The 285,268-nt window shown below is 42.8% G+C and overlaps 2 protein-coding genes and 3 long non-coding RNA genes across 12 annotated transcripts; 3 read left to right on the top strand and 2 right to left on the bottom strand.

Moving 5' to 3' along the window:
* Positions 1-49,729: 49,729 nt before the first annotated feature.
* B3GLCT (beta 3-glucosyltransferase) lies at positions 49,730-169,694 on the bottom strand. Of its 4 annotated transcripts, none has more exons than XM_028837566.2 (15): positions 168,919-169,694; positions 154,573-154,622; positions 146,467-146,506; positions 139,642-139,751; positions 122,234-122,310; positions 121,358-121,469; positions 108,602-108,738; positions 100,083-100,146; positions 96,836-96,955; positions 94,663-94,732; positions 87,747-87,860; positions 85,685-85,784; positions 63,902-64,021; positions 57,692-57,836; positions 49,730-51,763 (listed from the first exon to the last, which is right to left on the bottom strand). In XM_028837566.2, exons 1-15 carry the CDS (start codon positions 169,232-169,234, stop codon positions 51,596-51,598), a joined length of 1,743 nt encoding a protein of 580 aa, XP_028693399.2. In that variant the 5' UTR covers positions 169,235-169,694; the 3' UTR covers positions 49,730-51,595. The 4 variants fall into 4 exon arrangements, with proteins under 4 accessions (XP_028693399.2, XP_014976316.3, XP_077830292.1 ...); XM_015120830.3 differs by having other exon boundaries at positions 169,509-169,694; XM_077974166.1 differs by lacking the exon at positions 168,919-169,694 and adding an exon at positions 163,326-163,537.
* On the bottom strand, positions 115,373-116,545 carry LOC144336247 (uncharacterized). Its single transcript, XR_013407867.1, has 2 exons — positions 116,368-116,545; positions 115,373-116,308 (listed from the first exon to the last, which is right to left on the bottom strand). It is a non-coding gene; the product is annotated as an uncharacterized LOC144336247 (long non-coding RNA).
* LOC144336248 (uncharacterized) lies at positions 129,462-137,210 on the top strand. Its single transcript, XR_013407868.1, has 2 exons — positions 129,462-131,335; positions 136,157-137,210. It is a non-coding gene; the product is annotated as an uncharacterized LOC144336248 (long non-coding RNA).
* An 18,653-nt stretch (positions 169,695-188,347) lies between the features above and the next one.
* Positions 188,348-191,047, top strand: LOC114673559 (uncharacterized). Its single transcript, XR_013407865.1, has 3 exons — positions 188,348-188,460; positions 190,393-190,535; positions 190,654-191,047. It is a non-coding gene; the product is annotated as an uncharacterized LOC114673559 (long non-coding RNA).
* Positions 191,048-203,289: 12,242 nt separating this feature from the next.
* Positions 203,290-230,077, top strand: HSPH1 (heat shock protein family H (Hsp110) member 1). Of its 5 annotated transcripts, XM_077974164.1 has the most exons (19): positions 203,753-204,173; positions 206,780-206,837; positions 210,838-210,978; positions 211,762-211,884; positions 213,838-213,937; positions 215,043-215,176; positions 215,591-215,835; positions 216,604-216,832; positions 218,290-218,396; positions 218,653-218,786; positions 220,992-221,197; positions 222,802-222,933; positions 225,453-225,590; positions 226,400-226,525; positions 227,614-227,721; positions 227,822-227,941; positions 228,137-228,298; positions 229,180-229,336; positions 229,587-230,077. In XM_077974164.1, the coding sequence occupies exons 1-19, from the start codon at positions 204,067-204,069 to the stop codon at positions 229,613-229,615; spliced, it is 2,556 nt and encodes an 851-aa protein (XP_077830290.1). In that variant the 5' UTR covers positions 203,753-204,066; the 3' UTR covers positions 229,616-230,077. The 5 variants fall into 5 exon arrangements, with proteins under 5 accessions (XP_077830288.1, XP_077830289.1, XP_077830290.1 ...); XM_077974162.1 differs by lacking the exon at positions 203,753-204,173 and adding an exon at positions 203,290-203,675 and having other exon boundaries at positions 229,180-230,077; XM_015120828.3 differs by having other exon boundaries at positions 229,180-230,077.
* The last annotated feature ends 55,191 nt before the right edge of the window (positions 230,078-285,268 follow it).

Here is a 285,268-nt window from a genome sequence, read left to right as displayed (position 1 = left end):
CTGAGAAAAATATCCACATTGAAACAGGCAGGAAGAGTGGACATGTACTCATCCACAAATCCCATCTTCAGCACAGCTCCTTACAATCAGGAATGAATCCTCAACTCCCAGCTTCTTCCTGAAGAGTGAAGGGTTTGTATCATGCATACAGCATCCAATCTTTTACAGTCCCTGCTGGAGGATTCGGCTCTAAAATTGTTAACGGTAGTGGGTGTCCAGGTTCTTGGCGTCTTGAAGAATCAGACAAAACACACAAACAAAGCAAGGAAGGGACGAAGAGATTTATTGAAAATGAAAGTACACTCCACAATGTGGGAGCGGGCCCAAGCATAGGGGCTCGAAGGCCCTGTTACAGAGTTTTTGTGAGTTTAAATACCCTCTACTTGGGGTACGCCCTATGTAAATGAAGAGGATGAAGTAAAGTTACAAAGTCATTTACTCGGCGTATGCTCTATAGCGAGGATATTTCCTGTCATAGCTGAAGTATGAATCGGCCTTATGTTTCCTGCCTCCACACCCTATTTTACTGCCTCATCTCCCCTCTGAGAGACGTGATCCCCATAAATCTTTGTGGGAGGCAGAAGGACCAATGGTCTTTTTTCTGTAACTGCTTCATGCTGGCTCCAGGTGTAGTCCCCACCTACTGGGGATCATGGAACTCTCGCCCTGCTCCAACTAGTGGAGGCAGGGTAGCTTTCTGATGGCCAGTGGTGGTGTCTTCACCTGGAACTTGCTGGAACCTTTGTTGCACCATCATAAGTGTGATGGTCTCTAGGCAAGAGGAAATGAATTTGGTTAAAAGATTTAACGGGAACTTTAGGGGATGGATACCTATGCTATCAGAAATGTTTGTTATAGAGATCTGTAGGAGGAAAAACAAAACCTGGTCTGCTCTAGAATCTATGTGTCTCCTTAAAATCTTAGCACAAGTGACTCCATTTTGGTTTGGTTTGGTTTGTTGGGGCCTAATGCATGAACTCAGTCCAAAACAATGGACTCTACATCAAGGATGCCATTCTCTTCTTGGGAAAACTTCCCTGGTTAGTTTTACCCTGAGGGTTCCAGTGAGTGCACACCTCCAAGAGCATGTAAGGACCCTTCTCAGTTGTGAGATTATGAACTCAAAGTTCAAGGTTCCAAAATTTTGTTGTAGCGTGGATGGCAAGGACAGTCTTTCTCTGATGTTTCCAGAAGATTCAATCATAAGTTTTCTGGCCAGGTGCAGTGGCTCATGCCTGTAATCCCAGCACTTCAGGAGGCCAAGGCAAGTGGATCGCCTGAGGTCAGGAGTTCGAGACCAGGCTGGCCAACATGGCGAAACCCCATCTCTACTAAAAATACAAAAAAAAAAAAAAATAGCTGGGCATCGTGGCGGGCGCCTGTAACCCCAGCTACTTGGAAGGCTGCGGCAGGAGAATTGCTTGAACCCAGGAGGCGGAGGTTGCAGTAGGCTGAGATTGCACCACTGCACTCCAGCCTGGGCGACAGAGCAAGACTGTGTCTCAAAAAAAAAAAAAAAAAGCTTTCTTTACCTAGTGAAAATACATTGTAGCATAATAATCTACTGTTATAACATCAGCCCTTTTGCATGGGAAAGCTTTTATACAACCAGAAAACACGCCTTGAAAATAACAATTGAGGCCGGGCGCGGTGGCTCACGCCTGTAATCCCAGCACTTTGGGAGGCCGAGGCGGGAGGATCACTAGGTCAGAAGATCGAGACCATCCTGGCTACAAAGGTGAAACCCCGTCTCTACCGAAAATATAAAAAATTAGCTGGGTGTAGTGGCGGGTGCCTGTAGTCCCAGCTACTCGGGAGGCTGAGGCGGGAGAATGGTGTGAACCCAAGAGGCGGAGCTTGCAGTGAGCCAACATGGCGCCACTGCACTCCAGCCTGGGTGACAGAGCAAGACTCCGTCTCAAAAAAAAAGAAAATAACAATTGAATGAAATCCCTTTATAAATGTTTAAATGGCTGACCTGAAGCTTTGTTTTTTCAGGAATATGGGATCAAACATTGATTATAAACTATTTTAAACAATTTCAGTATTAGCTGGTTTAACATGAAATTAATATTAATTAATGATATTTAATTAATTTTTTGTTTTATTTGCGTTAGTAGCTTTATACAATTTTGGGATCTATATGAGTATTATTCACAAAAATATAACCTAAAGAAGATTAAACGTCATTTTTGCAATCCCATATATGTAAACATGTCAAATAATCCTACTTACCTCTTTTCTGGATGTTTTCAGGCATTAGGAAAGACAATTTTAAAACTGAAGTTTGATTTTGGGATTCCAGATTCCATAAATTATTTATTTGCCAAAATGATGACTCAGAAGTTTTGAAGAAGCAAAAACCTTTTATATCCTTTTACAAGAAAAACTCCATATTCTACTGTTCTTACACACCTTGCATGTAAAACTGTTTCTAGTAGTCTTAATTGCATGCTACAATGGCGACTCTTAGCAATTTTCACTTTAATGTAAAACCTGGTAAGTTACATTCTGATAAGGTTTGACTGTTTCCAGCACAGCTGGGGCATGGCCAACTCCCCATGTCCCCAGGCCTTACCTAGCTGGAAAGCAGGCAAGTTAAACAATTTTCAAAAGCCAAAGAAGCAGCTTATGGCCTTAAAGCATTTATAAAACCTAACAGTTGAACATAATTTAGACCATGTTTACATTTTGAAGACAATTGTTTTGCTAACAATCTTTAAAACTGTCTTTATTTCCCAAAGATTACTCAAGTCACATGAACTAAATAAAAGGCATTTTACGTTTTTCACTTTTCTGACAAAATATTTAAGTTCTTCTTATTATCCAACCAATTAACTTACCACTTCACAGAGGAGATTCACCAGTTTGCATAGAGAGAAAGAGGCCCAAGACTGACTGGTAAGAAATTCTTACTCTTGCGCCTGCATGCCAGGCCTCTGCGTTCTCTCTCCCTGAGCGACCCTGGTGACCCTGCTTAAATGTATGCAAACGAACACATGAATTAAGAATATTCATGAATACTTTACAAATATTGGAGAAGTTAGGCAGAGAGAGAGAAATATGACTCAAATTCTATTTGTGAGAGTGTATTCAACACACTTAAAATACCAGGGAGGCTAAAATCCAAGATTGGTTTAAGGATAAAAAGCTGGTGTGCTCCATTAATTCCTGCAGGCCCAGCAAAAGTAGTTCAGGAATTGCAGTTAGAACTGAACTGAACTTATTTATATATTTTTTGAGACAGAGTCTCGCTCTGTCCCCAGGTTGGAGTGCAGTGGCGCGATCTTGCTTCACTGCAAGCTCCGCCTCCCGGGTTCACGCCATTCTCCTGCCTCAGCCTCCCGAGTAGCTGGGACTACAGGCACCTGCCACCACGCCTGGCTAATTTTTTGTATTTTTGGTAGAGATGGGGTTTCATTGTGTTAGCCAAGATGGTTTCAATCTCCTGACCTCATGATCCGCCCACTTTGGCCTCCCAAAGTGCTGAGATTACAGGCGTGAGCTACCGCACCTTGTCTCAAAATTAGATTTAAAAAATTTTTAACTTTTATTTTAGAGACGGGGGTGGGGGTACATGTGCAAGTTTGTTACATGGGTACATGTGCACCCAGGTAATGGGGATAGTTCCCAACAGGTAGTTTTTCAACCCACAGCTCTCTTCCTCCCTCCTTCTGTCTAGTAGTCCACAGTGTCTATTATTCGCATAAAACTAGATTATTTATACTAACTTACAGTTCAGATGGTAGACAAAGAACTGTGGGTTACTTTCTTGGGATTTTTTTTTTTTTTAAGCCAAGTTTGAAAAAGATAAATGTGGAAACTCTGCTTTTTTAGCGGCCTTTTAAGGGACTCCATTCTAGTTAGTGTGAACCACAGTGAAGTGGATTGAGAGCTAAATACTGCATGTTTCAGAAACAATTTAAAAAGAAATAAAATGAAAATAAAAGTAGGAAGCAACAGTTCCATGTATTTTTTAATCTTTTCTTTTGAAATGATGTTAGAGTCACTTGTCCAATTTCTTCCCCTTCCCCTACTGTAGCCAGGTGTTGATTTACTGTCTTAGTAGACATTTCTTGAGTTGGTTCCAAATCTCTGAATTATTTTTTGTGGCTCGGCTTTTCATTTGTTTTTATTTAAAACAGACTTGGATCTATTTTGAGTCTCAATTATGAAACTCTAATTTCTAGAATAAAGTTTTCAAACTATGGTTAAATAATCCTTTTACTAAAAGAGCTTTTCCAAAGGCAAAATGGTGCTTCTATCTGCCTCAGCTGTATGGTGTTTCAGTTTAAATTGATATAAGAAAGTATTTATTTGCATTTTTTTTTCAAGGACTCTATATTGTTTACTTCTGTGAAAAAACAAAAAGTTAAAAAATGACTTCAATAGTCAAGCAAAATTGACAAGCACAATGTTGTTGTGAATTCTTGATATTACAACTAGAATCATACTTATATCAAATATACTACTCAGAGTCAATTTTCTACAGGTTGAATAGTAATATTTTATGTGGAACAATCTAATACATGATTGGAATAATCTGATTCCTGAAAGTTTGGTAAAACTCCTCTATGAAACCCTATAGGTCACACTCACACGCACACACGCACATGTACACACACAATAAGTTCATGTAAAATCTGGCAAAAACTGAACGAGGTCTGTCATCTAGTTAATGGTTTTGTACCACTGTGAATTTCCTAGGTATTTTTTGTGAGAGTGGTTTGGGTTTTTTTTTTTTTTTTTTTTTTTTGAGACAGAGTTTTGCTGTTGTTGCCCAGCCAGGCTGGAGTGCAATGGCGCAATTTCGGCTCACTGCAACCTCCACCTCCCGGGTTCAAGCGATTCTCCTGCCATGATCTTGGCTCACTGCAACCGTTGCTCTGGGGTTCAAGTGATTCTCCTCCCTCAGCCTCCTGAGTAGGGAGGGATCACAGGCTGCCACCACCACACCCGGCTAATTTTGTATTTTTAGTAGAGATGGGGTTTCACCACGTTGGTCAGGCTGGTTTCGAACTCCTGACCTCAGGTGGTCTGCCCACCTTGTTCTCCCAAAGTACTGGGATTACAGGTGTGAGCCACTGTGCCCAGCCAGAATTTCCTGGTTTTGATATCATGCTACAGTTACGTAAGATGTCACCCTGAGGGAAAGATGGGTGTGATGAGTTCACAGGATTCTATGTGCTCTAAAATTATTGTGACTCTAAAATTAAGAACTTCTGTTAAACAAAAGCTGTCGTAAAGTGAAAAGATAAGCGAGAAAAGCAAGAAAATATTTACAACAAATTTAACTGATGAGTAGTCATTATGGAGAATTCTTTACAAAAATCTTAAAACCATGTACAAATGAATAAAAAAGTTAAACCAATGAGGGAGGGAAATGGGAAAAATATTTAAACAGGTATTTATTTCATACTGAAGAGAAAATGCTAATGGACCTTAGATACTTGACCTCATTAGAAATCAGGTAAATGCAACTTCAGATCATTCTGAAATACCGTTTAACCCCAGGGAACAATGGAATCCAGTAGGACCCCCAACAATTTCAGTGGCATTAGTACTCTTCCAGTTGCCTTTGTACCTTTGTGCATTTTTCTTCATGACTTGCATATGTTCTTTTGTATATGTCAAATATTGTATAATACAAAGTTAAAGAAAAAAGAGAAGCTTTCTCTTTGGCTTCTACAAATCTCGTTTTCTGTGGAGCACGTGTGTCTGAATAGCAAGCATTTGTTCCTGTTAAGACAGATCAGAGCCATGCCTTGGCTGATGTGTATCTGAACAGCAAGCATTGTTCCTTGCTGTCAGACAGATCAGAGCCATGCCTTGACTGACACCAGAGGCTCAGGTCTCAACCACGGTCCGGGTGGCCCCGCTGAGCAAGCCATCCCTCTCCACCTTCATTTGTTCATGTGGTGAAGAAACGTCCTGCTTGTTAACAGTCTCCCACGCACCCGCCCATGGTGTGGGTCAGAATGCTGTCTATCTCATAGTTTCCTCTTCCCCTACCCTACAGATGCAACGCTAGCATTTCAGTTCCTAACTTCCTCTTTGGGATGCCAGCCCCTTCTTAGATTTCCTTGGCAGTTCCTATTCCCAAGTTTACAATCTTTGAGCTACCAAGCAACTGCCAGCTCCATCTCTATTCCCTTTCCTCAATTCTTGTCCCCAGCTCTGTGACCTTTCTTCACACCTGAAACAGAATTCGCTTTTGGAACTATCCGCCCCTTTCCCTTTGTTTCTTTTCTTTTACTAAGTCTTCTTCTTCCTCTTACTTTTCTCCATGAAACCCTTCCTGAATAACCTAGAAGAAAATTTAGAATCTCTTTACCTTAATTTTTCAACCATCCCAAGGATATATTAAAAATACTAGTTTTGGCTGGGCATGGTGGCTCATGCCTGTAATCCCAGCACTTTGAGAGGCTGAGGTGGGCGGATCACGGGGTCTGGAGTTTGAGACCAGCCTGGCCAACATGGAAAACCCCATCTCTACTAAAAATACAAAATTAGTCAGGCATGGTAGCAGACGCCTGTAGTCCCAGCTACTTGGGAGGTTGAGGCAGGAGAATCGCTTGAACCTGGGAGGTGGAGGTTGCAGTGAGCCGAGAATGCACCACTGCACTCCAGCCTGGGTGACACAGCGAGACTCTGTCTCAAACACACACACACACACATACACACACACACACAAACTTGTTTTCAGGCCAGGCACGGTGGCTCATGCCTGTAATCCCAGCAATTTGGGAGGCCAAGCGGGGGCGGATCATTAGAGGTCAAGAGTTCAAGACCAGCCTGGCCAACATGGTGAAACCCCATCTCTACCAAAAAAAAAAAAAAAATTATCAGGGCATGATGGCACGTGCCTGTAATCCCAGCTACTGGGGAGGCTGAGGCAGAAGAATTGCTTGAACCCAGGAGGTGGAGGTTGCAGTGAGCCGAGATTGTGCCACTGCACTCCAGCCTGGGTGACAGAGTGAGACTCCACCTCAAAACAAAAACAAAAAACGAAAAAAAATCTAGTTTTCAATTAAAAAAAAAGGGAGATACAGTCTGCAAATATTGTCATGCCACTCTGCAGAAGGGAGGGCAGATTTTAAATTGAGTATCTGCTCCCTCAATCTTGGAGAGGTAGCTGCTGGCATCCAACCCGGCCCCTTCACGATAATTACCCGCCTCTGGTTCAATAGCAATAGCACCAACTCCCACATGAAAGGAAGGGATTCCCCCTCCACTGAAGGGGGCAGGGGGTCCATCAGTAATGATCCATTCCAATGGGTCCTTCCTCTCATCTACATCTCGTTGTCTTCACTGCCTCACCTGGAGTATCCTTCTTTCTCCAACCCTCTCTTACCTCACCTCTCTCTAGCTTTTCGGTTTAGCAGTGTGTGGTGTCCAGTTCATCTACTTCTCTAGCTTCAACCGGGCATACCTCAATGTGTGACTTATTCCCTCCCTTCTAGCAAGATTTCTGTTGATGATTGTTTCAGAGGGTGGCCTCCCCATCCAACCACTGGGACTCTCTCTTCTTCCTTCTCCGGATCTGTCCTACAGACTGGCCTGACAGCCTCGGACCTGGCCCAGGGTCGGCAGGTCAACAGCTACTGTATAGACACCGAGAATGTCTCTTTTTCTGACATCTTATTCTTTTATGATATAAAGATACCAAGTGGGCTCTTTGGGAACCTGGTGAGACATTTCCCAAGTCTGAGCTGAGACCCATTCAGAACACAGTCCCTATTGTCTGTGGTAAGAACTGATGGCTACTACTTCCTACATTCCTAACTATGGACCAGCTTCCCAATGCTGTAATCATCATCACCACAACGACGACTTACTAGCTTGTAGGGACACACTATGTGTTTGACGCTACTTTTAAAGCACTTTGCAAATCGTCTTTTATGTTTACACAACACTATGAGAAGATACTAACGTTACCTCTAGATGAGAAAACTGAGGTTAAAAGAGTTGTTCTGCTACTCACTGGTGAGGCATGGATTCCAGTCCTGACAAACTACCAGATGCCCCCAAATCCCGAACGAAATACACAAATACAAAGAGAGAGAGAGAAAAAAAACTGAATCATGCCTGATTTACCAGAAAATTCTTAGTGTGTACAAAGCACACAAGGAAAGCCAGGTGTCCCTGAGTGGATGCCGTCAAATTCTAGTCTCTGCTAGTGAAAGACATCGGTCACAGTTTATGTGTCCCAGGAAACAGTCTTTATTTTTATTGAGGGATGTCAGAAATATGCATTTTAAAAAAATTTATTTAAATTAAAAAGATATTCTTGGCTCCTGTTATGCTAACAGTTTTGGGGACCATATACATATATACACAGACATGAACTGTAAAGGACAGTCATCATAATCGCTCCCTTGTATGGCTTCATCAAACTCACTAATGTGGCCGGAGGAAAACACAGCCACATTGATTGTCTTACTTTAAATTCATGATCTTGAAAGTCTAGTGGGCCCTGATGGCTGCCCAACAATGGTATTATACTTCCCTAGTTCATGCACTCTCCTATTCTTCTAGACAATATAGTCTATTTTTATTATTCACAGTAGCTATGCCCCATAAAGTTGTCAGGAATGCTGAATTAACAAACACTAAACCATCGCTGTTAGGGGAAATACAGAGTCAGATCTCTGCAAGCTTCTGACCACAACATTTTCATCAACCAATAAGCATAATCTTATTTTAAGTATGTTTCTGTTTAAGGACACCTTCTTGAATATATATTATTGATTCATTAACATTTAACTCACAGACAAAAGCACGAAAACGCATTTCTGAATGGAGCTTCTCAAGCACACGTGTTTTCTGCATAAGGCACATCACAGCCTTTCTTGCACTCAGGAACCCTGGGCAGCACTTGAGCACTACACTTGGACAGGGGGCATTTTAAACGGCAAAGTCACCAATAGAAAGCACCAAAAAATGCTAAAAACGTGGCACCAAAGAGACCACAAAGATGACACTTGCTTATAGTATACGAGCTGAAATGTGAAGGCAGACTGTGGCCTTATTCAACCTCAACTGGGAACATGCACCTGGAACGACTGAGATTTTTTGCAGCCCTGAGCATGCGCATGTCTGCAAATGACCAGAAAAGCACTGCAAGTACTAATCTGGGGAATGAAAATTAACTTTAGCAAGTAGGTGAATGTGCAAATATAGAATCTACAAATACTGAGAATTAACTGTATTTTATGTCTTCTCACCCCAAACCTTCCGTATCTTCTCCTGTACTATCAAACTCATGACCTTGTTTCTTCTTTCACTAAGAAAGCTAAAGCAATCAGAATAGAACTGTTGACTCCTACCACCACCCTATCAGCCTTCTAGCATCTTCTCCCGCATATTCTACCTGCCTGCTCATTACCTGAGATGAATTCTCCTTATTCTTGTTTAAAGTGCTCATCTGTGAACTACTGTGGTTTGGCTATTTGTCTCTCCAAACCTCATCCTGAAACTTGGTCCCCAGTATTGGACATGGGGCCTAAGGGGAGGTATTTGGGTCATGGAGTTAGAGCCCTCATGAATAAATGAATGCCTTCCCTGGGGCAGGTGTGGGTGAGTGAGCTCTTGCTCTATTGTTTCCCCAAGAGCTGGTTGTTAAAAAGAGCCTGGCACCTTGCCCGTCTCTCTTGCTTCGCCTCTCCAGCATGTGGTCTCTGCACTCACTATCTCGCCTTTGCCCTCCACCATGAGTGGAAGCAGCCTAAGGCCTTCACCAGATGCAGACGCCCAGTCTTGAACTTTCAGCCATCAGAGTTGTGAGCCAAGTAAATCTCTTTTTATTTTTTTTTTTTTGAGACAGAGTTTCACTCTTGTTGCCCAGGCTGAAGTGCAATGGTGCAAGCTCGGCTCACCACAACCTCCACCTCCCGGGTTCAAGCGATTCTCCTGCCTCAGCCTCCCAAGTAGCTGGGATTATAGGCATGTGCCACCACGCCTGGTTAATATTGTAATTTTAGTAGAGACGGGATTTTTCCCTGTTGGTCAGGCTGGTTTCGAACTCCCAGCCTTAGGTGATCCACCAGCCTCGGCCCCCCAAAGTGCTGGAATTACAGGTGTGAGTCACCGGGCCCGGCCAATCTCTTTTCTTTATAAACCACCCAGCCACCACTTCTGGGTCAGTATCAGATCAATTGATCACCCCTGCTTCAGTCGGATATTCTTTTATAGCAACACAAAACACTCTGAGAAATGCAGTAAGGTCCCATATCTCTCACCTACTCAAGGACATTGATTTCACCATTCTGCCTTCTCTTCCAACATTAGTTTTTCTCTTACTTAGGTCAGTTATTCCCACCAGTACAAAAATACTGTTCTCTATCCTTTCTTGACAACCTGTTTGGAAGTTACTTTACAGTACTAAGAAACACTTTTAAGATTTTTTCATCCATTTTGAAAAAGACTCCTATGCCTGTCCTTAATACTAATGAAATAATAAGAAATAAGCATTAAGTAGTATCCACAAGGTTATTAATTGCAGATTTGTAAAAGCAAACAATTAAAAGCAATCTAAAGAAATAATAGAGGGTTGCTTAAATACATACAGTAAAATACTATGAAATCGTTATAAACTGGAAATGAATATTTACTTATGTGGAAATAGTATAAATTGAGTGGAAAATTAAGATTTATAAACAAATTATAAAATATGGTTCTACTTTTATAGAAGTAGAAAATATGGATTTATTTTGCCTGTGTGGGTTTGCACACTGAAGAATAATCAGAAAGACATCTGGAATATATACCAACATTGAGCCCTGGTTTGCCTGACTTTAGAGCCCAGGGTCTTAGTTACTCTGCAAAATTAAGTGTGGCTGCTTTCAGCTATGCTAAGAATGAAAGCCACAGGCATGACCCTACGTCTTGGCTCAGAAAGGCACACTAAAACTACACATTTCACTTATTGGCTCCTTGAATGTAAAAAATAAGCTAGAGTCATAATATCTCTTTTTTCTTTATAGATACTCCCTATTTAATTGTGAACTTGGTGAGAAAACTAAGAGGTGCGTTAAATCTAATAAAATGGCTGCCAAAATAGTCAGCTGAGTTCATCCCCTCATCAGACTCAAGTCCAGCACACTCTGTAGGATAAAAACCAACAGCCTTTTGACAGCAAAACCAACCAAGAATTAAGTGTCTCCTGACCTGTGTTTAAAAACAAATAAAGGAACTCCAATTTTTAAAGAGCAAGTGGAGCCCTTTCTAAGGTGGGTGAGCGGTGTGTTAATTATAGGCTGAAGAGCTCAGTAGCAGACGTCCATCTTGACAGCTGTTCTAATTCTCACAGACTGTTGCCAGGGATACTCCTCAGCTAATCTCCACCAGATGTTTTAAGAGATTGTCAGCATTTCCCAAAGCTATCCCAATTCCCCAAGACAATTAAGACCTATAATCAGATCTCAAAGGACACCTTCCTACGATATTAAACTACAGTACCTTACATCATGAGAAAATCAGAATAAACAATAGAATTTACATTGAGTACTATTTCAGTCTTCAAAGAGCTTAAGTAAATTATGTTTTTTATCTTCGCAGCACTCCTATGGCACAGGAACAGGCGGTACTGTGTGGCCCTGTCTGACTGCTGAAGGAAGTGAGGCTCGGTGGGAGCCCATGCCTTACTCAGTCACACTAAGATGGCAGCACAAGAACCCAGGCCTGCTGCTCCTGGTGCCCCACCCTTGGCATCATGCCTTCCTGGGAAACATCTTCTCAGGCCTTTGAAGTATGCACCCCAGAGTAATCATACACTTGCACCCCCATCTCCTCTCTGCTCACTCCAAACCCATGTACTCACTGCACATTCACACGCTCTAGCAACCCTGTGCCACTGTCTGCCCTGCAAGCATCACCCCAGTCAAGGTCAAGAACCAAATTCTACCTCCACAGAAGGATACATATTCGGGTGACAAAGATGTTTGCTCAATAATTATCCTTTACATCAGACAGAGAGTTTTAAGTACTCTTCGGCATTCTATCTCCAAAAAGAGGAAAAATTAAGAGAACATTCTATGATAAGGAAAGTGGTTCACTTTCATCTTTTTAAAAAATTATATTCTTTCCTTGCCTGTATTTGTGGGCAGGTCTTGACAGAATTTTCACCCTTTCATGACCCCAATATTTGCCTGGGGGTTCCTGATCTCTGTCCAGTCAGCTGTCCTCTTTGCTCGTGACCTCCCCAATCTGGTCCTAGGTCACATATTCCCCCCCAGGCAGAATGGACCTCATTAACCAAAGAACTGGGCTCTTAAACTCAAGGAACCTAGTCTCAAGGTCCACCTTGCCCAAGTGTGGACACAAGGAAACACCAAGAATTATTTAAGTTAGGTAGGGCTTTATGTGAAAATCGCAAAAAGGATATATTGAAAACGACCAAACACATACTTTGAAATGAAAATAATACATAGTCTGTTATACACGCGGAAAAGGACATTGTATCCAGGCCAGAGCTGAGAAACCTTAGAACTCATGACCTCTGACCCAGAGGTCAGCCTCCCTGCTGCAGACAAACGGCTTCTTAACTGTCACAGAACTTTGAGAAAGCTCTTAACTGCCACTGACACGGTGTCCAGCCACATCTCTTGATGAACCTGAAGGAGCAGGAGCTCCACAGGGATGTTTGAAACCAATGATATTCAGATATTTCTGCTGGACTGAGTGTTCCAGAAAGAAACCAGACTGAAGGGGAAAAGTAGAGCAGTTCCAGGAGAAAATCCTTATGAATAAAGAAGTTTATCCAAGGCCACAACAGAGCAGCAAAGCATGTCGGCCAGGCAGCAGGGGTGGGAGGCTCCCTCAGAGGTTGGGCGGAGCTCCTGTGGCTTCCCCCTCCTCAGCGCAGTATGCTCCAGAAAGGAGAGGGCTGGGGTGTAAAGGAACCGTGCCATGTGAACTCCAGTGCTAACAGAGGGGTGATCCAGGGGAGCTGGTGGCAGAGGGGGAGTAGCCTCTGTGAGGGGAACGGAGTAGGAGAATGGAAGAAGGGGGACTGTCAGGCACGAGACAGAAGTGGCCATGCCTCCTTCCAGGTGCTTCTGGGAGCAAAGTGATCTAGTAGAAGGGGCCATTCAGATCCCAGATGAAAACACACCTAAAAATCCCGAGGAATATTTTGGAAGGGGGATCGTGAAGGGGTAAAATAGAATTTTTGCTGGGAAAAGAAGCAGCAGGACGGAGAATGACAAGGTCATTGTAAATGTGAAGTGTGTGTACTTTCTGACAAATGAAACTTGCTAGAAACTAAAAGGTTTGTAGGACGGGTGCTGCTATGAGCCTGGAATTTTTCCGTGCTGTCAAATGGATGGTAAGCTTTAGCCAGAGCGGGGAGGGAAACATCCCAGTTAGGTCTCAGTCCTCTTCCTTGTGTCCTGTGTTCCATGTCCTATGGAGCAGATTGTCACTGGGGGTCCTCTTCTTGCGGTGGTGTCCTTATTTCTGAGACCTGGACTTTGCCTAGGCAGGTGCTGGAGGAACAGCCTCTGAGTGCAATGTTGTTGTTCGTTTCATGGGCAGCTGTGCCTCTCTCCACTTGGGCTGGTGAAGTTTGTGGTGGCCACTAAAGACCTCTCAGGCCAGCCCAAGCTTGCTGTGCCTGTTTCTGTGTTCTCTCTGGCAACTGCATTCTCTCTTTGGGACCCAGCTTCTTCCTACATGCTGTGGTCATCAGAGAGGTTTTTTAAACTAATCCCAACAGCTAAATACAAACTCAGAAAGACTCTGTTGGACAAAGAAAAAAAAATGGGCGGGGAGATAGGGAATGAAGTTTACATTTTAACATAAAAAGCTCCTGCTTGAAATTAGAGGTGAAATTTCCCCTTTTAGTCTAAAATATGGATACCCATCCATTCCTCATGCAACGAGTGACAATGAGCTTCTCTCCAGCCTCCCATCCCACACGTACTCTTGCCATAGTCGCAATGACAAATGTATTTGGTCACTTTCGTGCCCGTGAGTAAAAGGAACTTCTGTAGAGGAGGCCCTCAGCCCCAAGACTCCACTGAGCACCTCTAGTCATTTTGTTTCTTAACTTGCCCATCCCAGTGTCCTGAGGCCCAACCTGTTGCCAACCATGACCTGGCCGAGCTTCTTGCTGGCCTCCCTTTTGTCCTTTTCAGAAGGCCAGCAGGACCCAGCTAACAGAGCTATCGTTTACAAGGAGAAGGGCCTTAAAGGTGGGGTAGTCAGGATGTTGAACTCCAAAGTAGATTGAAGTTAAGAGGGAAACGTAGACACTGCAATCTATAGAGGCAGGTTCAGAATTTGGAAATGCAGGTTTCCTGGAGAATCCCCTCGGGTGGACGTTCACACCTCTGGCAAAGGCCTCGTAACACTGTGGAAAGCTCACAGGTTTCGGTTCTTTTTCTGCGGTGATCGGTGATCCGTCAGGTGAGTTTGGACAGGCCACTGACTTTCTAACCTCAGCATTTTATCTAGATTTCCGGGAAGCTGTGAGAAAGCTGCAGAGGGTAAACCCTGAGAACTTTGTGGCTCTAATGATTAGAAGTAGGGGCAAAAGAGAGCAAGAGGAGGCACTGTGGTGTCAGCCTCAGGCGGCGTTAGCTCTGCACTGTGCTGTGTAGTACCTGCCAGTTCTGCACGGCCCTTCAAAGCTCCTGACACTGATGTTTCTGTGTCTCCTGACTTCTGTAGCTCATTAGCTCACTTGCTCCCAAGATACTCAGGACCCCCAAAAAGAGAGCCCAGTGAAGGGCACTTCCTATCTGTTTTCATTACTATTGTATTTCCCAGCATGTTGAACAGCATTGAATAGAAATCTTCTCAGCTATAAAAAAGACACTGATGTCTGACACCAGAGCAGCCTCATTTTGTCATCTTTTCCTTCCTTTTGATTACTTTAAATTATTTTTAATGTTTTTTATAAAAATGTCTATCTTATAAGTTGTGTGACATTTCCTCACTTAAAAGCTTAGATGAAGCCCCATTGTCAACAAGTTAAATCCTGGGCCTGAAATTTTTTAATTTTTTGTGATCTAGTCCAAGCTTTCTAATGTCACCTCCTGTCTCTTCTTCCCTCTCTGTTATGTTAATAATTCAGAGCTTATCAGTGAGGCCTGATGCTAAACAAAACACTCTCATATCTCTGATTTTGCTTATATTGCCGTTCCTTCTCTCTTCTGGGGAACATCTCCTCTGCCTGTAAAACATTCTTCTACCATAATTTCTTCTAAATCACCTTGTTACCCCCCCTGCTTCATTTCTCCTTCAAAGGCACCTGGCCTCCCCACACCTTGCTGCATACTCCCCCAAATCAACTTCATTTATTGTGGTTGTATACAGCCTTTTATTATTTAACTTTTCATATGTGTCTTGTCACTTCAACTCTTGTAAGATTTTTAGGGCAAGAGGGATGGTTCTTAGATTACTTTTATACTCCTCATGTTAACCGACACAGTATTACCCATATAACTCTACAGTAAATATTCAATTAAAATATAGTAGGAATAGATGCCAGATGCAGTGACTCACCCCTGTAATCTCAGCACTTTGGGAAGAAGAGGCTGGGGGATCACTTGAGACAAGGTTAGAGACCAGCCTGGACAACACAGTGAGACCCCATCTTTACAAAAAATTTAAAAATTACCTGGGTGTGGTGGCACACACCTATAGTTCCAGCTACTTGGGAGGCTGAGGCAGAAGGATTGCTTGAGCCCAAGAGTCCAAGGCTGCAGTGAGCTAGGATCACACCACTGCACTCCAGCCTGGGAGACAGAGCAAGGCCCTGTCTTTGTATACATATATGAATAGAAGACATACCAACCAATCCCTTGGAAAATATACCCACCTAGTGTTTTCTTTCTAAACGTGCCATATCTATGTCTAACCAGGCACTTTTCCATCTTTTTAACTACCTTCAGTGTTCTCAGTCAGTTGACCAACATCAGTTGTGTTGTGCATGACTAACTCTTAGGCAGGAGGTCACTGAAGCCAGTTTTGCAGACATGAACCAACAGCCAGTAGATGTGTTCTGGACATTGGTGCATGAGTCTGTCCCACTGACGTGGACTGAAAAGCCACGAAAGGGAAAAGAACAAGTGGCCTAAAGATATACCTGTAGCGAGTGAGGACAACAGTTAGAGCCTCTCTAGCCATTCTTATTTTAGGTAGACAAATTTTGTTTATTAAAGTTCAAAAAGGAGTTCTGGAGAAAACAGAATAGGTAGCTCAATACAGCTTTCATTTTTGTGTATGTCTCTTAGGTGCCAAATTATGTCCTAAAAGTCTTTCTTCTCAAAAGAAATCCAACCGAGTTTCCTCTTCTGTGATTTCCCTTGGGAATGAAGAGAGTAGAACGATTTATTGTGGATACTTGGAGAATTGAAAGGAGAATGATAAAGTATGAAGAAAGCTACTGTAGCATTTTAGATCATTCTTACCAATGATTCCTAGGATATATATCGTAAATACTTACATAATATAGGTAGTAGTGTACATCAGAACCCAAACACAGTGTATACTGTCAGTGCACCTTGAAACTTAAAAAAATAGCCTTAAAATGAATGCTATACTCCTCTTGACTGAAGAAAGCCTTCGATCCTAAACTACAAAATTCTGCAAAAAAAAATTAACATTGTCTTGGGGTGACCTTTTCTCATGTTCTCCCCTAGCATTCCTCAGTCTTTCAAAACAGGGCTAAAAAATACAAGCCTTCCTAGTTACAGTAAGTTCATCCTACTGAGAAATCCATTTTTTTTCAAAGCAAAAATAATCCATGAATTCAGCCACTCATCCAGACTTGGGGATTATGAAGATTCCTGGCTCTTGGACTATTACTTGCTTGTCAGAAATATCAAAAGACGTCAGGGTTTGTTATCCTTAACATACAACCTATTTGATTCAAAGATACTTTTAGAAGTAGTCATGCATACAATGATCATATCCTAAATCCTGTCTACGTTCTGGACAGACACTGGACAGCACTGCAGCAAAAGCCTATGACAGAGCGTTTTCCATCCTGAAGTCAGGATCCACTGGATAAAGTTTATCAAGAGGACTTCGTCTTCTTAGTATGTGGTTTCCAGAAATGTGGACATTGAAGGAGAACACATACCCTCTTATCATTTTCACCTGTGATGCTCTTCTAACTGCACCCCACAGCTCCCTGTCCCTTGCCACTCCAGTCTATTCTCCACAATGCAGATCAAAGTATCTCTGCAAAATGCCAATCTGATTATGTCTCTTCCCTATTGAAAATGGCTTAAAAGCCCCCATTGCTCTTAGGATGAAGTCCAAATTCCTTATTTTGGCTTACAAGCCAAAATCCAGCCCTGGATCCAGTCCTGGCTTACCTCTCTAAATTTTTTTTTTTTTAACTCTACCACCTACCACCTACCACTACCACACATCTCCTCTGCTTTCCAACTATGTTGAAAAGCACTTAATTCCGTATGCTCTCTTGTCTCTGTCTTTGGCATTTTGTTCCGTCCTCTCCTGCTCCCACGTACTCTTAATGTAGACTTTATTTCATAAACACACATGCTCCTGTTTGCACAAACTCATGTAAGAGTACGTGTTTCCGGTGGTATGAAGAGTAAGATTTAACTGCTACTATTATACACTACCAATTCTCTAGTGATACTACACACCAGCATGTAACTTGGAAATCTAAACACTGTCAAATTTTTGTCTTGATGACCACCTTCCTCCCCCTCACCAAGTGAGTTTGAATGTTTGACGTTAGAAAATAGATTCTATTTCAAATCAAAGACAACGTTACTATGGTAGAGTGCTCTGGCCTCCTCCTCTAGATGCCTTTCATTGTTCACTAATGAGATAAAATGTGGTGGCCCCATCTGTCTTTGTTTGTTTTGGCTTGGTCTTGACTATGTAAAAGATCATACAGTAACATTAACAAGATATTTAATTCACTAAAGACGTCTTTAACTTCCTCATTTGCTAAATTAATAGGAAGATAATCTAGGGAAACAACGAAATACAATTCACCCACCCAATTTTTAATAGACTTGACAGTCTCTGTGGGTCCTTGGAAAAAGCATCATGGTACTTTCTGTAGTTCCACAGAAAAGTCATTTTGCATTTGGAGACATTAAACCTCTTAAGCTTAAGCTTTCAACTACTGAAATGCAGACTCACATATAGTAAGAATCCAAATATTTTGTTGGTTATTGGTTATTGCCAACATTATCTGGTAAATGATCTGAATTCAATTTTAAGCTGTCTTAATGCCAAAAAAGTATATCCTTAACTCAACTTTAATCCAGTAGGTTTTTACTAAGAATTTACTGTGTTTTAAGGCTTTTGTTCCTTGAAAAAGCCCTCATTTAGATTGACGTCTCTGAGTAATTATTAGGTGTGCCCGGGATACACTGGAGTGAATGCTCAAACATTGACCTTGATGCTAGGACTCCCCTGGGTGGTGATCCGGCTTCCCTGAGCCTCCTGATACTTTGGGAAGGGTTGGAACCCCTGCCTGGTTCTTTTCCCTCAGAGGCTTACATGGCTATATGCAGACAGCCTGTGTGTCACCTGTCTCACTATATGCCTTTGTAGATGTGCTGCCTGGATGGGTCATGAGAATGAGGGATTTGCCATATTAAATTCTTAAGATTACTTCTTACAGAATTCCCAAAATCAAAGATTTATACCATCAGGGTCACTATCCAGCCAGAAGTGATCCAGAATCTCCTGTTTCAAGTCACCCAGGAGGTCCTGGAGTTGAATTAAACCAACATATTTGTGAAGTGACTGCTGGAGACTGCGCACAGGGCAAGGGGCCAGGGTGGTCTCAATAGATTCACAGCCCAGCCCTGCCCTGTCTGGACAATCTTACTCCAAATGGCAGGACCTGAGTCTTGTGCTCCCAACCCTGCCCTGGCATTCACAGAGGCACTACATTAATACTGAATCAACAAATGAAGTGGGAAGCTTTTCGAACTAGAGGAGCTTGTTATCCTAAAGAACAAAACCAGCCCTTTTTAAAATACTTGAGAACAAAGTCTAAACAAGATGCAACCAAACTTGAGAATTCATACACTCAAGGATAGATTCAGTAGTATGTCTGACAAGGATTTCGTTTTCTATCTAAAACACAGGCAATCTACTGAGAGACAAGTTGCCATGCCTCTCTGCAAGCATGCTGCTGGGGGTCAGGGGAAAGACTCTAGAGGTGTTGCAATAAAAAGGTGCCTCACGAGGGTGTATGAACCTTTTAAATTAGTCCCAGATGGCCGTTGACAATTTGCATCTAGCAACTGGTAGGGGCCGCTCCTCTGTTGCCTCCCTAACACAAGCAGGTGAAGTTGTGGGGCCAGGTCCTCCTCAAACAAGGGAGATAAAGGGAGTCCCAGGAATTGGGGACCTGGCCTAAGAAGGTGACAACTAAGAGGCTGGCTTTTCCCTGACCCCCTCACGGTCATGCTAAAAGGGGGATATAGGTCAGAGAAGAGAACTGGAAGGCCCACTTGAATCAAGGGGGTCCATCTTCCTCCCCTCAATCCCCAGAATCACCCAGGGCTCCTAAATGGCAATGATGATCTGAACCACCAAGGCCAGGAAAAGGAACCCTGGGACCCATCAGCCCTGCTGTTCCATTTGCAACACCGGCCCTGGACCCGGTGACCCATGTCTTGGGAATAGTCCGCCCTCCAATAGTTTACATTTGCAGCAGTCAACAGGTGCATCTTAGGAATTCTGGGGTTTGTGAGCCTGCAAGGTGATTATTACAGCCTCTGCCTTTTTCTTGAGTCGCCTTTTCCTCTCTTGGGCCTCCTGATTCCTACTGTTCAAGACCAAGGTGGCCACTTTCAGGAGGTACTACTTGATTCTGTGGCTTATTTCTGCAGCTTCCTCCTGATAAGAGGGGCTGCCTGATCTCTTAGGACTGGCTGTCCCTCTATTGAATCAGGAGATAGAGGGGTATATTTACCAAGACCCCTCTTAGCCTTTCCAGGAAGATACTGGAACTCCCATCCAATCCCTGATCTACCATGGATAGCCCAGGGCAATTGAGAGGCCCAGTCCCAGTCCCTCACAAGCCTTCCAATATACACACCTGAAAGTTTTTCCTCCCATTGTCCCATTTCATCACTGGGGTCCTATTAGGGTCCTCCAGTGGTACTGCTATTCTTCCAACTGGATAAGGTTCCACCCCTTCGCTGGCCCTATACAAGATGTAAACAAAACTCATCCCCAACATTCTTCCCCACTTGCTGAGAAGAGCCTACTTTTCAGGGTTTGATTCAACAAGGAACATGGCCATCCCTCCAGAAGAGTTTAAATACTTGGGTTAAGTTCTAGAAAGCCTCTATATACCCATCAGGGCTGTCTGAAAACCTGCCAAGATCCTCCTTAATCTGCCTTAAGTCCTGAAGAGAAAAGGTGACCTGATCCTTAATGGGGCCATATTCACCAGGCATCTGTCATAGGGGCAGTTGAGACTGGGACCTGCCTAAAACCAGGATTCCTAGGCTGGGGTAAACTTGAGAGATAACCTGGATAGGGAGGAGCAGAGAAGATTGATTCCCCTGCTGGAGGTAGCTCTGGGGTTTGCTTCCCTACTTCCCTGGGATTGCCCTTGTAACCTCTCCTGAGATGGCCACTAGGAGGGCTGAATCAATCCTACAATGTTGGCAAAGGTCTGGGTTGGGGTTACACTGCAGGGCAAAGGAGGCCTGCACATAAGGGACCTTGGACCATTTGCCCTCATGTTTACAGAAAGCTGCTTTCCTGAGGCAATGCTTTTTTTCTGTGCCTCAAGGTGGCAACCAAGTAAACTACAAGGACATTTTCACCATGAGTTTACTTACAGATACCAAAGCACACTTTGCTTTGTGCTACTCAATCTTCTATTTTATACTTTCAGTGACTAAGCTAAATGCTCATTCTAGGTAGTAACATCCCTGGTTTACAACAAACATCCTTAACATTTAACACTGAATAGAAAAGAGATAGGAAGCATGACAGCCACCAAAGAAAATAAGAAATAAACAACAATAGGAAAGACTGGAAGTCCTGGTGCTGACGGGTAGTCGGGGACTGGAGTTAGTTCAGAGGCCTTTGGATAACACTGAGGCGTGGTCTTGGCCAGATAACCTCAGTTGCTCCAGGACCTCCTTCCAGTCCCATGCAATGGGTAGACCTCTGGGAAGGGAAACTGGGTTGGAACAAAGCCAACATTCCCAACACCTAAGGGTGATGGGGGATTGATGATGTCCTCCCCAGCAAGCCTGTCCTCTGTGTCTGAAGTCCTGGAACAAAGCCAACATTCCCAATACCTAAGGGTGATGGGGGATTGATGATGTCCTCCCCAGCAAGCCTGTCCTCTGTGTCTTAAGTCCTGCAGCTGCTCTAGTCACTTTCAACTGGCTGACAGAGGCCCGGTATTTTTCCTTCATTTTGACTATTGTGGAGTTTAGAGACTCTGAAAAATAGGACAGAATCATTTTTACCCTTCCACAGATCCCGGACAAGCCCCCAAAATGTTCACAGGATCTCTGGAGTATCGATTTTTCTGGCCAAAACCCTCTGTGGCCATGGCGTCTTTGCCCAAGTTCTTGTCCTGCATCCAGGAACACAGAAAAGTGAAGGGCAAAAAAGAGGAAATGTTTTACTTAGTGTTAGAACAGCTCAGAGGAGTGGGTAGCTCCTCTCTGTTAGCAGGTTGTCCAGTGTTTGGTTCTCATCAGAGAGGAGGCCCTAGAGAGAAAGGCTCCTCTCCACAGGCAAGTCATTCGAAGGTCTCTTCAGGTCTCTGAACCTCTAAGCAGAGAGAGTAGCTCCTCTCTGCTGGCAAGTCATCTCTGCAGCTGGTGGTCCCATCTCTCTGCCCTCTTCTGCCTCTGGTCATCTTCTGCCCTGCTCTGGCTGAGCCTATGGCTTTTACGGACCTCAGAGGGGAGGAAGTGCATGCCAGTTGATCCCTGGGTGGCCATGGGTGGGCCTGCAAGAGGCACCATGAGTCTCCACTCCAGTCAGTGGGACTGGCAGCCAGGCCCCCAACCTTCAGGCTCTCCCTGGCCTGAAGGTGGGGCCTTACTGGGCACCCGCCCCTTTCTGGCCAGAAATCAATCTGCCTCCTACTGTCATTCATGGCCCCAGGGCTCTGCCCCAATCAACCTCTCAGAAATCTGAGCAGGTGCCCAGAGCAAAGAGGCCAGGCAGTGGGAGCAGATACCCCGAGCCTGCAGGGATGGTGGGGTTGAGGGGGGTTCCTTCCTGGGGCCCCCAGTGGTGCAGGCTGCAGTGATGCCAGGGTCCTGTGCCTCGGAGGACAGCCACAGCTGCCCCCAGGAGCTCCCGCCCTGCCAACTCAGAAGAGGCAGGGCTACCACTTGTCCCCATCTCCTGCCTACTTCATGGAGTGGGAGGTCCAGGTCTGCAGCCATGGCAGGAGGGCAGATCTTGCCTGTTCCCAAGCTCCCCCAAGAACACAGGGAGGCGCCAACCCACAGCTGCAGTTTGGGCGGCTGTACCTGTTCCTCAGAGCAGGAGGCCTGGGTCTGAAGCTGTAGTTTGGGTGGCTGCAGTGGCACAGAGAGCTCCCCTCTAAACTCAGAAGGGGCAGGGGCCGGCCCTCCCCCACCCGACCCCAGATCTATGGAGTATGCAGCCCCAGCTGTGCCTCCCTGCTGCAGCTGGAATGATGGTAGCAGTTACTGCCATCAGAGGCATCAAGAGAAAAAGAAGCAATGGAATTTGGTCTCTTAATGGGTTAGGAAAGACAGATAATGAGGAGACACAGAAATAAAAAGTGGTTGGCCCCCGACTCCCCTGGGTGCCTGTTCCTCTCAGTGCACACAGCTATCCCTTAGCCCTGGAAGGAGGCCACGGCCTGTGGGGCACTGACTCACACACTTCTGTGTGGGACATGGAAATGGGAGGGCAGGTAGGGTAGTCTGTTAGTATCTCTGCCATCCTCCAGTGCTCAGCCTCCTGTGCTACAGGGATTGCTGCTCACTGCCAGAGAAGATTTCTTCCAAAAGCCAAGCCAGCTATAGTCTGTTTGGAAGCTGTGTGAGAGGAGGGGTTCAGGGCAGGCAGGGGAGGGGAAGAGAGGGAAGTAAACGGAGGAGTGGGACCTACAAGAGACTCCTTGGATATCACTAATGTTGTCCTTTCCTTGAAAATTCACACAAGTGTTGGCTTTACAAGTATTTGTTAAACTGCCTGAATTTATGCATTTTTCTGTATATTTTTTTCACATTAAAAAATGTTCAAATGAAAACAAAAAGAGCACAAGAGCATGAGTTAAGCAAGCCCCTTCTGTGCATCTTAGTAACTGTAGGACTTTGGGCAGTGAAAATAAGAATAAAAGCTGTTGAATGTTGCCTGTGTCCCTGTACTAAACGTGTGCTATCCAACATTCCTGGGAGTTAGACGTATACTGCCCTTTCTACAGAAGACACTGCCTTTAGCAAGGTGAGGAGGTCTGCCCTTTATCACACAGCCCTTGACAGGCAGAGTCAGGTTTGGACATCAGGTCCTCTTAGGTCTACCCAGAGCCTGCCCTCCTGCAGCAACGTGGAACATGCCCTCCAAGGCCTGCTTGTGACTGGCGGGGGCACTCACAAATAAAACCACACTGTCAGGCTATCCCTAGAGATGAGTCCAGAGAAAGGTCCCTTCGTGAGATTGGAATTAGGAGATTTGGTCTTGACAGAGAACTTGAAAGTCTGCATTGGCAGTGTACTTGAAAATCTGCACAGGCAAGACATGCCTAATTAAATGTGATGGTTTTAATTGCTTCTAAGAGTGTACTTCAGGTTGACGCAATGTTTCTGCTGGGTTGTATAAAGGAAAATGCCTGTTAGGTTTGCTGCTTGAAATAATTATAGCTAGAAGAGTTTAAAGTGCTTCAAGTGGTTCTTTTTGTTAAGGGGTGTATCAAAATACGGATACATAATTTACTCCCTCTGTGGTTCCTGGTGTGGCCTCTGGCTCTGAGACACATCAGCCAATACCCTGAAGTCAGTGTACAATTGTCCCTCTGTCCCTAAGGAGCAGTAACATGTACAGTCCCTGGATCCTGATGACCCTGAAGAGCCACGGCTGATGGAACTCAGCTTCTCCCAGTCTGGAAAAATGACTCAGCACGTGGAGACTAAAGACCATCTGAAGCATTTCTCCAATTGCTATCTTCTGCTGCATAAGCAAGGGTTATAAAACCATGCATGGATTGAGGTTCAGGACGTGGGGGCCTTGACTGACTATAAATGGCTCTATTTACTTGAGCCAAGTCCTCAGTTTCTGTGGAAATGTATTTCACTGTGACCCACCTGGTTCCTGAAAGTCCCTGTGCTTATAACCCCAGTACTATAATGGCATCCTCATATTTCCCCCAAAAAGAGGGGTGCTTAGGCCTGAATTTAAGTGGCAGAGGGAGGGTCAAGGAGACATTCAACCACTAACGTGTACATTTTCCTAAAGTATTCAGTTAAATATTGTTAAGATTGTATTGCTGAACGCCAGGAGTTCGGCCTAGGCCAAGTAGCTTGTCCCAAAGAATGCCAATCACTGAGACGATGAGTACTGCCAGGGAAGGAAGGCTTTATTGCAGGGGATGTCAGCCAGAGAGACAGGAGGCAAGTCTCAAATCCATCTCTCAGCTCAACTAAAGTTAGGGGTTCATATAGCGAAGAAGGAAAACGGGGGGCGGGCAAGGAAGAGGAGTTGGTCAACAGGCAGCAGGGGATCAGATGAGAGGTCTGGTGCATTGTAACCATGTGTGTGCAGCAAAACAGGAATGAGGGAGGGGTAAGGAAGAGGAGTTGGCAAACAGGAAGCAGGTGTATCTGTTGTCCAGATGCAGTCACCTGGAAAGCCTCAGTTCCCTGATATGGTCCGGGAGGCCTGATGGTCAATTTCCTGAGAAAGGAACTCAGATAATAGAAACAAATGTAAGTTTCTTAAGCTTCAGTTCTATGGGAAACTGGACTGGTCTCAGTGCCCCCTTTCTATTTAGTCAATTCCTTAATCATGAGGAATCTGGTCATTGATCTTTGGCTGCTTGATACTGCGGAGGGGCATACTGGGATAATAAGGAAGAATGAAAATGTTGCATGTGTAACCAGAAGTACTCATGAGTACCTTGTTGGCATCCAGGTTAGAATACCATGATCTGCATACTTTTATTAATGGTTTTAGAACAGCATCTTAAGCCACACTGAACTAGGATGATCAATAATATAGATAATCCAAATTTTAAGATAACAGAGAATATGGAGAGGGGATCCCCTGGGGGAATCTAAGAGAACAATCTTATGCCTACCCACAAGTCTTCCTGATTCATCACATCCCAATCAAATGGAGTGCTGTTCAGGTCACCATCAAGGGAAAAGAGGCATTTGCCTTCTTCTAGGAAACCAGGGGGACTTTGTAGTCCCTAAAAGGTTTTTCATATAAGGCATGCTCAGTATGTTCTTTTAGGGGTCTACAGATGTTCAAATGTGCAGGTAGGGACATGCAAAAAGCTATGAACTGGTTGGATTAAGGGGTTACTATGGTCTAGAGCAGATTGGGTTTTTTTGTTTTGTTTTGTTTGAAACAGAGTCTCACTCTGTTGCCCAGGCTGGAGTGCAGTGGCACAATCTTGGCTCACTGTTACCTCGCCTCCTGGGTTCAAGTGATTCTCCTGCTGCGGCCTTCCAAGTAGCTGGAATTACAGGTGCATGCTACCACAGCTGGCTAAAATTTGTATTTCTAGTACAGACAGGGTTACACCACATTGGCCAGACTGGTCTCGAACTCCTGACCTCAGGTGATCCACCTGCTTTGGCCTCCCAAAATGCTGGGATTGCAGGCATGAGCCACCGCACCCAGCCATATTGGGGTTTTGAGTGACATATATAACAGTGGCATAAATTGGCCAATGAGGCAAGAGCTTGTGAAATATAAATTGATGAGTCATCCATCCAGGAGCAGGAAGGATCTGGAGAACAATAACAACCTGAAAAGCACATGTTTCCTTTATGATTTCTTATCTAGAGTTCTTTGGCTGAGCTTTGAATATTAACTTAAGGCCACGGAAAGGTTCATGAGACCATGACTATTTCCCCTGGAGGGATCCCAGAGGGACTGATTGGTGAATCCATGGTTTAACACTGGCTAACCTGACAGATGAGTTGAGTGGTCAGCAGCACCTCAAAAGGGCTGACCCATTGTGGTTGCAGCTGGTCTTCTGCCTGGCAGGATTTCCAGGTCTTCAGCAAGACTTGGTTCCTGGTTTCAAAGAGTGGAGAGGCATGTCTGTAAGGAAGTGGAGTCTGCTGGAAACAAACTCAGAAAGACTAGCCAATATACTTAGTGTATTTCCTGTTTTATATGTGACTTAGCTTCTGTTTCAGGGGAGGAAAAATCCTCAAGTGACAGGGAGTCTGGGAGTCAGGGAGATGATCTCCCACATAATATTTCAAAAGAGCTAACAGCCAATCCACTTTTGGGGGCCTACCCATATCCTCAGCAGGGCAACGGGAAAGTTCTTTTCCCAGATGAGATTGGTCTCTTGGCAAATTTTAGAGACTTCTTTAATGTCCTATTCATTAGAGTTCTTAGGAGTCCATATCAAGGAATTATCTTCTCTATTAGAGCTTTTACAACTTCAGTAGATTTCTCAGGCCTGGTCGGGTAAGCCTCAACCCAGCCTGTGTAAAGGTATCAACCAAAACCAACGAATATCAAAAATAATCCAGGGGCCAGGGGCATTATGGCGAAATCTGATTATGAGACTTCTCTAGGATTAGTACCTCTCCATTGAGTTCCTTGTTTAAAAGGAGCTTTTGTGCCTTCCAGGAGCTTTGGGTTATTTTTCAGGCAGATAGGACAACTTTGGACTATGGTTTGTATTGTTCATTAAAAGTCAGGCCCAACAGGATAAGACTGTATTCAGCATAAAGTAGCCTTGCACCCATAATGGGTGTTTTGATGGATTTTCTCAAGAATCAGTCTAATCAAAGTTTTTGGAAGGGGAATTTTTATTTCATTAAGTCATTGATGGTTGGCATGTTTAGAAAACCCCCATTCCTCAGCTCTTTTAAGATCAGCCTCCAAATATCTTGGGCAATGGGTCTCCAAACAGAGTGGGAACAAGAGCCATCTGGGCAGCGGGTTCCTTGACTGCCTTTTTCGCCTAGCTAGGCTAGCCTTCATATTTCCTCGTGCAACATGAGTGCCTGCCTTCTGGTGTCCTTAACAGTGAACAATTGTTATTTCCCTGGGCATTTTTCTGTTTCTAATAATGCAAACACTTGAGGACTATGCTTTATTTGTTATTGAAAATGAGGGAGGCCCCTTTCCTTTGAAATTACCCCCATGGAAATGGGCCATTAGAAAAGCATATTTGGGTGAAACATTGAATTGCTTTCCCTTACCCAGATGTAGAGCTCTGGCTAAAGCTCAGTCCTTTGGGTGCATGTCCCTGGGGGGAGGGCCTGCACTTCAATTACCTGCTGAGCAGTAACTACAGCATACCTGGCCCCTCTGACTCTTTTTTCTACAAAACTTCTTCCATCAGTGAACTTTTCATTGGGTTCTGTCAATGGCAAGTCTGTGAGGTCCAGTCTGCTAGAGTAAACTTGATCAGTTATTTGAATGCAATCATACAGGAAGCTGGAGTTTCCCTGGTAGCAGGGTAGACAGGATTCAGAGTAGAAGCAGCCTTAAGAGTTACATTTGGTAGCCAAAAAACATAGGAGAAATGATCAACATTATTAATCATCTTGGAAATGCAAATTAAAACCACTATGAGATACCACCTCACCCCAGGCAGAATGGCCATTATTAAAAAGTCAAAAAGCAATAGATACTGATGTGTATGTAGTGAAAGGGAATGCTTATACACTGTTGGTGGGAATGCAAAGTAGTACAATCGCTATGGAAAACATGGAGATTTCTCAATGACCTAAACGTAGATCTACCATTTGATCCAGCAATCTCACTTCTGGGTATCTACCCAAAGGAAAAAGAGTCAGCATATCAAAAAGGCACATATATGTTTATTGCGGCACAATTCACAATTGCAAACATATGGAATCAACCTATGTTCCCATTAACCAATGAGTGGATAAAGAAAATGTAGCACATACATACCATAGAATGCTACTCAACCAAAAGAAAGAATGAAATATAGTGCCTTTTGTAGCAACTTGGATGGAACCAGATTCCATTATCCTAAGTGAAATAACTCAGGAATGAAAAACCAAAAATCACATGTTCTCACTTATAAGTGGGAGGTAAGCTATGGGTACACAAAGGCACAGTGGTATAATGGACACTGGAGACTCAGAAAGGGGGATGGTAAGAAAGGAATTGAGGGATAAAACGTTGCCTGTTGGGTACAATGTACACTATTCAGGTGACATGTACACTAAAAGCCCAGACTTCACTGCTATATAATTCATCCATGTAACCAAAAACTACTTGTACTCCTAAAGTTATTGAAATAAAAAAAAAAAAAGAGTTACATTTGAGTTATAGTAGCTTGTTCTAGCATCAATCAAAAAATTGACTAATTTATCACTCAATTTAATGGCTATCCTAGGCCCCTGGCAGGTAACATTAAGAAAGGTGGAAAAAGCCTTAAAGTCCCAACATTTCAGGTCATCTCCATTGAATCCAGCCTTTGCAAGGCTGGTCTTGGCCCGCTTTCTATTCAACTTGGGACAATCTTTGTTCTACTGTCTCTCTCTCCTGCAATCAGCACACTGGTTTTTCCTCAGGTATGTGTAGGGGGGTGGCTTTTGCCCTTTTTGAGGAGGCCATTCCAGACTCTTAGCTAAGTCTGCTGCTGAGAACTTAGCCTGCGGCTTCATCTTCCTGCAATTTTTGTTTCTCCTTTTGTTGTTCCTAGTCTACTCTAGACTCAGAAGGACCTTGTATGCCACGTCAACCAAGTGAGACATTGGCAATGTTAGGGTGCCCTCTGATCTTTGCAATTTCTGTGGAATGTCAGGCATACTCTGCCCTATAAAAGTCATATTAATTAACCTGGAATTTTCAAGACTGCAGCTGCATCTGTATCTTTCCAATAAGCCTCCAAAATCCTTACCCAAAATGCTAATGAGCTCTCTTTCACTTCTTGTCTAATTTCCTCAATCTTATTTATGCGTTTGGTTTTTCGGGACACCCTTCCTGAGCCCCATCAAAATACAATCCCAAAAATGTTGGATTTTATCTTCCTCCCTGTCATTCAGGTTCCACTTGGGGTTTTAAAGGGGCATTGCCAGATTGGTGCTGGCCCTCACCTGGTTATTAGGATCTTCTTGTGTGTGACTGGTCAGCCTCCTCCTGAGCCTTTTCTAGCATTAGACAATGTTTTTTGAATGCCAACAAAATGCTAAGGAGGCTCTGAACATCAGCCCAGGTGAGATGACGATAGACTCAAAAAGTTCAGTTATATGTTTCTGGTCATCCCTATAAGCCAGTGTATTAGTCCGTTCTCGCATTACTATAAAGAAATACTTGAGACTGGGCAATTTATTTAAAAAGAGGTTTAACTGGATCACAGCTCTGTAGGCTGTATAGGAAGCATGGCACCATCTGCTCCTAGGGATGCCTTGGGAAACTTACAATCATGGAGGAAGGTAAAGTGGGAGCAGTCAGTTTACATGATGAAAGCAGGAGCAAGTGGGCGGGGTGGAGGGGGGTGGCACTACCCACTTGTAAACAACCAGGTCTCACAAAAAGTCACTATCACGAAAACAGCACCAAGGGGATGGTGATAACCATTCATGGTGAGGATGATGATAATAGTACCTACCTCATAGAGTTGTTGTGAGGATCAAGTGGGTTAATTAGTGTAGTACCTTTAAAAGGTGTCTGGCATAGCACATGCACTCAGTGAATGCTAGCTAGCAGCAGTGGTGGGAGACCTACGAGCAGGAGAAGGAAGAGGAAGAGCAGCCATCCTCTTCAGAGATCCCAGCCTGGTGCTCAAGGAAAGCCAACTATGCCCTTAGCTGAAGTTCTCCTCTCTGATCTGTGCTCTATTTGCTTTCAGTGGTTTTCAGTGTTATCATGATGTTTTTAAATCCATAAGCAACTGCAGGGACTTCTTGAGAGAAATAGTTACGAGCTCTCTGGGGTCATGGGATAATATAACTCCTTATCGCTTCCTCACAGAAGCACGTGAGTTCCCTGTTTGCTTTCCCCAGGTGAACAAAGCAAACATCAGCTGGAAGAGGAAAACCTGGCCTCTGGATTCCGCTTGATTTCATTTCCATTATGTTCCCTTCCACCCAGATCCATGCCAGAGGTTTTTCATTACTAAACAGAAAAAGAAAAGAGAGAAAAACAAACTCAGCTTTTTCACTGGATCCTAAAATGTTTTCCTCAAAGGCATGGGAGGCTACACCATTCCAGTTCAGTGGCGTCACTAACCACTGGAGGTCAAAAGTGGAAAAGACATTTCTCCCAAGATACCAATGTACAAGTTTTTCAAGTAAAGTGGAGGAACTCAAAGCATAGCCTCCTCATTTAACATGTTGGTGTAGACATCCAGAAGCAGCAAAGGACAGGTTGCTGGGCAGCTGTGGCCTGCTATGGCTTCTAGGCACTGTCTGAACCTTCCCTTTTCTCAGGCCGTCAGGTTAGGGCATCAGCAGTGAAACTCTGTAAGACTCAAAGCACTTGGCAAAGGAGAGGTGATGATAACAGAGAGCAGAGGGAAAAGATTATCTTCCCACCTTTTGAGTTTCAAAAGCCTAGTACTTTATGGGAATAGAAAAGCCTCTGGCTCAAAAGATTTGAGAGAAAACCCGGTGGGTGGGTGTCCAATGCCCTACTCCCCCAACTGGCCCCAGGGATAACAGAAGATGCTTCCTGGGGGAACTGAAAGAGAGGAAGAGGTATGAGGGCTGGTTCATGGGTCTCTGGAAGAGACCCCACTCTCCTTGTCATGCCCTGCAAGGTCTGTGGGGACCCCAAGAAGAGAAGACCTAGGTCTGTGATTTATTTTCCAGGGAAACCGCTAGAGAAGCAGCTAGACTAAAAATATATATAGATAGTTGAAGGGAGTAACAAAAGACGGGGTCTTAGATGGCCACCAAAAACTTCCATACAGCTCAGAATAGCTTGAAAATCAGAAGTTACTTCCTATGTGCCAGAGACATGGTATATCAATGGAACTGAAAGGGAGGGGGCAAGAGGGTGGGACCCAGGAGCATCCCTGCAGCACCCTATATAGTCCAGCAACTGTGGGCCCAATGCAATAATGGACACCACGGTGGATACTGTATAGACAAGTGACACAGAGAATCAGTGGGCTCTCTGAGGACACAGGATATTATAACCCTTCTCTCTTTATCATAGAAGCACTTGAGTTCCCTGTTTGCCTTCCCCAGGTAAACAGAACAAACATCAAGCCAGAAGAGGAAAACGTGTCCTCTGGAAGCCACTGGATCTCATTTTCCATTTTCCTCCTGAGCCTTTTTCAAACCCTTGTATTAGTTTGTTTTCACACTGCTGATAAAGACATACCTGAGACTGGGCAATTTATAAAGAAAAAGGTTTAACAGACTCGCAGTTCCAAGGGGCTGGGGAGGCCTCACAATCATGGTGGAAGGCAAAAGGCATGTCTTACTTGGTGGCAGGCAAGAGAGAACATGTGCAAAGAACCTCACCTTTATACAACCATCACATCTCCTGAGACTTATTCATATCACAAGGACAGCATGAGAAACCCCCACACCATGATTCAATTACCTCTCACCAGGTCTCTCCCACAACATATGGGGATGATTACAATTCAAGATGAGATTTGGGTGGGGAAAAAGAATCAAACCATATCATTCTGCCCCGGCCCCTCCCAAATCTCATGTCCTTGCATTTCAAAACCAATCATGCCTTCCAACAGTCGCCTAAAGTCTTAACTAATTTTGGCATTAACTCGAAAGTCCACAGCCCAAAGACTCATCTGGGACATGGCAAGTCCCTTCTACCTATGAGCCTGTAAAATCAAAACTAAGTTAGTTACTTCCTAGATACAATGGCCGTACAGGCATTGGGTAGATACACCTGTTCCAAATGGAAAAAAATGGCCAAAATGAAGGGGGGCTACAGGACCCATGCAAGTCCAAAATCCAGTGGGGCAATCAAAGCTCCAAAGTAATATCCTTTGACTCCATGTCTCATATCCAGGTCACACTGATGCAAGAGGTGGGCTCCCATGGCCTTGGGCAGCTCCTCCCCTGTGGCTTTGCAAGGTACAGCCCCCTTCCCAGCTGCTTTCATGGGCTGGCATTGAATGTGGCTTTTCTAGGTGTGCAGTGCAAGTTGTTGGTGGATCTACCATTCTGGGGTCTGGAGGATGGTAGCTCCCTTCTCACAACTCCACTAGGTAGTGCCCTAGTGGGGTCTCCGTGTGGAGGTTCCAACCTCACATTTCCCTTCCACACTGCCCTAGCAGAGGTTCTCCATGAGGGCCCCGCCCCTACAGCAGGCTTCTGTTTGGACATCCAGGCATTTCCATACATCCTCTAAAATCTAGGCAGAGGTTCCCAAACCTCAATTCTTGACTTCTGTGCACCCATAGGCCCAATACCATATGTAAGCCACTGAGACTTGGGACTTACACCCTCTGAAGCAGCAACCTGAGCTGCATGTTGGCCCCTTTAGCCATGGCTGGAGTAGCTGGGACACAGGGCACCAAGTCTCTAGGCTGCACCCAGCAGAGGGGCCTTGGCCCAGGAAACCATTTTTGCCTCCTAGGCCTCTGGGCCTGTGATGGGAGGGGCTGCTGTGAAGGTCTCTGATATGCCCTGAAGACATTTTCCCCATTGTCTTGGTGAGTAGCATTTGGCTCCCCATTACTTATACAAATTTCTGCAGCCGGCTTGAATTTCTCTCCAGAAAATGCATTTTTCTTTTCTTTTGCATCGTCGGCCTGCAAATTTTTCAAACTTTCATGCTCTGCTTCCTCTTGAATGCTCTGCTGCTTAGAAATTTCTTTCACCAGATACCCTAAATCATCTCTCTCAAGTTCAAAGTTCCACAAATCTCGGGGCAGGGGCAAAATGCCACCATTCTCTTTGCATAGTAAGGATGACTTTACTCCAGTTCCCAACAAGTTCCTCATCTCCATTTGAGACCACCTCAGCCTGGATTTCATTGTTCATATCACCATCAGCATTTTGCTGAAAGCCATTCAAGTCTCTAGGAAGTTTCAAACTTTCCCACATTTTTCTATCTTCTTCTGAGCCCTCCAAACTGTTTCAATCTCTGCCTGTTACCCAGTTCCAAAGTTGCTTTCACATTTTCAGGTATCTTTATATCAGTGCCCCACTCTACTGGTACCAATTTACTATATTAGTCCATTTTAATGCTGCTGATAAAGACACACCTGTGACTGGTTAATTTATGAAGAAAAAGAGGCTCAATGGGCTCACAGTTCCATGTGGCTGGGGAGGCCTCACAATCATGGCAGAAGGCAAGAAGCATGTCTTACATGGCGGCAGGCGAGTGAGAGCATCTGCAGGGGAACTCTCCTTTATAAAACCATCAGATCTCATGAGACTTATTCACTATCACCAGAACAGCATGGGAAAACCCATCCCCATGGGTCAATTACCTCCTACCGGGTCTCTCCCATGACACATGGGGATTATTACAATTCAAGGTGAGATTTGAGTGGGGACATAGCGCCAAATCAAATTACCCCTGGACCCTAGCAAAGGCCCTAGCCAAGGCCCTGGGCTAATAAAAGAATGAGACTCCCTAATTTATCTGGGATTCATTTCCCATCGCCCTATTAGAATGACAGCTTGAAAAACAAATTGAGCTTTATATTTGAAAGAGATATTTCTGCAATCTTGGCCTGCAATACACATGCATCCTACAAGTATGCATAATATTGTATAAACCATTGAACCTGAGTTATCACAACTGAAGACATCTCTTCAAATGGCAGATTAGTAAACTTATGAAAAGTAAAATTTGTTGTGGGTTGATTATTTGGAGGGTTTATTCCATGTTTGGCAGGACACTGCCCACACCATAGCCATAGGTAAGGGTAGGCTAAAGAGGAACCTTACAAGCCATAACCCCCACCTGTTCCCATGCAGCATAGAGAAAGTTGACTAATGTTCCCAGATTCCCAAGGAGATTTTAGAATTCTGAGAGGAAAAGTGGCCCAGAAATGGTCTCAGACTTGGAAGAGAAAGTTACAGAGGACAATGGCAGGGACTTTCATCAGCAGGGGAGGGGAGTACCATATCCTGGTGGATTCCAGTATTAGACACCTGAAGCTCAGGCCCCCAGCCACACTGCAGCAGTTACTACAGGGGCAGAGAGTGACACCCATAGACTGAGCAGGATGAAGCCCTGCAAAGAGTGCCCACTGGAAAGCAGCTACCCCTTTTCCAATGCTGGAAAATATATCCTCCCCATCCTGCTGCACTTATGTCACCATCAGGAAGAAAGTCAGGTGAAAATAAAGAGGAAAGAAACTGTGAAAAACAGCATTTATCCTACAATGATAAGCTTTGAACTTGACAGTGATTGAGAAAATAACATTTGAGTGTGGTTGAAAAAAAATCCCCAGATTAGACTGGAAATGCCAGAATGGGAAAGATTGAATTATCTTTTTTCTCAAGAGCAAAGTTGAGTTCACTATTTGAAAATAAAGTCACGTTTGCTCAAGCTCCTGTTCATGATGGTCTTATATAGACCAATACGGGCAAGAGAAGTACAAGAAGAGTAGTATCGCGGGAGTGTTCTAGGGGAAAAGAGCAGAAAGCAGCAAGTTACTTTGAGCAGGGGAGTCCGTATTACAAACAGATGTAATCCTAAAGAGGGGTTTTTATAGGGGGGCAACACTGCATTTAGGCTGGAACATCACATTAAGTTTCACATTAGGAGATTCACAAAGGTAGCAATAAAGATAGATGAAAGATAGATGGTTTCTTCTTTGTTGGAAGCAAAGAAACCAGAAAGGCAGCAAACTTACCAGTCCGGGAGATAGGAATAGCAAGGTCAGAAGAAGAGATGGATTTTAGGGAAATTTAGAACATGAAATAATAAAGAGAACTTGCTGTTTGGTACCTGACTAAAAAGAGGGTGAGGGATTTCAGGTAATTTGTCAAGGGCGAGAGATTGCAGGTAATCTGCCACCGGCTCGTTCGGACAACTGAGTGCATGCAAGTGTTATTCACTAGTTTTACCAGGAAAGGCAGGCTGGGGCGTGGCTGGTTAGGTGGTGATAGGAAATAAAAGTGACTTGTTGAAGATGAGGCACCTTCGAACATTCAGTTGGACGGTTCTGCTAGCCAGAAATTCTGAGAAGAGATCTGGGACGGAACGAATTCTTGGGAGTCGTGGACATACACATGATAGCTAAGGCCTTGCAATGCGTGAGGTTACTTGGTAGCGAAACACAGAGTGAAAAGAGAAAAAGGGCTCAAGGGCAAAGATGTCAGGAGGACGGATGTTGGGCACAGCAAGAAGAGTGCATGATGAGCTCTGGTGATGAGCAGCCAGGAGGTTGGGGAGGGAACGCGAACGAGGCTGTACGGAGAAATGAATGGAGGGTTTGCAGAGGAAGTGGAAGCCGCATCAGAGTCCTGGAGGAGCAGGGTAAGCTGGCACCTGTGGATCAGAAGCTCTGAGTGACAGCGTCGCTGCATTTCTTCTCTCTTCTATGGCTGCATGATTCTAGATGAGCTCGGGGCCGCTGTACACTGCCTAACTGCCTAACTGAACCACCAACCCGGAAGGGATTTTACTTTTGTTTTTCTCCCATCAACTCCCCTGATTTATCTTAGAACAACTAAGTTCGCCTGAAAGTGACAGTAGAATGGCAAGGACTATGTACTATGCGGGGCAAATCCAACCTTCTGAGTGGACCCCAGCCCCACTGTCCCTGTGAGACTTGCGTCTTCTCAGCACCTCCCCTGAACTACAGATGCTGGAGCTAAGAGTCCCCAGACTACTTTGGAGAAACATGGATTTTCTAAGTACCCTGAGAAGGATGCCAAGGCTGTGGAGCGCTCTCACAGTGGCCCCCAGACAGGATAGATCCATGCTCTCAACTGTTTTCTAAAAATTTCTATAGCCTCTTTAGTTTCCTTAGGAGCTGGACAGCACTCGGTGCTAACCTTATTTTGCTTTCTGGACCTTCATAAACTTCTGGTCCCTTTTCATCCCACCGCATTGGTCATTCGCAGTATAGGCGAGCATTTTGTGCTTCAGTCACAAATGGAATCCAAATGCACTAATCACACTCTGCTAGCAGGGCGCACGCGAAAAAAGCAGCGAGAGTTTGGCTGAAGTCAACCCTGCTCCCCTCCCAGGAGCTCAGTGCCCAGCGAAAGGGTCTATGGAGGAGCCTCTCTGCTCCCCTGGTGCCTCTGACGGTCTGCCGGCTGCTAAGCTGTTGAGGAGCTACTCTGCCCCCGAGACCCAGGGCAATGCTATCAGTGGCGATGAGACATGGCCTGGGAACAGGGTGGCCAGCTCGCGCAGCCCTGCCGCACCCCCTCACACCCAGGCTGAGGCGGGGGTGCTGCGGGGCTGTGCACCTTTGGCGCTGCTCCCCTGCCTGGAATCCCTTTGCTCTGGGGCCACAGCACCCCCAGACCACCAGCAGACATGCCCTGCAACCCGCTCTGACTTTGGCCAACACAGGACTCTGTTAGCGGTCCCCGGGGAGTTGTGGGTCCCCTGGATATTTAACCCTATGCGCAGACCATCCCTTAGGGAGGGGCAGCGCAGCCCGGCAAAGTCCCCATTGGGACAAAGGAAATGCAGAAGCGACGCCAATTGCTGAAAGGGGCACCTCCACAACCCCGGAGGGGACGAGGTCGTCTCTCACCCCAGACCCCCTTCCCAGTGCAAAGCAGTCATTCTTCCCTTGGGGGCCTGCTGAGCACGCACTGATTAAAGATTCCACGAACTGAGGATGGGTTACAGGAGCGGATTGCTCTCCTGCAGCTGACAGTTTATAAATACAGACTTTCCGGGCCAACAGGAAAAGGAACTATTTCTTTGATGCTGCAGGTTTAGCCACAAGTAAAATTATGGTCAGAAGAGGGTCTTGCTATGTCTGGTCTCTCTTGTCAACAAAATAAGGATTCCCGGCTTCCAGAACATCCGCTTTGCCAACAGTCATGCTCAATAAGTCTTTTATGAGTGCATCAAAGGAATGAATGAAACCAATGAAAAAGTGAGCAAGCAGCACCAAGCTCTCCCAGCCTGCAGGCTAGTGGTAGACACATAATAGAATACAAAGCAAGAGAATAATGTCCCACGGGGACTCTGCACTTCTTTTAATCCTTTTTCTGCATCATCTTCTTTTCTCCATGCCTCTTACACACCCACTTCATTCATTCAACAAGTATTTACTGGGCAGTACCAGTACACCCACCACGAGTGAACAGCTTACATTTTGATAGAAAGGGGCTGAAAACACAGGTTTTATGGCTGCAGATAATTTTAAAGAAAATGAGTGTTATTAAGGCCATAGCATAGGGTGATGGGACAGTGATGGAGATTGGGGGACAATTTCAGATAAGACAGTCATGAAAGGCTGCGCTGATGAAGCAATATTGGCCATCCGCTGGCTACTCAAAAGGAGACGGGCCTTTCTGCAGATGGTATCATCAAGAAGAGTGAAGTTCAGACTGGAAAATCCCAGCAGAGGTAGTCAAGAGGACATTCAACTATGGAAGTAATAAAAGAGTCTCTAGCAGCTAATGATTTTAAATCCTGCTCAGAATAGCTAAAAGCATGAAGGAATGTACAGACATAACCCTGGAAATTGAGTAATCTTTGTGGTATGGAGGATAAAAGGGGAGCTAAACCCAAACATGCTGATTATTCACCACAAGGGAAGAAAATGAAGATTTGGGTCCAGGTTGCTGAGTTTAATGTGAATTCTCAGAAAAATGCAAGACTTTCGAAAAGCTGGTTCACATGTCCTCAGGGATCTTCTTGTCTGCTCAGCAGGTTGTCCACCTGACCCTGGGCTGAGTGTTCAGAGCATGGAATGCCTTTGTCCAAACCTGAGTTCTTACACCCCCAACTCATCTCTCCTTCATTTTCATTTAATGTACTCATATTCATTCATTCATTCATTCATTCATTCATTCATTTCACAAATACTTAGTGAACACTAAATGGCAGTCAGGATGCTACATGCTAGGGATACAAAGAAGTATAAAGTGCAGTGTTGCCCGCAGCAACTTCAGGAATTAGGCGGTAGGAATTCCACCCCAGGGCTGCCGCTCAGCTGGCTGTGTGCATATGGACAAATTCCTTAGCTTCTCTGCAGGCGGCTGCTTCCTCATCTGTCAAATAGGGATGACAGCACAGACTTGACACTAAAGTATGTATGAAAGGAAGGAAGGACAGAGAGAAGATGGGAAGAAGGAAGGAGCTGAGAGGGGAAGAGGGGCACAGGGAGGAAAAATTGGCACTTACCTCAATTGTGAGGACTGGCTGAAATAGAAACACCTCACACAGTGCCTGGCACATGGTAATATTTATAAATACTGCCCCTCACTTCAAAGAGCTCACCACCGAGTGAGGAGATAGGAACACAGTTCAGATAATGGCTAGCATTTATTGAGTGCTTATAATGTGCCAGTTACCATTCTAAACTGTACACATTTGGACTCACTTCACCCGCAGCACTTGGTGAGTTTGGGTCTCTTACTATTATCCTGACTCCATAAACGAAAACTGCAGGCATAGGAGGGTTAAGTAACTTGCCCGAGGTCACATAAGGAGTGAGGGGGCAGCAGAGCTGGGATTCAAGCCCAGACACTTTGGCTCCAATCACTGCACCCCACTGCCTCCTACAAGTATGAGCAAGTGTGAATACTGCCATGGGCACATGCTATTATGGGGGACTTGCAGCCCAGTAAGGAAGCGATGTGGCCAAGGAATTCTCCTGGGGTAGGGGACTTCTGCATTTGGGAATTTCAGTATGCCCATGAGGAGGGAGTCAGAGGAAGAGGAGGCAAAGGGCAGCAGAGAGAAGAGGAGCAGAGAACTGGAAGGCACAGAGGAGCAGATCCATGTTGAAGCAGGGGCAGGTGATGAAGGTCATGCTGGTCATGCAGCCACATACACCATGCGAGGGGCTTGGACTTTATCCTCTAAGCAATGGGAGTCACAGGAAGCAGCGTGATCAGAATTACACTTTAGAAAGATTACTCTGGGGGCTGAATGGTCGTGGAAAAAAGAGGGTCATGGACTAGGGAGAGCCAGTTGGAGGGTTGCTGCCAGGGTGCCTCCAGGATCACGGCCAAAGGTATGGACTGGTTCACGACATATTTGGAAAATAGAATTAGAAGAAAGCAGTTCTTATCAAATGAAAAGGCTGAACAAGAAAGAGGGGATGAAGACATATCCCATCCCTTTGGAAACTGGAGGGAGACGGTGATAGCAGCTCCTGGACTATGGAAATGCAGGAAGAAACACTGATAGAAAGCTCTCAGGAGCAAGTGGCTGCCTGCATCCCAAAGTCAGGGAGTTCTCCACCTCCCTTGGAAAATATTTCTTTTAGAACAAAAAACTTTAAATATATGGGAAAGTAGGGGGAATGGTACAATAAATACCCATCACCTAGAGGCAGAAAGAATGAGGGTCATGATCAACTCAGTTTACCACTGGAGGCTATATGAGTAAACAGCAAACTGTTCTCACAAAAGCAGGATGTTGGCAAACTGACAGACTGAGTCCGCTGCCCAGAAGGAATGCTGAGGGCAGTCATGCCCCAGGCATAGTGTTTCTTATGATTATCTACAGGCACAACTGAAGCCTGTTAGCAATAATATGAACCTGTGATCAAGCAGCTAATCAACTGTGAGCTCCTCCTCCCTGCTATTGCTACCCAATAAATACAAAGGGCTGTAGAAGCTCAAGGCCCTTGCTTGCTAGAAGCAAGGAGCCCCCGGCCCCTTCTTTAGAACAGTTTCTTTTGTTTTGTTTTGATTTCTGCGTTCATCCCCCTTTGTTCAGTCCCATAGTAACCATCACAACTCTTCAACTTTTCCCACATCTGCTTCACATATACATAATATATATTTTTATTGTTATGCAACATTTCATTTTAGTTTTTATTGTTGTCAAGTCATTTTAAATAAGCTACAGACATCATTACATTTACCCTTAAATACTTTAGTACATATCACCAAAAAATATTCAGCTAAGCAATTACAGTAACATTGTCGCACCTTGAAAAAATTAACTATTGAATATCATCTAAGACTGTATTAAAAGTTCCCTAACAGTCTCAGTATTATTTTATAGTATTTTTTTTTTTTTGAGATGGTGTCTTATTCTATCACTAGGCTGGAGTGCAGTGGTATGATCTCGGCTCACTGCAACCTCTGCCTCCTGGGTTCAAGTGATTCCCCTGCCTCAGCCTCCTGAGTAGCTGGGACTACAGGCGCACGCCACCACACCCAGCTAATTTTTGTATTTTTAGTAGAGATGGGGTTTCACCATGTTGGCCAGGATGGTTTCGATCTCTTGACCTTGTGATCCACCTGCCTTGGCTTCCCAAAGTGCTGGGATTACAGGCATGAGCCACCACACTTGGCCAGTACTTTTTTTTTCAAAACAGGATTCCATTAATGAACCCGTATTGCTTTCGTTACACTTCTTTAGTCTCTCTAAATGTCCAGCTGCCCTTGCCACATGATTCTCCTGAGTATTTGATATTGACTCATTAAAGAAACCAAGTCAGGTTGCCAGGTAGAATACCTCACAGTCTGGATTTGTCTGATTGTTTCAGCCCATGTCACTTCTAATTTGTTCCTCTCTTCCTCACATTTCCGGTAAACTGGAAGTTCTAAAGGCATGACAGGATTCAAGTGAGACATGTTGATGAGCACGTGTCATTGGTGACACCATGGCATTCATACAGCATCCGATGCCAAGGTTTTGGTTTCAAAATACCATCCTGCTATTATGCTACCAAATGGAACCTGACAGATTCCAGGTTTGGAATGGGGAATGAAGTAGGTGGGCCTTGTTCTAGAAAGCACAGAAGTTCCCATTTACTAACAGGTCATGTCAAAAGAACCCAAGAGCCAGCGTAAGGCAAACTCTGGTCAAATTTGGAACACCCTGAGCATCAAAATGAATGACGGGAATTGACTAAAACACAATACCTAAAATTGTATAATACTCAATAATCAATCCATAGTCAAAAAAAAAAAAATAAAATCCTCTGTTACTTTGAGAAGCAGCAGTGGCCCAGGTACTGTTGAGGCCGTTTGCTCTCAATAGCAGCTCAATCTGATCTAGGATTCTGTGTCTTGAATCCAGAATACTCTGATCTTGACTTAAACTTGGACCAAGAACATAGCTACCCCTCATGTGTGTGTCTGGAACAATCCGGTTTAGGTATCCACGATGATTCCCTGCTGGCAGGAAACTAGTCTCCACTAATATTAAATAATTGCATGGTAGTTTAAGCACCAGGCAACTTGACAGGTTCTATAAATCCCAATGTTACTTGTCAAGACTATAAGGTTCTTGAATCTGTTCGAAGCCCGAGTGCACGCCAACAGACAACATGAGGTTGGGTGGAGCAACATGCTATTTTAATGAGCACCTGGGTGCTGGCGGGCTGAGGCCTAACATGGTGTCAGCCCCAGGTGAGGATGGGATAGGGGTTTTATAGTCCTCTGTAAACAGGAAGTGTCCTAGTCTGACGTGACTGCTACGTAGTACCTGGATGGCCTCTTCTTCAGGGCTAAGTGTCTTCTAGCCAGGGTGGGTGTCTTCTGGCCGGCTCCATTCCTGCTTCTGCTATCTTGCTGGTGTACGCTGCTGACACAAGTGGCCTTATGCCATGGGACTGACCTGAGGAGGGAGGAGTTACTTATCCCTTCAAGCTTTCGGGCTGCGGGGAGAATCTTTCAAAGATGTTCTAAATTAAGAATTTATTCATCATTTTTGGAATTAACCTTAAAAAAGTTAGGTTGCTAAGAGATGTAATTTTTTGTTAACTACAGAAGTTTTTAATGTTGCATTTTGCTGATGCAGCACTTCCTCAGGATTAACTGGGTTGCCCTCTCATCGTCAGCCTGTACGTGAGCCACCTCCCAATCTTTGTAGCCATCACTCAACATTAAGTTGAGAACATCCTGAATAGCCAGGCTTGTCAATTATTCAAGGGAAACCAAGAAGGCAACACTAGCATATGATAAATAGACCTTTGTACTATTGGAGCAAAAAAAAAAATCTTTCTTTGTACTTTCAATTTCAGAGGAAAGAGGTAAAGCCATGATTCTCGTGGGCATTTAATCAGCAAACCTATGTTTAATTGACAACTAATATGCAAGCTCCTGGGCCTCTATCAAATTTCTTAAGAGTAGCGTGAAGCTCCTGATGTCTTCCTGCCTTCTCATCAATCACATTAATGGTCTCTACTGGAAACAGAGCTCCTGACTATAGACTAAGCTGTGACCCAGTTACCAGGGTACCATTAGAGTAGGAGAAGCTCTCTTTCCTAGGGCTTCTCTTTCACCTTAAAGAAAATATTCTTCACAAGTCTTCATGGTTTAGACAGTGTAACAAGTGGTTTAAGTCATCCTTACTTACAGCTTCCTTACTGGCCATTGTGAAGGCTATAATCTGACACTCCTTTAATAAGCTCCCTATACTCCTTTTCGAGACAAGCAGCCTTGGCAAGAAGTATAATTCAAAAAATGGACTGCCCAGAATAAAATTCCCAGCTCAAATCACAGGCAGAGCTATTATCACACCCATTTTATATTTCTGTCTGTATTTATATTTATATTTCAGTCTGTATTTCATGCTTATAGGCTCATGGCCTTCTAAAATCTGATGCTTTTAGTTTGGAAACTAGTTTCTTGAGTTCCATCTCTTATGTGCAGTCAATTCTCTCCAAACCATTATGAAGGCATCCCTCTTTGCTGAGGTTATGGCAGAAACAGATTCACTAGACTCTCTCGATTGGGTGGTGGCTTTGGTTTCTCAAAAAGAAGGTCAGAGAAAGGTTCCTAGAACTCAAACTCTATGGAAGCATGGATCACGGAGATTCAAACAATTTCCTTTGCAAAGACTTCAGTGAATTCCCTTTTCAAATCTTTTTTAGGACAAGACTGGGAGTGTGAACATTTCTGTCAGCTTCAACTTCTTTTTCCCCCAACACTGTTAAGTTCTACCGAACATTTTAAGTTCCAAGATACACGTGCAGGAGGTGCAGGTTTGTTACATAGGCAAAGATGTGCCATGATGGTTTACCACACCTATGAACCCATCAATTAGATATTAAGCCCAACACGCATTAGCTATGTTTTCTGATGCTATCCCTCCCTCCACCATCCACCTCTGACAGGCCTGTGTGTGTTGTTCCCTTCCCTGTTTGTTGGCAGCATGTATAGCTTCTTTTGAGAAGTGTCTGTTCATGTCCTTTGCCCACTTTTTAATGTTTTTTTTTTCTTGTAAATGTATTTAAGTTCCTTGAAGACTGGATATGAGACCTATATCAGATGGATAGATTGCAAAAATTTTCTCCCATTTTGTAGGTTGTCTGTTCACTGTGGTGATACTTTTGCTGTTCAGAAGCTCTTTCTTTAGTTTAAGTAGATTCAATTGTCAAGTTTTGCTTCTGTTGCAGTCACTTTCCACTTTTTCATCATAAAATCTTTGCCCATGCCTATGTCCTGAATGGTATTGCCTAGATTTTCTTCTAGGGTTTTTATAGTTTTGGGTTTTACATGTAAGTCTTTACTCCATCCTGAGTTAAGTTTTGTATGTGGTGTAAGGAAGAGGTCCAGTTTCATGTAAAAAAGGGGTCCAGTTTCAATTTTCTGCATGTAGCTAGCCAGTTCTCCAGCACCATTTATTAAGTACGGAATCCTTTCCCCATTGCTTGTTTTTGTCAGGTTTGTCAAAGATCAGATAGTTGTAGATATGCCATCTTATTTCTGAGTTCTCTATTCTGTTTCATTGGTCTGTGTCTGTTTTTGTACAGTACCACACTGTTTTGGTTACTGTAGCCTTGTAGAATAGTTTGAAGTCAGGTAATCTGATGTCTCCAGCTCTGTTCTTTTTGCTTAGGATTGTCTTGGCCATATGGGCTCTTTGTTTTGATTCCATTTGAATTTTAAAGTAGTTTTTCTAATTCTATGAAGAATGTCAGTGGTAATTTAATGGGAATAGCACTGAATCTAAATAAATTACTTTTGGTAATATGGCCATTTTCATGATATTGATTATTTCTATCCATGAGCATGGCATGTTTTTCCATTTGTTTGTGTCCTCTCTGATTTCCTTGAGCAGTGAGTGGTTTGTAGTTCTCCTTGAAGAGGTCCTTCACTTCCCTTGTTAGCTGTATTCCTAGGAATTTTATTCTCTTTGTAGCAATTATGAATGGGAGTTCATTTATGATTTGACTCTCTGCTTGTCTATTGTTGGTGTATAGGAATGCTTATGAATTTTGCACATTGATTTTGTATCCTGAGACTTTACTGACGTTGCTTATCAGCTTAAGAAGCTTTTGGGCTGACGATGTGGTTTTCTAGATATAGGATCGTCATCTGCAATAGATATAGGATCATGTCATCTGCAAAAAGAGACAGTTTGGTTTTCTCTCTTCCTATTTGAATACACTTTCTTTCTTTCTCTTACCTGATTGCCCTGGCCAGAACTTCCAATGCTATGTTGAATGGGAGTGAGCTTCCATTTCTTTACCTTCATCAATTACTTTTTCTTTAATCTCTTGCAACCTCGTTGGGGTTACCTCCCATGGCCACTCACCCATCACCTGATTCATTGCTTCAAGAAGCAGCTCTCCTGTCAAATGCGGAAAGGCTGCCAGGGCATGGATTCACCTCATAACCCCCAACATCCCGATATTCATTAAGAATGCTGCCACTGGGACCCAGCCTGAAGCACCACTTCCACCAGGCTTTGCTTTCTTATGGACGTTTCTATCTTCACATCATGTTTTCACCTGTGTTTTTTCCTCAGAAAACAAAGTCTTCCAACCTCCACAGTCCTGCCAGGGCAGTTCAGAGCAGCCTTGCCCACATCCACAAGGGCACCTCACCCCATTCGACTTGGAGGGCACGCGGGCAAATGTGGGGGCCCAAGTCCACACCCAGCTCTGGCCCCCACATCCCCTAGTCTGTGAGGTGCTGCCACAGCAACTGCTCAGTCTGACCCCAAAACCCCTACTGTTATTTGATTCTAATTGCCACCCCTCATGTTCTTCTACAGGTAGTGTTGTCTCCCAATTGCATAAGAATGCTGAATAAGATTTCTGAACTTTCACAATAGAATGGCAATCCTACCCCTGCCTCCTCTAGCGTCCAGAACACATAAATGTGTATTTAGCCCCATATGAAGTAGCCAACACACCAAATCCTTTTGGAGAATTGTAGTTTTTTGCCATCCACTGCCAGCAAAGGCTCCACTAAGACTTGACAGTGAACACCCCTTAGGCAGCCTTTTTTTTTTTCTATACCCCACCACCAGGAGTTTCCATTTTTTTAACTTCTATCAACTATTTCTACCCATTCTTGAATTTCTTGTAAAGGGAATCATATGCTTTCTTTTGTGTCTGCCTCCTTTTGTTCAATATACCTGTGAGAATCATTCACATTGTAATGTCTACCAATAGTTTTCTCATTTTAATTGCTGTGAAGTAATTATCCATCATTGTATGCATATATCATAATTTGTCCATCTCTTCTTGGTAGACTTTTTTTTTTCAATTTGGAGCTGTTATAATGAAGCAACTATGAACTCTGAACATTTCATTTTGTGGAACTGTGCACTCAGGAGAGGAATTACTGAGACATAGTGTACACCAGAGGTCAGCAAACTTTTTCGGTAAAAAGCAGATAGGAAATATATCGACTGTGCAAGCCATACACTGTCCATTGTAATGAGTCAACTCTGCCATAGACAATATGTAAACAAATGGGCATGCCTGTGTAATACAATTTTGTTGACAAAAGCAGGTGGTGGCCTGGATTTAGCCCATGGGCAGCAGTTGGCTGAACCCTGGCATAGATGTTTGGTTTGCTTTAGTAGAAAATGCTGAATAATTTTGCAGTATGGCTATTCATTTAGTACTCTTAAGCAATACTTCATAAGAATTCAATAGATGCTTCACATTGTTGTCAACACTCAAAAGTATCAGGTCTCTTTAGTTTTGCCATTGTTGTAACCACATAGCATGTCTCACGGTGGGTTTATGTGTGATCTCATTAACGATATTGAACACTCAAAATACATGTATTGGCCATTTGTATTTCGTCTCTTGTGAGGTGCTTGTTCAAGTCTTTTGGACATTTTTGACTGCGTTGTGTTCTTGGATTTGTAGGAGTTATATTGGCTATGAACCTGTATTATCTACTGCTGCATAGCAATATTACCATAAACTTAGAGATGCAAATAAACATACATTTGTTATTTGACAGTTTCTGTGGGTCAAGAGTCTCAGCATGGCTTAGCTGGGTCCTCTGCTTTAGGATCTCTCACATAGCTGCAACAGTTACGTTGGCCAGGGCTGTGGTCTCATCTTTTGCTCAAATGAGGAAGGATCTTCTTTCAAACTCATGTGGTGGCAGCATTCAGTCCCTTGTGGTATATCCACCTTCCAGTCTGCTTCTTGCTGCCTGTTGCCTACAGGTTGCCCTTAGTTTCTCGCCATGTGGGCTTTCCCAACGTGACTGCTTGTTTCCTCAAAGCCAACAAGGAAGAGTATCTCCTCATGAGATGAATATTACAGGCTTATGGAATAGAGTCACATACACATAGTGACATACATCCCACCACTTTTGCCACATCCTATTGGTTAGAATCAAGTCACACAGGCCCATGAAAACTCAAGAGGAGAGGATTACACAAGGGTATGAATACCAGGAGTCAGGGGTCATGGGGACTAATTTAGAGTTGTCTGCCACAGAGTCCTTGTCAGATATGTCATACATATCTTCTCCAGTCTGTAATTTGCCTTTTCCTTTTCTTTGATAGAAAAAAAAATCCACTTTTTAATTTTGTAGTGTTTTGTTGTTGTTGTTGGTTTGTAGAGTCAGGGTCTCATTACATTGCCTAAGCTGGTCTCGAACTCCTACCCTCAAGCAATTCTCCTGCCTCAGCCTTCCAAAATGTTGAGACTGCAGATGTGAGCCACCACACTGGCCCTAGATAGTGGTTTTTTATTACCTGTTTAATAATTCATCGTTTACCTAAGATCGTGAAGATATTTTAGTCTGGTTTTCCTCTAGACTAGTGTTTCTCAACCTTGGCAATACATTTGAGGCTAGATAATTCCTTGCTAATTATTCTTCTGTGCATTGTAGGGTGTTTAACAGCAGCTCTGGCCTACCCATCAGATGCCAGTGGCACTTCCTTCCAGTTGTGACAATCAAAAATCTTGCTAAATGTCTCCCAGGGCTAAAAGGCCCCCAGTTGAAAAGTACTGTTCTTAGATGCTTTATAGCTTAATTTTGGAATATAATGTCTATAATCCGAGTTAGTTGCTTTATATTGTTCCATATATCTAATTTCTCTACATTTACTGAAAAGTTCATTTCCCTCATGAATCGCAACTTTGTCGTACATTAAGTAATCATATATGTATGGATTCTGTTCAATTTATCTAACTTCAATCGTCATGCCAGTAAAACACTTCTGTAGTTTTTTGGTAGGTCTTGAAATCTGTTCTTGTAAATCTTCGAATTTTGTCATCATAATTGGCTATTCTAGGTCCTCTGCATTTCCTTCTATATTTTGAACCAATTTGTCAATTTTTACACACAAAAAAGTCTGAGATTTTTACTGGAAATAAATCTATACATCAATTTGAGATAATTGTCATAACAATATTATTTCAGTACATAAAATGATAAACCTTACTTAGTTCTTTTTTAATATCGCTCAAGATTTTCTGGTTTTCAGCATAGAGATCTTGCAACTATTTACTTCTAGATATTTGCTAATGCTTTCCAGCTTTACTGAGGTTTTTACTTGACATATAAAAAGTGTGTATACTTAGTGTACATGATTGCATATATGTATACATTGTAAAATGATTGCCACAATCAAGCCAATTAGCATATCCATCCATTCCTGCACGTTTTTTTTTTTTTGGTGGTGGTAACATTTAAGATCTACTTCCCTAGTATTTAATATTTCTTATACCATTGTAAATAACATTGTTTTCCTAATTTTATTTTCTAATTGTTTGTTGCTAGTATGTAAATATACAATTATTTTTTATATCAGTCTTGTATCTAGCGATCTTACTAAATTCATTATAAGATACTTTGAATTCTGTGTGTATGCAATCAGGTCATCTGTAAATATCTTTTTACTTCTCTTTACTCTTTATATAATTTTCTTTTCTTTCCTCTGACTGGGATCTCCTAAACGATGTTGAACAGAAGTAGTGATGGTGAACATTCTAATCTTTCCTCCAAATTTAGGGGGAGAAATAATTCAATATGAAAGCATTAGGTATTATGACACTTTTTTTGTAGACACTCTTTATTATATTGAGGAATTTACCCAGTTTCTGAAAATTACAAGGTTGGCTGCTGAATTCTGTCAAATACTTTTCCTCCTGTTTTGTGCAGCTATTAAAATGGTTATACATTTTTCTCCTTTATTCTATTAATGTGGTCAATTACTTGACTTTTGAATGTTACAGCAGCCTTGCATCCCCGGAATAAACCCATTTGGTCATGAGTCACTATCCGTTTTATGTAACCTCTTTTTACATATTGCTGGTAATTTTGTTTAGGATCACTGTCTTTCATGTTCATGAAAGGTGTTAGTCTGTGATTTTCTTTTGTCAAGTTTTGGTGTCAGAGAAATCTGGGTCTCATAAATTCAGTTGGGAAATGTTTCCTTTTTCATTATGCTCTGAAAGAGTTTATGTTCCACAAACACAGTATTGCATCTTTAGATGCCTGGAGAAAATCACCGATGAAACCATCTGGGCCTAGAGTTTTCTTTGTAAGAAAGTGTTCAACTTTTAATTACATAATTTAGTCTATAGAAATTACATCTCTGATTATGAATGGAAGACAATAGAAACATTCTTGAAGATGTCAATTATATTAATTTTTGAGGAAATATACATAACAATATATAGAGATGTGGAAGCACAAGAGGTCTTCAATAAACCCAGAAATGCAGAGAGCACTGATATTTACATACCCACACATAGCATCACTTTTAATTTAGCATGCTATTATTGTTTTCTGCTCCCAGACGTCCTAGAAAGGTTATTTTCATGTCTGGATTTCTGATTTAGCTGCAAGATGTAAAAATCCTACATAATCAGACAACCCGCTTTGGCTATATCATCAGGAATGGCTTAAAAGCAAAAATGACATTCCAGTTATTCCACACACAAATCCCTGATATTAACATCCCTATCCTAAAAACAGCCATTTGGAAGGAAAGCCCTATTTCAAAGCAAAGGAAATGTGAATAAGACAATATCTGCTCCTGGAAATGTCAGACTCAAAATTGAGTTCTTTAGATGAGAGTCGATTCTAAAATAACATCTCTGATTTGTTATATAATAAAACATAATGGCTTTATAAACTTTATATAAACATTGTCAATTTCTGATGGTTTTCTCTTAAAAGGGTAGCTCTGAAGTGATTATTCTCTCTTTAAACTGTATTTACTGGGCTGCTGACTTTTTTCTCTGATTTCATTCATTCCTTTTCCCCATCTCCCCTTCCCATTCCCAGTCTAGACTAATGAACACAATATTTGAGAAATAAAAAACTTAAGCAAAGATCTTTTATTCGTGGTTAGGCTTACACGGTTCCAAAAAGTAAACATAATTAACAAAACACTTAAAAGTACCAGAGGAGGTGCGCCGGTGTCAGTAGAAGGCACTGATCAGACCAAAGAAGAAAGCTTGACACAGATCTTCATGTACAGATGCCAGCTTCAGTCCTGTCAAATGAACATGTTGTTCTCTCACTGGTAACAGTTAGTAGGCCGGAGCAGAACTGGAGACTCTTCTCCACTGGTGTAGGCAGCCAGGGCTCTCCAGGAGTATTATTATAGATGACGTGAAGGTGACTACCATGGTGGCAATGACAACAATCTCAGTTACAATGACAACAAAGCTAAGGCCATCAGTAGAGGCTTGATACGATCTAGAAATCCTTCTGGAGCCTCTCCTCAGCTGATCATCCCTGATACATCCCTTGGATGGCCACAAAATCCATTTTCACAAAACTGAATCCAATGCATTGTGTTATCACTGCAACACACACAAGTTCTGGTAGTTGCTAATTTGGAAAAATGGTAAATACTAATACTATTGCATCATTTTGGGAATGAGTCAAATCTATACTACAAGAAAAACATATGAACACACACACAGGTACTTTTGGTGGTATGGCTTTAAATTCTGTGCTTGGCTATAAAAAGCATTATAAGCAAAGTTAATGAATAACAGTTTTTATTAAAAAGAATAAGTAATTTACTATACCAAAATCAGTTTAAGACATATGAAATCAAATTTTACGCAAATACCTTTACAAAAACTGAATTATATAATTAAACAGAGTGCTCTTTATACATTAATACTGAATATGTTAAGTTACTATATATTAAAGATATAATTTGAAAACTAGAGCTGTTTCAAAATACTGTGTTCAAATGTCATTCTTTGGGGACCCAGAGAAATTGCCTGATTACCATGTTGTCCTTCCACAAGGGGTTTCTCTTCTGAGTCAGGAGAGAGTCATTAAGTAACATTAAAAAAAAGAGTAAAACATAAGGTCCAAATTTAATTCACTTCCTGAGACTCACATAGAGCTTGCTGACTTGAACAAAACACATCAACATTGTTTTAAAATATTGAGGACACTATTTTCTGGCAGCATCTACTACACTTTCTTGTTACAAGTAGGCCATAAAGATAGGGCTTCAGGGAGAAATAGAACACAGATGAACTTCTATAAAGCAATACGAAGCTCTACTAGAAGACCTCATTCTCTCTATGAGGCACAAACAGCAAAAGAAGAGATAAAACATAACCACCATGATTACAGACTTCAGGGGATTTCATATCTAGAGTTTCATGATGTTTTATGTACAGTATTATTCCTTAACACAGTATTATTCCGACTGAGTTCCCAGGAAATAATTTGCATCATCAATAATATGGTTTAAAAGTTCATACCATTGGTAACATCCATGTCAAAAGACTTTCACTCTTCTTTTTATATATACAAATAGAACTGTAGACAGTCACATCTCTCCAGGCTCATGCCCAACTGAAACTTCCATTATAATGAAGAGACAGAACAGGAAAGGGACTTCTGGTACCATTTATTTTCCTGTGACAATAATAAAAACGGCTGTATCACAGCTTGTAGAATAAACAGTCATCACTAAGTGTTAAAACAACTGCATAAGTCAAAAGCAAGTGATTTTTCCCAGAAAAAAAAAAAATGTTTCTCCTATGACCCCTTTTCTTCCTCTGTCAAAAAATACCATACATAAAATCTCCCCCTAAAGTCAGGAAGCGTCCAATGCCATGTGGCAGACACAAGCGTTGTGAGCACAGCACAGTGGGATGAGGCCAGTCTCCAGTTCATTCCCTGCGCAGGCTATGCTCACAGGTCACCCTGCTTTATAACTCCTCTCGAAAACCTTTCTGTGTGTCCTGCCTGGCTTTGGCTTCCTCAGTGGGTGCCAACCATGTGAAATACACCTTCACTGGATCGATGTTCCAGTGTTTGTGGAACGATATGGGAACTTGATGAGAAAGGTAGTCCTTAGGGTAATCCACCGGCCGAGCCTGCAGGAAAAACAGAGAGTTAGGCTTCCTCGTTGATTGAAAATAATTTTGCTGCAGAAGAGCATTTGAGTTGATAAAGTGGATTGCTTTACTTCACTACTTAATATTGGCTATGGGAATCTAAAAGCAAAAAGGAAACTATTTTCTGATCTCTTTCTTCTAACTCCAGGTTCTTTGCTTTTGTGTCTCCAATTACCTTAATACCCCAAATGCACTGCTTTTTGCTTCTATGTTCCACAGTCTTGCCTCTGGGAGATTCCTGAACCATGGTAATAAATACAAAAAGCTTTCTTTGGTAAGCCATTTAAGTTACTATTATCACTTCTGCACAAAGACAGAAAAACTGTTACATTCCAGGTACTTCTAAGGAAACTCTGGCCATATGTGGGTTGTGGGGGGCCAGAAGTGGGTTGTGGGGGGCCAGGGCAAAGATTTCTCAGATTTCCCTTGGCCTGTCTACTGCTCTAATGTGTAATTAGGTGACATCATTCGAAGAAAGAAAAGGAGCTCACTGGGGGAGAAGGATAACGTAACTCATACTCTCTTCCTGCCCAAATATCTAGTCTAGTTCCAGAGGTGTAAATGAGGTGTAAATGAGAATTGCAAGTAACCCAAAATTGTCTGCGAAAGGACCTAAAAAGTTTTTATATTATCTACATTGCAACATTTTTTAGAGGTTAGAAAATAAAACTTAAGCAGAACTAGATACAGGTTAGAATAAGATTGAAGAAGTAACCTATAGGGTTAGAAAGAAACTGAAATCAGATACTATGTTGTTTTCTCTAAGCAAAGTATCCAGTTTCTCTTGGGAATCTGGGAATCACCTTTTTTTTTTTTTTTTTTTTTGAGATGGAGTTTCACTCTGCCGCCCAGGCTGGAGTGCAATGGGGCAATCTCAGTTTACTGCAACCTCTGCCTCCTGGGTTCAACTGATTCTCCTGCCTCAGCCTCCTGAGTAGCTGGGATTACAGGCATGCACCACCATGCCTGGCTAATTTTTTGTATTTAGTAGAGACGGGGTTTCACCAAGTTGGCCAGCCTGGTCTCGAACTCCTGACCTCAGATGATCCACCTGCCTTGGCCTCACAAAGTGCTGAGATTGCAGGCGTGAGCCACTTTGCCCGGCCAGTAACCATCTTAAATTTGTTTATTAATTTATATGGGCCATCTGTTTTATAAAGTAACTCATTAGGTCATCGATACTACAATTGTCTTGACTATCAAAACCAGATGTGATGCATCTTAAAAACAAGCCTTTTGTAGGCTACTATTTTATTACAGTCTGCCTAAATCTTTGATATGAATAAACTCCCTTAAATGGTTTACAGAATACCTTTGTTAAATTTTATCTCATTTAATCCTAGAAACAACCTTGTAAAATGGACAGAATATTATGGTTCACTTCCAGTTTACCACTGAGGAAACCGGAGCTCCCAGAAGTAACATGACTAGCAAACACTGGACTAGAGACCAGAGAGAGGTGCTAAGCCCAGGGCCAGTGCTCTGCCAGGGCACGGGCTGCCTCTGCTCAAGCCGTCTCACCACCGGCTGGGCACACTCAGCAGCCCCTGGCCTAACCTACCTCCACCAGCACAAATACACTATTCAGACGAGTGTTCCAACAATAATATCTGCGGAGAAAAGGTCAAAAGAATCTAAGGGGAGAACTTTCACAACTGCTATTTTTAAGAAATTGTAACTGCTCATGGAGATAAAAATCTAAGAGGAATTTTAAAAGGAAGAAACAGTGAGACAGACAAAAAATACACACTGGAATATAGTCTAATAGAGTTGGGAAAGGTTTGAATATTAGGTGAAGGAATTCATTTATTATATGATGTTTCTTTGCAAGGCCCTCTGAGAGAGTTTACTGGCAAGGAAGAAAACCAAGGACAAATACTCTCTCAATTCCCTTAGAAGATAATTCCACAATGATCCCAGAAGAAAGAGTAGATCCCCCTTATCCATGGTTTCACTTTCTGAAGTGTCAGTGTCCCACAGTCAATTTTAGTCTGAAAATGTTAAATGGAAAATTCCAGAAATAGACAATTCCTAAGTTTTAAGTTGCGGGCCCTTCTGAGTATCAGGATGAAATGTGGGGTGTCCCACTCCATCCCGCACTGGACAAGAATCTTCCCTTTGTCCAGCATCTTCATGCTGTCTACACTCCCCGCCCCTGAGTTGCTAGAAGCCGCCTCATTATCCAGTCCACTGCTGCAGTATCACAGTGCTTGTGTTCAAGGAACCCTTATTTAAGAATAGCCTAAAGCAACAGTAGTGATGCCAGCATACAGTTATAATTGCTCTATTTTATTACTGTTCATCTCTTACTCTGCCTACTTTCTAAAGTAAACTTGATCATAGGTATGTAAAGTATAAGAAAAAACAAAGTATACGTAGGATTCAGTATATCCAAGGTTTCAAACATCCACTGGGGGGCGGGGGGAGGGGGAGTCTTGGAACGTACCCCCTGTGGTTAAGGAAGGGCCACTGTAAAAGCAATGGAAACAAATCCTTGCTTGTTTTTCACCTTTAAAAATGAACTGTTGAAGACAGAAATGCATCTAACAGGAAAAAAAAAATAAACCGTAACATTTTTTCCCTCGATTAATGCAGATTCTAGAAGTGATTCACTGCATCTCAGGGAGCCTATGCATGCATTAAAAGAGCTGACTTATTAAACATTACAATTTGCTGGTCATTTTTGACAAACGAGGTCATGGAAAAGCATTAGACAAAACTAGAAAAGTGAAATACATCCAAAATGGTATCTTTAATACCAAGAAGTCTATGCAGCCTCTAATAATCATATCTCTCTGCCCAAAATGCCAAGAGGAAATCCCAAACCAGGAGGGTGAGGGGTGGGGAAGAACTTGAGGAACAGAGTGTGGTAGGCATCTGCATACAGGAAGAGAGAGGGGCTGAAACTGCATAAGAAAGACCTACAGCCGGACGGGCGTGGTGGCTCAAGCCTGTAATCCCAGCACTTTGGGAGGCCGAGGAAGATGGATCACAAGGTCAGGAGATTGAGACCATCCTGGCTAACACGTGAAACCCCGTCTCTACTAAAAATACAAAAAATTAGCCGGGTGAGGTGGCACACACCTGTAGTCCCAGCTACTCGGGAGGCTGAGGCAGGAGAATCGCTTGAACCCAGGAAACACAGGTTGCAGTGAGCTGAGATCATGCCACTGCACTCCAGCCTGGGCAACAGAGCAAGACTTCATCTTGAAAAAAAGAAAAAGGAAAGACCTCCTACATTGGGCAAAATTAGAACTTTTCATCTGTAAATACTGGAGCACACTAAACAGGGCAACAAATGGAGACTAAAATCACATTTCCTTAGACAAATGCATTTTTATAACTGTGTTAAAAAAATGATTTCCATACCATACAGTTCACCCACCATAATGGTGGTCTAAAACTTTTTGGGAAATTTCCGGAGTTGAGCAACCACCAACCATTGCACACTGCCATGTCCATTAGTGGCACATAATTTTGGAAGAACAGAAAACCACATGCTCTAGGTGCTGTGCTTTCAACAAAGGGAAATACTAGGTATTCCCTGGAGTCCCCTTCTAAATCTGTGAATTCACAATAACTTTCTCTAAAAACAGAAGAAATGTGATGGCTCAGGCAATTTTGCATTTGAGACTGCTTCCAAATGCCCACTCTGTCTCTAGCTCATCAGGATTCTTACATTTTATCTCTTTGCCTCATATTTCTTTGTGAAGATGAACAAACACAGTTTGGATCAGTGTTTAAACACTATAAATGGAAAGCAATGTCCAAATCATTATCAAACTCTCTAAAAGAGGCTTAAGAATTGGAAGATACAGGCCTTATCGGTTGGGGAGGATGGGTTTTAAACATATTTTATGATTTTAGAAGAGTTTAAAATGTATGTGAATGAGGGAAATCAAGGGTTCTGAAGTGGGGGAAACAACAACCTTTTTAAAAAAAATTATCTTCAAAGGACTTTTGCCTACAGATGATTTTCCTTCTTTCTTCTCTCCTTATCATTTTATTAGCTAATTTATTCTCCCCTAAATGAAAAGGGCTGCTATAAAAAGCTAAGACCTGTCACACTAACCTTGATAAATTATTTCCCTTATACACTAACAGTTTTAATTACCCCTTTTATTGTGTGACTGAAACACCATGAAACAGAGCAAGAGAGGGAGCTGCAGAGAATAACACTTTCTTTCCTAAGTCATCCTAACACAACACAGGCTTAAAGCGGGTAAGACCTCTCAAAGTCCTAAAGAACAAATAAGTATCTTCTAACTGACATCAGAAAGGAGGTTTCTCATACATTTCCTTATATTAAAGGTCTATTTTTATGCTCTGTTATTGTCTCAAGGATACAGAAATGGATTCTGCCTTTCCTGATGATGCAAACACTTTCTTAGTCTTATTCGAGTTGTTTTCTATAGTACTATTTCTGTCATGCTAAGTTTTCTATATTGCTATGATAATGTTTGCTACTGGTTACTAAATAAATAAAGCATGGGCCAGGTGCAGTGGCTCACATCTACAATCCTAGCACTTTGGGAAGTTGAGGTGGGAGGATCGCTTGCATCCAGGAGTTTGACACCAGCCCGGGCGACATAGTAAGACCCCCATCTCCATAAAAAAAAAATTTAAAAATTAGTCAGGCATGGCGGTGTGTGCCTGTAGTCCCAGATGCTTGGGAGACTAAGGCAAGAGGATCATTTGAGCCCAGGAGATCAAGGCTGCAGTGAGCCACGTTGCAGTGAGCAAGACCCTATCTCAAAATAAATAAACAAAAATAAGTAAATAAAGCATAAAAACTATTTTCAGTATAAGAGAAGGCACCTAAAATACATATGCATACACACTTCAAGTTTCAAAAACTTTAAATTTCTTGAAGGAGGATATTAGATGGGTATGGATCTATGGTTATTTTAAGTTTGTGAACATCTGCTATTATTCTTAGCAGAAAATTCACTGACTTGGTTCGTAAAAGATACTAAAAATAAAGCAGAAGGATTTCCTTCTCCAACCCCCAAACTGCAATATGGGGAGGCTATAAGCACTACCCGTCCCTGGTAAACATAAGCTCATGTCTTCTGTTCCATAACCCCAAGAATATACGCTTATTGAGATACCCAATTGCAATTTAATAGATTTTAGCCATTCAGTTTAATGGCAAGTGAAGGAGAAAAATCTCAGTAAAAAGACAGACAGTGTAAAAACTGAGGATGGTGTAGAATTACATAGACTCAGTGGCCAGTAGGACAATATTAGGTCAGTACTATGTATTTCTAGGCAGCATCCAGTAATTTTTAAATGCCACCAATCTTTCTAACTAAAAAACAGAAAACAAAAAAAGCTGGGCGTGGTGGCTCACGCCTGTCATCCCAGCACTTTGGGAGGCTGAGGCGGATGGATCACGATGTCAGGAGATCAAGACCATCCTGGCTAACACAGTGAAACCCCATCTCTACTAAAGAATACAAAAAATTAGCCGGGCATAGTGGCAAGTGCCTATAGTCCCAGCTATTCGAGAGGCTGAGGCAGGAGAATGGTGCGAACCCAGGAGGTGGAGGTTGTGGTGCGCCAAGATTGTGCCACTGCACTCCAGCCTGGGCGACAGAGCAAGACTCTGTCTCAAAACAAAACAAAACAAAACAAAAACCCAGATTTTCCCTGGTCCTACGTGTGAGGATCCCAGTCAAACGTCACTTGGTTTTCAGTATGTTTTTGCCTCCCGTCTTCATGATGTACACGATGCAGTGTTACATCAAACAGGGTAACAGTCCTGTTAAGGACGTTCCCCTGGAGCCTGTCAACACAGTTCTTTGTCTGTTTCCAGGATATGTGAAGAGAAGGTAGTCAAATCCTTAAGTGAGAAGAACCTGTCCCCCACCCGCCGTGAGGGAAGAATAAAAACCATTTCCTTACCTGATGGAAGAGAGGGCTGTGTGTCACAGGGATTCCCAAGCCACTGAAGCACATTCCCAGGACCATATCATCGGGAGCATCATTGCTGTAGCACCGACATTTACTGGCGAGAAGTCTCCTGATGGCTTCTCTGCTGAAGACCATTCTAGTGGGAGCCAGAGCAGAGAAGGGTTAGAGCAGCTCCACAGGGACCGCTGCTGCACAAATGGGCCCCGGGAAACAGGACTCTACTCCTCCAGACTGACAGGCAATAGCAGCTTTCTCTAGTTACTGAGCTCAGGTAAAACCCTACCTGTTGTCTTTTAGTCTTCTGGCCCTTTCCAACACTTTCGTACCAAGTTCCCAAAATAATTTCTCTTTGTTTTAAAATACAGTTTGGTTTCTCGTTTCCATTCTGATCCTAAGGTAGAAATGAATCTTTTTAACAATCATAAAAAGCTCAAAAACTGAAAGGGCTGAAGGAAATATATGATTCACAAGTTCAGTCTCGATCATCAAAGACTTTCTTTAAGGCAAAACTATTTAAAATTCATCCATATAGTCCCATTGCCACATATAGGGCCTTGGCCACAGTACTCAGTAAAAGTTTTATGCATCAAACAAGCGAGAACAAAGTTGCCTATGCAAAGACCTTCTTCCTGGAGGAGGAAACATTCTGTGAATCACTCTAGGAGGAAGGAAAAAAGGACAAAGAGCTTGAATCCCTGAATCAAAAACACTGATTCCACATGCTGGGCTCAATTCGGCACAGTTTTACCTAATGCTAGTGGCCAACCTCCTCCGCCATCCCCTGCGACAGTGCAGGACTCCCTCCCTGCCCTTGACTAGACAAGAGAATTTCTTTACATAAGATGTTGTAACAAAATAGGAAGGTATAAAAAGAAACGAAGTTCCTGTCAACTACAGAGAAAGGAAAACTGCAAGTCTGAAAACCCACCATAAATTGCCTTTCTCTTAGAAAGCCTGCTGTCCACAGTGAAACCTCCCCCGCCACATTTTTTGTAGCTGAGTGGAACTCCTACACCCAATCGGCCACGTTGGGCTCAAGCTACTGACTCTGGGAAAAGAGCGTACATGAGAAGATGGGTGGACAGTAAATAGTAAAAATGCTTTTTTTCTTTTCTCAGCATCCAGTAGAATGAGAAAAATGAGAAAGACTTTCATTTTGATCCGCTCTCTGAAAAACTAACTTTATAGGAAGATGAAACACGAGCATGAACTTTTAATTTGTAATTATTTTATATTTTTGCCTACTTAGTCTCACATTAATTATTCGCATAAACTAAGTGAATATGAGCCGTCAATAATACTTGTTTATTAGCATGCTGGTGAGTTCTTTCCAAATAAGGTTGCTCGCCAAAATGGAAAACTACCAGTCATATCCTGGATGGAAAGAACACTTGTCTGCTCTGGCCACCAACTATTAAATGTTAACAAGATGTTGAAAGGCTACAGGATTATTTTATTTCCCTCAATATACAATATACAAATGTCTAAAATAAGAAAAACTGAAATGAGAGTCTGGGACTTGCCCAAGAACACAGTGCAGATCAAGAAGATGTAGGAAGGGAACATGCATGAGAAACACGCCTGCCCCTCCTGGCCTTCAGCCCATAGACAGGTCATGGTGGTCTCTCTGGGTAACACTTCCTGCTGCCTCTTCTGAGGACACTGCCCAATATCTTATTCTGGTGTAGTCATTTGCTCCCAAGGCTGCCAAAAAGGCTGATGATAGATACCCTAAGCACAGCTTCCTCCCTAAATGCACATATGTAAATAAGTATTTTCAAAAAGAAACGGTCAAAACATCACATGTTCTCACTTATAAGTAGGAGCTAAGTTATGAGGATGCAAAGGCATAAGAATGATATAATGAATGAACTTTGGGAACTCAGAAGAAGGGTGGGGATGAGGGATAAAAGACTACACATTGGATACAGTGTACACTACTTGGGTGATAGGTGCACCAAAATCTCAGAAATCACCACTAAAGAACTTATTCATAAAACCAAACACCGCCTGCCCTCAAAAACCTATTGAAATTTAAAAAAAAAATTCAACTTGTTTTCTCCAAGTACCAAAACTTTCATGGAGTAAGCAACAAAGTGAAAAACAGACACTTGGATTCAAATAGTACAAAGGTCTCATGCTCCAAATAATGCAAAATACCTACACAGAAACCACAGGAACCTGCATGTCTGACTCGGCTTTGTCAAAACATCCTTACCTACGACAGATGGTTTAAGGTAGTGGTTTTCAAAAATTTACGTGACTGTGACCCACAATTAGAAATCAAGAAATGAATTTCACATTGCAACCATTTATGTTTGGTGCGTGAGTCTGCCTGGGTATGTATAAAGCTGAAACAAAAATGTCACAAACAATACCTACCTTTATGACATGGAATGCACTCTGATATTTTCCATTTTATTCCATTCCACTCAATAGTTCATTAATTTAAAATGCTAGTTATGGTCCATGAATTGGTTTTACAAGCCACTGATTCTGACTTGCTGTTAAAAGGCATATTGGTTCTCAAGCTAGAGCATCAGAAAATTCTACTGTAATACTAGAGAAACTAATCAACATTACGTCTTACAGCTTTTATCAAAGGTTGATATAAGAGACAATCTCATGAAGAATGTTTCTGCATCTTTGTAAAAGTGCTATTAAGAACAGAACATCACATTGGTCAATGTTAGTTATATAAAGATCAGGGCCTTGTGTTCATGGATTTGTTTATTCATTTATTCCCTGTACCTTGAAAAACATGAGTCCTCATGCTAAGAAGTGAGGAAATAATGAGAAATGAAACACACAGGTACTGCCTTCAAATAATGCATAATTTAAGTGGAAAACAGAAAAGTAAATAGGCAATTAAATGATAATGGTTTGCATAATATGCTATGACAGTACATTAGAAATGCACTAAACCCAGATTTGAGAGGCTAGACTGGGCTAAAGGCATTCAAGAGTAAATGGTGATAGCTACGGTGAGTCCAAAAGAACGGGGAACTAGACAGGCAGAAAGTTGGGGAAACAGTGCTATGCAGAGACCAGCAAATGTCATATCTTGGGAGGAGAGGAAAAAAATAGTGCTTCAGAGAAACTGAAACAAGTTCAGCAAGAGTTCTTTAAGATGAGGGTGTAGATCGATGAGGCTAGAAAGGTAAAACGGCATCTGCCAAGATCATGAGAGGTCTTATAAGCCTTGGAGTGTGGACTTGGTCCTAAAAGCAATGGGAGAAGTTCTACTGCCAGTTAGGATATCAGAGGATGCCGAAGACTTTCACGCCATGGTAAAGTAACACTCAAATAAAAATATTCAAATAATAGGAAAATCATATGTAACTATGAAACTGAAGAGAGGTAAATGCCACGAAGCCTAGATGAATGAATTTCTAGAGAGAAAAATCCTTGCTAGGGGAGTAGCAGGCCAGCCATGGCAGCTTTCAGCAGCAAACTGGGCCTAGTAAGTAGGTAGAAGACAAAACTACTCTTGGGCCTTTGGGCCCAAAGCAGTGGCCTCATCAACACCCAGGGAGGCTGTTAATCAGGCAAACTAGAGATGATCAAAACTGAGGACCCATCCCAGATCAACTTGACTCTTGTTAAAATCTGAATGATCATCTCTTTGTCTTAGGTGCCAAAGTAGAAAAAGGTTCACACTCTTGGGGAAAAATAAAGACAATGAGAAGCCACTGAAGGCATCTGAGCAGAGGGGAGAGAGGACCAGATCTGCTTTTAGATAGGTCCCTTTGACTACAGTGTGGACAACAGCATGGAGTGGAGTTTAAGACAAAAAAGTAGGGAGAACAGGAGGCTGTGGCAGGAACTCATACAGGAGATGACAGTGACCTGGTTGAGATTACTGGAGGTAGAGAGAAGTATTGATGGAAGAGCGATTTAGGAAATAAAATGGACAGGACTGGGTGATTCAGTTGATTGCAGGGAGTGGGGAAAGAAGGAGAGAAAGGGTGAGAGCTGACTCACAGACTCCTGGGGTAAGAACTCATATATGCCAATGTCTTCCCTGAGAGGGGCACATTGGAAGAACCAATCAGGGGTTACAGTCAGCAATGACAAGGTGCTGAGTGTGATGTGTCTGTCAATCAGTCAAGTGGAGATGCCCTTTGAATCTATGAATCTGGAGGCCAGCAGAGCTCTAGACTGGAGAAAGAGTTCTGGGTACATTCAGCATCAAGCTATACGATCATCCAGGGACAATATGGGTTGAGAAGGAGGACTAGAAAAGATGCCTGAGAAACATAAGACATTGGAGAAACATAAGACATTGAAGGGATAGATAGAAACAACTGAGAAGGAATGACCAGAAAGAAGGATGAACAAGGACAGGATGTCGCTCTGGAAAGCAAGAGAAAGGAGTGTTTCAGGTCAACAGTCACCAGTGTTAAAGGTTGCTAAGAGGTGAAATAGGATAAAAACTGGAAATTATTAATTTGATTTAGCTACAGCAAGGTTGCTGGAAACCTCAGTGAGATAGTTAAGGAGGCTGGGAGTTAATGACTCGTAAAGGGCTGAGCATGGAGCTGAGAAAATGGAGATAGAGTAGTGAACTCAAGATGTTCTGCAGGGTAGGAAGAAGATGGCATGGTGGTGGTGAGAAGTTTTAAGATGGAAAAACTAGAGGTGGTGGGAAGTACCCAGGAGCAAGGTAGACGCTGAGCACAGAAGAAGTGAAAGGTGCCACCTTGGTGGTCTAGCAGGGCCTGCCAGGGGCAAGGGAAGGGGGAGCAATGACAATTGTGCAACGTATTTGCGAATCTGGCACTGGCCTGTGAGCTCCTATGGGGAAGGGCTGTGCAGCTTTCATCTGTGCATTCCCCGTGCCTGGCCCACACAAGGCCAGTTGAACGAATGAACAACTGGGATGATGAAAGGCAATGCTAGATAGGTAAGGTAAAGTGAGGTTTCAGAAGGCCTTGAGTGCCAGTCTTGGAAACAACAGCTAAATCCAATACACAATGAAGACAACAAAATGGTTTTCTTGCAGAAATCACATAACAAGTCACTTCTGTTTTAAAAATATTATATGAACACTATCATGCTATAAAGTATACAAACCCATATACAAATAACAGGGCCACTTTCAAAGTGGAACACCCTGGCTCGATGGGTGCCATGCTCTGATCCTTAATTGGCCCTAACTCTTCACCCAGAAAGCCCAACGCATTACAGCAAGGCTGCAAATAGCTTGAACCTTTTTTGATAAGGAGGTCAACACTCCTTGGGCTTAATCTAGTGTCTTTTCAAAGGCCTCCCTGGACTCCCCCTCCTGTTGTTAATGACCTCAGGCAGATGCAAGCCATAGACTAACAAAGATCAGCACACATGCTCAGGTTTGGTTATCACTACAAAAGAGCCACCTCCATAACCGTGTTATCTTCACCACTGAATCGGCTAGACCAAATCAGGATGCCTGTCGTATGACTGTTGAGATCCTGCAGGTTCCTGTAGGAATTGTTCCAATCTAGGGAATTGCAAAGTAGGAATTTAAGGTCCCAGCCCTCCAGAAGTGTATCATCCATTAGATTATAAACTAGAATGCTGCCTGGCACACAGCAGACATAAATATCTACTGAATGAATGTAAATGACTACAGTTGATAAGATTTTGCCTACACGCACCAATAGTAAGACTATAGAAGTAATAGGGAAAACTGCTTAATTGATTCACCCATATAAATCAAGTTAAAATCTTCATAAGAGATTAGGCAAATGCTTCTTCAAAACATTGATTTTTAGCTGTTATTTAAAACCTATAAATCCTACACAAATATCATTTAATTGCCTAAGTAAGCTTCTATACGTTCCCCAAAGGTGATTTATTAAGCATTCCATAATTTAATAGTCTAATGGCTTATTCTCTGAGATTAAAATCTATAACCAATTGTTTTTTCCATTTAAACATAATCAAAACTAGTTGGCTGCCTAGAAGCAACCATTGTTAGGGACATTCTACCAAGTATGACATACTTTTTTATATCATTTCTTCAAGGGCTAAAATATTCTTTACTGTGTGTTCTTTTAATATTTAGCAAATATAATGTTCACTTTCCTATCATACTAAAAACCACCATTCACAGAGTACTCACATATCAGTATAGATCCCAGTGCCAGAGACCCACCTCTCAAGTGGAAAAGAAAGTTTATGTTCAAAGTAGTTGAAGAAAGCTGTGATCATAGTTACCCTCCTCCTCCCGTGACGTAGCTGTAGCCGCCAGTGCCCAGGCCGTAGCCGTAGCGCTCTCCCAGAAACACAGGCTCGCCAGAGTCATAACAGCTAAGCAAGTGCTGGAGCCTGAAGATACTGAGGTGCCAAAGGGAACACAAATCATGATTATTTGATTCAAATGTGGTTACAGAATAGTTTATGGTTCTTACATCCCACTCTGTATACTGTGTCACACTAAACTGAAATAGTTAAGAAATTTGAGTGACTTACAGAATGAATAAAATTTTTAAACAACAAACAAAAAAAGAAAAGAACGCATGAACACTGCACATTACTGGGAACAGAAGAGAAACTGAGACACGAGTGGCTTGTTGCTCAGTTTTTGCAAGCCCCTGCCATAATATGGCTGCCTGATTTGCGTGGTGAGAGCGGCAGGTTACTGAAGTGAAGTTGGCCAGTGTGCTCTAGATCTTATTTCTACCAGTCCTGTTTCCAAGTGAGTGTGAACTAATCCTCACATCTTTTCAGATGAACTTGGTATTTAAGGAAAAAAATTTCTGATGGCTTAAAAAGGAGCCACTGAGATGCAAATGCATGTTGGGCCCCTGGCTGGCAGGTGGGGAAGAGAATTTGGGCAGTGAGGCTACCCTATAAATCCTCAGATAATGAGGCACAATCATGCTTATGTTTCCCTCAACAAGGCCACCCAAGTCTGAGAACTTTCTGTATCTAATTGCTTATACTTTTGAATACCTTTTGGTTCCTATCTGCCTTTAACACACGTTAACAACAATAGCTTACAAAGGGCAGTGTATTAGTCTGGGTTCTCTAAAGTCAGACTATCCATGAGTTGGTCATAAAAATGCCTGCAACTGCAGCTGCTGTTCGGATGAAAACAATGAATTTATAGGAAAAAAAAATCAAAAAATAACTTTTTTAAGTAGACACAAAGGGTAGTGCTAAGAAAGGCTATTTTTTCATGTTTTAAGAACTTACACCACTTAGAAATGTCCCTTCCACCTATAAGCCTGCAAAATCAAAAGCAAGTTAGTTACTTCTAAGATACAATGGGGGCACAGGGGACACAGGAGGTAGATATTCCTGTTCCAAATGGGAGAAAATGGCCAAAACAAAGGGGCCACAGGCTCCATGCAAGTGCAAAACCTGGCCAGGCAATCATTAAATATTAAACCTCCAAAGTCTCCTTCATTCCATGTCTCACATCCAGGACACGCTGATGCATGAGGTGGGCTCCCAAGGCCTTGGGCAGCCCCACCCCTGTGGCTCTGCAGGGGACAGCCCTCGTGGCTGCTTTCACAGGCTGGTATTAAGTGCTTGTGGTTGTTCAAGGTGCACAGAGCAAGCTGTCACTGGATTTACCATTCTGGGGTCTGGAGGATAGTGGCCCTCTTCTGAGCACTCTACTAGGCAGTGTCCCAGTGGGGACTCTGTGGGGGGGCTCCAACCCCACATTTCCCTTCTGCATATGGTGCCATAGCAGAAGTTCTTCATGAGGGACCCACCCCTGCAGCAGACTTCTGCCTGGACATCCAGGTATTTCCATACATTCTCTGAAATCTAGGCAGACGTTCCCAAACTTCAACTTTTGTCTTCTGTGTACCTGTAGGCCCATTGCTATGTAGAAGCTGCCAAAGCTTAGGGCTTGCACCCTCTGAAGCAAAGGCCAAGCTGTATCTTGGCCCCTTTTAGCTATGGCTGGAGCTGGAGCGTCTGGGACATAGGGCACCAAGTCCAAAGGCTGCACAGAGCAGTGGGGCCTGGGCCAGGCCCATGAAATCATTTTTCCCTCCGAGGCCTCTGGGCCTGTGATGAAAGGGGCAGCCGTGAAGATCTCTGACATGCCCTGGAGACACGTTCCCTATTGTCTTGGCTATGAACATTCAGCTCCTTGTTATTTACGCAAATTTCTGCAGCAGGGTTGAATTTCTCCCCAGAAAATGGAGTTTTCTTTTTTACCTCATGGTCAGGCTGCAAATTTTCCAAACCGTTATGCTCTGCTTCCCTTTTAAACATTAAGTTCCAACTTCAAACCATCTCTTTGTGAATGAATATGACTGAATGCTTTCAGAATAAGCCAGGTCACCTCATGAATGCTTTGCTGCTTAGACATTTCTTCCACCAGATACCCTAAATCACCTCTCTCAAGTTCAAGGTTCCACAGATCTCTAGGGCAGTGGCAAAATTCCACCAGTCTCTTTGCTAAAGCATAGCAAGAGTGACCTTTGCTCCAGTTCCCAATAAGTTCCTCATCTCCATCTGAAACCACCTCAGCCTGGACTTCACTGGTCAAAACTATTCAATAAGTTTCTAGGACGCTCCCAACTTTCACTCATCTTCCTGTCTTCTTCTGAACAATCCAAATTGTTCCAACCTCTGCCTGTTACCCAGTTCCACAGTCACTTCCACATATTTGAGCATCTTTTCAGCAACACTCCACTCCTGGTACCAATTTAATGCATTAGTCTATGTCACGCTGCTGATAAAGACATACTCAAGACTAGGGGGAAAAGGTTTAATTTGACTTACAGTTCCATGTGGCTGGGGAGGTCTCAATTATGGCAGAAACGAAAGGCACTTCTTACATGGTGGCAGCAAAAGACAACGAGAAAGCAGCAAAAGCAGAAACCCCTGATAAACCCAACAGATCTCATGAGTTTTATTCACTATCATGAGAATAGCATGGGAAAGACTGGCCCTCATGATTCAATTACCTCCCACTGGGTCCCTCCCACAACATGTGCGAATTTTGACAGATATAATTCAAGTTGAGATTTAGGTGGGGACACAGCCAAACCGTATCATTCCACCCCTGGCCCCTCTCAAATATCATGTCCTCACATTTCAAAACCAATCATGCTTTCCCAGCAGTCCCCAAAGGTCTTAACTCATTTCAGCATTAATTCAAAAGTCCACAGTCCAATGTCTCATCTGAGACAAGACAAATTCCTTCTGCCTATAAGCCTGTAAAATCAAAAGCAAGTTAATTCTTCCTAGATACAATGTGGGTATAGGTATTGGGTAAATACAGCTATTCTGAATGGGAGAAATTGGCCAAAATGAAGGGGCCACAGGCCCTATGCAAGTCCAAAATCCAGTGATGCAGTCAAATCTTAAATGTTCCAAAAGGATCTCCTTTGACTCCATGTCTCACATCCAGGTAACACTGATACAAGAGGTGGGTTCCCATGGTCTTTGGCAGCTCTTCCCCTGTGGCTTTGCAGAGTATAGCCTCCCTCCTGGCTGCTTTCACGGGCTGACATTGAGTGTCTGCAGGTCTTCCAGGCGCATGGTGCAAGCTGTCAGTGGATCTACCATTCTGGGGTCTGGAGGACAGTGGCTTTCTTCTCACAGCTCCACTAGGTGGTGCCCCAGTAGGGACTCTGTGTGGGGGCTCCGACCTCATATTTCTCTTCCCCACTAGTGGAGGTTCTCCATGTGGGCCGCCATCCTGCAGCAAAGTTTTGCCTGGGCATCCAGGCATTTCCATACATCTTCTGAAATCTAGGCAGAGGTTCTCACACCTCAATTCTTCTGTGCACCCGCAGGCTCAACATCACATGGAAGCTGCCAAGGCTTGGGACTTCCACCCTCTGAAGCCACAGCCTGAGCTGTACCTTGGCCTCTTTTAGATACGGCTGGAGTGGCTGCGACGCAGGACACCAAGTCCCTAGACTGCACACAGCATGGAGACCCTGAGTCCAGCCCACGAAACCACTTTTTCCTCCTGGGCCTCTGATGTGGAGGGAGGGGAGTGGGGGAAGGGGCTGCTGCGAAGGTCTCTAACATGGACTGGAGACATTTCCCCCATCTTGGGAATTAACATTAGGCTCCTTGTTACTTACACAAATTTCTGCAGCTGGCTTGAATTTCTCCCCAGAAAATGGGTTTTTCTTTTCTATCGCATAGTCAGGGTACACATTTTCCAAACTTTTAGGCTCTGCCTTCCTTATAAAACTGAATGCCTTTAACAGGATCCAAGTCAGATCTTGAATGCTTTTCTGCTTAGAAGTTTCTTCCACCAGATACCCTAAATCATCTCTCAAGTGAAAGTTTCACCAATCTCTAGGGCAGGGGCAAAATGCCACAAGTCTCTTTGCTAAAACAAAGCAGGAATCACCTTTACTCCAGTTCCCAATAAGTTCCTCATTTCCATCTGATACCACCTCAACCTGTAGTTTATTGTTCATATCACTATCAACATTTTGGGCACAGGCATTCAACAAGTCTCTTGGCTAAAGTTCCAAACTTTCCCACATTTTCCTGTCTTCTTCTGAGCCCTACAAATGTCTCTAAATTATTCACCAAGATATCTTTTCTCACAGAGCAATAGTAACATTAACAGTTCTGGTGTCTCATTTTTTGGTGGGAGGGATGGGTAAGAAGAAAACAAAGTACAGAGATCACCTTTCCCATCCCCACTTGCGAGTCTTACAAAAATACCCTAGCTAACAAAGCTAAAGCTAAAAGTGAAGAAAACAAATTTAATATATGAAAAGAAACTCTGACCAGTGAAAAGTGTCCACAAGACTTCCAGTCAGGTTTATATCTGTCTGAAGATCAAGGCCTCTGACAATGTTGATGGTTTCTGAGTGACTAGAAAATGTTCTTTGAATACTATCCTGTTTTCAGCACACAAGGTGACTCTAGGACTGCCTCGTAATAAGAGTGGTGTAAAAATCTGGTCTGCTGTTCTCTACAAGGAGTTTGCTACTAACCTCTGCTATTTTATCATTGGTTTTGTTTAGTTTAGTTGCCAGTGATTTTCTAACTTTTAATTCTTGTAGATAGAGCTGCTTATATTTTTCCAACTCAGTTTTATTAGTCTTACAGAAAGTTTTCGTTTTCAAGAGTTCAGATTTCAGATCTTTCTCAGCTCCCACCAACTTCTTATCGAAGCAATTTTATTCTCTCTTAACTAAGTTCTCTCAAGATGCTGCTTATGTCTGCAAAGACAGATTTTCTTTTAACTTTTCTACTATATCTTGTTTTCTTTTTCTTTGGTCTCTTTCTTGTACTAAATTTGTTTCCACATTCTTGTTGTACTAAATTTGTTTCCACATTCTTATTGTACTAAATTTGTTTCCATATAAGTTTTGGGGCTTTCTATGTTTACTCTGTAGTCAAGATAATCCCTCTTTTACAGACTTCTGCTTTCCAATGTATTTACTTACTTTATCTTATTCATTCTAATACATTTGTTTGATTTACTTCATTTAACACTGTGTTTGGCTTACACATAGAGTATCCTTGACAATAAGTAACTTCATCTCAGGAAAAGACTCCATCTTACATTTCATTAGGCACTTTGCCAACAGGGACCAGATGTTTTGCTTGATCAATAAAGACTCTATTCAATCAAATGAGGACATAACCAAGCACACTCCTCCATTTTCAGTCCTCACCAGAGGACTCTGTGGCCATAGAAAGAGCAAGACTTCAGCAGCTCAAACGGCCATCTTAACTGACAGTCTTGCTGTCACTTGTGATAAGCACCTGGTATCTGCCACTGAAGACTCTGCCCACATCAAAGTCTCTTCCTTGCAAGACTGAGGGACTGCCAGGCCCAGACTAGGATATTCTTTTTGTCAACGTCTCTCTCCCTGGAGTGGTTCATTAACCCTTTTTCCTATCCCCTTTTTCTTGATGTTAAATGTTAACTTTGTTATGGGAAGTTTAATCTATAAAATTATATATTAAGTATACTATTAGGGTTTGCAATATTGACTCACTTGTGGAGTGGCTTGAACCTGTGTGCCTATGGCTCTACTGACTGAAAAGGAAGTACTGAGAATCAATTCCTTGGGAACTCCCATGTAGCTCATGGCTTTTGCGGCTGAAATAGCATCAGTAAAAGTCTGACATTGTGGAAAGACATAAACACATGTGGACCTGGTTATCCCTGACCTGGTGTCATGCATGAGGGCTTAGGTTTCTTTGTACAGATTCTAAAACCAAGGTCTTTTCTCTGAGAGCATCACTTGCATGATGGAGATCAATTTCTAGGCTACTGAACTTACTTTCAGCTTTACAAAGTGGTTGAGAAAGAATATGCTTATCTTTCAGGTTAGTCGCATCAAAATTCACTGTGTCCTACAAACAAAACTACTCATCTCTTGTTCTCAGGAAAGCAAGTTCTAGGTCTCTTATTGATGTGTGACAGATCACAATCATGGAGAGCAGTAGCCAGTCTAGCATGGTGCAATTCAACTCTGTATCCAGGATTTCCTTGCTGTGTTTACATTCTCTAGTTTAGAACTGAGCATTCTATTCTTGCTGTCAGAATACTGAGCTGTCCACTATCCTGGTGTGATATTATGATTATATATTGATATGGTTTGGCTGTGTAAAAATGGACGAATACATATATATTGGTTTTCATCCAGAGTTTCCTGGCTTTTAACTCCCATAGCCCTTGTTAGTCTTTTGTTATAATGCTGGGTTGCTTTATTAGGCCTCAGGAGCAGATCTCAGGAAACAGTCTCTCTCTGACCTTCTCCTGTTGACACAAGACTCTTTCAGTGCTGCTTCACCAGCCAGAAATCTCCGGTCAGCCAGCGGCACCTCTGATCAGGGCCTCACTCGGCTCTGGGCTTGCCACTAGACTTGCTCTGCCCACTAAGCCTGGCAGGCTGCGCTTAGCTCATGTTACTGGCCCAGGTTCCATGCCTGCTGTGGCTCTGTGCTCAGCCCATAGCTGGGCTGGGCATGCTGTGACCAGCTTCTCCCTTGGGTGCCAGCATCTGGACAAGGGGTGGGGGACGCAGCAGAGCCTGAAAACTTGGAGATGCCAGCAACTGTGGAGCCGCAAGGGTTGTTACCCTTTTGCTCAGGGAGTCCTAAGCTCTGAGTCCCCAGGAAGCATTGCAGCTTGTTCTTGTTATACCTCATTCATTCCTACTATCTGCATGCTTCGGTGAATGGGGGTATGTCCCAGTTCATTTGGTCCTGCCGCCCCACTCCACTCGTGGCTCCTGGGCTGGCCCAGCCTCATCACTGCCAGTTCTCATCACCTGGGGCAGCTGCCTGGTACCAGCAAGGGGTGGGAGGATTACAGTGTTACAGCTCCAGCTCAGGAAATCCTGAGGTCTAGGCCCCCAGAAGGGTTGCCGCTCTAGTGAATGGGAGTGCGTCACCGCCCTCAGCTCAGTGAGCCAGTCAGGAAAGTGTTACAACCCTTTTCACTCTCACTGTTCAGCAGGTCCCAGGTTCTTGTCCCACGTCCAAGAAGAATGAGGTTACACACACACACACACACTGGAGAGTAAGCCAGGTGCGGTATGGTTTTTTATTGAATGAGAGAACAGCTCTCAACAAGAGAGGAGACCCAAAGTGGGTAGTCCTCTGTGTGACAGGGTGCCATAAGGCAGGTAGTCCCAATATGTGACTAAGTCTGGGGTTTTTATGGGCTCAGGATCAGACAGTGTGTGCTGACTGGTCCATGGGTGGGCCTGGGAAAAGCACCATTTGATTAGCTAAAAGGCATTGAGGAAGTTCTCACTCCTGGCCGTGGACTCTACCCTGAGTTGATAGCCTGGCTGTCACGCTTCAGTCTGTCTTTGGCTTGAAGGTTGGGTTTCACTGGGGACCTGGCCCTTTCTGCCTAGGAATTTGTGTGCCTCTTGCTGCTATCAATGTCCTTATACCTGCCCAAGGTAGGAATTTAATCTGACTGTAGGCCAGAAGACTCTAATTCCCGAGAATGTCCTGCCCCATAACCTAGAGGAAGAAATACTACACAGAGAGGCCAAGAATAGTCGAATAAGGAGGTCTTTCTGGGTTTAGAACATGTGCTTTTTGTTCAATCACATTTTTACATGGTTGCCAATCATGCCTATATAAGGAAACCTCCATAAAACCCCAAAAGGACAGGGTTCGAACAGTTCTTGGATAGCTAAACATGTGCAGATTCCTGGGGGTTGAGCACCCAATGGGAGCACAGAAGCTCCACATTCCTTCCCCCATACCCTGCCCTACATATCTCTTCATCTGCATCCTTGATAATATCCTTTACAGTAAACCAGTAAACATAAGTGTTTCCCTGAGTTCTGTGAGCTGCTCCAGCAAATTAAAGGAACCTAAAGAAGGGGCTGTGGGAACTCCAACTTAGAGCCAGTCAGTCAGAAGATCTGGAGGTCTGGACTTATGACTGGTGTCTGGGGAAGCAGTCTTGGGGACTGAGCCCTCAACCTGTGGGGTCTAAGGCTATCTCCAGGCAGATGGTGTCAGAACTGAATTGAATTAGAGGACACCCAGCTGGTAGAGGACTGCTTGTTTGCTGGGGGGAAGAAATTCCCACATATTTTGGGGTCACAGAAGGCTTCCTCACTGATTGTTGTGGTATAAGAACACACACACACAAAAATGTTCTGAAGAGTTTTTCAGGAACAATTGGTGTTAGTGAAGTGCGATTAGCTAGAATGGCTCAGGTTCAGAGAAACATTTGGTTTGAGAAGAGAAAGGATAAAAGTCTAGGGGATGAGATACCCTTGATTCCTGGGCAGCCAAATGATCACCCATGACATGGAGCCACAGTGCTCTGTTCAGTTACTAAAGGTAAAAGTTACCACTGGAATTTTGAGATGGAGAATTGGTTCACCAGAGGCACAAGAAAATGCAAACTAATCAGAAAAAAGCAAACTATTCAATCCCTTGATCACTGTTATCCATATTAGCTAAAATAAAATTAAAAGAGAGTGCTGGGTCAGACCCTGATGCTACATAAACCAAGCTTACATTTCAGTGAGTCTGAGCTTCAGCCACTAGCCTCGGAACCACTGCACAACGGCAAAATTATGCAGGAACAACAGAAAGTACCTCTGAGACCTGTGGTGACCAAGAGGATAGTCAATGTGGGAAAGGGAAAAACCAAATAATTATTGAAACTAGATGAATAGAGAAAACATTGATAGGCATGAAAGTAAGAGGAAAAAGAAAGGGGAGAGCCATGGAACTCACCCCAGGAGGTGGACATATTTAGGTGGTTATTAAAAAATGGAATGAAGAAAATAGAAATTGATGGGGTTAAAAAACAAAGGTCTTAATACAACATTATTGAAGACTGAGTGGAGGAAAGGGACCCCCAGCTGATCTCTCAACATTTAAGGGCCTAAACCAGTTTGCTGTATCTCCCCCAGTTTGGAGAACTTTTAAAGACAAGAAGATAAAGATTAAAATGAGAAACCCAACCTAGAATTACCTGTTAGACTGGTTAATCAAGGTAACAACTAACAGAGAGGCCAGGGTCTCCTAGCGGGACTCCAGACTGGGGATCCAAAGCCTTTTGCAAAAGAGAGGGTAAAATGATCTTGTGATAAAACAGGGAAATTCCTGGGACTAGAACATAAAAGTGTAAGGGTTGTTAGGATTATGAAAGCTGGCATATTTGAACATACTTCATGTGAAATGGTTTTATCTCTTCTACCTGATTGTATTATGGGAAGAGACATTTTATCTGACTGGGAAATGTTCCCCCTATCCAGTACTGTAAAACAGAAGGTATGTAAATCCTTTGAGCAGCATTAATGGAACATGCTAAAATTGGAACCGGTTAGGATTTCCCAGGCCCACAGAGTGCAGAATAGAAACGGAAGAGCTGGTGGGGACAACTTCCCCATTTGATATAGCCCTCTGCAGAGTACCTTCTGGGGCTTATGGCAAAGGTTTGTGAGTGCCTCCCAGCAATGACAACTAGGACTTTGAACTAGAGAATTTCCACTTGAAGGGCATTTACTTCCTTGCTACAGGACATTAACTGAGGCTACCCCTATGACTGAAGGACATAAAGTGATCTTGATGAAACCCCCTTTGCAAAGATTATGACAGTGAGAGAAATTTAGCTTGGCTGACTCCATCTTGCTTCTAGTCTCACAGGCTGGCTGTCTTTACTCATTCCTGGGCATAGGTCAAGCTAATCATGGCAGGAATTTGGAAGGAAGGATGCTACCAGTCTCTCCCTAAAGCTAATCTCCTCCTTGCTCAGAGACCAAAAACTAATGAAAGACCACAAGATTAGGATCAGGGGAGGGGCCTGAACTTTGCTAAAGTGTATTTTTTATCATCCCTTACTGCTCAAGAATCATGTGGACAGAGGTCACAAGACTTGACATTTCCCCAATTGCTCCTATAGATAACATTACTATTGTAGAACCTAAGACTGGTCTTTTGAGATGTTTTTCAGATTTTTGCCTTCTGGCAAAGAACTGACCCCACTCAGACCCATGACTCGTGACTCAATCGGCCCTGTGGTCCCCAACCAGAGGCAGATTCAGTGTACAAGGACCGTTTTCCACATCCCTACGACTTCGTTCCCAACCAATCAGCAGTAACCATTTCCTAGCCCCCTGCCCACCCAATATACCATAAAAATCATAGTCTCTGAGTTCTCAGTGCGACTACTTTAAGTAATAACTCCAGTCCTTCCACTTGGCCAGTCTTGCATTAATTAAACTCTTTCTTTACTGCAGCATTAGAGTCTCGATGAACTGGTTTTATCTGTGCAGCAGGCAGGAAAAACTCATCAGACAATTACAATTATACCTGAAATGCCCAGGCTGTTTTGGGTAATGTCAGAGAAACACTCTAATAAGGGAGGCAATGCCCAAATGAGGTCCATTATAAAACAGAATTTGTATGGGATCATGCTACCTGGGGAAAGCAAGGAGGAGACCCTCACAAACAGAGGGCCACTTTTCCAATAAAACTGACTCTGGAACTATGTGAGGAGCCACTGGACTCTACAGTACCCTGTAAGCAGCTCTTGACTGACCAACCAAGAGCTACTTGGTTTGAGGATGGCAATTCCAGGGTAAATGAATACCATCTTGTTTAGAAGTTGCTACTTTGACCACAGGAGGTAAGAACAAATAATCTTGGTGGGCTGTATTGCATGCATTTTCCTAACAGTAATGGAAGAATTGAACACTGGTAGAAACACCTGTGTTTGGGATTTTACTAACTCATAGGCAGTGACCAATCACCTGCCCATACAGTCAGGCAAGAGGGCAACGGATACTTGGTCTGTTAAAAGGATGCCCATATGAAGCATGGCCCCATGGACATTTGAGGGGTGCATTAAAGCAGAACAAGTTAATGTCAATCAGAAGAGCCCGTTTCCAGGTTTGGAAGGTGACTGGAATTGACAAGCAGGTATCCCTGTGTACTCCCTTGAGGTGGCCACCTGGATCCATGAAATTAGTGGATATGGGGGTACGGCAGCAGGCAGAGATGAGCTAAATCTAGATATGTTCCTTTTGCATCGAGCCCCTTTCCAGGTTTGGAAGGTGACTGGAATTGACAAGCAGGTATCCCTGTGTACTCCCTTGAGGTGGCCACCTGGATCCATGAAATTAGTGGATATAGGGGTACGGCAGCAGGCAGAGATGGGCTGAATCTAGACATGTTCCTTTTGCATCCTCTCAGGCACAAAATGCCAATAAGAACTGTTCTGTACACCAGCAAAAAAGACAGAGACTGATAATGACTATTGGGCAGATTCCCTGGTGCAAAGGCCCTAAACGAAGCTGGCAATACAGAGACTGATGCTAGTGGCCCTATGGGGCCACCAATGGGTCTTGACAGGAATAGACACTGACTGGCATGGCTTCTGCTTACTCAGTGGAACATACAAACACTCTTGAGTACCATTTAAAAAACAAGTAAACAGAAGATATTGCATGGATCTGTATGGCCAATCGTCATTTCTTCAGATCAAGGAACACACTGTACAGCCTATAATGTCCAACAATGGGCACAGAGATAGTCTCCTTAGAGTCATAGTTTGATAGACGAGTAGAACAGGTATTGAAAACACTGGAAACATAAAAGGCTGGCTTACATGCCTTCAAGAGTGTGTGCTCATACTCAACATGAGTGGGACTAAAGGAGTCTGCCCACGAGATGTTCCTGTTTTTCTAAAGCTGATCTGGAGAAGAAGGGATGAAGAGGATGCTGGGATGACTATGCAAATCTTGCCAAGCCAGGAGTACACTGGAATAATGACCATTTTTTCTTTATTCCCCAAATCAGCTCACTAAAACCTTTTCTTTCCCCCCTACCTGATGTAGTGGTCCTAGGACCAGGCCTGCAACTGCCAGTGCTGGAAGCAGGGCTGATTTCCAAGCAAAAAACCATAACTATGTTTTTAAACCTTATGTCAAAATTCCTTAGGGCCTGATGTGACTGGGTTGCTCCTTCACCCCATTTAGCAAAACTGGGGCTAAAAGTGAATGCAGCTATATTGCCTGGTGGTAAAAATAACCCACTAGCTGTGCACCTACGTAACTTTACCCTACCTGCATGGGAATGGACTGAGGATGTACCTGCCAGACAAGCATTGTTGACTGCAATCTCAACCGGAACGGCAGTGATTCTGACGTCTCTTCCAAAGGTGAAAACATTTGGGTATTAACGGAGAGAGAGAGAAATAGCAGTTGAGGGTAAAGGAATGAATAATGGATTATAAATTGAGGGAAATCCAACATTACATGAATACCTTGAAGGACACTCAGAGAAACAGATGACATTGCCTCTCACCTCAGTTATAACAGATATCTAAAAAGGGAAAGCTGTTGTTTGCCAAGACTGCTCCAGGTTTGGAACCTGACAAGATTGAAAGGAAGCCTGCAAACCTGAGTGGACTCACCCTGGGAAATATTAATACAATATAATGGACTAGACTAGTTATTAATGATGCAACAAGACTCTAATGTGGCAATATCTTTTGAGTTGTATGTTCTTTTGATGTAAGGTATCTGAAGACCAAGGGTAGACTGTGATATTAAGAAACATATATTTGGCTTTCAACACCCATTTGCTGACATACCAATCCTAAAATCTTTGGAACATCCAAATTGCTATCTTTTTGTAGGCTACTGTTCACTGACAGCTTCAAGATGGGACTCGTCACCAGAAAGACAAAGGCATGATTAGAGAGTTGGGACTTCCAGTCCCACCCCCCAATCTCCTGGGAGGGGAAAGCAGCTGAAAGTCAAGTTGATCATCAATGGCCAATGGTTTAATCAATTGTGGCTACATAATGAAACCTTCATAAAGCCCAAGAAAGCAGGCTTCAGAGAGCTTTAGGATGTCTGAACATGTATGTAGAGGTTCCTGGAGGGCATGGAAGCTCCACGCCCCTTCTCTCATACCTCACCCTACACATCTCTTCATCTGTATCTTTGTAATATCCTTTATAATAAACTGGTAAATGCGAGAAAGAACCCCGACATGAAGTTCATCAGTCAGAAGTTCTGGAGGCCTGGACTTAACGACTGGTGTCTGGTGTATGGGGTGGTAGGGCAGTCTTGGGCACTGAACCCTCAAACTGTGGGAACTGGCACTATCTCCAGGTAGACAGTGTTAAAACTGAATTAGAGGACACCCATTTGATGTCCACTGCAGAATAGACTGATTGCTCGGTGGGTAGGAGAAATCTCCCTGCTCCACACTTTTGGTCACAGAAGTTGTCTTCTGTGTTGATGATTATTGCAGTGTGAGAACAGAGGGGAAAATAGGTCAGTTTTTTCCCCACCAACTAATCATTACGGAAATGCAAATCAAAAGTCACACCCACTAGAAAAACAAAAACACCCAGAAAACAATGGGGTTGACAAGGATGTGGAGCAACTGGAAACCTTGTGCACTTCTGGTAGGAATGTAAAATGGAACAACCTCTATGGGAAAACAGTGTGATGGTTCCATTACAAATAAAATTACCATATGATCTAGTCATTCAATTTCTGGGTGCATACCCACAACCCCATGTTGAGGGAGTGTCCATCAACAGATGAATGGATAAGCAAAATATGGGCTATCCATACTGTATCCATGGAATGTTATTCGGTCTTAAATAGGAAGGAAATTCTGCAATATGCTACGACATGGATAAATTTCGAGGACATTATGCTAAGTAAAATAAGCAAGTAAAAAAAAACAAGTACTGTATGATTCCATTTATATGAGGTACTGAGTCAAAATCAGAGGCAGAAAATAGAATGATGGTTGCCAGGGGATGGGAGTAGGGGAGTATAGACAGTTATTGTTTAATGGATATAGAGGTTCAGTTTTACAAGATGAAAAGAGTTATGGAGATGGCTGCACAACATTATGAATGTATTTAATACTACTAAACTGTACACTTAAAAATGGTTATGATGGTAAATTTGATGTTATGTGTACTTTACCACAATAAAAAAAAAAGGAAAAAGAAACATATCGTGGATGAACCAGATGGTGACGGAAAAAAAAAGTTACATAATTTTACAGTGTTTTTCCATCATCTCTATTGAAAAACAGACCCTTCTTTTTCTTAGTATTTGATAGTCTACACTAAGAGAAGACTAGTAGCTGTTATGGAATGAATGTTTGTGTTCCCCCCAAATTTTATCATATGTTGAAATCTAATTCCCAATATGAAGGTATTTAGAGGTGGGACCTTTGGCGGGGGTGAAGAGATTATGGGGGTGGAGACCTCATAAATGGGATTCATGCCCTTCTAAGAGGCCACAGAGCTAGCTTGCTCTCTCTCCACCATCTAAGGATACAAGAAGTCAGCATGCTGCAACCCAAAAGAGAGCCCTCACCAGAGCCCAACCATGCTGGCACCCCGATCTCAGGCTTCCAGCCTCGAGAACTATGAGAAATAATTATTAAACAAAAAACAGGAGATGGCTGGCAAGATGGCTGAACAGGAACAGCTCTGGTCTGCAGCTCCCAGTGAGATCAGTGCAGAAGGCAGGTGATCTCTGCATTTCCAACTGAGGTACCTGGCGCATCTCATTGGGACTGGTTGGACAGTGGGTGCAGCCCACAGATGGCGAGCAGAAACGGGGTGCGTCATCTTACGTGGGAAGCACAAGGGGTCGGGGAACTCCCTCACCTAGCCAAGGGAAGCTGAGAGGGACTGTGCTATGAGGAATGGTGCATTCTGGCCCAGATCCTACGCTTTTCCCACGGTCTTCACAACCCGCAGACCAGGATATTCCCTCAGGTACCTATACCAACCAGGTCCCTGGGTTTCACGCACAAAACTGGGCAGCCATTTGGGCAGACACCGACATAGCTGCAGGAGTTTTTTTAATACCCTGGTGGTGCCTGGAATGCCAGCGAGACAGAACTGTTCACTCCCCGGAAACGGGGCTGAAGCCAGGGAGCCAAGTAGTCTAGCTCAGCAAATCCCACCCCCACAGAACCCAGCAAGCTAAAATCCACTGGCTGGAAATCCTTGCTGCCAGCACAGCAGTCTGAAGTCCACCTGGGATGCTTGAGCTTGGTGGGGGGAGGGGCATCTGCCATTACTGAGGCTTGAGTAGGTGGTTTTCCCCTCAGAGTGTAAACAAAGCTGCCTAGAAGTTCGAACTGGGTGGTGGCCACCACAGCTAAGCAAAGCTGCTGTAGCCAGACTGCCTGTCTAGATTCCTCCTCTCTGGGCAGGGCATCTCTGAATGAAAGGCGGAGGCCCAATCAGGGGCTTATAGATAAAACTCCCATCTCCCTGGGACAGAGCATCTCGGGGAAGGGGTGGCTGTGGGTACAGCTTCAGCAGACTTAAACGTTCATGTCTGCTGGCTCTGAAGAGAGCAGTAGATCTCCAAGCACAGCACTGGAGCTCTCCTAAGGGACAGACTGCCTCTTCAAGTGGGTCCCTGAATCCTGTGCCTCCTGACTGGGAGACACCTCCCAGCAGGGGCTGGCGGACACCTCATACAGGAGAGCCCCAGCTAGCATCTGGTGGGTGCCTATCTGGGACAAAGCTTCCAAAGGAAGGAAAAGGCAGCAATCTTTGCTGTTCTGCAGCCTCCACTGGTGATACCCAGGCAGATGAGGTCTAGAGTGAACCTCCAGCAAACTCAAGCAGGCCTGCAGTAGAGGGGCCTGACTGTCAGAAGGAAAACTAACCAACAGAAAGGAATAGCACCAACATCAAAAAAAAAAGGACATCCACACAAAAACCAATTCCGAAGATCACCACCATCAAAGAGCAAAGGTGGATAAATCCACGAAGATGAGGAAAAACCAGTGCAAAAAGGCTGAAAATTCCAAAAACAACCAGAATGCCTCTTCTCCTCCCAAGGATAACAACTCCTCGCCAGCAAGGGAACAAAACTGGACAGAGAATGAGTTTGACGAATTGACAGAAGTAGACTTCAGAAGGTGGGTAATAACAAACTCCTCCAAGCTAAAGGAGCATGTTCTAATCCAATGCAAGGAAGCTAAGAACTTTAAAAAAACAGAGGAACTGCTAACTAGAATAACCAGTTTAGAGAGGAACATAAATAACCTGATGGAGCTGAAAAACACAGCATGAGAACTTTGTGAAGCATACACAAATATCAATGGCCTAATCCATCAAGTGGAAGAAAGGATAGCAGAGATTGAAGACCAGCTTACTGAAATAAAGCATGAAGACAAGATTAGAGAAAAAAGAATGAAAAACAAACAAAGCCTCTAAGAAATATGGGACTATGTGAAAAAACTAAATCTATGTTAGATTGGTGTACCTGAAAGTGATGGGGAGAATGGAACCAAGTTGGAAAAAACTCTTCAGGATATTATCCAGGAGAACTTCCCCAACCTGGCAAGACAAGCTAACATTCAAATTCAGGAAATACAGAGAACACCACAAAGATACTCATCAGGAAGAGCAACCCTAAGACACATAATAATCAGATTCACCAAGGTTGAAATGAAGGAAAAAATGTTAAAGGCAGCCAGAGAGAAAGGTTGGGTCACCCACAAAGGGAAGCCCATCAGACTAACAGCGGATCTCTCAGCAGAAACCCTACAAGCCACAAAAAGAGAGTGGGTGTCAATATTCAACATTCTTAAAATAATTTTCAACCCAGAATTTCATATCCAGCCAAACTAAACTTCATAAGTGAAAGAGAAATAATATCCTTCACAAACAAGCAAATGCTGAGAGATTCTGTCACCACCAGGCCTTCCTCACAAGAGCTCCTGAAGGAAGCACTACATATGGAAAGGAAAAAGCGCTACCAGCCACTGCAAAAACATACCAAATTGTAAAGACCTTCTACACTATGAAGAAACTACATCAACTAACTGGCAAAATAACCAGCTAGCATCATAATGACGGGATCAAATTCACACATAACAATATTAACCTTAAATGAAAATGGGCTAAATGCTCCATTTAAAAGACACAGACTGGCAAATTGGATAGAGTCAAGACCCATCGGTGTACTGTATTCAGGAGACCCATCTCATGTGCAAAGACACATATAGGCTCAAAATAAAGGAATGGAGGAAGATTTGCCAAGAAAATGGAAAGGAAAAAAAAAAGCAGGGGTTGCAATCCTAGTCTCTGTTGGGAAAACTGGCTAGCCATATGCAGAAAACCTTCTTACACCTTATACAAAAATTAACTAAAGATGGATTAAAGAGTTAAAGACCTAAAACCATAAAAACCCTAGAAGAAAACCTAGGCAATACCATTCAGGACACAGGCATGGGCAAAGACTTCATGACTAAAACATCAAGAGCAATGGCAACAAAAGCCAAAATTGACAAATAGGATCTAACTAAACTAAAGAGCTTCTGCATAGCAAAAGAAACTATCATCAGAGTGAACGGGCAGCCTACAGAATGGGAGAAATTTTTTGCAATCTATCCATCTGACAAAGAGCTAATATCCAGAATCCACAAAGAACTTAAACAAATTTACAAGAAAAATACAAACAACCCCACTGAAAAGTGGACAAAGGATATGAACAGACACTTCTCAAAAGAAGACATTTATGTGGCCAACAAACATATGAAAAAAAGCTCATCACTGGTCATTAGAGAAATGCAAATCAAGACCGCAATGAGATACAATCTCACAGCAGTTAGAATGGCAAGCATTAAAAGTCAGGAAACAACAGATGCTGGAGAGGATGTGGAAAAATAGGAATGTTTTTATGCTGCTGGTGGGAGTGTAAATTCAACCATTGTGGAAGACAGTGTGGCGATTCCTCAAGGATCTAGAACTAGAAATACCATTTGACCCAGCAATCCCATTATTGGGTATAAACCCAAAGGATTGTAAGTCATTTCACTACAAAGACACATGCACACTTATGTTTATTACAGCTCTATTCACAATAGCAAAGACTTGGAACCAATCCAAATGTCCATCAATGACAGACTGAATAAACAAAATGTGGCACATATACATCATGGAATACTATGCAGCAATAAAAAAGGATGATTTCATGTTTTGCAGGGACATGGATGAATCTGGAAACCATCATTCTCAGCAAACTAACACAGGAACAGAAAACCAAACACCGCATGTTATCAGTCATATGTGGGAGTTGAACAACGAGAACACCTGGACACAGGGAGGGGAACATCACACACCACGGCCTGTTGGAAGGTGGGGGGCTAGGAGAGGGGTAGCATTAGGAGAAATACCTAGTGTAGATGACGGGTTGATGAGTGCAGCAAACCACCATGGCACATGTATACCTGTGTAACAAACATGCACATTCTGCACATGTACCCCAGAACTTAAAGTATAATTAAAAAAAAGTACTACCAATGTTATTGGAAAATGCCAGATAAAATAATTTTAAAAATCCATTCTGGCAATCTGTATCTTTTAAGTGAAGCATTTAATCCAGTTATATCCAAGGTTAATCTTGATATCTGAGGCTTTGTCCCTGTCACACTGTTTACTGTCTTCTAGTTGTTTTACAAATTCATTCTTTCTCTCTGTTGTTGTGGTTTGATGAAATTTTGTCAGATTTCCATTTGATTCCATTCTCTGTTTTATAAGACCTGTGAGTTTTATATTTTCATGTGTTTGGATGATAGTATCAACCTGTTGTTTCCATGTTCAAGACCCCTTTGAGCACTTCCTGTAGGGCCAATCTAGTGGTGACAAATTCCCTCAGCATTTCCTTGTCTGGGAAAGATTATTTCTCCTTTATCTATAAGGCTTATTCCGGCAGGATATAAAATTCTTGGCTCACAGCTTTTTTCCTTCTTTCTTTCTTTTAGCACGATGGCTAAAGTGCCATCTCATTCTCTTTGGCCTATAACATTTCTGCTGAAAAGTCCACTATTAGTCCTTTATACGTGACTTGATGCTTTTGCTCTTGTAATTTTAAAGATCTTTCTTTCACTTGAATTTAAACATTCTGAATATAATATGCCATGTGAAGTCCTAATATGCCATGTGAAGTCCTTTTTTCAATGTATTTACCTGAAGATCACTGGATCTCCTGTATCTAAACATCTCTTTTGCTAGATTTGGGACATTTTCATCAACTATTTCCTTCAGTAGGATTTCTAAACTTTTTGATCTCTTTCCCCTCAAAAATATTGATAATTCATAAATTTGGTCATTTTGTGTAGTCCCAGACATCTTGAGGGCTGTTTTCATTCTTTTTCATTTTTTCCTTATTTTTGTCTGGCTGGATTATTTCAAAAGATCTGTCGTCAAGTTTTGAAATTCCTCCTTCTGCTTGGTCTACTCTATTACTGAAGCTTTCAAATGTATTTTGTATTTTCTTTAATGAATTTTCAGTTCCAGAATCTGTTTGGTTTTTTAAAGATATCTGTCTCCTTGGTATATCTCTCATTCATTCATATCTTGAATTCATTTTCTTATTTTTGTACTGGTTTTCACATTTCTCTTGTACCTCAATGAGGTTCTTTAAAATCAATATTTTGAATTCTTTATCTGTTATTTCAAGGAATTCTTACTGATTGGGATCTGTTCCTAGAAAATTGTTGTGGCCCTTTACTGGTATCATATTTTCCTGCTTTTTCATGTTTCCTGTTTCCTTCCATTGATATCTGCATATCTGGTACTGTTTTTCCAATTTTTAAAAATTGCTTTTGTAGGGGAGAATATTTTTCCTGAAGATGTATATATGTTGTTGGTTAAGTAAGACACCTTGGCTTTCATTTTTGGTGCTGTTGTAGCGTGGTCTTTGTGTGACTTTTTCAATAGTACACAGTCCACGGTATGTGTAATTTCCTCAGTGGCTTAGGGTATGGTTAGTAGCCAAAGCTGTGAAATTTTGCTGGGGACTTGGATGCCAACTGAGTCAGTCTTTGGGCCCCAGTGGTGGCAGCAGAAGGGTGAATATGCGTGTTTTTAGGCCCTATAGTAGCTTATGCTGGCTGCAGTGTTACAGAGTTCTGAATGGTTGATTCTTGGGCCTGCAGGTGAATTGCTTGCTTAGAAGCTAGTAATGAGGGCAGTGGGCTAGATGGGTAGACAAGTTGTCAGCCCCCTGAGTAGCTGGTATGATATGAATGATGGCAGCAGTGGTGGTGGAGCAACCCAGAGACCCAAGAGGTCTGTGTTGGTGTTGCAGGTAGCTGCAATGGGTTGAGCATGCTAGTTCTCAATTCCACAGCCGCCCAGAGCAGGGCAGTGGGTACTGCCTAAGTGTCCATTATGGCATTCCTGGAGGTGGCTGTTCTCTGCTTTTGTGTTCATGGTGTGCCTGGGGTTCACTGAGACTCTTGGATCTGTCGGTTTACAAGTTTCATTAAATTTGAAAAATATTTCTTTAAATACTTATGTGCCCCTTCTCTTTGGAGATTTCAATTGTATATATTCAAGGCCACCTGAAATTGTCCCACAGCTCAGTGATGGTGTTAATTTTCTAAAATTATTTTTTATCTTGGTGTTTCACTTTGGATAGTTATTATTGCACTGTCTTCAAGTTCACTGATACTTTCTTCTTAAATGTCTGATTTGCTATGAAACCCATCCAGTGGGTTATTCACCTCAATCAAGAATGTAGTTTTCATCTCTAGAGGTATGATTTCAACTTATTTAAGACTAAGAGACATTCCATGTCTTTTTGAACACATGGAACAGAAGTATAATAACTATTTAATAGTAACAGCTTAACAACTTCTAATTCTAACCGTGTATAAATTCTGAAACCATTTCAATAAGCTATTTTTTTTTTACTTCTGTATTTTCCTGCTGCTTTATATGCCTGGCAACTTTTGATTGGATGGCAGACATTATGAATTTTACTTCATTAGATGTTGGTTATTTTTGTACTTCTGTAAGTCTTCCTGAGTTTTGTTCTCAGACACAGGCTATTACTTAGAAACAGTTTCATTTTCTTGTATCTTGCTTTTCAGATATGTTAGGCAGGACTAGGAAAGTGCTTAGTCTAGGGTTAACTATCCCCCCTATTGAGGCAAGACCCTTTTACGTACTCTTTTCAATACCTTATGAATAGGGGTTTTCCAGCCCAGGCCTGTGTGAGTGTCAGTAACCATCCCCTCTAATCTGGTTGGATCTTTCCCCAGCATCGGGTAGTTTCCTCACACATATGCACTGATCAATACTCTACTGAATACATAGGGGGCTCTTCACCTATCTCCAGTATTCCCTTTCTGTATACCTCTCCCCTCTCTGGTACTCTGTCCTGCAAACTCTAATAGCCTTGGTCTCCTGAGACTCTGGTCTCCATCTTTTCCACCCACAGAGTCTGTCAGGTTCCATCTGGTGCTTCCTCCCTAAGCAGTAACTTGGAATTCTCTTAAGGCAGTCAGCTGTGGCAGTCACAGAACTTACCTCATTTGCTTCATGTTTCTTTTAGATCATTTTCCTTTGCACCTAATATTCAGTATCTTAAAAACCTTTGTTTTATATATTTTGTTCTTTTAGAGGGTTGGTTCAGATAAAAGGGTAAACCCTGTCCCCGTTAATTCATCTTGGCCAGAAAAAGTACCATCTAGTTTTTTGAATATGAATATATGTAGAATTTAAAGCCATTTAGGATGAGAATGACTCCTTACCTTATTAATGTATCATCATCCACAATGACTAACCATGCTGTTTTGTCCTGGCTATGATTCAGAAATCTTTCCAATATGGCAAATGTCTTTCCACAATGACCTAAAAAAGGCAAGAAAAAACTTACAATGTATTATTTCCTATAAAATATATAGAATTCATTAATTTCTTTTGAGTTTTGCAGTGTTGTAAGAGCTTACACACCAACATGCAGCTTAAAAGTTCAAAATTTTTAAAAATAGCCTTTCTAATTTTCACAGACACATTGAACCAGTAGGAACTTTAGAGATAATGAAAGTCAAGTCATTCATTTCACACACGAGGAAATGGAGACTTAGAGAGATTAGTGGAATTACACAGTCACACAGATAATTTGAGGCAGAGATAGAATTAGCATCTTCAGTCTGGGCAAGAAAGTTTTAAGACTCACAGCAATGAGCAGTGGTATCCTTTCTTAGATACGCTTATTCTGAAGGAGGTGTTAGAACCCCAGGCACCACTGCCACAGGGAAGCAGCAGTGCAAAGGTGGACGCTTATACCTCTATTTATTTTGTAAATATTTACTACCATTAAGTTTCTAATATGCCAGATACTGTGGCAGGTACTAAGATATGCACTGAAGGATACAGTGCTGAGTAAGACAGAGTAACAGTCCTTCGGATACCAATAGATAAATTGCAATGCTTTAATGGTAACTGCTGGGACCAAAATAAAACACTTGGGAAGAGCAGTCAAATTGATAAACAGGAATATGCCCCCTCATTTTAATTATTTGGTGACACAGTGGAGAACAAATATTAACTTATATTAATGACTATCAAACCACTCAGTTTGACCTTTATTTTCTTTACTCTTGATCTCTGTGTATTTTTAACCATTACAATATGTATGTTTGAAAGCCATCTCAAATCCCTTTTAGAACAAATATACATATAGGCAATAAGGTCAGACTAGAAATGAAGAAATCAAATAAGGAAGGTATACGTAAATACATGATTATTAAACCCAATCTAAAACAGTTTTTCCAAATCAAACAGCAACAGACAGACTCAGTAATACACTTAACCTTGTCAGAAGAACTGGTAACTACAGAAATGGCATATCTGATTCTACACTGTACTATATTAATGAAAGAATTATGAGTGACACATAAAATAATTAAGATAAACTGTATATAACATAATCAGTTTGCTACTTTTTTTCTTTACTCATAAAAGGGCGTGGGGAACAAAAAAATAAAGAAAAAAGGGTGGCAGAAATACTGGATAAAACTTAAGCTGAATAAAGACTATTTGAAGATGAGGTGGCCAAATTTACACTTCCATTTTTGACACAATTTTTAAAAATTTTTATAGATTTAAGAGGTACAAGTGCAGTTTTGTAACATGGGCATATTGCACAGTGGTGAAGTCTGGGCTTTTGGTGAAGCCATCACCCAAAGAGTGTCTATGGTACCCAGTGGGTAATTTCTCATCCCTCACCCCTCTTCTACTTTCCCACACCTTCTGGAGTCTCCAATGTCTACCATTCCACTCTCTGCATCCTAAAAAGTGTTTTTAATTAGCCTGCAATTTAAAGAGAAAAGCAGGTTTATTTCTAACAATTTACTAATTAAAATCTTAACATATAGAATAGAGTTTATTCTACATATAACTAGTGTAGAATGTGATTAGGTGGCACTCACAGGTAATACAATATGTGAACTAGACTATAATACTGACAAGGATAGAAGCTTTGTGTGGGAATATGACAAATCAACTTTAAGCACCCCATCATGACCACAAAGAATTATGAAGGTATGAAAAATCTATTGTTAAATTCTGTTGGAACTATCATGTGCTCAATTATAGGATACAGTCTACTAAACACCTGCAACACTTTGTACTATAAAGCCCTTAGTTTGAAAGAACCAATCTATATCCGTGAGGGAAGAAGGGAAAAAAACTAGTATGAGTCAAAAATTATAGCACTTACAAAATATTTCATTTTTATCCTAACCTAATTTACTGTATTTACAGAATGGGGGTGTTTAATAAGGAGACTAGTAAGAATTATGGACTCACCTCTATCTGTATTAGGAATTCCCAAATCCACAGTAGGAATGGAATTTTCAGTATAGTCACTATAGTATTCAATGAGACTTGCTTGGCTCTCCCAAGTCTGCTTAACAATAGGTACTGAAAAAATTACAGAGATGACAATCACCGGCACAGTTACACAAGAAAGCTTAAAAACTCAAAATGGCAGTATAATCATCTACAGAGGAAGAGAAACATTATTTGTTGTTCTCCAGGTGTTCCAAGAGTTGCTTGCTTCCAATCCTGAGAAATGCCAACGTTGTTGACTAAAACCCTCTTCTTGAAGCATTTTCAACATTCTCTAGAGTAAAGCATTTCTCATTCCTGGTGATGAATGCACTTACTTCCATATACTGACAAATCTTCTAGTTTGATTATGCTATTGTGTTTACATTAATGTTAACTTATTTTTCTTTTACCATGGAGCGTGGTAAGAGAATATCCATCCCTCTTACCATGAAGCATGGGAAGACCTCTGCAAACTATGCATGTCCCCACCCAAAGATTCTAAAGAACCACCCAACCCTACAAAGGGCATGACCTTGCCAAATAAGAATCACTGCATATGATGACTGCTATTACGATGTTGTACTTTTGAAAAATGTGGAAGTAATAACATACAAAACTACTACAGGCTTTAAAATTCTATCATTAGCAGCTAAATGTTTTAACACAAACGCAACAGAAAGCTGTCCTGGTTTTCTGTATTTTTGCTTTCGATGCTCAAAGATAGCTCTGTCTGCAGACCTGACAGAGAGCCTTACCACTACTTGATATTAATTCACCTGACCACGTAATTATTTTCTTCCACACGTAAAAAACAAAGTACTGCCTATGCATCTCTGAATTTTAAAAAGTGGTTTCTTGTTTTTTCAATAGAAAAAAATCATTTAGATATTATATACTGTTAATTTAAGAATCAAAACTCTGATGAACCAAATCTTCACTTAACTTTTGAGAAGCTTTATCAGACCACGTATCTTTCCCCTGTTCCCAACTCAAATAGAAATAAACGCAAAAACTGATGTTTCAATGTAAAATTTAAGTGTTTAGCTAGTAAGTAAGCAAATTCTGAGTCCAGTTCAGACAGCCCTTAAAATACGAAAGTGCATCATTTCATAATCATTCATTGGCTTTTTTTAAAAAAAAACTGAGTTCTGCACATCTACTAAATTATTACCAAATTACCAGTTAAATATTATTTTCATATATTAAAATATAATTTTTCCACAACCATAAAAAACAGATAGTTCTAAAGGTTTCTACATGTCAAAATGGTCAAAGATGTACTAAATAATAGATAGGGCTACTGGGGGACAAAAAAAGGAAAAAAGAAAGTTTAAAAAATTTTACTCTGTTCTACTTCCAAATTTCGGCACAACAAAAATGTTAACCTTGGCACTGCTGTGGCAGTTTGCTTTGCATATAAGAAGCAACAGAACTTACCCCAGAAAGGGCTCCCTGCAGCTTGCAGCCACTACAAGTTCACACTGCTGGGTAAAATATCCTCCACTACATAATGCTGGAAGAAGCTGTGAGGAAAGGTCAAGAACTTTCCTCAGTCCCCCAGCAAGAGCCCTGCAGGCTGTGTGAATTTTGCTTTCAATTTGCTCAGCCTTTAGGCCTTCAGTCCTTTTTTGCTCTAATAGGTTTATTAAACAGCACAGGTGTTTCTTCTCAATTAATGGATTTAAATAAAATTAAAATCAAAATCAAGGGTGAATTAGCGCTTCTGCTTTCTCTTTTACTTTGAAACAGGTAAAATAGAAATTACACTAAAGGGCCGGGCGCGGTGGCTCAAGCCTATAATCCCAGCACTTTGGGAGGCTGAGGCGGGCGGATCACGAGGTCAGGAGATCGAGACCATCCTGGCTAACACTGTGAAACCCTGTCTCTACTAAAAAATACAAAAAACTAGCCGGGTGAGGTGGCGGGCGCCTGTAATCCCAGCTACTTGGGAGGCTGAGGCAGGATAATGGCGTAAACCCAGGAGGCAGAGCTTGTAGTGAGCTGAGATCCGGCCACTGCACTCCAGCCTGCGCAACACAGCAAGACTCCGTCTCAAAAAAAAAAAAAAAAAAGTAATTACACTAAAGGTAAGAATTAATGTGTGTATGACTTATTTCCCAACACCTGGCACAGTGCCTAGTACATAGTAGGTACTCAATAAATAGTTGAATGAGGACTGAATGTTGTAGGCATTTCAATAAAAGGCCCAGGATTATTTGTGGAAACTTGTTAAAGGAAGGTTTTATTCATAAAGGCAATTCAGCCTTTGATTAATCATTTTAAAACAAGCCAACCATTTAAATATACTGAGATATTATGATTCTATAACACCTAAAGCATTCAACAGTTTGTACATCTCTCCCCTTGTCAATACAACCTCCATGTGTCTGTCGTACCTCTTAGCCGTAAAGGATTTAAAGTCTTCCAAAAAAAACAGCTTAAGGCTTTATTTTCAACCACGGTTTTAATTCTAAATTAAACTTTTAAAATAATGGCCTATTTTATTAGCATCACTTAAATTCTAAAATGAATTCATTCTATTGTTTACAAAATATTTTATATTGTATTGAGGCACTGTATTCCTAAAGATATTAAACTTTGAGAAAATACTTTAATAAGTTACCTGACACATTATCTCCTTTTCAATAAAGAAGCATACTTCCTATCACATAATAATAGTGAATGCCTCCTTCAAGAAAGTTTGTCATGAGATAACTTAAACTTGGAGCAAAGTAAAAAAATTTTACTATAAAAATGCCAGCTGCACAGATGGCATAAATCTTTCTTAGAGCTTTCTAGACTCTAAGCAGAAGACGTGTCTCACTGTGAGGACAGAACATGCATTTTTACCCCCAGGGAAGTGACTTGTAAAGCTGTCTCAGGTTATAAATGAAAATGAACTTGACACTTGAACATTTTATTAAAACTACCACACCATCGAATGTGAATAGTTTTTATTTTAAGGAATCCACTATTTTCAGCTTGCAGATGGCCCTTTTGTCTCAGTATGCAAGTCAGTGGCCACAAAATCAGACCCTGATTGTACTTCTCAGGAGCAGATTAGGGACACACACACACGTGTGTGTTCTAATTCCTCATTTTAAAGACTAAGGTGTACCTAAGCCTGAAAAGTATCCCTCCTGGATGACCTAACACAACATTGTAGGGCCATCTGGAACATCAGCTGTTCAACAGCCAGGGAAAGGCAACACGTGACTCCTCTCCTCTCTTCAGTCATTGATCTAATCACCTCATTTGATTAGAGTCTGGCCTTCTATCTGCTGTATTCGAATTCAAGCCTCGCCTTTTAAGTAAGCAGATTGTACCACAGTACGTGTAAGCCTCTTCAGTCAGAGAGAACACCGCCTCCTAACACCCCTTTCAATCAGTTTGTTCAGATTTGCCTCTAGACAAGACGACAGCAGTAAAGATAGCAAACAGTTTTTTTTTTTTTTAATCTGAAAGGAATATAGTGCTAATTTTTAAGAGCTCAGGAAGCTATGGAAAGGAACTAAAGGCTGAGCAAACGGCAATTTAACCTCTTTAATTAGAGGCAGACTGCAGGAGAGTGTCCCACCACCCACCATTTGATGAACAAAACCAGTGGCTGCCACGGGGTACATGAGACATGCACGCAAACTGCATGGCAAAATGATCCAAAGAAAATTCTTAAGGTTTTCTGACAGCTCAGGTCCCACAGTGGGAAACACAGAACCCAAGACGAAGCAATCAAGCTGAATATTAAAACATCAGAGATCATTTCCTTGTTTAAATATCATTTTACATGCTATGCCTAATTCATCACCTTATGTAATCATTCCCAAGTTTCTTTAAAACCCTACTAAATGCTTGCCCCTCAGAGGGTGTTGCTGTTTCAACTATGTCAATATGGATTACTTCCTTGAGTCAAAAGACAGAATATAGTTTTGCTTTGTGTTCTAAGAATGCTATGTTTTACTTAAGTCAGAATCCAGACAAAAGCAATTACATAAATGTGTCATTGTTAAGCAAAGAAAGTACAACATTTAAAATATTTCTTTTCATTTTGAAACTTGGTTTTATTACCAGTTCTTCCATGAGAGTATAAAAAAGAAATGCAATCTGTATTTTCCCTTGCTGTGACTAGGGCCTTGAACACAACACGTTCTGTCTCTCCTTCTCATCCCGGAAGGTAACCAACACTATAATGAGCCAGGAGTGGGGGCCATCACCACTCAGTGCCAGGGGACACTGTGCCCACAATTAACAGTACAGCCCACTGTCAACTTGGCAAAGACAAGCACAGTTTCTCTAGATTTTTTTTCCTTCATCATTTGGCCTTTATGACTAAAGTATTTCTACCATAGAGCACACAGGGAAAGGAAAACGAAAAAAAAAAAAAAATCCAACACCCCAGACCATGTGTTCTGCTTGACTATAGCAGTGACATGCTCAGACAGGAGTGGCAGTCTTAAATTCTCAGCTCAATTTGTATTTTAGATCCTGTGTGGGTTTCAATTCCTTGCCATACCCATTGCTACTAAAAATGGAAAGCCTACTTTCGCAGCTTCTGGCCAAGTCAAAACTGACCTTGAGCGTAGTAGGACATCAATGTGAACACCAAAGACTATTTATCAAGTATTGAGTTTGTAATACATCCAAGGAGATTACAGTATAGCTGTGCTGTGGTAGATTTAGGAGCCAGAAAACCTAAGTTCTTGGCTCTGCTACTCAGTAAGATACAAGAAACTGGGCCAGTTGTGTATCATTCCATACTCAGGTTTTTCTACAACAAGTGAATAACAATAATTATATCACAAGGAAGTGTCAACATGAAATTAGATGATAGAACATATGTGAAAAACACACCAGAAAATGTAAAAAATATTAGCAGTTAGAGGCAGTTAGTGTGGTGTTATCCTTGTAACCGATATTACTGGATAACTCTTTGGGCCAACTGGTGGCTGGACTAGGCTTCTAAAATGAGGGGCAGAGCACAGTGGCCTGGCAGGCTACATGAAGTCATGCAAAATGGACTTCAAAGTCACTGAAATCCTGTTGCCTTAGACTATCTTTTCAAACAAACATATCCAAGTTGCAAAATGGTTTACCACAGAAACCCAAATAAGAAAACTTCATGATACATTTTAGGCCTCATGCTTCAATGACACCAGATTCAAATTAACAGCAGTAAATCAATGTATCTGGCTTTGGAAGGTTTGTTTCTAATGCTCCTAGCAGGCTTTTAAGATTTTGTAATTTTTAAAGACTTTTGAGTCAAAATTCAAATAGAAAAGGATTTCATGAATATCTAAAAAGAGTATCTCAAACTTATACAAAATAAGAAAGCAGTAAACTAGATTCAAAATTACTAAATCAAAATTAACAAACTATTTTTTTTCATTTCTGTAGAATATAAAAAATACAAAAGGGAGTGTCCCTAATTTTACTGCGTCACTGTGACCTGAAAAACGTGTTTCAAAGAAAAAGTACCAGCACCACTATCCTTAACATTCATATTGTGAAAATAATCACTACTCCAAGTGTAGCTTCAAGATCAATTAAATAAACTCAAACAGTTCCTGTTTGCTGTAAAAGAAATAAAACAAAAAGCAGTATAGTTCATTTCCCCAATACCTATTTAAAGAAGGTATTTGTCAAAATAATCCCAAAAAACCCTTCCATATTATGAAAAAAGTAAAAGGATATTAAATTTAGGTTAAATTTATGATAGAAAATTTTAACTGCTATACTGATTCTTCATAGTATCTTAGGACTCGTTGTATAACAAATGTATATATTCACTTAGGCTGATTTAATAGGATGTGGAATTTAATGTGGCTATTTTAGGCAAATACGAAGGTTTACAGTTAATGTATTTTTAAGATATAATTGATTATAGCTCAATTTTAATTGATGTTGATGTCTTAGACAATACTATAATCTCAAATTACAATATTATTTTATTTGGAAAACATCTTCCCCTTTAAAATATAATTTGTATGTATCATATTATCACATAAAATACATAAATGAACTTCCTCAGTAGTTCCAATCCCATGAAAATGACAGTTGGTTTAGAAATCTCTCCTACATAAATATCACATTCTTGGTGAAATCGACAGTCTTTTCATGAGAAAAAAAAAAAATGCACTAAAATTAGAAAATGCAAAAGACTGCCTAATTTTCAATTTCAGAAAAGTGTTGCTTGAAATAAGGTGCAAAAGAGAGAAATTATGTCTATTTATATTTAGGATGGGCTTTTTTTTTTTTACATTATCATCACAACTTAGCAGAATTCTGTAATGACATCAAAAACCTGAATAAAAACAACATTAATCTGCATGCCAGGATTTCCTTAAGAAGAGATTCACTGTTTGTACAGTGGCTTTTTCTTCTTCTCCAATATTATCTACTCATGAGCAAATACATCTCTTAACTAACAAGTTCCAAGGTAAGCATTTGAAATAAATTGAAAAAAAAAGAAAAAGTCTTTATTCTTTGTTGGCATGCTGTTACCCTGAAATCCCCTCTTGACATTCTTCATCCCGTTTAGAGACTGCGCACAGACCTAATATGTTGTTTGAACCTAATACTTTGTTTGACAAAATGGATTGTTTTTCACACAGTCTCCAAGACTGCCACACTGAGCTTTTCCATTTCCAATTTAAAATACTGCTATAAACAGTATCGGCTACGACCACTCATGTTTCAACACAAAATTTTCCTTCCTAATTGATCTTGGTGATTGAAATGGTGCAATGAGGAATATTGATTAAATAACTGCTTTCACTTCAACATCCGGACTGTCATGATCCCTTTCCTGAATTTACACTCAAGAATTCATTCGTACTTTTTTTTAAAAGGTAGTTTGGATTTTAGCGTTTGATAAAATGAATAACCCAAAACATACTTCTGTCACCATGAAATTTCTTGCATGTTTTTACTGCAACAAAAATATCCTCCTTCTTCACTGGCTTTCCCTAAAAAAAAGAAAAGAAAAAATATATGCATATGTGAGTCAGCGTTAACTTCACACCCACGTTAGATCTCACATGCTCTAGAGTTCAAATTAACCAATGTCAAGGATATCAAACATATCCGGGACGAAGTTTTAGGGGAGAAATGGAAACATAGGGCAGCTGACAATACAGCCTTTCTGTCAGCCAGCCCTGGACCTGCCTGCTCCACCGTGCATGGACTGTGCATCCCCTTAACAAGTTCCTCAAGCTCTCAGAATTTCAGTCGGCTTGTTTAGAAAAAAAATAATAATAACCACCACAAGGCTGCTATTATTACTGTAATTTTTTAAGCACATAGTAACTGACCAGTAAATGTTAGTTACCTCTCATTTCCTTTCTCCAGCTGGTGAAGATTTTGACAAAAAGAGAGAAATAGGAGGATTTTTTAGTGTAAAATAAGAGATGTTGCCCTTTTCTGGGCCTGGCCTTACTTTAATGTTGAAAACATTTTTACAGCAGCCTCTTTACTGGTGACCCAAGTCTAGGCTAAGGATGTTTTCTCCTCTGCCAAAGGTAGGATTCCTTCAAACACCTGGTGAAGGTGGGGTGGGGGCAGTCCTGGAGCCCAGGATGATCACACAGATGAAAGGGAGCACCAAGAGGGATCTGTCAACAAGGCACACCCAAGCCCTTCCTGACCCCTTTATTACCTGTCTTAGGCCTGCAATCATATTCAATCATGACTCCTACATAATTTGGGGCTGGTTTACAGTGACATCTAACTACAGCTTTGTCATGTCACTCAAGGCACTAGGAGAGCACTGAAAGAGCAAGCAAGCACTCTGCCTGGAAAGACTGGTCCGCGCCTCTGGAACTGCAAACACATTACAGATTCTCTCTCAGTGCTGCACTGTGTTTTGGGGTGTGTGCGTGTGTGTGTGTGGTGTGTGTGTGTGTCTATGTATTTATCTCCTAAAATGGCACACAAAGACTTCTGTGTGACTGACTTGAGAATAACGACAACATTTGAGGTTGGTGAACATATTTTTTCTTATGAGAAAAGCAGTTAACAACCTAGTGAGTGTCAGGGTCTCCAGGCTCATACTGGGGCTGGACCTTGGGTCTGCCAACACAAGTGAATTCATTCTGAAAGTTCTGGATGGCTGTCAGTGAGATGAAAGGCAGAGCCACCTGCTGAGACAGTAAAGGGTGCAGGCTTGTGGAGAAGGCTTAGGTGTCACAGAAAGTACTGGCAATGGCCTTTCCAGGAAATGGAACAGAAATTCCAATCAATGCATCCTACATCATCAACAAAAGAAATGACTGTGGGCACACTAACCCTAAAGCACTATGATGGGCAGTCCTTCATAAAGGCTCTGGATAAAGGGGAGCCCGTCAGAACCCTTGCTTCCCTCCCTACTAGCTACGTAGTCATAAACAAGCACTTGGCTTCTCTGCGCCTCTCTCTTCTCATTTGTAAGATGGAGTTACAATAATACTAACCTTGTATGACTGTTATTACTAGAGTCATGATATATAGTTCTTACCCGGCACAGGGAAAATGTTGATTTTCTTTTTAGATATAAAGTGCTAGTGCAGCACTATTCACAATAGCAAAGACATGGAATCAGTGAAGGTGCCCATTAATGGTGGATTGAATAAAGAAAATGTGGTACAGATACACCAAGGAATACTATGCAGCCATAAGAAAGAATGAAATAATGTACTTGCAGCAACATGGATGCAGCTGGGGGCCACTATCCTACGCGAATTAATGCAGAAACAGAAAACCAAATACTGCATGCATGTTTTCACTTACAAGTGGGAGCTAAACACTGGGTACACACAAACAGAAAAATAGGAACAACAGACATTGGGGACTCTAAAAAGGTGAGGAAGGAAGAAGACCAAGGTTTGAAAACTTCCTATTGGGTACCATGTTCACTATTTGGGTGACAGAATCAGTAGAAGCCCAAACCTTAGCATCACGCAATATACCTTTGTAACAAACTTGCACATGAATGCCCTGAATCTAAAATTTATTTTAAAGTGCTAGGATGACATTATGCACAGCATCTAAATTTTTCCTTTGATATGCAAAGAAGTTTTTCTTCTGTTACTTACACAAAGTGGTAGAAAAGAATGGAACGTGGTAGCACAGTAGAAGTCCACGTCATCTGTACAAAACTCAGGCACTGGGGTCAGGGGAGGTCCTCCGCCTTTGTCCCAGATGTAGAGGGCAATCTGCCGCAAGACAGGAGACAGGCAGTGACGAAAGAACTCAGTCAACACAAGTAAAAGAAGGGACAAAAGATCTCAAGGGAAAGCAGAAGACACCTTCCATAGAGAGTAGGTTGAACCATATCAATTTGTCAGTATTCAACGGGACTTTTTAAACTTAAAAAAATGACAATTCCATGTGAATAAATGTATTCTATTACTAACAATAAGCAATTAACTATGAATCAATATTCTGACCGCCAAAAAATTCCAAGGTATGCGGTTTTAGGAAAGAACACATTCTACAACATCACAGAGAGATGTAAGAAAATATTATTACGGCTCCAGTTTCCTTAGTATGGTAATTACATACCCCGAATACTCAGCTTGCTTAAAACATCTAAAAATGCTGGGTAAAATGCCCTTAAATATTTAAATGTATTGCTAAGTTGACACAAAAATGTGGAATCTGTGAGAACAAAAATGGGAAAGTTTTGTTTTCCTGGGGAAAAAAGGGCACCAAGGGTAGTTTTCCCTAGTAGGTATCAGCTGACCTCTGGCAAGGCTGAGTTTCTGACAGGAGTGAAGAGACTGAAGGCTATGACCCACCCAAGGTGGGGTGTGACTAACAGCAATCCCATACATAAAGCTAGGACCACGGGTCTAAACGGAGGGAAAAGAATCATCGCTAAATCTCCTCTTAGATTTTGTAACCAAAAGCCAGGCCTCCTCAAATTGTGCCACTATGAGGTCCCAAAACACGTCAAACTGATAATCTAAATTATCTCAAGTCAGTATAACTCATTAGCAACAGGCAGAAGCTAATGTAAATCCTTACTAAGGAACCACAACCTTAATAGAAGGCTCAGGGGATTTTTCTAAAGGAACAAGGGTGCTTACAGAACAATCACTCAGAGGAAAAAAACAAAAATCACACACAAAAAAGAAATAAGATAATGAACAAGAGCCAGCAGACATAATTTAATCAGACTCAAAAAACTTCAGATATCAGAATTATCAAACAGATTATAAAATTACTATGCTTAATATATTTTTATAAAGAAAAACTTTAAAACATGAGAAAAGATTATTTTAAAAAGATTACACAAAACAAGTAAGCACATTTGAAAAATAACTGAGGCTGGGTGTGGTGGCTGACACCTGTAATCCCAGCACTTTGGGAGGCCTGATCCTGGAGTCAGGTCAGGAGTTTGAGACCAGCCTGTCCAATATGGTGAAACCCCATCTTTACTTAAAAATACAAAAATTAGCTGGTCGTGGTGGTGCACACCTGTAGACCCAGTTACTCAGGAGTCCGAGGTGGAAGAATTGCTTGAACTCAGGAGACGGAGGTTGCAGTGAACTGAGATCACACCACTGCACTCCAGCCTGGGTGACAGAATAAGAGAGACTCTATCGCAGAAAAAAAAAAAAAAAAAAAAAAAAAGAAAGAAAAAGAATTCAATAAAACTTGTGATGACAGAAAATGACTGGCAACCTAGAATCATCTACATGATGTAAGTATGCTTCAAAAACAAAGTTGAAATAAATATTGTTAAAGAAAAAATATTGAGAGAATTTACCACCTCACTAAAAGAAATTCTAAAGGATACACTTCAGGAGGAATAAAAATGATTCAATCGGAAGGCCCAAGACACAAGATGGAATGATAAGCAAAAACAATGGCAAATATATGACGAGTTAATACCAATGTTAACTGCATAAAATAATGATAATATCTAAGTTTCCAGGGTAAAAAGAAAAAGGGACAAATACATTGAACAACAATTGCATATAAGTTGGGAGTGGGATAATCAGAGTTAAAGTATCCTAAGGCCCTCAAATTTTCTGGCTGTTAATTAATAAACCATTGTTAGGTTAAGAATGCATGTTAAAATATTTAAAATAACCAGTAAAGTACAGACAGATTGAACTTCTAAAATAGCAGACAAGAAAAAGTATGGACTAATAAATAAATAAATAAATAAATAAGAAGACAAGGAACTTTAAAATAGAAAAGTAGAGGGGCTGGACATGGTGGCTCACTCCTATAATCCCAGCACTTTGGGAGGCCGAGGTGGGCAGATTACGAGGTCAGGAGTTCAAGACCAGCCTGGCTAAGATGGTGAAACCCTGTCTCTACTAAAAATACAAAAAAAAATTAGCCGGGCGTGGTGGCAGGCGCCTGTAATCCCAGTTACTCAGGAGGCTGAGGCAGAGAACTGCTTGAACCCAGGAGGAGGAGGTTGCAGTGAGCTGAGATGGCGCCACTGCACTCCAGCCTGGGTGACAGAGCGAGACTCCGTCTCAAAAAAAAAAAAAAAAAAAAAAAAGAAAAGAAAAGAAAAATAGAAAATAAGGAGAGGGGCACAAAATAAAGTGATAGAAATCAAATATATCAGTAATTACAATCAACATCAAGGTAAATTTGCCATCTGGTTTAAAGCTAAAGATTTTCAAACTGGAGGGTGGGGGGAAAAGGAATGTCCATAGACTGAGTGGCGTCTAAACGATAAATTTATTTCTCACAGTTCTAGGGGCTGGGAAGTCTAAGATCAAGGGACTGGCAGATTCAGTGGTGAGGGCCTGCTTCCTGGTTCATGGATGGCACCTTCTAGCTGTGTCCTTACATGGCAGAAAGGGCAAGGAAGCTCCCTGGGGCCTCTTTTATAAAAGTGCCAATCCCATTCATGAGGGCTCCACTCTCATGCCCCTGTCACCTCCCACAGGTCTACTTCCAAAGACCATTTCACTGGCGCTCAGGTTTCAAGGTATGAATTGGGCGTGGGGGGGCATGATCATTTAATCCATACTGGCATATGTACAACCGAAGCACCATGTAAGAGCAGAGTACTTCTAATGCCATTTTTGCATGTTTTTAGAAATCTACCTCTGGACCCATCCATCTAGCTTAAAAGTAAAGAATCATGAATCACAAGATGCAACCTTTTTCACTGTTCTGTCTTCACCTACATAACTGAAATGAGCTTAAAATACAAGCAACTAATTCACTGGAGTGTTGTGCAATTATCTCTGTGGGGAGTAGATGTGGGTGGGAAACTACACGATTAGGGAATGCAAAACACCTTTTACATCGAAGGACGTGAATTCTTGATTACTAGGACTTTTAATCAAACGAAACATGACATACCTCATGTTTTAAATCTATTGTAAAGTCGGATTTCAGGGATTCACTCTTTAGTCTCTTGGTAAGCCTAGAAAATAGAGACAATTTGATTTTTTTTAACCAAAAGAAGTGTCAAATAAGACTAACACATTCTTGAGACTTTCTAGTGTTTGAAAACAGATAAACATACAGATTTAAAGATAAAAATAACAGTTTAATTTCCTTGAGGGAAAGGACTGTGAAAAATGCAACGGTTGGCTGACCAATAAATGAATGCAAGGAAAGTAGCATTCATTATTCCAACATCTGCCAAATAACGTACGATACAATACAATGCCTTGGGGGAAAAAGTCACGAGCTTTGTTGACTCCTGATAATCTTTACACTAAATAATACAGAGAAAGAAAAAGGAAAGGGAAAATAAATTGTGCTTGAGAAACAGACACGGCCACTTTTTGTTTCTTACTTTAATGAATCTTGCTGGGTTTCATGGGGGAAAAGCATGTGGTTTTGGGGAAAATAACACTTTTATTGCAAGTCATTGTCTTGTTTAAACATTTTCAATGGCTCCTTTCCCATACAGAATAAAGCCCCAAACTCCCGAGCCAGTCTCCAGGCTCCTACCATTCCTAGCCATCTCTAACATCACAGCACCCACTTGCTACACCCAGTGCACACGCCTCCCCATTGTTCTCTCCTGCTGGACATCTGCCTAGACTGCCTGTTCCCAACCTTTACCGAGCAAACTTGTAAACACAAAACTCATGGGTACCTTCTCTGTAAAACTCACCCAGATTTGCCCACCAGAGTAAATGGAAACTTCCTTGACTGCCAGAGTACAAAGCACAGACCTATCAGCTTTATCACATGCATTAAAATCTGGTGTATACATACCTCTCTCTGTGTTATACTTTCTTCTCTGTCTTGCCAGCACTGCCCACCGTACCAGACCACAATGAGCACTCAGTGAGCTCCCTGAATGAACTAGACAACATATTTGATTCAAAGCTAACAAGGGAGGAATACTTACCCAAATCACCAAAATACCATATGGTTTTGTATTTACTTATAGAGCTGAAGACTAGACTATTAGCTTAAATTACAAACCTCCTCATACATAATTTCACTACAAAGAAATAATAGTGATTTTAAAAAGGAAGTAGGTTGGGCACAGTAGCTCATATCTATAAACCCAGCACTTTGGGAGGCAAAGGCAGGAGGACTGCTTGAGGCTAGGAGTTAGAGCCCATCCTGGGCAACATAGTTTAACATAAAATTTAAAACAAAATTAAAAAAAATTTTTTTTAATTAGTCAAGCATGGTGCATCTGTAGTCCTAGTTACTCAGAAGGCTGCGGTGGGAGGATCGCTTGAGCCTAGTAGTTGAAGGCTGCAGTGAACCATGATCACACTCCAGCCTGAGCAACAGAGACCTTGTCTCGAAAAGAAAAGGAAAAAAAAAAAAAAAGAAAGAAAGAAAAATTTTAAAAGAAAAAGGAAAAATAGCAATAAATTTCAATTTTTTTTCCAACTGTTTTTAATTACATCTTTCTGGTTCGGCCACGAAAGATTTCTATAAAAATTCACCTCTGATTCTCTGATTAGAAGAAGACAGAAAGCAGACACAGGATAAATGTGCTTCATTACAAAGTATTTGTCTCACAGCTGATACTAACATAGCTTAGTAGCAGGTAGCACCAAAAGCAGCCCCATATAATATCTGTCACATTCCTGCTCAATACTCGCCCACAGATCTGTGAGTGTAAGTGGGGTGGACTGAGAGTCTACATCCTCAGATACACTCCAAATATATACTTAGAGAAAAAATGTCTGCCCTGGCAAGTGAGATCTTGTCCAATATGAATTCTTCTCAGTTGGAGCAAGTTTTCATAAATAAACTGTATCAAGCTAACTTTGGGATTTGGACTCATGCCACATGCCTTCAAAATCTAATTAGACCACAAAGAGTAAGTCTTCACTTCATTCAGGCTCCAAAGACAGAAAAGTCATACCCGGGCTTATTGCCACAGGCGAGGAACACCAAGTTGTGATCAGAATACAAGAAGCATGTGACCTCCACTGTCAGATGGCCGTGTTTCATAGGCCCCTTCACAACCGTCAATAAACACCTTAGTACTGTTACCTTAAACATGCTCTCCATCTTTTTGGCTTTTCAAGTTTCTCATTCAATCCTTGAAAATTCTTTTTCTTTGAGGGAAACCTCAGAAGGGGAAAAAGTGAAAACCACTGATAGAATTTCTGAGACAGGGCCAGGTGTGGTGGCTCATGCCTGTAATCCTGGCACTTTGGGAGGCCGAGGCGGGTAGATCACCTGAGGTCAGGAGTTCAAGACCTGCCTGGCCAGCATGGTGAAACCCCATCTCTACTAAATATACAAAAATTAGTCGAGCATGGTGTTGCACACCTGTAATCCCAGCTACTTGGGAGGCTGAGGCAGGAGAATTGCTTGAACCCGGGAAGCTGAGGTTGCAGTGAGCCGGGATTGTGCCACTGCACTCCATCCTGGGCAACAGAACAAGACTCCATCGCTAAAAAAAAAAAAAAAAAAAAAAAAAAAAAGAATTCCTGAGACAGAAAAGGACTGATAAGAGGACTAATGAAAATGTACATGGCTATCTTTCAGTGGCAATCTCTTGCAGTCCACAGAGTGTACCATAACCAAGTCATATTTATGTAAATATCACAGACTTCTGGTGGAAGAGTTAGCCTCATGTGCCACCTCAGGCCTATGTCAGTCACCCAGTCACCTTGCAAACAAGTTCAAGTTCTAAGAGTGTGCAGGGTGACCAACTAACTTAAATGGCAATACCTAATAGTGCTAACTGGATTTCGTTTTTCTATGAAGCAAGATATGAAGCAGGGTTTTTCCAATGCTAGTTTCAGTAACCAACAATGAAAGCCAGAAATTCCAGTTACTTAGATGAAATGTTTCCTCATTAAATATTCAGTTCCTGGCAAATATGAAGTTTTAGCTTTCCCAATTTTTAGAAGTTATTGGGCCGGGTGTGGTGGCTCATGCCTGTAATCTCAGCACTTTGGGAGGTCAAGGCAAGTGGATCACGAGGTCAGGAGATCGAGACCATCCTGGCTAACACGGTGAAACCCCATCTCTACTAAAAATACAAAAAATTAGCTGGGCATGGTGGCGGGAGCCTGCAGTCCCAGCTACTCGGGAGGCTGAGGCAGGAGAATGGCGTGAACCTAGGAGGTGGAGCTTGCAGTGAGCCAAGATCGTGCCACTCTACTCCAGCCTGGGTGACAGAGCAAGACTCTGTCTCAAAAAAAATATAAATAAATAAGCTAAGTCATGCCCCCAATGGCACAGTTCTAACAACACAACCACCTAGGCTACAGACGTGCAAATGAACGAGGGCCCTTTCAACTCAATACCTAGCTGGCTTTTTCAATCCCACTTGTCAATCAGTCAACAGAGCAACCTGCTGAAGGAAATCTCGATAAGGTTTGCTGGTGGAAAAACAATGGCGAAAACCAGAAACAGTGTCCTGTAACGATTTTTTTAATAAGATGATTTTTGAAGGAATCATCCTATTGGAAGTTAATGAAAATTTCTCCAAAAAGGAAAATATTTATTCATAAATAAACTGTATCAAGGTAACTTTGGGATTTGGACTCATGCCACATGACTTCAAAATCAATTTGTTTTAATTGATCAAATGGATGGATTGCCAGGAAATATTAGGCAGTGTGAACTCAAAACTCACTGATGTGGAATTGTTAGGCCAAATAAAATTTCAGTGGGAAATAGTCTAAGAAAGCGTGCCTCATGAAATATCTTTAGGTAACCAGTTGTGCTGGAGACTAGGGCAGAAGAAATACTTAAGTAACTGTAAGTTGTTACGTTACCTACAACGTGGGCCATAAAGTCAAGGAAAGGACACAAAGGGAATCAGCATTCCTGGACTGGCCCTGTTGGTTGTCCATGTAAATAGTTTCCCCTTCATTCTTCCTAAACAAATTCTGGTTTTGATTAATATTAAGCCCAACAATTATACAGGCTCCAGAGTCAGAGACTGATTACTCTGGGCCAGCCAGAATAAGCAATGAAATTCCCTGGCAACTGTTAATACTCTGGGGATTAGAACTGAAAATTCCAATAATTCTAATAATCAATGAAATTCCCAGGCAACTGTTAACAGTCCGGAGATTAGAACACATATGCAGTTGGCCCAACCAGACTGAGGATTAAGCACTTACCATTCATGGTCGGGAACAGGCTGTCTACTATTGGATACAAACAGGAAATACGTAGCCCTTATTGTCTTGAAACCACAAGAGGAACCACATTTAGGATAAATGGATTCTGTGTACTATAGGATAGAGGGACAGAGAAAGCGTGGGTCCTCAGTGATATCGATAAACTGCCGGATCAACCAACCACAGACCTCACTCACCCCAATTACAGCCAAAGTATTTCCTTAATCCAGTTTGAGTTGCTTCCTATTACTTGCATCCAAAAGCATGCTAATTGATATAGCTGCCAATAATAGGAAGAAATAAAGTCAGCACATTAGGGAAAAACTGGGAAAAAAACAACTAGGAAGATCCAATGTTGCAGCTGATGGGGCTAATGGATACTTTATCCTTCCTCTAGTCCTGAGTATAATACCAATTTCTTGAAAAATAAATAAGAATCCCCACTAGAAGAGCCATTTTAAAATATATCTTGATCACAAGATAGTTGTTATGCCAGATGGGTTATATCATTTTATTTGCTTGATTACCTGTCAGCATCAGGGGGAAAGGAAATATGATCTAAGATAACTAGAATTTTAAATATGGCACTATGGTAGAGTCTGCATATTTATTTTGCTTTGTCTTTCCTGGCAGGGGAAAGGGAGAGGAGGTTGGGAGAAGACCATGGATATCAATGAACCATACACATTCTACAGTTTGTTGGTCACTGTTCAGCATGCAGAAGGTTATCTGGTGCCTCACTCCGCTATCATACTGGAGTCACGGGGGAAGTGCTGGGAATTTCCTGAGCTTTGTGGAAAAGATTAACCTCTTGGCTTTAACTCCCTTAGTCACAGTTCCTATTACTATGGTCTGAATGTTTGTGTCCCCTCTCAAATTCATAGGCTGAAGTCCTACCCCTCAAGGTGATGTTACTAGGAGGCAGGGCCTTTGGGATGTGAAGAGGCCATGGGGAGGGAACTCTCATGAATGGGACTGCACCCTTATAAAAAAAAGACCCCTCAACCCTTCTCCCAGATGAGGGGACACAGCAAGAAGGAAAGGAACCAGAATGCTGGCACTCATCAGACGCTGAATCTGCCAGCGCCTTGATCTTGGACTTTCAGCCTCCAGAACTATAATAAACTGCTGTTGTTTATAAGCTCCCTGGTTTACGGCATTTTCTTATAGCAGCCCAAACAGACTAAAATGCCTACACACCCTGCTGCAGTGACATGGCCCTCAGTTCTCTCTCCTAAATATGGTTAAACTTGACCAGAAAGGGAGATGTGAAACCCCTATGGAAGTTGGGCACTGGCTACCTTCCCTTGTCAACAGATGGGTTCAATGATCTCACAAACACAACAAGGAAGGGAATTATGGACCTGTGGTCTCCTGTGGGACTACCTTGCAAAATGCCAGATAATCCAGAACATAAAGTCACCCCTTAACAAGGCTAACATCTCGGCTAGTGCACAACCTGCAACCCTGGTTCACGAACCCCTAGAAGCTAGTCATGTGGTGAGCATGAGACAGTAATGAGGTGAGCGCTAGCCAGAGCCAACAAAGCCTGCCAGTGCTCTGGGTGCCGCTACACCTGATGGGCAGTGAAGCAGAGGGCAGAGGTTTTCTAGAACAGGTTAAACTTAACACCAGCATGTCAGCCAATAAGAGTTAGGTTGAACTGCCCTATATAGGGATGCCAGGAGTCAAAAATGTGTTCAAACAGGATCACTTCCATCAACCCACACCTGGTTAAGACAGTAAGTCAAAGGAAGCAAGAATAAATAGTTACTTCTAACACCTAATTCAACAAAAACTGAATTGAATTCAGCATCAAGACGTCTCCAATAAAGTCTTGCTAAAGGAAGATAGGAAATTGTGATGGGAAGAAGGAAGGTAAAACTCTAGACTATAAGGATTTGCCATCAGGATAAGAGGCCTCCTGGATCCGAAGGCAGTGATGAAGAAAAGAGCTTCAAGGAAATGATTAGACCCTCTGCTTGCCATATAGCTCTTCCTGGGTCCACTGGTTTCCTCTTTAGCCCTGAAGGAAGAAGCACCTGCTGCAGTTACAGCACTTCACAGGGCAGGCAATAGCTGTGTTTGTTCCTCTCTCAAGGGACTTCGTAGTATATGGGAAATGGGAGAGAAACAGGCTTACACAGAGGTTATAAGTCCCAAGTCAGAAAAAATGACTACCATGTGGGACTTCTCCCAAGGAGAGGTCAGACCAAATCTTTCCATACCATAAAACTAAGCAGAGACCAAATGAGGAAGGCTAGAGGAAGCCTCCTGTGGCCGAGGATGACAAGAATACTTGAGGAAGGGAGAAGGAACAGTGGCTCAGCCTACAAAGTGCAGGTCACAGCTTCTAGGCATTAAGAGTCCAGACTCAACAAAGGTGGCTAAACTGGCCCCAAACATAAGGCTGCTGGACACTGCAGGAAAAGAGTGTCCTGGGAACTCCCGGTGCTCAAGCTGTAGCAAACCAAAGTGTACTTAATTTGAGAAGAAACACGACCCGAGGCTGCTGAAGGGCAGAACATATTCCCCTCTCCCCTGCAGAGCACAGAACCAGGCAGACCAGCAGATGGTGAGAAAGGAACGACGACTACTTCTTCTTGTCTTCACTCCCCTTCCTCCTTGACCCTTCTAAGAATGAAGGGAGGGAGGCTGTGCAGATGCTGTTAGGCATGCTTGGTAGGGGACGGGAGAAAGGCATCCTTGCCTGGCAGTCCCAGGACGGAGTGTGTAAGTCAAGGATCCTTTTTTTTTTTTTTTTTTTGAGACAGAGTCTTGCTCTGTCGCCCAGGCTGGAGTGCAGTGGCGCGGTCTCGGCTTACTGCAAGCTCTGCCTCCCGGGTTCACGCCATTCTCCGCCTCAGCCTCCCAAGTAGCTGGGACTACAGGCGCCCGCCACCACGCCTGGCTAATTTTTTGTAATTTTTTTAGTAGAGACGGGGTTTCACTGTGTTAGCCAGGATGGTCTCGATCTCCTGACCCCGTGATCCGCCCGCCTCAGCCTCCCAGAGTGCCGGGATTACAGGCGTGAGCCACCGCTCCCGGCAAGGATCTTAACTGGAAACAAACAAACAAAAATAATCCACTCTGGCTAGTTAAAGCATAATGTAAATTCATTAAAGCATATAGATGGCTCATGGAATTACTGGAAAGTCTGATTAAACAGACTGTAAGCTAAGATTCCAAGAACCCCCAGATTTGTACCACAGAAATAAGCAGCATAGGAACTTCAGACTCTGCCATCATCAGGAAGCTGCTGTCAACCGCAACTGACTCTTCCTCTGCTACCAGTCTCAATTCAAATGGTCCCCCATGCTTTGTCTCCTTCCCCACACAATTCAGTTCCCAAAAATAATTGTACATAACACATCTACCTGATGGAACCTACAACATATGGCTGCTTCCTAGTGGCAAGGAAGGGTAGGAAACACAGGGGTTTTGTTTTGTTGTTTGGATTCTACACTGGAAAGGAGGGTATCACACTGTAGAGAACTTTCAAATGTGAAAGGAGTAGTCAAGAAGTTTTGTCCAGCCAGGAATGACAAGGTATGTACTATCCTATATATCTACAATGGGCTAATAAGATTTTGAAGACCCCAAATCCTAGAGACAGGACACTTAATGACAGAAACTCTTTCATCTCTGAAGATAAAAAAGTCACAACTGCTTTATCAACTCTCTATTCCCTAAAGAACAAAAACATTTAATAATCTGAAGGGCTTGTCAACAACCGTATTTCTCCTGAATTACAATTTAACCATCTTCACTTTCCACATCTAACAGAGCACCACTGTGATTATACACACAAATGGCTAGCTATGATTACCTATAGTACCTTCCACTAGCTAGCTGTCCTCCTGCCTGGCCCGTGTTTCAGTATGCACACCCATGCACCTAATGAGTCATCAACTCTCAACCCCAGCATGTTACTGCTTCATTTTCTTACGGGTGAGAGAAGTTACACCTATAGCTAAGTACATCTCTTAACAACAGTAATGATGCTTCCATGTGCATGGTTCTCAGAGCACTTCTGTCTTCTCCCTTAGTCTCACAGCTTATTATTTTGTGGATGAGTAAGAAGAATATACAGAGAGGATGAATGATTTGTCTGAAGGGTCTAGTAAATGACAGTGCTGAAGCAAAAACCCTCAGGCACGTGGCTCCTTTTCCAGGTCTCACCACACACTGCCTCTGGCTGAAAAACTCATTTGAGATCCTGAGAGCCATCAGTTACTGTACTCAAAGAAATTAAAAGTTGATGTACACCCTTCCCACCTCCCTGAAAAAAGTCCAATAAATTCTTACTTGTTTACAAGTGGAATACTTAAGGCCCAGCCTGCAGCAAAGTCTGGATACTTAAAAACTGTAGGATTCTCAGAAAAGGCATAATGGTGAATTATTGTAGATTCTTCATCATGTAATGCTTTTCCCAAAAACCATTCCTGTTAAATAAAGATATAACATGTCACTTTAAAAACAACCATTTCATGTAAGACCAATAGAAAGTTGTACTATTGGTTTTAGATAATTAAATATTTTGGGTGATAAAGAGTTATTAGCACAGATTAAATATTTCTAGAGAATGTGAACAAAAATATAATTAACACTAGTATGATAATGAATATAACATAAGCTTTGTATACAAAAAGTAGTTCAAGATCTGATCAAGATGAACAAGGTATTAGTCATCATTATACCATAAATGTATAAAAGTGGTATTTTGTAGAATATTCCACATAAAAAGACTATTAGGGCGAAGAAAATAGTATGCCCTTATGCCCTACTGAGGTTTTGAAAGAATGATTTGAAAAATTCCTTTCAGAATCAGTGATTATCTATTTATTTACTCATTCATTCAAAAGATTTTTATTGAGAATCTACCACACACCAGGCAGAAACATAACTTACCCTACAGTGGAGAAATGGAAATTTAAAAAGTAAGTAAAATAACCAGGTAGTGATTGAAATGTGCTTTGATGAAAATACATCAGGGTGACTAGGAGCTGCCCTGAAAGAGAGGGAAATCTCTTAGGATGTAACAAACTGAGATGCAATAATATCAAGGAGCTGGATCTATGCAAAAATCTGTTAGTCATATAATGATGACTAGCATTTTGTTCATCCTCAGTAGCGAACTGAGATGAAATAATATCAAAGAGCAAGCTCTATGCAAAAATCTGAGGAAGAGCCGTCAAAGGACTTAATGCAAAATCCCTGAGGTGGGAAAAAGTTTGATACAGTCAATGAAAAAAGAAATCCCGTGTGGCTGGAGCTACTGGATGTGGGAGTAAGGTACAAAAGAGACAGGCAAAAGACTGACCAGGGTGAGTTTTATGTGCCAGAGGAAAGGAGCACAGACTTTATTGAAGTGTAATGAAAGACTTCCACTTCTGACCACAATAGAATAATCTGGATCACATCTACTCTAACAGGTATAAAAGCTGGAGAAATTACATAAAGCAAATGATTGAAGCCATTAGAAAACAACAAAGGCAGATAGGACATAAAGGACTAAGATCCCAGAATTAGAAAGGCCATCCATGGGAGCCCCATATTGGCCTTCTCCTTTCCTCAAGGAATTTGCTGATTCCTGGAGCTGCAAATAGCACACAGCTAAAAGCAGAAGCTGGGAGCTTTTGCAGCCTCGCTGGACTGAAAGGTAGAGTCTGGAGCTGGAGACCTTGAAAGAGAAGAGATGTAAGGGGGTCTCAAGATGCTGCATGCAAGTTTCCGTCAATGACCTAAGCTGCACAAAAACCAAGGAAAAAAAATGAACCAAGCGGAAAGCAGCAGTGGAGAGGCTAAAAGCTGAGCAAAGCCTTTAGCAGTACTGTAGTGCTGGGAAACCAAGGCTAGAGTTCAGATTGCCAGGACAAAAGGGCTCTGGAGTATGGGCAGTCTGTAAATAGACCTACCCAAACAACATCTACAACCCAGAAGATTAAATCCTTCTATAGGAATTCCTATCATCCATAGCCTTCTTAATTTTTCACATAAAACATCTGAGATTTAGTTAAAACTTACCCGGCAGAGCAAGAAACAAGACCAAACCAGAAACAAGAAAAGTGAAAAACAGAAAGAGATGCACAGATAAAGCAGATGTTGCAGTTATCAAATAAGACTTTTAAAAAGATATGGTTAATGTGTCCTTTAAGGATAAAAAGATTTTTAAAATTGCACCAAAGAACTAGAATTTATAAACAAGAGCCAAATGAAAAATCTAAAACTTAACGCAAGAACTGAAGTTAGTAACTCAAAAAAACATTACACACAATAGCTGAGAAGATTAACAGTCTGGAAACCAAGTCCAGTAAAAAATATCCAGACTGATACAAGAAAAAAAAAAAAAGGGAAGAAAAGAGCTATGGCAACATGGGACACAAGGAAAATGGCTAAAATGTATGACATTAGAAACTAAGGAGAGACAGAATGGGACTGAAGGAATATTTAAAGAATACAGGCTTAGAATTTTCCAAAACCAACTAAAATTATCAAGTTGTACACTCAAGAAGCTCTGTAAACTCCAGTGAGAACAAATACAAAGAAAATCACACATAGGCACATAACGGTAACACTGTTGAAAACTAAAGATAGAGAATATCCTAAAAGCAGCTGGCGGCAGGGGAAGTCATGGAGGGGAGAGGGCATACATGTTTTTTTTTTTTTTTAAACAGAAACAAGATATACAGCTGAGTTTTCAACAGAAATGATAAGAGGGGAAAGACAATGGTAGAGCATTTGTACAGTAACAGAAGAAAATTGCTCCCAACCCAGAATGCTATACCCAGCAAAAATATCTTAGGTGGAATGGGAAACTACTGAAACAGGAGGCTCTAATAATGGTCAAGGCAAGAGATGACGATAGCCTGAAACAGCGTAGTAGTATTAAATATGGAGAGAAGATGGACAGGAGATATATTTTGGAAGTAGAACCAGCTGGTCATGCCAACATGAAGTTGAAGAAAAAAAGAAGAACCAATCTCAAGTCTTAGGCTTTTAATATGAGCAACTGGATAGACAGTGACAGCGATGCATTTCTGGACGAGGAAGACTGAAGATGGAAGAGGTTTAGAAAGGCATTGAGAGTTCAGCTTTGAACATGTCAAGTTTTTGGTTCCTATTAGATAAGCAGAGGTATGAAGCAGGCAGCTTGACATAAGAGAGTACATGGCTGACTCCCTCAATTCCTTTACTCTGTTCCAATGTGACCTGATGAGTGAGGTATTCCTTGAGCACCCTATATAGACAGGTAAGCCCATTCCCAATACATCCCTTACTCCCTTATTCTGCTTTATTCTTCTCCATGGCACTTGTTACCATCCGACATATTATATATTTGCATTTTTCTCTATTGCTTATCTGCCCTGAAACAAGAACACACCTCCTTGTGGGCAGGGATGCTGTCCATTTTGTTCACTGCTTTATCTCCAGTTCACCTAACATGTAACAGATGTGCAGTAACTTTTTGTCAAATGAACATAGCAAGTCCAGGAGAGATTTAAAAAGCAACTCTCCTCTATTGAAGAAACTAGAGCATAAATATGGATCAAGTACCCTAAGTTCTAAAAGTTGTGTATATTTTCTCTCTTACCCAACCAAGACCACCTCACTCTCTATTAATTTATCAGTATGTAAAATCAAGAAGACACCATGCATGAGTACTCTTAGGTATTTCTTAAGAGCCTTATTCTGCTTGTGGTTGTATTGCAAATAACTCCCAGAGTCCTACTTTTCCTCAGTTTTATCAACAGATCATAACTGCACATATGTGACAGCTGTTAATTTTTAAATCTAACATTAAAACTGCATTTAGATTCACAGATCCATATGACGACTTTCTTCTTGATACTTTGCCTATGGGTATATTAAATCATTACTGGGTAAGAAGAATACCCTGTAACAACCAAGACAAACCACCTCAGCTTGAGATTAAAAATTCAGCACCTTTAAAAAAAATCTATAATATAGCTCTTTATCAAGTGACTAAACCTTAACCAATATGAAAATCACTGTATTTTACATACCATGCCAATAAGCTTGTATAAAGAAAATAAACATCTCAGTGTATTTTGAAAACTGTCTTACAAATCTTTCACTATTAAAACCTTTCACAATTAAAACCTTTGGTTCCAAACATCTTATGGAAAACATGTTGCTGTTTTATCTCCTAATTGCAGTGTTCAGCTATTATATAATATATGATTTTCAGTATTTTTGTGTGGGTTATACTGTAAACTACCTTTAAAAAATTATTATAGAATCTATATATAGAACCACTCCCCTAATCTTAATGACTTCCTTAAAGATTTCATTAGAAGGACAATTATAATCAAGAAAAACCTTAAAAGAATAACTCAGTGTTCCACGAGTATCTTAGAATTACTGGTTTTTTTCTTTTTTCAAATTATGCTTTAAGTTCTGGGGTACATGTACAGAACGTACAGTTTTGTTACATAGGTATACGTGTGCCATGGTGGTTTGCTGCACCCATCAACCCGTCATCTACACTAGGTATTTCTCCAAATGCTATCCCTCCCCAAGCCACCCACCGCCCATAAGGCCCAGTGTGTGATGTTCCCCTCCCTGTATCCATGTGTTCTCATTGATTAACTCTCACTGATACGTGAGAACATGCAGTGTTTGGTTTTCTGTTCTTGTGTTAGTTTGCTGAGAATGATGTTCCAGCTTCATCCATGGCACTGCAAAGGACATGAACTCATCCTTTTTGATGGCTGCATAGTATTCCATGGTGTGTATGTGCCACATTTTCTTTATCCAGTCTATCATTGATGAGCATTTGGGTTGGTTCCAAGTCTTTGCTATTGTGAACAGTGTTAGAATAAACATATGTGTGCACGTATCTTTATAGAAGAATGATTTATAATCCTTTGGGTATATACAATCATGGGATTGCTGGGTCAAATGGTATTTCTGGTTCTAGGTCCTCGAGGAATTGCCACACTGTCTTCCACAATGGTTGAACTAATTTACACTCCCATCAACAGTGTAAAAGCATTCCTACTTCTCCACATCCTCTCCAGCACCTGTTGTTTCCTGACTTTTTAATGATCGCCATTCTAACTGGCATGACATGGTATCTCACTGTAATTTTGATTTGCATTTCTCTAATAACCAGTGATGATGAGCTTTTTTTCATGTTTGTTGGCTGCATAAATGTCTTCTTTCGAGAAGTGTCTGTTCATATTAGTTTGCCCACTTTCTGATGGCGTTTTTCTTGAAAATTTGTTTAAATTCTTTGTAGATTCTGGATATTAGCCCTTTGTCAGGTGGATAGATTACAAACATTTTCTCCCATTCTGTAGGTTGCCTGTTCATTCTGATGATAGTTTCCTTTGCTGTGCAGAAGCTCTTTAATCAGATGCCATTTGTCAATTTTGGCTTTTGTTGCCATTGTTTTTGGTATTTTAGTCATGAAGTCTTTGCCCATGCCTGTGGCCTGAATGGTATTGCCTAGGTTTTCTTCTAGAGTTTTTATGGTTTTAGGTCTCATGTTTAAGTCTTTAATCCATCTTAATTTTTTTATAAGGTGTAAGAAAGGGATCTAGTTTCAGCTATCTGCATATGCCTAGCCAGTTTTTAAAACACCATGATTTATTAAATAGGGAATCCTTTCCCTATTGTTTTTGTCAGGTTTGCCAAAGATCGGATGGTTGTAAATGTGTGGTGTTATTTCTGAGGCCTCTGTTCCATTCCATTAGCCTATATATCTGTTTTGGTACCAGTACCATGCTGTTTTGTTACTGTAGCCTTGTAGTATAGTTTGAAATCAGGTAGCGTGATGCCTCCAGCTTTGTTCTTTTTGCCCAGGATTGTCTTGGCTATGTGGGCTCTTTTTTTGTTCCATATGAAATTTAAAGTAGTTTTTTCCAATTCTGTAAAGGAAGTCAATGGTAGCTTGATGAGGATAGCATGGAATCTATAAATTACTTTGGTCAGTATGGCCATATTTACAATACTGATTCTTCCTATCCATGAACATGGAATGTTTTTCCATTTGTTTGTGTCCTCTCTTATTTCCTTAAGCAGTGGTTTGTAGCCCTCCTTGAAGAGGCCCTTCACATCCCTTGTAAGTTGTATTTCTGTGTATTTTATTCTCTTTGTAGCAATTGTGAATGGGAGTTCATTCATGATTTGGCTCTCTGTTACTGGTGTATAGGAATGCTTGTGATTTTTGCACATTGATTTTGTATCCTGAGACTTTGCTGAAGTTGCTTATCAGCTTAAGGAGATTTTGAGATGACGGGGTTTTCTTTTTGAGATGGCGTTTTTGCACTGTCACCAGCGCGGGAGTGCAGTGGCGCGATCTCAGCTCACTGCAACCTCCCTCCCGGCTTCAAGTGATTCTCCTGCCTCAGCCTCCCAAGTAGCTGGGATTACAGGCACCCACCACCACGCCCAGCTATTTTTTGTATTTTTAGTAGAGATGGGGTTTCACTATGTTGGTTAGGCTGGTCTCAAACTCCTGACCTTGTGATCCGCCCGCCTCGGCCTCCCAAAGTGCTGGGATTACAGGTGTGAGCCCCCGTGCCTGGCCACGATGGGGTTTTCTAAATATACAATCATGTCATCTGCAAACAGATACAATTTGACTTCCTCTTTTCCTAATTGACTACCCTTTCTTTCTTTCTCTTGCCTGATCACCCTTCACCAGAACTTCCAATTGCATGTTGAATAAGAGTGGTGAGGAAGGGCATCCTTGTCTTGGGCAGTTTTCAAAGGGAATGCTTCCAGTTTTTGCCTATGGCTGTGGGTTTGTCATAAATAGCTCTTATTATTTTGAGATATGTTCCATCAATGCCTAGTTTATTGAGAGTTTTTAGCAGGAAGGGCTGTTGAATTTTGTCAAAGGTCTTCTCTGCATCTATTGAGATAATCATGTGGTTCTGTGTATGTGATGGATTACATTTATTGATTTGCATTTGTTGAACCAGCCTTGCATCCCAGGGATGAAGCCGACTTGATCGTGGTAGATAAGCTTTTTGATGTACTGCTGAATTCGGTTTGCCAGCATTGAAGATCTTCCCATTGATGTTCATCACGGATATTGGCCTGAAATTTTCTTTTTTTGTTGTTGTATCTCTACCAGTTTTGGTATCGGGATGATGCTGGCCTCATAAAATGAGTTAGGGAGGATTCCCTCGTTTTCTATTGTTTGGAATAGTTTCAGAAGGAATGGTACCAGCTCCTCTTTGTAACTCTGGTATAATCTGGCTGTGAATCTGTCTGGTCCAGGACTTTTTTTGTTTGGTAGGCTATTAATTACTGCTTCAATTACAGAACTTGTTATTGGTCTATTCAGGGATTCGACTTCTTCTTGTATTGTTGTGGGAGGCTGTATATGTCCAGAAATTTATTTATTTTTAGATTTTCTAGTTTATTTGCATAGAGTTGTTTATAGTATTCTCTGATAGTAGTTTGTGTTTCTATGGGATTGGTGGTGATATCCCCTTTATCATTTTTTATTGCATCTATTTGACTCTTCTCTCTTTTCTTATTAGTCTGGCTAGTAGTCTATCTATTTTGTTAATCTTTTCAAAAAACTAGCTCCTGGATTCATTGATTTTTTTTGAAGTTTTTTTTTTATGTCTCTATCTCCTTCAGTTCTGCTCTGATCTTAGTTACTTCTTGTCTTCTGTTAGCTTTTGAATTTGTTTGCTCTTGCTTCTCTAGTTCTTTTCATTGTGATGTTAGAATGTCGATTTTAGATCTTTCCTGCTTTCTCTTGTGGGCATTTAGTGCTATAGATTTCCCTCTACACACTTCTTTAAATGTGTCTCAGAGACTCTGATACATTGTGTGTTTGTTCTCATTGGTTTCAAAGAACATCTTTATTTCTGTTTTCATTTCGTTATTTACCCAGTAGTCATTCAGGAGCAGGTTGCTCAGTTTCCATGTAGTTGTGTGGTTTTGAGTTTCTTAGTCCTGAGTTCTAATTTGATTGCACTGTGATCTGAGAGACTGTTCATTATGATTTCCATTCTTTTCCATTTGCTGAGGAGTGTTTTACTTCCAATTATGTGGTCGATTTTAGAATAAGTGTGATGTGGTGCTGAAAAGAATGTATATTCTGTTGATTTGGGGTGGAGAGTTCTGTAGATGTCTATTAGGTCTGCTTGGTCCAGAGCTGAGTTCAGGTCCTGGATATCCTTGTCAATTTTCTGTCTTGTTGATCTGTCTAATATTGACAGTGGGGTGTTAAAGTCTCCCAGTATTATTGTGTGGGAGTCTAAGTCTCTGTGTAGGTCTCTAGGAACTTTCTTTATGAATCTGGGTGCTCCTGTATTGGATGCATATATTTAGGACAGTTAGCTCTTCTTGTTGCGTTGATCCCTTTACCATTATGTAATGCCCTTGTCTCTTTTGATCTTTGTTGGTTTAAAGTCTGTTTTATCAGAGACTAGGATTGCAACCCCTGCTGTTGTTTTGGTCTTCCATTTTCTTGGTAAATCTTCCTCCATCCCTTTATTTTGAGCCTATGTGTGTCTTTGCACATGAGATGGGTATTCCAAATACAGCACACCAATGGGTCTTGACTCTTTATCCAATTTGCCAGTCTGTGTCTTTTAATTGGGACATTTAGCCCATTTACATTTAAGGTTTATATCGTTATCTGTAAATCTGATCCTGCCATTTTGATGCTAGCCGGTTATTTTGCCCCTTAGTTGATGCAGTTTCTTCACAGCGTCGATGGTCTTGACAATTTGGTATGTTTTTGCAGTGGCTGGTACCAGTTGTTCCTTTCCATGCTTATTGCTTCCTTTAGGAGCTCTTGTAAGGCAGGCCTGGTGCTGACAAAATCTCTCAGCATTTCTTTTGTCAGTAAAGGATTTGTATTTCTTTGCTTATGAACCTTAGTTTGGCTGGATATGAAAATTCTGTGTTGAAAATTCTTTTCTTTAAGAATGTTGAATATTGGCCCCCACTCTCTTCTGGCTTGTAGGGTTTCTGCCGAGAAATCCGCTGTTAGTCTGATGGGCTTCCCTTTGTGGGTAACCCGACTTTCCCTCTGGCTGCCCTTAACATTTTTTCCTTCATTTTAACTTTGGTGAATCTGATGATTATGTGTCTTGGGGTCGTTCTTCTTGAGGAGTATCTTTGTGGTGTTCTCTGTATTTCTGAATTTGAATGTTGGCCTGCCTTGCTAGATTGGGGAATTGCCCCAGATAATATCCTGAAGAGTGTTTTCCAACTTGGTTCCATTCTCACCATCACTTTCAGGTACAACAATCAAACATAGATTTGGTCTTTTCACATAGTCTCATATTTCTTGGAGGCTTCGTTCATTTCTTTTCAGTCTTTTTTCTCTAATCTTGTCTTCTTGCTTTATTTCATTGAGTTGATCTTCAATCTCTGATATCCTTTCTTCCACTTGATCGATTCGGCTATTGGTACTTGTGTATGCTTCACGAAGTCCTTGTGCTGTGTATTTCAGCTCCATCAGGTCATTTATGTTCTTCTCTAAACTGGTTATTCTAGTTAGCAATTCATCTAACCTTTTTTCAAGGCTCTTAGCTTCCTTGCATTGGGTTAGAACATGCTCCTTTAGCTTGGAGGAGTTTATTACCCACCTTCAGAAGCCCACTTCTGTCAATTTGTCAAACTCATTCTCCATCCAGTTTTGTTCCCTTGAGGAGTTGTGATCCTTTGAAGGAGAAGAGGTCTTCTAGTTTTTGGGATTTTCAGCCATTTTGCACTGGTTTCTCCCCATCTTCATGGATTTATCTACCTTTGGTCTTTGACCTTCAGAGGGGGTCTCTGAGTGGACGTCCTTTTTGTCGATACTGATACTATTCCTTTCTGTTTATTAGTTTTCCTTCTAACAGTCTGGTCCCCCTGTTGCAGATCTGCTGGAGTTTGCTGGAAATCCGCTCCAGACCCTGTTTGCCTGGATATCACCGGTGGAGGCTGCAGAACCACAAACATTGCTGCCTGTTCCTTCCTGTGGAAGCTTCATCCCAGAGGGGCACCTGCCAGATGCCAGCCAGAGCTCTCCTGTATGAGTTGTCTGTCGGCCCCTACTGGGAGGTGTCTCCCAGTCAGGCTACAGGGGGTCAGGGACCCACTTGAGGAGGGAGGCTGTCCCTTATCGGAGCTCAAACACTGTGCTGGGAGATCCGCTGCTCTCTTCAGAGCTGCCAGGTAGGGACACTTAAGTCTGCTGAAGCTGCACCCACAACCGCTCCGTCCCCCAGGTTCTCTGTCCCAGGGAGGTGGAGGTTTTATCTCTAAGCCCCTGACTGGGGCTGCTGCCTTTTTTTCAGAGATGCCCTGCCCAGAGAGGAGGGAATCTAGAGAGGCAGTCTGGCTGCAGAGGCCGTGCTGGGCTGCAGAGGCCGTGCTGGGCTGCTGTGGGCTCTACCCAATTTGAACTTCCTGGTGGCTTTGTTTATACTATGAGGGTAAAACTGCCTGAGTACTCAAGCCTCAGCAATGGTGGCTGTCCCTCTGAATTACTTTTTACAAGTGTTTTATCTCTATTATCTCTATTAAATATTTATCTCTATTATCTCTATTAAAAATAAATTTAGGCCAGGTGTGATGGCTCCATGCCTGTAATTCCAGCACTTTGGGAGGCCGAGGCAGGCAGATCACTTGACACCAGGAGTTTAAGACCAGACTGGCCAACAGGGCAAAACCCCGTCTTTACTAAAAATACAAAAATTACTCATGTGTGCTGGTGCATGACTGTAATCCCAGCTACTTGGGAGGCTGAGGCACAAAAAGTGATTGAACCTGGGAGGTGGAGGTTGCAGTGGGCCGAGATTGCACCACTGCACTCCGGCCTGGGTGATAATATGAGACTCTGTCTCAAAAAATAAAATAAAATAAAATAAATTTAAAGTCAACACACCTCATCAAATACACATATATTAATAGCATACTGTGGTTACAAAGGAGACTTCAAACAACATACAAAATTTAGAGAAATCACCGAGGAAGGCAATTTAACAAAGATTACTTTAATAAAAGTTAAAATTTTACATTTAAAATATTTTATGACAGTATACATTTGCATTAGTGATAATGACTGAAAGATGAAGGAAATAAATCAGAATCAAACAAAATACCTTATACCCTCACACATTATATAATTATTTTAAGGTACTCAAAGCTTATCTGTGTAAATATCAAAGCCAGGTTTGCTTTATACTTTTTTCCTTTCAACTGGTAGGGGGAAAAGAATCACACTAGTTTGAGCTAACTTCAACATTATATAATCTTTATAATTTCTTACTGCTAGTTTCAAAAGAAATAAAGCATTCTGGATTTTTTTTTTTTTTCACATGGCAGAGTTCTGAAAAGAGGGAGAAAACAACTCCTTTTACTTCTGTTCTGTACTTGTTTTTCACGAACTTGCTTTGAACTTTTAAATTTATCATCCCAATTTTCATTAAAAAGCAAAGTGAGTCACCATCTCCTGTACAGAATTAGAGCTATGGATAATGGAAAAATAATCTCCAGGTGAAATGAACACTAGAAGGAGGTGAAAACTCCTACATCCTAAAAAAGATTTGGGAGTTTTTCCCAAGCCAAAAGGAAACATAAAAGCCTAACAAATGGTTTACATAAAACATGGCAGAAAGTACATAGGTGCTGGTTAGTATCATCTGAAAAGACTGGATGAGACAGGTTCATAATTCTTCCCTTTGAAGGAATTATTTTTTTAACCCAACGACCTTCTCATCCAATTATATCTAAAGCTTCCCAGAAATCAAAAGCATGAAGAAAAATCGTAATGGATCTTTCCAGCATTTAAAGATCATCAAAAGCAGTGGTTTCTATTATAGTAAAGACTTTCCAGCACTGGAGAAATTAATCTAATGATCACTGTTGCCCAGTGTTTGACATCTACATCAACAAACCGAGCAGCGTCCAGAAGCTCGCCTTTTATTCCCCATGAGCTCATTACATCTGATTCATTTCAGGAGTGAGCATCCAAAGGTGGGTGGGACAGGTTTCCACTGGGACCAGCCCATCTCTGCTTATCCCAAGTTTAAAGAATTCCAAAAAGTGATCAGGTGGTAACCTGGGCTTCTTTTCTCTGAAGGAGAACTGAATGAGCTCAATTTACTCTTGACACATTTCCAAGGCAGCTCTCTAAACCTAACGAGCCTTAGAACGTAGCCCAACAGCAAAACTGATTATTACAGGGTTATAAAGTCATTCACGAATATTCACTGACCACCTACTAAGTGTTAAACACTGCTCAGGGCTAGGGATTTCCAGGCAAACAAGATCCAGTTGCTCTATCAAATCTGCACAAAATAAAAATAAGATTTGAAAACGTGAAAGTTTTGTGGACTTCACTGTGGTGGACTTCACTGAGTTCCTCCAGTTCAAGATACATCCCTTCCCACCCCCATTCTTTCTCAAATAGTGTCCCCTGCCTGGTAGACTCTCTTTTTCTCTTGCTAACTCCTACTCATCCTACAGAACTCAGACTAAATGTCACTTCCTGTCCTGACCTTCCCAGGTTAGATTCCATGCCCCTGTTATATGCTTCTAACAGCACCCTAGTCTTCCTTATTAGGGATGTTTTGCTTCTAACCATAACTGCTTCTCTAATGGTCTGTTCTCCCCGCTATTCTTTGCCACCCACATGGTCAGAATCACTGTCTGTTTTGTTGTAGCCTCTGCCATCCACAGTGCTCAGTATACAGCTGGCACTCAAAAACAATTTTCTATCTAAAATAATATATGGTCACTGTCTAATAAGGAAAAATAGCCAACTTAAGTTTATTGCTAAGATAAGCAGTTTCTGAACTTCAAGTGATAGTTTTCAACTCTCTGAAATTGCTAACACATGTATTCACAGATTTTTTTCATTTAAAATGGCTCATCATAAGCTCTGTCCCTCTATAAGCTACAAACTTCAAAGAGCATTATTTAACATATCTTCCAGATATTCAACAAAGTTTCGTTCTGTTTAATTTTAAACTAAGTGGTTTTTTATTAGATTCAAAAGCTTCTTAATCAAAATTAAATCTCCTTTGAAACACTGTCCCCCAAAATAAGAACTGGTATTGAAGTTATATTCACCTTAGAGGGGTCATATCTGCTGAGGGTTTCCAAGAGTTTTGGAATCTGTATTCTTGTCTCTTCTTCACAGAAGAAAATCCAAGACGAATTTCTGCTGTATGTTACAGAAAAGCTGATCAAAAGAAACAAGTTTCAGTAATCACTTCTGTAAAATGAGTTAATAATAAGGTTTAAAACTGATCGGTAGGAAATGAATGAAGGGTACACAGAATGGCGTATCTAGTTTTTTTCTCTATATTTTTCTTCAGCTTATAGAAAAGCCAGATGCTAATGGTTTAAAAAACAGCTGGAGTTCTTAAAGCTAATTCTCTCCATAACAACACTAGTTCAGGGGATAAATAATTTTCAAATATCAACTTGAAGCATTTTATCTTTTAAGAAAAAGCATATATAAGGCAGGGTGCAGTGGCTCACGCCTGTAATCCCAGCACTTTGGGAGGCCAAGGCAGACAGATCACAAAGTCAAGAGATCAAGGGCATCCTGGCCAACATGGTAAAACTCGTCTCTACTAAAAATACAAAAATTAACTGGGCATGGTGGCAGACACCTGTAGTCCCAGCTACTTGGGAGGCTGAGGCAAGAGAATCGCTTGAACCCACGAGGCAGAGCTTGCAGTAAGCCGAGATCACGCCACTGTACTCCAGCCTGGCGATGAAGCGAGACTCCGTCTTAAAAAAAAAAAAAAAAAAAAGCTACTCATGATTAAGAACCAATCATCAAGAAATTTGGTTAAGGTAATAATCATAAAAAGTAAAACTCAAATTTATTTCACTTACTGACTGAGGAAAACCACATCCTCTTAATAAAAAGACTAGGGGCATAGAAGTGTTCAGGTAGGAATGTCAGTCATCTACACGTGAGTTAAACAAACGTACTGCGGTAACAATGGAAGTATGGTCCATGCACCTTCTTGTTTAGCCAGCTGATGAAGGAGGAGGACACTGGGGAGCTCCTGAAAAAACAATGATCAAAGAAGGTAAGTATGAATTGATTACTCCAAAAAAAGTAAAAAAAAAAAAAAAAAAAAAAAAAAAGAAGAAGAAGAAAAGAAAAAAGAAAAAAAGAAAAGGCTTAGCTTAAAATGCAGCTATTTCTAGAGACCTGACATGGTACTCTTCAAACCACTTCTTTTTCCTTATTTTCTCCAGAAGCTACTGGAAATGAAGTATTTTGGCTGAATCCATGCAACCTCTGCACTCTGCACCACCCACGCACCCAAATAGGGCTCAAGACCTACAAGGAAAGTCTTCCATGACTTGGAGCCAACCTGAAGTCTGTGAAGGTGACTTGAAGGGAAGAGCCTGGGGGAAAGTCAGGGATAACTCAGAGGCACAGAAGCAGTTTTTTATTTTATATACAACATACGGAACATGTGAAAAGGAAAACCCTTTGGCTAAACTAGAGGATACAATATTTGATCTACCTCATGTGCAAAAATTACTTTTTAAAGTTCTCTAAACACATTATAACACCCTGATAACAAAAAGTTTTGGTCTAGAAATATAATCCTTAATTACTCAGGCAATAGTAAGAATAGCATAATAATGGAATTGACAAATTTATAAGCATAGGAGGAACTAAAATTCAGAAATAAGGCACAACTGTGCTTACATAAATTATGCACACATATACAGAGATTAATATTTTCAAGGCTACGAGTGTTAGCTTTGAAGTAAAACACTATTCGCTATATTTCAAGTTGTTACAAAAGCCAAAAGTCAAAAATTTCATATCTGATATGCTTAAACCTCCTCCCCCAACAAACTTTATTATATCCTGTGTTTTATACTAGCTATAAAACTATATTCCTAGTAACCATTACAGACAAAAGAATTCAAGAAGAAGTACCTAAGTATCTGAAATATTAGTGCACTGATGTGGATTTCACAGCAGTCTTAAAGTTCAGATATGTATTATTTAAGAAGAGACTAGTCTTTAACATAAATCTTTGGAATTAAATTTCAAGTAAATCTCATTTATTTTATATAATATTCCTTTCAACTTCCATGTACAAATATGAAATGCAAAAAACAGTAATCACGGGTCAAATAAGACAAACAATGTGGTATGTTAGAAAGAGTAAACCTTAAGGCTAAATTAGCAGTTACCCAATATAAATAATTCAGGGCTTTCCTACAGTTACTTCTGAATTATGCAGTAATTTTCATTGTATTTTAAAAATTCCAGCAAATATATATATTCATGAAGGATTACATAAGAGCAGAAAATCATGTGTAAAGAAACTAATGATGTTACTATTTGCATAAAACTTTGGAATTATGGGTAAATGCAAATGTGAGCTAGACAAGAAAAAAAGAGCAAATACTTTTTAAAGTTTTACATAAAAGTAGCTAATGAGTTATGTATCAATTAAAATTATGCTGAAAACTTTATAGCAATGGAAATGTCCTTATGTTTAATAGAAAAAAATCAGACATGATTCCAAGAATAAAACAAAATCCTAAATGAACAGAGAGTAGAGGAACCAAAAAGTGAAAATATTTGTGACAAGATGATATAATAATGAGATATATGCTTTAAAAATCCTTCAATTAAAACATAGCTAAGGTTTTTAAAAATTGAAGGAAAATGAATGCACCTCAAAAATTTACTTCCAAAGAAGTATTATACTTCCTAGTTATAGACGATGTATAACGTAACATCAACAGCTATTAACTGAGAAAAGGCTTCCTTTGATACCTAGACAGCAATCTCAGCAGAAAGGCTAAGAGGACACTTTCCTGGGAGAGATTAGAAGACAAGCTTATGAATAACTCTGCCACAACATAAAATGAGGGAGGGAAAGGTTTAGGTAGTGCAAACAAGGAATCACATCCTAGACTGAAATAAACTCTGGATTATCAGTAGATTAAAGTCACTCATAGCTCCATTATATTTGTTTACTAAATCATATACTAGATTTCATATTTGCTTCAGTTTGTGAACACAAGATCAAATTACCTGTCTCTCTGTATCTCCATATAACAATATTTCAAAAGCTAGCATGCCTTGTTACTAACACTCTCCAAAGGTGAGTACTCAAAAATACAAAGTAGGTGCTACCGTGGCACTCAGAAACCTGCTCTTGATTAACTCTTGATTAAGCCAAGGTCATCTTAATTATAAATAAATTTTAATCTACTAATCCCCAAAAATGCCCAAGAGCTTTTATTCTTGTCATATACATACATATACACATATAAATGTATATATGAATGCACACAGAGACCCAAACAGACATAATATTACACTTAGATGTAGTAGCACCTTAAAGGTAATTATCAAAAAGGGTGCAAGAAAATTTTCTATCAAATGATCTTATCTCAGTTCCTACCACTAAGGATTATAATACTTTATGTTCCATCTATCGCCATCACAAGATTTAGACCTCCTTAAAGGTAGTGTCATTAAATGATACCATTTTTAGATTCAAAGCAAGTTTTTATTTTTATTTTTGGAGACAGAGTTTTGCTCTTGTCACCCAGGCGCAATCTCGACTCACTGCAACCTCTGCCTACCAGGTTCAAGTGATTCTCCTGCCTCAGCCTCCTGAGTAGCTGGGATTGCAGGGGTGCACCACCACGCCTGGCTAATTTTTGTGTTATTAATAGAGACAGGGTTTCACCGTATTGGCCAGGCTGGTCTCGAACTCCTGATTTCAGGTGATCCACTGGCCACAGCTTCCCAAAGTGCTGGCATTACAGGCATGAGCCACCGTGCCCTGGCTCAAAGCAGGTTTTTAAATAAGTAACTGGATGAATAACTAAAAAATAGTTTTCAAATTAAAATTCAAGGGGAAAATAAGAAAATGTTCTATCAACATTACCAAGAGTTGTCTGGAATAAAGACATAGTAATGGCATTCATGCATGCAACAACTGTCGTCAATCTAAATGATGCCTAATCATGCTACTATTTCAAACCTAAAAGGTAATTCAAAATTCTCTCGATAATGAGATAATGCCCTAACAGGCAGACATAAAGGAGCTAAAAATACGAATGATCAAATATGGAAAATGACAGAAAAGGGAAGGAAAATGAAAAGGCTGATTGCAATAATTTAAACTTTAATGTCAACTGTATGTATCTCTTTGAATCAAAGTCTGCCTTTATCAGCATCCACTGGTATCATAATCACTTTGAAGACAGAAAGCCTAGAGAACTTTCAGTCAGTACTTCCTTGGAACATATTTGTTATCAAGTCATGAATTTATATTTAAAACAGCTAATAATTATTGAGAGCAAACAAATTTAAAACCAACATTCTAATTCATTAGTTGGTTCTTATGCATATTCATCATCCTCATTTGGGAAAGGGGTTTGATTCCAATATCACAGCTGAGTATTCTCACAATATTTTTTAGAATGGAGAAGGGCCATTACTCTTGATATGGAGGGGAAATCATTAAAGATTCATATCTAGAATTGTTAATAGTATGAATGAAAAAGCTAACATTTGAACATGGATTAAAATAGATGAATATATAAAATAGCATAAATAACCTTAATTATTCAGCAGATTTGGTTTTGAACCATTTTAGTTTTTCTGCATGTCTGGAAATAATTCAACAATTAAACTACAAGCTGCTGGTCTTCCCCTTGTCAACAGACTATCTGCCAGTATTTGTCGTTTGTCCTTAACTTCTCCTCTAAACCTAGAAGTACATGGGTTTATGGTCTCATTCAGTTTTATTATTCAGACTACATGCTAAATTAGAAAGTAACATCAGCACATTGGTTCAGTATTAGGCAAAGCTTCTAAAACACTGAACTTTTAAGACTGATTCCATTTCAACTGCATGTCTAAATTCCAACTATTACATCATTCTAAGGCATTGAACTGAGCTTTTAGAATAACAAATAAATCATGGTAAAAATTAACATCTGTTTATTGTTACAGTTTCTTCTGTAAGAGGTAGGTATGTCTTATGAGGATAATAGAGATCTGTAACATGCTATTTGCAACATGTATCAGACAGATTTACTAGCCTTTAGAGATCCAGTATTCATTTATGGCCCCCAGCAGATTATATGTGATGTTATAACAACATACCTTCTAGGAATCTGAGACTGTATTACAAAAAAACAAAAGATTTCTCTGGACACCTGTCTGAATCATTAAATGTCCTTTCCTAACAAGAAAAAATATTACCTCATTATTTAGAAATTTTTATTTTTATGAACAATTTACTTTGAAATGCATTACTAAGTTTATTTTATAGCTCATACAAATCTATTTTAACTAATAATTCATTTGCTCACAAAAGGCTGTAAAGCTCAGTATTTAAGGATCTGATTTTTGGAGCCAAATTCCTTCCTCTGAACCCTGGCTCTATTCTGAGCCAAGCAACTTGAGTGAGTTTCTTATCCTAGTTGTGGCTCTGCCACCTCGTTCTGTCATGTATTGAGATGATAATGGCAAAGGGGAGCAAGTGAGTTAATACATGCCAGGCACTTGGCATGTGGTAAGCATGTGATGACTATTTTTTTTTTTTTTTTTTTTTTTTGAGACGGAGTCTTGCTGTGTCGCCCGGGCTGGAGTGCAGTGGCCGGATCTCAGCTCACTGCAAGCTCCGCCTCCTGGGTTTACGCCATTCTCCTGCCTCAGCCTCCCGAGTAGCTGGGACTACAGGCGCCCGCCACCTCGCCTGGCTAGTTTTTTGTATTTTTAGTAGAGACGGGGTTTCACCGTGTTAGCCAGGATGGTCTCGATCTCCTGACCTCGTGATCCACCCGTCTCGGCCTCCCAAAGTGCTGGGATTACAGGCTTGAGCCACCGCGCCCGGCCGCATGTGATGACTATTAACAATATCATCAATTTTGCAATATTTTTTGAGCAACTACTATGTACCAGGTACTGTTCTAGGAATACAGTAAACAGCTGTGATAAGACACGCAGAGTCCCTGCCCTCTTGGATCTCACGTTCTCGTGAGGGAGACAGGCAACAAGCAAACAAATCTACAATATAATGTCAGGGATAGAAGCCATAATGACAGAGCCATATGAAGGGACAGACTGAACAGGACCCTGTTTACCAATCGACACCGGTCTGCCGCACGAGGGATCGTGGCCCCACCTGCGTGTCAGGAGGAAGGCAGAGAGAGTAAGCTTTGGATCCCCTCAGAACTGAGGTATAGGACTTACTCCACTATTTTATTAATCTCTCTAAGCCTCAGTGTCCCCTCTGCAAAATGGCAAGAATAACAGCAACTAATTCATAGAGTTCAATGAGCTGATGCTTGAAAACAGCATAGCATACTGTACCAATATGAGCACTAAGTAAAATGATGATGGGCACTCAATAAAAGCTACAATAACTACTGTAGTTTCCAATTCTCTCCACTCCAAACCCTGGGCCCATAAACTAGATGTCTCACTAATCCCTCAAACTCCACCTTTCCAAAAATGAACTCATCATCTTAGCTGAGGGTAGCTCATCCTCTTTCCTTCATCCATTCCCTAATATCCAGTGACACCCACGATGTATTGCCTCCTTCAGTGACAGCCCTCAAGCTGCCCAAGACAGGAGTCTACCAAACTCACATTACATTTCTTCAAGGCTTAGTGCAAATGCCATAAAAAAGCCTTTACTGGCATTTCCAGATGGGGTCACAGCTTTCCTTGCCTATGTTCTCAGGGGGCCATGCTTGTACTGATTCATACAGCAATTCAATCAGTGGAATGACCAGCTCCCCTCACTAGAATGAGCCTCCTGGAGGGCAGGTACCATTTCCAGCAATAGGCACTGGGCATGGCACAGTCTACAGTGACCTACACCCTGGAGAGGCCGTCCCTGCTGGGCATCACACACCACTGGCATCATGCTCATGGAGCCCCCACCTCCTCTGCACACTTTCACGTGCTGGCTTTGCATTGGCCTCCACCGTCACCACTAGACACCCAGAGGAGGGAGGTCTACAGCTACCTTCTTTTTGGGGTCTCCAGCTCCATACTCATCCAACATGCCATGCTGGAAGGGAGGCCCACCCTCCCCTGAGCTTGGGAAGCCCGAGCACCTGGCCTCTGTCTGCCTTAATGGGCCAAGCCCCAGCTCCCTCCAGACACAAGGTATAGACCTCTCCAGGAAGCAAAGGGGTTCAAATGCTGGGCAGCCAAAGAGAGACAAATGGTCATGACACAGCCTTCCAAATAGTATGAAGATTTCATTACTGTTGAGCAACTTGGCCTTGAGTCTCAATGTTCTATTTCCTGTGATGCGTGAAGTTTATATAAAGACACACATGTATGAAAGATGTTTCTAAGAATGCTAGTTGTATATGTGAAAAAGGACAGTGTTACTTAGGTCAGAGAATGTGTATAAAAAAAAATTCTATTTTCTCCTGGAGCATCCTGTCCAGGCCCTTGCCCAAAGTATTCAATCAATATTTGTTGAATGAATGGCTCGATAAATTTGCATTCAACAGCAATGTAATAAAGTATCGAATTTAATAAATAAAAATACAATTAATGCCTGTCAATTTCTAAAAATAAAACTAACTTTTAGTAAACTATTAAGCATCCAACTCCTTTCACTTCAAAAGAAAAGTTTAATGATACACAGCATCAAAAAGCTGAGGCAAAATAAATCACACTCATGACTCTCAAAGTTAACCTTTTAATGAAGTAACTCACAGAGTCTCCCTGTCAATAAAAAAATATTCTAAAATTAGAAAACGCCAGGCCATCTTTCTCAAGCTTCTTTACACTAAGCTACGAAAGGCTTTGCTAGCTCTTCTGGCTTAACAAATGAAAATCAGGCAGTTAAAAACAAAAAAACTAATGAGGCAAGGGCGGCCTAACTCTTCTCAAGAAAAATAGTGATTTCCAAAACTTTCTGCGAACAGCAGAAAAAAAAAAAAAAATTTGTAAGGTTGAGATTATGCCAGGTTTTAAATAAAGGGTTTATAGTCTCACCACAAAAGGCTACAAAATTAGAAGTGTCAGTTCTCTTCAAAAGCTATATAGTTCGGGGTGGAGAGTGTAGAGGTCTCTAAGCAGCTAGGTTAGCTCCATTTGGTCTAATGCAGAAAATGTAATCCAACCTCTGACCCCTCCAACCTCTGCCCCCAATAATGAAACTCTTTTAAGCATCCTGACTTCTGATTTTTTTTTTTTTTTTTTTGGTCGGGGGAGCGGGGTGGTATTTGCAGGTTGCCTTGCCTGGAACCATAATTTATCTCTGGTTCTGCCTATTTCTCAGCTCCTGCCTTAATTCTAAACACTGTCCTACCCCTCTCCCCAAATATTCCTTCTACAGTGGCTGACTTCTCTGCTCCCCATCCAAAGTGATTCCCTGGGCAAGCATGACCTTGGCCTTGTGCTGAGTTCCTACTTTAGTGTCTTCAAATGGTGCCCGGATCCTTGCTTTACTAGAACCTACTGAAAACAATGCAATTATGCTTTATCTTCTCTCCTTCATTGTTTCCAATTTCATCTTACATAAAGTTCCTTTGGAGAACAATAATGGTTTTAGACAGGTGTTAATTTGCTTTTGAAACTACAGGAAAGATTATCTCCGCATGGGATCCCCTTGGTGGCTAGACCCCAGGAACCAGAAGGAAAAAAAAAATACTCAGGTGACAGCTTTGCCATCACAACATAAATTCAAGATACTTAACAGCATCATCTCTAGAGCCTGAGCTGTTTGCTCTCCTGTTTCATATAACAAACAAAATATTTAATGTAAGAATTTTTACACAAATATCCACTCAAGAAGGAATGTTAAGTTAAAAAAAGAAGTCAAATCATAATTGATACAGATGCTGTGCACATAATAGGCATCTGAACAAAATAAATCCAAGCAGGTGATTTATTAGATCATTGCACAAACTCTCCCTTCGGGTTTCTGTTTGCCTCACCTCCACTTTGCTTTTTGTTCGCATACCTCTTTAAATAGTCAGTCTTGATCACTTCATATTACCCCTCCACAGGGAGAAAAAAACAGGGAAAAAAAGAGCTCCTCTTCAAACTCTGCATTCTTCTATGTGCAGATCCACATTTAGGAAGCCATAGTCATCAGCCGCATCCCCACTCTCACCTCTCACCAACCCTCCTTTCCATTCGCTGCAATCTACAAACATCACATTCCACTCCCAATACACACTTTACTCATCCCACACAACTTCAGCACCATTATAACTGCATGATAAGCTTCAAAACTGGAGATGGAAATGACTACTTACAATGACCCTTGTAGAAAACAAGGGAAACAGTTTAACTCTTCTACTAACAACTCCATGTACAGTATTAAATGTCAGATAAAAAGTTAGTTTAGGCTCTTTCTTTTTATATTCACGCTATAATGATGAAAAATGTTTGTGTTTTTAATAAGGCTGCGTTTTAGCATCTTGAGGCAAAACAGGCATAGGTAATGACTTGCCTAAGCAAAGAGAATAGCTGAAAACAGATGCATAATCACAGAAATCATTATATTTTTGCACCTTAATTTTTTGGCAGACTTTGTAGTCAAGTGCAACCTGACAGAGTAATGACTAAACAGCAGTTCTAGACATCTGGTATTGTGGGAGGAGTATATATTTTGAGCTATCAGATAAATATTCAAATGATAAAACTTACTGCTGACTTCTGCCTCACCAAGCAACTTTTACGAATGTTCATGGTGGGCAAATTGATGAAGAAACCAAAATTGCAACCTTCATGCTTCATAATTGGGGTCCCAGGTGACATGAGGGTCCCTTACAGACACAGGTCCCAGGTGACATCCTGTCCCTTACAGGCACAGTGCATACCTGCCCCACCAAGCTGCTGAGGCACCCCTTTTAGGAGCCAGCCTGCTCCTGCTCCCACAACAGCACTGGGAGGCCGACAACTTCTGCCTCTTAGTTTTTCCCTTTCTCAGCTCCCATAGCTGACAGAGTCACCAGTTCTTTCTTATGTCCATTTCTTAAAACAGCCTCCAGCAGGCAGGGCGCGGTGGCTCACACCTGTAATCTCAGAACTTTAGAAGGCCAAGACAGGTGGGTCACCTGAGGTCAGGAGTTCGAGAGCAGCCTGGTCAACACGGTAAAACCCCATCTCTACTAAAAATACAAAAAATCAGCCAGGCGTGGTAGCAGGCACCTGTAATTCCAGCTACTCTGGAGGCTGAGGCAGGAGAATCGCTTGAACCCAGAAGGCAGAGGTTGCAGTGAGCTGAGATCGCACCACTGCACTACAGCCTGGGAAACAGGAGCAAAACTCCATCTCAAAAACAAAAACAAAAACAAAAAAACCGCCTCCAGCTAGGTTTTAACTAAGGAGCCCTCCTGCCTCTTTAAAGTGATTTTGCCTCCCTACGCTTTGTGAATTTCAGCATTTAATTCTCAGAAGTTGATCTTATTTCTCTATTTTCATTTAGTTCCAGGTCAAGTTATCTCATCATTGCCCCCTAAGTATTGTCTACAGACTCTATGTTAGCTGTCAGCCATTCTTGTTCTTGGATCTTTTTTTTTTTTTTTTTTTTTTGAGACGGAGTCTCGCTCTGTTGCCCAGGCTGGAGTGCAGTGGTACGATCTCGGGTCACTGCAACCTCTGCCTCCTGGGTCCAAGCAACTCTCCTGCCTCTGCCTCCAGAGTAGCTGGGATTATAGGAGTCTGCCACCATGACCAGCTAATTTTTGTATTTCTGTATAGACAGTGTTTCACCATGTTGGCCAGGCTGGTCTTGAACTCCAGCCCTCAGGTGATCCACCCGCCTTGGCCTCCCAAGGTGCTGGGATTACAAGCGTGAACCACAGCACTTGGCCCCATTTATGGATCTCTAGAGTGCTATTCATAGAATAAAGTCAACTTTTAATCACACATGTGCCATAAAAAAAAAAAACTCTGTAAAAGAAAAAATGATCCAGAATCCAGAATAATTGCAAACCCTAAAATCTTTCTGGACAGTTCAACTTCCGAAAGACTTGTTAATCCAAAAATGAAATTACCTAAGCTCTAAAAGCTCACTCTGGATCTTGTGAGCAAATTAAAGTTTTGTCATACCTACTTTGGTGCTCTTAGCTGTCTTCATCCAAGCAAAAAATTTCACAACAATAACAGACTATCTTATAATTAAAGGGAAGCTTCCTTATTGCTTTAGTCTAGGCTCTACTTACTATCACAGAAATTAAATGCTGGGGGTGAGGGGGGTGCATTGCTTAACGATATTGGTTAATTACGTGCCTTTAAATGTAAAACCAATGTTGCCACCTAGTGGCAATCTAAGTCCCCTACTCAACAGGTTGCCTAAACAGAAAATTGCAAATAAAGGACAATAAAAACTAAGCATAAGTGTTATGAAGCTAAATAGATGCAGAGAATAAAGCACTAAAAAGTCAAATACTTTAAAGAAATGTAGCTATTTCCTAAGCTTCAAAAGCTAAGGACAACGAATCAATGGAAATACAGTTTCTAATGCTGTGTGTGGCTGGCAATCTACTACATGCTATGGGGGATGCAAAGAGGAGTAGGGAACAGGTCCCACCTTCCTCTGGAGTCTGCAGGCAGAACAGATACACTGAAGGACACAGTACACCTTGGGGATGCATACGTGAAACGCCAAATAAGCATCCGAGGAAACAGGTGTCTACAGATGAAAATGTCCATCACAGTAGACTGAGGTTACCTACAACAACACAGAGTCTGTCATAAACCCTGAAGGCATTAGTAAGTGACAGAAGCCAGTCACAAAAGGACAAATACCCTATGACTCCACTCTTCGAGAGATCTGGAAAAATCAAATTCACAGAAACAGCAAGTAGAATGGTGGTAGCCAGGGGCTGGGGGAGGGAGGAATGGGGAGCATTGAATGTTGTTCAATGGGTACAGATTTTAGTTTCACAAGATAAAAAAGTTCTGGAGATCTGTTGCACAACATGATTCCACTTAACACTGCTGAGTTGTACACTTAAGATGTAAATTTTATGTGTTTTTTTATCACAATTAAAAACAAATAACAACAGCGGCAGTGCCAGCAACAACAAAGCACACTGAGTGGGATGCATCCTGAGGTCAGTGCACAGGCCACCATCCTGATTAGTCAGGCAGTCTGAGACTGGTCTCTCTGAGGCCTCTCCGGAGAATGTCGCATTACTGATGGTGATTTGACGGGCCGGTCCTCAGGTCCCCAGCATCCCAAACCGCCCCTCCTCTCTGTATCCCTTCATATGGCCCTTCAGTCTGCTCTGACTCTGCCCAGCCCCTAGACACTGGTCTTCCTCCAGGGCCCTTGGCTTCCCCTGGAAGCAGCACCTTCAAGCTTCCAGCCACTACCTACGTATGTTGCTGACTCTCAAATCTACCATCTTCTGGCCAAATCTTTCTCCTGAGCGTAAAACAAATATCCAGCCTCCAGCTGCTCACACGCTCACTTCAGATATGACACCCGAAGTCATCATCACCCTCTAAACCAGAGAACCTTCCTCCGTCTCACTCAGCAGCCCCACCTCATCTGAGTCCCAGCTGGGAGCGTCCCTGACATTCTCTCCAGCCTGGGTCCATCTCCCACCATTCTGGCCCTGCAGCACCCCTACGCCCCCCCTGGCCAGATCCATGGCCCTGTCCCCAGCCCAGGGCTTCTCAAACTGCTGTGGCAGAAGGCACACAGCAGTCTGCAACCCGCCCTGAGCAGCATGGTCCAAGACTAGTCCCACGGCCTTAGAATGAGGTTCCTTGCCCAGTCCTGGCTCTCTTAATGCCACTCTACCTAAGGCCACCAGAGGACGGTTTTAAAACACAAATTCTACCAGGCCTACTCCCTAACGGCACTCGCTGGTAGTAATCCTCAACCAAGGGGCACTTTTAATTGTAACAGCGACCAGGGTCACTGCTACATGTATTGCCAGAGACGAGAGACGCTAACCACCTTGTGTACCAAACAGATACATCTCAGAATACCAGGAGAGCCCTCAGAGAAGCCCCCAGAAAAGTCTGGCTCCCCACAGGATAAACAATTCCATGTGACCATGTTCCCTCCTGACTTTCCAGGCCTGGGGCCCACACTGCCACCCCCCATCTGCTGACCCCAGGACAGCATTAGGGCACACACATCTGTGCTTCCGCCTCTCATCTGGCCACCTTACCTGCTGTCCTCCTTACCCAGAGAGCCCTCCCCTCCCACCTCAGCCTCAACCTAGCTAGTGCCTAATAGGTAGGCTCAGTTCCAGGCTCAGCACTTTCAGAAATCCCTCCTGGAGCATCACATTCCCTCCTCAGCTCCCCTGCCCTACCTCACCATGGTAGGGGCCCTTCTTCGTGTTCCACGTATACCCTTCTATCACTGCCCTTCCACCTTGCTTGAAAACTGCCTGGTTGGCCGGGCACAGTGGCTCATGCATGTAATCCCAGCACTTTGGGAGGCCAAGGTGGGTGGACCACGAGTTCAGGAGATCAAGACCGTCCTGGCTAACACAGTGAAACCCCGTCTCTACTAAAAATACAAAAAAAAAAAATTAGCCGGGCATGGTAGCGGGTGCCTGTAGTCCCAGTTACGCGGGAGGCTGAGGCAGAAGAATGGTGTGAACCCAGGAGGAAGAGCTTGCAGTGAGCCGAGATCACACCACTGCACTCCAGCCTGGGTGACAGAGCAAAAAAAAGAAAAAGAAAAAAAAGAAAAACTGCCTGCTGATGGCCCTTCTCCTCTCTGGGACTGCGCATTCTTCAAGTACCAAGATTATGTCTTGTTGATCTCTGTATTCCCAGTAATTTGCCCATAGTATGTCTTCAAATAGGAAAAGAATGAATGAGAGGTTCATAAATAAATTCCGCAGACTAAGTGAGTCCTTGATATGGAAACAAAATCCTGACTTTGGCAGAGACGTTGATTTGTCCCTCTGTATCCATGCTCCCTTTCCCTTCTAAAGATTAGAACCCCTTGAGTTCTAGCTGAATCCAGGACCACCCAACCAGACATTACACTTCCCAGCCCAGGTGTAACCCACATGATATACCCTGGACATAGGTACATAAAGGGACACAACATATACAATTGCAAGGTACAAAATCCTTAAAAGGAAGCAGCTTGGCCTCCACACACTGTAATGCAGAATGTAGGTCAGCTTCAACCAAGCAGGACAAGACACTTCATCCAAGTAACAGGACAGAGGAACCCGGAGCAGAGCTGCCTCCCCAGGCCCCCACCGACTGGACTGTTGGGTGGGGAGAAGTACATCTTCCATCTTCTTTTTTTTTTCAATTTTGTTTCAATACTGAAGGATTTCCATCTTCTTTAAGTCACTATTATGTTGTCTGTGTTAAAGTAGTCAAGTGTATCTTCTGGTTCTTTTTCATATTATCTCCAAAAGATTTAATTATTCATAAGATCATATTTTTCTAGCACCAGCTCATACCTAATTTTTTTTCTACTCTTATTCCTAAACTCTGTGGTTTCACTGAGAGAAGTAAATAGCTACTATATTTAATAAGAGGGAGGTTGGCCATTATCCATTTAAGAGTTAATAGGAATAAAATACATAAGTTACTTAAATTTTCATTTTCATTTGATAAATTTCTTAGAGTCAATTCAGTTGCCATATGCTGAATACCTACTATGTTCAAGGTGTTATGGAAGGATCCAAAGAAGTGTTTGCCTTCAAAGAACTTATGATTTAATACAGCATTTGTGTGCATGCTTGTGTACGTACGGGTGAAGGTCCATACTGTATATAGGAGAAATACAAGGAAACTTCTATTACAGTAGAGAAGAAAGTAACTCTGGGAAAGAAAAGATCATGAATTTCAAGGATTCAATGCTTGGTTCTGAAGAATCAACTCAGAAGACATAGTCTATTCTCTGCTCTCAAAATTTGTAAAAGAGACAGGTAAAAAGTATAGAACAGAATTTTGTCCAAGATACAAAAGTGGAACCAAAAAGGAAGTAGCTTAGCACGGCGGGTCAAGATGGTGCACAGAATACCTTTATGGGGATATATAGGCTTGACAAGAAGACGGGATCTACAATATACAAAACCACAGGGGCATAGCAGGTGATGTGGTCTGAATCTATGTCCCCACCCAAATCTCATGTGGAATTGTAATTCCCAGCGTTGGAAGCAGGGCCTGGAGGGAGGTGACCGGATCATGGGGGCAGTTTCTCATGGTTTAACATCATCCCCCTTGGTGTTGTCATGAGGAGAGTGAGTTATTGAGAGATGCGGTTGCTTAAAAGTGTGTAGCACCTCCCCTCTCTCTCCCTCCTGCTCCAGCCACATAAGATGTGCCTGCTTCCCCTTCACCTTGTGCCATGATTGAAAGTTTCCTGAGGCCTCCCGAGAAGCTGTCATGTTTCCTGTACAGCCTATGGAACCATAAGCCAATTGAAGCTCTTTTCTTTATAAATGGCCCAGTCTCAAGTATTTCTTTATAGCAATGCAAGGATGCACTAATATGGCAAGTGATCCTAGAACCATATCAAGTTTGAAGTTACCGGCAAATAAAGTGCCAGGGGGTGAGCGGTAGAAGATGAAGCTGGGATCCAGAGACAGGGACTTCAGTTAACAAGCTCTGGTGCAACTATCTTGGCACAAGGTAACAAGCAATGGAGGTTCCTTCTGCTCTGCTGGATCCACACCTGCTCAGCTGCCTACCGTCTTGCCTCAATCCTGACAGACACCAAAGAGAACTATAACACACATTCTCCATTCCTATATACAACTGCCAAGTTCAGCTTACACAGGAACCTCTAACCATCCTCCCCAGAGCCTAGAGTTAGTTTTAAGCATTCGGTGCTCTTGTACCTGGGCCCTATCCTTTGCAGAGCCCCAGAGCCTCTCAAAGAAGCAGGCATATCCAGCCCCCAGCAGCATCCTGCCAACTCTCATTTTTCCTAAGGGGAAGAGGAGAAGGAGGAATACTTTATCATTTCTATTGCTTCCCACCAAAACATACCCACATGCCTTATCCCCGCTATAAACCAAGTCCCAGGAACACTGCCCTGCTCGAAGATGCTCTGAAAACTACTCTTCCCAGAAGAACAGAAGCGGAAAGACAGGTAGAGAGCCAGCAATGAATATCCATTTGCACAGAAATAAAATTGGCCAAAAATAAGAGTAGACGAACAGTAGAGGGAGTATAGGGGCATATGCAATCAACTAGGCTTAGATGGCAAGGGGCATCGCTATCCATATCAATGTCAAGGACTACTGGGGAAGATACATAATCTAAAAAACACAAATCCGTATCTGCAAAACGAAAGGTACTGCTGGGAGCAGCAGCACATGCAGGTGACGTAGGGAAATGTGTGCTCTTAATTCATATGAACAAGGGATGCCTAACTGTGGTTCTGATGTCATCACTGATCACACAGTTTGGGGTAATTGCCAAGGCCTGACTGAGCAAAATCCAGTTAGAGCTTCCCTGGACCCACCTGAGGGATGGATTAGCTGGGCTTCTGGCTCCTCCTCCCCGCTGCAGCGGCCTGCACTTGGCTACCCCACTAGTGCCTCCAGCAGAGCAGACGGAAGAGGCCAGCTAGTCAAGGCTGCTGCATGTCTGCCTCTCTAATACAATCCATGAAGGTTTAGTAGGAGAAAACCTCCAAAAGTTAGGTTTCCAAAAAAAAGAAAAAAAAAATTTTTTTTTTTTTTTTTTTTGAGACAGAATTTTGCTCTGTCACCAGGCTGGAGGTGCAGTGGTGCTATCTTAGTTCACTGCAACCTCTGTTTCCTGGGTTCAAGTGATTCTTCTGCCTCAGTCTCCTGAGCAGCTAGGACTACAGGCGCACACCACCACACTCAGCTAATTTTTATATTTCTAGTAGAGACAGGGTTTCACCATGTTGGCCAGGATGGTCTCAATCTCTCGACCTCATGATCCACCCACCTCGGCCTCCCAAAGTGCTGGGATTATAGGCATGAGCCACCGCGCCCAGCCAAAAAAGAAAAATTTTTAACTTATCAAGCTGCTCCTATCTCTGACTACTGAAAAACAATCTATCTATAGCATGTATTACTTTCCTCTCCTTTGAGAAAGCATGATGTTTCAAGCACAGCAGCCCAGAGAACCTGGCCTTGCAGGGACACAGGACAGTTCGATACATTTATATATAAAGCATTTAGAAATTAAGCATAATAAACCCTATTCCCAGCAGTTCCTTGCCTTGAATACTGTTAAGGCTGTTTATGTTTCCACTGACATTTCTGACCCTTTATTTTCCAGTACCCATGAAGAGAAAGAAAGCAATCTGTCAGCCACATATGTCTCCTGTCAAAGAGTTCTTTCCTGGGAGAACAAAGGGATAGCATTTAACTACAGGCAAGCACGTCGGTCTTGAAGGCCATCACAACATAGTGCAGTGGTCTTGACGGACTTACTTAGCTAAAGAAGGAAAGCACCTATAGGGCAGCATAAGGTAGATCCGCCCTCACTCCAAACCTCCAGCATTATTCAGAGCAGCTTTATATTCTGTTCATGCCTATTTTAAATGTTATTAAAATGTACCTACATGAGTAGATTTTTCTCTCCATAATCCTTCTGGAATATTACATTATAAATCAAATCAAAAGTTAAATTAATGACATCCAATTAAAAAAGCAGATTAAGAGACTCATAGAGGAAGCACTGCACTAAGATTAATGAAAATGTTATTCCAACATGAAAATTGCCTTAGAACTTGTTACCAAAATTTTGAACGTTAATTATCTCTATTTTAAGCCTTGCCTTTAAAAAGTTATTTCTTCTACTTGCTTTTATCATACTTCGTGACAAATCCACAGTTGCCCCACACAATTATATAGTTTTCTTAAATTTATATATATATATTTATATACACACACACACACACACACACACACAAAATAATTCAGAATATGATAATTTGTGCATTAGGAATTAACCAAAACATTTTCTTTCTTTTTTTTGAGACAGAGTACCACTCTGTCACCCAGGCTGGAGTGCAGTGTTGTATCTTGGCTCACTGCAACCTCTGCCTCCTGGGTTCAAGCGATTCTTCTGCCTCAGCCTCCCGAATAGCTGGGATTACAGACATGCGTCACCGTGCCTTGCTAATTTTCGTATTTTTAGTAGAGACGGGGTTTCGCCATGTTGGCCAGGCTGGTCTCGAACGCCTGACGTCAAGGGATCCACCCACCTTGGCCTCCCACAGTGCTGGGATTACAGGCGTGAGCCACCACGCCCAGCTGACCAAAATATTTTCAACAACAAATACTCAATATTAAGTAAGCAAAATGAGCCAGAGGAGTTATTCTCGTCTAAATAAAAACTGATTCTCCACAGATCCAGTGTTTTGGGAAACATCAAGGTAATCAAGAAATCTGTAACTGGCAGCCCCCCAGCCATTGCTACGTACCTGTGTAAGGTCTGCAGCCTGCTTTAAGATGCTTTTTTTTAACTGTTCTGCTCTCTTTGCATGAAAAGAATTACTTTGACTCTGGATGACGAACACAATTTCTTTTAAGTCTAGAACAAAAAAAAATTTAGTTTTCAGGTATTTCTTTTTATACAATTATTAAAACAAACTTGAAAACAAGTGAAACAATAGCTACAAGGCAAACCTTCAGGCAATAAACTCTTAAGGGGAAAAAAATCAATTTGTACATAATTCTAGAGACAAAATTTTCCCTCTTTTTAAACTGTTTGCCAAACTTTCTTCCTACAAGTTAGCAAGCAAATAAGCTGACTGTACCGGACCCAGTCTATGGCACCAAACTGAGAATGTGCTCTCGCATCTGTCAGAAAGAATGACTGCAAATGTGTGAACATCTAGAACGCTAACCTTCCTAGTAGCTGAAAATCTAACGTTCACAAGTAGCTTTTAACGATTCCCACATAATCCTACACTGTGCTGCTACCTGTTATGAGTTGAAACATGTCCTCCAAAGTTCATATTTTTTAAGTCCTAACCCCCAATACCTCAGAAAGTGACTTCATTTAGAATCGGGTCTTTACAGAGGTAATCAAGTTAAAGCGAGGTCATCAGGGTGAGCCTTAATCCAATATAACCAGTCTCCTTAGAAAAAGGAGAAATTTGGACACATAAACGACACACACAGAAGGAAGATGGTATGAGACACACAGAGAAAATGGCCATCTACAAGCCAAAGAGAGAGGCCTGGAACAGCTCCTTCCTTCCCAGCTCTCCAAAGGAACCAACTCTGCCCACACCTTGATGTCAGACTTCTAACCTCCAGTACTGTGAGACAATACATTTCTCTTGCTTGTACTAAGCCACGTTTTGTGGTACTTTGTTATGTAGTCCTAGCTCACTACTTCTTGCTTGTACTAAGCCACGTTTTGTGGTACTTTGTTATGTAGTCCTAGCTCACTACCACACTACCTCAAGAATGTTCTGAATGGCCCTTTAAGATGACACTCAACAGTAACTGCCCATCTCCCAAGAGTTCACAAGGGTTTGCAAATAAGTAACTCAATAATCCCTACCCTACCTCATAAGGCACCTAGCCAGGATTAGGTGTTATCTCCAGGAAATCGGCCACAGCAATTCCTCAGCAACAGGGCTTTAGCACGAAGTCTGCATAAAGACCATCTACAACATCCCATGCTGCCAGTATTCACCAGCCTGCTACAGATGCACCTGCAGGCAGCCAGCTTTTTACAACGGCGAGCAGGAAGGAAACCCGAGTATGTCCTGCCCACAAAGACCATGAGAGGGCTTGCCAACGGCGGTAGCAAGGCTGCACCCCAGAGAAACACGTTAGGCCTCCCCAGGTTCTGAGCCTATAACAAAGAAATGGATAAAACAGTGATTGTGTCAGCACCCTGCCGCCAGACAGGAATGCTGGCAGAAGAAGGTGCCACATAAATTGTAGCATTCAGCCAGATAGTCAGCGAAGCCATGTGGGGTTGTTGCTTGTACTAACTATATTTTATATATATATAATATATAGTAACTATAAAAATCATAGTTCGCAACAATATAAACATAAATATATTAAATTGGTTGGTTCCTTGGGAGAGCTGGGAAGGAAGCTCTCCCCCACCAAGAATATTTCTCTTTAACATCTCAGCTCAGAGACCCTAATTTGATTTTTATTTTATTCCATTCTATTTGATGGTTCTTATGTTCTATTCTATAGCTCTATTCATTTATTCACTTGCTCAAATATTCACACAACAGATAGTTCCATAGTGTAGCCATCTATATTCTAAAAATAATCTAAAATGCTCTTTGGTTAAAACTCAATGAAATATGTAAAAGGAAATGCTGAACAGCCTACTGAATATGACCTAATTCCTTTCCTTTAGGAGTTTATATAAATAGGAACATTCCATATACCTGTCTCTATTTTAAACCAGCTTCTCAGCTTTATATGTTGGACACATGGGTAAGACTTAAATGGGTGTCTTCAGTTTCAACTGAATTTTTATCTTGGATGTACTACATCTGAAACATTAATATAAACTGACACATCTAAAGAGGAGTTATAAAGATTTCTTCTTGTTAAGAATGCAGTAAATAAGCCTCAGAGTGTAATTTTTCTAAAATTTAATAAAAAAGATGCACATTCCCAGTGATCCAGAAATTCCACTCTTATTAATCATCCTTGAGAAACTCAGATGTGTGCACAAGGATATATGACAAAAGTGCTTACAGTGGCACTGTGTGAAACAAAATACAGAAAGCAACGAAAATATCCACTAACAAGATATATTAACTGGAATACTACGCAGCAATAAAAATTAACCAGTACTACATGTATCAATCCAGATGGATATGGCAGATAAATCCCATAGTTATAATGCTGAAAAAAGCAAGCTGCAAAAGAATATACAAATCAACAGTTTGCAACAATATAAACATAAATATATTAAAATGTATATATACCAAACATATACACACATAGCAAGTGAAGGTATAAAAGATTACATGAGTATGAGAAATACCATATCAGGATAATGGTTAAAAGGTTTCAGCTGTGTTAATGGTATTTAATTTCTTAATCTAGGTGATATTTCTTAACCTAATGAACATATAATACATAAATGTTCATTATATTATTCTCTTTATAACTTCTTACATGTTCAAATTATTTCATAACACATTTTTTAAAGAGCAGATTTCTCTATCAAAAGGTTAATCCTGGCTGGGCATGGTGGCAAGGACCTGAACTCTCAGCTACTTGGGAAGCTGAAGTGGAAGGATTGCTTGGGCCCAGGAGTTTGATGTCAGCCTGAGCAACATAGCAAGACTACATCTCTAAAAAAAGAAAAAGAAGTTTAATCCTGCACTCACCGTTCATCACAGTAACCAACTCCTGCCACTTCCACCAGCTCAGCAAAGCTCCCACTGTCTTCTCATGAAGACAGCGGCACTTCCACGCAGGGAAGACGATTTGCAAGAAGATTAAAAAGCAAATTCTTCCCATCCATACCTAGGTCATGTCCTGTCAGTTGTATCTGTCCTCTTTTTAACATAGCTACTAAGAAATCATGCTGGCCTCTCCCTTTCTCCTACACTTTAATCATGCACGCTTCATTCATTCATTCAGCAAACGTCTTCTGAGTACCTCCTCAGTGTAGAGCTCTGTGATACAAGAATGAGTGAGCCCAGTCGCAGCCCTGGAGTGTCTGAGCCTCGTTCAGAGGCAGGCCATTATAACACAAAGCAGTAAGTGGAAAGCCAGAGCTAACTGAGTACAGGGGACTGGAGCCCAGAGGACCGGGGGCGAGTGCAAGGTGAGCTTCCGGGAGGAGGTGTGTCCTGAGCTTCCTTTAAAAAGCAGCAGACACACACACACAGGGTAGCAGATCAGTGGGATCGATCACCACAGAGCCCACAGCCTGGGGTATCTCTGCAGTATCCCTGAGGGAACGGCCATGTCTGTCAGGCATTTCTGAGAAAAGGAGCGGGGCACGGTACAGTAGGTGATAAAGTTAGAAAGGGAGGCAGATCCGTTAAGTCAAATCATGAGGGATTTATATACCATGCTGATAGGCTTGGGCTCTAGATTAATACTTACTTTCTTTTTTTTTTTTTTTTGAGATGGAGTCTCGCTCTGTTACCTAGGCTGGAGTGCAGGGGTAAGATCTCGGCTCATTGCAAGCTCCGCCTCCGGGTTCCCGCCATTCTCCTGCCTCAGCCTCCCGAGTAGCTGGGACTACAGGCGCCTGCCACCTCGCCCGGCTAATTTGTTGTATTTTTTAGTAGAGACGGGGTTTCACCGTGTTAGCCAGGATGGTCTCGATCTCCTGACCTCGTGATCCGCCCGTCTCGGCCTCCCAAAGTGCTGAGATTACAGGATTGAGCCACCGCGCCCAGCCTAGATTAATACTTTCAAATGGGGGAAGTGCCTCAGGAACGAAATGGGGTCCTAGGCAGCAGAGCCTTCCCAAAGGAGGGAAGGAGGACACTCTCCCAAAGATGGGGAAAAAAAGGTGTGGAAAGGCCCTCCCCACAGAGGGAGTGGTGAAAGTTTGGGACAGAGGATCAAATTTAGGGCCAGAAAATACTAACGGTTAGGTATGGCCAAGGAACAGGATGCAAGGGGGTTAATATCGAGGACAAGGCTAAAGGGGAGGGGAGCTCCTGTGACCCTGATCACAATGAATGCCGGAAGTTCACTGACATGCTACTCAGCCCCAACCCAATCCAGAAAATAACTAGATTAGTATAGTTAGTACAGTTTGGTGCTGAAAACAGCTTATGTGTTTAAATTCCTGCATTCTTCACACCAGTACCAAGAAATATTTTCTGACATACAGCCTAAGCGATCCCTTCACTGAATCACATTCTAGCTGAGTCCAGATCCCAGAGCTTATCTTGGTAGCTGTCTTCTTTGTGTATGCCATCCAAGCACCTGACTCTGAAGCTCCTGCTGCCCAGTCGACAGAGCTAAATAAGACAATTCCACAATTTCCTTATCATCTTGGCTGCACTTCTTTAAACTCACTGCAAGCTGCCTTCGGCAAACACCGTCACAACTCAAAATGGATCGTCACTGTTTCTCCTCCAGGAATGGGCAATAAATGGGCCGCACACTAAGTGCCTGACAGTAATAATCAGAGCGACAGGCTAGAAGGGGAAGATAAAGAAATTAGTCAAGGATACCTAAAGGGCCAATGCAATGCCAAAGCCAATGGTGAGTGGCAGAGAGTGCTCAGGAAAGGCAGCAGGGCAGAGAGATAGTTAGAATAGAAAACGGATGCTGGAGAGCAATGATTCTTCTTTGAAAGCCGGAAGAAACCAAATGCTCTCCATGTCTTCAGTTGCTGAGCACCTACCATGGGCAAAGCACTCTACTGTAAAATGCTCATCTTCCTGGTCAGAAATTACCTAGAAAAATGGGTTTCATCATACTGGTGTTTTTCTGATGAGAAACCAACATGATGTTCTTCTGATAAAAGCTGAGTAACAAGCAGCCTTATGATTTAACGCTGAGGGATAAATATGCATGCATACACACACACCCGAAAACACATATGCACAAAGCACCACTCCAATTATGTTTACTTGGTGAGAATAATCATACTCTAGTGAATCTATCAATCAGGCAGCAAGCAGGAGAAACAGCGTCCCGTGCGTGGAGGCTATCTCCCAGCTCTGACTGTGAGCCATGCTCTCGGTGCCCTGAATCTACTGTTGTCGCTGCAACTGCACAGAATCTTTAGTAGCCTCCTGGTCTTGTAGGCTCACACAAAGCTTGTGACAAAGAAGCTCCCTGGGTCTTTTTCAGATGAACTGATACCAAGTCAGGTTTCGCTCGACTTGCCATGTGCAATTGCAAGAATACAAATTTACTTGTCCAAGGTAACTTCCCCTTTGTAGTTTCAAGCCCATGTTCCAGACTTGCATCATTAATTCATTTAATAACCAGAGACTCATCTGCTCCCATAAACTACAAATAAATGTTCAAAGCCACCAGAGTTGGTAGCAGGAAAGAAAATCTCCACATGGAAAGGTGTGGCTAAACCATACAGGGTGTGATAATACAGAGAAGAAAAAGCAACAAATTGATGTGGTTCCTTAAATACAGCTGCTGTCAGACCCCAACACAGTCCCCTGTGAGCCCTAGATACGCCTCCCCAAAACAGGTCATTCTCCCACTTCCACGCGGGGGCAGGGCAGGCTCTCCTGCACTTCTGTACCCCTCAGAACCCAGGCCCAGGAAGAGAAGCCCTAGAAAGGAACACTTTCCTTTATCCTTTTCCCTCTTATCTAGAGCTCGCCTTCCAGGTCTCCATGGAAAATAGTGGGGAGGAAGCAAGAAGAGTATATCGTTCCCTTCTTGTTTCCTGGAACCCAGGCTTATCCATCATGAAACTAGAGGTGAGCCAACCACCTGTGTCTGCAGGGAAGCTTCTCCCATGGACCGCATCCCCCTGACATCATGGGCCTCTTGTGAGGTTCCACTGCTTCTGGTGTCCAGGTCCTGGCTGACTGAGTTCCAGACTTGGGTCATTCTTCCTACCCTGGGAGGAAACACACTGACAAAGTTCATACCCTTCAGGGACAGACTCACCCCTACACACAGAGGTGTGGCCTTACACACTGGGCATGCTTCCGATGAAATTTTTGTTTTAGGTCTAACCCATGGTCACATTCCTGAAGATACTTACAATATATGGCAGGGTGGGTGTTTCAAAAGGAGTACAAATAAGGAATGGGCTATGATAGAAACATAATGCCTTACAAAGGAAGGGCTTACAGCTTCCAGGCCAGGAGGCTTGGGACGAGTCTGGCAGACGTGACTGGTGAGCTGACTCCTGAAAGGCACGGAGGTGTCTGCAGGCCAGCGAGTGGAGAGCCTACTCCCGGGGGGCACGCGTAAACGCCCGTTTGTCCTTTTCTCCCACACTGTGTGGGTCCTTATTAACAGAGACCACGTCTCCTTCCTCTCTGCATTCCCCCACAGAGCCCACCAGGCATGGGGCTTTATCCTTATCAGAAGCTCAATGAATGATGCCAGAGGGAATTAAATCCAACATATCTCACTGAGTAAACAGAAGTCCACCACACGCCAACATGTCCATCTGAGAAGTGTTTGCCCCACATCTTCAGGAGAACAAACGTTAGGCTGGGCTAAAGACAGACTATTTGGACAACAATATTTACCCCATAAATAAAATCAGAAAAAAAAATCACTTCATGGCAATATAATTCATACAAAATACACCTGAGTACACACTCTTAGGTTAAAAAAAAATCATTACTTACCTAGGTCATTTTTCCTTGATATACCACTTTTCTCCAAATCCTGTATTTTAAATGAAAGAGAAAAAGATGAATCTCGGTACATAATGAAGCCAGCAATACACTGAGTAAACATGCGTGGTGCATGGTGGGTATCAGCGCATGGGAGGAAGATTTGAAAACGGGGGCTTGGAAGCACTTCCCTAAAGAAATGAGACGGAAACCTAAGGGACCACGGAGCAATGATGTACTTCTGCATCATGACAGACCTCTTAGGCTGGGCTGTGCCCTTCTCATGCGATCTTGGGCAAGTCGATTGAGCCTAAGCTCTTTCCTTACTGTGTAAGATGCAGTGACCGCTTAACTGGTTCATGAGATTCTCAGGAGGGTTCATTTTTAAAGCCCTGTGAACCATAAAGCATTATGAACATATCAGAGGATAGTCTTGATTCTGGCAGGGTGCTCCTCATAAAGATGAGTTCCACGAATTACCGCACTCCATCATCTTTTGGGTGCAGACATACTGTCTTCCAGAATATTACCACAATGTTCTCTCCTACCTGAGGAGTCATCCCAGGGGCCTGCACAGGGCCTCGGAGGCCAGCCTATGGCGGTCACTAGAATTCAGGAGCACAGAGGCCAGGTGCAATGGCTCACACCTGTAACCCCAGCACTTTGGGAGGCTGAGGCAGGTAGATCGCAAGGTCAGGAGTTTGAGACCAGCCTGGCCAATACGGTGAAACCCCGTCTCTACGAAAAATACAAAAATTAGCTGGGGATGATGGCGGGCGCCTGTAGTCCCAGTTACTCAAGAGGCTGAGGCAGGAGAATCGCTTGAACTCGGGAGGCGGAGGTTGCAGTGAGCTGAGATCGTGTCACTGCTCTCCAGCCTGGAGGATAGAGCTAGACTCCATCTCAAAAAAAAAAAAAAAAAAAAAAAATTCAGGAGCACAGAAGGGGCACTGTAAGAGCTGGAGAGCCCCAGACATAGAAATCTGGATGTGGGCAGAGAAATACCTGACCTCGACTCGGTGTAAATCAAGGGAGGAACTCTCAAAAGATTTCTCTAGCAAAGTGCAAAGCGTCAGCAGCTAAATCTGCCATTTTCATTGTCTTCTCTGCAGACTAAGAAGGAATTTTCTCCCTAATTGCCCTTTCCTGCTTTCAACTGCCATATGCTATAATTATGACAATTGGACGGTGGCAAATATCCTCCAATTGTCTTCACAGACTGCAACAAGAAATGTGATCGCGAGCCCTTACCAACAAAATTGGGAGCAGCTTAAAAGCCAAGAGATGTATCCACAGAGATGCATCCTCTAAGAATACCAAAGGGACCATGACAACACTCGGGGAGGAGAGAGCTAAACACAGGGGAGCGACCACCTTTAGTGGCATATTCTGAAATTATCTTTGTCTCGAGACTAGAAATGCCACTGAGTAGAGGAGAACCTAGAGTTATATGCTGATTTGTTAACTCTCAGGATGGATCAAGTGACACCCAACTTAATCCTGATAAAATACGAAGACCTGGAAGAAATTAAAAAGACTGGAAAGCTCAATCCAGGTCTCTGAATGCACTGAACCGAAGCCAGGCCATCACCGTAAGTCAGCATGCGCAGACTCACTCTAAATGCCACTCCTGACCAGGAAGACAACCTGCCCTCAGGGAAGGCGCCAGCCTCAGCTCCAGAGGAGCCATTTGGCTCCACTGGCAACCCACCACCTGCCCCAGGCCAAGCTGCCTTCTGGATGCCACAGCTTTGGCTGCCAGCTGAGGCTCCTAGAAAAATAGAATTGTTAGATCTAAAAACAGCACTGGAGATGATTCAACCCAGCAATCCCCTTTTGCAAATGAGACAACAGAGGCTCAGAAAAGATAAATCATTTTCCCAAGGTCCACCAGTCATTCTGGCCACAGAACCAGAATTACAACCCAGGTCTCCTAACTCGATCCCAATGCTCTTCCTCACACCACCATGATAACGCCTGCCCAGCCTTCCTCGGGAGGCATGCTTTAGAAAATACACATCATTAGATGTGAACAGATTTTGAGAGTGAGCTAAAAAATAATATAGAAAGCAAAAGTCACCTTTATCAACAAGTTAGAATGCTACAGTTCTAGACTGAGCAACTGAAGCTGCGAAACCAGCTGGGCTTTCCATCAGATAGCTATCTTTGTGAAATCAAAGAAAAGCAACGAAATGATACATCCTTCTCTTTGCTATTAAGCACAGCAGCTCTGTTGACTGACACAACAGCTAGGAAATGATTAGCCATTTCAAGGGGTTCAATCTGTAAACTGTAAAAATAAAATATGCAAGAAACAGTTGAATTAGGTGAATTGAGATGGAACCAAAATGGTCTTGACTAATTTCCCCTGTGAGAAAGAAAATTAGACTAAATTAACAGAACAATTAAAATTCTGTCTCCAGCTTCCCTTGTGAAAAGACTTAGTTCTTCCTAAGATGAAGGAAACACATGGTTTGTTTTATTATTTCTGCTGCCACATGTTTCTTACGCTATCAGTATCAATCAAAATGTGCTCACTGTCAAGGTTTTATAAGTCAACTGAATTCCTATTCACATACAAAAGAGATTTGCTATTAATCTCTACCCCACAGACAGCTCCTATGCTAGTCAAGAAAACGCATATTAAAGTCACCCTTTGACACAGGTTTTATTTTTCAACTCACAATAGATTTGAACACTTGCAATCCATACATGTAATGCTTAGTTTATAAGTCCTTCATTAAAAGAAGATAAGACATCCTCAAGAATTTGATATGGAATATTTTAAAGGGAAGAGGAGTAAAATGGAATCTCCCACCAGTGCCCTAGAGACTCTGAATAAAATAATCAGATGTGTTCATGATCACACTCAGTTGGCCCTGAGCTCTAATTCTGCCTGTACCACCAACTATCTCAGGCCTGTTTCTACCGGAATAGGAATAATAATGACAAGACCCACTTCACAAGATTGTGTTGTAGGTTGAACAAGATAGTAAAATGCTGAGCACAGGGTGTGCACAAAGCAAATGCTCAATAATTATTGGCACCTACCTTTTTTTCATCATTATCATCAACCACTTCATAAGAAGTCAACTACCTCTACAACAGAAATGTAACGGACAAAAGCAGTTCCTCTTTACTTTGATTTGTTCAGGTAGGAAAGATGACTTATGCGACCTCTTAAAAGGCTGCTTATAGCATTTGTTGTTGTCTTATCAGGTAAACATGTAAACAGGACCTGGCATTGTTCTAAGCTGTAAACAGGCACACTTAATCTCCAAAACAGCCCTGTGAGGTAGGTCCTACTACCCCATCTTACAGATGAGGAGGCTGAGCACAGCGAGGTTCACTAAGTCCCACAGCTGGCTAGTGGTGGAGAAGACATGAACTTCAACACTTTGGGCCAGGCGTGGTGGCTCATGCCTGTAATCCCAGCACTTTGGGAGGCCGAGGCAGGCAGATCACGAGGTCAGGAGATGGAGAACATTCTGGCCAACACGATGAACTCCCATCTCTACTTAAAAAAAAAAAAAAAAAAAAAAAAAAATTAGCCGGGCGTGATGGTAGGTGCCTGTAGTCCCAGCTACTCAGGAGGCTGAGGCGGGAGAATGGCGTGAACCCGGGAGGCGGAGCTTGCAGTGAGCCGAGATTGCGCCACTGCACTCCAGCCTGGGCAACAGAGCAAGACTCTGTCTCAAAAAAAAAAACACAAAACAAAGAACTTCAACACTTTGGTTCTCACGACCAGTGCCTTATGCCTGTCATTCAGGACTCAAAGTCACAAGGACTTTGAGTGCTACCACAGGACTAGGTAGCACTTTAAATGTGTCACAAATGAGCCTCATTATTGCCAAATACACACATCATAATGCATAGGGCTGTGTAATATAAAACAGTAAAGTGAGAAATATTCAAGGATTCAGAAAATTTGGATTCTAACTTTACAGTTTAATAATCATGTGTTTAGGTGATGAATCACATTTATTGATTTGCGTATATTGAACCAACCTTGCCTCCTAGGAATAAAGCCTACTTAACTGTGGTGGATTAGCTTTTGATGTGCTGCTAAATTTGGTTTGCTAGCATTTTTGTTGAAGATTTTTGCAACTATGTTCATCAGGAATACTGGACGTTTTCTTTTTTTGTTGTGTCTCTGCCAGGTTTTGGTATCAGAATGATACTAGCCTCACAGAATGAGTTAGGGAGCAGTCCTTCTTCCTCTATTTTTTGGGAGAGTTTCAGTAGGATTGGAAGCAGCTCTTCACACATCTGGTAGAATTTGGCTATGAATCTATCGGGGATTTTTCATAAACCACATGATCATCTGAATAGATGCAAAAAAAAAAAAAGGCTTTTGATAAAATTCTTTCATGTTAAAAACTCTCAACAAATTAGGCATCAAAGGTACATACCTCAAAATAATAAAAGCTGTCTATGACAAACCCATAGCCAACATCATACAGAATGGGCAAAAGCTGGAAGCTTTCCCCTTGAGAAAAGGAACAAGACAAGGATGCCCACTCTCCCCACTCCTATTCAATATAGTATTGGAAGTCTAGCCAGAGCAATCAGACAAGATAAAGAAATAAAAGGCATCCAAACAGGAAGAGAGGAAGTCAAACTATCTCTCTTCACAGACAGTAAGATACTATACCTAGAAAAGATCTAATCAACTTCAGCAAAGTTTCAGTATACAAAATCAATGTACAAAAAGCAGTAGCATTTCCATACACAAATAACATCCATGCTGACAGCAAATCAAGAAAGCAATCCCATTCACAATAGCCACAAAAAGGCCAGGCACAGTGGCTCACACCTGTAATCCCAGCGCTTTGAGAAAGGCTGAGGCAGGTGGATTTGAGGTCAGGAGTTCGAGACCAGCCTGGGATACATAGTGAAACCCCATCTCTACTAAAAATACAAAAATTAGTCAGATGTGGTGGCAGGCGCCTATAATCCCAGCTACTCGGGAGGCTGAGGCAGGACAACTGCTTGAACCTGGGAGGCATAGGTTGTAGTGAGTTGAGATCACGCCACTGCATGCCAGCCTGGGTGACAGAATGAGACTCCCATCTAAAAAAAAAAAAAAAAAGTAGCCACAAAAAAGAATAAAACACCGAGGAATACAGCTAACCAGGGAAGTAAGAGATCTCTATAAGCATTACAAAACACTGCTGAAAAAAAAATCAGAGACAACAAAACAAATGGAAAAACATTCCTTGTTCATGAATAGGAAGAATAAATATTGTTAAAATGGCCATATTGCCCAAAGCAATTTACAAATTCAATGTTATTTCTATCAAACTACCAATGAAATTCTTCACAGAATTAGAAAAAAAATTCTAAAATTCATTTGGAACCAAAAAGAGCCCAAGTAGCCAAAGCAATCCTAAGCCAAAGAAACAAAGCTGGAAGCATCATATTACCTAACTTCAAACTATACTTCAAGGCTACAGTAACCAAACAGCATGGTAGTGCTACAGAAACAGACACATAGACCAACGGAACGGGTTAGAGAACCCAGAAATAAAGCCACACACCTATGACTATCTGATCTTTGACAAAAACAAGCAATGGGGAAAGGACTCACTATTCCATAAATGGTGCTGGGATAATTGGCTAGCCATATACAGAAGATTGACACTGGACCCCTTCCTTACACCACACACAAAAATCAACTCAAGATGAATTGAAGACTTAAATGTAAAACCTAAAACTATAAAAACCCTACAAGAAAACATAGGAAATACCATCTGGACATTGGCCTGTGCAAAGACTTCATGAGGAAGACTACAAAAGCAACTGTAAGAAAAACAAAATTTGACCAGTGGGGCCTAATTAAACGAAAGAGCTTCTCCACAGCAAACTAAATTATCAACAGAGTAAACAGACAACTGACAGAATGCAAGGAAATATTTGCAAACTATGCATCTGACAAAGGCCTAATATCCAGAATCTATAAGGAATGTAAGCTAGTCAACAAGCAAAAAACAAACAACCCCATTTTAAAAATGGGCAAAGGACATGAACAGACACTTCTCAAAAGAAGACATACATGCAGCCAATAAGCATATGAAAAAAAATGCTCAACGTCACTAATCATTAGGGAAATGTAAATCAAAACCACATGAAATACCATCTCACACTAATCAGAATGGCCATTAATATTAAAAAGCCAAAAAATAACACAAGCTGGCAAGGTTGCAGAGAAAAGGAATACTTATGGCTGGTGGGAATGTAAATTAGTTCAGCCACGGTGGAAAGAGATTTTTCAAAGAACATAAAATAAAACTACCATTCAACTCAGGAATTTCATTATTGGGTATATACCCAAAGGAATATAAATTGTTCTGCCATAAAGACACATGCACACATATGTTCATCACAGCAGTATTCACAATAGCAAAGACATGGAATCAACCTAGATGCCCATCAGCAGTAGACTGGATACAGAAAATGTGGTATGGATACACCATGGAATACTACACAACCATAAAAAAGAATGAGAACATGGACTTCGCAGCAACATAGAGCTGGAGGCCATTAGCCTAACCCAATTAATGCAGAAACAGAAAATGAAAAACCACAAGTTCTCACTTATAAGTGGGAGCTAAACAGAGTGTACACATGGACACAAATAAGGGAACAATAGACACTGGGGTCTATTTGAGAGTAAAGGGTGGGAGGAGAGCAAGGATCCAAAAACTACCTATCAGGTACTATGCTTCTTACCTAGGTGACAAAATAATCTATCCATCAAACCCCTGTGACATGCAATCTACCCCTGTAACAAACCTGCACATGTACCCCTTGACCTAAAACAAAAGTTGAAAAGAAAAAAAAAAAAAAATCATGTGACCTTGGTCAAATCAGGTAACTTCTCTGAGGCTAAGTTTTCTCTGTTGTAAATGGGAATATTTACTTTAACAAATAACAGGATCATTGAGAAGATTAAATTATATGTGTGACATGCTTTATTAATCATAAAAGGTCTTAAAATCATAAGCAATTAGTATTATCATTTCCCCTGTGTAAGAATCTCATAGTACAGTTAAAATACTCTGTTGATAAAAGAAACATACTATTAAAAAAACGCATTTACACCAATTGTGGGGTAAAAAATAGAGTCAACTGAGCTTTAACTAATATGACAAAAACAACTGACATTTTAAACTACTGTTTTTCTTTTTTATGTGCTAAACTGATCTAGTGCAAAGCCCAACTAATAAACATTTAGAGCCGTTCCCTGACTACAACCAATGATTAAAAAGCAGCAGCTCCGAGATTGGGATAAGCACTGCCTGCTCTCTGCGAGTCCCCTGGCCTAGCTTTCTGGTTCTGACTGTCTGGTAGTAGAGTCACCTTTGGGGTCTCCCACCCAGCCCCCAGCACACCCTCTCACACACTGCCACCTTCAAGGTCAGACTAATCAGGTTTCTGTGACATAGTAAAATCCTTTCACAGACTGAGATAATTAAACCCAAGGTTAAGATATTTGCTAAGACTGGGCCGGGTGCAGTGGCTCATGCCTGTAATCCCAGCACTTTAAGAGGCTGAGGTGGGTGGATCACCTGAGGTCAGGAATTTGAGATCAGCCTGGGCAACATGATGAAACCCTCTGTCTACTAAAAATGCAAAAATTAGCCAGGCATGGTGGCGCACGCCTGTATTCCCAGCTACTGGGGAGGCTGAGGCAGGAGAATCACTTGAACCCAGGAAGTAGAGGTTGCAGTGATCTGAGATTGTGCCACTGCACTCCAGCCTGGGCGACAGAGTGAAACTTGGTTGCAAAAAAGAAATAAAAAACGGTATTTGGTAAGACTGGGGAAAACTATGGTATCCAAGCAAGACTATTAAAATGTACAACTCTATGTCAAAACACCTTTTTTCTCAAAATAACTTTAAAACCAAGTGGATCAGCCTTAAATATTAAAGGATTTTTAAAAAGCAAGTCTATCTATAGGTTGCGTTAGGGATTCAAAATGTGTTGACCAACATTATATGAATTCATATAACAATAAAAATGATAACAATTGAAGAATGAAATGATTACAGTTCCCATTAGAGAAAATACAAAGGAATCTTGGAAGGAAAAGATTTGATCATTGGGATGAGTACCTGAGACTGCTTGACCTCTTTCTTTGTATCTTCAGAAGCCAAACCAAAAGCTGGAAAAAAAAAGAAACATTTTTACATTAGAGTTAGCAATTCAGGTTAATTCTTATATCCAACAGTTTTGCTTATAATAAAAAAATACTTTAACAAGACATATTTTGCTCATTTTTAAGCAGCTGCATTGCTGCAAACTTGTTATTACTGGCTTTCTTCATCTCAGACCTAAAATTATTCATCAACACGAAGCCAACACGCTTTGGCTACCAAGCAAAAGAAATAGTACATCAGACAAATTCAAAGCTGTGTATGCCATTTGTGTCTATAGACATAAACCATAAAATAGATGTGTACAAAATACTACTTCTTAGAAACCTTAAGTGTGGTGCCTTCTTAAGCAAAGGGGAATTCCTGAGAATCCAGGAGGAAGAAGTACAAATTCTCACCCTCAAAATCACTCCCAGAGCCTGGCAGGCAACAGAGCTAAATTTAGAGCAAGTTTTTTCCTAAGGGCTGCAAGGTTAGAAGTGTGATGCAGATACTGCTACCAGCAAGCACAGAACCTACTAAACCCTAACAGAACCCTACTAAAGCAATGGGGCTGGGAGAGTGAGGGAAATTAAAATCACTCTCCATTTAGAATGAATGAATGTTTCGAGTCAGAGCCATAATAGACAAAGATATCCCTAGAGCCACATTTAGGCTCTGCATTGAAAATAATAACAACAACATGACAGTAACACTCTGAAAATATAAAGCAAAATGACAAGCCAAACAGGAAGCTTAACAGAACAAAAAATAGTACCCTTCATTTTACACCACATTTCTCCTCAACAGCTAAGAGGAAAGCACTGCAGAGTTCACTTTCTCCAATTAGCACTCACAGGAGTAAAAGGCAGTGCCATAGGGCAATGATGTACTAAAAGAGTGGGAGAAGTGACACCATGGAACAATAATGTACAAGGAGTGTCAGCAGAGGGGCTCCTTGGTGGCAGAGGGGACCCTACTCAGAAGCAGGAGACCACCTCACCCATTTGGATCCCTTCTAATTCCTCCCCATCCCCACCCCCAGACATCCATTGCCTCAAATATTGCATTAACATTTGCTCAAAAGAAAGAATCTAAAACATCTTCACACTAAGAAGCAAATGACGAACATGGTTTCATCGTTTCCATTTCCAGAATGACATTTCAAAAGGCAGGGTGAAACTGAAATCTAAGCCATATGAACCTCTATGTGAACAATTTAGGTAACAGTAGACATTATACAAGGCCTCCCTGAGACCATCTCACATAAAATAATAAATCCCCAATTCCACACCCTCCTTATCCACCTCAGTCTGCTTTACTCTTCTCCAGAGCACTTATCACCAACTGACACATATATTTATTTATTACTTATCTTACGTCAGTTGATTATAAGCTCCACAAGGGCAGGAATACAGTTATACTGGGTTTGGGTGGGGGTGGGGGTGGGGTTGTTTTGTGTTTTTTGAGACAGGGTCTCACTCTGTTGCCCAGGCTAGACTGCAATGGCACAATCTCAGCTCACTGCAACCTTCATTCCTGGGCTCAAGTGATCCTCCCACCTCAGCCTCCCGAGTAGCTGGGACTACAGGCATGTGCCACCATGCCCAGCTAATTTTTGTGTTTTTTGTGGAGACAAGGTTTCAACATGTTACTCAGGCTGGCCTCAAATTCCTGGGCTCAAGCAATCCGCCCACCTCGGCACCCCAAAGTGCTAGGATTACAGGCCTGGGCTACTACCCCACCAGGAATACAGTTTTATCTACTGTTTGACACCACACCAAAAGCACAGCTAGCACACAGAAGGAACTCAGTAAATATGTACTTAATAAATGAATGAGTGAAAGTCTTCATTCTGGAGGACCCTAGGGTCACATCACATAAGGACTGCCCGCTCCCTATACTAGGCAGCGCCAACCCAGTAGAACAAAGAAGCTTAGTGCCTCTCACCTTTATTTTCAACAGGATCTAATGCATTTTCTCACTTTACACACACACACACACACACACACACACACACACACACACACACGAAAAACAAAGCCCAATCATCACTTCAAGTTCTAAGAAGAAAGGAGAGATTTAATTGCAAAGCCATTTAAATTCTGCTTCTGGGTACTTAACTTTTTGGTTTTATTTTATTTACTTCTAAGCTAATATGCACATTTAAAACCCTGCAGAAGATATCAAAAACAGAATTACTTAAGGAATATCATACAGGGAGGTTGCAACATGTTAACACATCTTAGCACCACAGAATTCCAGAAAATAGAATATTCTGAGAACTTGCAAGATACAAAAACTGTGATCAAACTAATTCATGACTTTGATTCAAAAATCCATCTCCCGCTGAGCGTGGTGGCTCACATCTGTGTAATCCCAGCACTTTGGGAGGCCAAGGCAGGAGGAGCCCTTGAAGCCAGGAGCTTGAAACCAGCCTGGGCAACATAGGGAGGCCTTATCTCTACAAAAAATAAAAAAATTAGCCAGACATGTGGCTGAGCATAGTGGCCCATGTCTGTAATCCCAGCACTTTGGGAGGCTGAGGCGGGGGGATCATGACGTCAGGAGTTTGAGACCAGCTTGGCCAACATAGTGAAACCCCATCTCTACTAAAAATACAAAAATTCGCCAGGCATGGTGGCAGGTGCCTGTAGCCCCAGCTACTAAGGAGGCTGAGGCAGGAGAATCACTGGAACCTGGGAGACGGGTGTTGCAGTGAGCAGAGATCACACCATCACACTCCAGCCTGGGCGACAGAGCAAGACGCCGTCTTCAAAAAAAAAACAACAACCAGTTATACTAGAGCACGCCTGTCATCCCAGCTACTTAGGAAGACAAGGCGGGAGGATCCTTTGAGCCCAGGAGTGAGCTATAATCATGCCACTGTACTCCAGCCTGGACAAGAGTGAGACCCTGTCTAAAAAAACCCATCTCCCCCTCCCCAATTAATTCCTAATTCCAAACAAGGACAGTCAAATATCTCTGGGGTTAGAATGTCTTCTTTTATCAAATAAAGTAACTTTCTTAATGTAACAGGTCCAGTAGCATCATCTAATAACACGTTTACTTTTACTTCACTTTTTTGCAAGGCCAGACTGAGCTATATGACCACGAAGTGCATGTGAACACAAAAGTCCCTAGCCCTTAGAATGTAGAATATAGTGCAGGGAAGGTATCTTTATTTGGTACTGGTTCTTAAAATTACTAATGTATCACCTTTTGTAAGTAAGCAGCTAATATTATTTGATGATGTAACTGTTTAAAGTAGGAATTACATACAGGAAAGATATTGCCAATACGTCAAATAAATTCCACAAATTCTGCTTGTTATAATCGAGACACCATTCCTTTAGCCAGACAAAGCTTAACTGAGCTAAGTTAAACTAGATTCTAGCTCTGTCCAAAAATATAGACCTAGAGTTAAAATATCCATTTAAAAAAAAAAAAAAAAAACCCAAACCAAAAAAGCCTGTCATTTCTCATCACTCTGCCGTGAAATTTAAAATTCCTTTTTCCCATGATAGACACAAATTATAATATTTAAAACAATGACATAAAAAATGCATCAGAGTTACTTTCCGTTGTAGGGACAAATCATAAAACAAGATAATCCTTAGAAAAAAATGCCAGTTGTTTTTTGTTTTGTTTTGTTTTGAGACAGGTCTCACTCTGTTGCTCAGACTGGAGTGCAGTGGCACTATCTCAGCTCATTGCAACCTCCACCTCCATTCAAGCGATTCTCTCCTACCTTTGCCTCCTGAGTAGCTGGGATTACAGGCGCATGCCCTATGCCCGGTTAATTTTTGTATTTTTAGTAGAGCTGGGGTTTTGCCATGTTGGCCAGGCTGGTCTCAAACTTCTGACCTCAGGTGATCCGCCCACCTCGGCCTCCCAAAGTGCTGAGATTACAGGCGTGAGCCACCATGCCCAGCTGCCAATTGGTTTTATCTTTACATTTCTATAATCTAAATAAATCAAAAGAAATCATCAAGGAACCAAATGTGGCCGGACGTGGTGGCACATGCCTGTAATTCTAGCACTGTGAGAGGCTGAGGCAGGAGGATTACTTGAGGTCAAAAGTACAAGACCATCCTGGGCAAGATGGTGGGACCCCATCTCTCCAAAAAAAAGAAAAAAATTAAAGCTTAGCCAGGCTTGCTAGTGCACACCTGTAGTCCCAGCTACTCGGGAGGCTGAGGTGGGAGGACTCCATGTATCCAAAAGCTCAAGGCGGCAGTAAACTATGGTCATGCCACTTCACTCCAGCCTGGGTGACAGAGAGAGACCCTGCCTCTTAACAAAATATAAATAAATAAAAATAAAAAGGAACCAAATATACTGTGAAGGCACAGAATATGCTATACCACTAATAAATCCAATCTTAAAATAACTAACCATTTACAGAATTCTTACCCATAAAAATCCTGGTTTCATGGAAATGAAAGAGAAATGGTGCAAAGAGATGAGCAAAGTGAGAAAAATTAGCAAGGGAGGTAGGAAATTGCCTGTCACCTTCAACAATGCTAACAAGAGTGCATACTGCAATTTGAGTCTGGGCTAGTGAGTGACAAAGAAAAGGAGGAGTGAGGGAAAGATTTCTCCATCCTGCCCCCAACCAAAGGGGCACACAGGAGTGGCTACCTGAGGCTCAGTGTTAGCTGTTTGCTTTCATATTAATTTCCAGATTCAGCAGGGAAAATATTGTTGAAAATTTGGCCTTAGTGCTTTAATGTGCAGTTGGAGAAATATTCCAGGGTAAATCATGCTTTATATGCCAAACTGCTGTTTAAAAGTAATTTCCCCTTTTCTATTTTCAACATGAATTCTGGTAAATTGCAACAGGGAACTATATTTAAAGTGCAAATCAGGGCAGGCAATAGAAATCGGACCTCTTTCATGATAACTTTAAATAATTCAAGCCAACAAATGTGTTAGCACGCCTAGACGGAGAGATAAATCAAGATTTTACAACTAACCTGGGACTAAGATTTATAGGCCAGCCTAAGCCCCCGAGTGTAAGAAAACTGGCGAGTAATTAATTGCAACGCATTTAAGCGGCACTAATCAACTCTCTTTCCTTGTCCCTGTGAGGGAGCAAGGGACCCCCATTCCCACGCAGGAAAGATGATTGTGCCCTCTACCTCCTCACCTGATTTTGTTCCAATTCTCTTAATTCGTTTTCCCAAACTTTCCCAGGAACATCTCTCATAGAAACCAAATGAAATACTAAAAACAAGAAAACCACTAAGCTGCCAAATAACTCCACCTCAGAGGGCGCTGTCAGGAACCAATGAGACAATGCCTACAGCCTTTGGCATCAGCTCAGAATATATAAAAAAGCTCAGCCAACAGCTGTGGCCATGCTGGTGACCACAATGATAATGACCGGCAGTCTGGGAAGTGTCTAGGTGGTTGCCTGCCCTGCACAAAAGCCAGGAGGACACAAAACCCGGTACCTGTGGCTCTGCCACCCAGGCCAAAGCTCACAGAGAGCCTCTTGGAAGCACACATGGCTCAGGTACTCCCTCCAGGCTATGCAGGCTGCCACTTCTTTTCTAACACGCTGGGGGAGGAAGCCTTCGGGGCTTCACTTTCTTTCCTGTGACCTACTTACAAAGCATGTCACCCAGCCGGCTCCAGCCTCCAGCAGCTGCCTCTCTGTGGAGCTTTCCAGGATTAATTCCAGGTCCTCCAGGGGGCCTTAAGCTCCAGGATACATGGCGCATAGCCAACTTACTTGTTTCCAAGTACCCACTTTGAAGATAATCCATGGCAGCAGAGGGACAGAAACAAACACCCCTGCAGCCCAGCGACAGGGGTAAAGTCTGCCTTTTCTCCACCCTACTGGGACAAATCCACTGTCCCCTGTCCCCACAGCAGCAGACAAGCTGGGTAGCAGCTCCATTTACCATGGGACACCACCTCCAACCATGGGACGGAAGGCCCCGCCACTCCATACTTTTTTTAAAGGGCATCGGGTTTTAGTCTCTCCCTCCTGGGTATACAGGGCAGGCCAAGGGCAGGGCCAACACACATGGTGGCAGAAATACCTCAGAAGAGGGAGTGACCCAGGCAGGGTCCCTTGATGGGAGAGGGTGACCTGGTCAGGCAGGGACCCCTGTGAGGAGGGGGTGACCCAGGCAGGGACCCCTGTGAGGAGGGGTGACCCAGGCAGGGACCCCTGTGAGAAGGGGGTGACCCGGGCAGGGACCCCTGTGGGGACGGGTGGCTGGGGCTAGAAATGAGGCTGAAGGTACCAGGGGCCATATCATAAGAGCAGGTGGTACTGGGGAGTCAGGTTTTTCTGAGCCAGGAACAGCTGTTTGAGGTTTTAAGGAGGGTATGCCATGTTGAGACCTGTGCCCAAGACAGCTTTCTGGAGTGTGTGGGATGGCTGTGGGAGGACAAGAAAGGACACAAACATGCCAGTGGGAAGGCCACTGGTGTCAAGCAAGGAGCGCTAAGGGCCTCAGTTAAGGTGGCAGTGAGCAGGGGAGGGGTGGGGCCACTAAAGAAGCCGAAGCTGCAGACTCTGAGACAGAGCACGGGGTGGGTGGTGAGACGGGAGGGGAGGGCCTGGGGCCTCTGAGAATAAAGGAGGATAGCACGTGTGAGGGAAGGCAACTTGGTCTCCAGCGTCCTGAGGATACGTGAGTGCAGATACACAGGACAGCCAGGTGCAGGGGTGAGCCCAGCACAGGGGTGTGCGTGCGATAGCGGCTGCAGCACTAGAATCTTCACAGCGCACCAGAACAGAAGCCAAGGCTTGTGAGGCCAAGGACGGCTCAGGGGAACCCCAACATTTAAGGACAAAACTGCAAAGGAGACTAAAGCAATGGCCAGATGGGGAGGAGAAGCAGAAGGCAGCTGTTTAACGAATCCTTTCAAAGAACTCTCTCCTTAAAGCTACACGGTACAACAGAAAGATGTGGCAGCAGAGGAGACCCGGGCCAGGGCCCTGCCTGAGAAGTCATATAGCATAAGGTCAAAGTACAGAGTACAAAGACAAAGTACACTGAAACCTCCTAGGTTCAAATCCAGGCTCTGCCACTTAATAGTTAAGCCACCTCTCTGAGCCTCTGTTTCCCTCCCTGTAGAGGGAAAAAATGGAATAAGAATTAAGTGAGTTCATGTAGGTTCAGGTTCAAAAAAGTACCTGGCCTATGGTAAAACCTATTGAGCCTTTTGCTCAAGTGCCAAACAGTAAACTCTTAGGAAAAGAGATCTGCTGCTGGGAAAGATGTCAGGACAATTCAGCCAGTGGAGAGAAGTAGTAAGGAAGGAGGCCAAGCCTCCTACCCCAGTGAGGCAGCAAGCGTGCAGACACGACATTCCCCCATTGAGCCTACTATTGACTCAGATATGATCTAGCTCCATCTGAAACTCCTCTCCTGTTTTATCACAGAAGTCATGGGAAAAAATGGAATATTAGCTTTTCTTCACTTGACAACAAAGTTTGAGGAGACCAACATATTCTATGGGCCAGAGAATAAATATATTTACAGGAAGGACAGTAGATGGTGGGAAAAAAAAGAGAAAAATAGAAAATAACTATATATATATGAGGGAAAAGATCATTTCCTACTTTGATTTGCATCTTGTTTAAAAACAATCACTCAGTATATGCAAACCAGAAAATTGCAACTCAAAACAGTTTTGGGGGGTGAGATTTAAAACCTCACCCTCACTAGCATGTTCCATAGCCTAAGTCATAGGAAGAGTCAGAAAAATCCCGGGTCACACAGCCTACTACAGAACACACCAAAGAGGAGCACAGCAAATATTCAAACAAAAAAAAAAATTAGCACTTTACGTAATTCCTTTAAATTGCAAGTGTACTACTGAACAGTTAACTGTCAGCCTTAACTTATAAAAATTTATGATTAACTTTTGGGCATCTTATTAAAGACGTAGATTTTTAAAAGTACCCCTAGTGTGCAGATGGTTGGACGGATGGATAGACAGACAGATAAGGTAAGCACTCCTGTCAGTACCACTCAATCCATGGTACACACAATCTCAGACGCTCTAAGCCTTTAGAAACTTATTTGCATATTGCCCAAAAACCTTTGCTTTAATAACTCACGGCTCTAACTTTTGATACTCAAGCTCCACGGACTATGGTTTCCTCAACAGCATTTAAAAATTTGCCAAATGATCCTGGAGCCTGAGACAGACTTCTCAGTTTTAGTTCTGGCGTTTCCAGTTCCTTTCCCAAGTACACAAAAGACCTGACTGAGTAGGCCTCAATGCCACACTTTGCTCTCTCCAGAACAACTCCTTACTTTTTTTAAGGCAAAACAACCATCGATCATCTTTTTTTTGTTTTGTTTTGTTTTCTGAGATGGAGTCTCGCACTGTCGCCCAGGCTGGAGTGCAGTGGCGTGATCGTGGCTCACTGCGACCTCCGATTCTCCCGCCTCAGTCTCCTGAGTAGCTGGGATTACAAGCACCCGCCACCACGCCTGGCTAATTTTTTTTTTTGTATTTTTAGTAGAGACAGGGTTTCACTATGTTGACCAGGCTGGTATTGAACCCCTGATCTCATGATCCACCCACCTCGGCCTCCCAAAGTGCTGGGATTACATGTGTGAGCTACTGCACCCGGCCTAGATCATCTTTATATTCCACAGATGTTCACAGAAATCACCCAATAAGAGTCCTAGTTTATACCCGGGCCTATGGTGGCCCAGGCAGGGTTCTCACACCTGGCTTCACAGACAACTTACCTGGAGGTCTCATTTCAGATCTTCTGAATCAGAAAATCTGGAGCTAGAACACAAGAATCTGCATTTTAACAAATAGGGGCTTCTTTAAGACACTCAGATGATTCTCTGAAGTCTGACAGCCACTAAGATGCACAACTAGTCAGGAACTCAAGGTAACTGAATGTGGCTATTTTCACAACAGGCTGTGGCCGTTTAACTTCCTTGACTTCATTCAGCTCATAAATGAAAAACAACCTCCTCCATCTCCCCCCTCAAGGATCCAGAGAAGATAAATTCAACGTGATATGTAAAGAGCCTTGAGTTTCTTACGGGGAAGTAATGATGTAAACTAAAATATATCATCTTTTCAGCTACATAAAATATTCTTTTAGGAGAGAAAATAAGTCATATCCCCAGGAGGAAATGACACTGCTATACTTAAGATACGTTCACCTCTTATTTGACAACACTTATACTTGTTTTTGTTTTTATTTTTGTTTTGTCTAAACCCTCAGCTTCACAACATGTAGATATATGTAGATAAAGACTACTGTCCTCTCCAACTTCTACCAAATCTTGGTATATATACATTTTGAGTAAATGCTTAAATGAATTTATTCTGTTAATCAAGGCTCTCTTCCTTTAAAACACACACACACACACACACACACACACAAAAGAAAAACACACAATAAAACAACCAAGTGCAGTGGAACATGCCTGTAGTCCCAGCTGACTGGGAGACTGAGGCAGACAGATCACTTGAGGCCAGGAGTTCAGGTCCAGCCTGGGCCACATAGCCAGACCTGCCAACTTTTTTTTTTTTTTTTTTTTAGATAGAGTCTCATTCTGTCACCCAGGCACAGTGGTGCAATCTTTGCTCACTACAACCTCGGCCTCCTGGGTTCAAGCGATTCTCCTGCCTCAGCCTCCCGAGTAGATGGGACTACAAACACGCATCACCACACCTGGCTAATTTTTTTGTATTTTTAGTAGAGACAGGGTTTCACCTTGTTGGCCAGGCTGGTCCTGAACTCCTGACCTCAAATGATCTGCCTGCCTCAGCCTCCTAAAGTGCTGGGATTACAGGTTTGAGCCACCATGCCCAGACAGACACCCAACTCTAAAAAAAAAAAAAAAACCTACTCAAATTGCCACCTAATATAATGACCCCCCAAAATACCTTCCAGCCAGGCCTGTCCTCTACAGACCTAAATATCTAACTGCTCACCTGACACGGTACCTGGCCATCTCACATGCATTTTGAACTCAGTTTGTCCAAAACTGAACTTATGCAGCTTCACCTCCCACTAAAATTAAAAGTCAAAGTACATTTCAAAAAATGGTGTAAGTACTTAATGCCACAGAACTGTACACTTAGAATTCATTACACTTAATAAACCCACTGTTATGTACATTGAACTATATAAAACTGTTTCTGAAAACCTGGTCCTCCTCCTTCAGTGCCCAAGTTAGTAAACAGCACTACTACCCATGGTGGATGTGACGGAAACGTATGACTCATCCTTGCCCCCACCCTTTCTCTCAGCACACGAAACCCAACCAGTCCCAGAGTCTGAGAGATTCTTAACCATCTCTCACAACCTGTCTCCAGCAGCCTCCTCACAGTTCCCCACAGCTACGACAGCCCCCTCCAACTCCTGCTCCATGGAACATCCATCACGAAAAGGCAGCCATATCACATACTGCCCCATTACAGCCCTTCAAACACTTCCCCCTGCTCTGAGGACGACCCCAAAATACGTCCCCCTGATCTGCAAGGCCCTGCCTAACCTGGCCCCTACTGATCTTGCCAGCCTTTCAGTCCTCTGTCCTCTCTCCACTTGGCTCTTTCACCACCAAGCTCTGCCCCCCACTTACCATAAGATCTCTGCTTCCCCTTCGGGTCTGAGCTCTAACATCACATCTTCTAAGAAGCCTTCCTTGACCCTTACCCCACAGTTTCTCAACCTTGGCACTGTTGACATTTTGGATCCAATAATTAATTGTTCGACGGTAGGGTGGAACTGTCCTGTGCCCCTGTAGGATGTTCAGCGGCATCCCTGACTCTAGATGTCAGTAGCACCCTCTGCCAAACCAGCCCCTGGGATAACCAAAAAGTATCCAGACAGCAACAAACGTTCCCTGAGGTGCAAGATGGCTCCCTGTTGAGATCCATCTCCCCAGTCTAGGCAAAATCCATCTGTCTCCCTGCAACATGTTCTCACAGCATCCTGAACATCTCTTCCACAGCATTTAGCACAGACACAATTCGTTCTGCCGTCGTTACTATCACCTTGCCTTTTGGGGTGCAAGCTCCCCAAGGGTAGAGACAGACTAGATCTGTCTTGTTTCTGCAATATCACGATGCCTGACACACAGTAGGTACCCACATTACTCTGAATAAATGAGACGCTTTGGGCAGTTTTTCCTTTTAACACGATTTTAAAATTGACATTCTTCGAGTAGTTCAAGTCAACACCTACATTAAATCAGGTTTCTTTGGGGGTTGCTTAGTGACTAGAACTTTGAAATCATGGTAGCAAGGGAGAACTTCCTCAATAGGTCTGATGAACCCTTGAAACTCACAACTTTTCCTTTACCATGGGAAAGATGAGATTAACCTATGGAGACTCCCAAATATTGTTCTTAAGAAGTAATCTGTGCAAAGCCAAAGATGGACCACACGGAGTGCTACAAGAGGAAAAACATAGAACATTTGCAACTTTTCTCTAAGTAATACCTTTATGCCTAAAAATTATGCTTGCTTGCTTGCTTCATAACAAGTCTAGTAAAACACACAAAAAAAACCTGGCTCCAAGAGCCAATTATAAGGAAGTGCTCAAATACCGAGCCCACAATGTTTGTCCCCAAGGAAGTTACCACATCTCCTTTCAATTCACACTGCTATTTGAAACAGATGCTCTCCCTCCCTCCCACTAGCTTAGCTGTCGGCTACTGGCAAACTCCCCTGGGTCAAGTCCATGACCAGGGGGGCCATGCCAATTCGGGGGTCCTGGATTACCTGGATGACAAAGAATCCATCCAGAAGATTAAAATCTGTGCCAGTAATATCTGCATACTGCTTAAGAAACGAAGAGGTTTTAAGAATCAAAACACACAAAACAACCTGGAATTAGGTCTGACTCTTGGTGTCCTAAAATTTCTGACTCACTGCAATGAAAGGAATCTGGGCAAGACCTGGCTCAGAATGAAAAACCATCCCCAATTTTGGCAGGTGCTAAGAAATACAAAATTGGCTCACACAGAGAAGAGACAGGGTTGTGAAAAATAAAAGCTAATACCTATTATTTTATCAATATAATTGGTTCAAATAAGCTTCTTCTATAATTAGGATTAGGTTTGGCAATAGGATTGGGTTTGGTTGCATACAATCTCATGCAATACAAGTCTGCAAACAGGCCATGCAGAGTTGGCATGATGCTCCACATCCATCTGGCATCCAGGCTTCTTCTACCTTTCTCCTCTACCATCCTTATGCTGGCTTCCATCTTCAAGGTCACCTCATGGTCACAAGATGGCCACCATGGCTCCATCCATCAGATCCACTTAATAGGCAATGGGAAGGAGGATAACAGAAAAGGCATGCATCCCAGCTGAGTAGGCCACCTTGAATGAGCTTTACCAGGAGCCCCACCCAACAATCTCTAAAGATAGCTCTGTAGAGACTAGCTGCCCCCATATGCAAAGGCCACTGAGAGAAATGTTTCACATTGCTGCTGCCACCGCTGCCACCACCACCCCACCATCATTCCTCCACCCTTCCCCCCAACCCGGATTATATTAGTTTTGTTAGGAAAACAGGGGCCAAAGGGTTATTGCGCAGGCAGCTGGCAGTCTCTGCTACAATGGGGTCAGTATGTTAAAACTGCAAGAGATGGCAAAATGCTAGCATTCTATCCAGTCTATGCGTCCTGTTCATATGAGAAAACTGAAGCTCAAAACCACTAAAAGCCACACAGCTAACAAATGGTAACCTGGAGGCTTGAATCAATCTTCCCATTCTGAAACCGGTGCCAGACTTTAGAACCAAAGTTGCAGTGAACCGTGTCTGTATATGCATGTGGGTTTAAAAGAAATTTTCTATATTGACTTTTCTCTAAACACATAAACAAGTAAGTTCTAGTTTGTGGAGAAACTATATAGTCAGGCCCATTTTACATGGGAATATTTAAGGTATTTATAAACTATCAAGATTGTTCACATGCCTCAAAACGGCTGTCACATTGTCTGTTTCAGCAAGATTCCAAGAACATCATAAGTGGGGACATCTTTATACGTGTCAGTGCCCTTCCCCTAAATCGAAGCAGAGCTCCATAAAAGGTATTCATGAGTCACTTCAGACCTCGAAGAATACAGCCTCCCGTCTGTGCCAACCCATGAAAGCCAGTTCACAAAGCCCAAATGTCTCACAGGGACCTTTTAATGCATTTTATGTCTTATTTATTGTGCTTATCTGACAACTTCACAAGGCTAACAGACATCTCTAAAAATGTGTTGACATTTTAGTGCATTCTGAATGTCCTTCAGTGTATTATCAAATTTGGACAGTGCAAATATTCCCCCACGGATAGTAAAAAATACACAGCAATACAAATGTGCATTTCAGCCCATATGTTGTATATATTATATACAAATATTATACCCCCAGTACAGCATTATAAAGTGCAGTGCTATAAATAGAATGCCAATTTCAGCTACCACCCACCCATTTGGTTAGTTGCAAAACATCCAGGCAACAAGCCAACTGATGCAGCCAGGAGTCACCCAGTCGCTTTCCCAAACCTCCAACCTCCCTTTCTCCCAGGGCTGCCACCCAGCAATGCCTTTCTTCCACTGAAGCCGATTCCAGCCAAATTCAGTTGCCCCCCAAGACCAACTACAGCCTTCTCTGCCCAAGTGCCCTAATATTTTTAATTACACTGCTGGCTAATTAATCATGCATGTAAACAATTAATTACCAACTAATCTTGCTCTTTTCCCGTACTTATTGAGCGCCTATAGAAATGCCAGAAGTACACAGAAGCAGCAAATTAATCCTTATTCGAAGAGCTTAAATACAAATAAAAACGGGCTTTAAAGGCTCCGGTGGGCTAACAAGAGCAGTGCGCAAAAACGCTACGTCTTTTCCTAAACTGCACCATTCTGCCATTTGTAAAAAATCTGAAATTACTGCCTTTTCACAGGCTGGAAACACCAGCAAGTCTGGGTTAGAGGACAACAACTCTGCAACAGTCTGAAAAGAAAATAATTTTTCGCTCAAGATTTCAAACTTGAACAAATCTTATCATAAAAGTCAATTACAAGGCTGCTTCTTTTTTTGTTTTTTTTTTAAACTTTTATCACATCGTTTTACGATAAAGGAGGGAAATGCCCTTGCGAGGAGAATGGAAATAAAAAAGGATGGACATTACAGCAGCAGGAGACCGGGCAAGCACTGCTCGCAGACGTGTCCCCTGATGTTCCCAGCGTAGACCCGAGACAGGAGCAAGCCTCCCCACGGCGTCCTCCCCGCCGCGCCCGCTCCCGCGGAGGCCCCTGTCCTCCTCCGGGTCGGAATCCGGGAACGGCTGGCGCGGAGCTGGCCGCTTACCCTCAGGGGCCAGGGCACGTCCTGAACGCCCTGCGGAGAGGCGCGCGGACACCGGGACCGCTGTCCTCCCCCCTGGGGGTCGAGCAGGAGAAGCGAGACCTCGGGGGCCGCCTCGCCGGCTCCCGTCCAGCCTCCCGCCCGGCGCGGGGCGCGCAGGACGGCGGAGCGCGGGCGGAAGGCAAGGGGGCGGGACCGCCGCCGCCGCTCGCGCTCTTTCAAAGTTTCTTCGGTGGCACAGTTCCTGCGCGCTTCCTGTGGGGGCGGCCGCTGCGCCCTCGCCGCCCCGCCGCCCGCCTGCTCGGGGCGGAGGAGGCATGGAGACGCCAGTCTCGGGCCGGGGCGGCGGCGGGGACCCAGGACCGAAAGGGGCCGAGCGGGCACGCCTTGGGTCCCGGGGCCGAGTCCCACCTGGTCGCCGCGAGAGGGCGCTGCTGACGGCGCGGCACGGCGGGGACCGGACGGCGGGACGCGCGCCGGCGGGGCAGGGCTGGGCCGCCCGGCGCCTTCCTCCCTGCGCCGACCGGGGCACGGGCGACTGTGCCCGCGTACCCCACGCCTCGCCTTTGAGCGCCTGGCCGCCGGCTACTTACCCAGGGAGCAGGTGAGGAGCGCGAGCAGCGCCGGCGGCATGAGCAGCCACCAGCAGGCGGGCGGCCGCATCCCGGCGGCGGAGGCTGCGCACCCTACCTGGGCGCGGGGACTGGAGACGCGCGGGGAGCGGAGCTGCGCCGCTGCCGCTGCCGCCGCCGCCCTGCCGCCGCGGCTGACCCTTCTCCGCCGGCTCCCCTCCTCCCTCCTTCAGCTCCGCCGCGCCATCGCCGGCCGCGCCCTCTGGCGGCCGGGAGCGGGAGTGACCCTGTGCGCGCTTCCAGCGTCCGCCCGGCTAGCTGCAGCGGCGGGTGTCCGGCCCGACGGGCTACGGTGGAGGTGGCCTCAGCTTTGCCCGCACGGCGCCCGCCTTCGAGGCGTCTGACCTCTGCCCGCTCCGGCCGCCAGCCGCCAGCCTCCACCCCTCCTCTCCCTTCCTCTCTGCGTCCCTCCTGACCTAGGCCCCGTGCCCTGCCTTTATGCCCTCCCACCTTACCGCGTCACCCCCATCAGTAGTTACACCTGTAAAGTGCAGGCGAGCAGTAATCACTTTTCCTCCCTGCTAATGTATTATCTGCTGTGAAAAAAAAAAATGTAATCAATAGTTCAACTCTTAATATTGTTGGCACCAATGCTCTACTTTGATGAAGGTGTTTTTAATCAGCTCAACTAATTTACTTAATATCCCCTTTAAATGGATTTTGGCCAATAGCCTAGGTCTGGGATTTGGCTTTTAAACAAGTTTGTGTAAATGTAATTTTCTATAAATGTAATTTTAAGTGTTCACCATAATGGAAGAGAGTGGGTGTAATTTTATTAAAAATATAAAAATTAATTAAACTGGAATACAGAGAAGTGGGGCGATGTGGGAGTGCCTCCTGTTCCCGCAGGACTGCCAAGGGCCTCCCTCCCCAGCCCGGTAGAGTGGTGGCCCTGATAGGGGACTAGCCCTGTTGCGTTGTGTGGTGCACTGAAGGGGAAACCAATTACAAGTAGGAACTAGAGACTCCTTCAGTGGTTCTGAACTCCCTCGTGCCTCCCTCAAGCCTTGACTCACTTCTATTTCCAAGGAAGTGCACAGGGCCAAGTGCTTTTCCCGGCCCTAGTTTAGCTCATGACCTCTCGAAGGCAGTATCTGTTTTCCTTCATATTTAGTCACTTGTTGGATACCTACTATGTGACTGCAACTCTGCTAAGCACCCTAGGAATGCCGGTATCTTTCACATGGACATACCACATTCACCTACTTGCTAAACATTTAATGAGGATGAGGCGCTGGGAATACAAGTAGGATGGCCCTGGGAATACAAGTAGGATGTCGTGGAGACAGAGAAGCAGGTACTGAATAAACATTTGTAGGCTTGAGCCCTCTTTAACTTGAATGCCTTTAGGGGACTTAGGCTCTAATGCATTAGGACATTATTGTCTGCAGTTGTGCAGTACCTGCTGCAATTGTTTTGAAAAGGAGGCCTGGAGACAAAGAATTTTCTCTCTGTGTGGTTTGTATTGACTTCTTAAAAGTGGGAACTAAATATTTCACGTGTGATCCGTTTAGTGTGAATGCAAATAGTACCCTTTTGTTCCATTCGCCCAAGGTTTGTGGTCTTGGGTCAATACTATTTTGATGGGAGGAAAAATAAATGTAGGGATCCTTCCATTTCATTTCTTAGTTTAGCATGTCAAATCTATGGTTGACTGAATTTGTTGCTTTTATCCTTGGGAAATTCTCAAGCTTACCTGCCTAGTTGAGATTCTAGGTTGTTTCCAATTTCCAGAGCTGTTTTTGCTTTTTTCCAAGAAAGTATTCCTTGCATATGTGGGGTAGTAAACATGTAACCAAACTGTGTTTGATTAGACACAGAAGACTAATAAGATCAAATGCCTGCTCCACGTGGGTAAGCAACTCTCGGTGCTTAATCAGTGTTTTCATGGAAATTCATCATGTTAGAGTATTACTATATTCCAGAACAAGGTGTGGAAAAATTAAGCCCCAAAGACAACAGAGAACACACTGTTTAAGTAATAAACTTGCTCTGGCATCCTTCCTTTCCACACTCGACATAGATAAACGGCACATTACAAAGCTCCATCACTCACATTTTAAAAAGAATTGCCTTTCACTTACTCTAGTCATATGATAAATGGACTTCTGGGAGTTCTCTCTCCCAGTCACATGTCGGGAGAGCTTCCTAGAGAAACATACTCATGAGGATACTGGCAGATACGTGATAGGCACTGCTTGCCTATAACATTGACTGTAAAGGAACAACTCTAAGTAGAAAAAAAATCCCATAAACTCTAAGATTGTGATATGAAGCAAGCCATCTACTTGGGATTCACTCAACATAATCCCAGCTGTCACCTCCATGCTGGCCCCTGAAACTTTCCTTGTTGAGGGGCAGGGGAAGCAGCAAGGAGCCGTCTTTTGTTGGGGAAGGCGCTGTTGCAACGTGGTTAAAACAGACTGGTAATTTTAAAGATAATTTTGTAAATACTAAAAGAGAACGTAAAGACATACTAAAACCATTGAGAGCCAAATAATCTAATGAACAAGTTCCAAACAGATGGTTTCTGATCTTACAACAGCTATACTTGAGGCCCAAAAGGCTGAACTCCATTCGTTCCTTCAAATGATAGGGAGCACTTCTAGCTGATGTGCCCTTTGCTAAGCTCTGGGGCAGATATTAAAGAGCATAAAACGTGGCCCTGGGCCCAAGAACTCACAGTCCAGTTAGGGAGACAAAAATGTTCATAACTAACTTTGCTACCTTGTTATAAATGCATGGCATGCGTAGATCAGAGCACTTTGGAACACACCGGAAAAACAAAATTTCTCAGGGCCTTTGGAATCTGTAAGAAAAGCGACTGTTGCGCAGGATCTTAAAGGAGAAATAGGTTCCTGAGCTGAGAAAGGAGGACAGGTGCCCCAGGCTGAGGCCCAGCAGGAATGTGCAAATCAGACAACAGCAGTGTGGCGGGTGGGGAGAGGGGCTGCAGGACCGGAACGGCTTCTCACTCTGCCCCCTTCAGCCTGCTGCCTCTCTCCTGTGACTTGCAAGGGGCCCCCCCGCGGCACCCTGTTTCTATACTAGCAAAGCCCAAAGGGCATATTCCAACTCTTCCCAGTCTCTGGGCCCTCTCACTCAGTATCAGGCCTAAAGTGGATTAGCAGTCAACCTGTTTCAGGAGGACTGTTCTCTTCCTGCATCCAACAGCGGCTTTATGAATTATGAGTGGTCTTGAGGATTATTTTCCAAACCTAACATCAGGTCTTAAGGTTTAACAGTGAAATAGAATGTCTAAAACAGGGTCTCTGGGACTTAAGGTCATTATAATATCAGACCTACGCTACAGTACTTTCATAATCTGCTGACCGTCCCTGTACCCCACAATCAGTGGGGTAACCACTGAGGGGTCACAGGAGAAAGACTCATCACTTGTACCTTATGCTTCAGTGTTTGGGGAGGAAGATACATCTATGTTCCCCACGGATAAGAGCAAAACAGGAAGAGAAGAGAGGGAGCAAACCTTTCATCACTCAGAGAGGACCCGGGGCCACAGCCCCGCTGCACGTGCTCAGGAAGAATACGTTGATGACATGCGATGGTTTCTTTAATGCCCTCAATGAGCTTGTCTCACATTGCTTCCAAAGCTATTCAAATATTATAGGCAAGGCCACGTGCCGTGGCTCACACCTGTAATCCCAGCATTTTGGGAGGCTGAGGCAGGTGGATCACTTGAGGTCAGGTGTTCGAGATCAGCCTGGCCAATGTAGTGAAAGCCCATCTCTACTAAAAATATAAAAATTAACCGGGCATGGTGGCGCACGCCTGTAATCCCAGCTCATCGGGAGGCTGAGGCAGGAGAATCACTTGAACTGGGGAGGCAGAGGTTTCAATGAGCCGAGATCGTGCCACTGCACTCCAGCCTGGGCAACAGAGTGAGATTCTGTCTGGAGGAAAAAAAAAAAATTATAGGCAAAACCCATTCTGTCAAACCAAACTTTCAACCAAGATTTTTTTTTTTTTTTTTTTTTTTGAGACGGAGTCATGCTCTGTCGCCCAGGCTGGAGTGCAGTGGCCGGATCTCAGCTCACTGCAAGCTCCGCCTCCCGGGTTCACGCCATTCTCCTGCCTCAGCTTCCCAAGCAGCTGGGACTACAGGCGCCCGCCACTTCGCCCGGCTAGTTTTTTGTATTTTTTAGTACAGACGGGGTTTCACCGTGTTAGCCAGGACGGTCTCGATCTCCTGACCTCGTGATCCGCCCGTCTCGGCCTCCCAAAGTGCTGGGATTACAGGCTTGAGCCACCGCGCCCGGCCACAACCAAGATTTTTATTCAAAGAGGCTTAACGAAGGGATTCTCACAGCCTAACAACCCTGAACGAAAATCCAGGAAATATAACAGGTTACCATCTCAGCAGACCACCCACGAAAGCCCAGAAATCTGAAGCCATTGACATTTGAAGACACAGAGTGTTATAAAGCCTGTCTACAAGAATGAGCTATCGTAGAAACTTTTAATCAGAAATAGATGATCTACTTGGCTGTTTTGCTGTCTTTTTTAGAATTACATATCCTCCTGTTCTTAGTAAAGATCAGGAATCACTCATAGCAGGCATGACAGGAAGTGTCTGCGTTAGACTTTTACTAAGAACAGAAGGCGTGGGACATGACTGTTCAGCAGCCTACACGAAATGTGTTGGTGTTTTTGGTGCTGTTGCTAATAAGTAGTTGTTCATTTTACAACAGCTGCTTTCAGATGTAGGATCCTGCTTAATAAACTCAACAAAAATTTTATGTATTTGTGACAAATGTATCCCGGAGTAACTGCATGTGCAAGGCCCTCATATGGCAGGCTGAGTTTGGAGGAAAATGCATTTTCCTGGGGCAGACCACAGTCTAGTTAGGAGGGCCAAGACATACAGAAATAGCCATAAACTCACCCAGAACATGGAAATCCCGTAAGAAGCGTGCAAACAAGGGCAAGGAGAAGGAAAGCACATTCGTCAGTGGGGCTGTGTGGGGCCTCACCGAGATGGTGCAGTTGCCAAGAGAGAAGGGGAGAAGGCATTCCAGGCAGAGGGGATGGGCAAGAAATGCCATGGAAGACCGAGAGTTCAGAGACCGAGGAGCTATTCAGTTTGGCCATCACAAGAGGGAACATGGAGGGGAGGGTGGTTAGGACCACACTGAGCAGGGGCTCAGGCACCATGCTAAGAGAATGGCCTTCCCTTGAGTGGGGCAATGAGCAGTGGATAGATGGAAGGATGTTTCAGCAGGTGATGACCAAAACCTCCACTACAAGACTGTAGCTCGTAAGGCCTACCTGTTGTCCTAACTCGGCAACCCTTATCAGAAAAATAATGAGTATTTCAATTGTGATGAATTCACACGATGAACACTCAGTTCATGTGAGTTCGGTACTGATTTAATGATTGATCAGTGCTGTGAGAAGTTTAATTCAGTGGTAATGTTGTGGATGGATTAGAGAGGGGAAGGAAAGAAAAAAGCGTGGCTTAAAAAAATTACGAGGAAAGGGGAAAGGAAGGAAAACTAACATGTACTGAACACATGCAATAGCTAGGCACTCTGCTAGTTACTTTCAAATATATTATTTCAGTTAACCCCACACCAAAAAAAGAAAAAAGAAAAACCCGTGACAGGACTATTATTCCCACTTTACAAGATTAGTAAACTGAGTCTCAGTTTACTGTCAAATACCAACAGCCAGAACTGCCTTCAGTGGAAACCCTGTTATTTAACGGAGGTAGTAGCAACAGGAATAGAAGGGAAGGGATTGCTGTGAGGGCACAACAGAGGTCAGATCAGTTGTACTTGCGAGTGAGTCAATACTGGCTGGAGCAAAGAGAGAGGCCACAGAGGAGACAAATGAGGCAATTAACTAAAACGGAGATCTGCCAGAGGAATGAGTTTGTGGAGAAAAAGGAAAGATTATCATTACTGCTAGTGTAAGTGACAGCAATGCCCTCACATTATCAACAGATGCATAGTAGTAGCTAACCTTTACTGAAATGCTTGTTATGTACCATGCACTATACTAAATGCTATACATACTTTATTTCATGTTGAATAATATTTAGTTTTCTAAACAGCTTTATGACTGTCATTCCTACTTTAGGGAGATTAAGTAGCTTGCCTAAGGACAGTGATTCTCTTAGGGGTCCCTGACACTCAGGGTATCCAGGTTTGCAAGGTCAAAACTACTTTTATAGCAATACTAACACATTACTTTTACTGCGTGTGTATTTCCACCAATGGTGCAAAAGCAATCATGGATAAAAGTGCTATCTACTGCTGTAGCACTAGTCAAGGTAGTGGCACCAAACTATGCTTACAGTGAGAAAACAGACAAACAAAATAAGCCAAGTTCACTTACAAGGTCCTTGATGAAGCAGTAAAAATTACTAAGTTTATTAAATTACACCCTTGAGTATTCATCTTTGTAATATTTTGTGTAACGAGTTGAGGGGTAAGCATAAAAGTACTTCTACATATTAAAGCATGATGTCTCAAAAAACACTTGTGAGATTGCTTGAGTTGCAAGCTGAACTAGTTGCATTTTTCATGTATGCCATGTTTAATCGATTTAAAAAATGGCAAACTTATTCAGGTTATTCAGGTTTAGGTACTGGGCATTTTCTCAAAAATAAAAGAAGCCTGTCGCTTTAAGGAAAACAACGATGTAATTTGTTTACAGTAATACAAATCAACCTTCCAAGTGAAATTAGAATTTTGGAAAACTTGTACGTGCTGCCATGAGTTTAACAGCTTCCCCATCCTTAAAGACTTTGTAATGAGATCAATGGTGGTGTTCACAAATGTGATTTTAAAATATTGTGTAATGAAATGTCTCAACCCTTGGAAGATCTGCATACTCTAATGAAACGGTATTTTCCAAATGACCCTTTTTCAACTACATATCTGTGTGAGGCTGCATTTTCTTCCTTTATGTCATCCAAAATAAATAAAATGAAGAAACAAATTATGAGAATCTACCTGTCTTCTATTAAACCAGACATTATAGGGATCTGCAAAAATGTAAAACAATGATATGCTTCTCATGAATTTTTTTGTTCGGAAAATATATTTTTCGTAAAAGCATAACATTAATATGGCTTATTGTTCATTTAAAATGAATTAATACATATGTTTAAATTTCTGTTTTAATTCTAATACAGAAAATATTCACAGATGTAACCCAAATAAACGAATGCTGTTTGGAGTCCTCAATTTTTCAGAATGTAAAGGGGTCATGAGACCACAAAGTTTGAAAACTGCCAGTTTAGGATGCATAATTTGTACATTGTGGAAGCCAGTATTAAAATCTGGATCAACCTAACTCCAAAACCCTTTCTCTTACCCACTGCACTTGGTTACTCCCTGTTTAGTTTTAGGTCTGCTGTATTTGAGGTGCCAGATTTCTAAGAAGCCAACTCGGGCTCAGAGTCACCTTTTACCCCCAATCATTAGAGATTTAAAATAATAAGTATCAGATGGGCAAGGTTATGCCATGGTAACAAACAACCCGACATTTTCAGTGGCTTAACATAACAAAGGCTTTCCTAGTCATGCCAAGTCATGCCAAGCCTGCTGCAGTGCGGGCGACCCTCCAGGCCAGCTGTTCCCCATTGTTAGTGCTCTGGGCTGGCCGCATCTCAACTCAAGCTCTCCACAATCGTTGTTGCCAGGGAAGGGTGTGCTGGAGAGCCAAGCACCAGCAATCCAATGCTCCCAGTGAAAGTGTCACAAGTCACTTATGCTCATGTTTCATTGAAGGGGGAGAAAGTGCTGTCCCAGAATAGAGGATAGCGGGGTTTTGGTGGTGGTTACCAGTTGAAGGTGTCCAGATTCTTGGTGTTTTGAACAAAGAATTGGGCAAAATGCACAAATAAGGAAAGAATGGTGCAACAAAGAGATTTATTGGAAACAGAAGTACACACTCTGCAGAAGGGGAGTCGCCTGAGCATAGGGGCTCAAGAGCCCAGTTCCAGAATTTTTTGGGGTTTAAATACCCTCTAAAGGTTCCCATTGGTCACTTAGTGTACACCCTATGCAAATGAAGTAGTGGTCCGCAATCAGAGGGTTAAGTTAACGTACAAAAGTATGCAAACGTCTGATGGGTTGTGGAAAGCAACCAATCAGAGGCTAAAGTGAAGGCACAAAGTTACACTTCTCTGCACACAAAGACTTGACCTGCAATCAGTCTGATTGGTTAAGGAAAGCAGCCAATCAGGCTGAAGCAAAGTTACAAAGTTACACTCCTATGCATACTGATTGGTTGTGGAAAGCAACCAATCATTGATACTTTCAGTTTTCCATCTGCCACACAGAAAAGGGGTTGGGAGTTTGCAAAAGGAGTAGTCTCAGGTCCTTTCATTACTTAGGTGTGGAAAGTTGGGGTTTTCCTTTTGATTTAGTTCTAGGAAGTTAGCATGAATCGGCCTTAGGTTCCCTGCCTCCAGACCCTATTCTCATGCCTCAGTGGCATTGCCAATAATTCTCCCCTTGCTCTACACATCCAAGCTAAAACACCTCATCTTCTGCTTTGAAAAGATGGTGTGCTAGATGCCAGGGCATGAAACAAGGCTGAGAATTCAGCTTCTGCCCTTCAGGAACTCACAAAATCTCTGAAAAGATAAAAGTACAAAGAATGTCATCTTACTTTAGTATAGCTCTTTACCACCTACCAAGTAACCACACAAATAATTACCGAACAGGGCAGTTATAGGAGAGGTCCAGATGGAGTGTGCTTGGTGAAGGAAAACTCTGACATGGATGATTGAGGATGGTTTCAGGGAGAAGGTGGGATTTCAATAGAGGTCGTGAAATGAGGGAAGACTCCAAAGTAGTAGAAATAGAAAAGGGGGAAAATGAAGAAGACATGAAGTCAGTGAAGCAAACGATATTTGCAGGATGGCAAGCAGACTAGTGTGGCCACAGTTCATCATGTCAGGAACAGTATTGCTGGCACACAAAGATGGGATGAGAAGACAGGAAAGGTGTCTGGAGAGGCCAGTAGCAAGCCCAGCAATGGGGCACTGGCCTTGGGGAGGACCCAAGTCCCAGCCGAGGAAGAGAAGGAATGGCTGACCAGATCCACTAGAAAGGAGGCCACAGGGCCCCGAGGACTTCTAGTCATCTACAGGAGGAATGTTAGGCATAGAAATACATCATTTATTTTCATTGAAGAAGCTGGAACCAAAACATTCTTTATGTCTTTTTTTCCCTAAAAAATGTATTTGCTTCATTAATTTCTCAACTGCCATAACAATAAAATAGCTGTGGCAAAATTGTTTCACACAAATGAAAATATAATTTTCAGAAATAGCATTTTACTAGCATTAAGTCAAATGGATGTTGGAATTATCTTGTTTAAATTAAATTGTCATGTTCTTTGGCTCTACAGAGCAGGCAAGTCTTGTTTCCATCTCCCTGCTGTGTACATTGACACCTACTTTGGGAGAGACATGAGATAAAAGAGAAGAAAGCAGGAAACCCCACATTTTGAGATGCATGTGATGTCGTGTGCTCAGGGAAGCTGCATGATTCATTGAAGGACCTTGGGGGACCGATTGACAATAGGAAGATACTGAAGTAGGGCAGTGGTAATAGAAGAGCAGATACTGCAAGATGAAACATTACAGGTGTAGAATTTAAGGGACCTTGGAATGATCGGAATCAACGTAGTCTTCTTTCTATCATCCCACTAGATAATAACCCTTAGTTCGTTTAAATGTTTGAAGTAAATTTTAGACTATACAATGTTAGAACAAGTAAGGAAGTTGTGGCAAGACTCTTGACGGCTTAAATGGCAAGTTTACAAAGCTGTACTTTCTTCTGTAGTCAGTGGGAACCATTGTGTGTTGAGAGACTGACACTTAGATCTAAGTGGCCCACTAAGAGGACTGTAAGGGCAGAGTCCAGGATGTACTGGGGACAGTCTAGACAGATGCTAGTGAGACTTGCTTGAAGACATTTGCAATAGTCTAGACATAATAAGGAAATGAACTAGAGTGGTGGCTAGAGAATTAGTAAAATAAGGTGGATGAAAGAGCTATCATGAAGGATATATCAAAAAGTCTTAGGATTAACCAGACTGAACTAAAAATGATTCTGAAGTTTAGAATCTGAATGGCTAAGTACTATGGTTAGAGAAGTTAGAGAGAAGAGCTTGTTAATTGAAAAGATCTGGTTTTGCATTTTGGACAAATTGCATTTGAGGTGAGGGTGAACCATCTGCAAAGAAATGTTCAGTACTCAGGTAGACACAACGACTGGAGCTTAGAGAATAGTTATCAACTAAAATATAGATGTGAAGTGACCCACAAAAAGATGAGAAGAGAAACGGGAGTTATTGAGGATAGGGAGAGAGGGGCGATTGGAGTAACACCAAAGTGAAGATATCAGCTTGGAGCTGTTCAGTTTTTTTCCTCTTGACACCAAACTCCGTGTCTTTTCTAACACTACTCCAACGCTGACACCAACTGGGTGTCCAACAATTCAATTCAATTCTGACACTATGTACCTGAAATTAGCATCACATCTCACAGGTTAAAGGGCTCAGTCCCAGAAGACTGACCCCACTTCAGATGCTACTCACAAGTCTGGGGTACTTCTACTTCTGTTCTCACGACCTACTCAGTTTCAATAATTTGCTAGAAAGGCTCATGGAGCTCAGGAAGGCACATTATTTATGTTTACTGGTTTATTATGAAGAATACTATTAAACATAAAAATGAGCAGCCAGCTGAAGAGGTACATAGACTGAGGTCCAGAAGAGTCCTGAGCATAGGAGCTTCTGTCCCTGTGGAGTTGGGCTGTGCCACCCTTGCAGCACATAGATGTGTTTGCCAACTCAGAAGTTCTCCAGATCCAACTATTTAGGGTTTTTTGTTTTTATTTTTGTTTTTGAGATGGAGTTTCACTCTTGTAGCCCAGGCTGGAGCACAATGGTGTGATCTCAGCTCACTGCAACCTCCACCTACCAGGTTCAAGCGATTCTTCTGCTTCAGCCTCCCAGATGGGTAGCTGGAACTAGGCGTGTACCACCATGCCCAGCTAATTTTTTGTCTTTTTAGTAGAGACCGGGTTTTGCCATATTAGCCAGGCTGGTCTTGAACTCCTGACCTCAGACCATCCGCCTGCCTTGGCCTCCCAAAGTGCTGGGATTACAGGTGTGAGACACCCGACCGGCCTATTTAGGAGTTTTAATGGAGGTTTCACCTCATAGGCATGATTGACTACATAATTGGCCATTGCTGATTAACTCAATCTTTAGCAGCTCCTCCTGTCCCCCCAGAGGTTTGTTGGGGGTGGGGCTGGGACTTCCAGGCTTCTAATCAAGGTGTGGTCTTTTTGGCAATCAGCCCTCATCCTGAGGCTATAGGAGCCCACTGAGACCGTTAGAACAAAAGAAGCTCTTGGTACCTCTATCATTGAAGTTTCAAGGGTTTTAGCAGTTCTGTGCTAGGAACCAGGGACAAAGACCAAACATCTTTCTATGGTATCACAAGGGCCATTGTCACAAGGAAGAGAAGCTAGTGGCAAAGCAGAGAGGTAGGAGGGAACCACATTAGCCTGTGTGATGGAAACAACACAGACGTGTTTCAGAAAGGGACAGAAAGTGAACATTTAGCTTTCTTTTTGACTTGCCAGCATCTGAGCCCCTTTGCTATGTTTGGGGAATTTCTCATCTATTAGGTAAAGCCTGATTACTTTCCCAGCCTCCCTTGCAGCTAGGATGCTGGGGTACAACCTGGACTCGGCCCATCAGCACCTGTGCCTCAGGCTCCACGAAAGAAGTGAGGGATGCTGCAGGATACACGACAGTGAATGGTGGCAGCAGTGACAGCTGCAGGTAGCGTTGGTGCCTCCCACAGTGTAAGCAGCAGCATCCAGGGCTAGCAGCAGATTCCCTGGATCCATCTTCAGCATGATTTTGGGACTTATTCTTGGCTTCCTAGCCTCCTTGACTGATTCCCTGGCCATCCACCATGTCCACCCTGTTCCCCTACATTATTTGAGCCACCTAATATTCTTCTCTTCCTTTTCTCCCTAAGTCAGCTACAGTTATTTCTGTTGCTTGCAACCAAGACCCACAAATAGTATGGAAAGACTGTCAACAATGTCAAGTACTGCAGGTTGTCCAAGAAGGCATTTGGTTGCATAATTTGGATATTTGTGATTTTAGGCAGGTGTCTAGTAATCAGTATAAAATATCACTAGGAGTAGAAAAGAGAGTGAATCCAAAGATAACGCTTATCTGACCCTATGTCTGAGATCAACACTGTGCTAACCAACAATATGGATTTGGTTATAGACTGCAGGAGGACTCATTATGGACCAATTGTTAAAAATATGAGGGCTTCTCATTCTCAGGGCTACATTTTGTATGCTAAGGAGTTTTTTGATTCTTCCTTCTTCCTCCAACAGAGGCAGGCCCACTCTTAGCATCATAACTAAGAAGAAATCCCACAGATTTGTCCACTGGGGCCGTGGAAAGATCTGATTATCCAGAAAACCACCATGTCCTTCTCTTTCCCCCCACTCTTCTTCACTTGATAGGGTAAACCTGAGTCTTGAACTTAGCACCCTAAGCTCTTCACACTCTGGGCTCAACCTTTCTACCATCAGTTCTGCCTCTCTCTCTCCCCTCATTTGCCCCAAGGTGCATCAGGACTCTTCTGGGCCACACCACATTTTGTAGAAGTCTTTTCTTCTTTCAACCATATAAGAAAACACTGCAATGTTTTCCTTTTTTTTTTTTTTTTTTTTTTTTGAGATGGAGTCTTGCTCTGTGGCCTAGGCTGGAGTGCAGTGGCACCATCTCGGCTCACTGCAACCTCCGCCTCCCAGGTTCAAGCAATTCTCCTGCCTTGGCCTGCCTCCTGAGTAGCTGGGATTACAGGCGCACGCCACCATGCCCAGTTAATTTTTGTATTTTTTCGGTAGAGACAGGTTTTCACCATGTTGGCCAGGCTGGCTTCAAACTCCTGACCTTGTGATCTGCCCTCCACAGCCTCCCAAAGTGCTGAGATTACAGGCGTGAGCCGCCGCGCCTGGCCGCAATGTTTTCCTTATAACTAGTATACCCACCCCTGACAATTGTTCTGCCTGGAGAAATCACAGGGCCCCCTGTAAGATTCAGGTGGAATATCGCTTATTCAGGAATGTCATCCTGAGTCCTCCACACCTTGGATCAAATGACAGTGTCCCTGTTTCTGTTCACTTTTATCAGAGCTCCCTACACAGGTAGCTGTGCACCATATCTGCCTATATCTAGTTATAAACTGTGTGTGCTGCTGCCACACATAATACCAATCATGTATATTAAAACACACAAACTTAGAACAAATTAAAGGACAAGATAAAAAATGTGAAGACAAGTTTTTATAGTTTTTTCTTCCCATATCTCAATAGATTGTCTTGTCTCCACCGCCACCCCCGGCCCAGGGTGCACACACTTCATCCATATTTCTACCGCATTCATATCATCAATCACATTCTATTATAATTCTGTTGTGATACCTTGTCCGGTTTGTCATTGCACCTGCACAGTACCTGACACAAAGAAGGTCAGGTAATTACAGTGCTGAAATACCTGCTAAATTAACTTATATAACATTAGAAATAGTTTTGTGTTTGTTTGTTTTTGAGGCGGAGCCTCCCTGTCTTGCCTAGGCAATCTCGGCTCACGGTAACCTCTGCCTCCCAGGTTCAAGTGATTCTCCAGCCTCAGCCTCCTGAGTAGCTGGGAGTACAGATGTGCAACATCATGCCCAGCTAATTTTTGTATTTTTAGTAGAAACGGGGTTTCACTATGTTGGCCAGGCTGGTCTCAAACCCCTGAGCTCAGATGATCCACTCACCTTAGCCTCCCAAAGTGCTGGGATTACAGACGTGAGCCACCTCGCCCGGCCCTTAGAAATAGTTTTTTAAAATAGATAGTTTTGAGTTCTCATCATTTTCTTAGTAGTGACAGATTGCAGAAGTTGGTGTTTTGACTGGCTTATCTGAATAACTGCAGTTTAAAAGTCAAGTGAATTCCTTTCCTTCATTAAAACCGTCCTGACACGTGTGTTCAGTTTGGTTGCCTCTTCAGTCAGTCACGGATTGATGCCTTAGAGCACAAATGAATGACAATCCAATCCATAGTCTACGGCTATTTTAAAAATCCAGACATGGGTTTGTTTATTAAATGAAGTATTTAGATATTACCATCTCAACTAGGACTGGGTCATTAATTTGCAAATGTGAAAGTCTTCCCCCAAACAAGCCAAAAACCCAGTTATTCATGCAGGTCTTGAATCAGAGAGAGAGAGAGAGAGGAAAAAAAAAAACCAATAGGAATATACTTTATACAGTCACAATTCCCATTTCTGAAAATTCTATTCAGTCTGGACATTCAAGCCTCAGTGCTTTTTCTTATGAGAATTGTCTGACTGTGAAGTACTTGGAGAAAATAGAATCATTTAAAAACACTCTTATATTGTGGTCCTCCACAGCTTTCTGCCCAGTTGTTTAAGTTGTATTGCTGATAGCAGAGCTACGTAGGCAACAATGTATTAATGTGTTAATAATTAGGCATGTGAGTCCAATGAGGACAGCCCTATTCGCTTGCTCACCATGTGACTGCTTGGTGGGGACGAAGCTGGGTGGATGTGTCTTGGCTCTGCCCTGTGCTCTATAGCTTCATTACTCAGCATCCCTAAAATTAATCCCCAAAGCATAACCTCTTTTATTTTTTTAATTTGAAAAAAGAGTAATTTGAAATAGGTCTCTAAAGCGTCTTAACTGAGTACTTATTCTTTATTTTATTCCCTGTTCACTTGTCCCTCAAGACAACATTAAATTTCTGCTAAGGGCTACTCTGTAACAATAACATGGGCGAATACACACGCTGTCTGTTTGGAATGCTGCTTTCGTTTGGGAAACTGATAAGGACATTGGCTGTAGACTGTGTCTAGTTACAGGAGTCCAGGTCTGCGCTGGGGTTTGGGGTAATCAGACGACTCATTCAATCTTCCCTCTGGGGGTTTATTCCTAAGTGTCACACAACCAAGGAACAGTAGCCAAATACTGCTTGATCAATAACTAGGTAGGCCCTATTGCCAGATGAATAGTTAAGCTGAATCAATATGGTGGAGGTCAGGAGGCTTGAGTGAAGTATCTTGCTCTTTATTCCTTCCCTTCTAAATCTTACATGGCTGGGTCTGCATGCAAAGAGAGTCCACCTATCCAGGTAGTCAAATAAACAGGAATGATACACTGCCTCGGAGCAAGGCCCTGTGGAGGCCGGAAGTCAAACAGGACGTTAGTCCTGATCTTTAGGACAAGTAGCAGAGCACAGGTCCAGGAAGGTGTTAAACCTAACCAATCAGGCCAGCAGGCCTCACTTCTGTGAGAATGCTCATCACATGGATATTCAGTTCTGTGATTTACTTGGGTTTCCTAAATTTTGTGGGTTTGATATTGTGTTACATACCAGGTTGTCGTGACAAATGATGCCCATACTCTCAGAGGCTTACATAATAAGGATGTGTTTCTCTCTTACCCTACATCACCATCAAGGGCCAGGTGTAGTTCTGCTCATGTCACCTTGACTCTAGGACCCAGGATGACATAGCAGCCTCTTCCTGAGACTTTAAAAGTTGCTATGGGGGAGGGGGAAAACACAGCAAATTACATATCATTTTTGCTCCATTTCATTGGCCATAGTAAGTTGCATGGCCACATGTGAATTCAACAGCAAGGGGGTGTTCATCCTTTCATAGAAAAGGTCACCACAAGCACGCCACTGCATATGGATAAATAGCATTACAGTCTAATGGGTGCTGTTGCATTCTTATCTTCTACATTGACCCCAAGAACTTCGGAAAGTGAGACACAAAAGAGACCTGGAAATGAAGAAATGCAACCATGGAAGTGTTTTGGGTTAGGTTATGCTTCATTGTCAAATAAATCTTTGGAAAAGAGGCTTACTTTTTGCTCACAGGACATATTCATCTCAGGCAGTCAGGACTTTGGCTTCTCAGAGACACAGGCCTCTGCCTGCACCATCCGAAACATGGTGGACCCAAGGCAGGTAAAGAGAACATAATTGCACACTGCCTTAAAGACTTTCACCAAGAGGTAACACAGCACGTTTCTACTCACCTTCTAGTGACCAAAGGACATCACATAGCCATGCAGAAATTTAAATGGAAAGTGCTACCACACAACGTGCCTGTAAGGAGAACAAAAGTATAAGTGAATTGAAGGAGTTATATATACATATTTTTTGAGACAGGGTCTGGCTCTGTCACCCAGGCTGGAGTGCAGTGGTGTGGAGTGAAGGTGGTGACTGTAGCCTGGACTCCCAGGCTCAAGCAAACCTCCTGCTTCAGCACTCCAAATGACTGGGACTACAGGCGTGCGCAACCGTGCCTGGCCAATTTTTTTTTTTTGTAGAGACGGGGTTTTGTCATGTTGCCCAGGCTGGTCTGGAAGTGCTGGGATTACAGGCATGAGCCACCACACGCGGCCTTGAAGGAGTTATATTAATTGAAGTGGCTAATAGCTCAGGGTGGGCCATTAAATCAAGAATCTAGACTACCAGGCACCTGAGACTCTCTGGCTAGACTGCCTAGAATAGGGGAAAATGGAAAAAGTACATCATTTGTATGTCTCTTCCATTTTAATTTTTTCTGTGAGAAAAAATCAGAGTCCATAAAGTTAAAATACCATATGTGACACAAAGTCACATACAGAGCATTGTATTACTTCGACTGGATTCATACCAGTGCTCTCTATGAAACATAGTTGGGCATTGAAATGGTTTATAGATGACCTCTCAGCCTGTTGCAGAGTGGGACTCCGAGTATAACAATGAATGCCTTGTCTCGATCCACCTTAGGGGTCTCTGGAGCCACATCTAAGAGACGTTCATAAAGTCCTCAAGGGGCTCAAATGCCCACTTTACTGATTCGGGAGGGCGGAAGCAGCACAGAAAGGATGGGGAGGGCAACTATGTAAAGGGTCAGGGCCAACTTCTCTATTAGGCATGGCGGGCACAGTACCTAGGGTTTGTAATTCTTTTAGGGGCTCCTGACAATATGTTCTTTTAAAATCAGAAAAAAAAGGCCGGGCGCAGTGGCTCATGCCTATAACCCCAGCACTTTGGGAGGCCGAAGTGGGTGGATCACCTGAGGTCAGGAGTTCGAGACCAGTCTGACCAACACAGAGAAACCCTGTCTCCACTGAAAATACAAAATTAGCTGGGCGTGGTGGCACATGCCTGTAATCCCAGCTACTTGGGAGGCTGAGGTAGGAGAATTGCTTGAACATGGGAGGCGGAGGTTGCGGTGAGATGAGATCGTGCCACTGCACTCCAGCCTGGGCAACAAGAGCGAAACTCTGCCTCAAAAAAAAAAAGAAAAAGAAAAAGAAAAAAGGAAAAAAAACAACTTTCATATTGAAGTTTTTTTTCCTTAAAGACAGAGTCTTGCTCTGTCACCCAGGCTGCAGTGCAATGGCCCGATCTCAGCTCACTGCAACCTCCGCCTCCTGGGTTCAAGCAATTCTGCCTTAGCCTCCTGAGTAGCTGGGACTACAGGCACCTACCACCACACTTGGCTAATTTTTGTATTTTAAAAAAATTTTTATTAGTAGTATTTTTCAAGACAGAGTCTTGCTCTGATCCCCAGGCTGGAGTGCAGTGGCACAATCTTGGCTCACCGCAACCTCTGCCTCCCGGGTTCAAGCGAGTATCCTGCCTCAGCCTCCCGAGTAGCTGGGACTATAGGCATACGCCACCACAGCGGGCTAATTTTTGTATTTTTAGTAGAGACAGGGTTTCACCATGTTGGGCAGGTTGGTCTGGAACTCCTGACCTCAGATGATCCACCCGTCTCAGCTTCCTAAAGTGCTGGGATTACAGGCATGAGCCACCGCACCCAACCTTTTATATTTTTAGTTGAGACAGGGTTTCACCATGTTGGCCAGGCTGGTCTGGAACTCCTGACCTCAGGTGACCTGCCTCGGCCTCCCAAAGTGCTGGGTTTACAGGCATGAGCCACTGTACCCGGCCGAAAATTTTTAAATGTATTAGTATAGACATCAATTTACCAGCCCAATAGTAAACACACATATATGTATTTTTTTCTCAATGGAGGAAAGGGTTCATGAAAATTATAATGTGGCCCTAGAATGGGCACTCGGAATTCTCCTCTAAGCTTTCCTCTGGAGAGCAACAGAAAGTTGGTGGGACTCTGCTTGTTCATCCAGTGCATTGGGGTTAACAAGCTCTAAAAGGAAAAACCTTAGACAAGTTAAATTTAACTGACTTTGCTTGAGCAAAGAGCAGTTCTCCAATAGGACAGCCCTCAGAGCCAGACAAGCGCTAAGAACCCTGGCCTACAATGTGGTGGGGCAGCATTTATGGACAGAAAACAGAAGTGAGGCAGAGAGGCTGCTTAATTGTCTACAGCTCGCCTTTCGCCTTCTTTGAGTCCTTTGCCACCTGTGATTGGCTGAAGTTCAGCTGCTGTGACTTGCTGAGACACTGCAATTTGTTACAAGAGTATACTCTTAAATTAGGCTTTCAGTTAGATTAAGTACTAAACTAGGTTGCAGTCTGTTACATAAGGCATTCTCATGTAACAAATTTAGTTGTTGACTTCTCAAATGTAATTGTTTTACAAAGCCAAGAACAGAAATGAGGAAATTGTGGCTTCCAGGGAAAAATAGGGCTTCCTCCCCTCCCCTCTCCTCAGAGGACACTTTGTGGAAGAGTGCTGCTGCCCTAGGTCAAGCTCTACATGAATTATCATGTAGTGGGTGGGAGGATGAAGAGGTGGCAGAGCCTCCGAAGTGTGGAGCGTGATGAGGATGGACGGCAGCTCTAAGCCAGCTGAGTTCTTTCAGACTGTTTTCTTCCAGTATGGCTGTCACAGGTATGCCCGGAGCTGTTCCCAGTCGGGCTCTTTCATCTCCCTGCAGGGAGCAGGGGTGAGAGTCAGCAAGTTGTACCCTACGCCTTAGGAGAAGCTATTTTTTAATGAATTGGTCACCCTTGGAGTGCTTTTGCCCTTAGCCTCGTCATTATCTGTCATCTGGACCAGTGAAGAGCATCTTTCCTGGGGACCCCATGTTCACCCGGCCCCCCTATAGTGTGAACCTGTACTGTAGTACCATATGGTAACAAGTGGAGTTGGGGAGTTAAGCCTTTGAAATGTGATGATTCTGGATTGACATGTGCAGTAAGAGTAACATGCACACCAGATTCCAAAGATTCTGTATGTTAACAAAAAATATAGGCTGGGTGCGGTGGCTCATGCCTATAATCCCAGCACTTTGGTCGAGGCAGGTGGATCACCTGAGGTCAGGAGTTTGAGACCAGCCTGGCCAACATGGTGAAACCCTATCTCTACCAAAAACACAAAAAAAATTAGCCAGGGATGGATGGTGGTGGGCACCTGTAATCCCAGCTACTTGGGAGGCTGAAACAGGAGAATTGCTTGAACCCAGGAGGCAGAGGTTGCAGTGAGCTGAGATGGCGCCACTGCACTGCAGCCCGGGAGACAGAGCGATACTTTTGTCTCAAAAAAAAAAAAAAAAAAAATATATATATATATATATCTCTCAATAATTTTATATTGATTATATGCTGAACTGTTAATAATTTAGATATATTAGGTTAAGTCAAATATATTAAAATTATTTTCATCCATTTCTTTTTACTTTTTCATGTGGCTACTAGGAACTTTTAAAATGACACATACAACTTGCATTTGTGGCTTACATTATGTTTCTCTTGGGCAGCACTGCTCTGGACTTCATGCAGTACCCAGAGTGAGCCTTGGAGAATCATGAATATCACATCGTTCCTCTGCTAAAAGCTTTCCAATGGCTTTGCATTTCGCTCAGAGGCAAATAAAAGATTTGCTCTGTCTTACAAGGACTTAGGTGGTTTTAGATGACCCCAACTGCCCTCTCTCACCCCCTGTCCTATCACACTTGCCTTTGCCTCTCCATTCAGGGCATACAGGCCTCCTCGCTACTCAAAGAACATGCCAACCAGGCTTTGACCCCAGGCCTTCTGCATGTTTCCCTTCTGCTTAGAATCCCTCTCCCCAGGTTATCTGCACGTCACTCCTTCACTCTTTTCAGGCTTCTGCTCATTGGTTACCACCTCCTTTAAAGTAGGAGTGCACACACACACACACACACACACGCACACACACACGCGCACACACACACATGCACACACACGTGCACACACACACGCACGCGCAGACACACACGCACACACGCACACACACGCACGCACACATGCACACACACGCACACACACGCACACACATGCACGTACACACACGCACGCACACACGCACACACACACGCACACATGCACACACACACACGCGCACACACACACGCACGTACACACACACACACACGCACACACGCACACACACACCATTCCCTGTACCACCTGCCCCCTTACTCTGCTTTAGTTCGTTTTTTGTGGTTTTTTTTTTGAGATGGAGTCTCACTCTGTCGCCCAGGCTGGAGTGAATGCAGTGGCGCAATCTCGGCTCACTGCAAGCTCCGCCTCCCGGGCTTATGCCATTCTCCTGCCTCAGCCTCCAGAGCAGCTGGGACCACAGGCGTCCGCCACCACGTCCGGCTAATTTTTTTTTTTTTTTTTTTTTGCTATTTTTAGTAGAGACGGGGTTTCACCGTGTTAGCCAGGATGGTCTTGATCTCCTGACCTCGTGATCCGCCCCCCTTGGCCTCCCAAAGTGCTGGGATTACAGGTGTGAGCCATCAGGCCCAGCCGACTTGCGCTTCTAATAGAACAAAAATTGTGCCCCATTCACCAGGACTTACTTGTCAGAGATTTAGTGGCTTAGGCTCTGCTGAAGAAAGGGAAGAAATTACTGAAAGCGCTGTGTTCTGTTCTCACGTTGCCTGTGTCCCCACCCACCACCTCTGTGGCTCCCAGTCTGCTGAGACTTCAAAAAAAGTGAGTGCCCCTTCCCCTTCACTTTTCCTCCCCGTTTGATCAAGCAAGGGTTTGGGTCATAATACCTGCCTCTACTACCAGTCTAATTACTGATTGTATCTTTGTGACTCTCTTACAGTAAGAACTATGTTACCCTGGAGCTGCAAGGTCTGCCTTTGCCCCTGTATGAGGAAGGCCCATCTGAGAAGGGAAGCAGAGCAGAGCAGAGTTTAGCTGAGAGATGGGCAGAGAGAAAGTCCTGAGGATGTCACTTGAGCTGCTGGATATGGCTGAGCCTAAATTAGATACCCCTAAAACTTCCAAATTATGTGAATCAGTAAATTCCTATTTTTGTTTTGTTTTGTTGGTTGGCTGATTTTTGTTGTTGTTGTTACCTGCAACTGCAAAAATCCAAACTAATATACTGTTTTTCCCTGCCCTGGCTCGTAACTTTGACAGCTTGTGTAAGATTTTCATGAGTCTCTGGCTCCCCTGGGTGGCAAAGAGAATAAATTCACATTTCTAGGAGTCCCACTCTGCGTTAGCATGCTCCTTTCCACAGTTTATTTATGTTTCGACTCCTCTAGTCTCAAACGTACTTGTGTGTAATCTTAGCCCACAAATGTTTTGGCAGAAATTTCTTTTTCATGGTTATACTGCTTTTCTAGCCGTGGTGGTTCTGGGTCTGCAGTCGGTCAAATCTCATCCCTGGTCCTGCTTTGGGTAGCCATTGAATTGGGTTTGGGTCAGTGGTACAGTGAGTGGGTTGAGTCAGTGGTACAGTGAATGGCCCGCGTTGGGGGGCAGTGGGTCACCCTCTTCTAGAAGCAGTCAGGCACACAAAGCACCATCTTGATATTATTAGAGGGTTGTGCCAACCAGCTACAGGAACCAGCCCAAATGCCAACATGATTTTAAAAATCCTAGCCAGAGGAATTAGGCTCATCCAGATTATCCTGTCTGAGGAAGAACTGACTAATGAGAAAAAAATTACAAGTCGATAGCCGTTTTCATGATGTAATTTGTAAGAACCTATTTAAGAACATGAAGGGGTGGCCATATTGGTTTTATTTTGTCAAGATGAATTCCTGGGGAGCCACTGCTACTGCAAAAAGGTCCCTGGAACACTTAACAATCTTTCAGTACTCAGAGACAACCTGGAAACACATCTGTAGTATGTGCCTCTCTGAGCTGGGCTCACCTGTTACATCATTGTTGCTCATTCCTTATTTTGACCCTTGAACTTCAGAATCGCTAACCTGCTCTGCAGAGCAGATGAACCTGCAGAGCAGATGAACCTGCTCTGCAGATCGCTAACCTGCTCTGCAGAGGAGATGAACAGAGGAGATCTGTTCATCTCCTCTGTATTTGCATACTCTGGCAGAGAAACGGAGTCCTCTTCCTTCATCCTACTCTCTTCAGCTCAGGCGTCACCCACCTTATTCCCCGTTCCCACCCCCTTGGCCCAGGTGAGCTACGTGTCCCACTTCTGTGTCCAACGATTTTCTGTGCACAGAGCTGTTATAATGATTCCATTGCATAATTATGTTTATGGGTGTGTCCTCAACCAGACCGAGAAGCTTGAGCCACAGTTTTTAACTCTTTTTTTCTTAAAGTCATGTGTCTCCTGGCTCAGGGTATGGCCCATAGCAGACGCGCAGAGTTTGTTGAATTAATATGTTCATTAAAAGTACAGGGTCGATAAAATAGCATCTGTTGAGGAACTACTGTCTAGATGCCTTAGAGAACTGTAGTGAGAATTTAACAAGAGCATAAATAAATGACCGGGAGATGTACCTAGCACAAAGGCGACATGGTTGTTGAATGAATGATGGAAGATCCACATTTTGAAGATGAAAATGATGTTCAGAGAGCTTAAGCTTTTTCCCAGAGTCACACAGTTAAAGTGAGAGAGGTGAGACTTGAATACAGCCCTCTCTGACCCCTGAGCCCTTGGCTTCCCCTACAGCTCCTTGTCATCTTCTGCATTATACTTCTTTAGGTCTCTTGCCCCAGCAGGCAGGCAAACATTTTCATTGTTGACAATGATCCTTCAATCAACTGTAACACTTTCACATGATGGCTTTTCATGGGAGGAATTCCACAGATATTTGTTGCATGAATGGATGAATGAATAGACTTGGGAAATTTCCAGTGCTGAACAAAGGTGCATGGACTAGTCCATTTAGTGCATGATACTATATATCCCTTTAGAACATGTACCAACATCACTGTAGCAATCCACTGAGCAGAGGGAGGCCGAGGCGGGCGGATCACAAGGTCAGGAGATCGAGACCACAGTGAAACCCCATCTCTACTAAAAATACAAAAAATTAGCCGGGCGCGGTGGCGGGTGCCTGTAGTCCCAGCTACTCAGGAGGCTGAGGCAGGAGAATGGCAGGAACCCGGGAGGCGGAGCTTGCAGTGAGCCGAGATCGCGCCACTGCACTGCACTCCAGCCTGGGCGACAGAGCGAGACTCCGTCTCAAAAAAAAAAAAAAAAAAAAAAAGAAATATAACGTGTTATAAAGTAACACTGGAGACAGGGCCAAAAGAACAATGTCATAGAAATAAAGGTAAAGAAAAGAAAGTTAACCTTTCCAGGACAGTGATAGATTTTAAATCCATGGTATTCAGAATATTGTTATGAATTTTTCACAATGGAATGGAGGTATTTTGACCTCCCCTCTAAAATCTGATTCTCTCACTTAGAATTATCTGCAAAGATATTCACACAGATATACGTAGTTTTTTTTGAAATTTGTGGACTGTCAATTATATAAGCAGTCATGCAATATGAACAGCACAATATGAAAGATAAGGATAAGGAAACAGTTTTGCTGTTCTCTCTCATAATCCTGGGAAAGGGTTATGAAGGGAATGAAGTTACTTGGAAGTGTCTTAGGTAACCAAGCATTAGTAATCAAAGCAATAATAACCATAGCTGTCAATTATGTGTGCCCTTTTTATGGAAGACATCAGGCTTAGGTGATATTACTTTATTTACTGGTCCCCACAACACCACAATGAGGCAGAATTTCTTTTCTTTTTTTGAGATGGCATCTCACTCTTGTTGCCCAGGCTGGAGTACAGTGGCATGATCTCGGCCCACCGCAACCTCCACCTCCCAGGTTCAAGCGATTCTCCTGCCTCAGCCTCCCTAGTAGCTGGGATTACAGGCGCCCGCCACCACCCCCCGCTAATTTTTGTATTTTTAGTAGAGACGGGGTTTTGCCATGTTGGTCAGGCTGGTCTTGAACTCCTGACCTCAGGTGATCCACCTGCCTCGGCCTCCCAAAGTGCTGGTATTACAGGCGTGAGCCACCGTTCCTGGCCTAGGTAGAATTTCTTATCCACATCTTACCGGTAAGATTTTAGAGGAGTTAGGCAGTTTGCCCAAGAGAGGTTGCAGATGCCAGGATTTATAAACAGCTCTGCCTGACTTCAGACACAGTCTTTAGAGGGTTGTCTTGTTACTATTACTATAATACCAAATGCACAGTACAGCTGCCCAGGCCCTTAACCTTGCTGCAGTTCTGAGAGTTGGCTCCCTTTCAGTTTCCTGAAGGCAGGAACGTGGGCTGTTCGTCATGGTATCACCAGCACAAAGCAAAGGGCTGCCACATTGTAGGAGTTCATCTAGATCACTCTGTATGAGGAAAGTGTGAAGGTGACTTACTAGAATAAAACATTTCAAGTCAAAGGCTAATAGGTATTTTCATTATGTAAGCTATAAGGACATTTAAAAGCACAAAGGTTTGGCCATGTTGGTTTTATTTTATCCTAATTAATATCATGGAGACCTACTGCTCCATATTAATAAGAATCCAAGGACCTCATTCAAAAAAGCCAATAAGGTCCTTGGATTCTTCCTTTTGTTACTGGTGGAGGGTGTCTAGGTTTTTGAAATCTTGAACAAAGAATTGGACAAAATGCACAAACAAAACAAGGAAAGAATGAAGCACCAAAACAGAGATCTGTTGAAAATAAAAGTACACTCCACATGGTGGGAGTGGGCCTTCGCATAGGGGCTCAAGGCCCCAGTTCCAGAATTTTCTGGAGCTTAAATACATTCTAGTGGTTTCCCATTGGCCATGGTGTACACCCCATGCAAATGAAGTAGTGGTCCACAATCAGAGGCTGAAGCAAAGTTACAAAGTTGCATTCCTATGCAAACATCTGATTGGTTGTGGAAAGCAACCAATCAGAGGTACTTGCAATTTTCTGTCTGCCATGCAGGAAAAGGAGGGAGGGGCTTGTAAAGTTGCGTTTTCCTTTTGATTTAGTTCTAGGAAGTCAGCCTAAATCTGCCTTAGGTTCCCTGCCTCCGGACTCTATTCTCCTGCCTCACTTTGGGAACAGCCCAGGGTTTCTCAATGTTATAGTCCCCACTCACCATCCCTGCCAAACACCCTCACATCTCCTTACACACAACAACAGACAATGGTAGCCTGCCCCCAGGGAAGAGGTCTGGGTCTATTCAAAGACAAATGTGATCCTCAAGGACATGCTGTAGGTCACAGTAGTAAGGGTCGAGCTTCCATTACTCCAAAGGAGAAGCAAAACCTTTTTTATTCATCTCTGCCACCAAAGGCGATAGTTGAGAGTGGATTTCCTCCTCCTAATGAGTTGTCCTCCCCACTGGAAAGCCCAGAAGGGCCAGTGCAGGTGCCAGGTGGGGAAAAGGAGGAATGGTTTGTTGTTTGTTCTAGCAGACAGGGACGGACACTTTTTTCACTTTCTTGCAGCCGGTGATGTAAGAAGGCCTGGCTCCCACTTGCTGGTTAGGCCTCTTAGCCATGGCAAGTCAAAAAGTAATCAGATAGGAAGAGAACATGCATGTATGGCTTAAGAACCTTGGCAGAGGGCTGGGCATGGTGGCTCACGCCTGTAAATCACCACTTTGGGAGGCCGAGGCGGGTGGATCACAAGGTCAGGAGATCGAGATCAGCCTGGCTAACACGGTGAAACCCCATCTCTACTAAGAATACAAAAAATTAGCCAGGCATGGTGGCATGCGCCTGTAGTCCCAGTTACTCAGGAGGCTGAGGCAGGAAAATCGCTTGAACTCGGGAGGTGGAGGTTGCAGTGAGCCGAGATCGCGCCACTGAGCGACGGAACGAGACTCCGTCTCAAAAAATAAAAAATAAAAAATGAACCTTGGCAGAGGTAGGTCAGGGATTTTCATTCTGGGGCATTTAGGAGACACAACCAACAGTGAATGATTAATAAATGATGAAGAGAGAAAGGAAGACAGGAAGAAACGAAGGAAAAGGAAAGGAGCAATTTTTGATTCATTCAACAAAGGCCTATAAATAAAAAGAGAAAGGACAGTGTTCGGGAGCTCACAGCCCCTGGGAGAATCCATAAACAAGCCCTAAAGTTTGAACAACTCAGACAGAAATCAGAGGCAGCTGAGCAGAGCAGGGCGTGCAGAGCAGTACTCCCCTTTCTTCTCAAGAGGAATGGAGTTGGGGGGTGGTGGGGGCAGTGGGGAGCTGTTGGAAGGGAGCCATAAAGATTCTAATGCACCCAGCCAGTCTGACCACGGTAATATAAGGGAGAGTCCTACAGAGCCATATGCCCCTTGGATAACTTCCTTTTTTATTTTTTTCTTTATTTTTTTTTTTTTGAGACAGTCTTGCTCTGTTGCCAGGCTGGAGTGCAGTGGCAAGATCTCGGCTTACTGCATCCTCCGCCTCCTGGGTTCAAGCGATTCTCCTGCCTCAGCCTCCTGAGTAGCTGGGATTACAGGTGTGTGTCACCATGCCCAGCAGATTTTTGTATTTTTAGTAGAGACGGGTTTCACTGTGTTGGCCAGAAGGGTCTCGATCTCTTGACCTCATGATCTGCTTGCCTCGGCCTCCCAAAGTGCTGGGATTACAGGCATGAGCCACCGCGCCCAGCCTGCCCCTTGGATATCTTCCTATGCAGCCTTTAATATAACCAACTAGGGAAATTGGTTTTATTTAGGTGGAACTTATTTAATAAAAATATCTCCATTCTGGGAATGTAAACGTAAATCTATATGACTTGGTTTTTTCATATGACTGGGAATGATTGGGAGCACCTGTTTGATGAGGTAGCAGTGCTGGCAGTAGGCGGAGCCACAAGAGTTGGGTAGGGTGGGGTGCTGGCATTTAACAGCAGCAAAGGGCGTGAGGGCTGGCTACACACCTGGCTCGGTGGAGGGCACTGTGCAGAGAGAGATGTGTAAGCATGGATGGCACCGCAGAACCCAGGCGAAAGGAGCTCTGGGAGTTGGGAGGCACCAGCTGGTGGGGTATCTGCCTGGGCCTGGGAAAGACAGAGGCTGGAGACATGGCAGGGACAAGGAGCTCAAGACACTCTCCTGCCTTTGCGTCTTGGGCTGATGCTGTTTCCTCTTTTCAGAGACAAAGGGGAAAACATTTATATTGTCAAAATACAAAAAGAGTTGTTAAATGGTGAAAGGCTAAGAAAACTTTTGTAAGCAGGAAATAAGGTGGACTAACATATTTATGGAGAATGTGCTTCTTTAATGAAAGTAACAAATTACATACTTCCTTGGGAAAAACAGAATTGTAACTGTTTCTTCAGGCACATGTGAAAAGAAGGAAAGGAAGGAAGAGTTAGTATCCTGTTTCTTTTCTATTCCAAATTATGATGAGGTCAGTTGAAAGTCCTGTACGTAAAGATGAGTCATTTCAGTACAGACTCTTTGGGTCTAACTTACATTTCAGAATTTAAAAAGCTGGTTTCAGTGTTATTGGTCAGCAATATTAGCTTTCTAAGAGTAACTGAATTTTTTTCTAGGAAGTCTCAGTTATAAATACCTTATCCAATGCTTTGCTCCTTCCTCTCAATGTATTTTAACCTCATGTTTGCTGGTGTGGAAAGCAGCTGAATGGCATGTAGAATAATGAGTGCCTCATCGTTCAGAATAGGCAAGAAATGCCCTTTTTGCTGTTTTCCCACTGATGTCAAGGAATCAAATAAAGCAACTTTAATTTGTATGGCTTTGAGTTACGTCTCTCCTTTCCACATTATTCTAGTCATCCACCACTGGACAAGTGGTTATATATATCCTTGCCAAGATGTAACTTTGCAATCAGATGGTCAGTTCTTCTGAAGTGTCTGGAAGGAGGAATTTCATTTCACTTGGTACAAATGAGGTAAGAACAGTCTGACTTGCTCAATAAAAACAGGTACCCAAAATGTTTTTCATTCTACCACTCCCACCCTCCCTAGTGGATTATTAATTAGTTTAGGGGAACTGAATGCACCCTTGGTTCCAACAGCTTAACAAGCTACCCAATGAGGGCATCTGTAAAAATATGCCTCAAGAGCTCAGACACATCCTGGTTTCAGAATCTCTTTGACCCACAGAAATATACACCAACAATTTTTAGTTATTTTCCCACCAAAATGAAGGTGCTTTTTTTTTCAACACAGCAAACCCAAAGAGTCTGTACTGAAATGACGCATCTTTATGTACAAGGACTTTGAATTGACCTCATCATAATTTGGAATAGAAAAGACACAGGATACTAACTCTTCCTTTTCTGCTTTTCACAAGTGCCTGAAGGAACAAAGGAAAGAAGAAAAGAGGAATCTATTTCTGGTATATAAATTTAGTTTTCAGGGTGGAAAATCAGAATATTATGTAGGGTAAAACCCCCGTTTCTACTAAAAATACAAAAATTAGCCAGGCGCCGTGGCAGGTGCCTGTAATCCCAGTTATTCAGGAGGCTGAGGCAGGAGAATCACTTGAACCCAGGAGGCAGAGGTTGCAGTGAGCTGAGATTGCACCACTGCACTCCAGCCTGGGTGACAGAACAAGCCTCTGTCCTGAGAAACAAACAAACAAACAAAAAACCCCAAGGCAAAGGAAAACAGTGAATTATATGTACCTTTCTGAAGGAAATAATTGATAATCACAAAAATACTTTCAACCACAGTTCAAGATTACCTTTTTGGAACAGGCAGTGCGCATTTGTACAACAGCAGGCATGTCTTGCAGCCAAATGAGAGATGTGTCCCTCCTCTTGTAATCTAATACAGGTTGTTGTCTGACTCATTCAGATCTGGGTTACTGTTCTCCCATCTCTTAGCCTCTGTGGCTCAGAAATCAGATAGTGCTGTATTTTCTTTCAAACACATTCTGAAACTCTGCCCTTTTTGTATTAGGCTTAAATAAAAGCTACAGCTCTTAACCAGGGACAATTTTGTTCATTGGTGACATTCGGCAATGTCTGGAGACATTTTCGGTTGTTGCAATTGGGCCAGGGGTGAGGTGGGGGGCGGGGGCAAGAGGAAGAGCAGGACACTGCTGCTGGCATCTAGGAGGATGTGGCCACGGATGCAGTTAATTATTCAAGGCGCAGGACAGCCCATACGACAACTATCCAGCAAAAAATGTCAACGGTGCCAAGGCCGAGAAACTCTGCATTAGAGAAAAGCTTTTCCCAGTAAGTTTGTTTTTTTCATTCAACTATTCAACAAATATTGATTGAGCATCTATAATGCACTATAAAGAAGAAAAACAGTCACTGCCCTCTGAGTCAGACAATTCAAAGAAGGAAGTCACACACCCACCCCCGCCCCCACACACACACCAAGATCACTGCAGCTGTATGTTGTAGTATAGAGTGTGGTACATGTTGTGAAGGAAATCAGTGGATGACAATAGACAGTGAACCAGGATGTGCTTTAGGTAATATGGTCATGAAAGACCTTCCTGAGGAGGTTACTTGCTTTGGGTAGCAAGTAACAGAAACCCCAATTCAAGGTGTCTTAAGTGGTGAGGAAATGTATGGCTGGCATAACTTAAATCTAGAGGTAGAGTGGGGTTCTCAAGACTGACTTAGCCCTAGGCTCCAACTTAATTTTCTTAGTTCTATCCACCTCCATGTGTCATTTCCTTTTCAGGATGATAGTTTAAGGTTGTTGTAATGGTTCTGGGCCTTATCACCTCACACGACAGCACCTGAAGGAAGAAGATGGCGGGAGTAGAAGGGGTGAAAAGGGCAGAGAAATACCCCGATATCCAGGCATTCTAAACCACAGTCCTGAGAGTCACCCTGATTGGGCTGCCTAGGTCACCTAACCATCCCTGAACCAATGATGGTGGCCAGGGGGAACAGGATGTGCTGATTGGCCTAAGCCAAACAGTGACCACCCTGGGCGCTCGGGCTGGCACCAGCTTCTCCTTAACTGAACAAAAACTGGGTATACTTTGGGGAAGGGTAATGTGCTTACTGGGTGGGCATTCAGAAACCTTCTCTACAGCTGGTGAAGATTTCAATAGGCCTTGAAGGATGAGGAACTGGCCTAGCCAGGAGCCTGAGGAATAATTTTCTAGTCAGGGGAATAAAAGAACACCTTGTGTTTATGTGGGGTAGGGGGCCAGTGTGCCTGAGCACGGTGTTCCAATGGGAAAGTGGCTCACAGTTAGGTTAGGGGACAGACAAGAACATTTTCCTACACATTGAGTTTTTGTCTGCCACATTTATTACAAAATATAATGATCCCTTTTAGATTAAAAGAAACAACATTTTACATATCTTTTCCATATCCTTTTCCATATCCTAGCAGACAAAACATACTTACCTTACTTCTAGGTGTACCTTTTTATAAGTCTCTGCTCCCTGCATTATTTCCCCATGCATTTCTATTTTCAGATGATCATTCTAATATAACTTAAAATAAGGCCAAAATAGGTTTTAGCAGAACCAATTAAGGTTTAAAGGATAAATTTTCAGGTTAATATATAAGAAGAAAACAAAAATCTTTTGGTAAGCAAATACGGAAAAAGGTTCAAACGGACAAGATTTCAGATAATTGAGTATTCACAATGATGCCCTAGCATTGTAGAGAAGCGACAAAACACATCTTGATTTAGAACAAGTTTTATACTACTTCTGTAACCCTCCAGCCCCTGGAATTATGCTGGTTATAGAGAAGACCGCCATACTGTTTGATACCAGAAATTCAAGGTCATATGCCCTTTCATGTATATTACTCTATCTGCATATCCCCTCCTTTGCCCATCTCTTCCTCCTTTTAAGGAAGCCTGGCATAGTTTTTTATATCTACTGCATATTATTGCTTTGAATGGCATTTTTGTTTGGGCTTTTCTTAATTTTGCATTTTTTTTTAATTGTTCTTTGGAAGCGGTCTGTTTCTGCTTCCAATTTTGACGTCTTTGGTATTCTCTAAAACAAATATGGAATGAAACAGAATTGGACTCATAATTACGTAACAAGGATTTGTAGGGATTGTCATTATTTGGTCCAAGTCTCATTTAAAAATATTTGACATTACAATAGAAAGTGTGATAAATTCTATGTGTAATAAAAATATATAAAGTAAACATATAAATAAAATAAAGTGATAAAAGTGAATTTATTTATTTATTTATTTTGAGACGGAGTCTTGCTCTGTCGCCCAGGCTGGAGTAGAGTGGCGTGATCTCGGCTCACTGCAAGCTCCAACTCCCGGGTTCACGCCATTCTCCTGCCCCAGCCTCTGGAGTAGCTGGGACTACAGGCGCCCACCACCACACTCAGCTAATTTTTTTGTATTTTTTTAGTAGAGACAGGGTTTCACTATCTTAGCCAGGATGGTCTCGATCTCTTGACCTTGTGATCTGCCTGCCTAGGGCTCCCAAAGTGCTGACATTACAGGCGTGAGCCACCGCGCCCGGCCACATTTTTTTTAGTAGTCTTGCTATATTGCGTCGGCAGGACTTAAACTTTTGGGCTGAAGCAACCCACACGCCTCAGCCTCCCATGTGGCTGGTACTAGAGGAAGGAGCCACTGCACCTAGCTAGGAATTATTATTATTTTTTATTTTTAGAGACGGGCTCTTGCTCTGTTGCCCAGGCTACAGTGCAGTGGAGTGATCATAGTTCACTGCAGCCTCTAACTCCTGGGCTCAAGGGATCCTCCTGCCTCAGCCTCCCAAAGTGCTGGGATTACAGATGTGAGCCATCATGCCTGGCCCAGCTAAGAATTTCAATTAGATAATAAATATGGTAGATTTTACAACCTCTTATCACTTACCTGTTGTGCTAAATAATTAAGGTGAATCGATTAAATAAAAGGGGGCTATAACATGACTATATAACGCATCCACAGCAGTACAAGATTAAAGTTTGTATTTTCACTGAATGATATTACTTCCATTACTACAATTTATTAGATAACACCATACCCTATGTTTCATTTATATTGAATCCTTCCAACTAGCAAAAATAGGTATTTCTTCCATTTTACAGTGGAGGAAACAGAGGGCAAAGAGGAATTTGACAAAGATTACAGACAGTACATAGGTAATATTACTAATGATATCTGTTTAGTGCTTTATATACAGTTTCCATCATTACATAAACACTATGAGGTGGAATATAGAAAGGCTTAGTAATTATCGCAAGGTCACGCAGCTCACAAATAAGAATAGCTAGGATTCAAGCCCATGAAGTCTGATTCCAGGAGGCCTCGTGCCCTTACAAGCTGTACTTTATATAAAACATCTTAGTAGAGTGCCAAGGATTTGAACCTGACCCAAATCTGTCTGGCTCCAAAGACTGAGAACTGTTCATGTCTCCTCTTCATACAGCAGTTAAAATGTGGGAAGCAGACCAAATAATCTCAAAGGTTCTTTCTCTTCAAAATTGCTATGTCTCCATGGATTTTATTACAAGGTTTTGATATGCAAGAAAAAGTTGGTGGGTGGGGGGTGGGGACAGAAACCAAGTTTTTGGGATGCATAACAAAAATAACTTACAGTTACAGCTAACTGTATGTCCAAATTTAAGAACACAACCCTGTGATAACTGTTATCGCTCCCATTTTAAAGGTGAGTTAACTGAAGCATGTTAAGTAAGCCACCTAAGTGGCCAGAAAACTAGCAAAAGCACACACAATTTACATGTAACATAAGCCTGGGCCTTTGTAAACCTGCCTCTGACTTAACCTACTTGTTTTGATGGACAAGGAGGAATTCTCACACTCTTTTAGATTTTTCTAACTTTAGGTTACAACCCCTTATTCAATTACACGCTTATCCAACAACACACTTGAACTGTGCTTATACTTCCACGTGCCTGACATAAGGTAAACTCAGGGATCAGAAGCAAACTTAAAAAGACATAAAAGGGTATAAAAGACCTGATAGTTATCAGCAACACAGTTCCACCTTTTCTTACCCTGTCTCTTCACTGAACAAACGTTTACGGGGACATCGCTTTTGAGGGAAAGAAAGAGAAACCGCTTCACATCAAACAAGAAGCAAAACTTACACACAGCACCAATTTATGACTAGGAGTGGCAGGGTAGAACAGCGTCGGCTTAAATCAGACGTATTAAAAATAAGCAGAAAGTGATACTGTGAACAGCCTGCCAAATGACGTCACAACTAAAAATCGCTTAAAAAAACCCAAAAAAACAAAAACCTGACATTTTACTCCACAAAAGATCATCCTGCTGGCTGATGAATACAAGAACACTTAACAAAACCCTTTTGCTTTTATTATAAGCGGTTTAAACTGGTGTTCCTTCTCCTAAGTCGTAACGCACCAGTTGTCCGGGTAATCCAGACAATAATAGAAGTGAATACAAAACAAACGAACAAAATGACGCTTATTGCCAGGGAACCCGCGCAAAGGCGCCAGACAGAACCCAGCCCAGCCTCTCCCGCGAGTCCCAGAAGACAAAGCCGGGTCCCAGCAAGCACTGCGACAAGGACTACACATCCCAGCATGCAAGGCGCACACTTCTCCCGGCCAGACTACGATTCCCAACATGCTCTCCGGACAGCTGGCCGGCCTCCCCACCATCCTGGTGTCTGGGGTCTCTGCAAAAATGGGGTCTCTCTCCGCCTGTTCAGCCTCCCTTTAGAGTTAAGGGTCGGGTACCATCTCCCAGTAGCAAATTGTGATTATTCCGAGTTTTGGAGTCATTTTTCGTTGCCTGTTTTATTAGGGCAGCAAAATGCCTTCGGCTAGGGCGGGAGTGGGCGGAGGCAGCCTTGAGCCAATGGCACGGGAGCGGCCCTGTCGCTGCCATGGCAACGGCCGCCGTTCTCGGGGGACCGGCCGCCCATTGGGTAGAATCTTTCCAGAAGGCTCGAGAAGAAGGAAGCGGAAGTGGCACGTGGAGGGGCCGGTGGAGGCGCCGGTGAGTAAATGCCGCAGATTCTGGAAAGTTCTGATCAGTGCGATACATAAGGCTGAGGAAGTGGGACCTCCCCTTTTGGGTCGGTAGTTCAGCCCCGGCGACGGTGTGCGAGCTGCGGCAGAGGCAGGCAACCGGAGGTGCGGAGCGACCCGCGGAGACTGAGCCCGGCTTTCTCCCGGGGCTTCTCGTCTGCCAGCCGCCGCTGTCATCCGGGAGTAGGAGGAGCCTGACAGGCCGGCTGTCCGTGTGTCCTTCTGAGTGTCAGAGGAGCGGCCAGACCCCGCGGGTCGGAGCCGAACGCGGCCGGGCAGAAAGCGGCGGCAGGAGGAGCAGGCAGGCGGCCGGAGGACGTAGACCCAGACCCGAGGCGGAGGCGGACCGCGAGCCGGCCATGTCGGTGGTGGGCTTGGACGTGGGATCGCAGAGCTGCTACATCGCGGTGGCCCGGGCCGGGGGCATCGAGACCATCGCCAATGAGTTCAGCGATCGGTGCACCCCGTAAGTGGGAGCCTGCGAGGGTGGATGGGAGGAGGTTCTGGGCTCTTAGTGTGGGGACCCCAAGCTGGTTGGCTACACCGATCTCCGCCGCAAACGGAGGCGTTTGGGCAGCGGCGCATCCCTCCGTGGAACTAGGGACCAGCGACCCGGCCAGAGGAGGGATGGGGGGCTTGCCACCACGAATTGGAGAAGGGATTGTCTCAGGGATTCACGGGGGCGAGAGGAGTCCCAGAGTGGAGACACCGGGTCGTCACTTTGTGCGGGCTTCCTACTGGGGGATTTCAAAACCTCCTGGGGGTCGGGCTGCGGCAGAGCCCGCGACTACGCTCCCTTGTCTTGGCAGGCTGCAGCCTGCGCCTTTCGCGGCCGCCCCCATATCCCCACCCGGCCTTTCTGAGCTGGCTGAGCCGCCTCCAGCTTGTCCTCCTCCCTCCGCGCATATCTTTGCGCACCGCGGAGCCGGGCTGCCGGGCTTTTTCTTCCGCATTGTGAATCTCGAAATGAATTGGAAGCTTCCAGAGCTTGTGTCGCTGCTTGTCCAGTGAGCAGGCGAACTGTTGTTAGCGACCACGGAAGCAGTCCTATGAAAGATCAGCCCACCTCTTTTTACCCAGTCTCTCCGTTGCTAACATTGTTGGCCTTAATGCCCGGGATCATTGTCGAAATATGTAAACGTTCTTGTTTTTGCTCTTTGCCATTCGTGAGGAATTGTAAACCGTATTTTTAAAATTAATTTTGCACAGTGTATGTAAAAGAATAAAAATTGCATACTTCTGGGCTAGAACGCCACAAGAGAATGGATGTCGTCACTGAACTAAATATTCTGTAGGAGCCTAGGGGTGGGCAAAGGGCAACACTTTAAAAAGCAAGTTTCGTGAAGGGATATTTTCGGACGAGGATATATACAAACATATCTGCATGTGCACTGATGAAAACAAATGCTTCCATCTCAAGGCAATTACTGTACCTAGTAATTTTTTTCAAATGTCCCAAGCCCAGGATGAAAAGTGCAAAGTGAAAACATTGAATCCAAAGGCAGAATGACTGGGCTAATACAATTATTTGGGTGCTGAGAACGTTTATGAAAGTTGAGTGGAAAATCTGAGGCAAAAATATTTGGCAGTGTTAGTAACGTTAGCAAGACTGTTTTGAGCAACCTGCACGTCTACCGCTGCAGATATAAGTTTGTTTTTTGGTTGTGTTAAGGTTTTAAAGTTGGAGTTTGGTAAGAAAGAAAAGAGTATTTCAGGCTTTCATGCTTAGGTGCAGTTTATACTTTGTTCTGGTTGATCCAATAAAAGAAAAAGCTTTTCAGAGGAGAGTAGGAAAAAAAAAATTGTGCTATACAGTGACTACTGTGTGAAACCAAAGACAAAAAGTACAGTCCTGAAAAATGTGCACTGAGGGCAATATTGGAGTTGCCCTTAATATGTTTGTTAAACTGTAACTATGGTTGACACTATTGCATCAGCTACTAATTGCTATTTAGTACAATTAATTTGATTCTCCCCTAGGAAAATGAGTAGATCCATTCTGCAAGTCTATAGTTATTCTGAACTTACAGTGATGCTCTTGATTTTGGACGGTTTCTTGTCTAGCTTCTGCTTGGACACTTCTCTGGCATTTAGGCTGCTGTTCTTTTTAACACCTGCTCAGATAATGTAGTTCGAGGATGTTTCTATTACAGCAAATTTAAACTGTAAGGTGGGACTTAATGCCCTCAGTATTTTCCCGTTCTGCTGATCTCATTTACCGTTACTCCTACCTAAGCAGGTAGGAGTAACTCACCCAAAATTAGATTATATTTGGATTAGTAATCCAGAATTAGATAACTCCTTTAATCGAAAACCTAATTCACTTACTGTCTCCTCACAAGACGTTTGAGCTTGTCTCTGCTCTGGTTACTGCGCGGTTGCATTTCCATGGTGGCTGAGAAGGTTGTCTCGCGGTTACAAGTCACCTTCCATCTCTTCAAAGCAGATTTGATGTAACTGATTAGTTACTCCTTTTCCTCGACATTTATATTGTTTTGCGGTGGTACTTGTTGTGCATCCTTTTTTTCTTTCTCCGGTAGAATCTCCCAGATGGGAACCTCTGTGCTCTTGAAACTTCAGAGGTGTAACTTGGGTTCATTTGTTTGCGTTAGCATAAAAACTTTGATTTCTAAAGAAGCAGCTGATATATCAGAACAAAAGTCGGTATGACAATGACATTTAGATGTGTACAGAGTTGGTGACTGAAAGGTAGAGTCACATCCTATTTTTTGTGAGTCATGTGTGTAGGGTCAAGTTAATAATACCATTTACATATTTAAAACATTTTCAAAGTTAATGTTCAGTTCGTAATAACTGGGAACCTGGAGGATTCCTGAGCCATGAGCAGACGTTTTTGGGGTGGTAGAACTGCCACCTAGGTTGGATTCTCAGAGCAGCAGTTAAGTGGAAGCCCCCTTTGAGTATCTGATGAAAGCTATAGACTTTAAAATTGTGCTATGCTTGTTCCCTACCCCCTCATGGGTAGGACATTTATATTATAATTTTTCCCTTGTCAGTTTAAAATATCAACATTTATGCTTTTTAACATTTTTGAAATATATTTTTTTCTAGGTCAGTCATATCATTTGGATCAAAAAATAGAACAATTGGAGTTGCAGCCAAAAATCAGGTATGTTCCTTGAAAGAATTCGGATCACTTTTTAAGGGGGAGTTTTTAAAAGGAAAATCTCAGGAGACATAGAAGAGGGTAAAGTGTGCTTAAGCTTACGTATTTTTGAGTTTTAAAAATGTAATTATGAACCTTCAGATGATGATACTCTTTCCTTCTGTTGCCTTTGTCTTGTTATATTAAGATCGACTTTAACTTTCTAATTTACCAACCTTCACTTTTTTTTTTTTTGAGATGGAGTCTCGCTCTGTTGCCCAGGCTAGAGTGCAGTGGCGCTATCTCGGCTCACTGCAACCTCCGCCTCCCAGGTTCAAGCGATTCTCCTGCCTCAGCCTCCTGAGTAGCTGGAATTACAGGCATGTGCCACCACGCCCAGCTAATTTTTGTATTTTTCGTGGAGATGGGGTTTCACCATATTGGTGAGACTGGTCTGGAACTCCTGAGCTCGTGGTCCGTCTGCCTCAGCCTCCCAAAGTGCTGGGATTACAGGTGTGAGCCACCGCCCAGCCTGCCAACCTTAACTTTTAGTAACTTTTTGCTGCCTTTCATTTATCTAATTTTTAGAAATTATAAACAAGACATTTTAAGTTCGTGTGAATTTTCTCATGATACTCATTTAAGAGATTCCTTTTATAGAAGGAACTTCTAAGAAGTTACGTGTTTAAAAGCCTTTTCAGGTTACTTAGTAATTAAGGTAGGACTGGGAAAATTTTTTTTTTTTTATTTTACTTTAAATTCTAGGGTACATGTGCACAACGTGCAGGTTTGTTACATATGTATACACGTGCCATGTTGGTGTGCTGCACCTGTTAACTCGTCATTTACATGAGGTATTCCCCCTAATGCTATCCCTCCCCCCTCCCCCCACCCACGACAGGCCCAGTGTGTGATGTTCCCCACCCTGTGTCCAAGTATTCTCATTGTTCAATTCCCACCTATGAGTGAGAACATGCGGTGTTTGGTTTTCTGTCCTTGTGATAGTTTGCTCAGCATGATGGTTTCCAGCTTCATCCATGTCCCTACAAAGGACATGAACTCATCCTTTTTTATGGCTGCATAGTATTCCATGGTGTAGATGTGCCGCATTTTCTTAATCCAGTCTATCATTGATGGACATTTGGGTTGGTTCCAAGTCTTTGCTATTGTGAATAGTGCCACAATAAATGTTAAGTATGCATGTGTCTTTATAGCAGCATGATTTATAATCCTTTGGGTATATACCCAGTAATGGGATGGCTGGGTCAAATGGTATTTCTAGTTCTAGATCCTTGAAGAATTGCCACACTGTCTTCCACGGTGGTTGAACTAGTTTACAGTCCCACCAACAGTGTAAAAGCATTCCTGTTTCTCCACATCCTCTCCAGCACCTGTTGTTTCCTGACTTTTTAATGATTACCATTCTAACTGGTGTGAGATGCAATCTGATTGTGGTTTTGATTTGCATTTCTCTGATGGCCAGTGATGATGAGCATTTTTTCATGTGTCTGTTGGCTGCATAAATGTCTTTTGAGTGTCTGTTTATATCCTTTGCCCACTTTTTGATGGAGTTGTTTGATTTTTTCTTGTAAATTTGTTTAAGTTCTCTGTGGATTCTGGATATTAGCCCTTTGTCAGATGGGTAGATTGCAAACATTTTCTCCCATTCTGTAGGTTGCCTGTTCACTCTGATGATAGTTTCTTTTGCTGTGCAGAAGCTCTGTAGTTTACTTAGATCCCATTTGTCAATTTTAGCTTTTGTTGCCATTGCTTTTGGTGTTTTAGTCATGAAGTCCTCGCCCATGCCTGTGGCCTGAATGGTATTACCTAGGTTTTCCTCTAGGGTTTTTATGGTTTTAGGTCTAACATTTAAGTCTTTAATCCATCTTGAATTGATTTTTGTATCAGGTGTAAGGAAGGGATCCAGTTTCAGCTTTCTATATATGCTAGCCAGTTTTCAGGACTGGGAGAAATTTTTGTCCTGACCTGTGCTGTTTAAGAAATACAGTAGCCATGTACTGTATTGAGTATTTGAAATGTGGCTTGTCTGAATCAAAATGTGAAGTATAAAATACACACGAGATTTTTTACTTTTTAATCAAATTGAAAAGTAAAGTATGGTATCTCATCAATTTTTTTTATTGACTACTTATTGAAGTGATAATTTTTAAAATATATTGCCCTAAGTTAATTGAAATTAATCCAATCTCACTAGTTTTTAGTGTGGCTGCTAGAAAATTTTATGTAGGTAGCTCCCCTTTATTCTGACATATAATTCTATTGAACAGCACTGATCTAGGCAGACCTCTTGGTGGAGAGAAGCAGTAAAAGATATATGAAATGCTCTTTGAGAGGCTCTTTGAAATAGAAGACATTTTTCTAAATACAGAAAATAGTATTGCTAAAAAAGAAAATTTTGGACTGTATCTTAGTACTGTATTGTATGTTACAGAATGTATTTAGTACTGACCTATTAAAAAATTAGGTCAGGTTTGAAAACAAAAATCTGTCTCTTAAAATGCTTATGTTGTAATAAGAAATTGGCACTTTATCAAACTTACGAATCTGCTTTCATTAGAAAATTCTTTCATGTTTTCCAATCCTTTGAATATGTAGGTTGGATTTAACTGTATTTCCTTTTTACATTGGAAGAGCGATATAACAAAAGGGTGAAAAAAGAAAGGAGAAATAGGCACACTCAAAATGATGTGTTCAAAAGGATAGTGGGACTTCAGTTGTAACAATCCTCTAAATGTGCCCATTGAGGATATTGATAACCTAGACCTAAAATTCTGTTGCATCTTTGTGGTTATGTGAGAAGGATCTGTTGAGACTCATATTTGACCAGTAGACTACATCTCAGTTTTAGATCATAAGGAATTTTAAGACCTAAACTCGCTTGAATTCTATGTTGTTTGAAAATTAGTACTGCCAAGCTAACTGTATTCTTCCTTTATTCAAAGAACTAGGTAAGAGAAAAAGTAAGTAGTAGACTGTTTTGGTATTTTTAAGCTAATAATTTCAGAATTCTTAGTTTTCAATCTTACAGTTATTTGTTGTTTCAAATGAGGTACATTTGAATGAAATGTGCTCTGAAGTGGGGCTTTTCGATCTAGAGTTTACCTAAAATATTTAACCAAAACTATGGATTAAAAAAACACCATCTCTTACAGCAGTTTAACAAACATGTGCACCAGTTGTGTAAGATAGCAGTTCAGTGTCTTGTTTATAAAAACCATGGCTCTCAAGTCTTCACAATATGCACATGCTGTTGAAAACATTGGGTCACTTAGAAACTTTTTGAATTACTCTTCAGTCTCCTACTTTTTGGTGTAGATAACTAGCATTTCATGCTGTTGCTAGGAACAGTAGCGATCCATGTATTTTCTGGCACAGAATGTCTATCCTGGCCACTTAGCAATTTATTAGACTATAAAAATCAACTCTTTTTTTTGAGACTGAGTTTCACTCTTGCTGCCCAAGCTAGAGTGCAATGGTGCTATCTTGACTCACTGCAACTTCTGCCTCCCAGGTTCAAGCGATTCTCCTGCCTCAGCCTCTCGGTTAGTCATGCTCAGCTATAAAAATTAACTTTTTTAAACAAAATTATAATTTGACTATAGCACTACTATTCATTGTGTATAAAACTTCACAAGTTTAGTGGGGGGGAAAAGGAATGAAACAAGTGATAAAATTCTTGTGTGTTCAGAGCCTTTAGTGATAGTTTCACTGTCTTTTTATCTTACAGATTTTGAAATCTGCTTTAAAGTCTGTAGTCACACTATTTTGCCTCTTGTTCTGTCTTGCTGCTTACCTTCTGGCATTTTCTATAGGAGAAGAAAAAAGTATAAATAAAATCTGTTCATAGATGGGAAATTCAGTGAAACTGATGGGCCTCAGGGCAGCTTATGTGCACTCATAGGGTTGGTTCCGAATTGTAAAGTGACTAAATAAAATTACTGAAAGTACTGGTAGGTGGTGAAATTAGAGAAAAAAAATTAAAATCTCAAACCTCTTTTTGCAGCAAATCACTCATGCAAACAATACGGTGTCTAACTTCAAAAGATTTCATGGCCGAGCGTTCAATGACCCCTTCATTCAAAAGGAGAAGGAAAACTTAAGTTACGATTTGGTTCCATTGAAAAATGGTGGAGTTGGAATAAAGGTAATATAATTGAGCAACCTTAGATTCCTTGATAGGAGACTCCTTCACCCATCCATAGAGAAAAATACTGACTTATTAATACTTAAAAAGACGAACTTATTTGAGTCATTACTCAAATTTCTTAATTACACCAGGTGGTCTTTTTGTTTTTTATTCAGCTCTTTTTAAAGTATCGTAGAGAGATGCTAAATTGTCTGAAAATTATTCAAATGGTAGTATATATGCTATAACTTAATTTGTGTTTCTTCTGACTTTTTGGCAATTATAAAATTGAGGTTTATTTGATGTTGGGAAAAAAGTCGACATTGTGTTCATGTATCAAATAAAAGTCTGTTCTGAGACAGCCCAGTTGCAATTGTGGGGAGAGTAATAGTGTAATAACACCAGGAATCTTTTTTTAAACTTGCAGAGGTATTCCTGTCTTGTGATCAACACACAATAATATTTATCCCAGTGATTCATCTCTTCAGTTAGAGTGGAAATTTACTACCTTCTTTCATGTTTTGACTAAGACTTTGGGTGGGGTATATCTGCCCTAGCTTTCTTCCCCTCCCCTTCATCTTTAGGTAGAAGTTCTTTCTTCCTTTTTTTTTTTTCTCTTTTCCTTTCTCTCCCCCTTCTCTCTTTCACCTTCCCTTTCTCCTCCTTTTCTTCCTTCTTTCCAAAACCACTACAACAATAAAGATTTTATGGAAGGGAATGTGTGCTAATATTTGGAAGTTAAATACTGGCATGTAGCTTCACGTACTACAATGTTTAAAACATCTTTTCCCTTCAATATAGGTGATGTACATGGGTGAAGAACATCTATTTAGTGTGGAGCAGATAACAGCCATGTTGTTGACTAAGCTGAAGGAAACTGCTGAAAACAGCCTCAAGAAACCAGTAACAGATTGTGTTATTTCAGTAAGTGTAATTCCGCAAGGCAGTGTGTGTTATTTCATTTGGCATTCTTTGTATTACTTTTAAGTATCAAATGTGTGAAAGCTGTTCTTTTACTAGAGATCATGTTCTACTGGACTGTATTAACATGTGTTCCAGAGCGTTACAAAGTAGATTTGAGTGGTATTTTTAGCCAGAAGCTGCAAAGGTTCTTGACTGGAAATCAAAATCTCATGTGAGGCTTTTTGAAAACACAGATTTTGACTGGTTCCATGTGGGAGTATTCTAATACAGTTAGTTGCTGCACTATCAGGCTTGTACATTTAACACAGGAGCTTTTCACGGGTGAAAGAATTCTACCCTTCGTTGAGAAATGAGTGCATTAGGAGTTTTAAAATGTAGCCTACCAGTAGTGACGAAAGCTAAATTTTTAGCACTAGCAAGCCTGTTACCTTCAGTGGACAGTTACTAGTTAGACTGTCAAGGGGTACTTGAAATGAACAAAAGTCATCTTTTTTTTTGGACACCAGAAAGGTAAATTCTGCTCACCCAGATGTCTTGGGTCACTTCTTGATGCGTTGTGGGGTATGCTTTTGGACTTAAATACAGCATGGTCTTTGCACTATAGTATGAGCAATGTGGCCAACTGAGATCAGCCAGCAAGAAGCCTTTATGCATGAATGAGGCGGACGGGCTAACATTTCTCCTATTGTCCTTGCAAGATGGGAATTGTTTTAATCTCTGGCAAAATTAAAGAATTAAGTTAGAAGTCAGTGGCTTCTCCCTCCCCAGTCTCCCTTCCTTTTTTTTTTTTTTTGCCACAATTTTTTTCCCCTGGTGAACTGAGAAGCTGATGGAAGAAGTGTTCTGATTTGAAAGGTGAAAGAGATCTACCTTTGCTCTTGCTTATGTCTCTCTCTCAAGCATCTACAAATATTTTGGACAACTTGGAAAAATCACTGTACTAAACTTAGGTACTTTGCACTGAAATGATTCTGTGAATGTGTTGTTAGATACTTTTTTTCCTGAATAGTAGTATCCTGAAGTGCTGCACTAGGAGGCAGTCAAAAAGAATTACAACTAGAATGGCACAAGTCAATGCTGTAAGAAACTTCAGCCCTTGAGCTGTTTTCACTCTTAGGAGAATCAAAAGGCTTTGCCAAAAAGTGATTTTGTAATCTTAACATGTTGACTGAATTAAGGAGTACCTCAGTGAACAGCAGAACTGAAAGGGTGGTGGCTGGCATATGTTAGAGTTAGCTCTTTAAGTTCCTGTAGTTTTTGCCTATAGTTTAATATTATTAAACATTAAATGTTGACCTAGTGTTATAATTTCCTAATGCCAGTAGAAACTTATGATTAGTTTGGAAGCAGATTTAATCCGCTTTAATTTCAAGTTTTCTCTTAGATTTATGTAACTTTTAATATGTCTTATGAAACTCCTGATTAATTTTTATTTCAGCTTAAACTTGGTTATAATAAAGACTATTTTGATCCTGTAATTTTGGGACAGTGTTTTCAAAAGTAGTTACTGTTTCTGAAGGTTAACGAGCTTGCAGGAAACTAAAGCCCTATTTCTGTTTTGTGACTTGGTGAGACACCTACTTAGCTGGACTGTTGTGAATTTATAAGTGGTTTGTGGCCGGGCGCGGTGGCCCACGCCTGTAATCCCAGCACTTTGGGAGGCTGAGATGGGCAGATCACGAGGTCAGGAGATCGAGACCATCCTGGCTAACACGGTGAAACCCCGCCTCTACTAAAAATACAAAAATTAGCCGGGCGCGGTGGCAGGTGCCTGTAGTCCCAGCCACACGGGAGGCTGAGGCAGGAGAATGGCATGAAGCTGGGAGGCGGAGCTGGGTGACAGAGCGAGACTCTGTCTCAAAAAAAAAAAAAAAAAAAAAAAAAGTGGTTTGTGAGGAATTTCTAAGTATATTTTGTGTTTTAGATAATTCAGAATTGTTTGTTTGTTTGTAGGTCCCCTCCTTCTTTACAGATGCTGAGAGGCGATCTGTATTAGATGCTGCACAGATTGTTGGCCTAAACTGTTTAAGACTTATGAATGACATGACAGCTGGTAAGGAAAAAGCACTTGTCGTGTAGAAGTGAATATACTATCAGAATTATGGATGTTCAGTGCTATTACTTTCGTATAGGTACAGAAACACAGCCTATTAAAAAATCGAGTCAGATTTGAAAAAAATCTACCTCTTACAATGCTTATGGTTAATGAGAAATTGGTACTTTATCAAACTTATGAATCTGCTTTCATTAGAGAATTTCATGTTTTTTCTTCCTTTGAAAATGTAGGTTGGATTTAACTTTGTTTCCTTACAATGCATTTATAGTTAGGAAATAAGTTTTCCCACAAGCTTAAAATTCTGGGCTTTAAAACTACCTTGGCTTACAAGTAATTGGTTTAGTGTAAAAAAAAAATTTATCTACTGAACTGTAGATAGATGATCACTTATCAAATATTGCTTTAAGCCTGTACTATCTGAATGTGTTACGCTAGGTATTGTGGATCTACAGTGGTGATCACAGCATCTCTTCCTTGAGCTTTCATTAGTTTATTATGATTACAGATGAACAAAAAATGACTTCAGGAAAAAAGTCAGTTTTTATGCTGAAAAGTTTTACTCACATATTTGTTAGGTTTTTGGAAAACTGAAATATTGGTAAAAATACGTTCTTAGGTATACATGTTTAGAAATACAGTTTAAAGTTCAGAAGAAAAACAAACTTTAGGGTTGTTCAGCTATTTACCTCAGATCTAAAAGAAAATTGGTAGGAACTGCAGTTGCTGTAGTTGTATATTAAATTCTTAATTTTTTTGGATAAGCAGTGTCCTAGCAGGTTGTGGTTGAAATGTAAGTATTGCATAATGAGTCTGATACTCTGTGTGATATGTGGTTATGTTTCACTGTATTCACGCCATATATGTTTTGTCTGGCACATCTCCATATATTGAAAAGTGATAGAGCATTGTTCTGAAATCAGAAAGAGAGTAATAATTAATTCCAAGAAAATCATTGTGAAGTCAGGTATAAAAGGAATGTAATGTGTTCACCTTTAATTGTTTCAAGTTAATAGTCAAGCTTCCTCCATGTGTAATTTTATGTAACAGTGAGATTCCTAAGAAAATGTGAACCGAGGAATTGAAACATACTTATTTTTTTTAGTTGCTTTGAATTACGGAATTTATAAGCAGGATCTCCCAAGCCTGGATGAGAAACCTCGGATAGTGGTTTTTGTTGATATGGGACATTCAGCTTTTCAAGTGTCTGCCTGTGCTTTCAACAAGGGAAAATTGAAGGTAAAGCCATACATTGGAACTCAGTGTCCAAAACACATTAAGTGTTGTGACTTTAAGCTACTGAGCCGCTTTACTAGGCTTTTTCTTCTTGGTAATGAAGAGTTTTATTTTAGGTAGAGATGTTAACAAGAAACGGTTGCTAAGGTTGATCTCCATAAAGATGATGTAATTGTCTTAGCATACTCTTAAGTGTTCTTGTTTCAGAAAGAAAAGGCTTTTGCAGTTATTTTCTATGTAGTCATTTAAAGGCAAAAATATCTTAGAGATTTATTCCTGACTGATTTGGATTTCATGTTATAATTTAAATATAGTCTTGAGTCTCTTAGTCTTTAATTGTTTGGGTAGTAATATTTAAGATACTAGTTAAAATGTGATTGAAAATAACCAGACTATTTGTTGTTTCGACCAAATTAGGTACTGGGAACAGCTTTTGATCCTTTCTTAGGAGGAAAAAACTTCGATGAAAAGTTAGTGGAATATTTTTGTGCAGAATTTAAAACTAAGTACAAGTTGGATGCAAAATCCAAAATACGAGCACTCCTTCGTCTGTATCAGGAGTGTGAAAAACTGAAAAAGCTAATGAGCTCTAACAGCACAGACCTTCCACTGAATATCGAATGCTTTATGAATGACAAAGATGTTTCCGGAAAGATGAACAGGTGTGTCTTGAATTCTACAGATTAATTAGATGGAACTTTTTTTGAAACTAGCCCAGGTGTCAGTTCTAGTGGGTGTCGTGAGTCTTGGCCTACATTTCAGAATTGTGCGTTACACGCCTGTGGCTGGAGATACTGTTGTTTTTATCACCACTAGCTCTAGGGGCACTTATGTGAAGAGGGCTTTTAAAAATACCTTTGCTAAGTACTCTCATGGGTCTAAGTACTACCCTCAAGTCTTCTTGGTATTTTCACTTTTTAGTATTTCTGGGCCAGTAATTGAATACTGGTTTCACAGAGATACTGTGCAGGGACTGGAAATAACCATTGAAAGTAATGAGAATCAGATCAAAACATTTAGAAGGGTTGGACCTGTTGGTACCTGCCTATGGTCACAACTTTTCAGGAGGCTGAGGTGGCAGGATCCCTTGACCCCAGGAGTTTGAGGCTTCAGTGAGCTATGATTGTGCCACTGCACTCAGCAAGACTGTCTCTGGGGAAAAAATTTTAGAAGTAAAATGGTGGTCATAAGCAATATAAAATGATTTATTTGAGTAATAACAGGAGAACTGATTGTCTTCCTCATTATCTTTCTGCCCTGTTTGGTATATTTATCAAAGACAAAAGAGCTGTAAACTACAGTACAGCTAAACTTGGCCCATGTGGGATCCAGGCTGTCTGAGGGGGAAAATAATGAAATTCATTGGGTTATCAAAAGTAGGACAGGATATTGGTCTTAACCTTTCTAAAAACAAGTTTGTATTTGCTAAGGTCACAATTTGAAGAACTCTGTGCTGAACTTCTGCAAAAGATAGAAGTTCCCCTTTATTCATTGATGGCACAAACTCATCTCAAAGTAGAAGACGTGAGTGCAGTTGAGATAGTTGGAGGTGCTACACGAATTCCAGCTGTGAAAGAAAGAATTGCCAAATTCTTTGGAAAAGATATTAGCACAACACTCAATGCAGATGAAGCAGTAGCCAGAGGATGTGCATTACAGGTACTTTCTCAACTCTGCTTTTGCTTGGTGTACAGTCCTTAAACAGTTTCCAGTGTATGTCATCATGGTAGGATAATAAACAGAGACCTGTGTCTAGGTAGCAGAAGGACATTTTAAACAAACCCGTAAAGCTGTAGGGAGATAAGGCCACTCAAATCTAAAAGATCCAGTGAATTTCAATTAAAAGAACTACCAAGCTGGTGTTTCTCAAGCTGAGAATCAAAAACAGGTATGATTCTGAGGATATCACAGAAAACACAGCTGAAACACTAATAAACTGTGTGGTGGTGGCAGTTGTTACTTACAAAGCACACAGGGAATTAGAATCTAATCTGATATAATAAGGAATTGATTTGGGGCAAGTTTTCAGGGTGTTAGGAGTATTAACAAATGGTATTAGAAAATAGATAACCTTCTCTTATCCCCAAATTGATTTTTAATCTGCCTATCAGATAAAAAGGCAGCCCAGAAGTGTGAAGTTAGTTTGGTGAAAAACACCAAATCTGGAAGTTATTTGGTAAAAAAGAAAATACTAGTTTATATTTAGGATATTACAGTCAAAAAAGATCTAAATAGTTTTAAATAAAGTTTCAAGTTGACATATGAGTTTTAAGCTAGTTAGCAGTTTTTAAAATATAAAACAGGATTCTGTAAACAAAGGTATTTAGACTGACTGCCTTTGTATACTTACAAAAGGAAGAATAGGTAGATACTAATTATTAATGATAATCCATTGTATTATCCATCCTGTTCTATGGGGTTTTTGTTTTCGCTTTTTTCTTCATAATGGAATATGCCTCCTTTAATTAACTCTGATTCCTTCAAATGTTGGAAGTTTATATTTTCTTCAGAAGTAGAGCTAATTTTGGCCTCTCTTTTGAAGGATCCTATACTAAATGATGATTTTTTTGGGTCTATTCAGCTTGATTATCTATTTAGCTATTTTTATATGTCCTGTCTAAATAGGGATTTGTCCACCTATCTTTTGGGTGTTGCCTTTCCCAAATTTGAATTTACCATTGCTTTCTTCGTTTACACAATTATTTGAAAATCTGAACATTATGGCCCTTTTGGGGGTTTCTCAGACATTTGGAAAGCAGTGTAGACAGAACTGTTCATGTATGTATGTGTACATATTCAAAAGTGATCTTGAAATTGCTGTCAGCAAGGCATTTCTAGAAAGACCAGTCTGTTTCCTAATCCCCATGAAACCTGTTGTTGATTAACTGTCATTATCTTAAGATATATTATTTGTCTTTGTACCTAGTAATTGGCATAGTATTTAGATGGTAAAATAAATTATTTGTTTAGATGAAATACACTGGGAACGATTTTGGAATGTGAGTTTTTTAAAAAAAAACAAAATCCTGTCCATCCATTAGAATTCAGTTTTATATTAAAAGATGACTGGAAAGTGTTCATGTGCTCATGATAATTTTATTTTATTTTTTTTTAAGTGTGCAATCCTTTCCCCGGCATTTAAAGTTAGAGAATTTTCCGTCACAGATGCAGTTCCTTTTCCAATATCTCTGGTCTGGAACCACGATTCAGAAGATACTGAAGGGTATGTAGCAGAAAATAGCATTCAGATACTCTAATGTAAAGAAGAAAAATTAACAGATGACTTCTCTAGTGGGGAGTCATTAATTTACCTGGAATCTTTCAACAACCAAATCTACCAAAATATTTCTCTCATTTTGGTATTGTAAATGATGAGATAGAATTGATAAAGATTTTAGAAAGTCTCTTTTCTGTTTGTATAGCACAGTAAGCATATTTAAGTACTTCATCTGCTGAATGCCTTTTTCTTTTCTCTCCAGTGTTCATGAAGTGTTTAGTCGAAACCATGCTGCTCCTTTCTCCAAAGTTCTCACCTTCCTGAGAAGGGGGCCTTTTGAGCTAGAAGCTTTCTATTCTGATCCCCAAGGAGTTCCATATCCAGAAGCAAAAATAGGTAAGCAGTTCATTGTGTATATTTTACTCTTTAGTTAAAGACTTAGCTTCTCATTCATTGTACAAACTTTAAAAGTTTTCTTATTCTTAGCAATGTTGAGGGGAGCATAATTCTGTGTGAAGACATTTTCCATTTAGAATAATGGTGATGGAGAAATAACTTCATTTTGTTGAGTCATCTGGTCTAGAGATAGAATGACTTGGTAGTTCTGCTGTTACTTGGAGTTTTCCCGTTACTTGAAAGTATATATGTGTACATATATATATATGAACACTTTAGTATTTTCACTATTCTGATACAGTCTGTATGTAAAAGGTTATCCCTGCTTTTAATACTAAGTTTTTCTCTAGGCTAAGTGTTATTTGTAGTCTGTTACTTCTAGTTTAAAACCTGAGTCAGCGACCATTGTGAATCCACTTCTCAAATGTACCTTTGTGTTATCTTTTCTAAAGATAAGTTTTTTTTTGGTACATATTTTGGGGGGACACTTGACACCATCCATCTACTTTTACCCATAGTAAGTCTCTTTCCCAGACCATGGGTGAAATTTGCCAATATTGCTAGGTCTTTTCAGGACACATCCTTGCCTCACACCTTTTCATAAATAAATTGTTTGAAGGAGTTGAACCTGATCAATTGTGTTTTCTTTCTTACTACTTTAAAGGCTAAAATGTTCTGACCCAGAGTTGTGGTGTATTGTTTTTAAAACAGTTTTCATGAATTTATTGTTAGGAAAAGAAATCATTGCATGTAGACTTGTAAGATTTTGATAAATTGGAATCTGTGCATTAATTACTGTGTGGAAGATAAAATCCCAGCTTTTTGGCATGGCATCTAATTTTTCATGTTTGATTGAAACTGAAAACGTCACACATACTTGAGCGATCTTACATCCCACTTTCCAGAATAAATGCTGTTTCTTTAGATAGATGGATGTTTTGGCAAATATTTCCTCAACTACTGATTTGACAATTAAGGTGTATTCTTTCTTCTTTCAGTGACATTGTAATTAAATCTGTAGCTCTGTGTGTTTATATAGACAACACTTTAAGTACTAGGCAGTTAAATCTCATTTAGAGCTTCGCACATAACAGGTTCAGAGTACTTACTTTTGACTCAGTGGTCTCTAGAGTAAAAGTACTTATTTGTGGCTATAACTTAAACCTAGCACTTGCTTCTGTAGTAAGTGCTCACTGTACTAAATCCTCAGAAGCATAGAAAAGTTAGGTAACTTTTGTAACAGCTCACACAGCCAGGATTCAAGCCCAGATAGTCTAGATTAAAGTCTACACTTTTAACCATTAGTAATGTTCTGGAACCCCATTGTATTATACATAATAATTTCAGACTTTCATACAGATTTTGGCTCACCTCCCTTATTTAAAACAGCTAAATGTTTTGATTATTTAACCAAAAGAATGGTATTCTTTAAAAGGTTATAGGATTAAAATTCAGCATGTGCTTGCTATCATTTTCCTTATGCTTTCAAACAGATTTTCATGTCTAGTTTGTGCTCACTCATCTGGAGAAGTAGGGTAGAAGGAGGCAAGAACTGCTTATTATCAGTATCTTACACTCAGTGTTTGCCTAGTGTTAAATAAAATAGTTATAAGGGTGCCCTTATCTTTGAAAGCTTTTATGGCATACTAAGATTAATTTCAAGTATATACATTTTAAGAGGTCATAGTTATATATTAGAGGACTTCAATTTGGTAAAGACTGGGTAGAAAATTTTAAAATAGCAGTAGTTCGCAGGTGTTATTTTTTTAGCCTTTGTATTTTTCTTATCTGTCTCCTTTACACAGATAGATTTTTATTGATTTATTAAGAGACAGGTTCTCACTTTGTCACCAGGCTGAAGTGCAGTGATGTGATCACAGCTCAATGCCACCTTGAAGTCTTGGGCTCAAAGGGTCCTCCTGCCTCAGACTCCTGAGTAGCTGGGACTACAGGTGCATGCCACTGAGCTCAGCTAATTTATTATTTATTTTTTTATTTTTTATTTTATTTGTTTTTTAGTAGACACGGATCTCACTATCTTGCCCAGGCTGGTCTCAAACTCTTGGGCTCAAGTGACCCACCACGGCCTCCCAAAGTGCTGGGATTACAGGCATGAACCACCTTACCTGGCCTCCTTTACAGAGATTTAGATTTAATTCTAAAATTGTGATTCTGTGATTGTTGTTGTTGTTGTTGTTGTTCTAGGCCGCTTTGTAGTTCAGAATGTTTCTGCACAGAAAGATGGAGAAAAATCTAGGGTAAAAGTCAAAGTGCGTGTCAACACCCATGGCATTTTCACCATCTCTACGGCATCTATGGTGGAGAAAGTCCCAACTGAGGAGAATGAAATGTCTTCTGAAGCTGACATGGAGTGTCTGAATCAGAGACCACCAGAAAACACAGACACTGATGTAAGTTTGTGGATAAACCCTTGTGTTTGAGTAGAGTTGACTTAGTTGTAAGCTATAGGAGAAGTGGGTAGGGAAGGGTTAAAATGAATGTTTTCCTTCATAAATAATTTTGATCAGAATTTTAGGTAATGATAATAGCACTTGCCAGTTAGTGGTAGTATACAGCTTGAAATTTGGTGAATTGTGACTTAATTTGAAGTAACTAGTATATGACAGAGTAGGTGATGTTTCATTGAGTTGGGATTTTTTTGGTTTTTTTAAGATGTAGACCACACATTGAGAAGTCGAATGTTGACTGACGTTTAAGAAACTTAAAAAACAGACTGTTACAAAAACTGTTTGAAATAGCTACCAAATATTAAAGTTTTTAAAATTGTATGACAAAATTGGCTTTGATATTTTAGAACTTGTTTTTGTTTTTACATGGTTTTCTGTATTGTGGGAGGAAGGACGAGAAGTGTCTGTGTAGCGTATAGTAAGAATTGTTATCATTAGCATGAGTGCTAGTTCTGTGTGGTCAACAGAAGAATTTTAGGAAGCTAAAGTATTACAGTAATTACAGTTTATTTCTAGGGAATAATTAGAAATAGCTTAAGAGGGAGGCAGTGTGGTGTTTTAGTAAAGATGTGAGAAAGTGCGTTATCTAGTGATCACTGTGTTACCTTTCTAGAACATCTAAGGAACATAAACATTCTGAACCTTAGTTTTATTCTCATCTAGAAAAATTCTAATGTACAGTAGTTGGTTAAATGATGAGTGCCATATACTTTCTCAATCTCTTTAGTGCCTTTTGGATATCAGGAATGCCTCGTTCCTAAATACTTCAGTGTCTATCTTAGAATCTTGAAGCTAAGAGAAGAAAAATATGAGAAGAGTTCAGTGTGAGCAGAAAGTAGTTAACCTAGAATATTTCCGCCCTCTTCCAAAGATGGGTAAAGATCAAGCAAGCACTAATTTATTAGGGATTGAGGGCTACTGAAAAAGAAAATTAGGAAACTCTTAGGGTTCATTCTTCTTTTTCTTTACCAAATTTTTAATTAGGATTGTTAATATGTAGCATTTATTCTTTACTGGATATAGCTGGATCACAAAAATTGGGGACAGAGTGAGTCTTGGGTATCTATAAACTGAAGTGATGAATTCCGAAATAACTGATAATTGCCCATTTTATGTAACTGTTTAGTATATTGAAAATGGAGATATGTTGAGATCCATGATGGCTGCTGGTAAAATAGGTTTGGAAGCTTGTTTCTAGGAAAGAGGCCTGGAGTAATCTATTTCCAGTGCCTTAGAGAATTAATATCTGTACGAGCTTAGATGAGCTTCCTAAGGGAGAGTTCTTGATTCTTACCACATCAATTAAATGCTTACTTGTGTTATTTAACCATATTAACTGCTGTCATTCAAAGAATTTTTTACAGGTTTAGAATATCTACAGAAGTTTTCAAGTACTTTGTGTTCATTTTGTTTTTATTCAGTACCTTTTCTCCCCACCTGTTAAGATTTCAGAAATTGAGTGTACTGTCTTTGGTGCCCTATAACTTTAAAAATTTATACAAGTACACCTGCTTTCTACATCCTTTGTGCCTGGGCTTTCATTTCAGAAAAATGTCCAGCAAGACAACAGTGAAGCTGGAACACAGCCCCAGGTACAAACTGATGCTCAACAAACCTCACAGTCTCCCCCTTCACCTGAACTTACCTCAGAAGAAAACAAAATCCCAGATGCTGACAAAGTGAGTGACTCTTCTAGTTCATTCCATTAGACAATGTTGCAACATGTAATCATTAATGATATCATTAAATTGCAGTTTCAAGAGCAAGCACCAAATAATTTCATTCTGTGTAGGATTTTTTTCTGTTGATTTTCTATGTATTTTTCAACTAAAACCAGTTAGAGGTATTTAAGTTCAATTAAGGGAATTGAATATCCTGCTTTAAACCTAAAAGCTTCTCTTGATTAACTGCCACTCGAAGTAACAAGAGACCAATGTATACTGTTTGTTGTCTTTCAAAGAGCAGAGGTATCTTCCAATACCAAAGGCAGAACTTGATATTTCCCAGGGCTACATGATTAGTTTTCACTTGAACTAATCAGTTGATAAATACATGGGCTATAGGAGTCTAGTAAACTTCTTTCTCCTCTCAAGCCATCGGTCAAATTTAAGTAAATTAATTATGGTGGTCTGGTAATAACCAGATTGCATTTCAAGGTAATTACTTTTTTGTCCTGCTTCCACAGTAGGTATTGGAAGCTAACTTAAATAATGGTGTTGTGTCCCTTGGGAAATGACAGCTTGTAATCAGACCTTTAAGAGTCATGGTCAGATGGATATTGAAAAATTTCTGTTGTTAACAGTGAATCACTGTATGTTTTGTAGAACTTTATTATTTTCTGTACAAGGTACATGTAAATAATTAGCCTGCTCTTGGTGGTTTGGCTTCCCTTACATTCTGAGGGTAGAGTTTTTTTACCCTCAGGCAAATTACAGAATCTTTCCTTGGGTCAGGATAGGTTTTTATACTATGTAAAAGTTTCCAGTTTTTAATTTTTCCGTCCCCTCATTGATCCTGGGGGCTCCAGTGTGAGCTATGGGTCCTGACTCTGATTTCTGAAAGCTGCTCTCTGTTTTCCGCTGTTAAGTTGTATGATGATGGTGGTTATTTGGAAAAATAGCTGCTTAGTTTCAACAGCACACCCCTTGACTTGGGATGAGCATACACATCAGCTCTTGCTGAGAGTCTTAGTACCTGTCTAGAACATGACATTGGGTAGGATCTCATGCTCCTTAGTTGTAGGTGTGACCACTAGTCTGAAGCCTTTTGGAGCATTATTACCCCTTTGGAGAGGGTTCCTCATCCATTCCGTGTTGAAATGCCATTTTGTGATGCTGGTTTTGTCAGTAGTTGGTTTAATTGGGTACTATCAGGTTGTCTTGTCTTGATTTAACTTCCATACATGTACTGTTATCCATTTGTTTCCTAGCATCTGTTGCTCTTGTCTTCCTAGGTGTATGTTTGATTGGATTCATTTTTCTTTCCTGTGGCTCATGCCCTCAGAGCATGCATAATATATTGAAGGGTTGTGTGCATTAGAAGGAAAGTGAGGTGTGGAGGACTGCAGGCTGACTGCCTAGTTCATCCATAGTGATACAGCTTATAGCACTTGATAGGTGATGTCTAAGGAACACTGAGATCAGTCTCTGAAACATGGGATCTAGTTCCATCTCTTTAATTTTAGGCAAGTCATTGAACTTTCTAGACCCACTTTCTTCGATAAAGTGCCTAAGATTTTAATCCATTATAACTCCTCAAAATTATCTATGGCCATGATTATTGTGCCTCATGGGCTAGTCTCGTCCCATTTTACCATCCTACCTACAGGATACATGTTTATACACTGTGGTTGTCATCTGATCTGTCATAGAACTGAGTCTGCTCATTTGTGTTCTTTGTCATTTATATTAGTAGGAACCTGCAGAAATGGAAATGCATAGCAAAGGCTTGGAAAATTGAAGGCCACAGGAGATACTTACTTCTTTAGCCCTGTATTTACATATTTTGAAAAAACTACATAAATCATTGGCATGTGTCACATCAGTCCATTTGCTACTTTAAGACTGTTATCTCTTTTTACCTTGCAAAGTTGCTTATGAGAAATGATACAATTCAAAGGTGGATAGTAAGAATAATATATATGTGTGTGTGTGTATGGGGTAGAGAGAGAGATATATACTCCAAGTTCCATAAGGAAATTTTAAAAGGCACTCATCAGTGTAGTGCTAGTTGTAATTGAAGCAGGCATAGTAGCATATAGGGCCTACAATATTATAGGAATTAAGATGATCCTAACCTGTTTTGCATTGGTTGAAGCTTATCCTTAGGTGACAGGTTCTAGAATCTATAAAGATAAGAATAATTTAGTAATTTTCACTTTTTGACTCATGGGACTTATAAGAATATTTAAAGGGGTTAGAAAGTAAAGACTTGTGAAGAAAAGCTTTAGCAGGAGAGATTGTTCAATACGAGAAGAGAAAAACATCCCGGTGAATTCCCAAAGCAAGGTATGGCATATTTAATAGCAGCCCTGATTTAAAATAGAGGGAATTAGGTGATTCTGTAGACCCTTCTAACTTTATGATTTTCAGAGATTTTATTTTTGCCCAAGTCATCAGTAAGTATGAGGAGATCTTTTTTGTGTTTTTCCAAGTGAGTTGTTTAAAATTTTTTCCTTTTTTTTATTCCCCTTCCTAAGGCAAATGAAAAAAAAGTTGACCAGCCTCCAGAAGCTAAAAAGCCCAAAATAAAGGTGGTGAATGTCGAGCTGCCTATTGAAGCCAACTTGGTGTGGCAGTTAGGGAAAGACCTTCTTAACATGTATATTGAGACAGAGGTAAGTACTTGAATTAAATATTTTTATTTTGAAATATGTTTAGTTTCTTGGCCCTGTTACCTATGTAGATAAATGGCCATAATTCTTTCTCATCCCAAGTTTTATATAGTTTTAGGGATAGAATGAAGCCAAAACTAATGAATTTTGCAGTTTAATTTTTTTTAACAAGTTTAATTTTTTTTGTGTTCATATTAGAGAGAGCTATGCTGTAGATAATTATGCTTGATATAACATGATTGGCTGAGTTCTTGTGAAAAAATTGGATGGCAGTAAATCATAACAGAGCCCAGTACAGTTGGAATTTCATGGCACACTAAATATTTCTATTAAAATACATTGTGTTTTTTAGTAGTCTGAAATTCTAGAATAATTCTAGAAATGTGAAATAATTGAGATTTGGTTTTTCCATACTGAGGTGGGAACATTGTATTTAGAAGTTTATTTAACAATAAACTGTAGTCCATGGATTTATCTTTGATTTAAAAATGTGGCAAAGTGGTGTGGCTGTTATACATTGGCCAGTATTAATCTGAATATAGACAACCATTTATATACAAGAAAACAAAATTACATTTAAGCAGTAGCTTGGTGTTTTTTTTTTTTTTTTTTTTTTTTTTTTAAGCATTAAATATGAAGTCTGTGTAAATCTGTTGGGTTTGTAGGAAGATTTTGACGAGGTATAAATTGGAACTGTGTTAACACTAAAATTTGTTTTGTATCATGTTTTTTAAAACCCCAGAGTCTACACATTTAAAATTTAGTTTGAGTTAACTAGAAGACCGGAATTAACCTTTCCTGTTTCCTGACAGGGTAAGATGATAATGCAAGATAAATTGGAAAAAGAAAGGAATGATGCTAAAAATGCAGTTGAGGAATATGTGTATGAGTTCAGAGACAAGCTGTGTGGACCATATGAAAAATTTATATGTGAGCAGGTATGTTTTAGAGCTCTGTTTTTGTTCAGGTAGTCTCATATAAAGTGTTTAGTATCAAAATTGACAGTTGAGGCTTAAGCCTTTACTCAGTTAGATAACTTGAACTTTTTGGAAACAGAAAACAAAAGTAATGGAGATAGAGGCTCATTGGTGATGAGCAGTTTTATTTTGTACTAGCCTACCCCTAAAACTCTTCATTTTTACCATCTAGAAGAGAGAACCTATCAAGTATTTATGTAGAGTTCATGGCATTACTGTCATAGGGTCTAGGATAAATACAAGAAAAATCTTTGCTTTTAAAGACCTCAAATGCAGTGACACTGCTGCCTTGGTAGCTTTCCTGTCATTGTTTCATCTCATAACGTGTTCAGTCATTCCCAGAGCTTACTAAGCCCTGTTATTCCCCTTATCCCTTTTCTTGACTCCTAGTTGTTATGGCTCTGAGAAAATCCCAGAAGCACAACTATGAAAGATAGGACTTAGAAAAAAGAAACTAACTGGATAAAAATCTAGAATTTAGTTAAGTGTCATTTAAAGTGAAATTTGGAGTCTGTTTTATTAATAGTTCTAAGGTCTCTGGGCTACCTTGTAACGTACTTTAGTTTTAGCTCTGTCCTGACATTCTCTGAATTTCTTATGGTGGGGACTCCAAAGTCGAGATGACTGAACGAGGCAGGACCTCCCAGGGCTAGAGTAGAAGTTCATACTGTACATAAACCGGTTAGGAATGATTTTTTCGTGTGTTCAGTGATTGGCAACTTGTATAGCTTCCCCTTCAGTGTTTGATAGTTGTGTAAGTCAACAAAAAATTACTAAAACCCGGGTTTTTTTTGGAAAGAAAGAAGATAATTGCTCTTCTATAAACCACATTTCATTGTACAGATTGGGCTTCTAAGATAAATCTTTTAAGTCAGTGAGAGCCATTTTCGGATGTGTCTATGTAACAAGGCAGAGAAGCCAAATCAGAGTGCCTTCCTAGATACGATTAGCTACCTAGTATGAGAATTCCTCTGAGAATGCCCCCTTTGTTTTGTTGTGAAAAATTCTGATGTATGAGTGCCACTAATATTGTCATATTTTGTGTTAAGGATCATCAAAATTTTTTGAGACTCCTCACAGAAACTGAAGACTGGCTGTATGAAGAAGGAGAGGACCAAGCTAAACAAGCATATGTTGACAAGTTGGAAGAATTAATGGTAGGTCGTTTTCTCCCCCTGAAAGGTGGTATTTGTGTTTTAAACTATAGACTTTAAAGTAAAATTATGATAACTATTAATTTATTACATTTTATTTTAGAAAATTGGCACTCCTGTTAAAGTTCGGTTTCAGGAAGCTGAAGAACGGCCAAAAATGTTTGAAGAACTAGGACAGAGGCTGCAGCACTATGCCAAGATAGCAGCTGACTTCAGAAATAAGGTGAGTCAGTCTTTTTGTACATAGGGAGGAAGTTAACCTAGATTTTAATAAGCTAACATTTAAGCTGGGAATCATCTAACTTTGAAATTTTGGTATTTGAGGTTAGAGGTAGATTTGAACTTCCTGGAAAGTTGGGTCAAATGAAATGTTATTGTTCAATAAATTCTATAGAATGACCATGTTATTTCTATTCAGGATGAGAAATACAACCATATTGATGAGTCTGAAATGAAAAAAGTTGAGAAGTCTGTCAATGAAGTGATGGAATGGATGAATAATGTCATGAATGCTCAGGCTAAAAAGAGTCTTGATCAGGATCCAGTTGTACGTGCTCAGGAGATTAAAATAAAAATCAAGGTGAGTGTTACTGTCTCATGTTTACTGCTGGGTTCGCTTACAGACTCAAGTTGCAGTCATTTGAACCTTCAACATAGCCATTTTTCCTATAAAGCTTTTACCTCATCCTGACCGAGACCAGCTTTTTCTTAGTTTATTATTCTGTCACAAAATACAGAAGACCTCATAAGTTTGTTAAATTTTCCACTTCTCCATTTATTTATTCATTTCAACAAGTGTATTTGTTGAGCCTGTCATGTGCCAGTCCTTGTTCTCAGGATTAAACAATTAAGTGTGCAAAGTGTAGTCTCTGACCCTATGGAACTCATCTTGTAATGGGAGGGAGACCAGCAGTAAACAAGTCTGTGTCATCTATCAGAGATGTTAAGTGCTATAGGGGAACAAACTAAGGAAAAAGGGCTTAGGAAATTCTAGGTCTTGTGTGTGAGGCTGGAAGGAAACTGGGAAAAGTGTTCTTCTGGAATAATGTTCAAACACAGTGAAGGTCAAGGAAAAGTGACCCTTTTAAGCACTGTCAGTTTCAAGCTATAAACTTGAATTCTAGCTCTTTCCTCACTAGTTTTCCTGATCTTGAAGTTACTTAACCTCTTTGAACCATTGTCTTCCATGAAGTGGGGATTATAATTTCTGTCTTTTAACTCTGTTGTGAGGATTGAAGGAAGTAATATATGTAAGTACATAGTCCTAACACATCATGGAAGAATATTAATACTCTCTTTTGGTCAGACTGTAAACTGTGGTTTGGGGCAAGTGTAATGAGAAAATGTAATTATTTGATGTATAATTGGAGTTGGTAGAAAAATAGTGGGTCAGGTATGTGGAGAAGCAGTTGAAAATGAACTGGATGGATCTGAGTTAATCTGATAACTATTTTCTTATAGGAATTGAACAACACATGTGAACCTGTTGTAACACAACCGAAACCAAAAATTGAATCACCCAAGCTGGAAAGAACTCCAAATGGCCCAAATATTGATAAAAAGGAAGAAGATTTAGAAGACAAAAACAATTTTGGTGCTGAACCTCCACATCAGAATGGTGAATGTTACCCTAATGAGAAAAATTCTGTTAATATGGACTTGGACTAGATAACATTAAATTGGCTTATTCCTTCAATTAATAAAATATTTTTGCCATAGTATGTGACTCTACATAACATACTGAAACTATTTATATTTTCTTTTTTAAGGATGTTTAGAAATTTTGTGTATTATATGGAAAAAGACAAAAAGCTTAAGTCTGTAGTCTTTATGATCCTAAAAGGGAAAATTGCCTTGGTAACTTTCAGATTCCTGTGGAATTGTGAATTCATACTAAGCTTTCTGTGCAGTCTCACCATTTGCATCACTGAGGATGAAACTGACTTTTGTCTTTTGGAGAAAAAAACTGTACTGCTCGTTCAAGAGGGCTGTGATTAAAATCTTTAAGCATTTGTTCCTGCCAAGGTAGTTTTCTTGCATTTTGCTCTCCATTCAGCATGTGTGTGGGTGTGGATGTTTATAAACAAGACTAAGTCTGACTTCATAAGGGCTTTCTAAAACCATTTCTGTCCAATAGAAAATGACTTTTTGCTTTGATATTAAAGATCAATGAGTAAAACAAAAGCTAGTCAAATGTGTTAGCAGCATGCAGAACAAAAACCTTAAAATTTATCTCTCACTATACAGTATATTGTCATGTGAAAGTGTGGAATGGAAGAAATGTCGATCCTGTTGTAACTGATTGTGAACACTTCTATGAGCTTTAAAATAAAGTTCATCTTATGGTGTCATTTCTAAACTGTTGATTTTGTCACTAATTTAAAAAATGAGATGGGGGAGAATATGAATTATTCTAGCAGAAATGAAGTTAGTGTCCAGTTTTTCTTTTTTACTGCTTCTGTTATCTCTTTTCTAAGTGAAAATGTTTTTCTCCTGACAGAAAAATAGCATATGTCTATTACATTAAAGCATTTTAAAAATACTATAAAGTGAATAAAACTTAAAATCTCGCCACCCAGAAAAAAAATTGTTAACACTTTGTTATACATCCTTGGAGCCTTTTCCCCCTAATGATGGGGGTATATCTGTGTGAGTGTCTATGTTACAGTGCTGTAGGCTGTTTTTAAAACTCTATACCAGGGAAATCAGTAAAGTCAGGTGTTGTAACTGCATAAATATAGTGAGTTCATTATAAAGACATACTTAAAAATACCAATCTTGCTATTGGTAGATTTAGGTGTTTAGTCTCATTTTTGCTGTTCTAAATAATGCTGCAATGAATCTATCTGGTTATTTTGTAAGCACAAAATTGAAGTAGTGTTGGAGGTAGGGGAGAAGACACATGCACTTAGGATAGATGACAAGTAACCAGCTGCTCACTAGGGTGCAACAGTAGATTTTTTTTTTGGTGGAAATGGGGTTTCGCTATGTTGCCCAAGTTAGTCTTGAACTCCTGGGCTCAAGCGATCTGTCTGCCTCAGCCTCCCAAAGTGCTGGGATTACCTGCGTGAGCCACCATGCCCAGCCATTTATGTTCTTGATGAGGGCCAACTTTCCCTCTTCCACAAAGGATTAATCTTAGATCTATAGCCAATTTATTGTAAGTACTATTTAGCTACTCTGTGCTCCACACATCACATGGAGTAATATCTTCAAACTATGAGGTTTAATAACACTTGACTGCTGACTTGACTGTATTTCCTCAGCTCTGATGCTTCCTGGGTGATGATGTCAGTTATTAAATTAACTCAAATTTTAAAGCTAACACTTCATTCCATCTAGACCAGGTAGCTTGTCATTTGTACGTCTGATAGGTGCTTTCAGCATCTCAGAATCGGCTTATTTTTCATGAATTGCATATTGTACTCATTTGTAATACTGGAATGTAAAATGTTCTTACTAAGGATCAGCTTATAGCTGTGTCAGCTATTCAACATTTTCCTACTTTATAATTTCTAGCTGCTTTACCATTTAGCAACTTTAAATTTTTATGCAGTTAATCTGTTTCTTTGTGGTTGTTATGTTTTCTGAATGTCTTTAATGCACATTAATGTGTACTTAGTAGATACACATTTACACATTGAGAAGTGAAGATAGGTTTGTGTTCTGTGTACAGTTAGGAAGTCCACTAAGAAAGATTTTTAAAAACTATGGGAAAACACATTTTTCCTCCTGTCCTAAAATAGAACCTGATGATGGGAGGGAGCATCAGTCTGGCCTAAATCAGTGAACTGCGTTTTTGGATGCGGGCAAAAGTATTGTAATGTTGATTACTTTATAATACATATTAATATCATTGGCTCAAACAGTTGTGATATATACCTAGTAATCATCTAGGGTCTCAAAGATACGTACCAGTTTGAATAAATGCTGTTTCAGGATTAAATTCTACATTTCACTTTAAATTGTCACTTTGTGACAATATTTCTAAACAATGTCCATTTTTAATAGCAGTTGAATTTTGAGTCTCCTTTGTCATGAATATTGGTTATGTCTGAGCGATGATTAACTTACTTTTCTTGGGTAAAATCCCCAACGTTTGCTTATTATCTTTGATTATTCATCAAAAAGAATAGTGCAATTAATTTGACTAGTGTAACCTGCCTCTACAAAATAGCCTATTGGAAGTTAGTTTCTGAAGGGCCAAAATCTTTAGCTACTGTGATTAATGACTTGGTTTTGTAAGCAGCATTCAAGATACTTTTTTTCTACATTATTACCACTTGTCAATTTATATCCAGACTTCTATTTTGCCTGTGGTGTTTGATTGCTGTGGAGTAATATGTCTTGCCATCTATCATATGTTTTCATAGCACAAAACAATGATAGCAGCTTTTCTGGGAAGATGGAGTCTTTACAAATATTTGGAGAGAGGTTGACTTTCTCCAAGTACTGAGTAATTTTGGTATGGTTCAGCTCTTCTAAGTGGGCTCTTCTAAATGAGAGGAGTGTTCCCCTATTTGCTCTGGCACGTGTGCTGTGGTTTTCTTGTAGTGGTCCAGGCTGTTAGCCTTAGAGACTTCCTAAAAGACAACCAGTCGAAACTAGTTACCTTTGAGTCCATATTAGCACGTGATTCGGAAATGACATAAGAACAGGGGCATACTTGAAAGCTCTAGGCTAACAGTCACCTGTGGTTTGGTTTTCTTAGAACCGCATAGCATGGGCCTCTTGACAGTTCTTACACTGCTTCAGGGCAGGCGGCAGGCAGTATGGTGTAGTGGAAAGAAGATCTTTTGGGGTTGGAAAGGATTTTGTTTCATGTTCAAGAGTTCATGCTGGCCCCTCAAGTGCTATGGTTTTTAGGTAACCCAATTTCTGTGAATCCCCATTTCCTCATCCAAATCTATATAACCTTGATTGGGCCAGTCTCTGCCGTGGTGGATTCCTCTGGTGCTGGTTTGGCACATGAACATTTGAGGCTGGCTAATCAATTGTGGGGGCTGTCCTCTGCCTTGTGGGATGTTTAACAGCATCCCTAGCCTCTACCCATCAGATGCCAGTAGCATCTCTCTACCCCAGTTGTGACAACCAACAATGTCCCTTGTCCTTCAGTTACAGGGAAAGTGACTTTGAACTTCAAAATAATCGAAGAGAAGGAAGTAAACTGGCCCCTTCTGAGTACCTTTCAGCAATCCGGCACTGTGCCAGGTGTCTTTACTCAGGCTTCATAATGATCTTCTCAGACAGGCATTGTTTCCCCCAATTCCTGGTAGGAAAATGGGGTGACACTCTGACGAAGCTAAAATATATGTTGACTAGAACTTAGATCTAACTCTAAGGCCCATGTTCTGTCCGGTGGAGTGATCAAAGTCGGCATGCACATAGCCAAGGATGAAAGTTGACCAGCACTGTGACAATGCACTTGTATCGTCATTGAAAACTCCGTGGGAGGACTCAAAATCTCTTCTCTGAAATTAGCCATAAAATTCAACCACGTTAAGATTTGCTGTTTTTTCACCAGGCTATATCCGGTTTTCTAAACCCATGTATAATTACATGAAACACTGAAGCTCTTCGTTACAAAATGCAGATTCTTAGTCCAGTGTTTTGTAAAGCTGATCGAGACCAATATTTAAAAAAAAAAAAAGAGAATTTAATGAAACAAAATACCAATGCATCATAAGGAATTAAGGTGAGGATTGGGGTTTCTGGTTTTTGTTTTTTGTTTTCTTGAGACGGAGTCTTGCTCTTGCTGCCTCGGCTGGACTGCAATAGCACAATCCGTCTCACTGCAGTCTCCACCTCCCAGGTTCAAGCGATTCTGCCTCAGCCTCCTTAGTAGCTGGGATCACAGGTGCACACCACCACGTCTGGCTAATTTATGTATTTTTAGTAGAGACAGGGTTTCATCATGTTGGCCGGGCTGGTCTCAAACTCCTGATCTCAAGAGATCCGCCTGCCTTGGACTCCCAAAGTGCTGGGATTACAGGCATGAGCCACTGCGCCCAGCCAAGGATTGTTTCTTGATGCTTTTATCTGTTAGGCATAAATTAGGCTTACTGAAGATTGTGTCCCAGAATGTTTGAGAGAAACTGGCTTAGACGATTGCAATTATTCATTTAAAAAAGAAGAAACAAAAAACCCAAAGCATACCTTTTCATTGAGCATTGGACTGGAAACTGACTCTTAACCCTGGTTGCATATTAGAATTTCTCAGGGGCTAATTGTACAAAATACTGACACATACCCTCAGAGATTGATTTAATTGGTCTGAGATGGGACCTGGGCATCAGGATTTTAAAAGCTTCCCAGGTGAGTGCAAGGTACAACCACAGGGCTGTTGACTGTATGTGGGGTGTCCTGTTTGATAACTGATGTCTCAGTGTTAAGAATTTGAAGTTTCCTTTTCTAAGCCCTGATGATCTATTCTGTAGATAAACGGATGATAGGCTCATCCATTTACATTTTTTCTGTAATTAGCCTTTTCACATTGGCTGTAGATGTTCAAGTATCACTCACATATACGAAACTTCCTTATACCTCTCCCGCTTCTCACAGGAGGAATTTCGGGATTGATGCAAAATGACTTCTGCACCTTTCCATAGGTTTTTGTACATGTTTAGCTGGCTTAGGCATTAATCACTGAAGCCTTGAGTCCTACTGAGAATGAGCCCTGCAGCCGAGTGAATGAAGGCAGTTGAGTATCTCGCTGTAGTTCTCTACTATTGGACTGGTGCTTTCAGGGGCTTCTTCCCTGCATCACCACCACCCCTCACCCCCCAACATCCTCTGCACGGACACACACACCATCCCCCACACAGACATACACACCATCCTAGGGGTTTCCTATCAATGTGTTCCTTTTAGTTGCTTCTGACTTTTATTATTAATAACATACAGAAAAGCATGGATAATTGGGAAATAACCACTTCTTGTACTCAGTGCTTGCCCAGCTGAGCAGGGAAGGAGCACTGGAAAGTATATTAAGTGGTTGTTTGGCTTTTAAGTCAAACGTACTTGGGTTTACATTCTGGCTGCACTTTTCACAATCCACGTGGCCTTGGCATTAACCTCCCCAGCTGGTTTCCTCTGTAAACTCAGTTTGTACCTCCACAAGGTGGTTGTTGAAGATTAAAGGAATTTGTGCACATTGATGTGTTGAGTGATCTTGGCACCGAGTGGGCACCCAGGAAGTTCCACAAGTTATGTTGGCTGGGGAGGTGCTCCCTCATTTACCTCTTCAGTGTCAGCTTTCTTCTCCGATATCAGCATTCACTTTTTACTTCTCCTTGCGCCCGTTGCATACACACACGCTGATGTTTTATTTCCCCAATTCGTGTTTTCTGTGAAAGTGTGGCTTTTTAAATAGACGTTGCCAGGCAGGCAGAGCAGGGCTTGCTTCCTGCTTGGTGAACCAAGTGGCTGCTGTGGGTTTAGTGGAAACTCAGGAGTCTATTTATGATTGCTGAGGTGCCTGTGCCTCATCTTGACTGCCTGTGTCTGAGCGTTTGGCGATGTTCAAAAGCCGAAGGTGCCAAAAGTGTCTCTGGAGAATTGAGACTTTACAGTCCATAAGCAGAGGACAGCATTTTCCCAGTCCCAGAGATACAAACTGTTGCCAGAGTGTGTAAGCTGTTTGGTTTCCTAATAAAATATCTCAAGTCTTTTAGTAATACCTCCTTCCCTTCTAACAATGACACATACCAGACCAGCATTTTTAAAAAAATGCTCCCACCTTTTGATTTAGAAAAGTTGAAAGAATAGCACAGTGAACATGTGACCAATTACTGTGACACTTCTCACCATGTCCTTCTTGGGAAAGGGACCTTCTCCTGAAACACAGGCCATCATCAAACCCAAGAAATCTCATTGACACAATAGTATTACCAGGTCCAACTGTGCATCAAAAATGCCCTTTACAACTGTATTTTTGGATCCAGGATACAAAGATTATATACTTCGGTTGGTAGCCATGGTCAGCCCAACACTTTTAAAATGATACAAATTTTGTTTGAGAATTTTGGAGATTTTATAGCTACTATACATAAGCATGTTGCCCAAAGGATGACTTTATTAGAGGAATTAGATGATGTTTCTTTAATAGTTGTTTTTAGGCGTTACTTGTAACCACTTATATCAAAAAGCATTATTAAATGTGACCCACCAACCAAAAGGTTGCCATAAATTATCTTGAATGTATTTGTTGACCTAACCTTAATAAAAACTACTGGAGTGGTCTAGTGATCAGAGTCATAACTGTTCCTCCCTGATCGGGTGATACAAGTCCAGGAATAAACGATTCCCACTGCTTCACAACCACAAGAATAGAATCTAGAATAGCAGGTATTGACTCTACAGTTGCTATGGCTTTCATGTGTTTATGGCACATATACTGTGTGTCCTGCACACAGGTGGGGTGATGTATTTTCCACACACAGCTGATGTGTTCTGGTTATACTCCCCATGACTGCCTGCCTGCCCATCTGGAATTCCTCCCTACAGTGTTAGTCCTGGTCCTCTGAGAAGGGGCATTGCCTTCACCGTACTTGTCAGGCCATTCAGTTGTAAAATGTCCGAAACCCACCTAAAAGTACTTTGGTTCAAAGGGGATTTATAAGCAGAAGGATGGCAGGTAATGAAAGAAAGCATTAACTAACCAGTCTGTGCATAACTCAGGGCAGCCGGGCTTTTGGAACACTGGGACTCCTCTCCACTATCCTTGCTGATAACTTGCTTCTAGGGGAGGTTGGGAAGCACAGCCGCAACAGCAGTCCCCAGCAGATGCCACTAACACACCTCCCAGGGGCAAGAAGTCCCAGGGGGAAACTTCCGTCCCTCCTGGGGATGAAACTGTGCCCAGAGTGAGCTCTGCAAGAACACGACTGCTGCCATTCTAACCATGAGTAGGTAGAGGGAAGAACATTTATCAAAACAAGTGGGATGCTGCTTCCAGGAGAATGGAGGATGCTGGGTAGACCCAGTTGCACGTCTGCCCGGGACGTAACCTAGTTTTTCTCGTTCTCCCCTGCATCCCAGGGCACATGCATTCTCCCATTGTGGCACAGAGGAGACTGGCCAGGACGTAGTTCTTCAGTGCTGAGTCCATAGGCGCTAGGACCTCATGTGTAACCAGCAGACCCTGAGGCTGCACAAAGTGAGGGTGGCCCAAGATGCTGAGAACCTCCCAGCTCCCAAGGACGGATGTGGGGACTCATTACTCCTTTCCTGCCACTGGGAATCATGCCTAGTAGCCCAAGCAATTCACCAAGCCGTTGCTCTGAGCAGGGCTCTTTGGCGCTCACAGTTTGCCTAGAAAGCTCATCCTCCAACCCCCAGACCCTGTTGTCCTCATCTATGTTGTGCATGGCTCCTCCTGCCCTGGTGCTGTGTGGTTCTGAATACAGGGAGAGGGAGTGGGGAGTCCAGGCTGACTCCCAGGTCTCTCTGACTTTGGTCTCTCTCTTTTCAAGGTGAAAAATGGCATCCTTCCTTGAAGGAGAACACGCAGACAGACAGCCAGAGAAGAAGGTGAGGGAGAGCTAGGTTTACCTTGACACATGTTGAATTTGAGGTGTCTGCAGAGCCAACAGCCAGCCAGTGAGCAGAGGCTCCCGGGTGTGGAACTGGGTAGAGAGCGGAGCTGAAATACAGACTGCAGTTGGAGTGGACAGCCGGGCTCTGGGTGCAGACACACAAGCCGGCTGTGCACACAGCCCAAGTGAAGGACTGTTTGTCCTGTGTGTGCCCCCCATGCGCCCGAGTCACATGCACCCTCCTCTACTGAGCTTTCAGCCTCATCTACACATGTGAGAGGGAAGAGGCTCAGTTCTATTCATTGTTTAATAGCCCAAGTGCCTAGCACAGGGTTTGCATTTACTCAGTCAGGATTTGTCAAAGAACTGAGGTTCAAAACACAAACCCTCAGGAGGCCTATGTTAAGAATCAGGGCAGAAGAGCATCTGAGGAAACAGTGGTGGGAGAGCTGGAAGGAAACAGGTGGTAGAGGTCACAGAAGCCAAGGGAGAAAAAGGAGGAAGGGATGGAGAGGGACGAGTACTACAAAGTGGCCAAAGGAGATGAAGACCAGAATGTGCACTAGACTGAAGCGCAGAGTTCCCTGGTGATTTCAGAGAGCAGTTGCAGCTGAATGAGTGTGAGGAAGCAAAGGATATTGCATTTGGAGAATGCTCTCCCGGCTGTAAAATTAGAAAATTGAGTGGGAAACTGGAACAATAAATGCATTCCACTAGAGTCTGGGGTGGAGTTTGGGTGGTGAATGCTCTGGGGTCAGAGGAAGATGGTTCTCTCCTTGTTCAACTTACCATGGTCTTCATATGCTTGGCTTTGGTCCCACTGAATCAACAGAGCCTGGAAGTCAGAGGCACCTGTTTCAGCCACCATCAAAATGGAAAGAACCCACAGGGTGTCCTGAATCCTCCCTTCTGTCCCTCTGGCCTCATCCAGTGCTGGCGCATTCCCCTCTGCCCATTTTCTACTTGGGACCTGGATTAGTCTGTTCTTATGCTGCCAATAAAGACATACCCGTGACTGAGTAATTTATAAATAAAAAGAGGTGTAACAGACTCAGAGTTCCACGTGGCTGGGGAGCCCTCACAACCATGGTGGAAGGCAAAGGAGGAGCAGAGCATGTCTTACAGGGTGGAGGGCAAGAGAGAGCTTGTGCAGGGGAACTCCCATTTATAAAACCATCAGATCTCATGAGACTTATTCACTATCATGAGAACAGCATGGGAAAGATCTGCCCCCGTGATTCAATGACCTCCCACCAGGTCCCTCCCATGATGTGGGAATTATGGGTGCTACAATTCAAGATGAGATTTGGGTGGGGACACAGCCAAACCATATCAGGAGTCTCTGGGAGATCTCAACTGCAGCCACTCACTCAGCCTCCCCCTTCCCATGCTCCTCAGAGTTTTAGCCAATAATGAACTATAAAACCATTCCTCACAGAAGCTAAAAAATTGCCTGACACAAAGACTTTTTGAGATAATAGGCTTGGAAATAGGAGTCTACAGTGGCCCAATGTAGACTGCCACCCATGGCAGACTCTTTGTTTCATGGCAGTGGAAACTGGAGGACACACGCTGGTCTGGGGGCTCCCCCTGGCCCATGAAAGCAGGTCTGCAGGCCAGGGGCTCTAAGGTCAATGAGACCTACCCAGGAGTGACATGTGCAGAGCTGAGATTTCTAACAGTGCATCTTTCCTACACAAGCTCATAAACCTCTTTTTTTTAGGAAGAGAGGGGGCATCACAGCTAGTTTTGGCAACCAAGGAAGAACAGTCCTCAGTCTGAAACTATCCTCTGTGGTTGTTGGGGAGGTCCTGCACTGGTTGAAAAGAGTCCCTAAAAATGGTAATCAGCCCTTCCTCAGACATGGTGAAGTTGGAGCAGGACCTTGGCTTCAAGGAGGAAGGAGTTACCCCCAAGGGATACTGTGCACCCCAAATCCTATATCCCTGGCCATGGCAGCCCTGCTCAAACCCACCCAACCTCCCACCCTCAGGTGTACATACATGTGCATACACTCTCTAACGCATACACACTGCACCATATATACCCAATGCATATGCATGCACACACACACACACACCCATAGGCACACTGCACCACACATACCACCCAACCCCACCCTCCGCCAGCCTTCACTTATCCATCTTCCCTCTGCTCAGGCCTCCCCCTCCCCAGGAATCCCTGGCCAGACCTCCTGACAATGCTCCAGTTGGTCCCCAACCCCTCCATGGAGATTTCTTTGTGTCTCTCCTTTTGTATTTAAAGCATTACTTTATAATCTGTTTGTAACTCTGCTGCTAGACTGTGTGTTCCTTGAGGACAGGAATAGGTTCCTAGTCCTATTGGTGTCCCCAGAGCTTAGCACAGAGCCTGACACATAAACGAAATGTGAACTAAAGAAATGTGAGCAAAAGAAATAATTGATGGATAAGCACTGGCCAGATTCCACATGCCTGAGAAAACTGTGTCCCATTCCAGAAGCCTTAGTGTCTGTAGCAGCTTTCTAGGGCTGCCATAACTAATGACCACAGACCAAGTGGCTTGAAACAACGAAAATTTATTCTCTCTCAGTTCTGGAGGCCAGATGTCTGAAGCCGAGGTGTCAGCAGGACTCTAGAGGAGAATCCATCCTTGCCTTCCGGCTTCTGGTGCTGCCCTGCATTGCTTGGCTTGCAGCCACATCTCCTTATTTCTTCTTTCCATTACTTTTCCACATGTATTTCTTGTATTTCTGTTACCTTCTTTTGCCTCTCTCTTGTAAGGACACTTATGACATTTAGGGCCCACCCAGGAAATCCAGGGTAATCTCCCCACCCCACGATCCTAAACTTAATCACATCTGCAAAACCCCTTTCCAAATGAGGTCACGTTCACGGGCTCCAGGGACCAGAACTTGGATCTTTGGGTGGCCATTACTTAGCACGCTATGGAGCTCCCAAGTGGATGAGAAAAAATATTGCCTAAATCTTTCTTGCAAAGTTTTCCCGTGTTTCACCAGAGAGGAATCTCCTGGACAAGATGTGCTTGCTTTGTCATTGTCCAGGAACATCCAACCAGTGATCAAATTTGTAAGCCTTCAATCATACCTCTGTTGATAATAAAAGGTGCACAAAAATGACAGCTTTTCATGAGAATCTCCACCAAGGGCAGAAGTGAAAAGGGAGAGAGAAGGGTGTGCTTCAGGATGAGAGGCAGGGGAAGGTGCAATATGTCAAACTGGCCAAATTATTTCAGACTAGCATCTAAGCCACAAAATAGAGTCTTTGGGATCTTGGGACTGATGGCAAGGGGAAGGCAGGCCCAGGCTTAACCTTAGCTCCTAAAAGGAGGAATGGGATGAGGAACAGGAGATGGAAGAAGGTCTGAGTGAGGGGGAGTAGTCATGGTTAAGATGAGACAGAGTGACCTCCAGGGTCGAGAAGAATGATCCTAGCCCCTGTCCTGATAACAGAAGGACCTGACCAAGCTTCTAGGAGCTGTAGCCAGGCTCCTCTGAGTACTGGAGCCAAGAGGAGACCAGATCGCAGCTCTGCCATGCTTGCTGATGGATCTGGACATCTTTCTTTCTCCCCTGAGCCTTTATTTCCTCAGCTGTTAGTAGGGCGTGAGAAGCATGGTCCCTCCTTGATGGACCCCTACCTTTTACCAAAGCATCCTAGAAAAGCAAACAAACGTTTGCCTGAGAGTTGGCCAAGTGGTGCTACTTTGAGTTGACGTAGACAGGAGAGAAGGAAGCTCCATTCCTCGAGTACCACTGATTAGAGACCAGGATCCTGACTACACTTCATTTACCAGTGTGTGGGGTCTCTCATACCAGGGTCTTCGGCCCTTGTAGATATGGTTAAGGAGGAGGGAAAGACCCTGCCCAGGCTCTGAGCCCAAGATAACCTCCAGCTTTGGGGGACTACCAGGCATCCCAGCTCACAATAAAATTGTGCCTTGGTTCCATATTTCCGTTGTTCCTCATTGCATGTCTTCCTCTGGGATCTCACCAGGAGAAGGGGGTAATGGCAGGGCAGATTCAGACTCTCCTGGGACCCTAGCTCCAATGCCAGCCATCAGCATGCTGAATCCCATCTGATCCCCTCGTCCGACAACATCCCAGTCCCATCCTCCCTGCCTGCTGGCTGAAAAGCCTCATGCTTTTCTTTATGGAGAGTGAAAGACGACAGATCCAGGAAGCCAGAAACATTGATCCCTGGCTTGTTTGCAAACTGGAACAGGGTACCTCTCTGTGCCTTGGTTTCCTTATATGTTCACCAGGAGTCATCACATTTGCCCAGCCAGGTTCTGGGCTTCCTGGAGGTGAGACCTAGGACAAGGAGACTCCTTTGAGCTCCAGTTTCTTCATCTGTAAATTCTGAGGAATAGCATTTGTCTCACAGGATTGTTGGGAGGGAGAATTGAAAGATGAGATGTGGAAGCTCTTCAGCAAAGTCAAAGCAAAAGAAGTTGACGATTAGATAAAAAACAATGTATAAGAGGTTGAACGGAGGAGTGCCTTAACGCAGAGGAGTTTCAGTTCAGACAGTATTTCTCAAAGGATATTGCTTGGAACACTCATCCCAAAAAATGCAGCTTGAATAAGGGGCTCCTTGGTCAAGTAAATTTGGGAAACTGTTCCTTTCCTGGAGATTTACCAGGTGCTTGAAAATATTAAGAGCTCAGAAAAGTACTGAGGTTAACAGACCCATTGAACTGTCTTTAATCCAGCATTTCCCAAACTCATTTCTTCAGGAACCACTCCCCTACCTGACATGCCCCCACTTTAACACAGGGAACCGAGGGTACTGGTTACACTTGTCCCTGCCCCTGCTGTGATGGACCCGAGGGAGATGGGAAAGCAGGATGCTGGCTGCGGAGGCAGGAGGGAGTGGGAAGGGGGCAGAAAGAGGAGCTGGGTCAGGAAAATGTCAGATGTGTCACTACTTGGCTCCATTTTCTTCCATCCAGGTCGGACCAATTGGAAGCTGCACCTGGAGGTATCTGGAAACCTGCTTGGCATGATTTATAGAGGTGGGTTTTGTTTTGAACACTGCTGGCTTCATATAATGGTATTATTTCCTCAAGGGATTAGTTAATGGAGGGAATACTGCTCTCAGAGAAACAGCATCAACGAAGATCTCTCAACTTAAAATAGTACTGAGTAGACAGGCCATGACCCCAAGATTGAACTCGAAATGCTGCAGTCCAAAATCAAGGATGAAAAAGGAACACTTCACTGAGGAGAGACAGAAATCCACCATTGAAAGGTTTATAAAAAGCAGGGTGGAACAAGGGGTCTGGACTAGTGAGATGGATTGTTTAGGAGGCTCAAAGGCTCAGCAACAGAGGGGCAAAAATTGTGGGGGTGTGAAATGCCCCCCACTAACAGCTGAGGAAATAAAGGCTCAAGGGAGAAAGAAAGATGTGCAGACCCATCAGCAAACATGGCAGAGCTAGGACCTGGTCTCCTCTATGCCTCTGGAGCTTGGGAAAGAGAAAACTCAGAATTCAAACCCAGGTCAGGAAGGAGAAAGGAAGGGAAGAGGGAAGGGAGGAGGGAAAGGAGGAAAGAAGGGAAGGAGGAGGAAAAGAAGGGAGGAAGGAAGGAAAGAAAGAAGGAAGGAAGGAAAGGAGGGAATGAAAGAAGAAAAGTAGGGAGAGGAAAAGAAAGCATGTGCATATGCATGCATATCCCCACCCCAGCTAACATGTCCAATATAGGTCTGCACCCCAACAAACCCTGGCCCCTTAACCACTTCTCTGGGCTTGGGACTGTGTGGCTCTTCTTGGGATTGATGGATGTGGGAGGAGGCCATGCTGGCTCTGAACATGGACTTGGGGCCATCTGGGCATGGGATTTCCTGGTTCCATGACCTGGAGAAGGAGGTGTGGTTAGATAGGGGCATGGCCAGGGCAGGGGTCCCCTTGCCCTGCTCCAGGAGGGGTACTGGTCATGGAGAGACCAGACAGCGTGGAGCAGGTACTGGAAAGTGTTGGACTGGGGGAGGGGCCAAGAGACTGTCTAGCTTTGCAGTTAGGGGCTCTCTGCCCCTTGTGGTCTCCATTTGCAAAGTGATGGGTTTGAATTATAGGTGGAGGTTCACAGCTCAGTGTTGGGAACAAAGGTTTGAACTGTGAATTTTTTTGTTTGTGTGACTTTGGGCAAAACCTTCATCTCTCTGAGGACCAGCTTTCTCATCTGTGAAATTGGATGTTCCCTTTCTAGGCTGCAGTGAGGATTCCACGATGTTGGTGAAGAGATCAGCACAGTGTGTGCTTGGGAACTGGCAGCCACACTATTGTTCTTTCTGAGGTTGCTCACTTACAGCTTTAAAGTAGCTGCTCTGGGACTATCCTTGGAAAGAGGAGGGCAACTGGCCTCCTAATTTTATTCCCAGAGCCGATTTCCTTCCACTCTGGAGTTTGGTGGTTAAGAGCACGGGCTCTAGAATCTCCTGGGTCATTTAATTGTTAACCATTGGTGAGTCACTTAACTTCTGGGAGCCTCAGTTTCCTGGTTGGTAAAACGAGATGCTAACAGTATCTATTCCCAAAGATGTTACTAGGAATAAATGCAAATACATCTAAGCTCTTAAGCAAGGCCCGCCTGGCACACAGTTAATGTTTAAATCTGCCAGTGTTTTTCACCAATAGCCTCACGGTTCTCTCCCACTGTTCTCAGCCCACCTATAGGCAGATGCTGTAGGTGGCATTTGGATCTGTGGCAGAGGTGCTCGGGGAGCCATCGGCTCAGTTCATCAGCCCTGTGCCCTTTGCTCAATGGAACAATGGCCTCCAAGGAAGAAAAACCTCAAATCCGATTTGTTCGCTTAAATTCAAGCTCTAATTGTTTTGGGAAGAAGCCCATGGTGGCTGAAATCATTCCTTGTTTTGCTCTTCTTTGCTCCTGTCTGGCAAAGCTTAATCTCAGTCAGACCTTTTGATTGCACAGGGAAAAATTTGCCAAGAAAAGAAAATAGCAGCTGGGTCTCTTTAGAACTCAGACAAGGAAATTGCTTTATGATCAGGGCTCCTTCTGGGCAGCTTCACTTCCTTCTTCTTCCCGTGTAAGAAAATTTAAATTAAACAAATCTGAGCCAGTAATAGACAAATCTGGCTTCTCCCTGAGGGCTGACATGCAGATGACCTCGTGGCACTGGAAGGTCTGGTAAATGGTGGACCACCCCTAGCACAGGTGCTCTCCAGGAGGGCTTGCTCTGCCCCAGCGGCAGCCTGGTGGGAAAGAACCAGGTAAGTACAGGGTGCAGATTCCTCAGGCACCTCTGCTTAAAGCGAAGACCCCAGGTGGAGCATGGCCATTGCACATTTTCCATTAGCAAAAAAATATTTACATCAATCCCTTCTACTTGGTCCTATGTCACCCACTCTTTCCTTCCTCCTGGATGCGTCTAAATCCCTCGGAAAGGCCATCTGCTTCCACTCCTCAAACCCTTTCCCTTCATCATCTTGTCCTCGCATCTGCCGCCCCCAACTCTGTGCCAACCATATTGAACTACTAGAAATTTCCAGGACATCCCCTCTCCCTTGTCTAGTGGCTTTGCCTCAGGCTCTTCTCTGTCTCTAATTGTGGAAAAATGGCTGGGCGTGCTGGTTCACACCTGTAATCTCAGCACTTTGGGAGGCCGAGGCAGGCAAATCACAAGGTCAGGAGTTCGAGACCATCCTGGCCAACATGGTGAAACCCTGTCTCTAGTAAAAATACAAAAGATTAGCTGGGCGTTGTGGCTGGCGCCTGTAATCCCAGCTACTCGGGAGGCTGAGGCAGGAGAATTGCTTGAACTCAGGAAGTGGAGGTTACAGTGAGCCAAGATTGTGCCACTGCACTCCAGCCTGGGTGACAGTGCAAGACTCCACCTCAAAAAAAAAAATTGGGGTGAAACACGCATCTTAACCACTTTTAAGTGCACAGTTCCACAACATTAAGTACATTCACACTGTTGTGCAACCACCACCACCATCCATCTCCAGAGTGCTTTTCATCTTGCAAAACTAAAACTTTATACCCATGAAACAACAATTCTCCATTTCCCTCTCCCCAGCCCCTGGAAACCACCATTCTACTTTCTGTCTCTATGAATTGGAATCCGCCAGGCGCCTCCTGTGAGTGGAATCAGTATTTGTCTTTCTGTGACTGGCTCATTTCATTAGCATAAGGTCCTCAAGGTTCATCTGCATGGTAGCAGCTCTTCCTTCTCTTAAGGCTTCCTTTCAGATGGCCACATCCTACTCATCTTTCAGGTCTCAGCCTAAGTTCTCTCCCTCTGGGAAGGTACCCTGCTGACCTCCCAAGTGAGCACCCCCACCATGCTTTGCATTCCGATCCTGTCAGGGGACAGCCAGGGATGTGTGAGCTCCTTCAGGACACAGACTCCTTTCCATCCATGGCTGTATCACTGCACGGTGCCTGGCACTGAGTGGTGGCCACCAAATATTGCAGAGGGGAATGTTGAACAACCTTTCCTTGGAGATGTTCATGAACAATTTTCAACAAAAACCTTCAGACCAGATCTGAATGCTCTTGATCTACCGGGGTTACCAGGTATCAACCACCCTTTCCTGGAGCACAGTTGGCCTCTGTGGCACTGTTGTCTGCCTGTTCTCTCGTTCCTCTTGCCTGACCTGCGGTCTCTGCTCAATCCGTCCCTCCTTCTCTTTGAGCACTTGAGGTGTCTGCACCCACTCTGCTCCACACACATCCCCTGGGGTCATCCTGGCCCCACCTCTCTGGAGATGATTTCCAGTTGCCTGTCCGTGCCTCACTTCATCCTGCACAGCCTGGGAAGCACCTCATCCCGGCCATCTCTCTCCTTCTTTCTGTGTAAGCTGACCCAGCCTCTGCAAGTCTGCAGGTTAACACCAGCACCATCACTTGGCTTGCAGTTTGCAAGGACGTGCTTGATTCCACAGCAATGTGCCGGCTGTCCAAATCTTCAGTGTTCGGAGCATTTGTAAACAACACCCCTTCCTTTGTATGCTCCTATAAAATCCCTTCTCCAAGGCCTTATCACTGTGGGGTGGCAGAAAGAGAAGTGGGATCCTATCCCTGCCTTGCCACATATTGGTGGTTTAAATTTAGGCAAATTACAAGTCCTCCCTAAGCCTCAGTTTCTTCATCTGTAAAGCGGAGATAACAAATAGAACATCTCCAGGGATGTTGTGAGAACTAACAACGGAATTCAGTGATTTCCTACCTAATGTGTGAGATATCCCTGGGTGGAAGATCTCCCACATTTTTTTGATGTTGAATAAGGTGTGTGCTGTTTGAGAAACTGGGCCCCACTAAGACAATGTATGTGAGGTATCTTGTAGAACCAACACGAGCGCGTTGACCACAGGCCCATCGCCTTCCTCCCTCCTCAGTTCTCTCTCCCTGTCCTTGGTCCCACAGCCAAGCTGCCCAGGGAAAATGTTGATGTTATTTCTAGGGAATCCACTGCTCAAAGGTTCGCTGCAGTAGTAGACACTCTCTTAGGTGAGTTGATGGATTAGCTGGCTCTCTGTCAACGCCCTGCCAAATGCCCACAGCCCTCTGAATGCTAATGCCTGGAAGGTGGTGAAAGTGGCCGGTGCACTTCGGCTCCAGCAGGTGAGGAATTGACTTGTGTGCTTAGAATCAGGTTTGTTCTCAAACCTGTTTGTGCCCATCGTGCACTTCATTGTGCTGATAAATTTATTTAAACAAAATGAAAATTCATGAAATTCACGTGAAATGTAATGAAAAGAACTTGGTGAAAGCTAAGATGAAGACTTTGAAAAGACTAGCTGAAGGGTGATACTGAATTGAGGATATGTGAAACCACTGTTAAAGTGTGGGAGAAATTATAAAAATCTGCAAGGATATTGCACTCCTATTGCTTTGCAAATATCATTAAATTCTTACTCTACTTTTACAAAGTGGAAATTGAAAATCATATATATTGCATTACAGGAAGACCATGCTGAACTCATCTCTCAGTGCAAGAAACAACCTTGGCTCTACATCAAAAGATTGGCGAAGGAATGTACATCTTAATGTTGCAAATTGAAATAAAATGTTTACGGGATGTGTACATCATTTTTTAATGGTTCCTTGCCTTTAAAGATATACAGTCATGCATCTCCATTCCGAAAAATGCGTCGTTAGGGGGTTTTATCATTATGCAAACATCACAGGGATTGTGACCCAAGAAGGCCAGTGTGGGACCCAGGGAATGAAATAACACACAGCTAAGAGAGAGGCACTAATTTGCCCTGCTTCCCTGTAAAACCCACCACATCACAGCACAGGGAGACCGGGCAGGCGCACAGAGTCTCTGTGGTACCCCAGGTTTCCATAGCTTTGGGAGCCTCAGGGCCCGCCCTCCACCTCATGCTCTCAGGAGCCCAGGGTGTCTGCACAGGGGTCCTAAGGAGGAAGAGTGAGGCAGTCGTACCGTAAGTGGCACTGGGGGAAGGAACATCGGCCATGGAGCTTGGGTTGAAGAACTGAGGGGGGCCTTGACGGTGAAACTGGGGGAGGCTTAGAGTGCCCTGAACACTGCAGAAGGACATTTGACGTGTGGGATTCGAGTTGTGACCTCAGTTATACTAACAGGATGGGGTGGTGGGGTTGGCTAAGGGACAGTGACTCTTGCAGATAACAGGGAGGCCCGGGATGCCCCTGCCAAGAAAGGCTGCATCATTTCAGGAGGCCCCTCTCTTTGACCTGGGTGATTCTCTCAGACTAATCGCTATTGCAAAATGCATTCTGTTTGTTTATGCCTTCTTTCGTCTCAGCTTCAAGGATGGAATCTTCTGGAGAGAGAATGTTATCAGTCTTTTCAGGCTGGAATAAGGAACAGATATGGGAACAGGAACCCATGATCACATTGGTCATGGGGAACAAGGGCCACCTGTCCGTTACATGAATTTTCTGCGTCGGAACAAGATGCAGCCTGACTGAATCCATTAGATAACAAGAGCCTTTTCTCCTGAGCTTTGACTTGATTTTCAGACTACCAACTCATATGTGATATTTTCCAGGTGAATGATTTTCTGCATCCAGTCAACTTATTTTTGTTATGGTCGTGTTTGATCTCTGGCATCCCAGAAGAATCGTTACTGAGATCCAGAATCCAATCAACACATTGCTTTTTCAAAATAGACATTCAGAGAAACCTGCCATTTTTAGGGCTGGAAAGAAACTTAGAGATCATGTAATCCCACTCCTCATTCGATAGCTAACTCGGTGGACATGACTGCTAGAGAAAGGCACAAACTAATTAGGGTGAACTTGAAAGTGGAACCCAGGAAACCCTAACTCATGAAGAGTGCTACAAACATTTTGTTCTGTAACTACACAATTTGGATTCCCATTGACTGGCCCAGATACACTATAGAAGGGCTTAGGTTCTTTTTTTTCTGTGTATTTTTCTTGGAAATAATATACAGACATTTCCTCAGGTATCCATGGTCCAATTGGACAGAATCATAAACAAAATCACCCTATGGTTTTCTTACACAAGATCAAGGTCACGTGCGAAACCTTTGCTCACCCTCTCGCGTGCTTGGGGAGTGAGCATCACGTAACTATTCTGAATTTCTCGAACTGGGTATCCTTTCTCCCCGATTCCTCCTCCATCCCTCCTCCCTCTCCCTCTGCCCTTCCACCCTTCTTTCCCTCCTCTTCCTCCCAGCTTACCCCCTTTCCTCCCTAATCCTGAAATTTGAACTTGCAGGCAGGTTTCTCCCTACATCTGCTGTAGCTCACAGTCAACCTACCGGGGTTTTTGTCCACATCAGCACCCTCACCACGCCCTTTTGTTCTTTTCTTTCCCCCACCAAACCCTTTTGTTCTTTTCTTTCCTCTCTTCTCACCTCTCCCTGTACTTTTGTTTTCTAAGTTGTGGGTCTATCAAAATTGTTTTCTCCATATCAAACGCACACTGAAATTACTGTATTTCTAAATTACCCCACGTGTCACACCGACACATTCAGAGTCTTCTGGGAGTGACCAGAGCACCCCTTGATAACCTTGGGAACATGTCTGGGAGCAACATCGTGGAGATGCGACTTTTGACAAGATAGAAGCTTTTCCTGGTCTATGCTTGGTCTGTCTCTTTGTTTCTAATTTTGAACATGTTTGGAGCTCTAAGGAGTCAGTGACTAGGTTATACTGTGTAATCAGTATTCCAGGAGGCTCTCGAGGAAAAACCTACGACACATGATTTTGCTGGCAGAGCAGGTGTTCTGCCTTGAGTTGTGACATAGCTGGTGAGCAATAGCTCATGAAATGACCTTCTTTTCAATTTATTAAAGGGCAGGGATTTCTTGGAAATCCATATATTTCACAGAATTCTAAATCAAGACTGCATTGACCAGGGCCCTCTCAAAATCTCTTGCTTTCACTGACTGTCATAGAATTGGTCATTAAACTGATCATTTCTGCCTTTCACTGGTTAGGAAGCCCTACTTTTAAATGCATCTCATAGCAGCGAGGTGTATGCTGCAATTGAACGTTCCTGGTCTGGCTTTCTCAGATGTGATAGTGGGTTGTGTATGGTGCTGTGTCTCCTTGTGTTCCAAGGTCAGGGGCAACAGCCTTTTGTTGGTCAAAAGGAGGACAAAGCTGGAAGTTCAACTCCAACCCTCCCACAGGTGGGCCAACAAGTCCTCCTGGTCCCAGTGAGTAGCATGAATATTGGGATGGAAGGAACATACTTTCATTCCTGTATTTACTTGCTTCTCCAGATCATGCCTTGACTCTTTCAAGCTGCGCTTTGTATTCTATGTTGATCTGCCTGCAAGCTACAAAGTAAACACAGGTGCAACGGATGTGCTAGCACCAACCTCAGCAAGAGCTTTTTCCTCTGTCACATTCTCCTGCTCCTCCTTTCCCCTGTGCCCAGCAGAAACATCTCTCTTCCAGGGTGAGCAAGCATGCCCTGGGGATCTGTCAAAATTTCATAGGGGACTCTCAGGTGGCTCCAGGAGGCAGGAGTGAAAATATTCTAAGGGCTGCTCTGCCCAAAGGTCCCTAGAAGGATAGAGATAAGTGAATACATTTTATGCATATGATCAGAGCAAAGCTTATTGAGAAGACTGCGAGGTCTTTTTTATCCTTGCTAGGTCATCTTAATCAAATTAAGTGCTGCCTCTGTATTTTGTTAAGAAACAATTCCAGGGCAATTGGCCTTGGGCACTGAGGCCTAGAATATCTCCTACAAAACACATCACAGGAGTGTATAGTCTACTCAGAAATATACTAAGAACTTGCAGGATAAATTCAAAATAGTCCTAGCACCTGCTTTAAGGAATATAAGCTAGGGGATAAGACAACCCTACTGGAACAAAGACAGAGTCCCTCTGGGCAGCAAGTCAGGCTAAGCTGGTCTCTACATCCCACACACGCCAGGCTTCTTCCCTCCGACACCCTAGTCCTGAACTGTTCCTACCAACAGATGACTCTCATGATAACCCAGCTTCTTACCAAAGTTACTGCCTTCGGTTAAGCTGACTTCTATAAGTACAAATGTCTTTGATTTTACTAAATTTTGTGAAAGTAAGGTAACTTTATGCAATAGACCAAATCGTGTTTCCCATTCCCCTGCCCCCAATTCATCTGTTGAATCCCTAATCTCCCAGTGTGACAGTATTTGGAGATAGGGACATGAGGGAGGTAATTATGGTTAGATGAGATCATGAGGGTGGGGCCCCGATCCTATAGGATTAGCGTTCTAATAAAAAGAGATGCGAGAGAGCTCACGGGCTCTTCACCACGGGAGGGCACGACCAGAAGGCAACCGTCTGCAAGACAGGAAGAGAGCCCTCACCAGAGCCTAACCATGCTGGGACCCTCATCTCAGACTTCCAGCCTCCAGAGCTAAGAGAAAATGTCTTTCTGTCTCTTAAGCCACTCAGTTTGTGGTATTTTGTTATGGCAGCCTGAACAGACTAATTCATTTTACCTCAGAGAATTCATAAATCAATGGAGGCTACATCTTTGGCTACATCAATGGAGGACTGAGACTAGGAGGAGGCCAGGTGGATGTCTCCTAGGAGGAGGGATGGGTGTCTGCCCTGTCCCTCCCCCACAGGCACACAGTGCAGTCAAGGGAGGATGACAGCAGAAAGTTTTCTTCTATCAATTCCAAACTAATGAGATAAAAGGGGAGGATAAATTCTCCAAGGCTGCTACCTCATTAAAGGGACATCAGATCAATATGTCAGTGCTCCTTTAACTAAGGTTGGGATACAGATGCCAGGTTTATCTCCGGAAGGCTTCTTGATACCTTTCTTTCCCCACTTCCCACCACACCATGCTCCCTCCAAACTCCCCAACTCCAGCCTTAGACATCAAATGAGATCTTTTAGATAACACCTTGTGGATGATGGATCTGGCAGGAAGATCAAGAGGCTGAAAACAACCATCCAGCAAGAGTTCAGATCTCACCCTTGGCACTGACTCCTTTCAACCCCAGTGAAGAAAAATCTCAAACTTACTAAGCTTATAAACTTACACTACAACACCAGGTCAATTCAAGGAAAACAATAATTCATTTTGTTTTTAAAAAAAGAAGGCTTCCAATCTCTTCCTTTAGTTCTATGCATGCAATATGTGTCTTGTTTTCATCAACAGAAGAATTGAAATGCTGCTTTCCTCTTTTGACTAATTCAGAGGGCTTCTGAGATGACTGACTGATTTGATCAAAGTTGGGAAAATGATTTTAACTCTTTTCCAAATTCTTGAACTTGAAAAGAATGGTACTCCTGATGTCACCATGCTGACATGTGCCCTTCAGAATGTCACATCTAAATTAAAAGAAAGAACATATCTAAATATGATGGGAGAGTTAACGCACCATGATGCTAGCTGCTGTGTAACCGTTCCTGCAGGACGAGGTCAGATCGGGATGTACATCCAGCAGGGAGAGAGGTGCTGCTGTGGCAAAGTATTGGTTGTTAATTTGGTAAGTGTTCACTGAGCACCTGCCGTGTGTTAAGACCTTATGCCAGGTCCAAAGACCTACGAAATGAGACCTGTGCAAGGTGAACATCTTATGTTTTTGTTTTTTTTTTTTAGTGCTTACAGGTTGGTAAGCATGCAGAAGTTTCCAAATAATCAAAAATCATTTTTAAAAGAGCCAAGTGAAAGCTAGTCTTCAGTTCTTGGAATAAAAACAAACACAAGCCACACCATTCTTACTTCCAAATTCTGATTTCTCTCACGGTAGCACTTAAAGTTCTCCTGTGGTGGAATAGAAACAGGTAAATAAAGAGAAGTATGTGAATGTTTACCTCTAAATTGGCTTTCAATTTTACCTCTAAATTGTATTTAATGGAATATTACATAGCCATTTAAAAATGAGGTAGAGCTAAATATGATTATTTCCAAAGTTGTTCAAGAGATACAAAGAAAAAACCGAGTTCTGAAAAGGTATTGTGTTGTGTGTGTGTGTGTGTGTCTGTGTCTGTGTCCCTGTATACGCATGTATATAGATACATATGCATGCAAACCTTCTGGAAGGAAATTTAATGCAGTAACTCTCTTACCAGGAAGCAGATATGGGAGGTTAAGGTCATAGGGGAGGTCAGAAAAGCAACTACTGTTTTTCATTTTTCATTCTTTCGTACTGTTTGAGTTTTTTCTAAACATGAGAACTTTTATAATTGTATAAGAGTTTTTAAATTTTTAAACATATTTTTGTTGCTACCAAAGCAATATGTACACAGAAAAATTAGAAAAAACATATTTCCAAAGAGAAAATAAAAAATCCCCATAACCTCATCTACAAAAACTTACAGTATCTAAAACTTGGGTGTATATTTTTTTCAGACCTTCAATCTCGTGTTTACTTCTGTTTTAACAAAGATAGAATCATACTGTGATACCATTTTGTGATTTGATCTTTTTTTTCACTTAACAATTCATCATGAATATTTTTCCTGCAAATACATTTCCATATATAGCATCATTATTTAATGACTACATTACACTCCAATGTATTATACCATCTTGTATCTAATCCATTTCCCTTATGTTGGACAGCTACATTTTCCATTTTTCTCTCTTATAAACTATGTACCAGTGCACAAACACATAACTGAATCTCTCGGCATATTTCTTATTATTTCTTGCAGCCAAATCCCTAGAAGGAGAATTGCCACTCATAGCTTTAGATACATATGGTCAACTTGCCCTTTAGATAACACACAGCAATTCCTCCTCTATTCAAGAGTGTGTACGTGCCTTTTTTCCTGCATCCTTGCCAACATTGAATATTTTCATTAAAATATTTTCCTCTAAATCTGCTTTTAAAGATTTTAAAAGAATCCCTCTTGCTGGTACAATTTAATTTGACCAACCAGAATATTACACTAAAATTGAAGCTGTGCTCATCAATAGAGTTTAACATGAAGTTCATTATCTACTCTTGGGAGGCTGGAGCTCTGGTCCCTGCAGAACATACTCCTGGATGTCATAGACATGCACAAAGCCTTGCTGGTCAGCCAGGTGGGGAAGGGCATCTCTTGCAGTCACCAAGACGCTGCTGACTGGGGCTTTCCCTCTGGACTGAGACGCACGCAGGGCCCCTTACAGACAAAGCTTTCCTGCCGCACGATGGCTACTGAAATGCTGTATTCAATCAATGGGAAGAGCTAGTCATCGTGCCTATGTCAATCCACCAGTGAGTTAGAAACACCGTGAAGATAAATGAAACCTAGGACTTGGCACCTGGCAGAGGTGATGTGTTACACAATCAGTCTAGTGTCAAAAACCAAACCAAAACAAAACACTGAACCTGTCTCTGAAAGTGATTTCCAATGGACTCCCCAGCTTACAGGAACGAAGTTTGCAATGAGGCCCACTCCATAGAACAGCCTCCGGGAGGTGACAGAGCCTGGGCGGGAGGGAAGCGGAAGGAAGAGGGCCGCGGCTTTTGCGCTTTGCTAGGTTCCCACCAGGGGCTGGTGTCTGAGCCTGTGCGGAGAGGACACTGCAGCCTCACGACAAACACCTCTTCTTCCTTTTCGTTTATATATGTTTTCATCAGCTAGAATTCTCAGTGTATACCAGGGAAGGGGGCTCTTCCTTTTTGTGGGTTTTTATTTAAACGACTTGAGTAGCCTCTACTCAGGCCAGCTTCGGCTACAGAGGAAAGTGCAGAAGATTTGGGCTCTGATGGCAACTAATGTTTTTCAGTTTGGTGCATGTGTGTGTGCATTTATTGTAAACATGCTGTGGGACTTGCCTAATAAAGGAATTCGCTGGGGATTCTATTTGGCCCACCAGTCACAATTCTCGCCTGTGGTTCATGTGTGGGTGTTCACAAAGCAAGCCTTTGTGTGTATGTGTATGTGTATGTGTATGTGTATGTGTTGCGGGTCGGGGTGGGGGCGCTGTGCAAACCACTTCCTCTTTCTTGGAAGCTCCCTAAAAGATCGCAGAAGCCTCCTCCTCTTTCCTCAGGGGTGGCAGGAGGTGCTCTGTGCTCCCACCCAGGTGAAACAGAAGCGATGGACGCCTCAGAGAGGAGGGTGGAGAGAGACAGGTATCCAAGGGCACCTGGTGCCCACAGGCCAGAAGCTTTGTAGCTGGGCTGTGAGCCAGGGCCGTGGGGGTGGCCTCCCTCGCCGGCAAGGAGAGCACAAGTATCCAGCTACCCCGGGACGCCCAGCTCCTGGCCTCCAGCAACCAGAACATCACTGGCGGCTTTCCTTACAATCCTAGAGCTTTGGAGCTGGGCCTTGGCCCGCTTGTGACATTTTACTGCAGCCTGGCTCACGTTGCTTGCTTAGTGCCCGTTACCGGCAGTCTGGACTCAGAAGCCCGTTCTCGCTCCCGGGGGCCCGATCTCCAGCTCTAGAAATGAGCCAGCTCGGAAGCGGATGTCCCAGGCCCCGCCAGCTCTGCCCTGTGGGGATCCTTTGCCCAACTCTCTTGGCTCCTCGGTCGGGTTGCCTGGGGCTGCGATGGCCACTTCCCTTTAAAGGCTGTGCGTGGTGTTTAGGGACCCTGACTAAGTGATGTCCTTGGTCCAGTTGACCTCAGAGGGCCTGGGGCCCCATCAGCCCTCAGAGAGTGCAGGGAGGACGTGGGTGTCGGGTCCTTGCTCCCCAAGGGACTGATTCCCTGGATGGAGGTGGAGGCGGAGCAGGCTGGGGGTGCCAGTCAGCTTGGGCTCTACAGAGGGAATACACCCGGGAAACAACAGGGGCGCTCCAGGTGCGGGGTGGAGGCTCAGGGTCTCCTTTGTCTCAGAAAAGAGCACAGCCCAGGCTCCAGGCTCACCTCCCGGCCCACTGGCCACTAGGGAGCAGTAGCTAATGCCAGCTTCGCTGCCCAGGGCTTCAGGAAGGCCCAGCAGGACTCGCTTCACTCAGGGCAGGGAGAGGGAGAGAGCTTTGGTGGTGCCCCATGAAGCTCACTGCTCTCACACTCACAGCTCTCTCACACAGTTCTCTCACACTCACGGCCCTCACACACACGGCTCTCACACTCACGGCTCTCACACACACAGCTCTCTCACACAGTTCTCTCATGCTCACGGCTCTCACACACTCACAGCTCTCACATTCACGGCTCTCTCACACTCACAGCTCTCACAAACTCACAGTGCACACTCACAGCTCTCACACTCAGTTCTCACACTCAGCTCTCACACAGCTCACACTCACAGCTCTCTCACACACAGCTCTCTCACACTCACAGCTCACATTCACAGCTCTCTCACACACAGCTCTCACACAGCTCTCACACTTAGCTCACACTCACAGCTCTCACACTCACAGCTCTCACACACAGCTCTCTCACACTTACAGCTCTCACATACACAGCTCTCACACACAGCACACACTCACAGCTCACACTCACAGCTCTCACACACACAGCTCTCACACACAGCTCTCTCTCACACAGCTCTTACACACTCACAGCTCTCACACACAGCTCTCACACTCACAGCTCGCACACACACAGCTCTCATGCACTCAGCTGGCTCACACTCACAGCTCTCACACACACAGCTCTCACACACAGCTCTCTCTCACACAGCTCTCTCACACTTAGCTCTCTCACAGCTCTCACACACAGCTCTCTCACACAGCTCTCACACTCATAGCTCACACTCACAGCTCTCTCACACAGCTCTCTCACACAGCTCTCACACACAGCTCTCACACTCACAGCTCTCAGCTCTCTCACACACAGCTCTCACACTCACAGCTCTCTCACACACAGTTCTCTCACTCACGGCTCTCACAGCTCTCTCACACAACTCTCACAAACAGTGCACACACAGCTCTCACACTCAGCTCTCACACAGCTCACACACACAGCTCACACACACAGCTCTCTCACACTCAGCTCTCACACACTCACAGCTCTCTCTCACACAGCTCTCACACACAGCTCTCTCACACAGCTCTCACACTCACAGCTCTCTCACACAGCTCTCACACACTCACAGCTCTCCCACACATCTCTCTCACAGCTCTCATACATTCACAGCTCTCACACACTCACAGCTCTCACACAGCTGTCTCACACTCACAGCTCTCACACACACAGCTCTCTCACACAGCTCTCACACACAGCTCTCACACACAGCTCTCTCACACAGCTCTCTCACACTCACAGCTCACACTCACAGCTCTCACACACAGCTCTCACACAGCTCTCTCACACAGCTCTCACACACAGCTCTCTCTCACACAGCTCTCTCACACAGCTCTCACACACTCACAGCTCTCACACTCACAGCTCTCACACACTCAGCTCTCTCACACTCAGCTCTCTCTCACACAGCTCTCTCACACTCATAGCTCTCACACTTAGCTCTCTCACACTCACAGCTCTCACACTTAGCTCTCTCACACTCACAGCTCTCACACACTCAGCTCTCTCACACTCACAGCTCTCACACACACAGCTCTCACACACAGCTCACACACTCAGCTCTCACACACTCACAGCTCTCTCACACAGCTCTCTCACACTCACAGCTCACACTCACCACTCTCTCACAGCTCTCTCACACGCACAGCTCTCTCACACTCGCAGCTCACACTCAGTTCTCTCACACTCACAGCTCACACTCACAGCTCTCTCACACAGCTCTTCCTCTCCCACAGCTCTCTGTCTCACACACAGTCACGTACTCACTGCTGTCTCTCAGGTAAGTGCCCTCAGCAGCACTGGCCTCTCTGGTCGATGGGGTAACGTCAAAGAGGAAGGGTAATGGCCGTCCGTAGTTGATTAGGGGACTTGGATGTTGCCCCAGGACCCATAGGACTTTTGCAGAGAGACAGGGAATGGTAACTTGGTATAGTCTGTGGGGAGAGGCTGAGGTATCTGAGGAACTAAGCAGGTGGGCTTTCAGGGGCTTAGCCTGGGAGTCTGCAGGCCCTTCCCAAGAGGACGCTTTTCCAGGACCCCCTGGGCGGGCGGAATGCCGTTTGACCTTAATGACGCCTCTTAAAGGTCGCTGGGACTCTTGCCCACATAGTGATGGATCATTATTCCTATTGCTGGATGAGGAAACGGAGTCATACACAAGTTAAAAGATTTGCTCAAGGCCATAAAGAGATGCCCATTCCTTCATTCACTTATTTTTTATCGAAGTCTGTTAACTACGTCTAGGGACTAAGCGTGGTGCTGAGAGCAGGGGAAGAGGGAGAAGCAGAGATCAGAACCAGTCTCCCGAGAACTATCCCAGAGGAAGGAACAGAATGCCATGGGCATGCACAGGAGGAAGTTTGCTGTGTGTTGAAGGAAGAGGGTCAGAGAGGGCGCCTCAGGGGAAGCAGCATTTGATCTGGAGTCTTGAAAGATGGAACGGGCAGGACGGAGAAGGGCGCTGCAGGGAGCGGTAAATGTCAAACCCGGACCGCCACCACACACTAAGCCAGGAATCGATTCTAAACCCCTTCCTGCCTCCCTGGTCTTCCACTCCTCTGCTGGACTTAAAGTGCCATCAACACAGGAGCCGCATCTGTCTTTTCACTACTTACCCCTAACCCTCTCAGAGTGCTTAGTACATAGAACTGAAATATTTGCTGTCGAATGAAAATCCTACAAGCCTACTTAGAGTCAAACCTCCAAGAGCTACAAAGAATGCTGCTACTTGGATACTGGGAGCCTGGGCAAAGAGCTGTCTTTATCTTACCCTCCTTGAGCCTGGGGGAGTTCAGGGGGACGTTGCCCAGGCTGAGGGAGAAATGGATGTCTTATATAAATAAGGGTTTGTTAGGGAATGAATGTTTATGTCCCCCAAATTCATATATTGAAATCTTAACCCACAGTATGATGGTATTAAGAGGTGGGGCCTTTGGGAGGTGATTGGTCATGAGGGTAGAGGCCTTATGAATGGCATTAGTGACCTTATAAAAGGGGCCCAAGAGGGTTCTCTTGCTTTCTTTATGCTATGTGAGGGCACCAGGAGAAACCAGCAGTTTGCACCTCAGACAAGAGCCCTCACCGGAACCCAAACATGCTGGCACCCTGATCTTGGACTTCCAATGTTCAGACACTAAGAAATAAATTTTTGTAAGCCATTTGTTTATGGTATTTTATTATAGCAACCTGAATCGACTAAGACAAAAATTATATAAATCATGGGGTTGGTGCTGGAGTTGTGCTCCCAAGGCTCACTATCATAACTCAGGATGTTAAGCATTCAACAATATTTATTTCAATCTGACCATGAGCTTAGCACTGGGCTGTGCACTTGGGGAGCCACAATAAACACAGCAAACTCAGGCCTCGCCCTCAAGTGGATGATGGTCATAGCCAAAATTGTCCATATCATGAACACTTTGTATGTTCTGGGCACTGAACTGGGCACCTTCTCGACATTACCATAGTGCAGTATCACAATCCTAGGTGGGCATTATCCTCCGATTTTACAGGGGGAGAGAATGCTCTTTAGAAAGAACCATGATGTGCCCACAATCAAACACAGCTACTAATGGAGGGGTTGGGATTCAACCCCAGCTGTTTGCCTCCCAAAGCCCATGCCCTTGATGTTGTCCTTTGTGATTGCCCTTAGGGGGCTGAATGCTCTCAGAGGCAGGATGGAGGGTCACCTATGTGGAGATGTGGCTCCTGCCTTGCTCTTCGGCTCAGTATCCTCCCTGATTCCCAGAAAATAACACTAGTGATTTGTGCTAAGCATTACCTTGCTCTCAGGTTACCAGGCTCATGGGAATATTGCACTTAGGGGGCAAGGTGGGAGAGGTGAAAGAGGGGAGGATGCAGCAAACACAAGCTTCCTTTGCTTTGCTTACACTCATTCCAGGGGAGAGGCTGCAGAGGCACAGAGGTATGGGCCTGCCGCTGGCTTCCCCACTTACCTGGGTGGGGCCTGGAGGAGCATTTCACCTCCCTACACCTCAGTTTTCTTCACCTGTGATGTGGAAAATTCCTACTTCATAGGGTCTGAAAAGGGATTACACAAGACACTATGTGACTAGTACTACATGACCTTCCAGAATGGATTTCATGAACGTAAAGTGTCGGGCACAAAGATGCTCAACAAATGGCAGCTGTTACAACCATTGCCCTTTAATTCTCTAGCCTCAGTTTCCCTATTCATGAAAATGAGTATAATAGTACCTATCTCTCAGAATCAATATGAGCACTAAATGAGACAAAATATTAAAAAGCACTCCGGAAAATGACTGACATAGAAGAGGTACCCAACGAATGTTGTTATATTATTTTCCTAGATAAAATGCCTTAGTCTCCCAGTGAATGCACAGATTTCCTGGATTTTAGCCTGGTTGAAATTTCATGATCTTTCTCTTTCCCTCTCAAATTCTTTCTCTTTGAGGTGAGAGAAAGAATTACATCCCCAGTGTAAGGAAGAATGAAGTTAAAATGTTGGAAAGTCAGCAGAAAAAGTATGTTCTCTACTCATTTGGCTTTGCTTGTACAATTGCCTTTCTCTCTTAGCTTCCCTCTTTCCTGAGAATGACTTCAGAACAGTTGCCCAGATGGTTTTCCAAATAAGATGGCGACCTCCTAACCAATCCCATATGCAAAGATCATGTGTTTTGGTTTGTCCTTCAAGAAGAGCCAGGACTGTTCTTTTCTGGAAGTGTGGAGAAATTTTCATATATTTCTATCTCATTTTTGCAATTGTTTTCAATGCAAACATGTGAGTCATTGGTGGCTATAGTTGGCTTCGCATTATTGGAGAAGACCGGCTTCTGAAAACCACCAAAATGTCAAATAACTTTGATCAATAAATGCTTCTGTGAACAGGGTCTTACATTAGAACTGCTAGCTGAAAGGTCAACATTGCATTCTTGGCTAGTAGTCTTGTTTTCATTTTAATAGCAATGAAAATAAGTTTTAGAAGAAACTGCTGCCACTTTTTCTCCCCAAAGGTCCCAAAGAGGTTTGTTTTTTGTTTTTTTGTTTTTGTTTTTGTTTTTGTTTTGTTTTGAGACAGCATCTTGCTCTGTCGCCCAGGTTGGAGTACAGTGGTGCAGTCTCGGCTCACTGCAACCTCCGCCTCCCAGGTTCAAGCGATTATGCTGCCTCAGCCTTCTGAGTAGCTGGGATTACAGGCACCCACCACCATGCCCAGTTAATTTTTGTGTTTTCAGTAGAGATGAAGTTTCACCATGTTGGCCAGGCTGGTCTCAAACTCCTGACCTCAGGTGATCTGCCCACTTCGGCCTCCCAAAGTGCTGGGATTACAGGCATGAGCCACTATGCCCGGCCCCCCAGAAGACTTTTTAAAACTTCAACACTCTCAGAAAGAGCTTCATAGAATAATCTTTTAAAAAATATGTGTAGGAAAGGAGGATAGGAATAGACTCGATGATAAATCTAGAGCTAAGAATTTCTTTTTAATCTCAGTGGTCCAGTGGTTTCAGTTTTTAATCCAGCAGCAGTGAGGACTGACTGCAAAGCTTTATCTTTATTTTACCTGTTGGGCATGCATTCTTGTTTCTGAATTTAGACTACGAGCCCCTTGAGGATAGCACCAGGCCTCATATCTCTCTGTTTCCTCTTTGCATCTCTCATGGGTTACGCCCATGGAAGCGGCTCAAAGATATTTTCTGATTGAATAAGTCATCAGAGCTTCTCCTTGACTAATGAGTTATCAAATGTCTGAAGCAAGGGATTGTAATCTGGGACTTACCACTCTCAGTATTTTCTGGTTGGGCTTCAGGAGATGCAAGAACTTCCTAAATTTAAGCAAAAATGTCCAATTCCCTGTGTCTCCCCTATTGGACCTCCATGGGCCTGGGGTGGTAGAGCCCCTGGCTGTTGGCAGGTGAGCATTTGTGGCCTGCTGCTTGGGAAGGATGGCCCTAGACTCTGGAGGTGAAGAAAGAGTGGTAGGAAGGAAGCCCACTTGACTGTGGGGTCCAGCCAGTTCTCCAATCCAGCACAGTCAGCAACAAAACTGGTAGATATTTGGATCCTATGTTTGTTTCCCATATGTATTTATCAAATGGTTCAGGACATGGAGGGAGAGGAATGTGATTACTAGCTCTAAGCCCCAACACCTAGCACCAGGCCTGGCACAGAGCAGGTGTTCTTCAGTATTTTTTGAATGAATACATGAATGCATGAACCTATGACTGCATTGGCAGAAAGAAATGGAACCCGGGCAAAAAAAAAAAAAAAAAATAGTGGTAGTGGGGTGGGAGGGCACATTTTTGTAACACAATATACAGGTATTAAGGACAGACCCAGGCAGACCCAAGTGGGGGTATAAAGGTCATAGGTCACCAGAGGGGTTTGAGGATGAGGATGGCATAAAAGCCTGAGGACACCCAGTTGGATAAGGCATCAGAGAGATGATGTCTGCACTGGGCTTGGGGAGCAGGCTTGCTAGCTGGATGGAGGAAGCACATGGGGAATCGGCACAGAAAGCAAAGGAGTAAAAGTAAGAGCAGAACCAGCAAGCCTGAGGGGCTTAGTAGGGGCAAGTTGGTAGCTGATGAGAAAGGGCTCCTGGAGGTGGTGGGCTGGCCTGGCATTGATGGACAGGTGCCTGGGGATGTGGGCTAAGTTAGGTGGACTCTTAAGTGTCCTTCCAGCTTTGGGAATCTCCATCTGACAAGTCAAACCTGAAACCAGGCCAATCCCTTCTAACTGGGAAGCAGTCCAGAACTGAGACTCCGTCAGACAACTTGCCAGGAGTTCCAGCCAGCAGGGCCTGTGCAGAGTGGCCACGGAGCCTGCCCCTCCGTCTACTCTATCATCTGGGCCATCAGAGGGGCTGGGAGTGTTCGGCTCCCATGATATGTGGCCTGAGATGACTTTTCAAATAACAACCTCCCCATTGTAACTGGAGAGGACAGAGGATGTCCTCCTTGGGCCTATGGTTTGGAGAAAGAAAAAAAAAAGAGGGACAGAGTTAAGAAATCAAATCCCAAGTCACTCCTAGTTAACTTTTATTTCTTTAATCCCTATGACAGAGAGTACAGAGGGGTCCCTCCTCCTGGGGCTTCCCAATCAAGGGCTCACCTGGAACCCCCACCCCTCTGTGTTGGAGTCTGTCTGCAGGTCAGCCAGAGAGAAGCTACCTCTCGTTGGGTCAGTTTTATCCCCTCTGAGGCCCTTGCCCCTCCCAGGGAAGTGCTAGTCCTAGCAGCTTCCTCACCTCACCACACTGCTGGCAACAGAGTATTGACAAGGTGCCCTCACTGGGCTGAAATGCAGATGGAAATGGAACAAGGAAACCCAAGCCCTGGCCGGGAGTTTTAGGTACGTACCCTGAAGAGGCCGGGCACAGTGGCTCACACCTGTAATCCCAGCACTTTGGGAGGCTGAGGCGGGTGGATCACCTGAGGTCAGGGGTTCGAGATCAGCCTGGCCAACATGACAAACCCCGTCTCTGCTAAAAATACAAAAATTAGCTGGGCATGGTGGCGGGTGCCTGTAATCCCAGCTACTCGGGAGGCTGAGGCAGGAGAATTACTTGAACCTGGGAGGCGGAGGTTGCAGTGAGCCGGGACGGCACCATTGCACTCCAGCCAGGGCGACAAAAGCAAAACTCTGCCTCAAAAAAGAAAAAAAGATATATACCCTGAAGAAAGGTACAAAACCAAAACGGACTTTTGAAGACCATTTTGTCTTCAAAGTGCTGCAGAGTTCAAAGAGTCCCTGATCATTCTCTCATCTTTCAACCATCCTCACTGCAGGATGATTACAATATGAAAAGAACTGGCTTCTCTTGATCCTGTAAAGATATTCTTTCTCCCGGCCGGGTGTGGTGGCTCATGCCTGTAACCCCAGCACTTTGGGAGGCCGAGGCAGGCGGATCATGAGGTGAGGAGATCAAGAACATCCTGGCTAACACGGTGAGACCACGTCTCTACCAAAAATACAAAAAAAATTAACTGGGCGTGGTGGCGGGCGCTTGTAGTCCCAGCTACTCAGGAGGCTGAGGCAGGAGAATGGCGTGAACCCGGGGGGCGGAGCTTGCAGTGAGCCGAGATCGCACCACTGAACTCCAACTTGGGCGACAGAGCAAGACTCCGTCTCAAAAAAAAAAAAAAAGGATATTCTGTCTCCCTTGCCACAGAGCACCCACTGGGGACTTATCCTTGATCACCTAAGGTGCCCCTTCTGCCTGAATGTAGCTGAAAAAATGCACTGTGAGACTGCTGGAAAAGAGAGCTCAATGCCGTGTCCTCCCCCACAAGCCTGGGCTGCCAGGTCCCCCCCACCAACACCCTGCCCCTCCACCATTGTGAGCGCTTCGGTCTGGTTTCCTCCTTCCATAACCTCCCCACCTAGAGAATGAAGTTCATGCAGCTGTTATGGACTGAATGCTTCTGTCCCCTCAAATTCACATGTTGAAGCCCTAACCTCCAATGCGATAGGATTTGGACATGGGATCTTTGGAAGGTGATAAGGGTTGGATGAGGTCATGAAGGCGGGGCCCTCATGATGGGATTAGTGTCGTTGTGAAAAGAGACACCAGAGAGCTCACTGTCTCAGCCATGTGAGGGCACAGCAAGAAGGTAGCTGTCTGGAAGCCAAGAAGACAGCCCTTAGCAGCACCCAAATATGCTGGCACCTGATCTTGAACTGCCAGCCTCCAGATCTGGGAGAAATAAATTTCTGTTATTTAAGCTCCCCAGTCTATGGTATTTTGTTATGGCAGCACAAGAAGCCTAAGACAATACCTTAGCTTGGCTTTCAAGCTGTAATTTAAATTTCTAACCTCATTTTCCTTCTGTACCCAATGCTCTAGCCCCTCAGACATTCCATAGTCCTTCCAAACAAGCCTCTCATGCATCCAGACTTTGCTCCTGCTTTCCCCCTTTCCCCTCATCTAGACTGCCTTTCTCACCTTGTCCTCAATCCCATAAATCTTTTAATATCCTGTATGATATTCTAGCAAAGTTGGCGGTTCCCATCTCTGGGCTACCCCAGCATTTTATGCCTTATTATGTCATCTGTCACATTGTATGGTTATTATTTCCTCAGTGGTTTATCTCTTGGCCAGTCCATGAGATTCTTGAGGCTAGGAATCATGTTTTATTCGTGTTTGTAGCATCTGTGCCTATCCACTGAGCTATGCAAGTGTTCAATAAATATGCATTGAATGAATGGAAAACTGAATGAATATGGACTTCACTGACTCATGCATGATTTCTGCCCTTGCAATGGCCATGATTTCCTGGGGCATTGTCTGCATAAATTTGTTCTTTCACTCAACATTCACTAAACTGCAAGCTCCATGAAGGGAGCTACTGAGCCTAGTTTTGCTACTTACTGCATCTTTAGTGAATAACACACACTGGGTCCACAACAGGCATTTAACAGATGCTGGTTGAATGAAAACATATTTATTGGGCAGCTACTGTAAACCAGGCACTGGGCTAAGTCCTGGAAATACTGCAGTGAAAAAGCAAATGAGGTGTGTCTTCATGGAGTTTGTATTCTAGTGACTTTTACCTTTTGGAATATTTACAGGGGACTTAAGGTAGGTGAGGCAATGGCAGATGGTGGGGCACAGTGACTTTTTTTTTTTTTTTTGAGACAAGGTGTCACTCTGTTTCCTGGGCTGGAGTACAGTGGCATGATCACAGCTCACTGCAGCCTTGACCTCCTGGGTCCAAGCGATCCTTCCACCTCAGCCTCCCGAGTAGCTGGGACTACAGGTGTGTGCCACCACACCTGGCTAATTTTAAAAAGTTTTATTTTGTAGAGACGGGGTTTTGCCATTTTGCCCAGGCTGATCTCAAACTCCTGGGCTCAGGCGATCTGCCTGCCTTGGCTCCCCGAAGTGCAGGGATTACAGATGTGAGCCACCGCACCCAGTTGACCTTGCTTTCTTAACACATGTCTTATTGACTTGGCATCCAGACAATTTTGAGGGAGGTCAATCAGTCCAGGGAAGCTGTATAAAGTTGGAGACATTTTGAGTCCTAATAAGAATCACAAGCAGTCTCCTGGCTATAGGCCCCTAACAAGCCACAAGGCAATAGGAATGTCATCTCTTAGACTCCCTGGCTGCCAAAGGATGGCACAGTGAATGCATAGAGTTTGGTCCACCAAACAGAAGCACAGTGAAGATACTTCCTTGGGGAAAATCACACCGAACACACCCTGAGCCTCCCTTCATGTCCCCCAGGACTCCCAGGTAGATTAATGGACTCTGTGCCTCTGGCTTCATGCCCCACCCTGAACACAGGGCTGTCACTCTTCCGAAAGAGGAAGTGGATCCCTGGCACTCAGTGCCTTTGGCTCAACTTGGACCTCAATCATGAATCCTGCCATAGCAGAGGTTCCTGAGATGCTGTGAGCCCTGAGGCAGACCCAGAAGACTCAGGGGGAGCCCCTGGAGAAAAAGAGACCCTCGTCGTGTGCCAGACAGACAGGGGACCAGGGCTCACCAGGTCATCCTGCCAGTATGGCTGTGGCTTCCAGAAGTGACAAAAGTCACGTGGCATGTCCTGTATCCAAAGCCAAAGAGGAGACATTGTACAAGCAATAAAATGAGCTGCCAGACACTTGCTGCTTCAGAGGGAAGGTGTCAGCACATTTTATAACCCTACCCCTCCCCCCCACCCACCAGTGATGCAGATTTTTGAAATGTCAAAGCAAATTCCCCGAGTGCTAGTAGGAATAAAAAGCAATCTGCTCCTGACGTTTGGGTGATTGCATTTCAGCAAATCATATGTCAACTGACAAGCTCTCCTAGATGGTCTGCATAGCCTCGCCTTCATAATAAGACCCTTTTAGCTGTTGCATGTGCTAAAACCAAAGCCATCAGCCCAGGAACCTGTAATTCCAAAAGACAAATTCAACACCAAGACTTCTCAGGTAGTCATCTCTCAGATCATTCTGCAGATGCCAGGCTTATGCTGTGAAATACAGCAGACTTTCAAATGAATAAAGAACTTACAGGGTTTAAAGACGTGGAAATCCATGACTACACAGCATAGCAAGCAAGAGAAAGAAAATCCCACGGGGAGATTTAAAACTTAGTTTTAGTCAGCACTTTCAACTTCCCCTCTTAATCCTCTTCCCCAACCTAAGCCACTAAAAAAAGTTCTTTCCGCAGAGCTGTCTGTGGATAGCATCACATCTCCTCTTTCCATTTAGAGATGAACTAGGATGTAAGGGTCAGGCAGAAGGAAGAAGGAAGAAACCGAAGGTGGGACAATTGACAGACCAGTTAATGGCAGCTGGGAGTGAGGGGATGTGGCCACAGCTGGAAGACCCTGTAGGCTGGGAGGCAGAACCAAGACCAGCCTCGACAAAGGGTAAGAAAACAGGAAAAAGAGTGTGAGACCAGGTGAAGCACTGCCGGTGTTCAAGGCACAGGCTTGGTTTTGATTCCCAGGGATACCCTCTCTGGCCCTGAGAGCTGTTCTAACTAGTACTTCATCTTACGGAATGGAACTAGAGAACTCTAAAGAAACTGTGCAACAAATGCAGTAAAAAGGTTTTAGACTCTTGCTGCCCAGGCTGGAGTGAAATGGCATGATTTTGGCTCACTGCAACCTTCAACTCCCGGGTTCAAGCAATTCTCCTGCCTCAGCCTGCCGAGTAGCTGGATTACAGTCGCCCGCCACCACGCCTGGCTAACTTTTGAATTTTTAGTAGAAACATGGTTTCGCCATGTTGGCCAGGCTGGTCTCGAACTCCTGACTTTGTGATCCACCCACCTTGGACTTCTGAAGTGCTGGGATTACAAGCACTTAGCCGTATAAAGATTTTTAAAGGAAATAAGGAAGGAAAGATGGGAGGACTAAAGGAAGGCAGGCAGGGAGGGAGGAAACTCTTCTGTCTATATCACAACCTGACTTCTACCAGAAAGCAAAGGTGCAAAGGATTTCTCCAAAATCTAAGTTTAGAAGAAAAAGAATTAACAGAGAGTGAGAAAGAAGGTTCAAAGGAAAAGAACAGAGTGAGAAAGAAGGAGATCAATCTGACGGAGGGTTTTGAAATATCATCATTTTATATGTTTCACTTACAAAATACACAACTATACTTCTGTTTCACTCGATAGCTATGATACACCTAGAACAGTAACAGAACTTTCTATTTTGATATTTAAGCTTTTCCTCTGTTTAATGTTTGTGGGCAATTAATACTATGGTTTAATTTTGCCATATCCATCTGATTAACGGAGAGAACAAGAACATAATCTCTTTTGTTTATGAAGAGCAAGGTAAAATGTGATTTGATAAATTACAATCAGTTTTTTAAACCGTGTTTAAGGGATCAGGAAACAAGAATAGGATGCCCTGTAATTTCTGGGTCGTCAGATGCTGCTCCATCAGCAGCTGCCTTTCTGAGGCTTGCCTGGTCCTAGGAGCATGGATCCATGGAGGTAAGGTTGAACTATGAACAGAGCTTGGCCAAGAATTGCTTTGACGCTCTGAGTGTTCAGGAGGGAATTTGATAGATTTTTAGTCTTTGATTTATGGCAGCTGAATTCAATTACTCCAGTCTCTGACTTCTTCCTTAACCACGCATTTGGTTGGGGGATAACAGTGCTTGCTTTCTCTGTTTCTAAACAATTGTTGAAATGTGCAGAGAATTGCTTCCAATGTTCTGGAAGAGACTAGTTGCCTAAATTACCACTGGGGAGCAACTGGGGTCCTCCGGAATGCCTGGACACATTTTCTTCTGGAAAATTCCCTTCATTGTCTGGGTGTCTTCCTCCAGGAAAAACTTCACATTGGCCGGGCACGGTGGCTCATGCCAGTAATCCCAACAGTTCGGGAGGCCAAGACAGGTGGATCACTTGAGGTCAGAAGTTCAAGACCAGCCTGCCCAATATGGTGAAACCCCATCTCTACTAAAAATGCAAAATTAGCCAGGCTAATATCTTCATCCCTGTTCAGCCTGAAGAAGTTACAGAAGATGGATCTTCATCCCTTTGCAACCCGTAGGATTAAGGGTTCTCTTATAAAAGGGAGGAGAAAAATATCAGAGGCATTTGAACCAGGGCAACTCCATCTTGAATAGGGGCTGGGTGAAATAAGGCTGAGACCTACTGGGCTGCATTCCCAGACAGTTAGGCATTCTAAATCATAGGATGACATAAGAGGTTGGCACAAGATACAGGTCATAAAGACCTTACTGATAAAACAGGTTACAGTAAAGAAGTAGGCCCAAACCCACCAAAACCAAGAAGGTGATGAGAGTGACCTCTGGTCATCCTCACTGCTACACTCCCACCAGCGCCATGACAGTTTACAGATGCCATGGCAACATCAGGAAGTCACCCTATATGATCTAAAATGTGGAGGCATGAATAATCCACCTCTTGTTTTGCATAAAATCAAGAAATAGCCATAAAAATGGGCAACCATTTACATTCTTAATAAACTTGCTCTCACGTTACGGATATGCCTTGAATTTTTTCTTGCAAGAGAGCCAAGAACCCTCTCTTGGGGTCTGGATAGGGAACCCCTTCCAATAATAGTCTGACTAAAACTAGGGAATTTATATAGCAGGGAATGTGGGAAAACAGGGACTAGGGAGGAGTAAGGAAAAGCAATCAGGAAACCAACCCTCAGGCAAGGAACAGATCCCCCAAAATTAAGGGTCCCATTTTATACCAGATCCTGGATCCCCTCAAAAAGGGGAATTGGCCCATCTCCCACGGGAGTCTTCTCCATCAGTGGGCGATAAGAAGGTATTTCCCTACCCTCTAGGTAGCCAGGAGTGTGTTTCTCTGCCTCAAACATGCAAAGAGCTGTTATCACCCCATAACTGCCATTGGTCATCCATAAAAGTGTATTTCCCACCTAGTTATTACACACCAAGGCTTTCTCATCATTCAAAGCAATTTTTGATACCTGCAAAAGTTAAAAATGTCAGATAACACAATGCAAAACAGAGCATAGCTTTAACTTTTGAGAGGGATCTATCTACTTTCAATTCCTGGGGTTTTATGAAGAAAACAGAGGTTTTTCCCAAGATGGGGTCTATGGCGCCTCCTGTTTTGTTCCAGGGAGTTGCAGGCCATTAGAGCTTGCTTGAATATTCACTTTTAATTAAGCTGACTTTTAACTATAGCACTGTCTTAAAAAGTCCTTTTAAATTTCTTATTACCTGACTTTAGCCAGGCCAAACAGCTGATATTTCTGGGTTTTGAGCTTTACCAAAGGTAACTTCCTAGATGCTCAGAGAAAGAAAAATTCAAGACAGCTTGTAGGGGGGTAGAGAATTAACAAATGGTAAAGGTCATGCAGATATCAAACCAGAAAGTACTCAGTCCCTAAGCCAGGATTGAACCAGGGCTGCTGCTGTGAAAAGAAAGCCTAAACTGCTGAGCTATAGCATTGGGCAGTTCCCACTGCTTTTCCCAGAAGGAACTTAGAGAAGCCAATGTTGAGCTTGCAATGTCTTTTAACTGCTTAGGATAGTTTTTAGGGGTAGCTGACATGAACCCCTAAATTCCTGTCCTCCAGATAGTGGTGACAAGAGAAAGCATTGCTACATGGTTGCAAGGTCAAGCTCTCAAGGACATTTTTCAACATGTGGTTTGTGGGCAAGATGGTCACCCTGAGTAATAGAAAAGCTAAGAAAGAGAAAAGAGAGAAAGGGAGAGAAAAGCATTCGCTGTGGCAGGGTGGAGAAGGTGAAGAGCTCAGGGAGGCCAGAGAAAGACCCACCCATTGTAGCAGACACTGAATCAAAAGTTCAGGCAGCTGCTTTTTGGTCACAAAAGGATCTTTTCCAGCAGTCCCATCAGCTCTCTTTTGGGGAGAAAAAGGCTTCCCATGTCCCATTATCCTGTACATGCCTAATCCTGTCACCCATAGCCATCAGCAAAGAGATCAAGACAGATGACTCCAAAAAGAATAGTGGTTAACATCCTTTAGTGCCAAACCCGTTCTTAGCTGTGGGGGACTTTACTGAGAGTGACCTCCAACCCCCTAAATCTTAGGAAGGACTCTAACCTTCCTAAGTCGGGCCTTGAGCCCAGGTTCGGTCAAGTGTCCTTGCCTTTTATTAAGAGGGGCCTTTAACCCCCTTTGTCTTAGGAGAGATTCTAACTACCCTAAGTTGGACCTCTAACCCAATCCCATCCTTTACCCGGGAAAATGTACCCCACTTACCCAAAGTCAGCCAAATGGTGCTGCAGTCTATTTCCTTTGGGTTGGGCGGGGGAAGTCTCATCAGTATTGTCCCTCATGGTCACCAGAAAGATGTTACTGGAAAGGGGTCCTGATCCAGACCCCAGGAAAGGGTTTTTGGATCTCACACAAGAAAGAATTCAAGGCAAACCCATAGAGTAAAGTGAGAGTAAGTTTATTAAGAAAGTAAAGTCTCTCTTTGGGAGGCCGAGGCAGGCAGATCACGAGGTCAGGAGATCGAGACCATCCTGGCTAATACGCCTGTAGTCCCAGCTACTTGAGGGGCTGAGGCAGGAGAAAGGAGTGAACCCGGGAGGCGGAGCTTGCAGTGAGCAGAGATCTCGCCACTGCACGCCAGCCTGGGCGATAGAACAAGACTCCATCTCAAAAAAATAAATAAATAAATTAATTAATTAAAAAAAAAGTAAAGGAAAAAAAGAATGGCTATTCTATAGGCAGAGCAGCTCCAAGGGCTGCTGATTGCCCATTTTTATGGTTATTTCTTGATTATATGCTAAATAAGGCATGGATTATTCATGCCCCCCCTTTTTAGACTATATAGGGCAAATTCCTGACATTGCCATGCATTTGTAAACTGTCATGGTGCTGGTGGGAGTGTAGCAGTGAGGATGACCGGAGGTCACTCTCATCACCCTCTTGGCTTTGGTGGGTTTTGGCTAGCTTCTTTACTGCAACCTGTTTTATCAGCAAAGTCTTTATCACTTGTATTTTGTGTGACCTTCTATCTCACTTTATGACTTAGAATGCCTACCTGTCTGGGAATTCAGCCCAGCAGTTCTCGGCCTTACTTTGCCCTATTCAAGATGGAGTTGCTCTAGTTCAAATACCTCTGACATGATGGGGAGATGGATTTCAAGACTTTATCTCTCTTTCTCCTTGGGGGCAGCCCCAGATTAAAGCTTTCTTCCCTGGCAATACTCATTGTCTCAGTGATTGGCTTTCTGTGTGGTGAGCAGCAGGACCAAGACTGAACCCTTGGTGTTTTGATAACAGCATCTCTAAAAGACAGTGATAGTGTGGGAGGAGAAATCACATGAGGACAGCATCTTTTCTAAAAACTATTGAATGTTTCTTCTGATCTGCTGAAAGGAGCCGGGCACATTCCTCAGCCCTGGGCTCAAAACAAACAAGCCCAGTACAAACACATCCCATCCTCCCATCCCACCACATATCGCCATATATCTCTCAAACTTCCTGAGCCCAGTACAAACACATCCCATCCTCCCATCCCACCACATATCGCCATATATCTCTCAAACTTCCTGAGCCCAGTACAAACACATCCCATCCTCCCATCCCACCACATATCGCCATATATCTCTCAAACTTCCTGAGCCCAGTACAAACACCACCTGGAAAGTCTCCGATAAGGAGACAGCCGTTCAAAGTTTTACTGAAAGCGCGGGAACCAAAAGAATTCCTTTGTTCCCCTGTAACTTTCGGGCTATAAAAAAGCAAGCACTCACATTGTTCGGGGCCCTCTTGTATGCTGTGGAATGGAGGGACCAGGTTCGAACTTGTAGTAAAGATCCTTGCCACTTGGCTTTGACTCTGGACTCTGGTGGTCTTCTTTGGGGAACAAACGGTCTGGGTATAACATCTGGGGGCTCGTCCGGGATTCCCCAAGCCCACCAGACCCCTGGTCAACGGATCTGCTAGGATCGATCTACTGATAGGTGAGCTGGCTGGTCTCCATTTGTCTGTCTGTGTCTGTTCTGAATCTGAATCTGTGACTCGCGAGGTCTGAAACTGGAGCTGGCACAGTCCTGGCGGACGCGCTATAGGACGGCCAGCAGAGACCGGTGGGAGACGTCCCCTGGCTCTCGTCTGATCTAAACTGTGATCTGAACTGCCCCGAGTGTGTTTGCGGTTTGGGCAGCAGCTGTCTCTGATCTGGGCTGCCCGAGCACGATCGCAACCCGAGCAGCTAACTCTGACCCGGGCTTCCGGTGCGCGCTTGCGATCTGAACTGCCGGAGCGCGTTTGCGGTCTGGACAGCAGCCGTCTCTGACCCGGGCTGCCAAAGCGCGCCTGCGACTAGATATCATTAATAAGTCAGATCAGATTTCCTTTACAGGGATTCTAACCCACATTCCTTTACAGGAAGAGACTACAAATTATTACAGGATGGGTAATACCCAGAGCACTCCTCTATCTCTCCTTACAAGTAATTTCAAAGAAGTTAGAGCAAGGGGCCATGATCTTGGTATAGAAATCAGGAAAGGAAAGCTAATTACTCTGTGTCGCTCTGAATGGCCTGCCTTTGATGTAGGGTGGCCACCCGAAGGGACGTTCCAACCTGCTGTCATCACTAGGGTAAACCAAGATTTTCCTACCTGGGCGTGTGGGCCACTTAGATCAAATCCCATATATCCTCATATGGCAGGACCTTGTTGAAAACCCGCCTCCTTGGCTGTCCCCTTTCCGAATAGCCCCTGAACCCTGTAAGGCACTGGTTGCTCGACCACTAAAATCCAAGCAACCAACTGCCACCCCCCATCCTGTTCTACCTGACAGTGGGGACCCACTGTTCACAGAACCCCCTCCGTACCCCTCCAGGCCCCAGGCCCTAGCCCCCTGGGCTGAGCCGCGGGAGGGAGCAGGCCGACGGGAGGGGGCCGACGCACCCGGACCCACCCCCCGGGCTGAGCCGCGGGAGGGAGCAGGCGGAGGGGAGGCGGCCGGCACACACGGGCCCGCTGAAAGGGAAAGTAACTTTGAAGGGCCGGCAGGGCGGACGCGAGGGCGCACTTCGCGGGCTAGCCCTCCCCAGCTGCCTGACTCTACGGTGGCCTTACCCCTTCGGGAAATAGGACCCCCAGATGACACAGGAATCCCCAGGCTCCAGTACTGGCCATTCTCCACCAGTGATCTGTATAACTGGAAGACTCAGAGTGCTCGGTTTTCAGACAACCCCAAAGATTTACTGGCTTTACTGGATAGTGTCATGTTCACCCACCAGCCCACTTGGGATGATTGTCAGCAGCTCCTCCGAATCTTGTTCACCACGGAGGAGCGAGAGAGAATACAGGTAGAAGCTAGAAAGCTGGTCCCGGGGGACAAAGGTCAACCGACTGCCAACCCCGACCTCATAAATGCGACCTTTCCTCTGACCAGGCCGGCGTGGGACTACAACATGGCAGAAGGTAGGGGACGGCTACACCTTTATCGCCAGACTCTAATGGCGGGTCTCCGGGCAGCTGCTCGCAAGCCCACTAATTTGGCTAAAGTATATTCTATTCTGCAGGGAAAGACAGAGAGCCCAGCCACCTACTTAGAAAGATTAATGGAAGCTTTTAGACAGTACACCCCCATAGATCCAGAGGCTCCAGGAACTCAGGCAGCTGTTGTAATGTCTTTCGTAAATCAGGCAGCCCCAGATATTAAAAGGAAACTCCAGAAATTAGAAGACTTAGAGGGAAAGCAGATTCAGGACCTCCTTCAGATAGCCCAGTGGGTTTACAATAACAGAGATACTCCAGAAGAAAGGCAATTTAAGGCCACTGAAAAAATGACCAAGGTCCTGGCAGCAGTGGTACAGAAAGAGCATCTACAGCCAGAGTACACCCAACCTAGGCAGCCCCTCAGGCATGATAATCTGAGCAAAGACCAATGTGCCTACTGTAAGGAGGCTGGCCACTGGGTAAGAGACTGCCCCAAAAAGAAACAACGAGGACAGGGACCCCCTAGGTCTACACCCGTACTAGTCACTCAAGACGAAGACTAGGGAAGATGGGGTTCGGACCCCCTCCCCGAACCTAGGGTAACTTTGCAAGTGGAGGGGTCCCCAGTCCAGTTCTTGGTCGATACGGGAGCACAGCACTCAGTCTTAGTTAAAACTAATGGGAAATTATCCTCCAAGTCCTCGTGGGTACAAGGGGCCACAGGAGTTAAGAAATACCCATGGACAACACAAAGAACAGTAAACCTCGGAGCCAAGAATGTAACCCATTCTTTCCTGGTCATCCCTGAGAGCCCCTGTCCCCTATTAGGGAGAGACCTGCTAACTAAAATGGGAGCACAGATCCATTTCCTCCCTGAGGGGCTGGTCGTGACCAACTTCCACAATCGGCCCCTGTCCGTCCTGACTATAACCCTAGAAGATGAGTACCGGCTCCACCAGGAGTGAGCGGCCCCTGACCAGGACATAGCAACCTGGCTCCAGCAATATCCAGAAGCTTGGGCTGAAACGGGGGGCTTAGGACTAGCAAAACACCGTCCTGCCTTGTTTGTTGAACTTAAGCCTGGGACAGACCCCGTGCAGGTACGCCAATACCCGATGCCCCTAGAGGCCAAGAAAGGAATTGCCCCGTATATCCGCTGGCTCCTTGACCAAGGGGTCCTTCGCCCATGTCACTCGCCCTGGAATACTCCATTGTTGCTGGTACGAAAACCTAATAGTGGAGAATACAGACCTGTACAAGACTTAAGAGAAATCAATAAGAGGGTTGTAGACATACATCCAACTGTGCCTAACCCGTATACCCTCCTGAGTACCTTAAACCCTAAACATCAATGGTACACTGTTTTAGATTTGAAAGATGCTTTCTTCAGTTTGCCTTTAGCCCCTCAGAGCCAAAAGCTCTTTGCCTTCGAGTGGAATGACCCTGATAGGGGCATAAGTGGCCAACTGACATGGACCAGGCTGCCGCAGGGATTCAAAAACTCTCCTACCCTGTTCAATGAGGCCCTCCATGAAGACCTGGGTGAGTACCAATGTAAACACCCTGAAATAACTTTACTACAGTATGTTGGTGACCTCCTAATTGCTGCTGAGACCCAAGAAGCTTGCATCCAAGGGACCAAGGGTCTCTTACAAGCTCTGGGAAATCTAGGCTACCAAGCCTCGGCGAAGAAAGCTCAAATCTGTAAGCCAGAGGTAACATATCTAGGGTACCTGCTTAAAGAAGGGCAGCGCTGGTTAACAGACGCCCGGAAACAAACTGTTCTGCAGATCCCCAGGCCACAATCCACCCGACAAGTGAGAGAATTCCTGGGGTCGGCGGAATTTTGCAGACTATGGATACCTGGGTTCGCAGAACTGGCTAAACCCTTGTATCAGGCAACCCGGGGGCAGCAGCCATTTAATTGGACAGACGAAGCCAAGTCGGCTTTCCAACAGATTAAAACCGCCCTACTCTCTGCGCCTGCACTGGGACTACCTGATGTTACCAAACCCTTCCACTTATACGTGGACGAGAATAAGGGTGTCGCTAAGGCGGTAATAACTCAGAACTTAGGCCCCTGGCGGAGGCCAGTTGCCTACCTGTCAAAGAAGTTAGACCCGGTGGCGGCCGGGTGGCCCCCTTGTCTCCGAACGATTGCAGCCATGGCTCTGATGATGCAAGATGCTGATAAACTTGTCATGGGACAAGAATTGCGGGTCGTTACTCCACATGCCATCGAAGGTGTACTCAAACAGCCACCTAATCGATGGATGAGTAACGCCCGGCTCACCCACTACCAAGGACTACTACTAAATCCTCTCAGGATAACTTTCCTGCCCCCAACGACCTTAAACCCTGCCTCGCTGCTGCCCAACCCGGACCTGGACGCCCCACTCCATGACTGCACCGAGATACTAGCTCAGGTGCACGGAGTTCGAGAAGACCTGCAGGACCGCCCACTTCCTGACGCCGACCTCGTCTGGTTCACTGATGGGAGCAGCTTCATGCATCAAGGCCAGAGGTACGCTGGAGCGGCAGTGACTTCAGAAACTGAGGTAATCTGGGCGGAACCCCTGCCCCCGGGGACATTGGCCCAGAAGGCAGAACTGATAGCGCTCACCCAAGCTCTTACCTTAGGGGCGGGGAAGAAGCTGACAGTATACACAGACAGCCGATATGCTTTTGCTATGGCACACATACATGGGGCCATTTACAGGGAGCGAGGGTTACTGACGGCTGAAGGAAAAGAGATAAAAAACAAGCAAGAGATCCTAGCCCTGCTAACAGCCCTATGGAGGCCAGAAAAGTTAGCCATTGTGCATTGCCCAGGGCATCAGAAACCAACTACTCCAACTGCTCAAGGCAACTTTCTGGCAGACCAAACTGCAAGGAATGTGGCGAAGGCTCCCAGCCAACTCCTTGCACTTCAGCTCCCTGACCCGGGCCCCCGGGACTTGCCATATTTCCCTGAATATTCAGAACAAGATCTCCAGTGGATTGACAAACTTCCCCTGAAACAAATCCAGAATGGGTGGTGGACTGATACTAATGACCAAACCATCCTACCAGAAAAATTAGGACAACAGGTGTTAGAACACATCCACCGAACCACCCACCTGGGTGCCCGGCGGATGATAGACCTGATCAGACGCTCCAAGCTCAAAATCAGACATATAGCTGAGACGGCCAGCAGTATCGTGACAAGTTGCAAAGTCTGCCAGCTTAACAACGCATACCCCCAATCTCAAGCTGCAACAGGAACAAGGCTCAGGGGAACCAGGCCCGGTATCTACTGGGAAGTAAATTTTACTGAAATAAAGCCAGGAAAGTACGGGTACCGGTACTTACTTGTCTTTGTAGATACTTTTTCAGGGTGGACTGAAGCATTCCCAACCAAAAGAGAAACTGCTCAGGTCATAGCAAAGAAAATTCTGGAAGATATCCTTCCCAGGTATGGCTTCCCCGTCCAGATAGGGTCAGATAATGGGCCCTCTTTCGTCGCTAAGGTAAGTCAGGATTTAGCTTCCATCCTTGGGGCAAATTGGAAACTACATTGCGCTTACAGGCCCCAGAGTTCAGGACAGGTAGAAAGGATGAATCGGACCTTAAAAGAGACCTTAACTAAATTGACTATAGAGACTGGCGCTAATTGGGTGGTCCTTCTCCCCTATGCTCTGTTCCGGGCCCGTAATACCCCTTACAGACTGGGCCTTACCCCTTACGAAATCATGTATGGCAGACCTCCACCCCTGGTTCCTAGCTTAAAAGATGATCTGCTTAAGTCTGAAACAGAAAATGTCTCTGAATTCTTATTTTCCCTACAAGCCTTACAGAAAATTCACCAAGAAATCTGGCCCAAGCTGAAGGAGCTATATGAGACCAGTCCCCCACCGACACTCCATCCGTACCAGCCGGGAGACTGGGTCCTGGTTAAGCGACACCAACAAGAGACCCTAGAGCCCAGGTGGAAAGGACCACTCCAAGTACTCCTGACCACACCCACTGCCCTGAAGATAAAAGGCATTGCGTCGTGGATCCACTACACCCACGTCAAGCCAGTGGACCCAACCTCTGACCTTCTGGGGCCAATCACGACGGCGGCTGAAGCACCGGACACGTGGACTGTGGACAGAGCTAAGAACAACCCCTTAAAACTCACCCTGCGCCGACAGCATAGCTCATTGCAAACATGCAGTTAGGTAGTCTGACTCTAACGTTAGTCGCCCTAGTGGCCGCTGGGGAAAACATAAAGCCAGCTCCTAATCCCTTTGTCTGGAGATTCTGGCTTTATGAAAACCAAACCTACCCTGGGCAACCTCATAAGCCCGGAAAATTAGTGGCCAGTGCAGATTGCCCCTCCTCAGGGTGCAATAGCCCAATTTTACTAAATTTTACCGACTTCCCAATAGCCAAACCCATGGCACCAATGATATGCTTCGAGTATGATCAGACTAAATACAATTGTAAGCACTATTGGTGGCACCAAAGTGCTGGCTGCCCTTATAACTATTGTAACGTCCATAAATTCCAATGGTGGGGCGGGAAAGAACAGATAGATCCCAGATGGTCCTTCCATCGTAGACGAGATGGAGATTTTTCATATACATAAATAGATAGAGACCCCTGGAACTCCCACTGGACCACGCCTCAACACGGGGCTGTATACTACTCCTCCGCCTCCACATGGCCTAGCAGTCACCTCTATCTGTGGCGGGGTCTAGTGCAGGTATGGCCCCTGGTCCATGGAAATATCCAGCGACAAGAAAACCACCTGACACAAGATTTACGTCCTTTTTCCTGGTTAAAATTATTGCAAGAAGGATTAGAACTTGCTAACCTTACAGGACTTCACAGCCTGTCTGGCTGCTTTCTGTGTGCCACTCTAGGGCGTCCACCGCTAACCGCTGTCCCCCTGCCATGGGGATCCTCTACCTCTGCCCAAGCTAACAACCACCGAAACCTCTCATATGCCCCTATCCCTAACGTGCCACTATACCTAAACCCCAGTCAAGAAAAGTTTCCCTACTGTTTCTCAGGAACTAATTCCAGCCTCTGCAGCATCACTGCAACGCCCCCTAATATCACCTTAAGGGCTCCGTCAGGCATATTCTTCTGGTGTAATGGAACATTATCTAAAAACCTATCAAGCCCCTCTGTTACCAACCTACTGTGTCTTCCTGTCACATTAGTTCCCCGGTTGACTCTACTTACTGCCGGTGAGTTCCTAGGGTATACCGGTAACTGGACTAGTGCTGTTATTCACTCAGTCCCTAGACGGAGACCTGCACGAGCCATATTTCTCCCCCTCATTGCAGGAATCTCCCTCACCGCATCCTTCATGGCGGCCGGACTGGCGGGGGGAGCCCTAGGTCACACCCTCATAGAAAGTAACAAGCTGTACCAACAATTTGCCGTTGCTATGGAGGAGTCAGCTGAGTCCCTTGCCTCCCTCCAGCGGCAGCTCACGTCCCTAGCACAGGTAACCTTACAGAACCGGAGGGCCCTAGACCTACTCACTGCTGAAAAAGGGGGTACATGTATGTTTCTAAAGGAAGACCGTTGTTTCTACATAAATGAATCAGGACTTGTAGAGGACCGGGTCCAACAGTTACGCAAGTTAAGCACAGAAGTAAGAACACGGCAGTTTGCTTCAGCTGCAGACCAATGGTGAAACTCATCTATGTTTTCTCTGTTAGCCCCCTTCCTTGGACCCCTGCTGAGTCTACTATTTCTGCTTACCGTAGGACCTTGTGTTGTTAACAGAATTTTGCGGTTTGTTAGAGAAAGGTTTGACACTGTACAACTCATGGTCCTCAGAGCCCAATACCAACCTGTAAACGATGAAACAGAATCAGACTTATAAGACCCAAGATTGGCTCTAGAGATACCTGAAAAGAAGGGGGGAATGAAAGGAGCCGGGCACATTCCTCAGCCCCGGGCTCAAAACAAACAAGCCCAGTACAAACACATCCCATCCTCCCATCCCACCACATATCGCCATACATCTCTCAAACTTCCTGAGCCCAGTACAAACACATCCCATCCTCCCATCCCACCACATATCGCCATATATCTCTCAAACTTCCTGAGCCCAGTACAAACACCACCTGGAAAGTCTCCAATAAGGAGACAGCCGTTCAAAGTTTTACTGAAAGCGCGAGAACCAAAAGAATTCCTTTGTTCCCCTGTAACTTTCGGGCTATAAAAAAGCAAGCACTCGCATTGTTTGGGGCCCTCTTGTATGCTGTGGAATGGAGGGACCAGGTTCAAACTTGTAGTAAAGATCCTTGCCGCTTGGCTTTGACTCTGGACTCTGGTGGTCTTCTTTGGGGAACAAACGGTCTGGGTATAATACTGCCACTTTGTAAAAGAGGCAGCAACATTGACATGAAAGTTCTGGGTCTCCAAACCAAAAGCCAGAAGATATCCTCTCATTGCTGTTGATTTCAAATCCCTGAGAACAACTTTTCAGTTGTGCACACGTTGTTTACTTCCCTCTGTCCTCTAACAATGCCAAGGTTTCTAGGGATGTCTACCACTCAGGTGCTTCCATCTGTTATCTGTAATATTGCAACAGGCCCATAGCATTACTGGAGTTCACTTCAGTGGTTTCAACCACTTGCAGATAACCCAAAGCTCTACAACATGCAGTGATTTGTAATATGCTTCAGGACAGAAACTGCCTTTGCAAAAGTTATATCAGTGAGAAAATTATGACAATAAGCTAAGCTAACCCAAACCCCATCTTGCCGTTCCTTTCATTATTCCTGGGCTATCGGGTCAAGCTAACTTTGGAAGACATTTAGGCTACAGTTTAAATGATAACAGGTCTTGTCCAAAACTCAACTGCTTTTATAAAGCTAATAGGAGGCTATTAGGCTGCAGGGGAGGATAGGAACCTGAGTCCTGCTAAGGTGCAGACATTATTCCAGGGGTTATAAGACATGTAACTTCTCCTATTACTCCTGCAAATAACACTACTATTGTAGATTGGCCTTTTGAGATCTATTTCCAGGTTTTTTTGCATTTCTGACACTGATGGCTTCACCTGGACCAACAATCCCGCTGTTGTGGCCCCACCCAGAAGTGATTCCTCCCACAGGAAGACAGCTTCAACATACTATGAGTTCATCTCTACCCCAGCTAATCAGCAGCAAGTACCTGTTACCTGGCCACCCTGACCCCTTCCCCCAAACTGCCTTTGGAAAACTCCTAACCTATGAGCTTTGTATGAGATGATTTGAGTAGGAACTCCATCTCCCATGTGGCATGGTTGAACTCATATCTATTAAACTGTTTCCCTCCTGCAAGGCTGTGGTTTTTCCTGATGCAGTGGGCAGGAAGAACCCCTTGGGGCCTTACAGGACCAGATTTGAATTAAGTACCCCTTGGCTGGTGATGAGGTGCTGGTATGGAAGAGTGAGCCAGAGCTCGCGTGGGCTGGGCAGTTGGGCTGGGCAGCCAGCCTGGAGCCACACCCAAGGAAGGCATCCTCCCTCTCCACCTGCCTTTCTAGGTTCAGGTCTCCCATTAAGTGCTTAAAAAGGCACTTCTTTGTTTCTTTTAAAAAAACAAAACAAAACAAAACAAAAACAAAGAAAGCCATCTGCTACTGCTGATAACGGAAATGAAAAGATTGAACAATGAAAATATCTTTCAAAATAACTTTAGGGTTCTATTTAGAAATCAAGAAAAGTCTAATGGTACTATTTATGCTTTCTCAGGTATACCTTACTCGCACTTTGTAGGGGGAGTTTTATACCACAGCAGGATTGACTTAAGAACTTCACAGGTTCAAGTGTCCTTCCTTTTGGAGATTCTATTCAATCAAGCATGTTAAAAGGCAACCACATCTCATATTTAAAAAATATTCCTATTTAATGTTACAATCATGTAAATAATATTTATAGTTTTAAGGTCTGTTGATAAAAATTATTTATGTTATTGTTACAAAATAAACTTCTATATTCTATATAACTATATATATAAATAAAATCATAGGTGGTATGTAATATGTTGTAAACATTTAATTAAAACTTTTACTAGTTTTCATTGTGCGGTTTTCAAACATTTTCAGAGGCACTAAAAGTTGGTGGTCCTGAGTGCTATGTGACCAAATGGACAACATTTATAATGTTATTTATAAATTTGGACTTCATGAAGACCTTGGTCTATATTCTTTCCTCTTCAAATGTCAACAGTGTAATGTAGTTTAGATCCTATGGATTGTGGCAGTGGCCATAATGATATTATAAAGATTTCACACAGTGCCATATCTGCAAGGTGAGCAAATACTCAAATTAACAATTTCATTCAGTCATTATTGGAGAGTTTATTAACAGCATGTACCTGCTAGAGTAATAGCTATGTGAGTATTTGTATCTCCATTCAACATCTACTTACCACCTACTGCCAGGGGAAATGTGCTTATCAAAAGTAATGTTATGGAAGAGGTGGGCTGCGTTACCATAGAATTAGAAGCTTACTTCCTAATGGGGCCATTCATTCTGCCTAGATGGGGGTTGGTGGGGGAGGGTCTAGGAAGGTTTCTCCCAGGAGCTGATATCTGAGTTGTGTCTTGAAAGAGAAGAAGGGTTTTGAAAGATCAAGAAAGAAAGAAGGCAAAACACAGATGCTCAGATCCCTGGCCTCAAGTGCCCACTGACTTGTTGGAGAGGGGATGCTCACTCACAGGAAACAAACTAACACCATCATGTTGTAACCGCCTTTGCAGAAATCATAACTGAGGAAATTATGACAGTGAAAGTGATCAGACCTAACCCATCCCATTTTCCTTCTGATCTCTAAGCTGTCTTTGTTCATTCCTGGATGTAGGCCGAACTAGCCTCAGGAAGGAATTCAGCTTGTAGTTTAAACTCTGAAACAAAATTGATAATAGCTCTTTCCCCTAAAAACTCCTTGCCTGGGGACCAGTCTGCCTTGGAGGACTAACAAATTAGCTACAGGATTAGAAATTACTGCTTAGAGGCCATGCAGCCTCTGCCTGCAAGAGTCTCTCCAAATTGCTCCTGGGAATAACATCACTTGCAAAATCTAAGATTAGTGCTTGAGATATTTTGCAGACCTTGCATTCTGATGTAGCAGATGACACCACCCAGACTGATAGTCTGTATCAACCAGTTCTGGGATCCCATCCAGAAACAGAAGTCAGCAAGAAGAACTCAGTTTGACCCCCTATTATTTCATCTTCAACCCGACCAATCAGCACGCCCCACTTTCTGAGCCCATACCCACCAAATTATCCTTAAAAACTCTTTTGAGTAATAATAAAACTCCGGTCTCCTGCACAGCCAGTTCTGCATGAATTACTCTTTCACCATTGCAATTCCACTGTCTTGATAAATCAGCTCTGTCTAGGCATCGGGCAAGGTGAACTCATTGGGTGATTACAATATGAGAAACTAAGATGGGGTGGTCAGGGAGAGGGAGGAGCCTGCATGAGTCAGGGTAGGGAAGAGAAATTCCACGGAGATGCTGTGACTTGAGTTGGACCTTGAAGGATCACTAAGGTATGCAGAAGAGAAGGGCAAGAGGCAGGGAAGTTCCAGGTGAGATGGGAAATGGTTGGACAGAGCCACAGGGCAGGAATGTGTAGGATGCTGAGAAGGTAAAAGATCAGTCACAAGAGAATCTGATAAATAGAAGATAAATACTTCTTTATGAGCATGAACTCCAATACGTAGGAGCTGACCTTCTTTGAGATGTATTGAGACTGAGTTATCATAAAATAATTTTGAACAATAGGTCTTGATATCTGTAGAGAATGGGTTCCAGGACCCCTGCAGATACCCAAATCCAAGGATGCTTAAGTCTCTAATGTAAAAGGGCATAGTATTTGCATATAACCTAGCGCTTCTCCTGTATATTTCAAATTGCCTCTTGATTAGTAATATTACCTAATATAATGTATATAGTTGTTACGTTGTATTGTTTTCTATCTGTATCATTTTTATTGTTGTATTGCTGTTTATTTATTTGGAATATTTTTCGTCCACGGTTGGCTGAATCCATGGAGGCAGGATTCATGGATGCAGAGAGCCAACTGTAATCTATTTTTAAAATACTTAATAAAACCATGGTGATGACTGATTTCTGGAGCAGAAACTGGGCAAGAAAATGGGAAGACAACTGAGTCTCCTGGGAGTGAAGCTGGAATGCATGTGACTATGAAAGGGACACGGACATGGTGGGGCCTGTGTGGGGACGCTCTAAGGCCCGGGAAGGAAGAAGGAGAGAGGGCATGGCCACATGCCCCAGGGCTGCTTTCATGTAACATCAGAACCCAGGCCAGTGATTCAGAAAGTGACTGAACTAATATTACGAGACTTCAGAACATTAAACCGTCATGGGTGTAGCTGGGGTGTGCCTTCCCATTAGCTTGAGGACAGAAGACCATGAATCATGGGATCTGCGTGTTTTTCCTATTCAACGAGCACTGATTATGCCCCATCCCCTTTGGGGGAACACTGCCTCACGCCAGTGGGCTGCATTTGAGCCATGAACAGGATGCAGATGGCATGGGCCTCACGAGCCCTTTGGTGAGGGGCAGCAGACATGGAATGCTCTGCAGAATCCTCCAACCTGAATTAGAGTTACAAGGTGTTAGGGTGGGAGTCACCATCTCACACCATACAAGAGAATTGCAATGAAATAATGCTACCAGGATTATCCTTCCAGATAGCTCACACTACGGACCATGGAGAAACGGTACACGCTTTCATCTGACCATCATAGTAGACTGTTCAAACAATACCTGATCCTCGGTGGAGTAGAATAGACTCTCCCATTGTTTACTTCTAGGGACAGAACATCCCCAGAACATGCTGTTCAGTTCTAGGGTGAGGACAGAGAGGCCAGGCTCATCCTGTCAAATACATCATTGCTGAAGAGAGCAGGATGTGATACTTGCAGATGCCTGGGAGAAGCTGGCCACGTGCCTGAAGACGGGGTTGTACCTGTCGCACACCATGAGCTCTTGGTGGGAAAGTGTCAGGTGAGGCTCCAGGGCAGTTCTTGCTCAAGAAAAACAGAAAGAGGATGAACACTTGAGCCAACGGCATGACATGGATACCCAGGGTGAGGCGTCCACTGCTCTGTTAAAGGATGATCATGGGGAGAGCCTTTTGGTTCAGATGATGGGTCTGTGACCTTGGGCGAGTCACTCAACTGCTCAAAACCCCAACTTCCTTATCTTTAAGGTAGGGATTGTGACATCCACTTTAAAGGACTGTTTGAAGGATTAAATGAAAAAATATATAA

This window comes from Macaca mulatta, chromosome 17 (assembly GCF_049350105.2).
Source record: "Macaca mulatta isolate MMU2019108-1 chromosome 17, T2T-MMU8v2.0, whole genome shotgun sequence".
In the NCBI taxonomy this organism is placed as follows: domain Eukaryota; kingdom Metazoa; phylum Chordata; class Mammalia; order Primates; family Cercopithecidae; genus Macaca; species Macaca mulatta.
The sequence above is the reverse complement of the archived record's forward strand: the minus strand, read 5'-3'. Positions and strand labels throughout refer to the sequence as shown.

Bases quoted from the DNA above. Each gene is read 5' to 3' on its own strand.
- B3GLCT (XM_028837566.2), bottom strand. From the start codon at position 169,234: ATGCCTCCTCCGCCCCGAGCAGGCGGGCGGCGGGGCGGCGAGGGCGCA. The intron at 122,311-139,641 runs GTACGTAGCAAT...TTGTTTTTTCAG, and splicing joins AGGCTGCAGACCTTACACAG to GAGCTCCCCAGTGTCCTCCT. The intron at 87,861-94,662 runs GTATGTTTTGGG...TAATTTTTTCAG, and splicing joins GAAATTTCATGGTGACAGAA to TACCTATTGTTAAGCAGACT.
- HSPH1 (XM_077974162.1), top strand. From the start codon at position 203,563: ATGGCAACGGCCGCCGTTCTCGGGGGACCGGCCGCCCATTGGGTAGAA. The intron at 215,836-216,603 runs GTGTGTCTTGAA...GTATTTGCTAAG, and splicing joins GTTTCCGGAAAGATGAACAG to GTCACAATTTGAAGAACTCT. The intron at 218,397-218,652 runs GTATGTAGCAGA...TTTTCTCTCCAG, and splicing joins GATTCAGAAGATACTGAAGG to TGTTCATGAAGTGTTTAGTC.